The 288,358-nt window shown below is 38.7% G+C and overlaps 2 protein-coding genes and 1 long non-coding RNA gene across 4 annotated transcripts; 2 read left to right on the plus strand and 1 right to left on the minus strand.

Annotated features, from left to right (window-relative positions):
- Nucleotides 1–9,320: 9,320 nt before the first annotated feature.
- LOC139999088 (uncharacterized) lies at nt 9,321–33,989 on the plus strand. Its single transcript, XR_011804134.1, has 5 exons — nt 9,321–15,638; nt 27,601–27,708; nt 29,112–29,205; nt 31,084–31,256; nt 31,951–33,989. It is a non-coding gene; the product is annotated as an uncharacterized lncRNA (long non-coding RNA).
- On the minus strand, nt 15,632–16,992 carry LOC119716318 (inositol 1,4,5-trisphosphate receptor-interacting protein-like 1). The gene has a single exon (XM_038176028.2). The coding sequence runs from the start codon at nt 16,990–16,992 to the stop codon at nt 15,970–15,972; it is 1,023 nt and encodes a 340-aa protein (XP_038031956.2). The 3' UTR covers nt 15,632–15,969.
- Nucleotides 33,990–57,134: 23,145 nt separating the features above from the next.
- Nucleotides 57,135–228,522, plus strand: LOC106019573 (inositol 1,4,5-trisphosphate receptor-interacting protein-like 1). 2 transcript variants are annotated; one of them, XR_011804135.1, is made up of 10 exons: nt 57,135–57,494; nt 122,677–122,744; nt 125,840–126,050; nt 141,202–141,305; nt 149,429–149,508; nt 166,542–166,604; nt 173,635–173,711; nt 187,164–187,248; nt 187,824–187,925; nt 192,253–192,299. XR_011804135.1 is itself a non-coding variant. In XM_072025752.1 (6 exons), the coding sequence occupies exon 1, from the start codon at nt 209,192–209,194 to the stop codon at nt 209,792–209,794; it is 603 nt and encodes a 200-aa protein (XP_071881853.1). In that variant the 5' UTR covers nt 208,421–209,191; the 3' UTR covers nt 209,795–210,228; nt 211,227–211,465; nt 212,961–213,083; nt 215,698–215,810; nt 217,673–217,862; nt 224,466–228,522. The 2 variants fall into 2 exon arrangements, 1 of the variants encoding a protein (XP_071881853.1); XM_072025752.1 differs by lacking the exons at nt 57,135–57,494; nt 122,677–122,744; nt 125,840–126,050; ... (5 more) ...; nt 187,824–187,925; nt 192,253–192,299 and adding exons at nt 208,421–210,228; nt 211,227–211,465; nt 212,961–213,083; ... (1 more) ...; nt 217,673–217,862; nt 224,466–228,522.
- The last annotated feature ends 59,836 nt before the right edge of the window (nt 228,523–288,358 follow it).

Below are 288,358 nucleotides of genomic sequence, written 5' to 3' on the forward strand. Positions count from 1 at the left end.
TATACTTCAAATACTGTTTGCAATATTCTGGGACTACAAAATGCATATTTGCAAAGAAAGTTAATAATAATTCTCCTATGTACTTTTCCTCTGTGAAAGAGTCTACATATGCTAACATTGGATTTTGCTTGCTGGACCATTACTGATGTCTTGTATGGTTGTAAGATGACCAAGTTCTAGATAATTCGTTAAAAAAGAATGTATGTGCCCCAACAAAAGGCAATGTAATGCACATTGAATTCTAGATAGTATTAAATAGCTCTTTATACAAGCAATATTATATCTACAATATTAAAATCTAGTCTATGTATCGTGGAAAAGTAGATCATACTAAATAATTGTACAGTGACATTTTAAATGGCAACCTGTATTTGAGTTCCAAACAAGTTTTAGTTTAAAATTAATGTGTAAGTCACAGTGAACAGCAGTTGTCTTCTGTCTATACATTCATTTCTAAATATGAAGCTTAGCAAGTTGGCTTTTATGGACAAGAAGGCAGAATATCTCACTTCTACCCATGTGATTTGAAAATCAGCTTTGCAGATTTTATATGAATTTAGCTATGTCTGTGTATACAAATACAGTACTGAAGAAAATGCAGAATGGGAGAAAAGGTATTCCTAGTTTGCCCCCTCTGATTAGCTCATACCTTTTCTGGAATACAGGCTGGAAAAAACCTTTTGTGGCATCTTAAAAAATTAATGACCAGAAGTCTAATAAAGGAAGAAGGAGTTTAAAAAACAAAACCTAAAATATTCAAATTTTTGTTACATCTCTCATAAAAGTATACCATAGTTCTTGAATTAGAATCATAGAATTATAAAATGGTTTGGATTGGAAGGGGCCTTAAAGATACTCTAGTTCCAAACCCCCTGCCATGGGCAGGGACACCTTCCACTAGAACAGCTTGCCCAAAGGCCCATCCAACATGGACTTAATGCTTCCTTGGCTGGGGCATCACTGGAATTCAGCTTCTCTGCGCAACGTGTTCCAGTGCCTCACTACCCTCAGAGTAAAGAATTTCTTCCTTATATCTAATCTAAATCTATGCTTTTTAGTTTAAAGCCATTACTCCTTGTCCTATCACTGCACACCCTGATAAAGAGTCCCTCTCCTGCTTTTTTGTAGACTGTCTTTAGGTACTGGAAGGTTGCAGTGAGGTCTCCCCAGAGCCTTCTCTTCTCCAGGCTGAACAACCCCAACTCCTTTAGCCTGTCTTCATGGGGAAAGTGCTCCAGCCCTTTGATCGTCTTTGTGGCCCTCACTTGGATTAGTTCTAATACTTCTTGTGCTGGGCGCTCCAGAGCTGAACACAGCACTCCAGCTGGGGTCTCACAAGAGCAGAGTGTAGAGGGAGAATCACCTCCCTCAGGCTGCTGGCCACACTTCTTTTGATACAGCCCAGGATATGGCTGGCTTTCTGGGCTGCAAGCACATGTTGCTGGCTCGTGTCAAGCTTCTTGTCAACCAACATCCCCAAGTCCTTCTAATCAGGGCTGCTCTGCCTGCCTGTATTTGTTCTTGGGATTGTCCCAGCCCAGGTGCAGGACCTTGCACTTGTCTTGTTGCATTTCATGAGGTTTGCACAGGCCCACTTCTCAAGCCTGTCCAGGTCCCTCTGCATGGCAACCCTTCCCTACGGAGCGTTGGCCGCACCATACAGCTTGGTGTCATCAACAAATTTACTGAGGGTGTACTCACTTTCACTGTCCATGTCACTGACAAAGATGTTAAACAGTGCCAGTCCCAGTACTGACCCCCCTGAGGAACACCACTTGTCACTGGTCTCCACCCGGACATTGAACCATTGACCACAACTCTTTGAGGATGACCAGTCAGCCAATTCCTTTACATACCGAGTGGTCTATCCATCAAATTAATGTCTCTCCAATTTAGAGACAAGGCTATCATGCAGGACAGTGTCAAACTTTTTGCACAAGTCCAGGTAGATGATGTCAGTTGCTCTTTCCCTATCCACCAATGCTGTAACCCCATCGTAGAAGGGCCACCAGACATGTCAGGCACAGTCTGCCCTCAGTGAAGGTGTGTTGACCGTCTCCAATCACCTCCTTATTTTCCGTGTGCTTCAGTGTAGTTTCCAAGACAATCTGCTATATAATCCTGCTGGGCATAGAGGTGAGAATGACTGGCCTGTAATATCTGATCTCAATTGTATAAAATGGCTATGCAACACTAAATAGTTATTTTATTTTCTCCTAGTGCCATTTGCAAAGATTAACACAGTTAATCAGAATCAGATAAGTATCAGAAACAGAAATCAGAATCAGATAAGCAGTTTGATCTTGTAAAGAATGATTTCCAAATCTCAAGCTTACGTAAGAACTTCTGTGGACTTCCTTGATAAATCTCCATCTGTTGTTAGTATAAAAGGGAAGGATTATTTATATAGAAACTAGTCTTGCTCCAGTACCAATGCATGCTATTACTGGTGCTTGGGAAGTAGTTTTGTCTGATATCTCTCTGGGTATCCACTTGCTTTTGAAGTTTCTGGGGTAGAATCTGTTGTGGGTCTCATATTGTGAATATAATTTCAAGTGATTTTGGAATAGTGGTGCAAAACTTGATTTATTTTTATGGCAGGAATAAGCAATAGGATGCAGAGTCTGGGGAACCTCCATTGTGGGACCTGGATGATGTAATCTTACGTTTCTGTGGAACATAGGAAGTGGTTATCTGGCAGGGAAATTAATGGATTTCAGATCTAAAACTGCTCTTGAATAAGATCTACTTTTTCTTTCTCTTCGAAATCATTTCCTCTCTTTACCCATCTGTTAATTCATTAGAATGGAAAGGCCAATTAACATGAGAATACAAAAGAAAATAAAGCTCCTGGAAATTTAAGTAATGATTCATATTACTAAATGACCTGAGCTGAATGACTTTCAGATATTTGTAGATACTTCAGTTTTTAAGAGAGAGAAGGATTATTGTCAAAGACATCACTTGGGATCAGAAAAGAAATCAATACATTGAAATGAAGGGATGGAATGTTAGGAGGAAAATACTCTTTTATGTTGAAATGTTCAAAATAGTCTTAGCAGAAGGTATGATCAAATCCTCTGTAGGACTTTTTATTATGTGAGAAAACAGTGGAAAGTACACAGTAAAGAACAATTCTTCAGTGTCAGGACCCAGGGCAAAGGTCTTATAACCTTGGCATGATTCTACACAATATTCTACAAAAAAGCAACTTTCCCCTGTCTATTTTGTCTAATCCAAAAGAGACGACTCTAACAAAGCAGCATGATCTTCCCTAAACTTCATGTTCTCACTGCCTACCTAGGTAGGCATATTTTATTTTCAGTTCCCTTCATTTCACGTCTTAGTGTTTCACTCAGGAGACACTGTTAATGTTGATGAAGAGCCAGGTGTCACTGAGCTCATGCTGATAAAGACAGAAGAGAGCCAAGCTGTACTGAAGCTTATTTGAAGATTAAATACATCTCACATCTAGATTGGAAGTTTTTGACTTTGAAACCATGAGACACTGTAGTGACTCAATGTGAATCAGAGATGAGGCAGCTCATAGATGCCTTCCAGCATTAAGGAGAATTAATCTAGGATGTGGTCGCACAAACTTACCTATTTCTAATGGAAGTTAAGTTCTTCAGGCAATCGTAGTTACAGAAATAAAACTTCCAGAAGGAAGGTCTTAGTGTTATAGAGAATATATGGCCATCTTGTCATCTTTTAACTGTTAAAATCCAGCTGTTATTCAAAGTGAAGAACTGATTTAATTTGTTTGAGAAGTTAGAAATGTAAGAGGTAGAGATTGCAGTAATACATCCAGTGAAAGTCAGCACTGACATAGTGCTGCTCTGTTTTCATTATCTGCATTATTAAATTCACAATATCTTCTGTCCTTGTCTGTGAATCAAAACCTGAAGATAAAAGCTCCCCAACTTCCATTGGTATGAGCCAGAAAAAATAATCTCTCTTGTATTGCTTGCTACCAGTGATTCACTGTTGCATCTGAAATGAAAACCAAGCTTCAAGGGCAGAGTATCAGACCAAACGCAAGCAATGAAAATATAATTCTCCTTTACTGACAACCAAAATAATACTTACGTGCATACTACTATGTGATATGAGAGCGATCAATTCTGCATACCTGATGCTGAAGTAGGGTGCCGGTCCAACCAGTGTTTTTTATTGTGCATACATACAATCTAAAGACAAACCTGTATGCTGTTAGATAGGTACAGGTTTCATAGGTTGAAATGCAATTCTATGCAATTTCACAGAGTTCCTTCTGTTCCTAATTATTCCTCAAGATTCAAGTTTTTCTTTATTAGGAGATTTCAGTACTCTTCAGAATATATGTTTTTCTGTGAAGATAACTAATGGTCTCAATAGCACAATTAAGCCATGCATGAAGCCTTGTTTTGTTAGTGTTTTTTGTTATGCCCTAAATCTGGTTTGTGTCCAGGTGGATCAGTAAGTAGCCACCTGTATTTATAGCCATAGGCCTTTGTCCGTACCCCATACTTTCAAGACCTCCGTGTGACAGTCCTTCATTTTGCATGCATTCTAGGGCTGTTGCTTGTTTACTTTACACCAAAATAGTTCCTTAAAAGAATATTATGTTTATATATGTAACGTTATCTGCTTGTATCTAACTACCTGTGACAACATTGGAAGTAGTTTTCAAATTTGTTTACATTTATTGTCCTCAGACTACATATAATTGCACCTCCTCCCTTCCTGCCATGACAGAAGTTCATTGTTATATTCTTTTCAGATTTAGGGTGTCAGCCAGACAACCTAAGCTTCCTCTGCAAGTTAGGGAACTTCTTCATTGGTCAGTCCGAGTATTTGTGGAACAGACTTACAGACTTCTGAACAGCTCCCAAGCTCTGTATCTGTGCACATACATATGCAGTCTGTATTTTTGAAATGATACAGAAAGGCAGTTAATAATTCAGGTTTTGTCCTCTTTTTGTTTAACACAGTTAGTGCATTGTTGTTTTGTTTTATTTTCTCCAAGGAAAAATATCTGTTCTTGTACCCCTTCAGGGAGGGTGCATCAATTGGTAGAGGGACAAAACTAAACTTAATGTGAAAATGATAAATGATTGCTTCCAAAAGTAGGAAGCATTCTTACCATGTTATTCTAATACTGTGCGGAGTGATTTCAAATGTTGTTTTTTTTTCCTTTCACACCTGAAATTTGAATTGCATTATTTTACAATTTTGTCAACCTAAATCATTAATAATGCTCTAAATGAAGGGATGACAAGCTCTATTTATCCTCTTGTCTGCTTACTGCATATTATTGTAGTACTGTATTCTTTTAAAGAACTTTTAATCTTGTCTTACGTTTACGGTTTCTATCCCATACCTTTATCTGAACCTTTAATTATTTTCACACATTATTTTCAATGTTTGTTTTTTTTTTTTTTAGTTTAAAAAAAAAATAAATTAGAAGGTCCATGTCAAAATACCATTTTTAATGATCTTTTGCTTGTCAACACTTCGCTTTTCTAAGGGGTTCCTGCAAGGTTTTTCAGTATTCTCTTCTGCAAAGAACAACATACATAATTTTGCTTCCTTGATTTCCCTGTAGATCTTCTCAAACTATGTAAATCCCTTTTTGCAGATACAATCAGTTTTCAGTGGTCTCTACTGTGCTTATGAATGCAGTTCTCTTAATGAAGATACTGACTCTATTGAACAAGGAGATGGCCATATAAACATAATATGAACTGGGACCATTTAGTAGAAGATCACAGTTTATCAACATAGAAGGCAGACCAGCCTTCTATGGAAAAACACTGCAGTGAGCAAAGAAGTAATTGAGAAAATTGTAAGAAGGCTTAGAAGATACAGCATGCTCTCAGGAACCACCCTGCCCCTTTGGAAAGGAAAAGGCGCAGTCCTGTTATGCACTTGCTGGTGGAGGTCTCCTGTACAACATACTTACTGCCAGGAATTGTGTAACTGTGAAGTAGTTTCATTTTCTCTCTCTCTTAGTCAATAGTGAACATTCATAGTGCTAGAAACAACTATGCTATTTGAAAGCCGGTCTGTTTGGAGGTTGAAAAAAGAAAACAAAAAACTAAAAACCAAAGAAAACATGAATGGAATCCATAATCTCTGACTATTAAAACTCTGAAATTGTCAAAGATTATAGGAGGAACTATGTGTGTTGTTGTCAAGCACTAGTGAAGGGCCTGAGTTCTGCCTGTGTAAACTGTCCTTTCAGTTGCTTGAGAGATTTTTGCTTTTTGTCTGAAACTACTATATAGATTTTGCTGTTTATCTTGCATACATTGATGTCGTTATAACAACGTTAGTAAATGACAGTGATTGTGATTAATCCATGAGGTTCTGGAAGGGCTTTAAAGTACGAGATTTTGACACTAGACAGAGTAATGTGATACAGCAGAAAGCAGATAAAATTAATTATTTTCCCGTGACTGATACCACTGTCATGGCCGTAGCTAAACTGTTGTCTAGCAGACAACAAAGATCTAGAGTTTGAACAATATCAGATAATAAAAAGAAATGTGGAAAAGCTGTCAAACTTAGGTGTACATAGTAACATATTTTACATTAATCATGGGTTATATATGAAATAACACACACTTGATAGAGAGTTTTGGGTGGTAAAACTTTGAAGAAGAATTAGTGTTCACATACAGAAATAGAGGATCTTAATCTCCAGTAAAAAATATTTGAAATACCATTCCAAACACACACACACAGAGCAACAATGCTGATCATAAATTTGCAAAGCCTTATGTGAAAGCCCTTTCCCTCAGATCTGAGGGAGGGCTTCATATACAATTTATATTATTTGTAATAAGAATGTCAAAATGAGAAGCCTGATTTGGAGAACATTTATCTTTATTTTACCTGTCTAGAAATCCAACCAAGTGAAAATGGAACAGTTTATGGTTTTCATAATCTCATTTATTCTATTCTCTGTTGCAGCAGAGAAATAAATCCTATGATTAAGATTTTCAGAAACCTGTAGTTAGGCACTGGCCCAAGTTTGCAAAATGCTGAGCTCCTGCTAGCTTTTTTTTTTTTTTTTTTTTAAATAATTTCTACTTTGTTGCAAATTCACTTAGTTGCAGTAGAAACCAATGCAATTTGGAAACTCGAATGTCAAATGGATGGGACAAACAGGTATATCTGAAATCTATCTGGTAATTCAGAATTTAACTCCAAACTCATCTGTTCTTTGCTTACTTTCAATGAATAGAACTACACTGAATTTTTAATACTGTTGTTACATGAAAGTTACTGAACCAGGTGAACTGGAGTGCAACAGATGTCAGATAGAAATGACAAGACTGGGCCCTATGACTGGGTAGAATCAGATTTTGGGAATTTCTTTAAGGGGATAGAAATTTCACAAGAACAACTTCCCTTTCTTTTTAAAAGACTTCCTTTTACCAAGGAAAGAGGGGTATTTGTTTATTTGTTTTGACTAAGTGAATGGGGTTCACGTCCTGATTCAAGTTTCTTCAGTATAAATCCTAGTAAGCTATGTTGACTTATATTGTAACATTGTAGACTTTGCTATTGTTACTCTGTCTATCTCATTAAAATCAATTGAGTCATTCCAGATGGGAGCAATTGAAATCAATGTTTGGTCCCTGATAATTTAGTTTAACCAGAGAACAAAACTTCTGTTTGTAGAAGGAGCTCTTTGAAGTGGAACAAATACTGATAGTTAGCAGTGAAGAGAGGTTTTATTTGACCCTACTTTCTGAATTCTATTCCTTTCTCATCAGATATGGAGTTATACTTTCTGACATGAAGTTCTAAGGGAAAGAAATCTGGTTTTGTTTTTGTCTATCTCTTATCTAATTTAAATGTAACAAATCTAGTTAACAAAAATCTTTTTCTTATACTTCTGTTGTTTGATTTTGGCTTAATTTGTAGAAAATTTTGAACTTTGGATTTTTTATTTTTTTTTGAAAATCATACATTTGATAACACTGGCTGCAAAGTTTTTGTAATATTGTAGATGAGCATACATTAACTTCACTCTTGCCTTAGGAATAATCTTTTAATGTATGAGAAAGTGCTTCTTATATTGTTAAAGTAACAAACAACCTAGAGTGAAACTGTCTCAAATTGCTGAACAAACTAGAATAGAAAAATTTGTGAGACATGAAAAATTCTTTTCTGTTTTTCATGTTTTCTTATGGTTCTTTATCCTAGGTCTAAGACGGGAACTGGAGAAATGCCTTCATTGGTCAAAGCTGGATTTAAGTACTTTAAGAAAGTAATCTTAATATAGATATATACTCTCTATATAATATAGATAATATATTATATTATATATCTATATTAATATATATTAATATCTATATCTATATTATCTATATATCTATATATTAATATAGATATATACTATATATATAGATATATAGATATAAACTTGATAGAGAAGATTGTGGCTGCTTCTTGAAATTAATTCAGCTTTCAGCGCTCATTGAGGCAAGAGTTTAATAAGGTAAGAAATATGTAGCTCAGTACCATTAGGGATTAGATATATCTGAAGGCAATATAACAAATCTTGAAGACAGAAGTTAATTTTATCATAACAAAGAGCAGTTAGTGGTCAATGTTGTTGACTGGTGTAGGAGCTTAAACTTGTTCTTGTCAGGAACAAGGCTTTGCAAGGAGTCACCATGTATTTACCATTTAATTTGGTTCATATGGTCTAAGCATGGGCCTTGCTGAGTTTCTTGATAGCTCTGAGAACATAAAGAGGAGCAGTGTGTCTTCTGTGTCTGTACAGATGCATATGGTAGTGCTAGGAGGACACTCCAGAAGCACACCATTACTCAGGTGCTTGCAATAAGACCCTTTCTGGGGATATGGAGTCTCCAGAGACCTAACTGAAATACGCTGTTTGTCTTCTAACTGCTTATTACAAAGCTGATAAGGTTTTGCTATTTTTTGTGCTTTTTGTTTGTTTGTTTGTTTTTGTTTTTCTGCTTCCAAATCATGAATGTCTGAAGTCAGGTTGATTATGTTTCCTGGTAACACTTGAGCTTTCTGATAAAATACTGATGCAAGTATGTTTATCAGGTGATTGATGATTTTCTCAAAAATTTAGTCTTAAATGAGTTTTGAAGACTCCATGTTACACTAGCAGGCAGCCAAAAGACTAAAGACCAGAGTACCACTTTAAGAAACACAAAATTATCACAGAAACAACAGAGAGCCTCAAGAGAGGTCATTCTCCCAGAATCAATTACATGTCTTGGGGGGAGGGGGGGGGGGGGGGGGGAAAGCGCCCTTGAGATTTCAATGAACAAACCTGTTAAAAGACCTTATGTCAACATAATTTTCTGAAACAAGAGTAAAATAGATTAACGTGTTAAGGCAGGGGACAAAAATTGGTACATTCCAGGGATTCCAAAGTCTCATCTAGCATGGCACAATTCATCTGCAATTCCTAGCATGGCACAATTCATCTGCAATTCCAACCCAGAAAAAAAAAAAAAGTCTATTCATTAAAAAAAAGTATTTTTTATCTTATTCTGACTTAAAGAAAAACAAAAGAAGAGACCTTTTGAAGCGTTTTGTCAAAAATAACAGAAGTAAGTACTTGATTCCATTAAACAATTAAGCAACTACTTTCTAAAATGGGACACAGAGTTTTAGGATTTGCCTATTTCAGACCAATAATTCAAACCTTTCACATCACATACAGTGGCACTTTTAGTAGGAGTTTAATTTGGAATTTGTCTTTTTCAAGCTGACCTCAAAACAACTCTTAAGTTGTTTGGGTAATCTGTGAGTCTTCAAAATTCCAATATTCTGCTTGCATATTCTCAGCTGTTCATTAATCTTTAATTTTCAGTAGGGAATCTGAATAAAGAACATAAATAATTTCCATTTTAATAATATATATTTTCTGTTAATTCATCATTTGATGCTATGAAATACTGTAGGTATAATAGCATCCACTATCCATTTCCTAGTGCATTTGATTAGACGGCCCCCCGTATCATTTAGAAGGAAATCTAAACATGTTTTTTATAATTTGTAGCTAAGCATAGGTAGTCCAAAGTATAATTTCCACTGTGCTTCAAAAATACTTAGTGTTGACATTATTATCGTTCTCTGTTCGTCTACCTTGACTTGGAAACTTCTCTCACAGTAATAGAGATTTCAGATAGTTTTATTATGTGCCATCTCCATTTACTGTTTACACAATCTATACAACATAGTACACATTCTTCATGCAAGAAGTAGAAACTACTTTTTTATCAGTCAAAATTATGAGTGCAGCTATAGGCCAGAGTCATCAAAGGCAGTACAGGGGAAGAAAAGATCGTCTTTTTATGGTAGCCAGTTCCCCATTATTCACCGAAGATTTACTACTGTAAAGGAGAAGGCTCTTCTGGCTAATCTTTAAAGTGCTTTTTTCACAAAGGATGACTTCAGTTCTTACCAGGCCTAAGTGCTCCAGCAGTGGAAGAGTAAGAAGGGAGGTTTTGAATCATGGTCCTTTATGCCCACACCACATTTCCTTCCAGATAGCACCATTCACACTACAATCTGTCAAATGTTACTCTGGAGAATATGGGCTAATGCAGTCATCTACTACTAAGGACATAATGTCAAAGATTTTATCCTGTCATAGTAAAGAGAAATATGGTTAAAGATAACCTCTGGACACCCATCATGTAGCCGGATTATGAAAGGCAAACACTGAAACACCATGTGGGACTTGTATTGAATACATTCCTTCCTGCTAAAATAGCTTAAGGGTGGATGGATTTATTGCCGAAATGGAGTTGTAACAGCGTAAAGACAGGTTGCCTTGTTTAAACTACAGGAATGCCGGTACATATGATAAGGGTGTGAGGTCTACAGTTAAGTCTTTGAGGTAATTTTCAAGATTACCCTCAGAAATCACTTGTCCCTATCATACCAAGTGTCTTTTTGCAACTGAAGTGAATTTCAAGGGTGGCTGTCAGAGATGTCTTAGACGCTGCCCTTGTTGGATTAACTTCTGTTGCATTTCACAATCTACTCTAGAAAGAAAAAAACAGCTAAAACAATTGAGCAATAGAAAACAGAGACAGTAGGTCAGATTTCCAAATCTGATCAAGATTTTTCTTGGAGTTAAACAAGCTATATTAAAAACAAAAGGCTCAAATCTGATAACAGGATTTTTTTTTTCTTTTAATTAAATTTAGGGAAGCCATTCATAGTAGCACCAAAACATCATCTTTAAATATTGATACTTGCAACAGTTAAGAATACAGATTGTACAACTGGATGGATCAGGAGAAGAGTAATCATGGGATATAGCAGCTCTTAGACTTAGAAGAAAATTCGACCTATGTAATTGGGGTTTATGAGTTTCCATGTGCTGTTACAACTCTTTTCTCCTCATTCCTCTCAGTAACATTATAACTTGTTGTTCAATTCCAGCTAGGTTTGACAGAGGTCACAGGGAAAGTACAGTTGAATTCAAGGCTTATGAAAATAAGATATTGGACAGAAAAACAGACATTATTAATACTGCAAATGTGAAGAATAACAGCAGATTGCTATGCAGTATGAGGCATGAGGAGGCTATGTAGGAGAAAGCACTTCTTAAAGGTCTCAAGCTTTGTAAGCTCTTTGTGTAGGTTTACCCACCATGGCTGGCACTCATGAGACATAAAGCCAATGGAAACAGACTTTGTTAACTAAAGTATTTGACTACTACTACTTTGCCTGTAGAGTTTCAGTGGGAATCAGGTCAATTGCACATGGATGAGCTAATTACTCATTGATGTTTGGCTGTTTCATCTGCATGATTTCAGTTCGGTTCCCCATGTTTATATCATGAGAAATCTAGCACTGTAGCAGAGCCCATCGTAAACCAGAGGCTTCACCATGAAGAACTTCCATTTTGAAACAGAGATTAGAAATGTCAGCATAAATGTTGTACTGCAAAGGTATGTAATTTCTCTGACCAACTGCAAGTAAGCGTTTGCTATGATTGCTTACAGTTCATAGAACGCCAGTTTCCGTTCATTCCAAAAGGGAGTGACTACTTCAATAATAGTTTCTGGAAGGATGACACAGCAATATAGAAAAAACAGCCTGTACTGTTTGCCCTGTAGGTTGGAGAACTTTTGTATATCTTGCTTCCATCAATGGAATTTTTTGGAAGAGGTTCATTGAGTTTGTATTAGATTGTCATTTCATTTTATTAACAAAGAAGGAAGGAAGGAAAGAAAAAGAAAGAAAGAAAATATTCCCTGTTAAGGGTTTTTGTTTTGTTGTTATTTGGCTTTGTTGTTTTCATTTTGTTTAAGAATTAGGTAGGTTTCAGATAATTCACTTCAAGTGCAGAATTTTAGGGTGAATTTTGAGACCCCTTGACTAGAGAGATTTGTTTGTGAATCACTGACAAACAGCTAACTATAGTCAACAGCCATATACTTAACTCTATCAGAACAAGCAGAGAAGAAAGCAGAGTTGATTTTTAGCTGGATAACAAATCATACATTTCTGATTTAACAGTCTGATACTGTAAGAGGTAAAAAAATGTATTCTGTTTCCTCAGAGTTATTTCTTTCAATGTATCTTTAAAGGGTATATTATTAGTCTGTCCTAATGCAAAATGATCAGCTGAAACTAATCTTACTAATGAGGTTCATTTGTTCTTTGACAAAGCAATAAATAGTTTCCTCAAGAAAAAACTTAACTAATAGTTTAGCCACAGTGTTATAATTAATTTTCTTCTCCGGCGCTAGCAAGCATGGAAACAAACAGTAAATTTTTCATTTGTTCATCTGTTCAGAACAACTGTTTAGCACAGATATGCTTGATTAATGGATTTAATTTGTTCCCTTCTCCTGTAGTCAGTTTTCATATTACACTGGTTATCAGAGGATAGGACAATAATGTGGGTACTCTCATTGTACTGTATTCCATCAGTGTCAGGGCTGCCTTCTAGCTCTGGGTCTGCATCTTTAACCTTTGTAGTCCTGCCGAATCTTTCATCAATCTGTGTTACAGTCACCTTGGGAAGGAAAAGCAGAAGCACTCAGTCAGCACTTACAGGTAGTAAAGTGTGTCATTATTTCTTACAAAATGCTGGCAGCAGTGCACCTTTCATTTCAAACAGAAATATGATTTGTGAGGTGAGCTACCCTACTGTTAAGAGTAGAAAATGTAAGTTAATAGTCTGGTTACTATCTGGATTTTATATTTATATTTGTATGTGTATGTTTGTAAGAATGCGCATACATATATATAAAATTATATTTGTTTTTCTTACAGTTTTTATATACAATATTTCTGTGGTTCTAAAAATTATTACTGTTACATACTTATAATTTATATGCCTGCTTCAAGTAACATCATAAATAATAAATAGACATTTCACAATCTTAGTTTCCTTTCAGTGGAACACATAGAATCATAGAGACTTGCCAAGGTTATTTAAGGGTTCAGGATAGTGAAGTGATGAACAATTAGAAGGTGCCACGTTCCTTCAGTTTCTATTATGGTAAAAAGGAGTTGAGCCAAATTTAGTGGCATACATGTACATATTACTTCTTTAAGTGGCACATTACATGCTTACGTAATAAATCAAGTGTAAAAGATCCTTAAGAACTGCTGAAGTAATAAGGTGTTTCACGGTGTCACCATAGGTATGCATCATACAAATTCTTTGAGGATGCTGGCATACAACTGGGAAAAATAATTTTAGTGAACTTAGATTTTTTTAAATTCAGCAACTATATAATTAAGAGTTGTACGTCCTCTGAATTATCATATGTATTTCAGTATTACACAGTGGTGTTGATATTTACTTGTGTTCTCCTTATTTCAGTTACGTAAAAATGAGAGACAGTTTAGGCCAAAGAACCTTCACAATGTAACTAGAAAATTACACAAGTGAAAAAAAAATGAAAAAGAAAAAAAAAGTGAAAAAGAAAAAAAGAAAAAAAAAAAAGAGAGATGAGCATGACCTGCCCAAAATCACTGAGCAGGCTGCTGTCATAGCCAAGAGTAGACATGAGATCTGAGATACTGCTCAGTGTGTAGTCCACTGAACATATTGACTCCTTGTGACACTTGCATTTAAATACCTTCCATCCTTTTTATTTCTGCTACAATCACTTAATCAGGATGGAATAACACCATAAACACACTAGAAATTTCAATAGGCTGTTGTATAATGAGGAAAAATATTTGTTACACAGAGCTTGCTTTAGAAGAACCTTATACTAAATCCTCTGTGGCACATAGTGGCCCAACAAGTTGTCAGTTTTTTCTCTTCTTCTTCTGCAAAATTTTCTCATTTCTCAGACTCAGAAATGACCATTAATTTTTCCTATTTCAATTGTAGTTCCGGGTTGGAGAGAAAAATTGTGAGCATAATGAATAAAAGAAAAAGAATACCCATGACTGATGTTAGGTAATATCTTAATTGATGTAATTATGACATCTAAAGCCAAGAGTAAATCAATAAGGAAATAACAAAAATAGGGCTGTATAAAGATAGGATATTTCAGAAACATTTTGTAATTAATACTGACCGGAGTGACAACTTTCTAAAATGTCACTCTAGTTCTGATTTGTTAGTGTGGTTACCTGTTTCACCATCTTGAAAGATTTTTTTTCCTTTTTTTTTTTTTTTTCTTCATTCAATTAAGGACAGCTTGATTTGCAAGACAAGTTGAGAATGGCCAAATATAAATATTTGGTTCATCTTTTGATTTTGAGAGTGTCCACACTAAATTTTCGTTGTCTTGGTGAGAGTACTGGAAACTCCAAACCAAAGCAGAAGTTGGATTTTACCTGTGAATCATTTTTTCTCATTACAACGTACACATAAAATCTGTTCAAAATTTCCATGCAATTATTTTCATTTAGAAATGATATCAACGAAAACAAAAATAACCAAGCACAGCATTTTTTTCTAGGTTGTAAATTGCTAATTGTGCAAGTTTAAAAAAAAATAAAACCTGGGAAAAAAAAGTAATGGTTATATTTTTAAGTTATAGAAATCATAAAATGATAGAGTAAACTGAGTGGGAAGGGACCCATGAGGATCATCAAGTCCAGCTTCTGGGGCTGCACAGAAAAATACAAAAATCAAACTGTAAGTCTGAGAGTCTCTTCTTGAACTCAGTCTCAGTGCCATGAGCACTACCCTGGGGAGCCTGTTCCAGTGCCCAACCACCCTGATGGTGAAGAGCCTTTTCCTGACATCCATCTTGAGCCTCCCTTGTCCCAGCTCCATGCCATTCCCTCAGGTCCTGTCACTGTCCCCACAGAGCAGAGCGCAGCGCCTGCCCATCTGCTCCCCTTGTGAGGGAGCTGCAGGCCACCATGGACCAAGTGACCTCCAGAGGTCCCTTCCAACCTCAGCCAGTCACTTCAGGAAAACAATTTGCAATTCTGTGACAGCGGTGCACTCAGCACCCTGTGCCCACGTTCCCCCACATAGTGCTGCGCAGACACGGTCAGAGCATTTGTTCACATAGGCTGTTTATTGGTGTCAATATATAGGATGAAGCTCCCTGACGGAACGGACTCTCTCCAAGAGTTTGGGTGCTCACTGCCTGGAAGAAGTTGAGCAGTCCAGCTGCTTGGGAGGCCGGGGACACCACCATCCATCTCCTCAGGTACCCTCTCGTTGCCTTCCCTCTCGAGGAAGCGGTTGAGGTGTTTCTTCTCCAGGCAGCAGCAGAGGCACTGCAGGAGGTCATCCAGGCGCAGGGGGCAGTCTTTCCTTTGCCAGGCTTGCCAGGGCTGTGGCTGTCAGGTGGTGAATCACAGCCGTCCTCAGGGCGTGGGGGGAAAAGCCTTTGCTCACCAGCATACGGGCGCGGGGCTGCAGATGGTTGAGGTGGAAGCTGTGGGGTCGGGCATGCCTGGCCGTGTGCCCGACAGACTGCATCTCTGCCACAGCGCAGCTCTTTGGCGGCGCCGTGCTGCTGGTGAAGCTGGCCGCGGCTACTCCAGGCTCAGGAAGGAGTCCGAGTCGTCTAGCCGCACCCCAAGCGTGATCTCAATGGAGAGGGTGCTCTGGGAGGCGTTGGCCAGCCTGATCTTGCAGGAGCGGCGGGAGGGCAGCACCGTCAGGCGGCAGTGGCGCGACTGCGGCAGAAGCTCCCAGGCTGCTTTCACCAAGGCCTGGAACCAGCGAGTGGTTTCCTCCACATCCAGGTAGGAGCCGGTGCAGAGGGTGCGCAGCAGGCTGGGCTCCTGTCTGCTCCTCAGCTCGTCCTCGGGGTGGTGGAGGAAGCACAGCATGTCCCCCACCAGCCGCTCCCTCGCGCAGGCGCACTCCAGCTCCACGCGCAGGCCGGGCTTCCTCGCTGGCGTCTCCCCCTCGGCGCCCAGCTCCGGGTGGAAGGCGTGCCCGGGGGGAGGCCTCAGGGGCACGAGCAGGCGGTAGAGGACGTTGTCCTGCCGGGTACTCCCGTCTTCGGAGAAGCAGCCCACACCGATGGCTGGCTGCAGCCGTGGCTTGAAGAGAGCTTCCCCAGAGAGTCTTTGGCAGGCACCAAGAAGCTTGTCCACCAGCTCCTCCACCACCTTGCACTTGTCGGCCATGTGCGGCGCCGGCCACTGGGTGCGATTGGCCCAAACCCTGCCCAGATCCTGGGTGTCATCGGTGTTGGTGTTGTCTTTGTCCTTCTTCTTCCTTGGGTAGCTGCCCTGCTTGCTCCTGCGGAGCCCAAGTCTCCATTTCCTGAGCCACCGGCAGAGCCCGAAGAGCAGGACAAGGAGGTCAGTAAAGGTCCAGAGCTGCCACTGCTGCAAGGCAGTGAAGAGCAGGGCTCCCAAGGCCACCCCGCTCTGCTCCTGGCTCCTCTCCTCCATCTCATGCAGCAGCCGAGCCATGCCTTCAATCAGCTGCTCTGCATGCTGCTGCATTCGCTCATTTGCATCCGCATCCACTTGATCATCCACGAACCACGGCTTCTGGGCAATGCCCAGCACAGCCAGGGCGAGGAAGATCAGCCGAGCCATGGCTTGCAGGAGGTGCAAACTGCACACACCGACGGCCAAGGCCAAAGTGTGGAGGCGCTGCTGCTGCTGGCCCTGATGACAGCTCCCCCGCTGTGACTCATCCTCTGTGCTGTCACAGGCACCACAGCCGCATCACACCAATCCCCCTCCTCTCTCCTGCTCTGCTCTGCTTATCAAAGGTGAAGAGGGCCTCTGCTGGGTGACTGTTGCAGAACTAAAGAGGGAGAGTCAAAAGACATCTGGACATGGAATCACAGACTATCCTGAGTTGGAAGGGACCCATGAGGGTCATCACGTCCAGCTCCTGAATCCACACAGGACTATCCAAAAATCAAACCACATGTCTGAGAGCATTGTCCAAATGATTCTGGAATTCCAGCAGACTTGGTGGCGTGACCAGTTCTCTGGGAAGCCTTTTCCCCTGCCGACTGCCATTTCAGTGATGAACCTTTCCCTAACCCCCAGCCTGACCCTCCCCTGTCCCAGCTCCACGCCGTTCCCTCGGGTCCTGTCGCTGTCCCCGCAGAGCAGAGCTCAGCAGCTGCCCCTCTGCTCCCATCGTGAGGGAGCTGCAGGCCACCATGAGGCCTCCCCTCAGCCTGCTCTGGGCTCAACAAGCCCAGGAACCTCAGCTGCTCCTCACACGTCTTGCCCTCTAGACCCTCCACCACTTCCATGGCCCTCCTTTGTACACTCTCTCCAGTAGGTCTGTATCCTCCTTCCATTGTGGCGCCCAAAACTGCGCACAGCACTTGAGGTGAGGCCGCAGCAGTGCAAAATGCAGCGGGACAATCGCTTCCCCAGACCGGCTGCGCTGGGCTTTGTGCAGCCCAGGGTGCGCTTGGCTCTTCTGGCTGCCAGGGCGTGCTGCTGGCTTTTATTCAACTTGCCATGAACTAGAAATCTCTGGATCCCTCTCCACGGGGCTGCTCTCCAGCCTCTCATCCCCCAGTCTGTACGTATATTCAGGATTGCATCTTCGCTCCCAGGTCCAGAATCTGGCACTTGCTTTTGTTAAACGTCACACAGCTGATGATTGCCCAACCCTCTAGTCTGTCAAGGTCTCTCTGCAAGGCCTCTCTGTCCTCGAGGCAGTCAGCAGCTCCTACTAATTTAGAATCATCTACAAACTTACTTAGTGTGAATTCAAGTTCTGTGCCCAGATCATTTATGAAAACATTGAAGAGAACTGGCCCTAAAATGGAGCTCTGGAGAACCCCACTGGTGACTGGCCACCAATCTGATGTAGCCCTACTTACCATAACCCTTTGAGCCTGGCCCTTCAGGCAGCTGTTTGCCCATCGTACTATGTACTTGTCTAGCTGTATGCTGGACATTTTGTCTGGATGTATACTGTGAGAAGCAGTATCAAAAGCTATGCTAAACTCCAGAAAGATTACATCAACTGGCTTCCCTTTGTCACCTAGATGGGTAACCTTGTCGTAAAATGAAATTGAGTGAGTTAAACAGGACTTTCCCCTACTGAACCTATGTTGGCTATGACCAACGAGCGTGTTGTCTCTGAAGTGTTTTTCAATAGCTCTCAGACTAGTCTTCTTCATGGTTTCACCTGGCACCAAAGTTAGACTGACAGGCCTGCAAATACCACGGCCTTGGGCATGGTCCTAAGCAGCCTGCTCTAGGTGGCCCTGCTTAAAAGGTGGGGTTGGACCAAGTGACCTCCAGACGTCCCTTCCAACCTCAGCCAGACACTGGCTCCTGTGTTTTTGGAAAACAACACAGGCACCACAGCTGCATCACAGCAATCCCCCTCCTTTCCCCTGCTCTGCTCTGCTTTCCAAAGTGAAGAGAATCTCTCTAAGTTCATCAAATGTATCGAAATGATACATCAAGGTAGGTTCGTATTAAGAAAACATTCATCACTTATAGGGCAGTTGGACATGGGAAAAAGCTTCCCAGAAAACTGGTGAAGAGAACCTCTCCAGGGTGAGTGTTGCAGAACTAAACAGAGAGAGTCAAAAGCTATTTGCATATAGAATCATAAAGTATCCCAAGTTAGAAATAACTCACAAGGATTATCGAGCCCAGCCACAAGACAGTCCAAAAATCGAACCATAAATCTGAGAGCACTGTACAAATAATACAAATAAACTTTTTTTTTTTTTGTATAAAAAAACTTGATGGGTCCCTTCCAAATCGTGTTTTTCTGTGATTTCATTATTCTAAATCTTTGAAGTTTCTCTCAATTTCTTATAGGAAATTTTAAGAATACAATCTTCATTAACACTAGCGACAGGACCCGCGGGAACGGGGTTAAGCTGAAGCAGGGGAAGTTTAGGCTTGACATCAGGAGGAAGTTCTTCACAGAGAGAGTGGTTGCACACTGGAACAGGCTCCCCAGGGAAGTGGTCACTGCACCGAGCCTGTCTGAATTTAAGAAGAGATTGGACTGTGCACTTAGTCACATGGTCTGAACTTTTGGGTAGACCTGTGCGGTGTCAAGAGTTGGACTTGATGATCCTTAAGGGTCCCTTCCAACTCAGGATATTCTATGATTCTATGATTTTGTGGAGATGTGCTAATAACACAGACCCTCCTTGTGTAGCACTAAAAAATACAAACATTCTTCAAGGTAATTAATAGCTCTGTTTTCAAATTAAAGTATGAAAAGTGTGTCATGTTGAATATCACACAGTAATCATTGACTGCAATAAAATTCTTACTGTCATGAATAAGTGACTTCAGTTCTGTAGGGAAAAATGAAGAGTAATACAGCAATTAAATTGTAATGTACCTCTTTTGTGTTTGCACATTAAAATAAAGTTGCCTTGAAACCATAGTTCTAGGACTTACCATCTAAGGAACATTTTATTTCATAAGCTCAGTGGTGATATTTTTATTTAAATGTAGCACTGTGTGTGCACGTGTCCCTGAACACATAATATCTATTCAAACTCCATCATTAGCATGATAGCTAACAAGCTTGGAGATGACTTAGTTAAAGGTCAGGTGCTTCATTAAAACCACTTGTCAGCCATTGGAGGATTTCCAGGAATGGTGAGCTGTGACAAAAACAACTGAGTTTATATTATACTTTGCACAATTAATTCTAAAGAAATTAGAGGCAATTTAGAGGAATAGCTGAGAGACCAGTCAAGATGAATTACACTCATCTGTACTAAACCAAAGTGCTTCATTGCCCTGGCAATTAAAATACTGTTATCTGTATAGAAATGACCATTATGTCAAGCAGCCTGAGCCTGTAATCCTTAGTCAAAAAACGCATCATAAGTTTTCCTCAGGAGACATAACTGAATTCAGAAGCCCTCCTAGCACATTCAGTAGCATATTCAGGGCTTTGTATTTACTGGGGAAAGTATCCTTGTATTTTTGATACAGGGCTGCAAAGTCTGTCTGTTCAAACAGAGGAATTGGAAGTCACTTAAGGCTCTTGCTTAGGGAGATTGTGAACAATGTATTTTAATATATTCCGTACTTCCTGTGTCCGTCATACCACCACTTAACCTAGAGTCGAAACAAATGCTGCATTCTTCTATATGCCAAAGCAGGAGGCTGTTCCATTGAGGGGTTACTGTTCTACACCATTTTTGGTCTGCTGTCTGAAGGACATACTCCTGTCTTACTGTGGCTTTAACTTGGCATGCCCAAGTAATTAAAGACCGTTACAATGGTTGAAGTAATTCGATGTATGAAAATGAACTGTTGAAACAAGACATTTATACTATTAGAGTAAGATTACTTAAGTACTCTAATCTGACACATTGACAGAGAAGTTAACAATTTGGAAGGGAATAATTTCCTTTTAATGTCTTGTTACAAAATCTGAGAACAAAAAGAATGAACTTGAAGTAGGTATTGTTAATTCGGAGAAAACAGCGTAGAATTCACTAGTGACAGAGAGCAAGATGTTGCAGCTTGGATTTAAAACAGGCATGGCAATGTACTGAATGTTTACTTCAGATGATTAATTTTTCACTGTTTAAAAAAATAAAATAAGTTATCCAAGCCTCAAGAAGTACTGTGAGCTGTAGTTGAATGAAAGGACTGCACATCTTCAACTTAGGTGAAACTTTTTGTTATAGTGTGCTTGTAGTACAACAAATACACAGTAATTAAAGCCAGAATGAAAAGCAGGAAGCAAATTGAAATAAATATATATTTTAAAAAATCCATATCAATTTGGTTTTCAGGAATTTTAATTTATTAGAACATCCACAAGTAGCAGCCATATGAGAAGATACATAAAGAACTTTTTATTAAATTTATGACTGTTGAGTTAGCTAATCTTCTTGCCCTACTTCAGAAGCTCTCTTGTTCTTTCTCTCTAATGGCACGAGAATACATTTTCCATTTTTGTTCCAAAGCCTGAAAATTCAAATTAATTAATATGGTATTTCCATAGCCTCGGTATTATTCAGAAGAATTTTTATTATGTACTTCCCAATATCAGCTGTGTTCTTCCAGCTTTCAGGGTTTCTGTTTCTCCTCTCCCAAAGCTAATGTTGAATTGAGGGAAGGTGGAAGAAACAATCAACTGGCCTGTTTTTACCAAAGAAGCTGAAGTGCCAAAGAAGTTTTCCTCCCTTCCTCCTGTTGCCTTCTTCCTGTAAATACATATTATCATTTGAGAACAGAGGAGGACAGCTGAGACTTTAATTAGCTGCTTTTTTAAAAGAGGTGTGAATATGCATAGATCAGATAATCAGTGTTTGCGCTCAGTGGTGGATAAAACAATAAGAATGTCTCTGAACATTAAAATCATGCCAGCCCTGACCAAAATCTTATGAGTAAGAAAAAAATCAGAAGTTAACAAAACTGGCTCCATTAAAATCTCAAGATATATTTCAATACACAAATTAGACTACACTGTTGACAGAGATCTAGTTTAGGACCTCTTTCTGGGATTTCTTGTCATGTAACAGCTGGGTACAATAGAAATGTTTAAATATTTCCTGTGACAATTTGTTAAGAGAAGCTACTCTATGATCCTGGTGTGTATCACAGCTTTTATCCTTTAATTTCACTAAAAAGTTACTTCTAATATGTATAAATACATAAGAGGAAATTATTGAGAGTAGCTACTCTATACCTACTTCAGACTACTGCAAAATGTCATAATGACAATCATCGTGGATGTCTGTTGGGAGGAATAGGTTGAGAACAGAAGATTGGAAAGTAGGATGGGATCAGAACAGAAGACTGGCAAGAACTGTAAATACACTCAGGTGACCTTGCATCTGGGAATGCATAATATCTGGGGAGTAGTAATGTAGGAAAGCACACAGATTGCATTTCATGCTGTTTGTGCTCTGTGTGTTTGGCAAGTAGCACGTGTGTATAGATAACATAGGTGTTTGGTAGACTTGGAGGCACCCTGTCAGATGTGCTTGAGAAGATGCTGCAGAGGTCAAAGAAGCACAGTGAGAATCACAGCATGGTGGTAAAAACTGTGCCTGTGCAAACTCTGGATAAAATCATGTGTAAACAGTAGGCTGGTGATCTGTCATGGACTGAGCTTAGCAGTGCCTGCATCCTCACTTGTGTGCCTCTGCTGGGGTGTTGCTTTGGGGATACCTCAGCTGGCGAGGTAATGAAAATAAATCTCTTTGCATTTTACCCATAGGTCTGCTGCTTGTGTGTGCTGACTCACACGGTGTCATCAGAAATCTTAAAATGTAGAGGGAATAAAAAAAATGAAAATTGAATCCTTTCAGGCTACTGTTTACAGAAGCAATATACCTAGAATGCAGTATTGACTTCATGGCAACTTTCCATAAAAAAAGAGAAGTTGTGAAAAACTGTTGCCTACTTTTCATGATATGCTAAGTTTGATACAGAAGAGTTTGGATATTTGTGTATATGTACACCATAACAATGTATTTTCTAACAATTTTATTTTCTAAAACCAGCTGCAAACTACATAGGCAAACCAACCTCAAGCATTCCTGAGGTTTTTCAATACCCTAGAATAGCAAGTCCATGCCAAGCAAGCAAGATTAGTCTAATGAGGGCTGGTTTGGGTCTAAAAAGATTCGAGTTCAGTTCTCTTCTGTACCAGTTTTCCTTCCAAAATGGTCAGTCTTTCTTCCCCAGATACCAAGAACAACATTTTCGGACTTCAGAATTACATAATGGTGAAGGAGATTTGTAGGCCTGCTGCTATGATATTGGTGGTGGAATATCCCTTATCAAAGATTGTTAGATACAGGGTTTGTTTGCTTTTTCATATTTATTCTCTGAGTAGCTAATCATCTGAGATACAACATAAATACTTCTTTTGGTTTAGTTCAGCTGTTCCTCGTTTATTACATAAAAGTATATCATGGAAGTTCAAAAAGTTGATTTGATCTTTATCATTTGCTTAATTTCTGTCATTTTGTTGCTGTGAAATAATAATGCATCTGAAATCTACTTGAAATAGAAATCAAACATGCCAGCTGGTTTGCTGAGAATGCATTGAAGTTTGTCTATTCGTTGTCTTCTGACTGGACTTTTTGATTGTGGTGATCTTTTTGCAGAGTCCTAAACAATGTTTCCCGGGCTGTGTTATAATGCTCCTTTGCCCTGATTCAACAGAATACTTGTTAGAGGTGGAATCCCCTTAAATTTGAATTTTTTGAAAGAGCTCATTTGAACACCATTTTGCTCACTTTTATTCCAGAAGGACTCCTTTCTGATGACATTAAAAAAAAAAAAAAAAAAAAAAAAAAAGCGAAAAAGCCTAATCATTGCCTTTGTACCATAGATGATAACTGCAGTCAGATTGCACTGGCTTGGGATTTCAGTTGTTCTGCTGAACAGTGCAAATTTTCCAGGAAATGCAGATTACTTTAGACCCTCAGACATGCTAAAGCTCAGGTCTCTGACATTCTTTTTTATCTCCTATTTAGTGTGCAAACACAGGCATGCTATAAGTCTGTGTTCTCATTTTCAGTTTTCTGTGAAAATGCATCTGGAAAACTTCCTTTATGATGTTTTTCATAGTGTTTGTATTTAACAAGGAATAAATCTGGTACTATTTGCTTAATGATTTCATTATGTATTTTTGTGCATAACAAAGGATTTGAGGACCTGCAGGGGCCTTTTCTGGGGTATGTGTTTGCATGCCAGTTCCTTTCTGATAAAAGCTGCATAGAAAAGTATTTTCCAGACAGCTCTTATTTTATTTTATTTTACTTCTAATGCAGAAGACAATAGATAGCATAAATAAATGTGCAGCTGTATGCTGAAGTGAGGAAAATTTTGTCAGGGATCTCAGTGAAAGTATGACTGTGCTCACAACATATCTTTAAACAAGGGTAGTTTCCCTTCTCAATGGGAACAGTGACATGAAATGTGATACGAGGCAGATTAGCTGTGTCGTGGTGTCTTCTGGCAGCACATTATGTTCACGTCATGTTTTTGAATCTCATTTACAGATAAGCTCTCTGAGTAATTGTAGCATGTGTCTTAAAATTGTAATCTTCTTTTGATGTATGGAAACAGAGAAAATTAGATTGAGAGAATCTTTCAAATGACTTTGTATGTTATTTAGCTTTGGAGTACACGGTTTTCCATAAACAAAGCAAATCTTTCCCTCTACTGTTTCTCTTTAACCTTTCCAGTCTCCTAACAGACTGTAGTTTAAGATAAGAGGAATAAATTGGTTGCCACTGTGCTCTTGAATGAGTAGGTTTTCGTGTTTTTTCCTTAATGTGGTAAGTCCTAATGGTCTTGCGAGCTTGGATAGTATTAATGTTCATGATACTATATTAATGTTTTTACATTATTCTAATGGTCTGAGTGCCATTATTATTCCACCTTAAGCATCAGTAATTACTCTTCAAATGATATTTAACCTAAAAGAAACATCTTTAGGGAGCACATCCCACCTTTCTCCCACACAGGTCTGTGACATGTAAGATGTGATTAGAAAATAGCAAATGGATTATATGAATTCCTAATTGTTCTGTAAAAAACAACAAAAAGCTTTTGAAATATGGCGATCAGAGTGTTCAGTCTGAACGTGGTACAGTTCATCTTTCCATCTCTCTGCTTAAGGAATCCTTTCCAGATTTAACAAAAGAAACACAATTGGCACAGGGACTTCATAAACAAGGGTGATGCCATTCTGTTCTCCTTAGCAGGTGACAGAAAATTTCCTGTGTTAGAAGAAATCCCCTGAAAGTACCAATCAGATGTATTAATAAAAGGCTGCCCATCAGCTTGGCTGGTCTGGAAAACTAAAAGTCATATGAATCTGTGGAAAAAGGAATCTGTTGAAAAATTCTGAATTTCAATTTTTTTTGGAGGAAATCTTTCAAGTGCTAACATTTTTCATTTAGATTTTGTTTGGCTTCCAAGTGTGATGACAAGAGGTTTCCTCCTTCACTTCACATTAAAAGTAGACAGCCTACCTAGCTGACACCTTTTCCTGCTGTATCATAAATAACTCTTCTACAGATTCATCTATATTAAGAACTATGAAAGATAATTATCTTACCTGACACCTAAAAATTGTCTCTTTTTCAGTCATAGCAACATACAGGCCAGGCTTGGAAATTGCCCACTTCACAGTGTTAAGAGATGAAATTTCACATCATTATAAGAACTGTTAGGGAAGAGTTGTTTTGCAAGCAGTACTCTCCCTTCTGATCTATTTTCTTTTCTTTGGGAATTAAAAGTTATCTTTGCATATATCTTGTGGTAAGATGAAACACCACATATATCCCCTCTTGTAGATAGCAAATGAATATTGCGGAGGTATTTTATTGCATTATTGCTACTCTGTGCCATCGCTGCCTTTTCACAAATATCATTAAAGTGGAAGAAGCTTGGTCATAATGTGTTTAAGATTTAGCGTAAAGAGGAGTTATGTGTACAGATTTGCCATGCTTGAGCAGCAGGCTAGCCCCTCTGGAATGAGTGAGTGTTTACTAACAAATCCACTTTGCTGGTAATTATCATTGCAACCAATTAGCCCTGTATTCACTTCTTGGCCACTCTTCAAAGTAAAACTCTGTTTCTCAGAAAAATATTTTGACTTAATGTTATTTTTGGAGTTGGACTTCCGGGAGACAGCATTTTTCCAGTGACCTTAAATGATGCCTGATTTTATTTCTCATAGTGAAAGGCTTTGATATATCCATAATGCATATAGGCTTTATCAGAAGACAGAGACAGTGAGAGAGAGCACAGCACAATGCTTTATTTAAACTTGACAGTGGTGTTTGAGCAGTGCCATGATACATAACACTCAAGTCATCAGAGGAAACTGAAACATGGACTTTTGTTCTAAAGGCCACTTAGAGTTTCCTCCAAAGGCCTTTTCTGTGAAGCCAATGCTACCACGTTGGCCTAGTCTCATAATTCACTGTCCAGACTTCACATTTATAAATTCTAAGAAGTGACAATAATGACTTTTTCTCTGAGACCACTTCATCTGTGATTGTGTTTGAGATGCTCAGGAATCATCCTATCTATAGGTACTTTAGAGAAAGCATTTCCTGCAGGACTACTTTCAAGGGACTGTATTTAACAGAAGTTCATTTATTTGGACACAGCATTAAGCATATGAATATCTGCTGGAACTAGTTGTCATAGCTGAAAATGCCATTGATTCAACCAAAGACATTCACAGTTAATGTCTCAAGATGTCTTCAGTTTGTTAAGTACACTCGGGGCTTTCTGTTGCAAAACAACAACAAACAAAGCAACCCACCACCAAACCAAAAAACCTTTCCCATCATCCCTCCTTTCCCAAGTCCTGCCCCTCCTCCCTCTTCATGTGCTTGGCCCCTGGAGGGCCTCAGGCCAGTCTGCATACCTGGAGCTAGTCAGAAAAAGGGAAAAAGTGCAGGGCAGCCCTTCGGAAAAAGAGTAGTGCGTGGTATTTATATCTGACATTTTTTGTTTGCATCCCTCCTGCAGTGTACAACTAGAATTTCTCCAGTACAGGATTCCACTAAGCATGACATGCCATCACTTGATCCTTTGGTTAAAAAACCCATACATTCTTACCTATGTGTTTTTTTAAACACATGAATGCAAGTTAGTCCTATTTTTCCTTAGATATTAATTTGAAGACAATGAAAGTTGCTTGAGAAATTATCCAAAAAGACACGTAAGTGTTTAGACCCAATGTCTGATTAAAGACGTCCAGAACATGGGAGAAATCTTTGACACAAAGGCACTTTTGATTACTTTTTTTTTTATCAACTAAGATGATGTTCTTCTCTAAATAAGCCGGTCGTGAGTTGCTATGTTCAGTAGTAACTGTAAAGAACTAAAGCTGATAAATTCCTTGCAGTCCTACATGTAGCTTCTATTATTTCACAGATATTTGCTCCATCCTGAATGAATTATGAAAAAAATGAGCATCTTTCTGGTCAAAAGACATGCTAATTAAAAAAAAATATTACTTTGTTTCCAAAAAATCAGATAATGATTTTTAAACTTCACTGGTCAAAATAAGAAAGAAAAAATGCTAAAAAAAAAGCATTTTATAGCATAAAATGCTAGGAAAAAAAAGCTTGAATCAGTATCTGCCATATCCAAATCAGATTCCTAACTTTTATATATAAAGTATCTGTTGGTGTCTGTGATGTAATACACACGTTAATTATCACTTTTCTTTCTTTGCCATAGGGTCCTAAGCTGTTGCTGACCAATGTTCTTTGTATCTGCCTGTGCTGAACAAAGATGGCATCAATCCCCAGCCCCGTCACCATGGTTTGTTATTTCTCCATGCTAGAGGTTAGTACCCATATCAGCTAGCAACCTCATGAAAAACCCTTTCAAGCACAGTGCTTTAGGGTTGCAAAACAAAACAAAACAAAACAAAAAAATATTTAAATATACCTTTAATCATTTTAAAATGAAGTTATTTGGAAGTATTGGTACAACTAGCTGAAATGGAACTTGGGAGGGAAAATAGTAATACTTGATCATCAGTGCCTTCAACTGTGAATTTTTGACCCTGCTCTTGAAAGGAGTTAATTTCTTTCTATGCTGCTGTACCACCCTATGTACCATGACATGTATCTTACCTGTATGTTGTCCTTTGTATTTACCTTCAACTATAGTTTTTAGAGTGCCTTTCTTTTCTTGAAAACTATATTGATTGTTCCCCAAACCCCAAATTTGAGGAGAATTGGTGGGGGGAGGGAGAGAGGAGAGACAAGCAAAGAGAAGAAAAAGCCATGTAAAATTGCCAGTCTCCTAACCACTAAACTTGAGAGCACAAGAAATGCAGTAACATTTGTTTATTTTCCCAACTGGAACACAAATACTGTTAAATCACTGCCACTTGCGTATTTACACTCTGTAGTATCAGGGGAATCTTTCTATAATGTGATTTATCAAGCTAAGTACCTGTTCCACAGTGGAAAACTTCCTTTGCTTTAATAAAATATTTCTCCAATAAATATTGTCAGGAATTTTAATTAAAATAAACAACATGGATCATTGTTTAACAGATCTGGAATTTGTAGTAAATGACTTAACTTTATCATTGGTTTTAGGGACTTAAGAGACAATGTAAACAACCCATGAAATTGGGAAGCCTCCCAGGAAGACAGAGTTTGGGTTAAATGTGTGGTGTAAATAGCTATAAAACTACAAGGAACTTGTACTTTTAGACATATATTTTAAAGCTTAAACAAACAAACACTAAGGCATTATGTCTCTTATTAAGCACTTAATTGAAAAGACCAAAGGAAATTATAGATTGATTCCCTTAGGTACTGATAGCGTCAGGTACTGTTGAAATCTCAATCAAAATAATACTAGTATTTGTGCAGGAAAAAAAGTAATTATGGAGAGGGAAAAACACTTAATATCCTTACAAACATTTCTGATCAAGAAGTATTTCCCTCAGACCTTTCTATGTCCATCTGCAAGTGTCATTTTGAAGTGTAAATTCTATGTGTGGCCTAAAGCCATAATTCTTAACTTTTTTTTTTCTGATCCTGATAATACATTGACACTCTAAAACCAAGTTGTGTGGAAGTTACTTTTTTCTGCTTGTGTACTTTTTATTTGAAGAGAATGGATTAAAGGAATATTCCTTTTTACAAGTATATGCAGTTGACGTAATCACACATAACCTCAAGATTATTTTGGTAGTCATAGATTCTTCTCTTTTCACTCATATAAAGGCTGCCGCAATACCCATGGAAGTCGATGGAAGATTATCAAGACTTAGAGGAATAATTTAACACAGCTAAACATCTAATTTGTCTTCAAAGAAGTGTAAGTAATCAATCACATTTGAGTTTTGTCATATACTTTATACTAGTAAGTGTATTTTAATAAGAAATACATAAATATAGATGAGGATTTTTTTGTTTTTAAAATAATATAAAAATATTTTCTTTAAATTGATATAATACTTGAAATACCTGAAATTTATAGGATGGTATGAAGAGAGAGTCATATGTGTTATTTTCAAATTATTGCATAAAAATAATTATGGAAGCTATTATGATGAGGAATATAAGATGCAATCTTAAAAAGCTTATATTAAAAATACCATAATTTTTAGTATACAGAGAGTTTTAATGAAATTTTACAATATTTTCTGCTAAAAAATATTTCCTTCACATGTGTTAAAGACATGTCTTAAAGAATGAAGAGTTTGTCCATAGAGGGGAAAGAAAAAAAAGGCTTTGAGAAAGCAAATTGCAAAAAATGCAATAAATTCTTACTGTGAATTGAGTCAACCAGTGATTTCTTTAATCCACAACAACTGAAGACCTTCACTATGGCATTTTCAGTTTCATATTTGCAGTGTAAGTTTTTGAGAATAAAACCAGGCAAGACCATTTATTAGCAAATCTAACCATATTGTCCTGGTTACAGCTAGGATAGAGCTATTTTTCCTTCTAGTAACTGGTATGGTGCTGTGCTTTGGATTTAGGGTGGATAATAATGCTGATAACCCACTGATGTTTCAGTTGGGGCAGAGCAGTGCTCATGAAGAGCCAAGGACGTCCCAGCTCCTGGTGCTGCCCTGCCAGCGAGGAGGCTGGGGGTGCACAAGCTGGGAGGGGACACAGCCAGGACACAGCCAGGACAGCTGGCCCGGGCTGCCCAAAGGGATGTCTTATGGCACATGGTGTTGTGCTGAACAATAATATTTGGACAGGGTGGGACAGCCACTGCTTGTGGCCTGGCTGGCTGGGCATTGGTCAGCGGGTGGTGAGGTGAGCAATTGCATTGTGCATCACTTGTTTTGTGTATATATATATACACGCACACAATTATTATTATTATTATTATTATTATTATTATTATTATTATTATTATTATTATTATTATTATTATTATCTTCCTTTTCTGTCCTATTAAGCTGTCTTTATGTCAACCCATAAATTTTACCTTTTTTCTTATTCTTTCTCCCCCTTCCCATTTTGGAGGGGAGCAAGTGAAGAGCTGTGTGGAACTTAGCCGCATCCCAGGTTAAACCACAACATACATTTAACGAGTGAATCTTTCTGATTCAACTTGTTAAAGGAAAAGATGACACCATACCTATCAAGAGACTTCAGCCTGCAATTCTAAGCTTTTATCAGAAATTTAATTTATCTGGGCTTCAGGAAATGTTAATTCTGTGACAGAACAGCCCAGATTTGCTTCTCCAATATTCCACTCCATCTGGTAGAGATGTTAATGTCTATTACACTGAGTAAGATTTTCAGAATAAGTTATCAAATCATAGAAGTCACCAGATAGGAGTTCAGGCCAATATGTGTGATAAATAGATTGGCTTTTTTTTCTTTTTTTTTCACAAAAATAGTTAAACAAGGCTAGCAATTGACTGAGTATATCATAGATTTAATTTCTAGATTTCATTTAGACTTTCAGTGGATTTTAGATCAGGTTCTCTGCAATCAAGAAAGCAAAATCTAAGTAGCGTTGGCTAGAGCCTAACCTGATTTTATGCAGGTAATAAATATAACTCTGCAAATGTACCACAAGTCATACTTACTGTAGCATTCCCAATATATGTCAAATCATGTCATGCTCATTTTATGAGTATTAAAAAAATAATTATTTTAAATCGGCATTGTTTAAAATGATTAGATGAATTCTTCTTTACCTTTACTCATGAATTCCACTGATTTTCAGTAATTCTCATGGAGTGTGGGAAGTGAAAATTTGGGAGAAAATACACATCAAGAATTGCCCCAGTAACACTGCAAAATACACAAAGGAAAGAAAAATGCAAACATTTTGGAAGACAAATACCAATATCACCCTGCAACACTAGAAGATCCTTCAAAGACTGCCAGACCAAAGTGGTAGAACCTGATTACTTAAATATTTTTACTTTATTTAACTTTGCTTGGCACAGTGAACCACATAAGTTTAAAAATATGTGTAATCTATGCACTTGAGAAAAGATATGCTATCAAAACCTGGGACTAAGAACAAACAAGCTCAGTAACCACAACTGAGTGGGACTCTCAAAATGCTAATGAAAGTGCTACGTGGTGGGGACAGGACGGGGTCTTGGGGCAAGCCTTTCATAACTCTATTTTTAACTGGTGTTTTCATCTATCAAAATACTACCAGAGACATAATGCTGAAAGTGAGCAATTTCTCAATATTAGATTGCTGAAACAAACCATATATTTGGTATTTGTGTGATGGTTATGGACAAAAATCACATTTTTTTCCCTTTTAATAAATAAATTTGGAACTGTATACAAATGTGCCCAATTACATTTATAAGACCATATACAGCTGATTCTCTAAAGAAGAAACAATTGTATATCATAGTGTTTTCTATTATCTCTGTAGAGAAGCACTAAATGGTTTCCCATCACTAAGTCAAAATGGGAGAAGAGAACCTAAATGAACAATCTAGAAGGCAATACAGGATATATTTTTTTTTACAGGATATATTTTTAGTTGGATATACATAAATTGCAACTAGAAAATAGATAATCATACAAAAATAGCCTCTTAACTAAAATTCTTGTGTCTTTTTAGGGGGAGAAAAAGGCAACAATTGGTGTGAGGAATCATAGTCCCTCAAATTATTTTACAGAAGGTAAGTTCGTGGATGAGAGAATTGCCTGGATTAATATTGCATGAAAATAATAGGATCCAAATGTCTCATAAATTAAGTATATTTACAACACTGTTTCTTCCCTTTATAACCTGATTTACAGGCAAAAAATCAGTGGAATGATAGACTTCTGTTCTATAGGTCTTGATTAATCTATAGTTAAATAGATATTTTACTGTTATAAACAGAACTTAATGACAACAAAAAATCTGTTTTAACCTGTTTGGATTTATTTTTTTCCTATTCTGTCATATATTACTGCAAACAGTTTTTACAAAGATGTAAAATTCTTCCTTGCTATTTTTCAGTAGGTGTTAATATTGGCAAAGAGTTCATGAATATTGTTTGTTCTTCTGTGTCACATTTGAACTGAGAAATTCAAACCACTTTTAAACTTTAAATTGCAGTAAAATTTTGCAAAGCAGAGGAAAGAAATCTGTAACTTCACTTTGAAACAATGGCATTCAGTAGTTATTTAATTAAGGATAGGAACAGGTATTGGAGCAGAATACCATATTGAGTTTGAAACTTGGCTGTGAATTTAGGTGGATAGACTACAAGTATGAAGTTTAGAGATGTAAGGAGTCTATAGGCTGAGAACCTCAGAAGGAACAAGGTTTATGTGCCTCAGTTTGGGAATCTTTGAGGTACATGTATATTAAAAGAAACTGACTTTTAGAAGACAGACAACAAGAACCTTCTGAAGAAATTACGTCCTATTAAGGCTTTTCATACATATGTATATGTAGTAGACAAAGTCTATCAATATAGTTTGCTCAAAGATTGTGTGGAGTGTCATCATTTTGCTAGCATTCGAATCCCATGCTTTTGGTTTGTACATATTTGAAACTGAGTTTTAGTTCTGGAGCAGCTTTCACCGTGGCGTTGTGAACTGCTGATGCAACCTCCCTCCCTTCTTCCATGCAAAGTTGTTGCAGTAGACAGAGTTACCTTTCATGGTTAATTTATATAGTTAGTGTGTTTTTTATTATTAAATATTTCCTTACAAGGAGATTTTCTGTGAATATTTTTATCATCATCCAAGGCAACAAGAACATGAAATTAAGCCAGAGGAGCAGCATGATTTGGTTTTAACCAGGCAGACATGAATTCAGTAAATGCTGATAATCTGCTTTAATGTACCATATTGCTACCTACTTTTACATTTTTGTGACACTCATATAGCAGCTCTGTGCATATGTATCATTTGTGTATATAAAATAAATAAAAGTTAGAGGTGGATTGTGAATACATGTGAATACACGTGCTTGTTTATTAATAACTATGTTATGATGTATTATAGATATCTATCTTTTGTTTTTACAGAAAGTGCACTTCCAGCTTCTAAATCTTAAATTAAACTCCTGTGGACTAATGAAAGAAAAAAGTATACTGAATTAACTGCCTCTGAAATAGATTTAAACTTTGTAAGAATTATCAGTTTCTTACATCTAGTAGGGAAGAAAAAATATGAAGGAACTATTAAATTAATATCTCAGTGATTACAAAATAGTATTTCACATGAGATTACAGTGCTCTGAGGTGTCTGTAAAACCAAGGAATCCGTAATGATAACTAAGGGAATTAGCAAACATATTAAGGACCAGATTGCTTTACGGTGGGACTAAAAGGTTTCTCCTGAATCCTCCTGTTAGTGAATGTTCACCACTGTGACTAAGGCAGAAGCTTATCTTCAATAAATATAACAGGCAAACTTAGCATAAACAAGTGTGATTATGTTTGCAGGTCCATAGAAAGGTAGGAAAGGAAGTGGAGAAAATTGTGATTTAATAGCCTAGGTAGGTTGCTGTAAGTGAAATTGAACTGGCTAAGCCTTAAATTGGCAACAGATGCAAAGAACTGCATTAATAATAATGCAGTTATTACTGCCTCATTAGTGCTAATGACAAAAAGAAAAACATGTTTTGCTTAATTCTTAATGAGTACTGGGTTTACCTAGAAAAAAAGATGTTCTACATATATATAAAAATTATATAATAATTTACAATATATTATAGGATATATTGTAATACATTAGTATATAATTTAATAATTATATAAAATAATTTATATGTGGAAAATCTCCTAAAAAGGTATGGCCCTTTAAAACAGAATTACTAAATCAATTAATTAATAGAAAGCAAACCCTTGGGATTATAATAAGGCTTATTTGGAAATTTCAGCACCCTAAAGAGTAAAGAAAGAGACTCTCAGAAGAAGATTAATTTATAACAAATTCACACTGAATGCCATATCCTGAGCAGAATCTAGACAACTATGCTTTTATTTAGGCCCTCCACCTTGTAGTCACCTCTGCTTACTTTGCTGATCCTCTGAGCTCAGCCAGTAGTCTCTTAGTCCAGCTATTGGTTAAGCAGGAAGAGAAGAGGCTAGCTAACATTATATAACCTGTACTGATACATTAATGACGTTTAATAGACATGTGAAAATGATTTAAGTATCATGCCTTTTTATATGCCTGTAAATTCTCAGAGTAACTGCAATCTCAGCTCTAAATGCAATTTTGAATACAATATGGTGGTGTCACCTGGCTTGATGGATCAGGGTCCTGAGCTCTAATTCCAGGTTATATAGAGCCCTTCAGTGACAGTACATTTTGGTCCTACACAGAAAAGATAACCTACAAATCCATCTCTCTCCTGTGTCGTCTCAAACAATTAACTGAGATGGCAAACAGTAGACAATGGAAGCAATCATCATGTCCTGTGAATCCTTACAAATTTTTCCACTTTGATTGAGGGATTGGTAATCTTTGTGGTTGTTGATTTTTTTTTTTTCCCAGAAATGTGCAACATGTTACCTTTTGCCTGAGACATGCTACTATGAAATAAACTAGCAAAAATTATGAGTAACAAAGTCCTGATGCCATAATCCAAATTTTTAACAGGTAAACCTGTCATCTGCTTCACAGTAGAAAGAGACTGCTATTGCTGAGAAAAAAACAGCTCCCATTCTGATCATAATCCATATTATCTTTTACATGTCCATTTAAAATAAAGATAATAAAAAGAAAAATGCAAACCTATTTTGAAATCCACACAGTGGAAAGGTAGTAGCATGCCTATTTTCAGGCACACAAGGAGAATATAAAATCTGTGTAAACTGTGCATTAGCAATAGCATTTGTGACCACAAATTTGCTATCCTTTCATCATTATCTTTGCTGTAAGTGTGGGTGTTGTGAGTACAGAATTACTGTAATTAATTCAATAGTGTTGAATAATATAAATGTTTAAAACATAACCATTTTATCTACTTTAAACAATATAATGTATGTGCATTTATAAATATTAATGTAATTTACTATTATATGTGTTATAACCATATTTCTAAATGTTAGAAGTATTTATAAATACTATATGAGTAGTTTATAATAATATAAACCTATAGAATGAGTATTTTGATATTTTGAATTGTGAACTTCTGTTAACTTTCTTTCCTGCCTCCTTCTGTCACATTTTAATTCATCACTATTTTTATGAACAAAGAATTTGCTTGGCAAAGACACCTGTAAAGACACCAGGCAAAAAGACCAGTGATTTGTAAACACTGCCACCTGAGAACTGGGGCTGGGAAATGTGTGAATTTATTCAACCTTGTGTGTTGGGAATACTCAGATTGAACACCATGATGCTACTCTGAGTCCGGACAGTCTAATAGTGAACCTGTTTGCAGATTGGATGTAATGCTCATTGAACTCTATATACAATTTCTTGTCAAGTTCAGTAGGCATTCAGATGGTGTCTACACTAAAAATCTTAGCAACTGTGTTCCCACAGTGTATAGTTCAGATACATCACCACCACAGTGGAAGAAGTTGCTCTTACAAAAGCAAAGGCCTAAAACCTAAAGATTTGGTATCATGGGACTTTGAATTTCCAGTTAGATTCAGAAGAGATGAAATTCGTTATGGCTTTGGTTATTCTTTTTAAAAAAAAATATATAAGAAAAAAAAAGGCTAAAAACCTTCATTTACTGGGACAACAGAAAGTAGAAAGAAAAATTACTTCTCTCACTTGTTGATTTTTCCAGGCTGAGCAGGGAAAGTGGATAATTCAGGGTGGTTAAAAATTGATTTACATATAATTACCATGAACAACTCTGTTCTCAGTGGCACAAGGTTGTTATCTGGCATATATGAAATGAAATTCAATTCCCTGATCTGTCTAACTTATTTTATACCGAAAGATCGTGCTCTATATTTAAACACTTTCAAAAGAATCATTGAATAATTTAAATTGGAAGGGGCCTCTTGTAGGTCATTTGGTCAAGCCTGTTCTTCAGACCATGACCAACTTCAAATGTAGATCTTTCAATGAAGTGAGAGAGTGGCCAAAGCCTTGTCCAGTTGAGTTGTGAAAATTCCTCAGGGTGGAGACCCAACAGCTTATATATATATATATATATATATATATATATATATATATATACACACACACATGTATATACATATATACATATATATATATATATATATATATATATATATATATATATATACATGTATATACATGTATATACATGTATACACACACACACACACATATATATATATACATGTATATACATATATATATACATGTATATATATGCACACACACACACATGTATAATTATATTTATATAATGTATATAATATATATAGAGATATATATATAGATATAGAGATATATATAGATATATATGATAACATATATTAAAAATGTGAGGTGTTACCACTACAACATTCAGCAAACTGCTCCCAGGAGTGTGGCTAATTGACAATGGAAAAGTCTCTCTTCAATGGCACAGTCTGGTGTCATCCAGACGCCCACAGGAAGGGTTTGGTCTGTCCAGGAGATCTCTTGCATAGAAGTTCTAATAGGGAAGCTCATCTTGGATAGACAAGTAGTTAATTTTAATACCTTTTTTTGTATAGGTAGTGGGTGTAGTTCACCAGTTCCTGCAAGGGAGTTTGCTGACTCCTGTTTTCCTGTAAGGTCCATTCATTATCATGGTTTCTTTGTTCTGTAGTTTCTTAGTCCTACTTTACAAAATTACAATTTACAAAATTACAATTTACTTTGTTTATCTCCTCATCATCAAGGAGGTTTTGGCGGAGCTCACCAGGGATTCCTCGGTGACCCAGGATATACCCATTTTTGTCAGCAGGGTTACCATGTCACTTTTGCGGTGGCTCCCTTGCCATCACTGTAGTTTTTGGCTGGACTTTTCCCGGTTTATTACTCTACTTTTAGTGAAGTTGCTGAGGCACAATGTGTCCCACAGAGCTGGTTACTGATGAAGAACCAACATTACAGTCTTGCCAGGAACAGGTATGTTCATAAGAAGAATTTTTTTTTAAGTGAGAGAGCACTTTATATTTGTTGTTTTTTTTTTTTGGTTTGTTTGTTTGTTTTTATTCAGTTTCTTATTTTAATGATCTGGGAAAAAGGAAAAAAGAAAAAAGAAAAAAAAAAACGAAAAGATCCAAGATTGTTTAGTTTATGGAATTTGCAGGTAAGCCACGTCTTGTCTTTTCCTGCAGAACATTGCTACTGAGCTCCAGAGTAGTTGGAATTCAAAAAGAGTTTTGCAAATGATATCATTTTCCTAGGCTTTTTCAAACACCAGAAATCAATTGAACAGAATCGTTAGTGTATTCTGAGCACATTAGTTCAGAAAGCTTAGTGACTACAAGTGGGTTATGAATACATCTGAAGCAAATAGTCTTGTTTATTTTTTTTTAGTCATGAGATTATTCATGAGAAATCCTGTATTTGCTCATCACTTTTACTCATAGAAAAGGAACATAGACAAAGAAAATGCTATTTATTTGTAGTAGAAAAAAATGTAGCCTAAGAGAATGTCCTTTAATTGCAAGTTTGAGAGTAAATTGAGAGTAAAGACTATGCTGAAGTATTGAGTATTGACCCATCCCTGAAAATATGGAAGATATTTCTAAGTGAATATAAGATAAGTAATAATGGCGGTCATGTTGTCAAATTAAAGTTTTAAAGCACTTACTTTCCCATATCGGCTTTATATTACCAGTTTTATATCTTAGGGCTGAAGAGGATATAAAAATGGTAAAGAATCTATGCATCTTTGTTTTCCCTTCCTTGAGTCTCCATGGGTTATGCTAGGACCTGTCAGATAATCTATCTGTATTGTATTGCCTGTTGGAAAGTGGGCAAACTCAAACTATGGCACATGACATGTAACACACATATGCTTGATGAATTTAAGTCTTCATATTGTATTTTTGGCTGGCAGTTTATATACACATTTTGTTGCTTATGTATGACAGCAATAAACCCTGTGAATTGAAATAAATTCAAATTAATGTTTTCCAATTGTTTTTGCCACAATTGGAGTGTCACACTGATTCAAAACCATCCAGTTCTAACATGGATAAATATCTATGTAATATTGAATGTGCATGGGTGTATCAGCACCGTAGGTGGACAAAAAATGACAACAAAAGCCATTGATCAACACCTAAATTAATTTCTTAAAAATCTGCTCTATTTTCATTTATCCTTTTTTTTTTTTTTTCCTGTCAAAATCCTTAATGTTGTTTTTCAGGGATACTCACACAGAATAAGCCCTGAATACGTAGACCAAAGAAATGACTTCCTAAGAGGTTTTCCTAAGAAAAATATCTTGGATTTTCTCTTTCCTTTACATATTTCTGAATACACCTTTGGGATTCTTCCAGACCAAGATGTCTGTGAAGTTGCTCTAAAGTGACTGGCAGCAAGGTCTTCCAAGGGTTTTCTGAGAACAGCTTGTTTCTTGCAGCATTTGTAGACATTAGTGTTATAGATGTTGATATATTATCAAGATGTTATCCTAGACCAAGAATAAGGGTCTTAAATTAAGCTGAAATGACCTATATGAAACTGCAGAGAAACAATAATTTCTGCCATCCTGTAAATAGGTATTCTGAAGCACACTGAAAACGTATATCATCAAAAGGATTTTTTAGCAAATACATGTATTCAAAGGAATACCCTTTTTGTCACTTTCTGATTTAAATAGATTATTGAAATTCTAATACAGTAAAGAGCTAAGATTTTATTATGTCTAATACTATAGTCACTTGATGAATTCATAAAATAATCTTTTGATAGAAATTCAAACATACAAATTGAGTTAGTACTAAGATACATCAAAATTCTGTAAAAGGTCTACGTGAGCTTTACACGATGTACACAAAATGACAAGGGTCAATTTAAGAAGAAATTCTGTTGCTAGGAGATGAGAATTGCAAGAGCTCCCAGTAATGTCTACTCATTTTAAATAGTAAATGGATTAAGAAATAGTAACCATAGATTAATAAGAAATAAAGCCGGGTAGGTCAATGAGTGATTTTTTTTTTTTTTTTGTATTTATGGAAAATTCAATGTAAATGCAAAATGTTTCAATCAAACTCTTTTATGCCTGCTGCAACTGCATGTCTAAATGAACACAGGGTGAACAGCAAATCCATCTTCATGAATTGAATTTGTGTTTGTTTTATATAATACCTGGCATTAACATCTGCAAAAAATATTCTGAAGATGCAAATACATCTGGTACACTAAATTTGTACAGATCACTTTATTACAGTCTCATATAGAATATAACAAAAATTAACAAAAAGAGGAAGATACCATTGCTAGCCAATTATACATTCAGAAAGAGCTGAAGTTTAACTACAGAAGTTAGAGATTAATTAACAAGGTTATTTGTCTACCCAGTATTCGACATTACACAACACCTCAAAAAGACAACTATAAGGGGAAAGGAATGAGCAATGATAAATCTCTTCACAACAGTGTTACTTTCTCATACCTTCATAGTAGCTTGTTTCCATCTCACTTCCTTTAAACCCATTCAAAATGCTTTAGATACTTTAGTATCTAATGTGTCTTATTCCCATGTTCACATCTACCTTCTCAGTACTCGATCTTCTCTCTTGTTCTTCCGTTTTTAACTTTAATGCTAATTTTTACTGCTCTGGTCTCCAGCTGGCAAATAGGAAGAGTTCTCCTAAATAAGCCGTTCGCAAACTCTGAGTCTGCTATTTAGAACCTTTGATTCTGTCTATGGAAAAATTTTTGACAGAAAAATAATGTTGAATTAAATATCACTTTGTACCAAATCCAGGTGTTTACATTATTGATGTTGCATGAAAGGCAATTACTTTTTTTTATTATTATTATTTCTTAATATATTTGGGAACAGTTAAAGAACATTTAAAAGTACTTAGGAATAAAAATCAGAATAATTTATGATTCCAGTATTCAGACCTGATTTACTGCATACTACAATCGTGATAGTTATGTTTTTTCAGGCTTCTGAAATTATCTGTATGAGTGATGCTTAATTTTTTTGTTTGCTCTTTCATCCTTTTTTGTTACCTGTTTAGTGCTATAACTCATCTGTATGTTAAGCCATGGTGCAATGACAAACTAAACAAAATACAGGGGAGAGTTTATTGTAGTGTTGTCCATATAATAGGGTTTTCTCGTGGCATGTTATCCCATTTTCTAAGTAGACCCCAGAATATGTACAGCGAAAATTAAAGTATTTTGTCTATGCGAAGACAAAATTTGAGTAAATCATGATTTCAATATCAATTTACTCCTATATACAAGTATAACTATATAATTTTATATTGCCAGGCCTTTTGAGATGTTCTTGACTGTTAGTCATTAATCTCACCATATTGCAAAAGGTTATTGAGTTCATGAAGTAAATGACATGCTAGTTTTATCAAACTGCTAATTCTTGCTGTAGTGTTTTTTTAGGTTCTGAAGGTCTCCCATATGCTGCTCTATATTTTATTTCCTTTTAAAACACCATGTAATTTAGTATTCCCCACCCATGTCAAGCACATTTATGCGAGAGCAATCCTTTTCCCTTTTTCTCCTCTGAATTCCTGGTAACAAAATATTATTCCATATGATAAAACGTCATTTAGAAGAAGCAGAAAAAAATATAATATTTTGAAACAAAATTTAAGACAGAAGGGTTACACCATGGAGAGCGATCATCAGCAACAAAACTGCAAGCATTATATGTTTTCCAATATCTTCACAGAGCTGACACAGTGTCATTACTGGGACGTAACACTGAGGCACTCTGTCTGATATCAGATGTTTCTTACAATTATACAGCTGAATGAGCAGCACACCAGAGCTTAAAGCCAACTTAGTAACAGACATGAAATTAATTCAAACTACCAAAAGAGTCTGAGATTACAAGGAAGATGAGATGTAGGTGCCCTTGAAATACAGACCCACTTCTATCAGAGCATACTGGCTTTTATGATTCTGTCAGACTGTTACTGGCAGAGAAATAATGGTCTCACTTGCACACTACCTATCTTGATATCGTAATGCTAACTATGGCCTATCTTCCAGCTGTCCTAAATTTTACTCAGGCTCACACATACTTTTCAGTTTTGCTTATTACGATCCAAATGTACTTGGTCTTTACTAATGTTATCCTATTTTGTGGTATTTTCGTAAGAATACATTTCTGATGCTTGGGGATGCTGCTAACTCTGTTGCCTTCTCTGTTGGAATCCCTTCTCCCTGTAGAGCTACCCAGCACATATAATAGTATGTATTACCTTTTTAATTTCACTTTCCAAACCAGTATAGCATCCAGTGTATAAAGATCAGAGTTGTCACCTGTATATAGAGAAAATTATGCTTTTTTCTCTACCTAGTAATGGCATAAAGACAAAATATGCCATTTACTTCTCTAGAAGTGTCGAAAAATGAGCCTTGAAAAGATGTGTTTTTACAATTAATTGTGGGCCTAAGGCCAAGGGAGATAATCAACGGCATGTACACATGGCATGATCCTAACTGTGATTAGAGGTGGAATTTTTTAAGGCTTCTTGTAAATCTTCTGACAACTAATATATCAGTTTTTCCAAAATTACTCAGATCTGTATCAATTAGTTATGATGGAATATCAAATGTATCACACAGTTCCAGGTGTAGGGAAGGAAAGATTCAGTCCCAGAAAGGATTCAAGGTGCAAAGTTTGTGTTATAATACCAGGATCAGGTAAGGCAGAGAAGATTTAAACTTGGGTCTTCCATTTCCCAGAAGATGGTTCTGTCAGTCATTTTTTTTAGGTATTCAGAAACAGCTCCTACTGGAGTGTTCTATTTTTTTGTGGGGAGACCTATAAGAGTCTCTGGCCTTGTCATATATTAGTGAGCATTTTGAGGAGTATAAGGGGGGAGGGATTTTTGGCACAGTTGTGAGGTGAGGGAATTTGTAGCTTATATTTTAGCTTAAGAAGTCTCCAAATTGTTCTCAGCATCCAGAGGCTAGAGGAGAGTTGAAAAATGTGGTGGAAGAAGAGTAAGGGCAATGAACAGGCACTTGCTGGTGCTCCCTCTGCTGCAATTGGCACAAGGTACATGTGCCTTGCTGTGCTAAAACTAGCTGTATAACGTGCATAATTAGAGGTGCTAGCTAAACATACTCCAGCCTTTCAAATGTCCTCATTCCCATCTAAACAGCTGAACAGCTGGATCGTTGATTTTTCTGCTTGTTTAAAACTCCGTTTTACTTCTAAAATGGTAAGGTGAATTGCTCCCCCACACGTACACACTACACCAGACAATATCAGTAACCTTTGTAAATTCCTCCCTTTCTGAATACTGAGATTTACTCTCTACCTTCATCATAGATACAGAGATTCACCATGGCCAAGGTAGTGTCGTTTCCCCTTAGGCAAGCTTTACTACAGAGGTTGAGGATACTTCTTACTTTTCTGATCTTGCCACTGATTCCTGCAATGATGGCTTTTATTAATATTTATGTCCTGTCCAGTGAGACAACTTGTTTTTTAGGAAAGATGGTTGTGGTGAATAATGATTATTCATCTGTGCAGTAATTCACATCCCTTGTCTATGAAGTTCAAGTGAAGAATTGAAGGTTGAGCAGCAGAGGCGGTGTTAGCCTGAGGGAGTTTATTGACTTAAAAGATACAGACAGTTCCCATTTAAAAGCAAACTTATCCCCATGATATCTAATTTTACTAATATGTCTGAGGTCAGATCAGATGTATTACGTCAGTTTGCATTTACAGACTTCTTCTGACAGCTTCAAGTGAATTCCCAGGTGAGAGAACCATAGGTTATATATGCAAAAATGGAAAACCTCTGAAGCAAATGATTAATAATTTACACAACAGTTAATTTTGGTTTGGTTTTGCCTTTTCAAATAAGCATTTTGTTTCCCATATTATTTGTTGTTCTTGACATATTTCCTGCATTGTTAAATTTGAGAATTGCTCTTATTAGTGTGTAAAACCATGTAGTTATGTAGTAGATTTAAAAAGAAACAGGTGCTTTTGTTTATTAGAATAGTAGATGAAGAGAACTGTATTTACCATTTAGTAATGTGTTATGGTCATAGGAATATAAATAACAATACTATTTACTCTGAAAGCAAACAATCAGAACAATTTGACTGCAGACTAGCATTTTGAGAAACTACCTGTTTGTAAAAGTTGATGAAATGTTGAAATGTCTTCCTCCTATACATTGTGCTGGTGCCTCAGGAGCTAAAACCTCCAAGAATGGCTCATGATGAGGAAGTAAGACAAAATGTGGTTTGCAAGTAAGAATTTCTATATCTGTTGTGTATTTTGAAAAGGTTTAACCTATATGATTGTGAAAATGCAGTTCCTCCTATTAATGTAGCTGATGGGTAAGTCAGGCTTTGCATGAACAGAAACTTAAAGGAGGATGAGGTAAAGAACATAAATCAAATACTGCTTTATATACTGTCAGAATAGTCGATGAAACTGAAGGACAATGCATTTCAAAACATTTTTTTAGTCTTTCAGATTTGCTGCTGTGAGAGAAAGTTAATTACAGCTTAGTGAGATTCACAAGAAGCAAGCATTTGCATGGATATAGAAAATGTCTATGCTAGAGATGATTGAAATTTATCTAAGAAGATAGTGACTACCTGGAAGCCCTTTGTAAGTGGTTTTACCATTCTAGTCTAGTTGTTGTCCACCACCACATTATTTGCACCTTTTTTTTCCCCCTTAAAAGTAAACTACAAACTATTTTTACCACCTGAAAAAAAAAATAACTACCTTTTTTTTGAAATCCAACTTTAGGATTTAGGATTTTTTGAAACCCTATTTTATGAAGCAACATGAGTTGCTTCATAGAAAATTCAGTACATAGCAAGATCTAAATTTGCATGTAAGTTATCAATTTGCATGTATTGGTGTATATATAAAGTATTTGTATATGCCTAGATAAAAATCATGTCATTTGCCTGTATCAGGGCACATTATGTAATTTCCTTTTGAATTTCTCATGCTGAATTCTATGGAACTGTGACTCAAAATACTGAAAGTCTGTGGATTTTTAAGTGCTTACTTTTTAACTATCCAAGTTTGGTGACAATGTTGGTGTTGTCTTTAATGCATGCAGAGTTGTAGCTGAGCGTGGCAGCTTTAAGTAGTACCTTTTATCTGAAAGAAACTTTTTCCTTTTAGCAAGCTTAAGCTGACACATGGTAAGGCTTTGTAAAGCTAACTCTTGGAGAAATTGAATAGCTGGAATAGGGCATTATTTTTCATTCAACCAGCCTTTGTCTCAGTAAGTATATATGTAAATAAGACAAAAAGTGCAATCAAAAAGTTGTTTATTTTTAACTTATTGAGTCTGTCAGCAAGCCGTAAAATACCCCCAAAACACAGACCCACAAAAGAAAAGAAAAGAAAACAAACAACAACAACAACAAAAACAGCCTTTGCACGTCCTCCCTTCAACCCACTCTAGTGGCAGGAGAGTTGCTCTTTTGTTTTTCTCCAGAGAATAAGTTCATCTGTCACTTGCAAAACAGTCTGTAGAAATGTTGATACCCAGAGGTTCTGAGGCTATTTTATACCTCATCTGAAAGATACTGCTTGAACAAAAAAAATACTACTGTGTCTTCCTGAGAAGCCTGCTGCCTAATAAAGAGCTAATCCCACTGCTGTAGGGCATTCTTTGGTTCTCAGAAGACAACTCAAATTCCATATAGTTATTGAAATCTCATGAGAGGATAGAGCAAAGCAAAATTACAAGGTCAATCCTGTTATTGTGCTAAAATTCAAAACATTCAGTTTATGGTAGAGAATGAAAAGACCAGACATGCAAAAAAGCTGTAGCCTACCACTGTATTTGTAGTTTTTCTCTACCTGAGGTAATTTTTCTCTCTGAGGACTCAGCCATCAACAAGCCATAAAGAGGTACTATCCATGAACTGTAAATAATATCAGTTAATTTTGGAGACATTCTCAGGTAAAACAGGTGAAATTATGCCTTCCAGATGCATGACTTACTATTGTACTAATTTCCTTGCTTTCTAAGCAGAAAGACAATTTGCTTTAAATGAGAAAAGCAATAAAGGAACAAAGACAATGGTGACTAAGAAAAAATATCTTTCATTTTTATGTGTTTATGGAGTTAGAACAAAAACTTAAATTTCTTCCAAAGGTTTCTTCCTCTCTAAAACTACGATTAAATCATTGCAGCCTTAATGCAGCAATAATGCATTGATTAAATCATTAAATCATTGCAGCCTTTTCTAAGATCACAATCTTTGCACTAACAAACATTTGAAAACAGTTTCGGGAAACAGCTTTGCATTTAGCAGCCCCTGTGAGTCATGGTTGAAATGGTCCAGATTTCAATGGGAATCCACTGAAATTAATAAACTTCTCAAACTTAGATCATGAGTGTGCTGAACACATGCAGTCCTCTTTGAGATAGTGAAATCTCCTTTCACACTGACAAAGACACTGACAGGTATTTTATTTAGAACAGAGTAACCAAGACTGGGCAGGAAGCCTAAAAGGCTCATTTAATGTTTTTGCTCTCTTCATAACAAATTACAGTAGTAATAACTTTATGAGGCTCTGCCGTCAAGTCAAAAGTGAACATCTACTTCTGCAATCCCAAGGACATACATGGCTAAAATCATATTTTAGAACATGAAGTTTGATTTTTAGTTGCTCTCTAGTTTGTTATGGTGGCGTAAGGTCTAAGATTAGAACATGCAGGCTTTAGTGTTTGCAAAAGTCAAAGCTACAGGCGTGTAGAGTGTTGGCACTGCAGCTGTTGAATAATGCTCTGTTTTGGCCCTTCATACAGAATGATAAAGAGAAGGTCTGTATAGTTATGATGAATAAATAGAGGTCACTGGTCTTCAAACAGCACAGGTCAGCTGACACGAAGAATAGACGTAGAAGATAGGCAGCATCACTTTTGTGTACATGGCAGTATCTGCCTGTATTCAAATTTTCACAATTTTGTGGAATTTCAATGAATTTTATTATTTAGATTTTGTACAGAGTTTGATTTTGGACTTTCAACCCAAGGACAAAAGAATTTTATGGCGATATTAACAGAAAAAAAGCAGTCTTGTTCTGTCTAATTTCATTTTTTAAGGGTTTTAAGCCTAAAAGGGTGCAGTGTATGCTGAGCATGGGATCTGAAAGAAGGAAAATAAAACAGAAGGTAAGTAGAAAAATAAAACAGAAGGCCTGACAAAAGTGATTGAATAATCCTTTCTGGTTTGGGGCCATTTTTTGAAATGTTCAGGTTTCTGATCCTTTTGAACTACTGTTAAGTTACTGAAAAAAGGGACAAATTCAAAGATTGGATTTGATGGATAGATTGTTGTCTACAATGGGATACCTCAGATTGGATTCTAATTCTGGTATTGTGCAAGCAAGCTAGTCACAAAATAAAACCTATTATACATAGTGGAAATGAGGTTTTCTGTGCTGAAATTCCTCTCTGACTTTGTTCAAGGACATCCTTTCACATCTGCAAGGTTTGCAAAAAAATAAAAAAATAAAAAATAAAATCCCCCAAACTAGTTTTTAAAAAATCTATGCATACACAATATCAGCTCTTCTGATCTAGTAATGGAATATGTAGCCATACAGCTCCAATTCTAATGAAATCTATTTTTTTCTGGACTCCCAGAATATGTTAGTAAAACACATTCACCACTCAGCTTTCAAAGGCTGTTCCATAAGCAGAGAATTGTGTACTTTGTTAGAGTCCTTGACTATAATCCTAAACACAAGTGGGTTAAACAATATATTTTTTTTCAATTTTTTTTTCTGGCTTCTGAAGCCAATTGCATATTCTGTAATTGAAAAGCTAGTTCAATTTTTATAGGCTTAAAGAAAAGTTTTTTTTTCAGTGTGTATTAAAGAATAATGTGCTTTTTTCCTTAAATCTGCTTAGATTAGTTGTAGGAAGCACATTCCTTAGTAAGGCAATATCCTGTCAACTTAGCCATAAAAGTTGACTTTGGATTAAAGAATATAGACTAGGCTAGACTGGAACAGAAGAGTTCAGCTGGAAAGGACCTAGAAAGATCCTGTCCAACTGCCTGACCACTTTGGGGCTAAAAGAGAGTTAAAGCACATTAATGAGGGCAGTGTCCTCTTGAACACTTACCACCCACCTCGCTAGAAAGCCTGTTCCAGTGATTGACCACACTTCTGATAAATAAATGGTTCCCAATAACCAGTCCGAACCTCCCCAGGCCCAGCTTTGTGCTGTTCCCTTGCATCCTGTCATCGGTTCCTGGGGAGCAGAGACCAGCACCTCCCTCTCCCTCTCCCTTTCTCAGGAGGTTGTAGCTCTGGAACTTTTCTGTCCTTATACTTGAGTGCCAGGCACAAAAGTGGGGAAACCACACTGCCAAAGGCTTTCTTAATTGGGGGTTTGTTCTGGTACATAGAGCTGGGGAGGATAAAGGAGAATGTTTATAGAACTGCTACAAGTAAAACCATTCTCAGCTCTCTGAAGTTCAGATAACTCATAGTCAGATGAGGCAAAAAAGGCAGGTCTACATAGCTGGGCGCGTACAGATATGAAATGGACAAATGAAATGGACTGAATTTATTGTGACCAAGTTCTACATGTAGTCCAGAGTCATTGGCTTTTCCTTCTGCGTTTGATCATGAACAAAGTTCTACACTTCATCAATGTTTATAATAAAATATTTTCTACAAATACTTTTGCAAATTTATAACTGGAACAGTAAAGTGTTTAATGCTTCCTTCTCAGTAATTTTTACTCTGACTAATGACTGTCTATCAGATCCAAGAAGAACAGTTGTAACTTGTGTTACACGCTTCAGACTTTACTGCTTTATTGTGATAACTTTGAAAACTTAACTAAAAAAGGCCATTTCTGTGGAGCAGAGATACTACAAGGTGAAATCAATCTTTCCGCTGATGAAAGGAGTTGTATGCCACACAGTTTGCACTTTAAATTATTTACAGTGCTAAGGCTTCCTTGCCAGCAGACGTAATTGATTTGAGAGTTGGTTCACTAAAGACTAGCAACATGCTATGTAAAATTTGTGATGTATTCTCTGCTAGCAGTTCACCATGCTTCTGGGCTAAAGAAATTGCTTAGAATTGCTTTAATTCATAAAGGTGTTCTAGGCAAAGTCATTGTGACAAGAAGCACTGCAGATATAAAATGGTCACTAGTTTTCCGTGCAATACTGGAAATGGGAATTCAGTCTTCTTAGCAGATTTCATGCTCCCAACCTTCCTTCAAACCATAGGCAAAATGTATCATCAGTGTAGCTCCTGGAGCTAGAAAGAAAATGTCAGGCAATCATCAAATGAAACAGAACGAAGCAGCAAATTTCTTTCTGGCTTGTCCCCTCAGTCTAGACAACTCAGCATGCAATAAGTCTTAACTCATTTAAATGATTTCCTGTCTGCAAAATCATTTGCCACTTTTTTTTTTTCTTTTTTTTTTTTCCCCCCCGATATCTCAGTAGGCTAGATGAAAAAAGACATGCTAGTGCTTGGAAATCTAAAACGCAGAATGAGTTAGTACTTTGGTCAAAAGAACGTACTAAAGCCCAGCTGAACACCCCAGCCTTTTGCTACTAGATGGTTGCTTGTAAGGTATCTGAACCAAATGTAGCAGAAGCAGAGCCCAGGCTGCTGCTGTCATTGCATCTACAATATCAATCTCTACCCCTCTTGCCATCAAAGAAGGCCAATCACATGTATATTCTGTGACTTTCAAGGAACCCACATATAAGCCATTGTTTATATTTTATGTTTCCTTGCCTCTGCTCTTGGAGCTTCTGAAATGCAGCTGAATGTATTTTTTAGCCAAGAGTAAATAATTTAGGTGAAAATAGTTGAAATTTAGCTTCATATCTTCTGACTGTGTGCTCATCAGCTGAAGCATGCCTTTTGAAGACCTCTGATCTCTGTGCAGGAAAAAAATCCTTTTATCATTCTTTATAGTGAGGCTTTTCACCAGGTATTCATTTGTTGAGCACAGGCTGAGTCTATCAGTATTGGCCAACACGAAGAAGACAATAAATTGTCGCTAAAAGAACTATTCATGATTAGTCTGCAATAAATGTCATACAGTTAGGGAACAGAAGAGTGAGGACACCCAGTGCAGCAGGTCAGGCCTATGCATGGGTGTGAGGCTTAATGAGAGATAGTGAAGCACGTTATGTCTGAATGGAGCCTTCAAATAAATAATTTACTTACTTGTCCATTCTGCCTCATTAAATCTTCCTTCTTGTCTTTCCCTTGTGACAGTTTTATTACTTTCTACATTTTATTGTTTTTACCTGTCAGGCTTTATAATTCTCTTTCATTATTTTGACTGTTCAGCTGAAGCAAAACACTTTTTTTTTCTTTAGCAATCTGCAAATAACAGGGTTACTAATGTGACCATCAGACTTTTAGGTTCCTTCTTGTTCTAAGCAGGATAAATTAGCAGTGATCTTAAGAAGCCAAAATTGTAGCCATTTTTAATAAATTGAAAGTAGAAAGTAGCAAATGAAAATGAATGGGAGGCTGATAAGACCTCTGCTTAGGTCTTACAGTGTCATCTTGGCATATTGAGCTCTGGAAGGTCTCCTATAGGCGCAAATCACTAAGCTTCAGCAGCAAATATAAGTTCACAGATCATAGGATAATATAAAGTGTCTGTATCTGAGTTTCTCTTTCTTGTACACACTAATATCCACATCCGCGTGCATATGTACTTGAGTTACAAGCAAAAATTGGGAAAAACCACTGTCAGAATTACTACAGTGTTATTTCCATGTTTACTTTTCTAATTTTTTAATGATGCACTGATGTCATGAAAGATACTTTAGTCATCAATTCCTGATTATCAGAAGCAAACCAAGGATTTTGATTAAGAACAACAACAAAAAAACAGAAACATGAAATATGAATGTTTTATTAGTTTTAAGGAAACTGACCTGGGTGTATTTCTTATCTCCATCTCTGCACCTTCAGGAGACAACTAACCTTAAGGTGCCTTTTACTACTGTACATTACACTAGGATTTAAAAAGAAAGGAAAAAAAAAAAAAAGAAAAAAAAAAAAACCAAAACTTTTAAGCTCTAATCTTGTTCTCTTTGCTAAATGACAAAATTGAGCTCTAGCTGAATTCTACCACACTTGGCTCTGAAACTACTGGAGTTGGTCCAGGGAGTGCGAAGCCAAAGTGTAATCAGTATTAGGACTACAATGATGCAGGTCTATTCCAGGCACCTTCATCTTGATTTTATTACATATCTTTTATCAGTGACACTTCTCTCACTTACCAAATGTCCTGGTTTCAGCAAGGATAGAGTTAATTTTCCTCCTAGGGTGCTATGTTGTGGATTAGGATGAAAAGAATGTTGATACCATGCTGATGTTTGAATTGTTGCAGAGCAGTGCTTACACTAAGCCAAGGACTTTTCAGCTTCTTGCTCTGACCTGCCAGTGGGCAGGCTAGGGGTGCAGCAGGAGCTGGGAGGGGACAGATCCAGGACAGCTGACCCAAATTGGCTAACAGGTTATTCCATACCCTCTGATGTCATGCTGAACAATAGATAGGGGTGGCTTGCCAGGATGGGGGGGGGCCATCTGCTCAGGGATAGGCTGGGCATTGGTCAGCAGGTGGTGAGCAATTGCATTGTACATCATTTGTTTTGTACACATTATTATTCTTAGTACTATTATCATCATCATTATTATTGTTATTATTATTTTTCTGTCTTAATAAACTGTCTTTATGTGAACTCACAGGCTTCGTTTTCCTATTTCTCTCCCCCATTCCAGACAGGGCGGGGGGAAGGTGAGCGAACGGCTGTGTGGTATTTAGTTGCCAGACGGCTTAAACCACAACATCAGAGAACAAAATCTGGATTAAAAGCACCAATTTTAAATCCAGGTTCATTTCTCATTTAGTGGTTGAACAAGCAGTTTTAACAGAGGTGGTGATGGCAAGGGGACAGGCAAGAGCAATAGGGAATGGGATCTGCTTCAACTGCTAATGTTAAGATTCAGCGATCTTTAAAGATCACCAAAATGATTTTCATGAAAAGTGCCACTTAAAAAGTGGAGAATTAAAACAGAAGCAGGAATTGTTAAATCAGTGTTGTTCAGGATAGGATTCAGTGATATGCAGGGTGACAGTTTTTCATCTTCTTGCTGCTAAAAGAGAGGGTCCTGGTTAGGCCACCATTTATCCCAACTATTCACACGTGGTGCTTACTTTGTACTGGTTTTTGTCCTCACAGGGCTTATTTATGAGCTAGTTTAGTTAGTACATTGAATAATTTACTTAGAGACATAACTGGATAGATAGATTTCTGTCTGATTAGGGAGTTAAACAAGCTCCTCGGAAAGACCTGTGGGTGCCAGCGATGGAGCAAGGCAGAGGTGTGTGTTGCAGCTCTTCAGTAATTCAGCTGCTGTAGCAAACAGACAGCATGCAGCACAGCTGGAAAAGAGAGACTGCATAAATGAAATGCATTAACTTGCACCAAATTTCCTGTTGCCTTGGAAATGGATTCTGTCTCCTTCCATGTAGAGATGGCAACACTAGCATTTCAAGGAAAAGGTGTGGTTGTACTCTAAACAGCTGTGGACTAGTGGGGAGAAGGGAAAGGTCTCAGATTTTAACAGACATTTTCTCTTCTGTTTTGTCTCTATCTGGAGGCAGAACAGTTTTCTGTAGATCAAGCATAATGTAATATTCCTGCTCTGAGGACCCTGCTTTGTCAGGGGGGTTGGACCCAATGATCTTTTGAGGTCCCTTCCAACCCCTACAGTTCTGTGATTGCTCGCTATAAGGTACTGTTCATATGAGTTCTGCATATGTACATGTAATAGTGGTGAGGAGTTCTGGTAACGACTTCTGTTGTGCTTACGGAAGAACACAGGCACAAAACACCACTAAGAATTGAAGGAAGGGTGCTGTTTGTTTGTTTGTTTGTTTATCTTTTTCAAAAAGGAGTAGAAAAATAGTTAAGAGAAACAAGGAAATGGATGTACAGTGAGGAAAAGTGTGATAGAAATTTAGTGCTAGTTGCGAAACACATCACCAATGATAACTCAGGGAAAGGAGGTATATGGATGCAAAAGCCTAAATTCTAGATTACCTCTGAAAAAAAGTATTAAGGGAAAAAAGAGAGAGAGAAAGAAGAAAAAGCACCACATATAACTATATTTAGCTTTCATTTGCATGATTTCTGTTTGCCTTTGTCCTGGACTTTAGATGTTATCACATCTCCTTTCATGAATTGTTCATATCTAGAGGACTGGAACTCAGTAATTTTTTGCAGTGAACATGTTAGCCATATTGCTGCTGGTTGTTACTGCTGGAAAAATAATAGAATCATTAGGAAATGTCTTTTTTAATAAACATTGCAGCAGGTATCAATTTATTTATTTATTTATTTTCATTTGTTGGGCAGTCATTCCTCATCAGATTACAGTGGGAAGGCCACCCTGCAAAGTCCTTGGCAGTTCTCCATTCTGTGCCAAGCTGAACTTCCCTTATCACAAGGAGCCTACCCATTCTACCTGTACAAAAAAACATTGAACTGCAGCATGAGCAATATCACTGAAATGATCTGAATGAAAAGTACCACTTAAGTGCAGAAAAAAAAAAAAAAAAAAAAGTAGGAATTATTTTTGCATCAGTCAGATTCCTAGTTTGGTGTAGCAAGCCACTGGGGCAGGTCTCCATTGTGGGCAACAACAGTCTGCCTCTCAGCTTGCAATACAAGATAAGGTTTTGAGCTTCTTTGGGGAGAACCATGAGGAATACAGAGAAAAGAGAAGGCTTTATGGTAAAGAATAATTCCAAGGGAATTAACCTTGTCCGTAAACCTGAAGTTGGTGTCTGCAGACTGTTTGCACTTCATTTCTAATGTATATGAAATGAGAAAAGAAAAAAAGGAAATTTAAAGATGACAAATGTAATATTTTATTCTTGGAGACATTTTTCCTTATAGATTGCATGAGTGCCATTGGGAGGCAGTTGGGAGAGAAGAAGCACAAAGCTTAGGGAACTTCCTTCCCTGTGGTGAGTAAGAGGCAGTGTGGAGCCTGCACAGCCCAACCTGCTGTTGCCCAGGGGAGTTCTGATGAAGAAATTGCCCTGGTGTGGAGAGTGGGTCACTGTCCTCACTGCTGAAGAGTTTTGCACTTTTGGGGTGAGGATTTCAGGTAACACATGCCTAGAAATACTGGGCCAGTCAGCTGCTGGTTAAAGAGAATCCAACGTCCCCTACTGAGGGGAAGAGATCCTTCTCTTGCCTAGAAGAGAGGGATCTGGGGGTCGTGGTAGACAGCAAGTTGAATATGAGCCAGCAGTGTGCCCTGGCAGCCAGGAGGGCCAACCGTGTCCTGGGGTGCATCAAGCACGACATCGCTAGTAGGTCGAGGGAGGTGATTGTCCCGCTCTACTCTGCGCTGGTGCGGCCTCACCTCGAGTACTGTGTGCAGTTCTGGGCACCACAGTATAAAAAGGACATGAAACTGTTGGAGAGTGTCCAGAGGAGGGCTACGAAGATGGTGAAAGGCCTGGAGGGGAAGACGTACGAGGAACGGCTGGGGGCACTGGGCCTGTTCAGCCTGGAGAAGAGGAGGCTGAGGGGAGACCTCATCGCAGTCTACAACTTCCTCGTAAGGGGGTGTCGAGAGGCAGGAGACCTTTTCTCCATTAACACTAGCGACAGGACCCGCGGGAACGGGGTTAAGCTGAAGCAGGGGAAGTTTAGGCTTGACATCAGGAGGAAGTTCTTCACAGAGAGAGTGGTTGCACACTGGAACAGGCTCCCCAGGGAAGTGGTCACTGCACCGAGCCTGACTGAATTTAAGAAGAGATTGGACTGTGCGCTTAGTCACATGGTCTGAACTTTTGGGTAGACCTGTGCGGTGTCAAGAGTTGGACTTGATGATCCTTAAGGGTCCCTTCCAACTCAGGATATTCTATGATTCTATGATTCTATATTTTTTACTGATTTTTTACACCTTTTCCCCAGAAGATAGGTGTTAGACCTGTCATTATGAGCCTCATGTCATCCCCCTAGAATATAGTGCATATTTTTCCCTCACTTTTTTCTCTGTTAAGGCAAGCATTTTCTAAGAAATTTTATTTTAGCTGCTAAAATTTTCTGAATGTGTAAGGGCGTTTAGCTTCATAGAGGTTAAGGATAGAAAAGAGCAGGATATGATCTGGGCTCCTTTACTCTTACTCCTGTATGTTACAAAACACTGAATGTCAGCTTTGTGTGAAATCCAATAGTGGATGTTTTATTAAAATGTACAGTTCAGTAAAATCTCTCTGATTTTGAACCTACTGAAAGATGAAGAATCCAGACATCTTCCTGGTTAGTTACTGTCACTGTTACGTATTTTAGCTCATTCGTATCCATTAATTGTGTCTCTGTTCGTGCCTATGTGAAGATAATTACAATAATGTTATAATTATTTTTTGTTACGAATTACACAGGCTGAGTTCCTCCGGTCACTGACTAAATAGGCTTTTTTTCTCTGGCTCTGAGTTGTTCTAAAGTTTGTTGCTCAATAGTAGCTATTCACAGGGCTCAAAGAGTGGCATGTAGTATTACAGCACTGATGCCACAGACTGAGCTAAAATCATTCCCCTATCCCTCTCATTAGTTGTTTTTGTATATCCATCCATCTCAGAATTCCACTGGGAATTCTTGTTGGTTACTGCCTAACCCTCACAGCCCTTAAATCCTTTCCAGGGTAGTTGTTTTGCAGGATAGCATCTTTCTCTGTATGAAGCTACATCCTTTAGACCTGCAAGATCCTCTTAATTATTTCCAATATATCTTTGTTTTAGAGAGCTTTTATTGTTTATTAATCATGTACCTCCAGATCATCAAAGGGTGAAAAATATATAAGATCTAGAAATATCTATTAAAATTGTGGGGAGGTGAAGGAGGCATTTCTCAATTTGATTTCCCCATTTAAAGGTTTCTTACATGGTCAGACAATGCTTAATTCTTTAACATTGACCTTAATGGTATTTTAGTGCTGCTAAACGGAGCATCAAGTGACATTGAGGTAATGTTTTTCATGACATGTAGGCTTCCAGAAAATCAGAGGCATTTCTAAACTTCCTGTGGAGGCCTCACAAAAACAGTGAAAGGAGGGGTGGTTAAACAAATGGAAAAGAGTAAGCGGGAACAAGAATTTGAACATTGCTGGACATTGCTCCATTCTACAGAAATTTCTCTAGTATTTATGAGAGAGAAACAATGTACCTATCTAGAGACTTTAGATGGCACTTTGGGAATTCTGAGAGAGAATTACTTATATGTGTACAAAAACGTATTTTTTTTTTCTTAAACACATTATTTAACATAATCTTCAGTTACTAAGGAGATGGAAAGCATTAACATCCTCAGTGATTAAGAGTACAGAAAATAAATATTTATTAAAAATCGTAACATTCCTAGGATATAAATGGCTTTATTTCAATCTAAATATAGGGATGTTTTTTTTTGTTTTGTTTTGTTTCCTGATCAGCTTTAAATTCTTAAATATAATGCTAAAAAAGGGGGGATAAGCACCTCAAATTCAGTCTGCCATATATTTAAAACATGAACAAAAAAAGCAGTCACAAAATTTAGCATTTCTTTGTCATTTTTTAGTGACCAGGTATAAAGTCTTTGATAGTTAAAGGGACATTTAATTTGAGATTTATACATTGTTATGATTTAGCAACAGTTTCATCTGAAACAAAATCCTCTCTACAGCCTATTAATATTTCTAATCATTAACCTCCAGGACTTTAAAAACCTCAGAATCCTCAAGTACCTGGAGGACTGCGGCCAATAAGAGATATAAAATGGATGTTGATTGGTAGTCCCCCAGAGGCAATTGTTCTATCCTTGTTAAGACTAAAGGCTATTCTAGCTTTCATTCATTTTATGTGTTCTGTAGCCAGGAAGCAAAACAAAACAAAACAAAACAAACTCTAATTTAGAAGAACTTTTTTTTTTTTTTTCCCCCTAAGATAAAACTCTCCCTGAATTCCTACAAATTGTCTTCTTCAGATCAAATGAAACGCTCTGTTCTACAGGAGTTTGAGGTGCTGAGAATTCTTTGATTTGTCAGAAAAACAAAACAAAACAAAACAACTGTTTTGATATGTCTGAAATAGGGTAAGGAAATTTGGAGACATTCTGCAATTAGGAGAGATTTTGAAATATCTCACTGGATAGCTATCAGAAAACCTGTGGTATTCTGAGTCACCAGAAGGATCAATCAAATGAATGTGTGAATGCAGAGATAGGGAAAAAAAAAAAAAAAGAAGGAATTGTGTACTCCTTCTGAAAGACAGTCAAGTTTGTATGAATTAAGGTTTTTATGTACTTGTGTCAAGTACTGATGTTATCATTATTTTATTCTGAACTGATTTCGAGGGTCACCACCTCTCTCTCTCTCTTTTTTTTTTTTTTTTTTAAATTGATAAATTAAAATGTGAATTGAGTTAGGTAAAGGACTAACAGTTGACAAAGATATATACAAAGAATCCTAAGACAACAAAGGTTGAAGGGGTTTCTGGAGGTCACCTGTCTCAAACTCCCGCTCAAACCAGAGATAGCTTTTTATTTTGATGCAATTATCAAGTTATATCAGGCTGCTCAGAGTCAGTTAAGCACTCTCTTTCCCAGGATGAAGGTTTCCCAAATCATTCTGGACAACCTGTTGCATTGTTTGATCTCCCTCATTATGAATTAATTTTCCTGATATCTATATATATTTCCTGTTATTGCACCTGTAGGTTGATAATGCCTTTTAGGAGCTCATATGAATTGAAAGCTAACCAGAAATTTAGAAGGAAAAACCAAATAAAACAAAACAAACTCATGAAGGAGTAAATCAGTCTCAAAACTGAGAGTCAGAACCTGCAAAACAGCTGCTATAAATTGTAATCCCAGTAAGTGGCATGTAATCCCAGCACCTGGCTCTTGTAAGGTCAACATTACAGAGACTCAAAGTTTTTATAAGGGTCATACTTTCATAGCTATACTTGCTTCTTAAGAATGAATTCAGAATCAGAGAGAACAGGAAGGTTTATTCCTGAGAGGACATGCTAGGTAGGTATTTCTCTTTTAGTATTCTGGGGATGAATGATTTATCTATATTCTCTATGGGCAGAATATCCTAGGAACTTTTATTTGTGTAGTGGTTTTGGGATCCTGTTAACATGTTGGGGCTGGGTAGATTCTTTTCTGCCTGAAGTATGTAAGAATGTGTATGGACCTCATAAATTTTCGAAACACATCTCTTTCTGTTCTGAACCATGTCTCAGAATGCCTATGTGAGGTAGGGAAATCTAGCTATCCTTAGTTACAAGTTTTTTTTTGTGAGTGTGAAGTTCTTGTCTTTAACTAAAAGTGCTCAAAGATACTGGTTTCTTTAACTTTCTTTTCTGTGAGGTCATTGGATTAAAAAATCCAATGAGGGAGCTATTTCACTTACTACTGTACTCTCGCTAAAATGGGAGACTTGAAAATTAAACTAAACTAAGTGTGTAACTTTGTGAGATGGCTCATCTAATAGATCAAGGGTCAGAGGAATGACGGTATAAAACTTTCAGCTCCTTCTTTTACACAACTACCTCACATTGATTTCACTGACAGCTATCTGCCTGAGTAATTTCTGAGGTTTGGATCTAATTGCAGTATAAAGATTGGAGATTAAGTTTGTGGCAAGCCTTCTTGAAATAAATCTTTCAAGAAGTATTGCATGCTTTCTTGGATAATATTAATAATATTCTTCCTGCTTGCTTCATTCCTATGATATAATTCAGTTGTGAATTTGTGTAATGCTTGGACGTGATGAAAATTCATAAACAAATGCTTAATATATAAATGTTAAACTGAAAAACTTTTGTGAATTGTCGTACTGTCCATTGCGTTATTGGTGGAAAATGCCTATTATATCTTCATACTAATAGAAATCTAACAAGTTAGTGAAAAGCGTTAAGTAGATGTCAGGACCACAAGCTAATATGCGTTACAGTATTTAACAACTCCCGAAAGTACATAAACATGATTGCCATTAACTTGCAACAACTTTAATCAAATTTGATCATGTTCTTACTAAATCTGTTTTTACTAAATCTGTTTTATCAAACTAAGACTGTAATTATATAGTTGTTAATGTGCATAACAAAATACTGCATGCGCTTTGTACAAGACCATTTAAGCTTTCTGCCCACTTCTTGAAACTATTTATTGTGAGTATTTACAATCTTGTAAATACTCAAATTATTAAGCTGTTGTGATCTTCAAAAACAAGCCTGTGTATGGTGGAAAAACTTTAGCAATTACTATCCCCAACTGTTTCTTCCTGATAAATTTTATAGAAGTTGTGGAGAATGCAAAAAAAATAAGAAAAAATAATTTCATTACTATAAAAGCTGTTTTTTTTTTTTTTTTTTTTTAGACTGGATAGTATTTTAATCTTTTTTTTTTTTTTTTAATTATGTCTTAAATATATTTAGTAGCAAATGTTGTAAGTAGATAGTGTGAAATATGTTCATCTGATTCGTGTCAATATGGAACAATGCTAGGGCCTCATAATGAAATGTGACCTTCTGTCTTACGTCCCCTTGTATAAATAACCACAAGTCCAAGAGAAAGAGTGGTTAGTGTATATAGTTCTTGTAACTTGCAAAAGAACGGTCTAGCAGTTCATGTCGACAGAAGGTTTGAAGGGTAAACCTTGAGACTTGGGTCTGGGAGATAAGAGAATAGGGGGGAGTTTTTTGAGATAACTGCTGACTATTGCACGAGACACAACTTTCTGACATCTGGCCCAGAGACTACTAAATAAGGAGGTGAGGGGAAAGCTGAAGAACGACCGAAGGACAAAGCCTGGGAGGAAGACTATGAGCCTTCAGTAAGAGCGACCCCCAGAGGGACCACCAGAGACTGATACATATGCATCCATGGGATGGTTCGGGTGTCAGGAAACTAATTATAATAACCCTGCCTTTTCCAAAAGTGGTGATGAATATGTGTTAGCGTAGGAGCATAAAAAACAGCTGCCTGATGTAACTGGTGTGTGTCTTGGTAGAGCAGAGACTCCCAGTGCACCCAGCGCTGTTTGCTTACCTCTATTCCTTTAATAAATTGTAAACTTTGATTGTAACCCTATTTGGGACTCAGTCATTTATAACAATAGTATTTTTTTTAAACATCAGTAGATACACTGTTGATATACTTTGCCTCTTTCAGCCAGTACGATAGACAAAGTTAACTCACAGTGTATATTATTTAATAGTGATAAATTTGATCTGTTTCTTCAACATCAGGCAAAAGAAAGTCTTGGGGAAAGGTGTAAGGGTATTTAAACCATAAAGTCTTATCTTTTTAGTGTTCCTTTTCATGTAGGATGTGCTCTACTTTACTTTGTTTTTACGTTATGCAAGTAAGACTAACTTAACATAGTTTTCCATTGTGAATCAAACCACATGCTTAGGTTACTTTACATGCATCATTCACCCCACTCAGCCTTGGAGAGAGTGAATAGTGAGAAACAGGCTTTTTATCCTTTTTTTTTTGCTAGCTCTTTCATGTGGGGTTTCCTGTACTATTTCTAAATACGTTGAATGTATCCACTTCTGATGTAAATACTCCTCTCCTTGTTTTACGTAGCTAAAATAAGAAGGTGGATGTGTATCCATGCAACAAATCTAAGGCATTATGTGGACAATAGAAATATTGTATGTGATGGATAGAATGAACACAAGGAAGGAGAAGTAGTAATCTTCAAATTCTGTTACCCTCAAAGAAAGGGCTTCTTTTTGAGAAGAAAAAAAAGGCTGTGGACAGTCCCAGGTTGCATTACATTGAGATTGTCCTATTTAACCATCGACTTTCAAAATGTGAGGTGAAGCTTTGGATAAGGTGTTCTAGGGAGGGAGTGGGTGCCTACTCCAGCCTTTAGAGCCTATTACAATAAGTTGTTTTGAGCAGAGAGAAACTAAAAAGCTATGAGTATGATGAACAGGTTCCTCATTTCACATCTTTTTGAAGACAAGGCTGCTTTTTTTTTTTTTTTTTTGTTGCAGTACTTGGTTTACTTTTCGTGGTGTGGTATGTTCAACAGGCTGGGAGATGAGTATTTAGAAAGCTGCCTGGCAGAGAAGGACCTGGGAGTATTGGTTGATAGTTGGCTGGATATGAGCCAGCAGTGTACTCAGTTGGCAAAGAAGGCCAACAGCATCCTGGCTTGTATCAGAAACAGTGTGACCAGCAGGGCTAGGGAAGTGATTGTCCCCCTGTACTCAGCTCTGGTGAGGCCACACCTCAAGTAGTATGTTCAGTTTTGGGCCCCTCGCTACAAGAAGGACATCAAGGTGCTCGAGCGAGTCCAGAAAAGGGCAATGAAGCTGGTGAGGGGTCTGGGGAACAAGTCTTACGAGGAGCAGCTGAAGGAGCTGGGCTTGTTCAGCCTGGAGAAAAGGAGGTTCAGGGGTGACTTTATTGCTCTCTATAGGCACCTTAAAGGAGGTTGTAGTGAGGGGGGGGTTGGTGTATTCTTCCACGTGCCTGGTGACAGGACGAGGGGGAATGGGCTGAAGTTGTGCCGGGGAGGTTTAGGTTGGATATTAGGAAGAACTTCTTTGCGGAAAGGGTTGTTAGGCATTGGGATGGGCTGCCCAGGACAGTGGCTGAGTCACCATCCCTGGGTGTCTTTAAAAGACATTTAGATGTAGAGCTTAGTGATACGGTTTAGTGGAGGACTCGTTAGTGTTAGGTCAGAGGTTGGACTCAATGATCTTGAGGTCTCTTCCAACCAAGATGATTCTGTGAATAATGCCATAAGAAACCTAGAACAACAGACAACGCAAATACTTCTTGCATTAGAACCCCAAAAGTTTATTGCTTAATAAGATAGATGATATGGTCTCTTAGAAATAGGAGAAAAAAAAATAATAATTTATGAAATTACCACATCACTTTTATACAGAGTTGTGGAGTAGTATTGGAAAGAACTTAAGTAAAAATCTGTCTTAAAAGTCTAAAGCTCTGTATAAAGTAATTATCCAACTTTGGGGAAATTTCTGTCCTAGAGGGATTCCTGGAGCATTTTGCATTTGGAAGCTATCTCGTGCAAAAGCATTGGAAAATAAAATTAGTGGTTCATAACAGAAATACATGTGTTGAATTCTTTGCAGTGGTAGGTGAAGTGAATATTCTCCTTTCCTCACTGATGCTGCTACTTGTGAGGAGGATAGATGGGGTAGCCTAGAGATGGCTCTTCTCTTTTTCTAGCCTCTTACCATCTTCTGACATAGCTCTCCCCAAATGTGATTGCATAAGACATATCCATTCCTTTTGAAATTGACTTCCAAGGCCAATTGGCTTTCAAATAGAAAGTAACCTCCTGCCATGACAAAAATTGGAGGAGGTCCCTGTAGAGGGATGAATAACCTCTTGAAACAGTGAAAAATGTCATAAATGCTAAATACAAGCAGAAATATCCAAGAACTGTCAGTGATAACATTTCTGGGGCTTGGAAGATGACACTGAGTCACCGAACTTTGAAATGGATTAGACTTTGTTGTTAATTTTTGCAGAATTCATGAAGAGAAATATATAGATAGATAAATAGATGAGCAGAGAAATAAAATAGATTGTATCTGAACATAAATTTCTTGCATTCTCTGTGGAATTTAAGTTTTGCTTTCACTACACTAACAAAGTTACTCTATTCACAAGTTTTAGTACTCATAAAAGCTCTTAATTTATATGGCTATATTTACTTTCTGTATTAATTGTATGGTGAATTTTTAAAATGTATGTGTATGATAATACCATCTTTATTGCTTTAACCTAGTGTAGCAAAGCCAAGAAACCTCCAGCAGTGCTTGAAGTCAGTTGTTCTTAGTGTATGAATGCACGCAGGGAGGAGGGAAAGCAGGGGTCTGTGCATTGAGGCAATACTTGTTCTTTGATGTCCTCAGTCCTGAATGATTAATGGCAAATTGAGATTCTGGACTTGCACAAGAAGAAGCATAGAAATCAACACAAGTGTATTTCTGATTTGGAGGAATGTTATGTAGTTAGTAAATAGCAGAATATACAAATGGTATTAAGCTGTTGTCCCTTAAATGTCCTCACTAGGCTCCTCATAGGAGGTAAGTCCCATTGTCTAGTAACAGCCATTTCTGTAGAAGGTAACTTCAAATTGTTTTTATTTTATTTTACTTTTTATTTTTAAGGGGCTGGAAGTATTTTCATGTCAGATGGTTTTAAATGAGAAGCATTTAATCTTAGTTTATAACATGATTTCTATAGCAACGTAATTATAGGGATATGCTTTCAGAAAAACTCTGGAATGGCTAATAGTGTCAGAAATCAGAACAAATTAATACACAGTGATTCTCTGCTGTGCATGTGAGTACAACGGGGAAGTTAGAAAAATGCAATATCTATTCTCAAGTCAAATAACTGAAAACTGGATTGTCTGAATATAACTGAAGGAGCAACTTACTGCTCATCTAACAACCAAGCTTTAATAAAAATGGCTATTAGACCTGTAAGGGACGTCCATCTCTAATGGAAGGCAAATGTTGTAAGATTATATCCACTGGTTGGTGGAGTCCCATGGGAGGCGGTTCTGAAGGGCAGAGGGGTCCAGAAAGGCTGGGCGCTCTTTAAGAGGCAAATCCTAATGGCGCAGGAGCGGTCTATTCCCATGCGCCCAAAGATGAGCCAGCGGGGAAGAAGACCAGCCTGGCTCAACAGAGAATTGTGGCTTGAGCTAAGGAGAAAAAAGAGGGTTTATAATCTTTGGAAAATTGGGCAGGCCACTAAGGAGGACTATAAGGATGTAGCGAGGCTGTGCAGGGACAAGATTAGGAAGGCCAAAGCTCATCTGGAGCTCAATCTGGCTACTGCTGTTAAAGATAACAAAAAACGCTTTTATAAATACATCAACACCAAAAGGAGGAGTAGGGAGAATCTCCATCCTTTACTGGATGCGGGGGGAAACTTAGCTACAAGAGATGAGGAAAAGGCGGAGGTGCTTAATGCCTTCTTTGCCTCAGTCTTTAGCGGCAAAACCGGTTGCTCTCTGGATACCCAGTACCCAGAACTGGTGGAAGGGGACGGGGAGCAGGATGTGGCCCTCACCATCCACGAAGAACTGGTTGGTGACCTGCTACGGCACTTGGATGTGCACAAATCGATGGGGCCGGATGGGATCCACCCGAGGGTACTGAGAGAACTGGCAGAGGAGCTGGCCAAGCCCCTATCCATCATTTATCAGCAGTCCTGGCTATCGGGGGAGGTCCCAGCTGACTGGCGACTAGCAAATGTGACGCCCATCTACAAGAAGGGCCGGAGGGCAGACCCGGGGAACTACAGGCCGGTCAGTTTGACCTCAGTACCAGGGAAGCTCATGGAGCAGATCCTCTTGGGAGTCATCATGCGGCACTTGAAGGGCAAGCAGGCGATCAGGCCCAGCCAGCATGGGTTTATGGAAGGCAGGTCCTGCTTGACGAACCTGATCTCCTTCTACGACAAAGTGACGCGCTGGGTGGACGAGGGAAAGGCTGTGGATGTGGTCTACCTTGACTTCAGCAAGGCTTTTGACACCGTCTCCCACAGCATTCTCCTCAAGAAACTGGCTGCTCTTGGCTTGGACTGGCGCACACTTCGTTGGGTTAGAAACTGGCTGGATAGCCGGGCCCAAAGAGTTGTGGTAAATGGAGCCAAGTCCAGTTGGAGGCCAGTCACTAGTGGCGTCCCCCAGGGCTCGGAGCTGGGGCCGGTCCTCTTTAACATCTTCATCAATGATCTGGATGACGGCATTGAGTGCACCCTCAGTAAGTTTGCAGATGACACCAAGCTAGGTGCGTGTGTCGATCTGCTCGAGGGTAGGAAGGCTCTGCAGGAGGATCTGGATAGGCTGCACCGATGGGCTGAGGTCAACTGTATGAAGTTCAACAAGGCCAAGTGCCGGGTCCTGCACCTGGGGCGCAATAACCCCAAGCAGAACTACAGGCTGGGAGAGGAATGGTTGGAGAGCTGCCAGGCAGAGAAGGACCTGGGAGTGATGGTGGACAGTCGGCTGAATATGAGCCAGCAGTGTGCTCAGGTGGCCAAGAAGGCCAACGGCATCCTGGCTTGTATCAGAAACACTGTGACCAGCAGGGCTAGGGAGGTGATCGTCCCCCTGTACTCGGCTCTGGTGAGGCCGCACCTCGAGTACTGTGTTCAGTTTTGGGCCCCTCGCTACAAGAAGGACATCGAGGTGCTTGAGCGGGTCCAAAGAAGGGCGACGAAGCTGGTGAGGGGCCTGGAGAGCAAGTCCTATGAGGAGCGGCTGAAGGAGCTGGGCTTGTTCAGCCTAGAGAAGAGGAGGCTCAGGGGTGACCTTATTGCTCTGTATAAGTACATTAAAGGAGGCTGTAGAGAGGTGGGGGTTGGCCTGTTCTCCCATGTGCCTGGTGACAGGACGAGGGGGAATGGGCTAAAGTTACGCCAGGGGAGTTTTAGGTTAGATGTTAGGAAGAATTTCTTTACTGAAAGGGTTGTGAGGCACTGGAACGGGCTGCCCAGGGAGGTGGTGGAGTCACCATCCCTGGAAGTCTTCAAAAGACGTTTAGATGTAGAGCTTAGGGATATGGTTTAGTGGGGACTGTTAGTGTTAGGTTAGAGGTTGGACTCGATGATCTTGAGGTCTCTTCCAACCTAGAAATTCTGTGATTCTGTGATTCTGTGACAGTACTTATTCTTCAGCTGGCTTAATTAATGTAGGAAGGCAGAAGTTTTGGGAATCCTATCAAGTTAATGTTGATAAGTTTTGGTAATTTAGCACTTAGTACTTTTTTTATTCATGGAAAAATGAGAACACTCCTTTTAAAAGAAAAAAACAACACACCAACCTGTTACTGAAAACTTATGTACAAGAAGAGCTAAAACATATCTCTTAATATCATCAAACTTGGCATAGCATTTGGAGTGAAGCAATTCTTACCTCCTAGAAAGACTTCAGATTGGATTAACTAATATTAAAATCAATTAAATACAGTTAATTGAATAAAAATTAATTCAATATAGTTCCCTTTGAACTCTATTTTGAATTAGCTTTTGGGCAACCTACAAAATTAATCTAATCTAGATTACATTAACTCACTGCATGAAATCCTGGCTCCACTGAATTCAGCGGTAGAACTCCTGTGGACTTCATTCAGGTCAGAATATTATTGAAATTACAAAATCTTCATTATAGAATAGCTTGAAAGGGAATTTATTACCATCTAGTTCTAACCCCCTGCTATGGGCAGGGACACCTCCCACTAGATCAGGTTGCTTAAAGCCCCATCCAGCCTGGCCTTGAACACCTCCAGGGATGGGGCATCCGCAGCTTCTCTGGGAGAGCTGTTACCTACAGTGCCTTACCACCATCTGAGAAAAGACCCTCCTCCTGATATCTAATCTAAATCTCCCCTCTTCTAGCTTAAAACCATTCTTCCTTGTTCTATTACTATCTACCCATGTAAAAAGTTATTCTCTATTCTTGTTATAAACCCCCTTTAAGTACTGAAAAGCTGCAATTATTTTTTTTTTTTTTGGGGGGGGGGGGGGAGGAGGGAGGGAGGGGATGGGGGGGAAGTATTGTTGGTTTGATTCCAGGTTCTCTAAATTTTTGATTTCTCTAAATGCTTCCTCTGCAGCCTAGAGCTTTACAAAACCATTGGGTTCTTTGTCAAATGTCAGGATCAGAAAGTCGGGGGCATCATCATTTTTGCCTTGTTTTCCTTATTGTTGTGGTAGTTGGTTTGAAGTGTTACCATGGGTCTTAAAGTAACTTTAACCTTTACCAGGAGATAGGTGGATACAAATACATAAATAACTGTCTCTGTGGTTAAGTGCAAGCCAACTTTTCCAAAGCTGTTGCTGTTTTGGATTTGTAGCTAAAATTTTGTTAACACCTGAGTGTAGAGAGGGAAAGTGAGTGAGCAGCTGTGTGCCTTACTGCTGTCAATCAGCTGCACTTCTTTAGCTTTCTGGTTATATTAGAAAAGAACATGGGGTATATTTGCTGTTTTTCCAAGCCTCTCCCTATTGGAGAAAATGTTATGGTTCAGACTGAGACAAAATACTCTATCCAGTTCTGTTGCTACGTATGCTTCTGTGTACTTGAAGTATGTCAAGCACCCTCTTCTTTCTGAAATAAGTCTGGCTCTGTCTTAAGATATTAATAGATTACATCCTGACTGTGTGATATTACTTAAATACTGTTTTTTTCCCCTTTCATATTGTTAAAGGAAAAATAATCTTAGAATGCAATATAGATGTGTTCCATGATTGCCTTCCACTTTGGGGGTATTTCTGTTTCTTTTAGTTAAAGAACTGACAGATCTATGGCTTATAGCAGAATTCTGATACTGAGCAGAACATTCTTGATCAGGAAGATTGTGCACTCTGTAATGTTCTGAATATCTGTTTAGATTTGGCTGAGTAGCTGAAAAGTTCCACTTTTATGTTTTGTGTTCTAAAGATTGTTTCTTTTTTCCCCAAAAATGCAATACAGAAATTATTTTAAGTAACCTAACTAAATGAATTGAAATCTTTTTCTGAGGACTCTTAATGTGAACTAAAAAGCATTGGTATCTGGTATAAGAATAAATATTTGCACAGGAAGCTTATTTGACAGCATTTGCTATATATATTATTAATTGGATTTTTGGCTTTCATTAAAATGTTTAGAAACTTATTTTTGCAGTTCAACATGCTCTTGTACCCATCTTTTTTTCATGAGGCAATTTTATGAGGGGACTAGAGGCATAAGAATGTGTAAGAGAAAAGGGGGGTGGAGAACTGAGAATTGAAGAGAGTACCCTCATAAAATTGCAATCTTCGGTCTGGTCTTAGACTATGATCCTCTTGTGTGTACTGACTGTTCTGCTTGGAGGCAAGAGTGCAAGTCCATCTCTTGCAGTAGCCATAGACTTTGTCACTTTCTCAGCTGGTTCCAAGGGGACATTGAAGGTTCAGGTCATTGTGGTGAAGGAGGAGAGAATGCCTAAAGGAGAGAAGGCTGCAAATGAAGATGCTGTGGGGTAGAAATTGCCCATCTTAAGAGAAGACAGGCTGGTGTACTTGAATGGAGTTCTACAAAGATGTGTAGTATTCTGATTACTGGACCCACCCAGATTTGTTACTGATGTAATACTGATGTAATGGTGCTGTTGCTCATCATACTCCTTGCTGAGGGAGAAGTATCCACTGGTCTAAAAGCTGCTTTGGGATTAAAAGGTATACAAAAAACATCTACAGTAGTTAGCCAGAAAAATCTACAAATAAAGATCAAGTGTAATTAGTCAGTGTAGGAAAAAACCCATTTTGTAGTCAAAGTTAATTTATGCTATTTGTTATGGTATGTTTCTCTTCAACTGTTTTCTTGTTTTACTTGGCATCAAATTGGTGTAAATATTTCATACACTTAAAATATATTTTAATAATATCTAAACAAAATGCTTTATTTTTTTCCTTTTCTTTCTCGTATTTACTTAATTCAATATGAATTTATAAATGAACATAAACCACATTTTTTGACAAACGTGCTATCCAACTCCCAGACTGTTTAGTCCTAAGTAGAAATTCAATTTCAAAAGGGGTGATGGAAGCTTGGCTGGGTCGATAGGTGAACCCAGGTTCCACCATTTTCACCACCTCCTAGTCCTCAGCCAGTGATGGTGGAGTAGTGTAGGAACTTGCAATCTCAGGTGTGCCAAGAATGCAATAGGGGCTTCCTGTAGATGCTTTCCCAAGCCCGCATCTTAAGCCTCTTGAATCAGGAGACCATAAGCTGCGTTTATGTAAAATGCAGGCCTTGTATGTAAAAGTCTCATGGGTTATAATAAGTACGGACTATAAGATGATTCTGATCAATCTGAGGAGTTTTCAGACAGAAACACAAAACTTTCTTCCCTCTTCTTTACTTGTCTCCACTCAACACTAACTTAAGGAAAAATCTCAGTGTAAGTGGTAAATTAGGCTTTTCTCATGTAGGTGTGAACTGTGATCTTTGTGCAGCAGGTTCTGAAACTGTAATTCACTAAAATTAAACGAAACTTCATTCAGTTGCTGCTACACGCAAGTTAGTAAGTTTCAGCAGTGTTTATCCTTTTTAGTGTGATCCCAAAATCAAGACTCTTAAACTTAAAATCAATAGCTTCAGTGCTTCCCATATACAAACATGTAAAATACTTTCTGACAAGTATTTGAATTTTGGTTTACTTAACTGGGTTTTAGAAATGTAAACTTGCTTTAAGAAGAAAAAATCCAGTATTTGTATCTTCCTACAGAGTAAGTATCAAGTTTTTGTTGCACTTTATCCTCTGAAGGGAAAAAAAAAAAATTGAACAGATGGTTGTTATATGTTACTAGCATGTCAGAATTGCACACCAGATTATGGAAATAATCAGGAAAATATGTCCTCTGAAATAAGTATGTAAACAACTCAAAGAGGTGGTAGTGTTGTGGATTTGTTTTGAAATTAGTTTTGAATTAGAGGCATTTTACGGAACATATTGCGTTTCTATTTCCTTGTATCCTCTTTGTCAATGTTTAAAAGAACCTAGTATAGTTTGTTCATTAGAAACAAGGAAAGTTCTGCTGGATGTTGGCTAGCTACACAGACCATTGTAGGTGCTGGTGTAGGTTTTGACACTAGGTGAGCAGGTGATCTTTAAGCGGTAATACTCTCCTAATGACAGCAAGGGTAACATTTAAAGGCCACTCTATATATGTCTTCAAAAATTAATTGGTGAGTTAACCACATCTGTTCCAGTGAATTCAAGTAAAACCAGCACCCTAGGTATAAAAGTCTACTTTAAATGTAGAGAGTAGTAGATATAATTCTCATTTGCTGGACAACTTCACTCAGCATTATTTAACTCTCTGCTTAATTTCAAAATGCTGCTTAAACCAATGCTATTGGTATAGTACCTCACAGAACATACATTACTGGTGGGCTTTCCTAACCTGTGTTGATATAACATAAATAGTAGTGATGATACTAAGTAAGAAACAATTAGTGAACTATGTGATATCTTTCTGTTGGCAAGTGTAATATGGCACTGCAGAATGAGTACAAGGGCTGTGTGCATATTTGTGTTTACCTTCACACATAAATACATCTTATCAAGCTACTTCAGGGTCCAAACAGAGCAAATCAAGAAATTGTATAATCTTGTGCACAGAGTTCTTAAAAATAATAACTTTAAGCCACAAGCATCCCACAATATAAACTCAAGCTTAACTTTCACTGGTTATTTTTCCTACTACTGTACGTATACATATATTTGTCATAGTGATCGCGTGGCATGTTATTACTATTACTGAATTCATGATGTGACACTACTAGCATTAATGTCCCTAGACTATCTCAAGTTAAACTTTTAAACATCACGCAAGATCTGCTAGGGTTGCATGTTATTAGCTAACATGATTTTCAACATATCTGGGTAGAGCTGTTCTTTATGACTTCTGTTTTCCCTCTGAATAAGGTGATGTACAAGCAAGACTTTTACAAAACCCTCATTTGTCGAAGTAGCCCATGCTTGTCCCTACCCCATAACAACCCAGGGTAGCTCTGGCCTTCTCTGAGGTACTAGCACCAGCTGTAACTAAGGACTAAAAAACATAGTTTGGGCAAAAGTTCATTCAGCCCAGTACTCTCTTCTAAGCAGCAATGCAAAACAGATGTTTAAATATGAGTGAGGTAACCATATAATGAAATTTCTACTTGGATGCTCTACTTGAGTCCAACAAACTGTGATTCATGGATGTCCTGAACCAAGCACTGTATGTCTGTAGCTGGCAAGTTGGGGTGGACTTTTTTCCATGAGTTTGTACATATGCAAAGGTGTGTGTGTATACAAACATAATGTAAGGAATGTTGTTTTTCTTAAACCTAATCTAATAGATTTTGGAAAAAATTCTAAAAATCAGAATTTTACTTTGAACAAGTAGCTTCCCTGTTATCAGCTGCTAGAGATGCAACTACTGTCCAGCCACCTAAAGCAGCATATGTCAGCTGCATAAGAACAATCCTCTGAACCAGGAATAGTTTCTACTGGACACGTAATAGCAAACTATACCCCCTTTCTAATTCTTCTGTGTCTGGAACGTAACTGCTTTATATAGCAAAAATGATGTTAAATGAACTTGCTGGATTCAGAAACACTCAAAGTTCTAAAATAGGAGACTGCATGTGCAACTTTTTCATGTGCCTGGGATTTTAGTTCTGTGTCTCTTTTTCTAGCAGCTATGCATTATTTAGCTTCATTAAAAACATGCGTAATATTCTTTTGATCAAATATGGCTTCTACTTTGATCAAAAGAAATAAAATAAAAATCAAGCATGTTCTGTCATAACAATCCAGAGTCTGTCCTGTGTGCAGGATATCCACTGGAGACTCACCTTTGCAACTACATATAGCAAGGGACAGAAATTTATATTTATTTATTTCAATTTATAGCTATCAGGATGGATTATTGTAATCTGATACGTTTTTGCTGAATGGTAATTAATTCTGTATGATTTTTAGTTCTAGGAAGATTAAAGTTGCTGTATTTCTTTACCTTCATTTTCTGGTAATAAATATATCAATGGTTGGTAGGAAACATTCTGGCAGATGGATAGATTTACAAAACAAAACAAAAACAAAACGAGCCTTTCCATCAGTTTCAGTATTTTCAGACAATTGGCATGCTCTGTGATGGGACAAATAGATGAGATATAACTTAAAACAGCATACTATAAGTTGTACATAAGTGTTAGAGCTTAAGCAAAATTATAGTTTGAACTAGAGTTGATCTTGATCTATAGAAAGGACTGTAATGGGGCTGGGGAGGAAGCTAACACATTTTCCTAAGTGGGAATTTAGATATTTGATTTCTAAGAACCTTTAATATGAAAAATTCATTGTGTAAACATAAGCTATTTTCCATGTTAATCAGAGCATTTGTCTTGCTAATTACTTAAATGATATACTAATTAGTTGCATAATCTCCTGAGGTATGAGTAGACTTAAATGTATGTTTTTTTTTTCCTAATCAAAAATCTTTTTATTTTGATAAGACTTGCTTTTATTCATGTTATCCTGCCAGTAAGAAGACGCAAAGAAAAGTTTTTTAAAAAAAACTTCCTGATTTTTTTTTTTTGGTTTAATCAAATGTGGTAGGGGATAGCCAAAGAAACATCTCAAGTTGACCTCTGAAGTGCTTACGGAGTAAGCTAGTTTTCTGATTTTCTGAAATGCACTTCCAATGGTCATGTTTTAAATTATTATTAAATCTCCATTTATAATGGGAAGTGGCTCTGCTACAAACTTACGGAACGATATGGGGAAAAGCTGGCTACTGGAAGACAGAACCTTGGCTCTCTAAATCTTTCTAGAATGCTGAAGGGGCTCCAAATTGGCTCTCCTTCTGCCTCTCTATCCTTTGTCACTTCATTTGAGTGTGCTCAGTAAAACTCTTTGTTGTAACCTGTGTTTCTCATATTAAAGCAGCTGCTGAGTTAGGGCAGGAAATGGTGATAAATACCATGCAAAGCAAATCTTAGTAATGCTGAGGAACATGTCAAACAGCCGTCAGTGTTGCTTAGTCTTATAAGCCTGGCTTTTGAAGCTGCTTCCCTTCCCATTTATCCAAAAAGAGTGGGAAACTGCAATAGCACCTGTACTGTGTGATCTTTCCTCTTCAGCAACCTGAACCTTCCCAACCTTCAAGAGCAGTTGTTCAGAACCTAGCCCTGAACTTGGCACACAGGTTGGCATCAGTTCTTTGGAACCTTTGGAAATGCTAACACAAGCTCATCTTGCTCTTAGTTCCTGCAATAGCTGGCTTATGTAGCAATTCATGGGTACCACTTCATGAAAAGTATGAGGTTGTGGTACATTAATGTAAGACGTGTTGCCGCAGAACCATGGTGGACTTGAGACAAAAATCATAAATTACAGATGTATACATATTAATAATAGGGTACACAGAAAATTCATAGAGGAAAAACCTGATAGAAGTTCTGTGAGTAGTTTGCCCTAAAAAAAAGCAACACTAAATATTCTGAAAGCATGGAAGGAAAAATATTCTGAACATTAATTTCTAGACATATTTTTAGCCAGAATTTTTTGCCTTGCAAAGGGAAAGAAACAGGCTTATTGACAATGTTGTAGGGGGTTTTATACCACTGAAGGAATTATGTGTAGCTTACTGTTGGAAACAAATAGAATCTTACTAAAACTATTTAAAAACAGAAAAATTCTGCCTTCTTTCAATGGGTGGGTTATACCACCACCCCTTCAAATAAATTACAACCAGGTCTTCAAACTAGGATTGGCTACTAGAATCTACTGTGGCTCTGATAAGACTTACATTGTGTAGTTTGTGAAGCTGTAGTAAAGTCAAGAGCTTCTTAACCAGGCTGTAATGTGAGTTTGGGCTTGAATTCCATTTCCAGTTTTTCCTTCACGGAGACTAAACAGCTTGCATTAGAAACTAGCCTTGCACTGAATAGAGTTTTATTATCTAGCGTGATTTACTCTTCATCTAAAGGAATAATTGTCATTCCATTCAAAACTTGAAGTCCATATAATAGATTACTTTTCTGATGCATACAGGAGCATTTAAAAAACAAAAAATAAAACTTATCTATTGTGCTCAGCTTATTTGGCAGCACTGTGATTCCAGTGCAGTCAATTTTTCCTTTCTGCTTAAGCACCTTCAAGCAATGCTGATTCTGCAGGCCTGATTCTGCTATTAGTGGTAAGGTTCATAAAACTGGAGTCGTCAAAACAGGAAAAAGCAATTGTCCTACCATAGTCATGCTCTTCAGCTGAGGAGCCAATCCACTAAATTGGCCTACTCTCATACTGCAAATTACCACAGGCTTTTGAAGAACTATGATAACATTGTCGTATCCATAATACAGAAATCATTTCATCTAATACTGTAATCTTTAAGGTGGAAAACTGCAGCTATTTAATAGCACACAGAAATATTATAAAACAATTTTTGTCCAGCAAATGAAAAGCAAAATCTTATCCAGATAAAACTGCAGGGAAAATATAGATAGGGAGAAGAAAATTATCAGTTGTGATTGAATTTGGCAAGGACAGGGAAGATAACTCTAGCCTTATGAAAAGTGCTATGGGATCTTTAACGATCAATCACAAAGGGACCTCAGCTGGCTGTATTGTGAAGTTACTATACAGATAGACTCATTAGTGGAAGATTACAATGATCAAATACACTTCTTTTTAATTTTAGTGATGTCTTTAGTCTTCTACCATGGGTTCCTGTGGTCACAAATTGAAAGCTTTATTGGGGGGAGTATTTTTTTGTTCTCTCTCTTAAATTAGGTTTTGTTCATGTTAATTCTATGCTTCTGTCAGTTGAGCAAGAAGAAACACACTTTTTTTTTTTTGTAGTTTATCACTCAATAGTGACTGTTTTCCCATAGAGTCAAAAATCAATTGCTGCTCAAAATGCCCATGCAGACAGAGGAATGCATCGTCTTACTAGTCAGTATGGCCATCTGAGGAAAAAAATCAATATATTTTTCTTAAGGAGGGTACCTGAAAGAGGAGAAAGCAGTTTATTTCTGCCTGATGAAATTGCTTCAAAGTTGAGTTATCTGCCATTAAGCTCTGTATTTATCCTGGTCACTGTTCAGGCTGCTGGAGTGAAGTGCTCTGGCAGTGCTCCTATTATATTGTAAGCCAAAGTTGCGAGCACTTGGAAAAATTGTAGAACTAGAAAGTTTGCTTGAAAGGGAAGTGCAGGAGACTTTTTTTGGTGGGTAGGGTTTTTGCCTTTCTGAAGGTAAAGTTTTGTTTCTTTTTTTTTTTTTTTTTGGCTTGTTTTTAAACACAAGCTGGTTTCTTGCTGAAAGAAACCATCCAGTGTGAAACAAGGTCCTGTAACAGATGGTCATTCCCTCTTCATGAGTCTTATGAAGAGGTTACTTCCTACAACTTAACCTGAATTCCAAGTAAGGTAAGAGAGTTACTATCCATCCTTATTCAGCACTAGCAATAATCCATCATTGTTAGACTTCTCAGGTTGAGTCCCTCTAAAGATAACCTTCTTAGTGCTTCCTGTCTTTCAGAACTCCTCTAACTACTAATTCAGCTGAAAAAAAAAAAAGCTTCTCTGGCTATCCCTATTCTCTCTGAATAAGATAATCAAAGGTCTAAAGCCAGATTATTTTTTAAGGAAGTGTGTGCCTATTCTTTGTGTTACTGCTACTTCCCTTTCTTTTATTTAGACATACAGATTTCTCCCAGCTGATGACTTCTTAAAATAAATTCTGCTTTTAGACAGGTGGTTTTCTAGACAAATGCTATTTGCTCTTACGTTACTTAATCTAGACCTATTATTTTAAAAGGTACACAAAAAGAAAAAGGTTGAACTAGGTCCAGATTAAACTTTCAAGTCTTCATATTCTCCCTGACTAGCCAATCTGGGAAGTAAAAATGAGAAAGGAATAAGTATGCGAGTATTATTTTTATATGGTATCAGTACTTTTTTTCTTGATATTTCAAAACTATTCGATATTCGATATGAAAGCAAAAATAATCTTAAATATCAGAACCAGGGACTCCTGAGAAATTTAGTGAATTAAGTTCCTGCTTTTTTTTCTTTGAGAACAAGCTTAGCAATTCTTCAAATTCATAAGTGAACATCAGTTTGGACCTGTATTCAGTGGATTTCATGCAATGTTACAATATAACCTTCACAGATTCACACAATGGAGTTTCTATCCAACAAGGGTGTTAGCAAAGCTGTTATGTGTGTCACTGAAGAGATTGACTGACAGAGCTGTGTAGATGAGTGTCCCCCCCACATCTCTCCTCTTCTGGTGTAATGGATTTAGTAGTTGATTGTCAACAGCAAATACCTTACTGCAAAATAAAAAGAGAAAGCTAAGCAGAGAGACTGAGTTTGGTGAATATACCACTTTCATGTCAGATGGGAAGTATCACTGAGTTGTTAAAAAGTTGATTGAAACCAATTAAAATCAATAGAAACTCCCTCATTAACTTTCAAATGTTTTGCATTGGTCCTTTAAAAGATATTTGTTCCATTGGCTGAACTGACATGCGGCCAAACCTAGACAAAATCCATTTGCCTTCAAACTCTATTGGGGAAAAAAAGGAAAACTTTCTGGAACTGCCAGCTTTATTTGATGTTTATTTGAGAGTTCAGTTACACTCCCTATTTCCCATATTTCATCCTAATCCTATTGCTTTCCTACTCCTGACGTAGTCTCCCAAGAAAATCTGAAGCCTATGTAGACTAATTTTATTTAAGAAAACACTACATATTGATTAGGTCTGCAAATCTCCAGTTCAATCTCCCTTGATAACAGAGACCTGCAGATCAACCTTTGAATAAGCAAAACTAAATGCTTTTTGGTGCAGGAGGTAGTGCTAATTACACAAATTTAGAGGGAACAAGTTTTCAGCTTAAGCAGTTTGTCATAATTTACCTGATGTAAACTAGATATTACACTTTTTAAGGACCTACTCCCACATTTGCTATTTATTTTTTATGATATGCTATGTAGCAATGCATCTGAAAGTTGGTCTTTTCTCTATAATCTGTCTTTATCTTTTTCTTGGCCTCCATCCTAATGCTTCTACTTCTTCACTCAGCCACAGAAAATACCTTAATTCACTGTTTTCCTTCATTCATGCTGCATAGGTTTTGCTATTGTTGAGTGAAATTGCTGTGTAATGTGGAATACAGTATTATATAAGAAAGTGCTGTTTAGAAATAAGTCCTTGTACTGTACAAAGTAATACTACATGGGAAATACCTCATGGTAGTGATGATGATAGGAATCATAAAACACAAAGGAAATACAAGCAAGGAAAGCAAAAAATTAGCTCACAGGTTTGAAAGCTTCCCTAGTCCAGTATGAGCCACCCAAATGTAAAATTACATCAGAAATGATCATTGCAAACATTGTTTTTAATTAGCAACAGACACATTAATTGCAATGATATATCTGTTTATCTCTCAACAAAATAGGTAAATCAGAAATTCCATTCATCTTTCTCATCTTAACTGATCATTTTCTTGACTGCATGAATAAGCTACCTCCTAATTTATTTTAGTTATGTTAATAAATAGCTATTAGACTACAGTGAAGCTATTTGTTAGTCATAGCTGATATATTATTTAGAGATTGTAATAAGCCTAACCATTCTCATTATTATCAATCTCAATAGACAGATCTGAAGAGAGCAGGGTAAGTCTGCAAAACCTTAGTCTGTAAATGTTAGCTCAGGCTGTAGTTGGCAGTTCTCTTAGAGATCCACAGCCCTCTAGTCAGGCCAACGCTATTACTACAAGATATAATTTACGTGCAACAGATTCACACTGTATAGGCATAGCCATGCTTGTGTTGATACTTGGCCATGCATCCTTGGTCTAAAGCTAATGGACAATTATGATTATCCCTGTCATGGGAGTGGCTCAAATCTGTGTGTATACCTCTTCAGAGATTAAGTAACTTTGGTCTTCAGCAGTGGTTCAAATTTGCCAGGTTCAAGCCATGTTCACTACTGATAACTTGAGGCATCTGATTGTACCAAGTAGCTAAGTGACTACTTCTGGATGTGCTCCCAAACTATCCATATGCTTTCAGTGCCAGCAGCACAAAGAATCCTCTACTGTATTTCTTTCTAGTCAAAACCAGTATGTGCTTTTAGATACAACCTCGCGTAGTTTTAATTAAACAAGAAATAATACTTGTTTTAAATCAGTTACCGTGCATCCTGGCATGCTGGTCTCCCATCTCTCAGTTGAGAAACCCTGTTTGTCAGGGTAAGTCTGAGATGGGACTCCTTCACTTCTGTTGAAGTTCTATTCTGAAATGAGAGAAGCAGAACAATGCAGCAGATTCTTTACTAAATGGCCATGAGACCTATAAGGCAGTGGATTTCAACCCTTGCTCCAGTTTGCTTTACTGAAGTATGAGGCAACTTTACCTGGTTCAGTTTTTCTACTTCCATGCCCCTTTCCCCCAAAATATGTTTTAAAAAGTTCACACTTCACATTGTAATTAAATACCAGTTTATATTTTCACTGAAAGTCAGGAAGAGATGATTTGGGAGATGATGATTCATGCTCAGGGAATCCATCTGACAAAGCTTTCACCAGCAATAGTCAATGATTCCAGAACCTCCTCCACAATGCATTCAGAAAATTAATGGGTATAGGAGACTAATGCTCTCCAGTTTAAGGCTTGGGATGGGTATGAAACAAAATACATTTTAGATAAAGTGGGATGAATGGAGATGTGCAATAGGAGGGAGGAAAGGTCAGGAAATGTGAGATGGAAAACTTGATTGAAGGATGCAGTGTGTAGGAGGTAGATGATGAATGAGTTTGGGTAGGGGAGAGGAAGTAAGAAGTAATCTTCCAGCACTAAAATACAAGCACACACAAAAATCATAGGTCATCGTATATTCAGGGTCATGATATTTTTAGGAAGTTCAGAATTTAATAGAAAATGCAATTGGAGGTACGAATTCTCACTCATCCTTTTGAAATCTTCATTCTCCATAGGTATTGAATTCCTCTCGCAATAACTGTCAGGCTGCTATTCCTGCACAGGGAATGTGTATGAGGATTTCATCCGTTAACTGATGTATTTGAGGATATGATAAGATCAGAGTAGGAAAGGAAAGGGCATATTCCATATACTGTATAGGAAATGCAAATAAAGACTCAGGCTACCAGAGGTTATTCAAGGCACATTGTGCAATGAATATACAGAGTAAATACTGCATTATATTACAGTGAGATGGTTCAGTGTGGCTCTTGCTATGGCAAGTAGTTCCAGGCACGATCAAAGGGACAAGAAAATTTAATATACATTTCTTAAAGGCTTGTTGAATTTCTCAAAGCTATAGTCTTGCTGGTAAAGTTCTTTTAGCCTAACCACCAGAGCCTTAGAGTAAGAAATTGGGTTATAATTCCTGCACAGCTATTAAGAGCTATTACTGTGTTGCTGTGCTTCTTATACGTCTCTTTTGTAGATTACCATGTTTGCTTTTTCTCTTTCCTTCCTCCCCATATTTATTTCAACTGTACACTGTGATTAGGATGAGTATTATGATATGTATTTATATAACTTCTAGCATATTAGCATTATTGCCTAAATAAATCACCTAATATTCATACTACATAATTCCATGTAATGAAGGGGGGGGTGGGTGGGGGAGAAGATGTTATGTTGTGCAGGTTGCAACAGAGGTGGGTTGGGGGGGGAGTTGAAATCAGAGCACTGTAACTCTTTACCCGAGTTACTTTTCCACTAGGATCAATTACATGTCTTCATAGCCTCATGTGGCTCTTTGACAACTGATGAATGTACACTGGGCTTGCTCCAAAACACCTTATTGATCTGGAGCAAATGTGCAGAAAGATATCCAACAATTTAACGTTAACACACTGAAGTAATTCTGGTTAGTCCAAGTATTGCCATTGCTAGCCTTTTATCATGGCTGATTTTAATCTTATGAGTCTATCACAGTTATTTGTCTACCATTTATCTATATGAGCAGAATATCACATGAAATCTATATAAATCAGGCTTTGAAAGCCTAATTTAGTATATTTACTTGTTTTGAGGGGAGGGGAATTGTGAACAGATTTCTGTCAATAACACAGGTTCTTAGCCAGTGGACAGGTTATGAGCAAGACCTGCTTGGTATGGTACGTGCTCAATGTTACAATATCAGGGTGCTGTACTGCACCAAGTGTGCTTCTATGTAGTGCCATTAAAATTTCCATAGGCTGTTAAAGTTAACACATAGCTTGCATTTGCTTGCCTCTTCCCTTCGTGAACGCGACTTTCCTAAAAATCAACATTTTTCAGAAACTGTGAAACTGTTCTTTTTTGGGAAACTCCTCAGAAAAAGGACATAATTTTCTGCAGTAAGTTTACTCTTTGAAACAGCTTCTATATATTACAGGTACTGGACTTCTAATACTGCAGGCAGTTATATGCTAACTGTAACTGGAAAAATCTAGACAGAACAGAGGAAATGTGTTCAAGGGATACAAGGGAATTCAGATGAAATTCAGTAGCATAAAGCTGTAAATTAGGTCAGAATTCAACTTCCCTGTTTGTTTTGTTTTCTGAATTCAGATGATTCTGTTGCGTTGTGCTCTGCTATTTTCTTATCCTGAGTTTGTGCAGACCACAGGTGATGCATTAGTCCTGAGGTTTGAAATGATTTTTCCCCCCTTTCTACTATAAACAGATTAAATATTTATACATAGATAGTGAGGAATCAGTCCATTTCATCTTAGATCTTCCATTTTTAGATGAATTTTGCACATTATGAAGCTATTTCATTTTTGCAAAGAAAGTGTAATGGGGTATCACAAAAGCAGTTAGCATTTTATTCCTGTTTTACAAAGCATGACAGTAAAGAATCAGTAGCCCTTTGCTTTGTATCAGGTAGAATCATGCACTGTTTATTTTGCAGTTGACTAAAATGCCCACATTTCTGTTATTCAAGGCTGACTAATTCCACATAATTCCTTTATTTTTGGAAGAGAAATTTGGAATACAAGTCAGTTTTAAAAAAGCCTAATACTATGTATTAGATTCAATTTTTTTTTTTTTTTTTGGTTCATTCTTTCTGCAGCCCATTGACTTCCTCATGTGGTCATGGCCTCTCCAAACGTTGACTGTAAATTGACACCTTGTAGGAGAATTTCTAGATGGTGTATGGATACTACAGGATATTGGCATCACCCACAAGGGTTAGAACAAAGGTCTCTTTGAGTGGTTTTGTCAGAGGACTCTGGCAGTTCCAGCTCTATGCCTCAGGCTTGTCAAAGAAACAAATTAAATTAGGATCTCCATGTCTCAAAAGAAGCAAATTAAAGCAATGTTGAGGAACTCACAGCTTGTGTGAGCTGCTCATGTCTGTCTTTATAGACAGGCAGCCTGATATGCACACAGAAAAGAGCATGTGGATATGCTTTGTCATGTATCCTGCACCAGGTATGTCCTTGTCATGCACAGAATTAGGGAAAGCTTAATCCTTCAACAGAAATTAGTAGGCTAACAGGACTTGAGTCCTATTTTGAGTCCTGTGTTTGTTTTGAAAGAGTCATTATATGTTTCACTACCTCCTCACCTGCAGTGTTTTCATCCCATTGTTCTCTAGGGCACCTTTGTACGAAAGTATAAATTCAGGTACATTGGACAAGAACACCTTTCTTTTCTGGGTGAATGAGTTGAGTTCTCAGGAATGCTTTGTCTTGATAGCTTATAATGTGAACATATCTTTCTATGTTAGGAACGTACTGGCTTTTCCATCAATTGTTTGAAAAAGTAAAGCTGCTTTAAAAAAGCAGCTTAAAGTTGATCTGGGTTGATTTTCAAGGCTCTAAGAAAGCTTGAAATATGACTCGTGCCCAGGTGGTAGTAGGGGGCTGCAGGGCTTCTGTATGAGGCAAGGTTAGGGCTGCCCTGTGCTGGACACAGTTCCAACTGCACAGTTCCCTGTATTGGCCCCACTGCAGGGCATGGCCAAGTCTCACAGCCAAGATGGTAGCACGTAGGAGTCAGCCTAGGGAAGAAAGAAAGGTCAGACCTCACATGGCAGGGAATAGTGTGCAGAACGGCCCTCTCAAGGCTAGGATCAGAAGGAGGAGAAGGGGAAGGAGGTGTGCTCTTGGTGGTGGAGCAGAAGTTCTCCAGCAGCCTGTGGTGAATACCATGGTGGAGCAGATAATCGCCTGCTATGGTGTAGGGTCCTCCGTGGGCTGCAGTGTGGGTAGTTCCAGAAGGACTTGTTGCCTGGGGAGGACCCCACACTGGAGCAAGCAGGTTTCTCCTGAAGGACTACACCCTGTGGAGGACTCGTGCTTGTGCAAGGGAGAAGTGTGAGAAGGAAGGAGCAGCAGAGAGAAGCAGGCAACCCCTGGTCCTCATCTTCCTGTGCTGCTCAGGGAAAAGAGGTAGAGAAATGAAGAAAGTAGTAAAATTGAGCCTGGGAAGAAGGAGTGAGGAATATGTGGTTTTATTTTTTCTTTCTTAGTACCCAAATCTTTTTTGATGGGCAATACATTAAACTTTTCCTTCAAGGTGAGATTGTTCTGCCTGAGTGTAATTGTAAGTGATCTAGCTCCCTGTTCTATCTCAATCCACGAGTTTCTCCACCTTATTTTCTACCACTGCCCTTTTGAGGAAGCACATTAGTCGGGGTGGGTGTCTGGCCCATCCAGCCAAGGTGAACCTGCTACAAGAGAGATGTCTTGGAATATACCTTTGATAATATAGCTCTATTTAGTTATTCTATTACGGTGCTTCAATGCAGTAGATGCTATAAAAATAGCCAAATTACCTAGTGACTCACACATTAAACAATTGTTTTAGTGATTTTTAATTACTTTTTGTGTGAAAGTGCTTTTAAAGCTATAAGAACTTCAAGCCAAGGCAAGGTTACAGTGTTAGGAAAATGCAATCTACTACCAAAGCACTCTAGATTTTTTTCTGAAAAATGCATGGTGCAATGTATATAGTTAGTGTAACTACTTGTTATATTCAATCTGTCCACATGATAATTCTGTTAGCTTCAGTTCAGTTACAAGAAGATTGAACTGGCACAAAGTATAGTGCAGATAAATTTAAAATGGTGCATGTGGAGAAAGACAAATCCTAGCTCAGAGCTCATAATTTTATAAGCGAAGCTAGCTGTTGCCTCTCGAGCAAAATTTTTGGGGCTGTGATGGAAAATTCCACAGTAACATCAGCTCCAATCTCATCATCCCAACACCCAACTTTAACGAAAGAAATTATTAGAAAAGAACTAGAAGCAAAGTAGAGAACACAATTAGTTTTGTGAGAGTTAATGGCTTGCTAGAATATTGAATACTATGTGAGGGTCTGGTCTCACAATCTCAAAAAAAAAAAAAAAAAAGGCAGCAGAATCAGAGTAAAATTTGGATTGGAAAAGACATCTGGAGGTTACTAGTCTGGTCTCCTGCTCAAAGCAGTTCTAATTAGACTTGGTTGCTCTGCATCTTGCCCAGTTGAGTCTTGACTGCTTCCAAGGATAGAAATCCAACAATTTCTATGAGAAGTCTGATCTAATTGGACCTGCTTTGAGAAGGCAGGGTTGAGTAACGAAGCCCATTCTAACCCAAATCATTCTGACGCTAGAAGGTCCAGTGAAGGATTGGAAGGATAAGCAATTTCATATGAGAAATGATTGGATGGGCTTTGTCTCTTCAGCCCAGCAAAGGTCTGTAATGGTGGTCTGCAAAGTTAACTGGAATAGAGAAGGTGAGTGGGGATTGATGTTCCCATTTGCTCCCATTAAGAAATCAGTGTCAATCAGATGAAAAGGGAAGAGGAGATGGTTCTCCATACAGTTAGCAATGGATTTGTGGATGACCTTGGCTAAAGGAAGTCATTTATGAGGGTGTGAGGGGAGAATGGACGAATACCTGGAAGAAAAATGCTGTAGACAAACTGCAGTAAGTTCAGTGGAGGAAAAGTAGATATAAGGGGCTGCGAAAATATTAGCTAGCAAGAACCATCGTTCATACCTGCCAATTTTTTCTGTTCCCTAGACGTCTCCTTGTGATCCACTTGTTTATTTTTGTTTTTTAGTAAGTATTCTATTGATGGGAATAGAACAGTAAATCAACTGATCTCTAAGCTTGCATGTTCCTCAGAAAACATTATGCATACGGTAGATGTATATGAATTAAGAGTTTTGAGAAGTGTTGGGGTAGGGTGGTGCAGCATTTTTATTAGCTACAATATAGCTTCAGTTGTGCCCATGTATCTATTGACTGTCTTGTGTTTTGAATATGAGACAAACAACTTTTCCTACTTGAGGGTGATGGGGAAGTTAGCTTCTTCCTTGTACTGAAAGATTTAATTTAAATACAAGAACAACAAAAAAGGCTTTCCATTAAGTGTTCGTTGTCAGCAAAAGGAAGTGGCAGCAAAAGTTCGTCTTGCTGAGATTTGGAGTAGTAAAGAATGGTGGGAGGCAGAAGGCAGGAGCTCTATTAGCCAGTACTTCTGCTGAAGACAGTCTGTCAAAAATGTGTCTGAGACTTCACACGACTGGCCTATGCATGGACTATTTTGCTTCTCTGCAGTGTGAAAGTGTGTTAGAGCAATTGTTCACCTAGCACCATGGTATGTAACATGGAGCTTCTAAGATAAAAGATTAAACGTTTGGTGATAAAGTAATTATGAATGGTTACTGGCACATTGTAGAATAAAGCAGTACTCACACATATTAAACAATATTTATTGTTTAACTGTATTCTGCAGTGTATCTCACATGTTCCAGATCTGGCTTTATCAAAATGCTCAATTTTTCAAAAAGCGATAAAAAGTAAAGAGGGCATAAGAGGTATGGGCTAATTGCACCAATTGTATAATATATATTATTTTTTAGGAGCACTTTTTGAATGTGTAGTATAGGTAGAATCACTGTATTGTACCTGTAGATATGTAGGGAAGTGTTTTTTTATTTATTTCAAAGAGGGCAGAGTCAGACCCTGTATTTGGCAGCAAGACTTTGTATGGTGAAGAGTACTACTTAGATTTTTTTTCTCTGCCTTGATTTATTCCTGGCTGTGGCTTATTGTAATTCTCAACCTGTAGTGAGATTCTACTTGATGTGTTAAATCAGCTATGTTTTTTTAATCTACATGTCTTCGTATAACCTGAAATTTTGTAATAATGTTTAAAGCTCTTGTTAATACACCACCCTTAAGCTACATCAAAATGCAAATGATTAACCCCGTGTGATTTAATAATTATGTGAACATTAAAGAATACCTTAGTTATCTCAGGAAGAAAAAGGATTTATGATTACAGTACCTATTGTTAGTATACTGGTTATTGCTGTTGAAATCCAGAAAACATTTGTTTTGTAAGTTTTAAATACACCTTTTAAGTAACTCTATAGCAAAATTCTTAGTGTAAGATAAATGAAGGGTTAAAGATATCTTACAGAATTTAGGTTGTCATATCTAGACAGTTTAGTCTGATTGTGTATGTTTGGATATGTTTTGAAAGGTATCTTTTGGATTTTTGAGAACACACTAATTCTATTCTTCATATGTCAGGCACAAGCTACTTTTTGGGCTGTGTCTCCCTCCAGAGGCTCTTCTAAAATTGTGCCCACTTCTTGATCTTGAAGCAGAATGAAAACAGGAGAACTATGCCTATTTTACAGTACGACATAATAATGTATGATGTAATCATTTATCTAGCGTAATATTGACTTAAAATGCTGATGACTACTGAAATATTTACTTTCTCCTGGAAGGAAAAAAAATTGAGGTTTGTGAAAAGACAGACTGCAACTAAAGGAACAGAAGAATGTATTCTTTGTGATAAAGGTATAGTAAAATAAAAATATCCTACTTTCTATTCCCTGTGGAGCAGTATGCTTTTACAAACCAAATAGTATATAGTACCCTTTATGCAGAATACCTCCTTTTATTTCCTTGATGACACTGGTCCCAGTCACAGCAAAGACAGCAAGGGTCATGGATCCCTGAGCTGCAAGTGAGCCACTGGTGGGGAGCCCAGGGTCCATGAGGCGCAGCTGGCCTGAGCGCTGGAAGTTGCTCAGTAGCTTGCTCTCAGGCCGAGGACCGTGGTTCCACTCATCAGAGTTACTGTCATGTTGCCTTGCTGGGACAGCAGAGTTGTTCTTGGATGTCAAGAAAATTGCGGAACTTGGAGGTTGCAAAATAGAAGTTCAGCCTTGTTATTAAAATGAAGGGCATAGCAGGGACAAAGGTTTTCTTTCATGCAAGTCCCTTCCAATTAAGTGCTTCAGTAGTTCTTTTTGACCTTCCAGACAAATATCTCTATCTCTACCAAATGCAAACATAATGTACTTTATTTTTGGAGTTCCTTATTCTACCAAAGAAGAGTATAAATCCAAGGTCCTTATTAATCTGAGGGAGTGGGGAAAGGAAAGGAGAATGAGAATGGGGAATATACACCAATATACAGCCAGAAGATATATAACTAATCCTGATATCATCCCTAGGGATTTTAAAGCACCTGTAAAGAATGCTTTCTATAAGACCTCTTATTTCTTCCTTTTGGATATATGATTAAATGGCCATACTCTGAGCACTCCTACTCTTCACAGAGAATCGGTGTTTTGCTCTTTCATTAGCTCTCAAAAATCTGTGAGGCTTGTCTATATTTTCCTTGTGTCTTAAAGAGCCAGCTCTGCCTCTGTATGGTTTCTTTTTGCTGTTTTTGTGATAACTGATTACCTAAAATTGGTAAGTCAATACTGTAGCTTCAATCACTCCAGATCTTGGGATAGGGGCAGAGGACACAACGAAACGCACTATTTTGACTTCAGAAACAATCTTTCTTTCACCTAGTGTGATCAACTGGCCTACAAATTCCCTACAACCAATTTTTTTTTTCTTTCCGTGTTTAGTTTAGAGTTTAGCTGAGAAAGATCCTGGAAATTCTTTTAATTTGGGGCAATCTTAGACTCAAGTGTGGGATGAGCTTTATTTAAGAGCCGCAAACTGTGTGTGAACATATACCTCCTGAGGGTGAGATATGCACCCTGAATGAGAGACCTGAGTGCTGTATGTGGCACAGACTCTCCATGCGGCACCTTGCATAATTTGCATAATCTGAGTCTCTACTTAATTTTTAAGTAGTCAGACTAGCAAGAGAGTGTTAAAGGACGTTCAATGATTCTGAAAGACTTATTTCTTCTGTGAAATGAGTGTATAAAAGGCTACAATGACCTATGTGGAAGGGAAAAGGCAATCTGCTCAGCAAAAGGCAAATCTTCATCCCCAGTGCCCACCTCTGTGCCAGAGCAAAGGCGCTGCACAGCAAGAGATTGCAAAGAAAGGACTGGAATTATTAGTCATGTTAAATAGCCTAGTGAGTTCTTGAAGATAAGTAGCATGGTTTCAGTGAGGGAAGGAAGAAGACAATTGATGGGAGAAGGTGTCAGTGTTTTAGGCACAAACAACAACAACAAATTTGGGATCAAATACACTTCCACTTACAGGCCACATGATGGTTATCTGCTACTGAGGATCTATCCTGTCTGTTACTGTATTTCAATTACAAGTTGCAAATAGGTGTCAGTTTTATATTTACTTATATGTTCACTTTCTAAAATGGCCACCTCATTATGAAATGAGATTTTTGAACATGTACATTTGTTTCCTGTAGCAAGTGGTCAGACAAATCAGTTTTCAACTGAAATTATATCTAACAGCTTGGAGCAGCATGCTCTTATGCATACACCGCCTGAGCACAGAAGAACTCAACAGTTGCATCGTGGGTATGTCTTGTTAAGTATTTGCTGTCACAGTTGGTGTCAGTAAACAGACACTTAAAAGCAAGTCTGTCTTATTCTAAATATTCTTTTAGCTCTTGGCTTGATGACCTCCCTTTTCTCTTGTTTTCCCAGTTTCTTGCTCACCTCTCTACAGCAATGTGCCACTGCAGCAAACAGCTCATCACAGCTGTCACTCTAAGAACTTTTTGGAATCATGAAGTTTTGATGTCTCAGCAAATCAGACAGTACTTTCAATTTAGTCCACGGCAGATTGCTTTTTAGAAAGGACTGGAAGACTTTGTAATGGAATATGGGGCCTTTCAGCTGTTTAAATCTATTTCAGGTTTATAGTGACAGAAAACTTTATAATCAGCTCTATTGTGAATAAGTACAGATACTTGGAGAAAGTTTTCCTTGTCTTTTCTTCCTCCAGTACTCAGAAGTTCATACACATGTCACTAAGTCCAGTTCTTACAGCATTAGCTGACATCTAATTTTAAATTTTACTAATGAAGATATTCTCTCTACGTTTTCAGATCAGGTCTCAATTCCTTAATGTTGTCTGCAAATTGAGTCATAATTTGAGTTAATAATCTGAGTTAGTTTTGGTTTAGAGCACAGATGATATCCCCCTTCATAACAGAAGGGGTTGAAGTCACAGTAAGGCATCAGGATGCAGTTGAAAAATTGGATACTTGTGCTAGTGTAGGTGCTTGCAAGGGCTTAAGCAGAACTGCCACTGCCTATCGTTACTCCGAGTACTGTCAGAGTCACAGCATTAATGCTGAGTACTCTGCTCCATCCAATTTCTTGTATGATTTTATAAATGTTTGACGTGATACAAGATACTATTAAAATAAATGCTGAACTGGATGTTTTGAGGAAGTGTTTCAATTCTGGCACTTTGATCTTCGACATTTCATCAAATTTTGAGGAACTTTTGATCTGCTCTATTCAGTAATAAACCAGATTTATTTCCTCAATTTTAACCAAGAAGGTTACGAATGTCTTTCAGATTGATCTTCAACAAGTTTAGTGCTCTGTGTCTTTAGGCTACACATGATGTGCTTAAACTTAGCTTATGGAGAAGCACAAATAATAGAAACAAGGAATGATGTTGTTTCCCCGTACTTGCTGAACATGCTAACATGCCTATCTACTCTTTTTCCCAACAGGGCATAGTCAGGTCTAGGAGAGAATTGAGTTCTGGGTTGAGCTACCAGGTTCACTTTTTCGTAAGAGCTTTGCTGACCATGAGGTTGTCTTGAGTTACTTCTCAGCCTTAAATAAAAAAAAAAAGGTCATTTAAAAAAGGTCATTTTTGGAGACCTTTATGAAGCTGATTACACTTCTGCTTTATGTACTACAGGCTTTGTATTTATTTATGCAAGCAAGAATGAGGAATCATAGTATGAGCTTTGTTGTTAGTGTCAAGAATACAGAACGTATTCAGGAATGTATTCAGTTTTGTTGGATCTTTCTTCCGTTCTCACAGATAGTGAGGGTTGTTTGTTTATTTTTTTCAATAAATGTATTTATTTACTTAATAGATCTGCACATCTCTGCAGAAGTCATTGGGGTTGTATAAAGTCAAGAATCTGTCCTTATGTGCAGTGAATCATCAAATGTCATACACATTTTAGGACAGCATAAAACCATTTGCATAATACAATCGTAATAGAACTACTGCACTGTGATCCATCACATCAGCTCTCAAACACTCTCAGCAGGGTTTATGCTCTTCTTGCTACAAAAAAAAATTAATCTGCTGTAGTGATCTTATCTCCATAGTTGGTGCTAAAGTATACAATGTTCATTTTTTTTTCCAGATCTGTGAAATGAAAAGCATGTTTATACTTAAATGTATACTTAAATTTTCTTCTTACAAAGTGCTCTGTTTTGTACATCTGCTAAGACCATCACCTCTTCATATCTCTTTGTGTGGCATATGGGAAGCTTTGTAGGTTTCATTAATTTCCTTCATTCACAGGAAGAATGGGAGCTCATAGAAAACTAAATCAATAGATTTCCACTTTTCCAATTGGAAAGTCACTGCTTCATGTTGCCATCTAAGGATGATGTTTGACTGCAACAGTTTACATTAACAAAAGTAATATCAACACACGGAGACATCAGTATTTGTCCAGAGTCCATACTGTTTTCTTCTACATACTTGTTAAAAAAGTGAGTCACATTCACTGTTATTCTTGAATCCAATGGGATTTTCTCTGAAATTCCCTGAAAAAGTCCTTTATGTACAGAAGGACCAAAGCAAATGGTGTCATAGGTAAACTGTACCATGCATCTGTGATGTCACTAAATGATAATCTGAATGATATTGGCTGTTTGTCACAGTGCAAATTCTTTTCTTCTTCTTGTGTGTGTATTAAAATGTAGAGCTCATTTTTTCACTGGTGGCTGACAATCAGGATGTGCTGGTATGAATGACATCCTTTTTCAAATTAAATTATATAAAATTTCAAGTGTCTGTATTTGCAGATTCTGGTTGAAGCTTCATAAGCAAAGCTTCTTGCATTTCACTGCAAGATAAGAACAAAAACCTTGATTGTGGCTTCTTTCCTACAACCTCTGAAAAATATGAGAATGCTTCTCATGTCTCCCAGCCCTTGGCTCGGGAAGGATGGATGTGACTGTGGCCCTGTTTCTGAGTCTGAGTAAGATAACCTTTAGCTATTACTGTGTGCTTTAAGTAGATATATGCTGAAAAGCAGCAGTGAGAAAAGCAGTTTAACCCTACCTTATCACATATTGACAAAATATCATCACCAAACTCTCCTGGGAGATTGTAGAAATTGCCATATCCCTTGGAGGTAAAAGCTTAACAAATGAATCCTTAAATGTTATCTCTAACATGAACTACATGTACATGACATAGAGAGCCATGAAGTTTGGTCTAAGGACCAGTTGTTATACCAACTGAGTTCTGAAGGGAAAGCTATTAACCAAGACCTAGAAAAATGGTTTCAATCAGTTGCAACTCATTATTGATGTGACAGCCTTCTGCTATAGTACATTTAATATCCAAATTGCAGAATTATTGTATGAATAGAATCAATTAATAATTTAATGCATCAGTTTTTAAAGCATGGTTTATATGTGAGTGTAATTTAAAGACGTAGTGAAGTATATCACTTGGGTTCTTAATATCACTAGAAGTTGCAAGCCTGTCAGTCACAAAATCAAAATGTTTGAAGATGCATTTACTTATTTTTTTTCCACTTACATTTATTATAATACGTAAACTGTATGTTAGATTTAACGGAACTTAAGGGATAAGGGATCTTTGAATCACTTGATCTGGCCTCATGGATACTGTAGCCCTTTAAATTATACTTGTATAAGCCCAGTGACTATTCAGTTTAATGCATTTCAGTCTTAGAGGCTGAGGTGGCACTAGATGTCATGTCTAGCAACAGCAAGGGGTTATTAGTATGGCTGACCCAGCAGTCAGCCCATTTCCCATGCCTCTGATAATGGAAAAATCTTCTTCTTATCCTCTTACTTCCACTCTGTCTCATTTTCCTTTCAAATTTGTACTGTTATCTCATGAGGTAAGACTCTTGCTGGGTCCAAAATACCATGATCATCAAAGACTGACTACGTTGACCTGCCATCTGGGTATTTCATATCTAGGTAGTATCCAAAGTTTCTTGTTTTAGCGGTAAATGGATTCGTACTGCATTATCAGTTTTAACTGAAACCACTTCTGACCAACTGCAAGAAAAACATTATAATCAACTGACAGAGTATCTGACACATGAGATTTTAAATGTTTTCTTACAGCACAGCAACAAATGCTGTGAAATACTGAAAATAATATAGACAGTGTGAAATACAAATAGACTAGAGGATTATCGAATCCTAACTGTGACCTTTCAGTTCCATCTCTTAGGAATACCTTAAATCTCTTCTTGAAGACCCTATCATCTTATCCAGTATGCATCTACCATCTCATTCCAAGGCTGACTTGTACATAAGCTCTGAAATATCTCTCAAGTTTCCTTTAAGCTTCATGAACAGACTAGACTCTTGCATAATAAGGTTTCAATTGCTGTTTTAATTTCATTTGCAGGATTCAGTATATGTCCTTTAAAAAAAAAAAAATGCTTGGACTGGAGAAGCTGACTTAAAATACATTATACGCACAATTTGAGCAGGGAGGTGTTTGCTTATGTCATGTAGGAAGATGAATTGTGTGTGTATATGCAGTTATGCATCATGTGTAGTCATTAAATACTTTAAACTCATGTGATATTGCATTTATGTAACCTTTTATATAACCTACACAAACAGGAAGTTCTCATGTTAAAAACACTAGATTGAGATGCAGTCAGTTTTATCTGTTCCTTGCACAGATATCACAATGAATAAGTCACTCTCCTTATATCTAGGCTGTCTGTCTGTAGAGAGGTCATTTATATATTTATATATATTTAATATCTGTCAGTTTCAACTATGTGAATTGCCAAGAGAAAAACTTCTGTATGAATGAGGTTGAAAAGCATTGTCAGAAAAGGGTGATTTTGACTGAGACCCCTAGGTGTGTTGTCTAAAAATACTGGTCCTGCATATAAAGCACAAACCAAAGGGGGCAGTGAAGCAGATAGGAGGGTGCATGGCATGTGAGCACGTGTGTATATATATGTATGTGAATATATATATTGTACATGTGTGTGTACACAGCCTACAGAGAAGTTAAAACCCAGGCCAGTCTTTTGTCCTGTTGTGTTTTTTTTTTTTTTCTTTTGAGTGACAAGTTGAATAAGTACAGGTTACTGACTGATCTACATCTATCCCATCACGGAGAATTATATCTTTCCTGTAATAGAGCACAGAGTCCTTAAGTTATGGTAGACTTTCAAAATACACCCAAGTTCTGAAAATTATTGGTACTTCCATTCAAAGGGTCCTTCAATTTTTTATTTTTTTTAAGGCACTGGGAAGTAAGTTTTAAGTAAATTAGGAATAAAAGGAATCCTGGTAAGAATGCAAATTAGGACAAGTGAAAAGGGGATGTTCTGCATGTTACTTTTATTGTTGTTTTTTTTTTTTTTTAACTTTATTTTAAAGAGAACCTATATCTTCTACTTCACAGGAAGAATGAAATAACTTTCCAGTTGGTTAGCAACAGAAGGTGATAGGGAACAGCTTTGCTTTTCTAAGTCTTTCCCTATAAGAACAGCTGAATTTATCCTTATACTTAACAATCATGCTGGCATTACCATGTTCAAATAATCACCTGACTACTAGGTGATTGAGTGCTGGCCGATTTTTTTTTTAAGCTGAATGAAGACCCCGTGTGCCTGGCGGGGTTAAGGACACTCTAAATATTTTGCATGTTATCTTTCACTGATGTAGCTCAACTACTTTTTCCTACTGGGTAATTCCTTGCTATCATCACCGGCTGTTATGAGGAAATTATGCAGAGGGTTTGCAAGGTAGTTGGCAGGGTGGCAAGAACCTTAGCCAGGGTGGGAGGTGAGAGAAATGTCTCTGGGGCTGTGTAGGAGGATGGTGGCCGTTCCTCCTGGGTGCCCCCAGTAGCTATCACAGAGCCCAGTTCTCATGCAGACATCTGGCTCTGGGATGCTTCCGCTGAGACCTCCATCTCCCTGTGTGAGTAAAACATAGTTCTTCCCCTTCTCATGAACAGATGCACTGTATTGTAGTATATCTGTTTTCCAAAACTGATTTCTAACAAACTGTATATAATGGCCTGCTTCTAATACAAATTAATTTCTCTATATGTCCTAAGCTGAACTGCACAATGTAATATTTTGTTTTCTATTTGAAAATTAAATGCCTTGCTTTGGCTTTAAAAGAAAAGAATGCTGAGAAAGATGTTCCCTGAGATGATTATCTACTGATGCAAATGGAGAAATTGCTACTAAGGTGAGCAACATCAGCAGCCACTTGCCAGGAGGAGAAAAAATGTTATTTCCTCTCCCTTTGCATTTTAAAATGCTGATGCGGCAGCAGGTGTCTAACAGCTTCAAAAGCATGAAAATCAAGCATTAAAATGTTGTCTGAATGCAGTACTGGTTTGTCTCACTCATCTGACTATATCCAGACACCTGCTGCAATCTTTCTTTCTTAAAGTTGATTTGCAAATAGGATTTGGAGAACTCCATTAGCTCTAGAATAATATACAGAATAGTGCACGGAGCACTGTGTCACGGGTGAGAATGGGTATTACACAGCCTTGAAGCTTCATTTTTCTTATTTTGTTTTCTTTCTGCTACAACAAAGACATGGATCACTGCTTTCCTCTCTGTGTGGTGGCCCCAGCATGCTCTCTGCCATGTAGTTAACATCATATCCACCTTGGAAAATCACTGGAGCATGCAGCTGGCCCATGGGAGTCAGGCAGGTGGTGCCTTATTAGTGTATTGCATGGATTTGCAGTTTCTCTAAAGCTTGCTTACTGAAGCGTCATTCTTGCAAATGCTGCTCTCACACTTATTGCTTTAATCTTTAGGCTAGTTCTACTACAAATTAATAGAAGCAAATGATGTGACTAAAGTACGCATATTCATATACATCAACTTTCATTAGGTTATACAACAGTCCATACAAGAAGAACTTTCAGAATGTTTTTTTTTGAGGAACTTTGGAGATACTTTTCATATTATTTTAGCTGACAGCTCTAATGTGATTAAGTAAACAAGTCTCCACCATTTGTAAACAAGCCCCAAAGAGGTCACAGCTTTTACAGAGATGTTTGTATTTGCTTGTTTGGTGAATTGTTTGCACAAGTACTTGTAGCTCTTTACACAGACTAATTTTTAGCTATGGCTTTCAAAAGCCCCCGTATGCCATGCTGAGTAGATTTTTTTTTCCTTGTGTAGGATGTTTAAACCTTTACAAACCAAGATAGCCTTAGAGATTAAAAATAGCGAGCTAAAAAATGACTTTTTCAGCCAGTACTTTCTTATGCCACCACTCTTTCTAAACATAATGTCCTTGCTAGAACAATACCTACAGAAATTCAAAGTCCCAGGTTAACCTGAAAACTGCCATACAGAATGAGAATGACACTTTTATTTTATCACTGAAACTATACTGAAATCTCATAACTTGATCCCTTGACTCTTTTTTTTTTTTCCTCTCTCTGAAGTGTAAAAGCCAAATAAAACTGAAATAAGCTCTCATAAGGCTTCCAAAAGCGATTTTTATTGTATGGAATAATAAACTTTGTTTGGACTTCACACAGTTGCACTACTTCCATGCTGGCGGTTGCTGCACATAATTGAGGGATGGAGGTCATAATTTCTTTTTAATACCACCAGAACCACATAAAGATCTATCTAACAATGTGACCCTAGCTAACAATGTATTCTGATGATACATCTAACTATATTTTCTATAGTATGGACTTCATTTAGGCTTGGCTATCCCTTTTTCCTTTCTTCCCTTCTAAGCTGATGTTTGTTCAGCACTGTTTGTAGGATTTTTGTGTGTGTGTGTGTGTGGGGGAGATAGAAGGGGGTAGGGAGCCCTCCCTCCCTCCTTCCCCAGTTCTTAGTACCCTCTATTGCTCTCTTTCAGCCAGTAAAGAAATCGGATTTTTATCTTCCAAAGTGTGTCTCTCCACGTAAGGAGGAACTGCAGCAATCATTTTTGTAAACAAATATCAGACTACTTCTGCCCATGCAAACAGATCCAGTGAGAGAGCAGAAAACGTGTTTCCTGGAGTGTGGATTTTGTAGTACATCTTGCCCACCTGCAGTGCTTAAGAGTAGTGGCACACACATATGAATGATATATATTTTACTGCATGGCATTTATTGCAGATCAGAAGTGGAGAGAAGTAGTTGTTTGAAAGAAAGTGAAGAGGGTGTTTGAGATTTTTTCTTTTCAGCTGTGTTAAATATTCTTTTTATTTTGTCTCAATTTCAATGGAAGAAGACAGGCTTTAAATAACAATCAAATTGTTACTTTATCCAGCATTAGCCAGTAAGTAGCTAAATCAGAGATGAGATAAATCTGGCACCTCTTTTTATACTTTACACAACATTTCAGTGCATCTCAACAGGTCAACTGATGTAGCCTGAGACAACCAGCCAGACCTGCTAAATTTGGCCTGAAGCTTGGAGCAACTAGTCTTGCTATTTCACATTTTGAGTTTGTTGCTGGTATTTTCTTCAGTTCCTTTTCTGGATATTTGAGTTCAAAATTTCTGTTCTAAAGCTCCAGTTGCCTTGATCACAGAATGTAAGCTACTAGTATAATTCATGTACACAAACTGAATGGTATTAGATGTTCTGTTGGCTTCAAAACACATTCATCTGGTCCCTGTCACCCCCTGCTGCGCTCTCTCCTTTTTTTAATTCCCAAGGAGCTTTGCCATCAGCCAACTAACCTAAACAAGCGAGAATAAACCCTGTATAACTTCTGTTGCAGCCACAACGAATAACCTATTTCAATTACTTTTTCTCTTTTAGGAAAACTTCATCATGAAGGATGAAAAATCATCTCAATAATAAAATTATATATTAATGCACTTTTATTATTGTATTGTATTTTCTGAGCTTGTAACAGATGCCAAAACGAAGTCCAGTCAATGACATATAAAGTTCTTAGGCTGTATGAATGATACCATCAAGCAATGATTTCAAAGTATCCTACCACATGTTTTCCAAAACAGTGAAGAAAAACACCATTGTTCTCCTCTCGCAACAATTTAAAGGGTATTTAAGTTGTTTAGTTGTTGCCACACATGCTAAGAAGATGCCAGAAAATAAATATTTACCAGTTTTAGATAGTTCATTGTTTTGGGGAATATATTGTAAACTAATAAAACAGCAGCTCAGACGAGTGATTATAGAACTCACATTTACCACAGGATAGGAGTGTATACAAGGCAGTGAGTGTGGCATATGTGAGGTGCAGCAGCTTGTTATGCTATGATGAGATACACTTTCATACTTCCTTTTTCACCTTCTCAATAGGTAAATCAAAGACTGTTTGGATTTTAAACCATAGTTATGGGGAAAAAAAGCTATCTTGCAGTAAAATAAAGTTTTTATTTATCTCAATGCATTTCCTGTGCATGTTGATTCTCTTTGTTCTTTTCAAGCTGGGGAATATTCACATTGCCCAAGAACACTTTTTTCCTAGGATTCAACAAACCAGCATGCATTTCAAAAACCACGAGGCATCGCAGAAACAAACACAGAATTTCTTTTCAAAAGAGACATCAGAGCAAAATACCTAATGCCTTTTGCGTAGTGTGATCATTTGGTTCTATGAACTATATAATTGTGCTTCCAGATATGAGATTCTACCTTCAAAACCAAAACTTACTCTTTTATTATTTTTGCAAGGCTTCTTTCTGACTATTAAATGTATGTAAATAGATGTTAGGTATGTGAATCTAAAGCTTCATCTAGAGAGAATACTTGGATAGGAAGAACTTGCCCTTATCAACCTGCTACTTTGATATTATTACTGTAAATTTCAACATTGTTGACTATTTGTCTATTGATCAGCTCAGGAAAAATATCAATAGTGGTTATTGATATTGGCTAGATGTGCTTCAGGGTTCATTGTTCTTATGAATGAAGAATTAAATATCCTTTGTTCCAGTTTTTCATTTAAAATACGATAGCCAAAGTATTGTACATTTGGGAGAAACAAAAATAAAATTGACTTTAATACTGACCAGCACTCTTCTCACACTCAAAAGCGAGGGGTTTTAAATGTGTCTATGACGAAGAAATAAACAGACTCTTTACCTTCCCTTCTCCATCTTGTTATATATGGAGTGGTAATTGTGTTGAGAAAATGGTTGATATTAATAAAGAAGGGGGAGATTTGGGAGTGTGGCCATGGGGGTTGGAAAGCCCCGTGGTTGAGATAACATTAGACTCTTAACGATGAGGCCATCAGGAATATAAAAGAGTTTAGAGGGAACAAAGCAGGGTGATTCAGGAGACTCCATGCAGTCTCGGGTTGCTTGTTCTCCAGCCATTAAGGCATGGAAGGTGCTGGGTGTTTGCTGTTGTTGTTATTTTCAAAGTTGTTTGACCAATGAAAAGTTGTTTTGGAAAGAACTGTTGTGGAGAGAGGGTATAAGAGGGGAGCCTGCCCTCAAGATAAAAGAAGGCAACGCGATGTGATGAAGTTATGTCATCAATAAAGAAGCAGGAAAAAGGAGTGAAAAGGAACAGGCTAGAGGAATGGAGACCAGGACGGGAACAGGCACACTGATCGCCTCATGAAGATAGGTTTGGCCAAACTCAGCAAACCGCTCAGAGAAGCTCGTACAGAAGAAACTCGCTGGAAATGGGCGCACCGGAGCTGGAGAGAAGCTCGAGCTGAGAGAAGCGGAGCCACGCACACAGCTGCCTCTCGCTGGTAAGCAGTTGTGCATTATGGGGAATCATACGGCCTTAGGAGCAAAGACCGTCCTGGTAACCTTACAGCTTATTCTCCTTATTACTGATCGGACAGTTTATGAGCCTGAAACATGGGACCAAATTGAGGTCAAGGTGTGGGGTCAAGGAGTGGGACTCTGCAACTAAAAATGGCAAGGTTGCGGTGGGATTGCTCGGCACCTGGCGAGCAATCTCTGAGGCCTTAAGGAGCCCTGTGGGGCCACAATCACAAACGTGAGGCTTGCCAGATAGCGAGGGAGCTGCGGGCTCCTTTACTGATCCGACTGCTACGCCATGGGCCCCTCTGCTGCTACAGCCATCGAAGGCTTTTGCTGTTAAGCCCCCTGTTGACCTGGACGTGCCTTTTGACCCAGGCCTATTGGCCTTGAAAAGGAGATGGATATGCTTTTCTTCGATCCGGGAAAAACGGGATACATAAGGCCTGAAGACCGAGTTGCTTGACAACTTAAAGCCAGACATATTGTTCAAAAGGAATGGAAAATGGAGACTTTTTTGTAGTCAAGAAAAGGAATGGAAAATGGAGACTGTTCAGTCATGGAACTTAGAGGATTGTTTGTTACCTTTCCTGATTGTATGGGCATACTCGGGTTTAGTATGTAAAAGCAATGTGCTGCATATTTAGAACGTTAGATGTTCGTGTGTGCGTGTTGGTGGAGCGTAGACTCCCCTCACACCTAGTACTGTTTACTTGCCTTTTATACCTTTTATAGCTTTTATGCCTTTTATTCCTCTTACAAATATTTGTTTTATAAATATTACGAAATTCAGATTGAGTTGAGACTTCATTTATAACAATCTCTTTATACCCGTTTCCTCAGAAAATCCTGTGTTATTGTTATTGAGAAAGATAGATTACTTAGGGTCAGGCAGAGGGAAGAATGTTGTAATGTTTGAGCAAGCTCTAATTAAGTATATTAACTCCTTATAACCCCATTTATTCCTTAGCTAGACAGCTATATAGAAATGAGAGAAGCTTAGTTAAAGGAATAATATCTTTCTTCAGTTGCAGTTCAATGAGATGTATTGATGGAGGGTATCTTTTTCAGATATTTTTCCTTTCCTGAAGTCTGTTTGAAAATTCAAAGCACATTTCCTGTATGGTGAAATCAAGATAACTGTTGTCCCAGACTGTAGTAATAATAATAGTGGGGTTGGGGGGGGGGGGATAAACAGAAACAAAAACAATAAACAAATGACTTTTGATCTTAAACTGAGTATTCACCCCTCTACCTGAGGCTTCCTGAGCTGAGAGCTGTGAAAAGCAATAGAACCAGCAAGTACTAACATTTATGCACCTCCTGTGATGCTTATAGCACTTGCTTTGTAACTGGGGTTTTTACTGATAAACACCTGATAGTGGTTTGCAAATTAGTTGGAAAGATGTGTTGTGGTTTTTCAGTAGCATCTAACTTGAGTTTTCTTACGCAGACTTTCAAAGTGATGTAACACAGGCGTGGAGTTACATAGCACTGTAGCATTCAGAAGCAAATTGCTTTTACTTCTTTTCCTGATAAGTAAAAGTGCAAGAACATCTTGGGCCAGTTTTACCCAAGAGTAGCAATAAGTAGGAAATAGTTGTGTTAATGTGGGCATTAGGTGTTAGTATGCCAAGGGCATTATATTCAAGTGGCATATTCTCCAAACTAGCTCTCTAGATTGTCATTTTCATGCTCTCAGAAGTTGGATTTGCTCTTGTCTTGGGGATAAGATTTTGCAAATGTAGAGCCAATGCATCATCCAGGGGTAATACAAAAAATAGAAAAGAAACACAACAGACTTGAAAGAATTAATTTGGAGATTGATGTTACGTACATACACTGTACCTGACAAGCATACTTTCTGTGACCTATGCTAGTTCTGTCTCATGATAGTGTCACGTCCCAGTCTACTTTCCTTTCCACATGTTCCTTGGCTAGAAGCTTTTTGGAGCAAGAGTGCTGGCATAGGCCTTCTTCAGGGCACATCCTGTGCTTCTGAAACAGCATCTGTAAACTTAAAAGTAGGTCCAGAACTAAACCTAGGTTAAGTGAATTAATGTTAATTTAAAAGTAAGTATTTTTCATTATTAATTCATCAATGACATTGTTTCTATTTCCTCTTTTAACTACAGAGATTTTTCCTTTGAGAGTTCATCCTGTCTTGTTAAAAAAAAAAAAAAAAAAAGTCTTGCAGATTTCCCCGCCAGGCACTAGAAATAAATAAATATTTGGAAAGTGGTGGGAAGTATCTTTCAAACTCCCATGGCTTTCTGTTTGTTATTTTATTTTGTTCTGTTTTGTTATCAATGGGAGAAACTTCTAAGGTAAAACTGCTGTATAAATGCATTAAGAAAGCTACCCTTAAAAAAGAAGCAATGGCAATTGAATTCTACTTTAATTAGGTGTATTCAAGTTAGCTCAGGATGATGAGGTAGGTATCTATAGCTCTGGGAGGAAGAATACTCCCAGTGAGGAAGCTTGTAGCTTGATTCAGTTTTGAGGCAGCATCAATTCATGGGGGGCACAGCAGAAGGAAATATATATATATAAAATACATATATGTATAATGTATATATTTTCTTCAAAATTAGGTCATTATAGCAAGATTGCAATTTCATTAAACAGAAGAACGCTACATAAATATCTGAGTGTTTCAGTTTGTGATTTTTTTGTTAATTTTCAAAATATACAAAGTGGTAAATATTTCTGGATGTGTGCAATAACTAGCCATTAAATGATGGCAATCACAGATGTTGCTCATTAAATAGTAATACTTTTATTTTTTTCCTTGATGGTTTAGCTTTTTTCTTCTTTTCTGTGTTTTCCACCATTCTAGCTTTTCTGATGGCTGATTTACAAGTTCAGTCTCTTGAGGAGCAAATGATTTGAAGCTGCTGTTGTTTCTCTCTGTGGTTTTTGATGTATTTAAAGTTACTTTTGTTCTATTCTCTGAAATACAGTGGGGAAGGGACTTAGCATTCATTATTATGTACATTAGTTCCTTTGTTAACCTTGGAGTGGCACAAGCTCCTGGCACTGGGCTTTGTTTATTTATTAATTTTCCAGCTGCATGGTGTGTTTGCATAGGTGTTGTGTGATAAGAGTGTTGGCTTTGTTTTCTCCTGCTTGGGGACAAGCAGGTGTTTTTTTTTTTTTTTTTTTTTTTTCCTTGTCCTGTTTTTGTGTATTAACTGAGGACTAGTGTGATTTTGCAGGTCTCTTTTTGGGTGTTCCTCTCAATTGCTGTAGTTGGTAGATAATTGCAGGCCAGGAGACAGAGTCAGTGGCAAAATAATGGGCAAACATGAAACTCAGTAAATAATGTAATTGTTTGTCAGACAGCTATGCAGTCTGGAGAGAGAGAAAATGAACTACCATGAAAGCAGCTGTTATAACCAAGGAAAGAAATGAAAACAGGCTATAGTAGTATTGAGGGACAGACTTTTTTTTTTTTTTTTTTTTTTTTTTTTTTATCTGTTTAAGGCGAATCTTTGCATAGGAGCTGTGTCTTTGCATACTATTTTTGCAATCTGTAGTCTTTTTCTCTCCAAGTTCTCACAAGTTCAGTGGATGGTGTTTCAAAAAACACGGCTTCTCAGACAGGGATGAAAAAGATATATTCTCTTTCCTACTATGTCTTGCCACTATCTTTGTCTCTGAAATGATCTCCATGGACTTTAGGTGGAGTGGAACTCAACTCTGTCTTAGGCTTTTCATCGTTCATTGGTCTACAAGGCAAGTAAGGGGCACACTGATATTTGAATTTGAATCATGGAATTAATCTGAATAAACAAAATGACTTGATCAGGAGTTATATAGTAGGATAGATAAATGTAATACTTCTTAAATCCAATGCACAAAATTCTATATGAGATTTCATGCCCATAAGAGAACTTTCCTTCATATACTCAGGAAGGAACCTGTTACATTGCAGAACCATTGATTTTTTTTTTTTTTTTTTCCTACTGTGTGGTTTCTTCCGTCTTCCATTAAAATATTGGATGCTGGCCGTGTTCGGAAATATATATTAGTAGATGTAGTGCTTTGACTCTCAAGTTCCTGTGTTTGCTCTTAAAGTAGGCTCAAATGTGCCAAGTTTTTGTAGAGTACCTTTGTATCAGTAACCACTATGTTAGCATTTAATATGCTCTACAGTGTTAAACCTCTGCTCCCGTGGCCATGAACATCCATTGAGCACCATCAGTGGGAAAACCCAATCATTTATGAAGCTTACAAGGAACTAAAATACATGTCTCTGTAGCTGTTTTGTTTTATAGGCATGCCAAGGCAATACAGGGATGTGAAATAAATTGCTGTAAAAGCTATTGTAGTGAGTTCTTCCTCCAGTCTTGAAATGGAGCCATATTCTGTTAAGATGCTAGCATGCATACCAATATCACACTGTGGTTTGGGAAGGAGAATAAAAAAGGAAGTACTGGGAGCAGAGCATATAGCTTGCAGTTTCTGTAGCCTCCAGGGACAGAAAGCTTTACTTCTGCCCTTCTAAAGAACTTGCAATGCTTTTGTATTCCTGGGTTGAATAGCATCATCTTCTGAGATTTCAACTGCTGTATCCATTAAAAACTGCAAACAGCTGTATCTGTTCAAACATGGTACACTTCAAGCTAGGCATGTTCAAAGCACCCTTAAAAACAAAATATTTGTTCAAAAGCCTTATTCAAATCTCACATGTTGTATACTGTTCTTTGAGGATATAAGAAGGCTCCGTAATATCCAAGACTTGTCTGCAAGAAAGCATTAAAATAGCAACTATTTGCTGCATTAAGGTTAATTTAGTACATTAATATGTTACTATCCTTTGATTCCTATAAATGTAATCAGAAAGTGTAATCATGCACGTTGGATTGCACGGTAACCTTTTAGGACAGAACTATTTTTTGATTAATATTAGTTTAGCAAGAAAATTATTTTCCTAGTGACTAGAAATGGCTCTCTGCTTCCTAAAAAGCTCCTTAATAAGTAGCCTTTAAGAAGCATATTGTTTGTTATAGAAAATTAGTATGTCAACTGATACATTGTGAGAGACACATACAGGTTGTACTAGATATGGTCCTTTGCAAGCCCAGGGGAAAAGTATATTTTGGGGGGCCCATTTGAGGTTGTAGGTAATATGCCTTTCCTCTCTGAGTTCTATAACTGAGACTAATTTTCTAATCTTCCAAAATATTATTAGAGAAATTGCTGGCCTTCAGTTGGAAATTTTATCCAGAGACATTGTCCAAATGGACCAGGCAGGATAGATAAATAACTATATTGCAATCTTTTGCATAATTCTTTCCTATCTTTTTATGTCTTATCAACTTAGCTGCAAAGTAACCTTAATATAGGTAGCTATAAGGCTTCCAGGTTAAACCAAGCTCATATCTGTCCAGCAAAGAGCATAATGAGGCTTGCCTATATCTGATTTACCCCACAATGTAGACATATTCATAGGGGATATTTTAAAAGAAATTGAGCTCTGACAAATGCAAACTGTTCTGGCATGTCTGTAAAAGAGGTGGGTTTATATATATACATATATATGTAGAAAGTTGTATTTGTATTGCTCAAATTGGAAGATGGTGTTTTCACAGATACTTTTAGGGGAAGTAATAGGTTAGTCCAAGAAACGCCAAAGGCAAAAGCATGTGACAAAAAGCCGTTACATAGCTCTCATCAAGAGTTCAGCATCATCTGCTTACTCCTGCTTTTGGAAATACATCTCTTGTAATGAAATATAGTACTGAAGAAAGAATAAGAAAAAGAAATAAAGAATATGGGGGTCTATATTACTTCTAAAAAGTCCAAAAATAAAAATGTATTTCCAAAGTGGGCCTTCATAGGTTTTTCCTGTCTCCTTTTGGTGGTAGGACATATGTAGTTGGGGGAAGGGGTCACACGTGTTTAGTGCACCCCTGAAGACTGCTCGTGCTGGAGCTGGGATGTAGCAGAACTGGGCAGTCAGCAGTGGAGGAGGAAGCTGATTGTCTCAGCTCCTGATGGTGTCCCTCCCACGTAGTTCTGGCTCCTCCAGAGAATTAGAGAAATAAAGACATTCTTTGCAGTGCAAGAAAACTAGACAGCCTCTGTGTTTCATACAAAAGCTGATGTCACAATTTCCCTACTAATTTCTGGACACTTTATTTCCCACTGGCAGGCTAAACAATGGATAGGAAATAATTCAAAATCAGTTTAAGCAGGATCAGTATAGTCTGTAGGCACGTGGAAGGACTGAGTGTAGTACGCTGTTGTTGAATTGAACTATTGCTATGGAAATAAATCCTAGGAAAGAACGTTACTCCTCTATTCAATGATCTCTTAAAATCCACTTCTATTTTGATGGTGGTTTTCAGATTTGATACAATTCTGAAGTTGTAAACAAATGTTCTTAGCAAGGAAATAATATTGTAGAACACTTTTCACCTGCAGATAAAGAAATACATCAGAAACACTTGAGAAGGTAGAATGGCTGAATAGTTTTATCTTTGCATAATAAAGTAAAATAAATGGGTTGCAGTTTTTGATTGCTGATGAAACACAACCGTTTAAGGAATGTTAGCAGTCTTCAATCTTAGTTTTTTTTTTTGTTTTTTTTTTTTTATTTAAAAGAAAATACAAGCAGAAAGAAAATCGAGCACAAAATCAAGCCTCACACTGGAAATTTCTACAATGTAATTTACCTACATCAAAGATAGATCAATATCACAGATGGAGATAAATTTTTTTCTCACACTTTTTTTTTTTTTTTAAAAAAAAGGTTTATGTTTGGGTAGCACTTTTGAATACTGAAGTTTTTTGTGTTGTCACAGTATAACATTTAAATATGATTTGGAACACGTGGAGACCATTCATAAGGAGGAACCAAATTTTATATCTCATGGTGCAAGAAGGCACACCTGTAGAGAAGTAGCACAGCTCTGCAGAAGGACTTCTGGTTTTGTATCAAAGAGTCAAACCCCTCCTTGGTCACCATAAAGAGTTTTTTCTTAAAATGGTTCTTGGCTTTCATGTATGGTCAAATGGAGTAATGAATGAAAGGTGATGGTGTACAGTTATATGTTTCTTGATCTTTCGAGCTGCAAACAGAGGAGAGTTCTGATTTTAAACTTGTAAGCCCAAAAAGAAAGCCATGCAAATGTGTAATAGTGGTTTTCAGCCCAGTCACGGTGCAACCATTGAGCAGGAAGGATGGAAGTATTATAATGAACATAGCTGAAACATAATTATAAAGCTAGTAATGTCCACGGATGTGTGAACACTTGATATTTCTGACTGATAAACAACAACCAACAAATCCTCATCAGAGATATGGGTGTCTGTTTATGAACTATCGTTTACATTTTTAATAGAATATACATTTCATTATATTTTTTTCTTACTTCTCTGTCTTTCCTCATTTCTTTGTTCCTCACCCTTTCACCTTTTCAGGTGGCTTATACCATGCATACAAAATAAGCAACCCCTTGATTAAGAAATGGATTTGTACCTCCTTCCAGTGTCTCCCAGTTGTGTGTTTTTTCTATATGCAAAAGCTTTTTTTGTGAAAATGGGCTTCTAACTAGTTATTATTCTAACTGCCAAAACTGCTCCATCACTTTCAGTCTGCTGAATCTGATTTTTAATTCTTGCCATCGGTATGGCAAGATTTATTAAGATAACTCAAAAGTAAGAAAAAAAGATGCAATTTAAGCAGACGATAGGAGGGACATGTCAAACTGTTGACATACACAACTGAATTCACTTCATTTCCCGATATGTTCTTAGAACTGCCAGAAATTTTCCTTATTTTTATACTTCACATGCAAACTTTTGTGCCTTCTGAATTGTTCCGTATGCTAACGTGAGTTGCTATTTTAATGAAACACATATGGTGCATGTCAGGCACAGAAGAGAGCTGACGAGGTAAACAGACTTGACACAGGCTTTTAAATAGAATGGATTGTTTTTATTTATTTATTTATTTCTATTTATTTTTTTTTACCATGCAGTTCTCACTTAGGGAAAACTACATATAACTTGGTGGGACTAAAACTTCAGTAAAGTCAAAAATAAAGCCAGAAAAATAATAGAGTAATATATATGTCATTCAGTGACCAAAAGCTTTATGGAACAATCTTAAGGAAGACATTGCTTGAGAAAACATTCCTATAATGTGTTTGTAGAAAGTAGATCTTTTTCTGTGCACGTTATACTATTCTTAACCACCATGCTCCTTTGTTTGTTGTTGCAACAAAATCTTTGACTTAATGAATTCGATTTCAAGCATCTTTCATGCAGAAATGTTGGTAATAGCTGCTGCTTTGTGTCTTGGTTTAAAACTGATTTTTTATTTATTTTTTAACCTATAAGTGTCATTTAGAGTATGGTTTCACATTACAACTGTCAACACTTTATGCCACCCTTGGTGCTTTTCTGACTCTCTGATGAACTGATCCAAGGAGTTAAACAAGCCAAAGATCAATCTTACAAGAAAGGGATTAAAAGTGCACGCTGCACTGATTGTCTGAGTCATGCCTTTCTAGACACAGCTCCGGTGAGATGGGAATGGCAGAAATACCAGGCCAAAAACCGACCTTTTCAATGGCAATTAGGCACTAGATCATTTTAGCTTTAACTGCAAAATGTCAAGGTGGGAGGTTATAGTCATTGTTAGTTGTCTTCAGAAAACTCACAGTGAAAAAAGATATCTCAACATTTGAATGAATGTAAAGTAATAGGATGTGGCCTGAGGTGTGAAGAACAAATACCACACACTTTAACAAACCTCAAATTACAAAGAGGTATATTTGAAAATAATCTCAAGGAGCATAGTCAGCACCATGAATATTAATAGCAGAGCAAATATTATGTTAATACACCTATATGTTGGTTAGTAAGAACACACATAGAACTTCCCCTAAAAGTTGTTTGAAGAAATACCGTTCTTTAAACTGAAATATTGAGCATTGGCACATTTCTGATGAAATTTCCATCAGTTACATTGCACTGGTCTGAAAGCATCATAATGTGCCAAGAACTTGTGTTGAAAACCACTGTATAACAGATAAACATTTACAGGTTCATTTCAGTTGGTATTTACCAGCTTTAAAATTGTCTACATTTCATCTTTCTATTTTTAACATAATCTTTTTATAGTAATGAAATAAGAATACAAATTACTTCCTGAATAATTGGTCAATCAATTACTTATTCTCCTGTTTTTTCCAGTAGTAGCTAGTCAAAACATATCTAACCATAAATTGCTACAGAAAACAGCATATAAAATAGTGTTACACAGAAAGCTACAGGAAAAAAATAAAATATATATATATATTTTGTAATAAACTGTTAGATGATATTCTTGATGCAAATGTGTTTTCCATAGTAAACTAGGTTTGTCTGTTATCACTTTGTTGTTACAGGTATATTTAATCTATATTTGAGTGTATTTTCCTTTTTAATTTGCAGTTTATCTTGATCCTACTGTCTTCCCTCCTTCCTCAAAATAAATACGGAATAAAGCATGTATTATAACCTTGCAATATGGGAGCCAAATAAGAGTACACTATTCTATACTTTTTTCATTTTATGCTTTCCTCCCATTCTAATGAATTAAACTTAGTTCACCTTTATGTTCAGACTATAACGTGGCCTAACTCTCAGACTGAGTTTGATGACTTCGCATCTGTCAGTTCTGGGTAGATGAACATCATCTTTCATTTGTCTGAACATGAAGAAGTGATTCATTATTTCTAACACGTCCTGACTAAAAAGGGTGGTTCTACAAAAAATTTGCATTGTGTATGGGTTTAAGATCCTACCAAAAGAGCTCTTCAGAGTGCATAGATGTGTTTCGTTTTGTTCCCTCAGATATCGCCAACCATAACAGAATTCTGTGCTATCCACAGTTAAAGCCAATTCTTGAAATAGTAGCAATGGTTTTACCAAGAGCACTCATTAACCTAAACAGAAACCGGCTCTTCTTATCCCTCCAACTCCTCAGTCCACCTAGCTCTCCCACACAGGGCTCATGATGTGACTTTATTATTTGTTTAGAATCAATGGCTTAGCACCTCAGAAGTCCTTTAAAGGACTTGCTGCCTGATGAGGTGGTAGAGAAAATAACTCCTTTGAGGGTCTTAACTATGGGAGGTGCTCATTAGTTTCCCAAAGTATCAGAACCACTATAAATCCAAACGTAATTTAAGAGAGCCAATTTTTCAAGATTTTTCAATTCTCTCCTTTCCTAATTGTGTTAGACCTGACCTCTTTTCCAGCCATCTGTGGCATAGGATCTACATGACACTCTTTTACCTTCAGTAGTAGTCTATTTGCCTGTAGATTTTCTAACACAGCAGTTAGTCTTATGCTATTTTAGTTTAAATGTATTTTTTTTTCATTAAGTAACATGACATTCTTATCTATTGAGAATTAAGATCTCTGAACTGGAAATTTTCCTTTCCTTGGTCATACTAATAAATTAAGTTTATTTTTATCAAGCATAATTGAATGATCTCGGTATTCTTAAGTGATAACTAATATCATGTTATGGTTTCCACCAATTATAAGCAGTACTTGATAATGAAAAATTCAAAAAGGATAATATGATATATACAATGATTTTTAATTATTATCATGAAGCATACACATGTGCATAGTGTATGAATGTTCGTGCCCCCATGAGAAAAGAGTTACCCAGCTGGGAATTACTTTTACATAATGTATTTACATAATGTATCACCCTTACTTTCAGAGCTGTTTTCTTTGTTCTGCACCCAAAGTAAAGTGTGTCTAAAGCTCTTTCTGTGAGTTCACAGGAACAGACGGGCACATCCTAAGAACTGTAATTCCCAAGTGTCAGTAGTAACTCCTCAATGATAAATAAAAGGCAGGTTAAAAAAAATTGTATTTCGATGTCTTTTCTCTACTGAAATCTTAGAGAAATCTAAGATCCTCCCAAAACTGGTTAAACAATTTCCTGGTGACTGTCCTAGGGCATAATTTTGTTAGCACTGGAAAAAAAGAAAAAAAGTTAAAATTCCTGGCAGCACCTTTTACAAATATACAGGCCGTTAGGAACGTTAAAAATCAATATGTCCAGAACTGGGAAATACATTTGCTAGGAAATGTCACACTTTCTATTTTAGGACTTTCTGATTGTTCCTCAAAAGGTACCAAGGATCCTTCGTTGTGAATATTTTTCATTATCTTTTATATGTATAAGTATATATATAAATAAAATGTTTTAAGTATTTTATTACTGTATTATTTAAAAATCACTGAGGAACATGTTCTGTATGCTGAGAGACGGGGTGGAATTCCCTCAAGTGGCTGTCAGCTTGCTACTAATACACAAACAAAATGGAAAACTGAATCCTCCGTAGGGAAGCAGTTACAAACGTGTGAGGTGGTTCCTAAGATACATTCCTTGTTTATTACATAAAATGGAGCATAAGGAAAAGGGATTTTTTTTTTTTTTTAACATGACTGCCTACAGTTTTGCTTTATAGCCAGTAAGTGTTGTGTAATAGTAATATAGTGCCATTTAATTTCCGGTGTAACTCATTCATTTTGTTTGTGGGAGGTAAAAGGATGGTAGCAGTGCTGAATCATCATGACTTTGACAATTTTACCTTTTAGAAACTGAGCTAAGATTGATGCTAGTGTCAGCATCTAGAACTACGTTTCAGCATATTTGTAAGTGTGATACTTTGTAGAAATCATAGCTTTCTTCATCATGACCTTAAGTTGTATTTTGTATTACTGACAATGTCAACTGTCATTGTTCCTTTCTCCTTCCTGTACTTATAGTTTATTCTAAGGAATATGCAAGCAAAAACACATTGTAAAAATGTGATAGAAAGGATGATTGTGTTTCTATAACTTCTATAAGTCACTCTCAAATTACTTCAGTTCCTAGTTTATAGTAGGTAAAAACCTACCCTGACGTGAAATGACAATCGTTTTCTTCATTTACGAATCTTTAAGATGGAGAGTGGCTAAAACATTCCTGATACAATTTGGCTCTGTACTGATCATGCTGTAGGACAACTGAAGGGCCTCAAATTAACTTGGCTGATTTTCTGTATTCAGAAGAGAAAAAGTCCTGGCAGGGAATCCTGGCTCTACAGTACCACCCATGTTTCTGATTCTGACCTGAACTGTAGTAACCCAATTTTCCAATGTGTTGAACTCCCACCTGTCCCATTTACACCTGACTTACATGTCTGAAAGCTCTGAAAACCTGGCTGCAACCAAGGTTAGGAAGAAGTCACAATAACTTGTTTGACTTTGATGTCAGATTTCAAGACATCCTTGTTCAATGATCCAAACATGCTTGCAACTCAAGCAGGCATACTTGACAAGCTAATAGAGATGTTAAGAGCAATTAAGGATAAGCTATTTAATTAGCTGGTATGCTAACATCTTATTTCAGTATCCTTCACTTGCAAAAGCATTTAATGTGTGAGAGCAACACTGGAAGTTCAGGGAAGTTCCGTGCTTCAGTAAGGTGCTGAATAAGAATATCTGGCACTCCCGAACTGTGATCTTTCTTGACTCTTGAACTCTTCATGAAGCATCCACCTGATAGTTATTAGAAAGCATGTGCTTGACTGTGTCAGTGTTGGGTCTAACATGAGCCACGTTCTTGTGACAGCAGGGTGACCCAAGCCAAGGCTCAGCTACCTGGCCCTGGGGTACGGTTGGGGATCTTTCCCCAGCCAGTCACCGAGAGAACTAATAAAGTTCATAGTGGGAGACCAACAATGCAAAATTGAACTATCACACCTGGCACACAGAAAGGAGAACTACAGTGCTGAGCGTGGCTCAGGTGCAGCTGGTGGCTGAATATAGCTAGACTGCAGTTGCATGCAAACTGGCTTAAGTTCAGTCAAAAAAGTCCAAAAATTGAATTAGGCACTCAAGAACATAGTTTTAAGAATCTGAACTCTTCAGTAACGTTGCCCTTTCATTTTTTCACTATTTTTTTTTTCTCTTTGGTCTTTAGCTGCTGCTTAATTATCACAACCTTTTTCTCCCCAAAATGCCTCTCTGTGCATGTTGCCAAAAAACTAATTGTTCTGCATAAAGTTTAAGTGATCTTTCTAATGCTCAAATTTTAATAATTATATCCAACAATCATGCATTTATTTCTGATGTATCTCTTAATGTTTTCTTATTTCTGCATGGAGGAGGTTTTTGCTTAAACTAAGGAATGAATAACCAAATCTCTTAATTCTTCTCATTTCTATTTAAAAACCTTTAGGGAAAACAAATAGTAACTGAACACATTCTGTATGCAATACAAAGATGAGTCATATGAGAGTCCCATTTAGCTGCCTGATAGATTAAAATAAATTCACATAGAGGATTGAAATAAATTTGTTTTCTTCTGTATAGTGAGCTCTTAACAGCAAAATTACACTTGGAGTTCCTCCTGAAGGAACTAGTTGGAACCTATGTCCTTATGAGAAGGAATTTCAGTTGAGAAAGATAAAAATCTGTTCTGGCTTCCTTTAGTTTGATTTTTTTTTTTTTTTTTTTGACAGCTGTCATTAAGCCTCCCCTTCCTTTTCTCCCCCCCTTTTTTTTTCCCTCAAAGGAGGTAGGTACACAGTTGTCTCAACAGCTGTTGCCCTTGTTACTCTCCAGTAAAAGCCTACATCCCCTCCTACAAACATGCATTTCTGTAGGTTGGGAGAGGAATTATGAGTGGTTTACTGAACAACTGCATCCTTATTAAACAAAATATCTCACATATGAAGTCTGGGAACAGAGTTATTTTAAGTTGAGATATTTTCAAATGAAAAGTAAGTAGTTAAATTTTTTTCCTTCAAGGAGTTGGATGGAAATGAAAAAAATATATCATGATAAAGCTGCATGAGTACAAGTCATTATATATGTTTTGTCAGGCAAGTATGATACCTGTCTCTGGAAATACCTATAAACTGTTCTTGTGACTTTTTTATGAATGCACTTGTTATTTGTCCAGCGAGAGTTTTGAATACATTTAATTTAAGTGTTGCCAAGCTGCTGCTTGCTATTCTGGCAGTCATTGCTGGAGCTGGTGTGTGTAGACCCTGGCCCTAGGGAGAAGAGGGTAGTGCAGCTCCTACCCCTGGAATTAAACATTCAAGTTAATTTTCTACCTTTCAGTTATGATGATTTGTTACCTCAATCACCTGGCATGCCTCTCTCCATTCATTGAATCATCTAAACTTTATAAACAGAAGTATTTTGGGAGAATTGTAGGGAATTTCATTATTTGTGCACAGATAAAAGATAAATCAGCATTTTATGTGGGACTAATCTACACCTACCAAGAGGCCTAGATAACTGCCAGAAGTTGAAAACTGGTGTCTGAATACTTTTGACATACTTCATAGGTATGTCTCTGGATCAAGACAAAAACACACATCAAACGTATGTATGATACGATAATAGGATTTGATTTCTATCCTGGTCCATTCTGTACAGAGGAGGGAAGGATTAAATAATTTTCTGCAGATGGTCTGTAATGTCTGAGTCGGCAATTTTTCCTGATTTGGTTAATTTCTGTTGATTCTGTTTTCCGTGTGTTTCTTCTTCTGCAAGTTTCTTCTGCACTTAGCATTACCGCTCATGTGTTTCTAACTTGGCTCCCTGGAAAGGACTAAAGCGAAATGAGTATAAAATGTCATGATTAACAAACAACCCCTCCGATTTTTTATTTTTATTTTATTACTTATTTATTTATTTTTCCTCCTCAGGAACAGTCTTTCAGTCTGTAGACATTTTAGGATAGGGATGTTCATTATTTTGAACTTTTGATACCTCCTCAGTACATTTAATGAGTAATAATAATTGCTGAAAACAAAACGTCCTTGGTATAGCTGTTCTCAGAAAAATCAATTGGAACAGTCGTAATTATCAGCAAAATCAATTTGTGGAATTTATTTGTAATGACACCTATTGCTGAATTATTTCTAGTTGTGCATTTGTCCGGTTGCTAATATTGTGTCTAGTAGATGCTGCAGAGATGGGAAAGTTATTGTCTGTTAAAGACTGAAATTGAAAATTTTTGACTGGGGGCTTCCAAAGATAGAAGTTCATGTTTCATGTAGTTCAAAGCAATAGCTTTTTTTTTTTTTTTTTTTTTTGATAATTGTGTAACCAATGCATCCCTTGCCTTATTATTCTCAGACAGTGTTTTCATTCTTTTCTTGTCTCTTGCTCCCTCTTCCCTCCACCTACACTATCCCTACATTATTTCTGTACCTAATATGATATTGTTCTTTCCCTAGAATTAGAAGACAAAATAAAAATGGAAAAAGGAACATATGAAAGGTGAAATACATTATTCTTTTTATTTATTTATTTATTTATTTATTATTGGCTTATGGATTACTGTGAATATCATTGTTCAATTATGTGATTTGTGTTTCTGTAAAGAACAAAGAGGAAATCGCCTTTGGAATTTCACAGCATATCACAATTTTTTAATGTTAGGTCATGAGGAAGAAAGTCCTTCTATGGCTGCTAATGCTTTTGAAAATGCTTTCCACGTGCAAATTGTCACCTGAAGATGTATTTCCTGGTGACATACATTTAGAATTGCAAAATATTGCTGTACCTTGTTTTTCTTACATACTCTATAACCAGATGTAGCTGTAGACGAATAGGTATGCAGATATTTAAAAATGGATCTTGATACTAGTAAATACATTTCCTATCATCTTTGGCATTTGGAGTTATTAAAACTCTTCAAAAAATTCATTTTCAGAAAGATCTTTTTAAGCAGCCCTATTTAACGATCATTCTGCTTAAATAACCACAAAATCTGCAAGCTTATTATTTACATTATATGATAGTGGTTTTTAACAGTATCTTTTAGTACATATCAAATGTACAATGCCATGGACAATTGGTTGCAGAAATCATTATCTAAAAAGCCCTTAATGGCAGAAATATATGTGAGAGGGTATGTCCATAGAAGGCTTTTACAAAGCTGGCCTTTATAGCAAGCCATTAGTGACACTCACTTTCTGCTCAGCCTCTAGAAGTCAGAAAAATACATTAGGTGTTTCTGATTCAGAGGTGCAATTTCAGCTGCAACTGCTGAGCTCACCACAATTCAAAAGGTGTGGTTTTTCTCATTTCATCCCTGTCCCCCAAGTCACCCCACCTCCTCATTGTGACAGTTCTCTCATCCACCTGCTTTTCATTGTGAGCTGATCTGATTCGATTCATTTGCCTGCTAGCAAAAAATTAGTTCTTCCAGCTTGGCTGCTTTATTGTGGTGTTAGACACCAAAGCTGATGCAGGGGAAGTGGTGAGTAGCATTTAGTTAGGGGAGAGGAAAAAGAGAAGGGTGGAGGAGAGATGAAGAAGGTGAAATAGGCCCTGCTGTTTTGGCTGTCTGACTGAAAAGGCAATAGAGCAGCTTGGCTGCAGTGCCTGGCAGCTCCCTGAGAGAGCAAAATTAATGTAGCACTGAAATAACAGCATTATGTCTTCTAAGGCAGAGATACTGTAAAATAGACTTTTATTTTTCATCTCCTTTAGTTGCATTCTCAAACAGGCCGAGTCTATTGTTGTATGCCTGCAAAACACAGTCATTTGTTTCACATAGCATGCTGTTAAGACCAGGTTTGTTTCTTACTCAAGGAAACTCCAGAAATAAACCACAACTTCAGAAATGAATCCATCACCGTTTTAGTATTGCTACAGCTAGTTGACAGTACTTTTCCAAATTTGAGACAAATCTTAGCCACCAGTAGTAACAATGTGCTGTTAGGAAAAGTGGCTATGTAGATCTAGTTGCTGTGTTCTGCTTCCATCCTACAAGCGGATGCTGCTTTATTTTAGCAAGAAGCACCAGATTTGGGGATCTCCTAGCTTCCTCTGATGGTAGGGATGATGATTTTCCACACGTGCACATCCTCTCTAGGATGCCGCTTTAGTTCTTTCACTCTGCCTCTTCCTACTGCAGACATATTCTCCCACATTTTCACTTTGTAACAATGTACAGGGGCATTTCTGGAAGGCAGATCTATGTATCTAAGATACATTTTTTGCTAGTATGGTAATGGCCTTCATCCTGCAAACATTGTTGTAAAAGAAACGATGAAAACATGTTCACCAATTACATAAATTATCCTGCCTTACGAGGCCAAGTCCCAACATTACTATGGCAAAACTTCCATTGTGTGCACTAAGTGTTGTGTATTTTTATTTTGTTCTGGTTTTTAACTTCAGCAATTGATTTTGTGTTTTTAAAATCTCTCTATGTGCTGTTAGGGACTCATTCTCCTCTCACTGCTAAAAGACAGGAATTTTAGAAGGGTTACTTCTGACTTACAGTGGAGGCAGCTGGGGAGAGAATCAAAGTAAAATCATTCAGCAGGAGTTAACTATTTAGGGCAAAACAGTCTCTCTTAGTAAGAGGTATTATTCTGAAGTACCTATTATATCCATGTCTTCAACGGAAAGCTTGAGCTGGAAAAAAAGTCTGATTGTTTAAGATAGTTGCATAGTTTCTGAAGTGCCAAACTCAAGAGCATCTTCTCTTCTTTAAAACTTTCAGGAGAAAGAGAAGTTTTGACAAGTGATTAAAGTGATGCAGACTTCAGAACACTGGAAGCCTGGGAAGTAAAATAACTAAAACTGAAGGTTTGAAAAGAATAAGTTTCAATGGTTTTTCACTTCCTACCTTACAGTAGACGTGTCATAAAATACTTGGATCCAAGCAGCCTTTCTCATTGATGTGTGGAATGGTTTGGTTAAAAATGACTACTTACAACTCTCTATCTTGAACATCAAAATAAAATCCAAAGTTTTCCTTTCTGAAGGTGTGCTGGTTTAATTTTTTTCATGGGATTCTGCATGCCTTGAATTTCTGCTATCCTGATTACTAACACATCAGGATCAGTGCACATCTTTACATAGATTTCTGAGACTGCATCGTACTGCAGATGCAGAAATAGTGGCAAACCAAATGAGATACTTTCAGTATTTCATTCCTAAGTGAACCAGAAAATAACTACCAAGAGGTGTTCTGTTCTGATTTCCCATTCCAGTCCTAGACCAAAGTTCAGATTCATTTCAGAAGTTTTGAATGTTTCTTTAAAACAGCAGGGTTTGCTCTCCTTCAGCCATTGTACAGGCTCTGGCAAGGGCAGTGTCCTCTCTCCTCTCTGTTCCAGTGATTTTGTTCTTTCTTCCCACCACTTCCCATGTTCTAGACAAAGTGGTGAGGTGTGGACCGGCAGAGTGGATGATAAGTTGGGCAGAAATCCAGCTGGATCATCAGGCTCAAAGACACAAAGTTCAACTAGTGACTGGTTAGCAGGCAGGCACCACTCATTGCTGATGACCTGGATGATGGGACAGAGTTTGTTCTTTGTAAGCGTGTGGTTTGGTACAATATCAAATTGGGAGAAACAGTAAGTATGCTGAAAGACAGAGATGTAGGCTGGAGAAATGGGCTGGCAGGAATCTCCTGAAGTTCAACAGAGGTGGAAGTCCTGCATCTGGGATAGACTAATCCTTGGCAACAGTACAGATGGAGGGTCAATGGCTATAACGCAGGTTTTCAGAAAAAGATCTGTGGGACAATAAGTCAGCAGTGTGTCTGTCCCTATGGTAAAGAAGATCAAACATATTCTGGGCAGTATCAGCAAAAATTCAGCCAATAGGTATAGGGAATTTATTCTGTTTCTTTATTTGGCAATTGTAGGATCCCATCTGGAGTGCTGTGTTCAGTTTTAGCATCTCCAGTGCAATACGGACAGAGACATACTGGAGCAAGTCCTATGGCAAGCCGCGACGATGGCTGGGTAGGATGGAGCACGGGAGGTAGGAGGAGAGGCTGAGGGAGTTGGGTTTGGTCAGCCTGAGGAAGACAAAACTCGAGAGAGTTCATGTTTCTCTCCCTACCTAACTAATGCAGGGAGTGTTCAAGTGTGTTGGAGCTAGACAGGTGCACAGGGATAGAATGAACCCAAGTGACAATATGTGAAATTACGATTTGATGTAAGAATATATATATATATATTTTTTTTTCCTCAACCTGGGCACAGTCAGCACTGGAACAGGTTGCATAGAGAGATCATGGGTTCTTCATCCTTGGAGATACTCAAAATGTTACTAGACCCTGCCTAAGTAACCAGCTTTAACTTGTCCTGTATTAAGATATGGATTGGAGTAGAGGACACCAGAGGTCCCTTCCAGACTGCAGATTCTGGTGATTCTTAGAGGCATTACGCATACTTGTAGGACACTGCTTTTTCATCTGCATCTCTCAGCTGTGGGTGGTTCCAGGGTAATTTTAAAGCTACTTCTAGTAATGATGATACCACAGCAGAGACCTGGTAATCATGTAGTATCAGTTTCTGTCTAGGAATGCAGAATCTTTTCTCAGGGTTGCAGACTACACTGCAGGGCCCAGTCTTTTATTACCTCTGAGCTAGAATAATGCAAAATGGAATTGTTTCTTTAAAGGTGAAAGTTGGTAGAGGATTCACAGCTCATTTGGTGCATCTCGTGGCTGGTCAGTGTTCAACAATTTGCAGTACTTGTTGGTCATGAGTTTCTGAGTGGAGACTATTTGTCAAGAACTATGAGGTTTTAAATGGCATTGGTATTGCACCTCATGAGTGAACTGCTCCTCCCATGTCCCATACTCTAATAGTGATTGGATTTGAACATCTGAACTAGATCTTAGTAGAAAGAAGATATGGATACTCCACAAAGCCTAGAATAGGCAACCTTCTAGGATTATCTTTTTTAAATCTGCATAAATATAAAGGAACAGCTCTGTAAGACAAAGAAGTATTATCACCGTTTCTCTAGAGGAGAGACAAGGGCATGCTGGCAGAGTTGTTGTTAGTCATTCAGGAGGACTAAGATGGAGCAAGCAGCTAAGTGCTTTAATTTGTTTTGAAAATTAGAATGTTTATCTAGCTACAGTAAGTGATAACCAGGAAGAAGAAGTCATAAACTACTCAAAACTTTAATAATATTAAAGAAAATTAATTGTCATTCATTTTGTTTTTCTTTGACTTTCATGTGAAAGATTTAATAGTGGTACATTTCACAGCAGGAGAGCTGGAAATAGCTTTACTGTCAAGAGAACACTTGTGAGCAATGAAGCCAAAAGATTTTACCACCACACTCTCTAGCAGTTTATTAGGATTAAATGTTCAGTCGCTTGCTTGAAGGTGATTATGAGATGAATGGGGGTAAGCTATGATGCATGCAGGCAATTTTCTTTTGTCTAATGTCAGCAGTAGTTGCAACAAAAGTTAGAAACAATCATACTAGAAAGTATATTTGGTTTTCTGTGCACTAAGTAATGTGCCTATAATTTCATTTTCATAAGTATTGCATTTTTGAGGCAGAGTAGGAACATTAGCTGGAGGTTTTGCTTTCTTGATTTTAGAAAATTTGAGAAGAGCTGATTTCTTTCAAAATAAACAATCTTAGAAAGGTATACCATACAGAGTACAATTATTTATGTGCTATTTCAGGGGGAAAACAAAAAATGATGTTTTTCCTTTCTTACCAAGATACAGATGCTTTCCAATCACCATTGTTAAATAAAAGATTTGATGAGGAAAAACAGAGTCTGGTGAACTACCTGTAAGCCAGAGGTTCCTCTGAAGTTCAGTTTGAAGCTTATATGCATTAGTGTAATGGCAAGTATCACACTCATTGAAATCTCAATAGACCTGGTCCTAAAGGTTTCATTACATTTGAGCACGGCTGAGTGCTTCAAAAAAAGACAAATTGTGTTTGTAATGCAATACAGTGCATGTTCATCACTTACACCATCATCCCTGCTGTAGGGCGTCAAATCAAATTCCTCCAAACTGATTTGTATCCAAAGATTTCACGCTGGGCTTACAAACCATGATTTGTAAATAAAGTCAGGTTTCTGAACTTGGTGTCTGGCAGGTTTTATATTCTCTCCACTTCAAAATTGTCATTCTTGTGGCTACTATGATCATCGTTTTTGTCATTTATGTGCTCCAAGCTTTTTCAGTAAGTTGTAGGAATATCCTCACAGCTTTTCTATTCCCCTCCAATGTTTGCGCTACTATGTAAAGTTTTTGATTTGTTGCTCACTTTAGCTTAGGTTTAGGTTACTATTTAGTTTCCAATTGCTACAAAAATTAGATTTCTGTTTCTATTACTCTCATACCAGAAGAATAATAGGTGAAAATTTTAAAAAGTTTCTCTTAAAAACAATCTTAAAATTCTGAAGTTGATTTAAACTTCTAAAAGTTAACCAGATTAAATATTAAAATTTCATTTAGCTTCTACTTCCGTTTTATTTTCCTAGAGTAGAAAATTTCAAGTTTGCCATAAATTTGACCCTGCTAACACTTGATATGATTTAAGAAAAAGGACTTTTTATCAGCATGGGACATTGTACCTGAAGGAAAAAAAAAAAAAGACAGAGTAAAACATGGATTTGGTTGTACCAAATATTGCTTGAAGTAGATCAGTTTCTCAAAAAGTGAGGTGCACCTTTATATCAGAGAGTGCCATGGAGACCTCAGCTGCTCAACACGTACAAAGCTAAATGTGCAATGTTAGAAACTTTCAGCCGTGAGCTGGCAAAGGATTCCACCTGTGCAATCTTTATGTAATTTCCACAAGGTTTTACTTTTTGAGATGTTCACTATTTTACAATTTAAAAAAAATATAAATAAAAACTAAGGGTGCTGAAGAAGCTATTGAAAGCTCCTTCAGAATGTAAGAGCTGTGTTTTCAAAGCTCTGTTCCTCTCACACAAGCAGCTATTTGAGAAGTAACAGACATCCAGCATTCACCACGTTAACCTTCCTCTATTCATAAGAAGAACGGTTCAGGTGAACTTTGTGTGGCTTGAGAGATCTTTAACGTTGTGAACAGCAGTTTAAAAAGTTCAAATGCACTCAACAAAATGCTCGTGCCAACTACTTAGGATGAATTAGTATCACAGTGACTCTGACTGTGGAAACTTCTTTAAATTAAGTTTCTGAAGTGATTCTTCAGTTCTTGTCCTCTCTGTAGATTGACTGTAAATATGTGCATAATTGGAACCTCCCCAAGATAGCTGTTCTTGGCTAGATAAAGTATCTGTTCATGTTACTCGACATTGATTGGGAAAAACTCTACAAGATTTTGGTGACCATTTCCTAAAAATCTAGCACTAAAAGTGGTTTCTAAAGTCTCATTAATGAAGGAAAATTTTGAACAAAGTGAAGGATGGGATAGATTTCTTGCTGATGAGACTTGGACATTTTATTTTATATGAGAACAGCAAAATATACCAAAGGGCTTTTAATCTCTAAAGGAAGTTTTATTTTAGGTTAGGTTTGGTTTTGGGTTTGGGTTTGGTTTTGTTTTGTTATGATTTGGTTTTATTTGAGTAGATCTGAAACTGCTGTGTGTGGCAGGTTAAAATGAATATTTTGAAATATAGTTTTTTCTTTTCCATTGTTTCCTTGCAGAATAGCCCTCCACCTCCCACCCTGAGGTTTCACAATTCAGCTGAATCTGTCTAAGTGACACTAACAGAGACCATTTCTCCCTCCAATCTTACAGTGATTCTACTTATTATTTGATCCCTGTGTGAGCTGGTACAGCAAATAAAAGAATAATCATTTTTCTTCTTCATTCTTTCCTTTTTCCGTCTTCCTTCTTCATTTCCTTTTTGAAGAGAAGTCCATAATGCTTTCTTTTGTAACGATTCAAAATTTACTGTCTTTCCTCTTTCCTTGAAATAAAAACCACAAACAAAAACAACCAATCAACCAAACAAAAAAACTTTAAAATATTTTTGGAGCACTTCATTTATATTCAGAAATGTATCTTGACTTTTGTGTTCCAAAAGAAACAATAAACTGTCTGATGCATCTCTGAGCTTTAAGACACCTAATGAGATTTCTAATTTTGTTCCTTCACATTCCCCTTTATCTGGCATCACAGATTGCCTGATATATTCCAGCAGTTTGGGCAGGGAACATTACGTGGGAGTATTATGGAAAATGTAGCTATGGATTTTATCCCATGCTATTAAAAGAGTCAATAATCCATCTAAAGAAACTCCCATGTCCAATGACAATAGCTTGGAGAGCAGGAATAATGCAAAGCAACATATTTCAGTCTGAGAAAGCAAAATGTTTCAGTCCATGTGACCCAACACTCAACAACAGTTAGCAGCATTCTGAATAGTAAATGTGAACTATGATACAGACATGGAAGGTGTATGGAAAGGATTGTTTTATGGAAAATGGAGAAAAAATGATTCAGACAAAGGTGGACAGTGATTTAGTAAGTGAATGGCCTTACTTTTCTTCTACAATTTCATAACATACTGGGTAGGAAATATATATGTGTGTGCGTGCGTATGATAGAGAATAACTGTATACCAATAAGGGAGTAATAAATGTGTCATGCAGGTTATATGGCCATATTGTTCACAAATTCACTAAACAGGGCATGAAAAGGTCCTTTCAAGTTTGCAGAGAAAGTCTATTCTATTAAACTGTGTTGCCCTTGAGCCCTTTTTTTAATGGAGATAGTGGACCTTACCTTTCATATTGACCTGGTGATAAAAAATAGTCACTCTCTCATGCTGTGAGTAAAAACCTGTTTTTTTTTTTTTTTTTGTTTTGTTTTTTTGTTTTTTTTTTTTAGAGGAGAATTGCATTCTTTGAAGTATGTTGATTGGGACTCTCTCCACAGGGGAGAATAGAGGTCTGCCTAAATAGGCACTGGGGAACCTACCAGGAAAGATTCTCCCCAACACTCCTCCATCATAAGAAATTTTAAGCTCTGAATATTACCGGTATTGGCCCATCTGAAATACCTGAACAGAGCAGGGTACCATGTCTGTGAAAACATTTTTGGTTAGCCCAGTAGGTGTCACAGCCATTTAAAGCTGCTGCCTGTTCTGATACTGGGTGGAAATTACACTGAATTTTCAGGAACGGTAAATCCTGAAGGAAGTAGTAACTTCTGGGGTATGTAAGACCACACAAACAGGTGAATACTAAGAAAATTAAGTGGAATATTATTGGGTAGAATATGTACAATTTCATCACTCTTGTTAGTTTGAATACCTAGACAGTCTTGGCTTTTTTGAGAATGATCTCAATAAAAATTTTTGAGGCACCAAAGGTAGCAGTGTGTTGCAAAACAAACAAACAAACAAAACAAAAACAAACAAACAAAAAAACACAAACAAAAAAAAAAAACAAAACAAAACACTTTTGCCTCCTGAGGATTCAAACAGGGGCATCTGTTTGTCAATGTGTTAAGTGTGCCACAGTGTACTCCAGAGGCAGTAGATTCACATCTGTTTTGTTATGTTAGGAAATTTAAATGAGCTTTTCAGAGATACAAGGATGGTGTTGTTTAGTTTTCCTCTCATATCACATGTAATTTGAATTCAGGATCCTTGCCTGTTCTTATGGAGAGACACGTTGCACATGTTTGTACTCTGCAGAAGTGTGGGGATCTTGGTGAGGTAAATGTGGTAAAAGGTAGAAAGATGTTCTATCTTGAATAGACTTAATGGTTTTTAGTAGTAAATGTATGAAAATAAAAAGGGAATAGAAGGAAGGATTCTAAGACACAGAATTTAGTCCAAGAGAAGGCTTCTTATGCATGCATCTCAGAATAAGCCTGAATCAAAAAATATCTTTAAGTGCTACTTCTGAAAGAAAATGTTCAAGGCAATGAAAGAAAATTTTAATATCATTATTCCTTTCATTTATCTTTAGCTAAGTAAAAGATAAAGATTGTTGTCATTCCCTTTTACCTTTTTGTACCTCTAAGCTGGTAATCTCTTCTGACAGCCAAAACCCTCAGTGCCCCTGACATCCTGCTCTTGAGATCTGTGACCTGGCTTTATTTCCAGTCAAACAAAGGACAGGTCCACTCCAGCTACCGAACAGTAACTAATAAATCATCTTCTTTTAATAATAACAATATTGAATTTCAGAAGGGAATAATCTCCTTTGCTGGTCTCCACTGTTTTTGAAAAATCTTTGTACTTTATGTGCCTTGGTTAGAATTCAAACCTGCAGTCCTGGACCCAGGACATCCCGTTGATTCTTACATTTTTACATAATTTCCTTCAAGAACGAAATTAGTTGCACTTTCAGGTGTTTAAAAAACTCAGGTATTGCCAGGACAAGTAGTTACTAGATGTAACACACTTTCGATATCGAATGCAACATCTATATGACTGCTTCTTAATTCTTCGTACTTTACTAGGAATAGGACATATACATATGCAGTCTTTGCCACATTTATTATCACTTTGTCTGACCACCATGTATAAACATGTATATAAACTCATTAATAATCTCTTGTTATCTGAGGAAAGCTGTTGAAGAAGCAGCAGCTGCAGCCTATACTCTGCCTCTGCATTTTGACACAGGTGTGGTAGTTTACTTAAATTTCCTCTTAATTTCAAAACGGCTGGATGAAATGTTTTATTAATCCGAGCCACATCTTTCCTTTTGCTTTACAGCAGTCCTCCCATGGAGTTAACCAGCAGCTGCCCTGAAATTTGGAGGAGGATGTTTTACCCATAACTAGGTGAGCAGATTGGCAGACAGACTTACTGTAGGATGCAGCAATTGTTTTTGAGGCAGGTCCAGAGTATGTTAACATCATTTGAAGTGCTTTCATTGGCTTCTATCCAGGTTTTGGCTAGGGTAGAGTTAATTTTCCTCCTAGCAGCTGGTATGATGCTATGTTTTGTATTTAGGGTAATGATAATGCTGATAACCCACCAATGTTTCAGCTGGGGCACAGCAGTGCTCACACAGAGCCAAGGATGTTCCAGCTCCTCTTGCTGTCCTGCCAGCGAGGAGGCTGGGGGTGCACCAGGAGCTAGGAGGGGGCACAGCCAGAAGAGCTGGCCTGGGCTGCACAAAGGGTTGTCCCATGCCACGTGGTGTCTTGCTGAACAATAAATATGGGGTGGCTGGATGGGATTGGGGGGACTGCTGTGTGGGGAAAATCTGAGCATCAGTCACAGGTGGTTAGCAATTGCATTGTGCATTGCCTGCTTTGTACTTTCTGGTATTACTATTAATAATAGTTATAATTATTATTCCTTCCTTTTCTGTCCTATTAGACATTCTTTATCTCAAACCAAGAGCTTTTGCATTTTTTTTTCCTGATTCTCTCTCTCTCATCCTAGTGAGGGGTAGAGGTGGGGGTGTGAGTGAATGGCTGTGTGATGCTTAGCTGCCTGCTGGGTTAAACCACAATTACTTCTTTATGTACTGAGAATGTTTTGAACATTACCTATCCTTACTATGGTTTCAAACCCACGTACCACCCCCTACTTTCTTAAGGCTACAAACAAATCTCAGGACGCACAGAAGAATTCCAGAGCGCACGTTTAAGTGTTTGATTTGCTGTGCATTATGTTTGCATGCTATAATTGAAAACTGTTTATAGAGGGCAGAAAAATTAGAAAGATCTTTGTATGGAACATTTATCTCTTGATGGAGTCTATAAGAGCTGGAAAGGAAAAGCAAACCACTTATTTTCACATTTGCACTGCGATTTCTAAGCATAATTGTGACACGGTAATAACAATTTAAAAGCAATTTCATTGGTACTGGAAAGAAAAAAAAAAGCCGATGATACTCAGCAAACTGACAGCAGAGGGCACCAGTGTCCTGCATTGGAGGAAAAATGTTTTTTCCCTTATGTAAATTGTACAATAAATCCTTGTTTGCTCTTACCAACTTAATGCAAGAAAACCAAAGCAATATGTCAGTTTTAACAGATTTTTAAGGTTGGCTGTTTTGAGTGTTTCAGATAAGTGCTTGTTATGGAAATGCAGTTTCCAACATCAGATGCCAGAAAGAAAAAAGAAAAATGTCTAAACTGTTGTTTATCAAAATACATTGCTCACACATTTGCTAAAGATAATCCAGTTGTAAGGGCTTGTTGCTTGTGAATTTTTAGCCCTTTCTTTCCTAAGAAAAGTATTTATTCTATATGTAAAATATTTCATGCTCTATTTATTAGAAATCTAAAAGTTGTAATGAATCTGTAGGAAAAAATCTAATAGTGGCTTATGTGACAGTTATTTTCATAAAAACTAACAGAAACACCAGAGAAAACATTTTGTTGCTGAAATCTATGCATTTTACTGGCAACTCCAAAAGCTGAAGCAGACAAGGTTGAAAAAGCTAAGAGCATCCACATAAAATATTCATTGCATTTCCTTGGTATTAACATGCATGTGTAAGTAGATAGTGCCTACCACCAGTATTTCAGCTTGCTGTAGAGATGTGAACCCTTGTGCCCCTAAGACGTTTACCTGTTGTCAGGTACAAGGGTCAACAGGAAGGGCGGTGAGTGCATGTGAATATTTTTATATATGCCACAGAAAGATTATACCATACGCTTTTATGACATTATATACTGTTTATTGGTGTGCATATATTTATTGGTGTACATATTTACTGAACAACACTGTTGCATTGTGTTATGTTTATTTAGACAATGGCTGTAACAGGATGACAGCGGGAACAAGTTCTTTGCAAATAGCATTGATGCAGGGTACCTTTTACACGTTCAGAGAACACTGAGATAACTGCTTATTGTGAGACCAGTGATAGAAAAAAGAATTAGTAAACCCACTGGTTATTCCCTTGGCCTAACACTGTTTTTATTATTATTATATATTCATATTTGTTTATTGAAAATAACCATGTGAAGATAATGAGCTGAAGACCATTCTTTGTTTCTTGGCATTCTCAGGCACTTAGTCTCCAAGGATTTCAAAGTTGGCATGCTCTAAATTTGTAATAAAATACCCTTCTAATTGGTAAGCATAGAAAATATTACTTTAATAAATATTTGATGAACAAAGATGTTTTATCTGTTCATTAGACTCCAGAGTAATATATGTTCATTAGAAGAAGATGAATGACAGCATTTAATATTCTTTGTTTACAACAGAAGGTCACATGGAAGAATATATTAATATGTAAGTTGTGACCTTCACACTTTGTCAGTTTTAATGACAATGGGTTTGTTTCCCTTATATGGTCAGATCTGTGTTTGATTTCCAGCTTAATTAAGGCAATTAAATTCACCCTCTGTGACAGGTAAAATGCATTGTGATTGGCAAGACTGGTTTGGTTACTTCTAGTTTGTCCCAAAATAAATAAATAGATAAATAATAATTAAAAAATCCTTTTTAAGAAGGGAAATGTTCACATGCCATGGAATGAAATTGTAAATTACTAATGGATATATGAGCAATTAATATCAGAAACAAGTATCAGAAATAACATCAGATGATTTTTCTTTTTGGATAAATATGTACCTTAGCAAGAAATAACAGTTACAGAAAGAGAAAGGTGCGGTAGGTCTCTTGCACTGCTTATCTCATAAGTCATGAACATACTCTAAGTTCTCAAAGCTGTTAGATAGTACAACTCTGTTTAAAATTGCATGACTGGTAAGTGTATTACACTTATAGCTTTCAGGCATGGTTTCACAGAAAATACAGTAGGAACAAAGAAACAGTGGGACAGAGAGAAATAATGCTTAGAGCTTGTCAAAAGCTGTTTTTGTTGGATTGTTTATTGAATGTAACAATGCTTTCCATTATCACTTTCCATCAATAAAATCATTTTATTTGAAAATCTGTTCTACAGTTAATCTTGGGAACCAGGATCCAGTCATCTTGCAGCCCAGAAGAGGAATCAGGCCTACAAGAAACCATGGAATCCCAGCTTTCATTGATTTCTTACTGATTTTCAAATGAAAAGAAAGTAAAAATATCAGAATTTTGTGGAGGACACACACTTAAATCAGCAACAGTGCTGGAGAAAAGCCGTTCCAATAAGACGTTTGACTTTGTGGGAGGTAAGCAAGGATCTTTACCTGTTTAGCTGATGTATATAACATGTTTTATTAATAATATAGATATCTCAACAATGTGTTCTTTTGCTTTTTAGCATATGCTCTTCTTATTTCTTGTTTCCATAAAGCATGGTCTATGAATAATTCTTGTGGCATATATGGGTCAGGCTACTAAAGAATTCAAAGGAACAATACTAGAAAACAAGAAAGTTTTTGTCATACATAATCTGCATATAAACTCTTTTCTTTCATTTTTTTTTCCTTCTGTTTTCCTTTTTCGAGTCGCATAGTTATCATTCCTCTTATAGAAGAACAGAGCTGAAAAAAAACACTTGTATCTTTATCGTGATCATTTGATTTCGTGATCATACTTGATTTTTTTCCTCATTTTAATTTTGTACTATAAATGCAAACATTGAATGCTGACTTCTGAGCAGTAGCCTATCGCATACTCACTTTACAACAGTAAGGCATTAGTCAAAAAAAAAAAAAAAGAAAAAAAAACACAGCAATAAAACCAGCCATCACTGTGCTTCTGCCCTCCATACTTCTGTAGAAAGGTCTGAAGAGAATGCAAACTGCTTTATTTTTGTGGTTTTGATTTACATTTCAGTGAGTCCACTTTCTCCAGTGCAAAAGTACTTTCTCCTCATTCGCATAAGCCTATATGTTGCATAAATAGCATATGACTATGGAGGAGTCAGAGTAAAGGATGCAAGCAAGAATTACACATATTCAAAGGAAGAAATTAATAATTTGGATGTATGTCTCTTGAAGGGAAAGCACTATTTATAATGTTTGGTGAAAAAAATGAATTGTTTGTAGATTGGTTCCATTCATGATGATAACTATGAAAAATTGTACCCAAGATGCTGAGAGAGCAATGTCATTACCATGAGCAAAGCATCCCCATTTATTGAAGCAGTGCTGATACACTAACTATTCTCTTTTTCCCTGTTCTGATAGAATTGTGTAGCCACAGCTGAGCAGAGGGGCTGTCCCTCTGCTCCACCACTCTGCTTTCAGCACAGGTCTGGTGTCTGTCCCAGAAACACTGGGACTTGCTAGCAGCTCTGCCCCCAACCCAAGAAACCATGAAAGTGAGGGAAGCCAACTGCTCCCCCTCTCCTTTTGTTCCTCTATTGTGCTACTCTTTTGTGGTGTCAGTTGCAAATATGTTTTCATCCTGTTTAAGAAAAGTCATTCTGTGGAATTAGGAGCCAGGTAAACTTTGCCCTCTGGTGACACAGTTAATACAAGAAGTTGTTAATAGCTACTATATAGTGCTGGGTTATCTGAGATGAGGACAGCAGCTGACGTTGAATCCTGTTTTTCTTTCAGAAGAAGACTCAGTTTTGACTCTGTTTTAATTCTTACCATACATTCATTAGCATTTCTGTGAAAACCCATAATTTCTATGGAATTTATGATAAATTAGTGATTAAGTTCTTTGCACAGGAAGAACATTAGTAGAACAAGGCCATATATTTCACATGGGTAGCTGTTCAGAATGCCCTGTGACATGTCCAACAACAACTTTGAACTTTCCAACAGTGCTTGTAGGACAGAAGTGGCAACAAGATCCAAATAGGTGGGATGCTTGAACTTTCCCTCCAGATACAGGTAGTGTTCACCCTCAATACACAGGCCAGTGTGCCCATGATTACCTGTTCTCTGAATAAAGAGCTGTTCAGCTTCAGTGATATTAATCTGACAGTGTTTTATAACTTGTTCCCACTTTAGATTTATAACAACCCAGCCCCCCCCCAAAAAAGTTTAATTTGGACCTGGTTCCCAACCAAAGTTGTACCAATCCTGTGTACAATTACTACTTTTTGTCACGTGTTGTCTGTTAATTTCTAAACAAGTTACATTTAAAAACACTGGAAATTCCTGTGTCAGATTTTAGAACCGCTTTTGACACTCAGAAATTGAAAAGGTTTCTCGCGTCATTGAAACACCAACATTTGGCAGAAGTTGTGAGGGGTACACTGCCCTCACAGTGACACACTGTGACACACTGCTAGAGCAGTAAATCTTGAATTATAATTGCTATGACAATGCAGCTGAAGAAAACACAATGATTACTCATGAGGTAAAATAAATGTCTGTACCTGTCATGAAAAAATCTACCTGTGATGAAAGCTACTTTTTGCATTAAAAAAAAATGTGCTTGAAATTTGCATCCAATTCTATTCAAAATTAATATGGCTTGATATAATTTCTAGACTTTCCTAAATTGTTTCCCAGGATAGTTATGTATGTACATATGCATTCTATTTTTCCACAGTCACCTGAATTAATTCGACATAACAAAAAATCAGTACTCCTTCTATAAGCCAGATGTCAACATCCATTTTTTAAAAAAAAATCGTATTCTTGTCACTCCTTTTCTATGCAGAACTGGTTTGTTTGCCAAAATTAAATGTGTGATATTAGACTATGTGCACGATTATAAATAGATTTATTTGGCCAGTCCAGTGTATTACCAATGCCTTGTCCATGCTGTTCCTTGCAATGCACCTTTCTCATGTTCTGCAACTTTCTGGTTTAGGTAAATGCTGTATTTATATGTTTGATGATATTACTCAGTTCCAGTATGGCAGATTTCCACTAGAATTAAAGGAGAAGAATGACATCAGCCAAATTACTAAACAGTTAGACTTTACCAGGTTCAGTAAGTCTCCTAACATTTGTAAGTAAATGCAGACAAGAAAAGAATACTCAGGAATATGTCATATGCACTAACACCAATTTGCATTTTCCGAAAGCATCTATTTATTGCCATCATTAAAGTAAACAAATAAAGAGTACTGGAAAGGATGTTTTAAATCAGATTGGCAAGTCCTATAGTCTGCTGACAGAGAGGAGAAAGGCTATCATATTGACTGTTTTTGTTAGGGTACATAGGCCTTCTGGAAAAAGGCAGGGGGGAAGGAAGGGGACGCTTTCCAAATTTTCTGTTGGAAAAGTTAGTATGTTTGATGAACAATGCAGAATAACTCATTGCCCTTCATGGAAGAGCTTACAAGAAGAATGAAAAAATAACTTCGTCGGAAAAATAGAAAAAATAAACCAGCAAAGTTGACAAATCACCATCTAGTTACCTATTTTTTTTTTTATTTTTAAAAACAGTGCACAGAATATTGAGAACAACATCCCTTATGTCTTATGAACCTTCAAGTGCAATGCCCTCTATAGATTACACCTATTATTGAAAAACTGTGTACTAAAATTACTGTTTATTACTGGGGGGAAAAAAAGCGGGTTGCAAGAGAAACTCTGACCTAAGCACTTGTTTGTGTGACAATACAAGTTTTCACACTAAATTATTGGATGCATTTGTCAGATTGGGCTAGATAATGTCAATGAAAGAGTCTAAATAAAAGTAATTTTCAAAGATCAAGCCTCTGAAGTCATCTTTTACAACATTAATCTATATGTGACCTGCAATAGAAAATGATAGCACCATAAAATTTCTATGAGTTTCAGTTCCCTACAACAAAAGAATCTAAATGTCATGATTTTAGTTTTGACATCACAAATTTTGTACTTTTGACACTGTTTAATAGAGGTGTCAAAAATGCAAATCAGTTACCATACTGACAACAACCTTTTAATGTTCAGTGAAGAGAGGGTGGAGAAGGAGATGTTAGAGATTTCTTAGATATCTTGAAGGAGGGATGTAGAAATCCCACAAGCAGCAGTTTTGACTGTGTAGCCAAAATCTGAAAAGAATCAAATGTTAAGTATCAAGTTAACAATTTAATAATAATAATAATAACACAACAAAACCCTCTGAAGATGAGTTTGCATTCAGACAAAAAAAAATACACAACACATTTTGTTCAAAATTGTATTTGTTGTTTAAAAAGACCCCTGAAAATGTTCCTCCCATGTGTCTATCAATTTCTATTCCTGTCTAGATTTTTATCATTGTATTTAGACCCTTTCAATCCATTTGTGCTCTGTGGGTGTAAGATGGGATTTGTAGTCATGCAGGAAAAGCTGAAAGTGAAAAAATTCATTTCCTGACATCCTTAGGCCACAGAAAATAATGTCAGTGGAGTGTGAGGGATTTAAGAGAGACGAAGGAAATGAAGAAAAGAAAGGCAGAAATCTACAATATACAAGGACTTTGTCCTAAAGACTTTTGGTCAGAAACAAAGCCTATATGTGCAAAACGTCAGTCAATATGTGAGAACATTTAGGAGACAAATTGTAATACTGCATTTTTTTTTATTTTCTTCCCTGTTTGACACCTGTAGGATGGTAAAGTGTCTTTAAGGATGACACAAGTCAGTTGCTTCAATTCTTAACTGAATAAATATTTAATTCTTTACAGTGGAGATTGGTACCAGATTTGGGTTGACAAAGTTTTGAGATAACTGACCTTCTTTCTATTGGGAAGATTGGGAAGAATACCAAAATAAGACACATCCAGGTTTGTCAACTATTGCACAATTGTCACAGCTCTCCTGTATTTCCATCAGAGAGGACAGGTGAAAGAGCAATTGCTTTCTGTGGAGGAAGTTTTGGCTTAACTCCATGAGAGGGTGTGTAGGATGCCTTATTGAAGAACAGAAGCAGTTTTTCCAAGAGTGTTGTTTGTAAGACCTATGCATTTTTTGTGCTTTCCTGCCCATAAAGGCAAGTAATACGACATCAGAACAATCTCTTGTTTTTGTGTATCAGAGTGAGCTATATTCTGTTCTGCTGCTACCTGCTTTCCAAATGGGATTGGGACTGGAAAATCCAATAATGAAGAAGTTGTGTAGCAGCTTTAGTAACATACTGCTTACCCTGATTAGAGGTCAGGAAAACAGACTAAACAGACTAAATGCTAGGAATTTCTAGGATAGAGAGGAATAGAGAGCAAATGACATAAGTGCTATATAAATCTCTGGTGCCCCTATATCTTGGCCACTTCATGTGGTTCTGCTTTCCATATTCAGAACTGCTATGATAGAAATTGCAAAAGGAAGTATCAAAGATACTTCTATATCAAAGCAGCATCTGTGGGAGGAATGGCTTCTCTGACTAGGATTTTGTTAGATGGAAAAAATAACAGAAAAATGTGATAAAAAGAAAGTCCATAGTAGTCATGTGAAAGCAGGTATATGACATTTTTATTTATAAAATCATGAGAGGGACAGCAAAGGTGAATGGGAGGAAATCCTTCACTGTTAATTCCAAGGTGAGAGTTTGGGATCATCAAGGGAAATGGAACAAAAAATGTTCAGAGCTGAGGATTCTAAAGCAAGGAGATGCAGTCAGGAGGAGTCTGTCTGCTGGAAATCTTCTGTCTTGATTATGTGGAGACAGGCTATGGAGCTAAATATATCTTTCATTTCACCATATTGCTGTGTTTTTTCTCACCTAGCAGACGATGTCAAGAAGATAGACCAAGATTTTGGTTTGAGTGCTCAGAAACAGCAAAGAGAATATGGAATAAAGTTTATGCAATGATAGCAGAAATGCTGTCATAACAGCACTGTACATGGCTATTCCCAAGGACAGCATACATAGAACATAAACTTCCAGTCAGGTTATGTACAAGGAGGAAAAAAAAAAAAAGAAAAAAGAAACAAAAACAATAAACCCCACAAATCGAGTATTCAGTAGTCAAATCCAGTATATTCAATTTTTTTTTTTTTTGAACTGGTATCAGTCAATAGTGAAAAAAGGCTTATTAAATTCTAATTTCAAAACCTTTTTAATTTAAAAGTAAATGACAATATTTATAAAAACTCTAACTGAGAAAATAAAAATGCTTTAATAAATTTAAAGGGTATAAAAATTATCCCTGTGTGGAAATTCAGATTTATGTTAAAAGTTAGCTGAGTTCTTTTAAGGTGTGTAAAAATATTCAATAGTTATGTGTAAGGCAATCTATCAAAGTCATTTGTTTTGCTGTAATACAAGTTTTAATATGCAAATGGAAAGCAAAATCACTGCTACAGCTGCATATAAATACTGTTTCTTGCTTCTCCCAAGTTAATTTCAACACTGACAACAGAGAAATAAGGATGTATTTTGTTTAATATATTTGCCACAGTTCATTTCATTATGGATAAAATTTAGCTATAAGTTACAGAGCGACAGTTTGATTTGGTTTCACTTGAGCATTTGGAAGCTTTTTAACTGAAAAGATACAGTATACACCAGAACAATGCTTTACTTTGTGTTAATATTCCGTATTCAGTTCAAAAATTGAATTAGCTTGAGAGCTTAAACTCCAATAGTGAAGCTTCTACAGCTTAGTGCAGATTTTAATCTATCAAGCAGCTTTACTGGAGCTTTGTTTACAACTTCTTCTATTTATAATATATACTTTGAGATGTCATGTCAATGGCAATTCTTGCAGCAGCAGCATTACTAGAAGAAACTGCTTTATTTCCTGGAAAAGTATGAAAGATCTTGTTATTGGAAAAATGTATTAAGAGAGCCCGAAATTCAGTGTTGAACAGGAGTTCTTGCATCTGAGCTAAATCCCAGTGAATAAATTGGAAATGCTCAATTTGGCTCAAATGTACTTGGATTCAGATTTACAAATAGTGAATAATAATAATTAAAAATGCTACTTTTAAATAAGACTTGAGAATAGGGGCTGGAATTATATAAATCCTAAAGAGTAGCCTGTTCCTGAGGGGATTCTGATGCAGATTTAACTCAATGCAGGATGTGCTTTCAGAAGCACTTCAGCAGTGATAAGATCTTGCAGCAACACATGAGCACATATAATTGCAGGAAAGTGGCAAAAACCAGAACAAGCAAACTACTTTGGGGTGATTTTTTAGTGAGAATACAAAACAGAAAGACTGTGTAAGGCACAGTTATGAAATGGAAGGAAGATGTAATAATGATAAAATTTTAAAGATACATTTTTTTAGATTTTTTTCCATTGCTTCAGTTTTTTTGGGGGAGGAAAAAAAAAAAAAGAGGTAGACAAGAGAAAGACATCATTGAAATGGTTCCAGAGAAAAGACTAGAAATACAGATAGTGGGAAGAAATGATGTAACTAGATTTTGCAAACCACCTGGTTGTTTAATCTTTTGAAATCTATATTTTCATGATCAGTACCATGACTTCATGTTTCTCTGTTTATTTCAAGAAGGAGAGACAACAGATTAGGTGAAGAGAAGAACAGAGAATCTCCATCAGTATAATATTCTGTCAGGAAATGAGGTTTGAACATCAATGCACCACAAATGTATGAAGCATGTTTTCCTTATTGGAAACAGATGTTGCTTTTCACACCTTAAGGTTATACTAATCTTTTCTATTCATTTTTCTACTTTCTTCCATTTAGTTTGTTTCATGGTCTGTTTTCTGTCTTTCATATATGCATATTTTTCCATTCATTTTCAAAAATATTTTTCTATGGTCATTGGGTCATTCAACATGCATATTCAATATTTATGCACTACATATTAGATCCTAAGTAGTGTTAAACAGTTGGATTGCCTTAGATGTCCATGGTATTATTCTTATTTGAGCAAAATGTTTGTCTATGAGACTCTGCCATGGGTCAGTTTCCCATTGTGATAAATTTGATAGAATGATAACAAAAGTTCAGGAATACTTTTAACTGTATTGTTCAGTTTTGAAGCGTAAATGAAATGAATTCTAAGAGAGAACACTAACAAGTATATAAAGCAGTCTCATCTGTGTGATTACATATGTATATGTCATTGTATAAAACTTTGCTTTTGAGGCCAAAATGCCACTCCTAGATTTCCAGATTGCTCTACCTATAAAGCTAGCCGTAATCTATATTGGCAAGCAAAGTACAAGAAGGCACAGTTCTTTTCCCAGTTTGTTGTTGGCAAGGAACTCTTCATCTTAGACATGCACACATACATAAACCCTAAACCTATTGCCATTGATAACAAAATCCAGCAAATATTACTTCATTTATTGCAGCTTTGAAACATGCCTTTGAAATATGACACAGATGCTGGCTAGCACACATTTTAAATGTATCTCTCAAATCTTTGCATCTCACCTTTTTATAGTATCAACATATATTCCTCAGTACTTCACTTGCCAGCACCTAAAAATAATCCCTAAATGCAATGAAATGAGTTTGATGAATCATTGTGACACTTACTTTGAGCTCTTGAAAAATAAGAGGATGATGATTGTAGAAAGTGTTGAATTTATGATAGATTTGTTTAGAAACAATTTTTTTAAAACAATGTAAGTCTACTTCCTTAAGTCTATATTGCTTAAACAGCTAAGAAACCATATTTCAGAGTATTATCAGTGAGGGCTGACTTCTGTTGCAGCTACTGCATTTCTGATAGCAAACGAGGTCAAGGGGACAGCAAGTACTCTTGCTTTCTCAGCAGTGTTCTGGATGAAGGTGCCCAGGTGGGTCAGAAGCTCCTAGTAGCTAGCCCAGTCCTTCCTGATAGCAGCTTCCTGAGGTTTCCAGCCACTCCAAAAAGTCTCAAGCCCTCTCAAGCTCTGCAGAATTATTTAATTCCCTGTCATCATTTTCACCTTTACAGCTTCCAGTCAGAGACCTTCACAGCCCTCCTCTGTCCCACTCCAAGGCTTGACAAACCAAAGTCTACAGAGTAACCAAAACATACTTCCTCTGAGTAATTTGCTCTCACCAACAAATCTGCTACAGACCTCTTTATACCTCAGAACCATCAGCTGCCATGTCACATGCCATACACTTGTAGCTCAGCTCAATGTTGTCTGCTCAAATGTTTGGTGTACTGTAATGGCTGCCAACATCCATGCAACCCTCCCGCTTGCCACAGGCAGGGGAGCTCAGTGTCCTTCCCCAGAACCATCCCTGTCTCTAAAACTCAGGTGTAATTTGTGGTGAAAAAGGAGGAAAGATCTGTGCAGGATCAAAAAAAAAAATAATGAAGGAAAAGCAGGACCATGTTAGCCCTGTTTTGAAGCATCTCGTTTCTACTATGTTTATCAATCTCATTTCCTTCTATTTCACTATACAGCCAAGTCCAGTCCTCTGTATCCTACTTGCAGTGACAACAATGGAACAATGGTCAATGGTAACCTTTCACCTGCCCCCCCCCCAGCAGAGAGATCCTGTGGAAGAGTTCTAGCATGGCTACAAAATCGAGTCATTCAAGGTAACAGGGGTTGCAGGGTCTGATTTTGAACTGCTAGTCTGGGGCTGTAAATCTTCTCAGCACCTTGATTTATGTAGCCTCTCACACACAGTGGGTTATTCAGAAACCCTGCACACAGAGGATTGTAGTTTCAAACTTCCCTGCTTCTTGGGCTGCAATTTCTGTAGTTTCAAACTTCCCTGCTTCTTGGGCTGCAATTTCTGAGCCTCTATGTCCTGACTAGAGGAATGCTTCTCAAATCTGTTTATTCTCGCTTGTCTACAAAAAGATATCTCTCCCTCTATAAATATAAAAATATTAAAAAAAATAAAATAAAAATCAAACTTCCCTCACAATACTATAGTAAAATGAAATTTTTGTAGTAATTCAGTCACACAGGAGAAGGGCTGCATGTGAACTGCAGTTTCTCCAGTGTAACCTACCTTACAGCAACCTTTAGTTGCAAGGGCTAAAAAAGTAATAAATAAATGCAATATTGCTTGTGATTAAAAACAAACAAACAAAATAACAACAAACACTGGCCATTCCACAGAGCTGACAGCCTGTCTGTTTCATCATCTAGCATTTAACTTGAAAGACCATGTCTGTCCTTCTCAAGGAAGTTTATAGCCTTTAAATACTGAAACCAAATGTTTTATTCTGTATGCATTTTTCTTTCTACTAATGTAGGTGAGGACTGAAAATCTCTAATCTTGGGTTTGTTCAGACACCTCATCTTCAAATATACTTTCTTCCTTACCCTTTCGTGTCTTTGGCACAGATGAAAATGGAATAATATATACAGAAAACATTTTAGAGTTAAAATAAAACATTCTCTGGAAATTCCTCTTCTGCAATTACAATGTAGCAACAAACAATTGTCATGAAAATATTGAAATATGTAAATTTAAAAGAATGTTGACTTTGTCAGAATAGCCAATGCCCCCCCTCTCCCTCCTTCAAATGCTTCCATCACATTTAATATAAATTGTGCCTGGTATTTAACTTATGTGTATATATGTGTATATGTGTATATAATGTTTATTATTTTATATATGTATATTATTTTATATTTTTATGTTTATTATTTTGATAATCCTAAAATATTTTAGCTTAATCATAATTTAAAACTTTTCTTCTGCTTTTTTTTATTTAGGGTCAGGGAAAAAAAAAAAGACTTTCTCACTTCTGTCTGACTCAGTCAGAATTTCATGGGCTTTTTTGGTAAACTTTTATGTCGAGTAATTTTCTGGTATAACTTTACTGAAGGCTGGAGTTGTACCTCAGTAAATGTGCTGGCACAGATCCTCTTCTCTAGAAGCTGGGATAACCCATACACCTCAGCATAGTGTAACCACTCCATTAAATTACCACAGCAAGAAATAAATCTGGTTTTGATTTGAAATTCAAAACCTAACTGTCACATCATAAAATCCTAGTGAAAATTGTCAGGAAGAGATTATGTTTGGAGTTTCTCAGTAGAAGATCCTTTTTTTTCTTCCTATCCACTATCCCAAACAAATAGTTGTTTCAGCTGATCTCTTAGCTGGAGTTACAAGACCTTATTTCTGCTCTACAGTTTCCTTCTTTATTCTCCAACATTAATGAAATTCAGCATTGACTGACCCTGATTTGCTCACCATGAAATGCTGTAGTTATGAATTTAATTAAACACAAACAAAAAATTGAATACGAATGACTTTGTTCTGGAACATAACTCGTGTTAACACAGTATACATGTATAATATAACTGTGACTTAAAATCCTGGGAGTTATATTATAACATCTTACCAAAGATACACTTCGGAGTTTTGCTTAATCACAGAAGTTAATTTAAATATGAATTAGAAATATTTATTTAGGGTACAAAAAAAAAAAGCCAACAAAAAAAAAATAGTTTGAAGATAACCAGATGCTAATTGAATTTGCAGTAGCTAGTGATAACATACTGTTATCATATTGTAACTTTCTTAGAAAATTTTAAATAATTCAGAATGCATTAAAATACATACTATTCATTGTTTTGCTTTGAAGCATTACATGATATATATTTATTTAATATTCCTCGTGGTCAAAAAGAAAAGGAGTGATCTAGAGAAAAAAGAATCTATTTTGTCAAGGTAATATGGCTTTGTGAAATCTCCACATTCCTTCCTGGGAACCTGCAGTTTTAGCAAGAGCGTATGGGAAAGCTAAAGTATGCTGTCTTCTTTACAAAGTGAGTAAGAGGTATGTAAGCCAAGCTGCCAAATAGTTGGAGCTTTAATTGCTGTACAGATTTAAAACAAACAAACAAACAAAAAAACCCACCTATATTAATGCCATTATATTCAGGTGTGCCCCTTTATTATAATATGTGCCACTGGCTTTCAAAAAAATCACATAATTTACATCTCTAATGTTAGCATATTCTGAATTTTTCTGCATCTTTGCTTGTTGATAAACTTTCAACTGGTTGTGTAGTTGCTAAAAGGAATTAAATTGTTCTCATTTACACCCTTTTCACACTGCCATATCTTCAAAGAATTCAAGTTTAGGTGATCTATACTAGATAGAAGGATCACTTAAATTATTAAGAAATAAAATATTATTTCCAAGGAAACAAAGAATTATCCCAGTAAATACTTGAACTAGTTTAAAAAAATCATTGAAGATCTCATCCTTGTGTCATAGTTTTTGTACAGTTTCACCTAGGATTTTTTTTCTTCCCTTCAAGTTATTTATAATTTGCATGGGCTTTACTTCACTACACGGTCACCCAGCCACTTCTGGGGAAATAAGGAGGTGCATAGAAAGGTGATAGGAGAAAGTGACAGTAGAGGAGAGGTGTCAGGAGATGCTTCTGTTGGTTTAAAACCTCATTATAATGTACAGGAAACTAGCCTTAATAGAGTGCCAATAATAAGGAAAAAGTACTCAGAATCATGCTTTTTATACCAAATCTACATAGTTTGGTTTAACCCGTTCCAGTTTTAACATTTAAATTAACCAAATGTTTTTGAAATATTTTTATTCCATTAAAGTTTTCAAATCAATAACATAGCTGCTGCTCTCTTCAGCTCTTATTTTTGGTATAAGCAATTTAAATAGTCTTTAATCTGAAAACTAACATATTTTTATAAATGCTTTCCAGTAATTTTCTTTCCCCTTATGTGTGAAATATGAAGGACTTATGGATTGTTTTTGGAGAGAGTAGATGATTCAGGTCCTCAGTAATTGTTACAATTATTTATTGATTGAAAAGTCTTATTAAATACTTATTGAAGTATTTGCTTATAAAATAGAATTCCATTTTATTCAGTTTTGTGTCAGTAATGCTTCAGTCCTATTTTTCTTTTCTTTGTTTCAATTCAGATCTGAACTGTAATAGCTGAAATATAATCAGGTAAACATCTATATTGTCACTACAGTTATATATATCCATACAAATTAACAAACAGAAGTCAATCCTCTAGTTGTGTTGGGAATTAATGGACATAGCTTTTTAGACAAATACATCTCTACTGGCAAGTGGGATCTCAAGAGCAAAGGTAGTCTTTAAATGGAATTGTGGTATTGAGTACTAGTGAAGTTTCTACTTCTCATGGATATGTGTAGCATAAAGAACTTATACTATTAGTTCTTAACTGGGAGAACCAATAATGTCTTGAATTGTGCAGTGTTGCTGTTTAAAATACATTAAAAAATAAATAAAATCAGATTACTCAGAAGCTAATTTCCCTTCACTGAGGAAAGCTCAAACAAGCAAAAGAAAAGCGATGCATCTGTATGTCTATATACTCATACATAAGTGCATATGTCTATGTACATAAGTTCAAAGTGTGATGCTTTTTTTCCAAACAATAGACATTGAAGCTAAGTTCTGTGGTCAACTATTTTATAAAAAGCTTTCAATTGGATTTACAGTGAAGATTTTGATTCCCACTGCTCTTTTAGTACATAATTGAACATGTAATTGCCTACAGTTGAGAATTCACCAGCATTATTTATTCCATCATATAATCTAAATATTTAATTTCATCTGTAATAAATTAAAACTATATTAGATTGTGGATTTCAACCATGTGTTACTCTTGCAACAAGAGAATCATTTCTTCATTAATTTTTTAATATAACAGATGAAACTATTTTGTCACCACAGTTTCTTAGTAATAAGATTTCATCTTAAATTGTGATTTGCCATTCTAGGTTTTATTTATTGGCATATTCTTGACTGTTTAAATTGTCTAAAACTGACAAGAAAAGTTGTAAAGTGGATTAAAATCTGTCTTAATTTTCATGATTTTTAAAAATGCAATTTTTTCCCTCATTTTTATAGTATAATAACTTTTTAGAAGTACAATGAAGCAGAACTTCCATTTCAATGTCTTTAATTCATGTTTTTATAGTGTTGAAATTTGAATGCATAATTGTATTACAAAAAAAAAAAAAAAGAGAGAAGTAAACCATGATTGTAGCTTCCTGTAGTGTATACTAGAAGAACAAACACTGGAATATAGAATTTGTAAACAGGGTACACATAAATAGAAATACAGAAGTGTACTATGAGACAGAAGCCAGAAAATCTGACTTTTTTTTTCTTTTTTTTTTTTTTTTTACATTGACTAGACATAGAAAGAATTTCAGTCGAACTCATACAATCTTCACCTGAGTTTCCCTCCTTTAATGTATGTACGTTCAATCATTGCTGGTGCTGTCTAGGTATACACTGTATTTATCCCTTGTAAGTGCTGCTTTGAGAAGAGAAGTTAAAGGAGATCCTCCAATTTCTGAGCTGAAGCTTGGTGGAAAAAAAAAAAAAGACATGGCAACAGCTCATTCCACTGTGAAAACACATGACGACATCATTCAGTAGCTTCTAAACAGCTTTTAAACTTATATGATTCATGGAATGGGGTAGAAAAGGATAGAAGGAAACACAGAAGGGTGAACTGTGCAGTTTAGCAGTTGGAAGTCACAGTGCTGTAAAGATCCCTACATCATGCTAGAGCTTTGATGTAGCATCACACTACAATATCAAGTTATCATTGGGACTTAAATGACTCAAGGGTAGCCTTGAAGAGGAAAGAAAGAAAATCATTCCTGGTATCCCTGAATAATAATTTGGAAAGGGTTGTGGAAAGTCAGTGAAGAAAAATTTGGTATTTAAAGCTGCTGATGTTTTAACAACCCCCTCCCCCATTCCCAGGCAGACAATGACTCAGGAGCAAACAAGACACTGGTTTCCATTGAGAGTTACTCTTAAAGAAAGTAGGTGCAGCTGACCATTAACGCCAAAATAACATGTTACTGACAGAACTATACATGTAGCGTTAAAGAAAATCATTTCTACTACTACTATTTTAAAATGTGACTCCTGCAGAAAATCACGCAAACAGTCAAGAGCAGAACAACTCTGTCCTTTCATCGGTATACTTTGTTCATAGTTGGTATATAAAATGTTCCTGTATGGAAAAATCTTAAAGGTCTTCTGTGTGTTTTGTGGTTTTGTATTTGTTTTTGTACCCATTACGGTTTGTCCATCACTCTGTTACAGTTGTTCTCTAATATCCATTCCTTGCATTTTGTTCAAAACTTTAAAAAGGGCACAATGCAGTTGGAAACAAACAAACAACAACAACAACAACAACAAAACCAGCAGAAAATACATGTATGCCATAATCCTAGGTTAAAGTTAATTAAACATTTTTACATGAGGTTAGAGTGACCTTCAGCATCTACAACATCCATTATAAGCATTTGAGGATGAGTGGAGGTTCATAGAATGGTATGATTTTTGATACTGTTCATTTTTTGCTTTCTTAGATTGTCACTGTTCTTTTTTTTTTTTTTTTTTTTTTGACAATAAGATCAACAGCAGCTTAAATGGTTTTGGCATTTGGGAAATCATCTATTTCTTTTCCTTGATAATTATTGCTGCTGCAAATGAAATTTGGCCTTTCTTTGCTTATGTCAATACTTAATTCAAACTTTATGATCATCTGTGTTTTTTATGTTGCTAGAATTGAAAGCAAAATATAATGAAACTTTTTTTTTTTTTTTTTTTTTTTTTTCAAAGCAATTGTAAAGTGCTGAGTGAATAGGCCTGGTGAATGAAGAGAAGCAAGAGGTGAAAGTACTCCAAACTGCTCTTCTACATCCAAACAATATTCTTCAGTTCAGGTACACAACAATGTGAACTATGTATACATATTATTTATTTGTATATCCTTGATAGAATACTATAAAAAACTTCTTTAAAAAAAAAAAAAAAAAGAGAAACCTTGTGGCATAGATGTTTTTCCATTATGAACTTCTCTACTCTTCTCTTTCTGATTATCAATTTAGCTTGAGCAGTTTATGATTATTTCTGGCATTTGCTATGAAAATTCTTGCATAGATTATCATTGTGGTTGCAAGATGCCTGCAATTCAGTACTATAGTTCATAGCATGGAGTTCCCAATCATAATTTTGTTGGTTAGACTTTTCTAATTAAGATGAACTGTCTTTTTTCATTGGTAACTAGTACAGGAGTTATTAAAGCTAGCAGAAGCAACACCAGTCTTCTGGGGAATTCTGGTGTTATTTTATATTTGCACCAACTTGGGGTGAAAGTAGTGGAGAAGGACTGGTAGACTAGATTCCCTGGTCCTATTTGCTGATAATACAGCAATGCAGATGAGATAAAATCTCCAAACCTATACTTTGGATTATGCAAATGATTCAAGTTAGCTGTACAAAACGGGAAATCAGGAAGAAATGTTTGATTTCACTAGTGCAATCTTGGAATTTAAGAGAAAAACTTAAAATATGCCATGTTTTTCATGTTTTTGTCATCGTTGTTCTTATTCTGAAAATATTTTATTTTAAGTGGGGGGGGGGGGAAGGGGGAGGAGGGAAAGAAAAATGTAAAAATAAAAACTTCGGTCAATAATAGGGTTATAAGGGATTATATGAGTTTACCTAACCCAGAAGCCTGTCTCATACTGTAGCCAGAAGTAGATACCTAAAACAGAGTGAATATCTATGATCTTTCCCCTAACATTGATTTGCAGCTTAGGAAATTTCTTCGTAAGGCATAATTTTTATGTAGTTAATAGCCCTCTTTCTTGAATTTGTCCTGCTGCTTCTTGAACCTATGTAAGTTTTGGCATTGTCTGTTACCTAGAGAAAGGAGTTCCTCTCCTTAGCTGTAGGTTGTATGAAACTAGAGGATTTTCTGTATTTTTTGTATTCGGATTTGAATTCTTTGTCCATTATTCTGAAAGTTTTGTTATGAACAGATTGCTGCTTAGAAAAAGGGTTCAGAAATTGATGCCAAGCAGGGCTTTACTCTGCAGGAAGTGTTCAGATACTATTTTATTCTACTGAGAAAGCCATGTGAAAATACAGAGTTTATACCAAATGTGAATAGACTCTAACTATTTTGGATCAACTTGGGAATGCCATGTCAGCCATTTTGCCTTCTGTATGGGCGCATCTTGAACTCTACTGCTTCCACCTGCAAGCACAGCCATGGCTTTGTATGACAGGAAAGATTCAGATTCACACCATTTCCCAGTGTGGAATAGTAGGGGTTTTTTTTTGTTTTTCTTATTTTCTTATTCAGGCCAAAGTTGCCACTCTAGCTTCATACTTGAATCTGAGTTTGTTTGCCAAATGGGTCTTATTGTTTGTTTATACTTTTCATGTGTTTGTTTTTTGCTGTTATTCTTGATCACATTAACATCTGGAAGTAGGCAGTGTTCAGCTGCGTGAATGCAAATTCCGAAGCGGGAAGTGCCCTGTGCTATACTGGCACAAGGGGGAAATTGTTCCTGCCCCAGACTGCTTCCAGAGGTGGATTGAAGTATATGGTAGCAAGGAGAGTATTAGAGGGTAGTTTGACGTGAAGAAGACAAAGTGGAGACCAAGTGATAAGGTTTAGAAGGTGAAGCAGAACTCTCTCTTTTCAATGTTTTTAGACTTAACTTTCTAAGTAATTGGTATGACTATGTCTGCCCTTCAAGACCTTTGTTTGAAAATTCATTGCAAGAAAGTGCTTTTTTTTTTTTTTAATATATATGCGGGTACCTTAGCTTTCCAATAAAAACACGTCTCAAACATAGCCTGTGAAAATTGTCTGGTATTTGCTGAATATAATAATCTTTCCTTGGAATTCCTTTGCATAAACTGATTTGCTTGAGTATTCATGTAAGACCATTAAATAAGGAAACATCTACAGAATGACTATCTTATTGATATGGAAATGTGTGAAAATTCTCAATAGAACATCTTTTTTTTTTTTCTCATATTCTCTATTCAGTTTATTTTTTAAAAGGATTTCTAGAATTTTTAGTATAAAAATGTTAGGTTTGAAAAGGAATAGAGTCATAACTCTTTAATTATAAAAAACATCATTTGTCACAGAAGCCAGCAGTGCTGTTCTTCTTTGCATCAGCTGAGAAGCTGCCCCCTGGTATACACATGAACCCTTGTTTATCCTGAATGATGAGAGCAGACCTCTGAATATTGCAGGCAAGAAGGTCCATGCTGTGCAGTTAAGCTACACAAATCTCAGTTTTCATTGCCGGATCCACATCCCATGTAATGTTTCCAGTAGGCTTGAGCATTCTGACACAATTTATATAAAAATCCTGTATGAAAGAAAAATTTAATTTCCTGCTGTGTTGAAGTAGTTTGCAAGGCCTTAAATTGGATTTTATTTCTATGGAACTTCTTATGCTTGTCATTCATGTAGATTTAATTTAGCATGTTTCTGTAGCTTATTTCTGTAGCCTGTATGCATGGCACAATCCCCTCCTTTCCCCCCTCCCCCCCCCCCCCTTTTTTTTTTTTTTGGATAATAACAGCATTTTAGTGGCCTTTACAGCTTAAGCTTTAAATCAGCTTAATTAAATATAAAGGTGGAAAAACAGTTCAATTTTCTTGTTGCATGGTAGCTGTATCTTCCTGCCTGGTAGATTGTTACCTTGTTTTCCCTAAAACAAAAAATGTCTCCACTGTCTGCAGTACATACATCACTGAAAACATAAGCAGAACATATGCCCTTTGTGCCTCCATAAGGGAGATGCTCCAAGGATTGTTTCTTCATGTTTTGTACTGAGCTCTACGAAAATACTGCTAATTATTGCTGACCTAGTCTGTGACACTGTGATTTCAATTGTGCACTTTCAAGCAAAAAGCTGAGCAACAAGCCAGTTCCTTGCTATATCATTATACCCTATCTCACCCTCCTACTTTGGACGCTGGGGGAGAGGATTAATCCATAATGCATTTGGAAAGCATTGTGTGTGACCTATGAACTTTGTAGTTAATCTCTACTGTCTGGAGGAGGAATGAAAAACCTCTCATAATCTGTATTTCTTTAGCTGATACCATTTGTACAAACACATTATATACAGTATTTTCTGTTCATTGATACCAGAGAAAAAGGTCTATGAGAAGAAAAAGATGAAGAAAGCTTTATTGGTCATATAATTGCACATTGCACTGCCCACTGCAGTGGGTATCATCATTAGTAAGTGCTGCTCATCATTAATTAATTATTTTTTTTTTTTTCCACAAGTCTATATAATGGATTTTTAACTGGTCTTTCCTTAGCTATTGTATAAACAATACAAGCATTTTTTTTTCTGCTGGTTTTAAAAGAGATTCACTAATTAGACAATTTGTGGCATTGGGGCAAGTCTGGGGATTTCTTTCTTTGAAAAAGAAGACAGCTCTTTTGCAGTCTCTGTGTCCTTGGAGACTGTTAAGAAGGTTATTCCCTATCAGTTTAGCTGCTTTTCAAATGCTTAGAACAGTGCATTAAAGGAAAAAATAAAAACAACAAAAAATATAATGACAATCTTCTGTCTTTTCTATAATAGAATTGCATTATATCCTTTTTGTTCACATTTTTCAGTGTTTGAGGTTATCATTTTGCTATTGCAAAACCACATGTAATATTGATTATAAACTCTTGCATGAAAATATAAAGCTTACTTTGTTTTTCTTTTAATGGTATTTTGAGATAAAGTATGAGCCCTGACTCATGTTAGGTAGCATTCTTTCTTTCTGAGACTGGTTAATTTCAGTAGGGACACCTGATGACAGAAATCAGCTGAATGCTCAAAACCTGCATTTTATAACTGAAGCTGGTATTTTACTCCAAGCAAAAATAGCTTCATATGGCTAGTCTTCACCCAGACACATTGTATTTTGACATAAATAATCATTCCTTAACTTACTGATAAAACTGAGGAGTTCAAACTTTAAACACCTCATGAATTCTTTCCACCTCATTTTAAAAATTAGGGAATGGTTAAGGAACGACTGGTTGCCCATTTGTACTTTGAATTCATTTGGGAATTTCCAGTTGAATATTTCAGAACATATGCAGAAGTACGCACAAAAGGCAAACGTATATGTGAAATACGCATTTGCAGTACATATATGTATGTATATATAATAAGAAAACAAAACATATGTATGTATTTATAACATCAAGTATCATAATGTGTTTGATCCCAGTGGTATACATCTTTCACAGATGAATATAGTAAAGCTTTATTATTATTATATATTTTTTTCTCCCAGAAGTTATAGCAGATTTCACTTTCCTTCAGTTTAGGTGTCTCATAGCAGGTGTACCGGATTTGATTTTCAGAATAATTAAGGATCTATAACACTTCCTGACTTCACATATAAAAATGGTGCTCTTGAAACCTGTAAAAGTCAGCATAGAAGAACAGTTTCAAGAATGCAGCGGTATGCTCCAACACCGTGACAGATTTGTCAGTATTGGTGACTTCAAGCTGTAGCACATTAACAGTAAAATTGAGCCTTGACATCAAATTTCTGAGTTTTTATTTTGAGTGTTCCATCTACTAGAAATTTACAAAGACTATTCAAAAAATGTGAACTGTTGCTGATTATTTAATGCTTCAATTTTTTTTTTTAGGCTTTATTTGATCAATAACACACAAAGGCAATTTATATTTTTTTCCCTGTGACTGCCTTTGACAGTGAGGTCTTACTAAAATAAACATTAAAAAAAAATAAAAAACCAAAAAACAACCTTACATTTTGTTTGACTTACTACATTTTAAAGACGACAAAATGACACAAATCTCATGCAGTTTACTTTTCTCATTTCTAGTATTTCCCTGCATTTCAGTCACCAGGGTCCTACCAAACTCCTCCTAGTTCTTCTCTCCTCTTTCTCCATTTCAGCAATTGCATGCACCTTCAACAGCTCTCTGTCCATGTATGTAAAAATCTTGACTTTAGTAGGATCAGAAATTTATAATCAAGTGTTAAATGACTACTGTGCTTATGTGCACAGTCCCTAGGAAGTTGCCATGAATATTCCTGTTCTTGCATGAAATTGTAATAGAGCATGACAAGGATTTCATGGAAACATCCAATGTTAATAATAGTAAGAACAACTACAATAACAGCAGTAAGATCCTTTATTTAAAAAGTAAATTAAGATGTATTACATGTAGATAGATAGCAATTGTATTTAAAGCAGACCTCAGATTTTTCTCCCCTGCTTTCTTGTTCCTCTGGAGCTATTTGTGTATTCTTTAGTGTTAGCCTTGGTCCAAGACTAGGACTTGCCGATTTTATGGTAACATGAATTAAGATGACTTGCCTTCTGTTTTATACAACTACAAAAAGAAAATCAATTCTTCATAATACACTTTCACATTCTTTAAGAGCTTTTGGAGTGGACACGGTACTTTAACTTATTAAAATATATTATTGGGCACTTAGGTTTGTATTTGCCTAACAATATCTATGTAGTTTTCCTACTGATAAGCCCAGCTACCATTATGTTTTTTCTCTTAAGCAAATATATTGAGAGTTTTAACACTGTCTGTGTGATCTCAAGGCTTTTATTTAACAAAGACTACTAATAGTCAAACTTCTCCAATTACAACAAAAGTAGATAAAATGAATGGTCAGCTTTTCCATTTAAAAAATTAATTTATAATTATAATAATAAAAAAGCATCCATAAGTACAACAAAGTACAACACACGTTTTTTGTTTGTTTGGTTGGTTGTTTTTTTCTTATAGCTAGGTCACTCATTTATATCATCTTTTGATTGATTTCTCATTTACTTGCAGCTGAAGTATGTTTTCGAATCTTTTGTATAGGTTTAATCTTGTGATGAGAATCACACGTTTGACAGTAATAATTTTATAAGCATTGCTCACAAAATCATCTATTCATCTTTAAGACCTTTTTAGCTTTAATTTTTTTTTTTAATTCTTTTCATTTAAAATGAATTTAAGTGCTTTAGACTTTGATAGACTATCAAACTTAATGTATAAAAATTTATTATCTTGGAGCGCAACAATAAGATCGTTTGTGTTCAATATATGGAAGAAAAATACATTTAAGATAATCTCTTTTACAAATAAACACATCAATACAAACATAAGGAATATGAATATACACAGTACAAAATAGTTTTTTGATTAGCATGCAATATGTTCTAATGTATAAAATGTTATGAAATGCATCCACAATTTAGGAAAAGAAAATCTGATAGTGAAGGCTGTTTTTTTTCTTTCCCCAAAAAAACAGATGGAGTTGCAGTTTCTTGCTCTTACAAACTACTAATAAATGTACAATTACTTCTGAAATTTTCTGCATCAGCTACACAATCTGAAAATAATTACATAATATAATCTTTTTTGTTTTGTCTTGTCAGAGAAACTCCTAGTTATGACTCTGCTATAGTTTGGATGCATCTTATAATAATCCATTTTCTTTGTTTTTATTGTCTTTTCCATTGTATGGTGTTCTGTAGCATTGCTGCGTGGTTTCTGTTCAAAGGGTAAAGGTTTACTCTTACTGACAAATAGCCTTGTTTTTAAGACAACTACTTGTCAGTGACATAACCAGATCTGGCTGGCATGATTAAGTATAAAGTTACTAGTCTATTGACAAAATTCTGACCTCAGTCAGAAAATCATTTTTTTTTTTTTTTCCTCAGAAAGGAAAAAAAAAAAAAAAAGGCCAGTTTCATAACTGTACTTAAGTTTAGAAGAACTCAAAAAGTGTAGGGCTAAAATCACCTAACACTTTTAGTACGACGTTAACAGTGAGCATCACTACCAGGTATTTCATGTATTCTGAAGGTCTGAACAGCATCTGTCATAGACTGTGATGATCTGACAGGTTACAAAGAACTTAAAAATTCTACTTTTTCTTTGCACCACCCATTTTCTCTATAAAGAATGCTTCCATTGTGCTCAGCTCTTGCAGTGACTCATGTTGCTTGTTAGCCTGCTCGAGGATTGCTTCCATCCAGTGCTGAAACTGGACTTAAAATCTCCATATAGCTGAGCATGGGGTTTACTAGCCCAAACTTTTAACAGCATAGAATCACTTTGTTATTTAATATTAAACTAAATAAGAAGTTTAGAATTTGAAAACAAGTTATTAAAACTTGGAAAAAAAACAACCATACCTTTGTGCTTAGGAGGGCATTTGGTTTCTAAGCTATCACTTAGGGACTTTTCATCTAGAAGCTGCATGAGGCTGTCAGCAGTCAGAGGGAGAGGTGTTCAGAAGAACTCTTTCCCACCATCTTTTTGTGTATATTTTAAGAGTTCTTTGAATGTGATAGACAGATCTATCTTTTCCCAGGCTTTTTCCAGGGCATTCAGATAATTTCCAAATGCCTTCTGAAGGCATTGGAGGGAAGGGACTATGTGTAGGAATGGCATGCTATTTTTACAAGCTGGTAAGACAAGTTCTCTTACAGAAGAACATCACCTTCCTACATGAAAGGCATTACTGAGCAGTACACCTTTTGTTCAGGGAAAGTATCTCTCTCAGTCATGTAATTTTGTTGTCCCTATTTAAGAGAAATTTCACATCAGAAATTTGTAACTTTATTAGTGTCATTTTTCAATTAGTAAGTGAATACATCTCAAAGGTCAGGGTACGTTTGGGGGGGCTGTAATAAACAAATAAAAAAATGGTTTATTTCCAGAAGATGATAATGGACAGAGTTCCATTGATATTTTTAATAGTCCCAGGTAGTAAAGATAATTTATAGTGTTGGGATGCTTTAATTCATTCATTAGGATAATATGGTTGATGTGCAAACTATGGAAAACAGAGTAAGATTTTATTCTTTCTTTTTCTTTCCCTTATTCTCGTTTTGCCTAAATCAATTGTCTTTAACTATATCTCTAAATTAAATGAAAGATCAATAAACGATAATGTTCCTGCTGTTAGACAGCATAACATTTCCTGTGAAGTAGTAATGAAAACAATTATTTTCTTCTTTCTTTAGGGAAAAATAACACCACACCAAACAAACAGAAAGTCCAAATAGACCTCTAGAATGATTTCAGATGGTGATTAATTGTGAAGGTAAGAAGATTAATTTCTTTCTTCTGATTTGTTTCTTCTGTTAAGTATATCACGTAGTTCCCCCAACTTCTTTGTGCCCATGTAGTGATGTGTGTCTTAGACATTTTACTAACAAGATGCTGTATTGCCTTCAAGATATAGTTACGTACTGTTTGTTTAAGATTAAATTCTCTTAAGAAATAATTTTAAAAAAGTCTATAAACATTCAATTCTGGGGAAAAATGTAAATTTTATTGATGTAGAGTTTATTGAATATTCTGTGATACTTTGCTTTAATAACTCCCTTGCTGTTAATACATCAAGGAATATATAATGCACTTCACAGCTCAGCATGGATTTTCAGCTTAATGACTTTCCTCTGGTTATGAGATTGTCTTTTTCAGAAATGATTTATTTAGAAACATAGTAATTTCTTGGCTTTTAATTCACTTTTGAGTTACTATAGAGGAATGAAGCATCATGAGAAGCTTTAGTTAGACATGTAAGATGAGGCTGAATGCTCCTTATGCTTTTTCTGTGTTATTCAAATGCATTTACTATGTAAGGCTTTTTATCCAGCTTATTTGCACCACATAAATATAACTGTCACATGTTACAACTATGTTTCCTTGAATAACAACATACTTAGATAATCTGCTGAAACTCGCATGAAATGAGAGAAGGGAGAATCTGCAGAACATGTCTAATTCCTGACCACATACAAAGTAGTGGATACAGGGGGCTTGGTTCAGCACCAAAAATGTAAAAAATCTAAATTGCATCCACTTCAAAAGCTTATTGCATTGCTTATTCAGTTGATTTCTAAGACATAAATGGATCTGGAGACTGAAATGCATCTTGTCACCTCTCTAAAATGACTAGAGAGATGAAAGGGATATTTGGTATACCACCTCTGAGAGCTCCTCGCCAGCATCCAAATGTCATTTGGGTGATATTCAGAAGACTTCTGTCAGCTTGGAAGACTGGGGCTCATGACATACTGTGCTGGGGCAGTTTCTAGATGATCTCATAAGAGTTAAATGTAATTTCAAAGATTGTCTCAGAAGTAACATGACTGAACTTTCTGTATATCTTTTTAAAAAGCTTGCAGTCAATGCTGTGCTTCCTGGCAGAGAAAGCAGAACTACTATGTTTGCTACAGAAAAGAGTATATGAGATGTTTCATTAAGCCCAGTTTTAGTGGTAATTCTGAGTTTAAACACGTGATTAACTCTGACTTGATAGTTTAAACACCTACCAGTAAAAGGAAGCCCTGGATCATGTGGGATGTATTTGCAAACCCCAACCTACTCTCTGGTTAGGAGTCACACCAGCTGCTGCATGCAGAGCTCCCTGTAGTGGTGGCCCAAACAGCGTGGTGTGCTTTATAGGGTCATCCTTGAGACCATCTGCAGGAATGCATGATGTTAATCACTTGGGGCTTTTTTGCTTCAGGTATTAAGTATCTGCAGTAACCTTGATTTATCAACTTCTCGCATGGGTATGTGCAAGTCAGGATAGTTCTATGTATATCAAAAATTGGGTATTAACTGAGATAGTCTTCGCACAAAGCTCTGATTTTAGAAGTACACACCTAAGAACAGAAACAAAAATTCTTTTGAGTTATCTTCACTTATAGGAGAATCATGGTTAAGGTTTTGTTCATTTTGTCTTTTGAGTCTAGCCTCCTTGTCATTCTTTAAATTGTCATCGGTTCTCATTTTCTCATAGTTGCAGCTGTCAAATCTTTGTTGCTACCTTTCTTACTATATATTCAAAAAATGAGGTGACAGTTTAAAATAGAGGTTGCTTTCCTGTGGATGGCAGCAGGGGCAACCCTGTATCAGCAGTGCATATGGATTCTCTTTGAATGCACTTAAAGGTTTCTCTACACAATTGTTGTGAACTTCAGAGACTGATCTAGCCTTCTGTGTTTGCTAAAAATGAGGCAATTAAAATGTTCTTATGAACAACTGGGGTAAGCTTTCAGAGACTGGAGCATTTGTGGCCTAGAAACCAGGGATACGAGTTATTAATGAAATGAATCATTAGATAGTAGTCTTCCATGAATTTTAAATTAAGTTCTCATGGGTAATAGGGTTTGAAGTGACTCATATTGACTTATCAAGAAAAATGCAAGGTGCTTTAGCAGGGAATTAGCTTAATAAAAAAAAATAAAGTTCTAAATACACCTCTCCAGAGTTAGTGTTAGAAGTCTTGTTTCATTTATGTTCTCACAGTTTATATTGCTATACAAAGCTGACACTCTTACCATCAAGTTCCAAACTGGATAGTGGTACTACATTTCACTGAAGTAAATTTTCCCTCACTTTTCACATGTGGACTAAACATTGCTTATTGTATTTCAGTAATGGTTGTAATTGAATGAAGTGGGTTGACGGCTGAGGCTTCGATTTCATCTTTGTGTAGACAAAGTCCTAAAGAAGTCTCAAACACAAAGTAAAAGAGAGGATGTGACCCAGAGGATCTGTCAGGAGAAAAAAGAGTAGGATCTAACTCTTCTTATAAAATTCATCTTCACTTCTCTTTTCTGACAGGTTACCTTGTTGTTATTGATAACACTCATATTTGTGTGATGCAACTTCATTTTTGCATCAGGTGTCATAATCTATCTATAAACTTTATTATAATTGATAATAAATCGATACAAAATTTAGTTCAAAGTGTTAAAGAATTGTAGCACAGAGATGTTTTGAAGAGAACAAGAACAAATGTGTCCTCACTGCATTCTGAAATCTTAATTGTTATTGTCATTATATACTCCTTTCGTTTCCATTTTACCATCATACTGCACAGAATTCCTTAGGAATATTTTGACTACTCCTTTTATATGACTGTACACATATAAATAGTATAGCAGTGTATTAAAAAGAAAATCCTGAAAGAAAATGTTCGCACTCATTTTCTTTTTTTTTTCAGTTTCTTCTAACAAGAAACTTGTTAAATCTTGTGAAGCAAAAATGCAGTGCAAATTAAATGAATAGGTATATAAACTCTTCACCTGGACAACTGCATTGTTGTAACCTGTGTGTACTGCTTCGTGTTTCAGCTTCCTAATTTGTCTTCAGTTCCTACAGCGTCTTTCATACTAGAAGTGACTGATGGACTTAAGAAAACCAAGCAAATGACTTGTTGATGTAAAAAGTTATTTTGAGGATTTATGGGATATCATTGGATTTTACATCTTAGCTAAATCTTATGAGAATAAATGTAGTTTGTGATCATAAGTAATTACAGAAACCAGCAGAACACCAGAAACTGGCATTTGCCCTTTCAGCTCTGAGAATCGAGGTTTCCAACACAAGGCACTATACAAAAAATGGCTTTGCTGATGAATTTGAACAGAACTACAGTGGAGTTCTGCAGCCAGTTAGGTTAATCAGAAAAAATGTTATTACCTTTCTCCCCAAGGATGCCATTAATTTAACACTGGCAAGCTATCATTAGTGCTATGTGAAATGACTAATTTTCCCTCAGGAGGTGCTCACATATGAGGCTTGGGGTTTTCCGTAAGGATTCACAAGCCTATGTGAATCATAGGTAAGATTTTTTTTTGTAACTGTTAGGAAAAAACTGCATGTGGATTGTTGCTTTTGCATGTGATGTTGTGACCTTTGAAACACTTCATGCAGCATCAGAATTAAATTTCCAAAACTAACTCTAGGGAGAGAAGGAATCTAACACCTTTATGTTTCCAAAAATGCTACCTTTTCAAAAGACCGTATGTCTTTTTAATGATCTTGGTCAAGTCTCAATCTCCAAATTATTTTACACTATTCTTGTGAAACAGATTGTCTTACACACTTGAGTAATTCCGTTCTTTGTCAGGAAACTCAGTTTTGTGACATTTGGGAAGTTATTTCAACTTCTTTACTCATCTTGATCTCTTTGCTCTCTTCATATTTGTTTCTTTCTAAAATATCTAAAACAGGAGCTATTGTCATACATGTGTTCAACATTATAGCCAATTATTCCTGGATAACAGCTATGTCCTTGCAGAATGTAGGTATAATCAATTAAAAATACTTAAATTCGTATATTTTCATGCCTCCCTTAGCTCTTGTGTATTTAACTTACATCAACAAACTCGTATCTGCATGTCCTCTTACACATATTTCTGCATTCCAACTTGTCCATCTCAACAGAGACTTCTTTTAAGTGTGAGTTATGCCTGCTTCCTTTTGCTTTAGAAATTATTATAAAATGTTGCCTTTGCTAGAGATGACTATTGGACTACCTCCCCTCTTCACACATGTCAGAGCGTTATTTCCATAGCTAAAGGAAGGATGTGGCTGTGGTGTTATATTCCCTCTGCATACAGATTTTCTTCAAGGTGTTACCACGATGGCAGTCTGCTATATGGAGCTGATGAACTAGTGGTTATCCTAAAGTACAGCACCTTACTAATAGTCTGGGTTTTCAAATCTAGTATAAATGTATCTGTACCTACATGGTTTCTTATATGATGTGAGGGCTTGGGGTGTGGTGAGGTGGTGGAGACAGGTTTGTTTTGGTTGTTTGTTTTTTTTTTTCTTTGACTTTTTTTTTCCTGCTTTTAATCTTATACCTTTTGTCTTCTCATGTTGTAAAGCTTACCCAACTTGCATGTAACAGTCACTCAAGCAAAAATAATTGCAGAACAATTAGAAGGGCCACAACATAAATTGCTAAAGTACCTGGCAAATAGTACATCACAGTATTTGAGGACCTTTAGTTGCGTTGATGTTGTGTTCACAACCCATAATTCTACATAGCAAAGAAATCCCAGCAAATGCTTTCTAGAATCTGAGTGTGGGTAAGTGATATTGTGAACCAATGACTGGAAATTCACACCATGCTGATGGAGTTATACAAGTAATAATAAAATATTAAGGACAATTGGAATACATCCAACTCTGCTTGAAAGGGCAAGAGTAGCATTTACAGTAAGAGACTTCCAACACCAGAACAATTAGGGATTAAAGAACTGTATGGCAAGAACAGAACAAATCAGTGGGAATCGTGCTAGTTATTTCTGTGGTGCCAGGGTGTATACTGACTATAATACATGCTTAGATGGTCTTAAAACCAGCTCAGAACATCTTTAATTCCTACTGACACACACTGAACTCAGTAATGCTTTCTGAAAAGACTAGTAATACAAATTAATATTAATTTAACCAAGACTAGGTGTTTTTTCAATGCAGTCCTCCAAAAATTATCACTAATTACAGTATTAATCAACTTTTAAAACAAACCATAGTAAAGAACCTCTAAAAGTGTTCCCTGGGGATTCAGTTTAACACTGAAAAGTTATTTTAAACATTCTCTAAAATTTCCTACTTTTAGCACTATTTGACATTTATGGACAGAAGAGCTGAAAAGCACTGTAAAGTTTTGTCACTTTAAAAAAGCTGCAACATCAAAATATTTGAAATTTTCAAGTTATTTTTCCTGAACAAAAATAACAAGGGTAACTACAGAAATAGAACAGATAGTAATTACAGTATTAATCTAAAGATATTTTTTTCTCATTCTCACTAAGCTTATAAAATTATAAAATAGCCTCCTACTGTTAACAACTGTGTGAAAGAGATCATGTGTATGTAACTGAATAATTGAAAGTATGCTCTTAATCCACTGTGTTATCTTTTCAAAGGTTGTTATTAATCCACTGTTTTTATTTTAATAAATATTTTTCCAGAGTATATACATGTATATCTAAAGCAATGTAATTGAAGTAAGTTCAATTCTTCACTAGTTGAAGTGAAGAATATTGATAATAAATACAATTTTTACACGTGAATGCACACAATGTGGAATATGTAGTTGTAAATGTTGCAATCAGCTTGAGGTAATATTAAAAAATGTATAATTTCCGCGGGGCTACATAAATATATTTTGCATACTTCGATAGGGACAGAATTAGACTTTCTTGCTTAAGGTTCACAAAATACCTGCGAAAGTCAAACAAGAGTTTATATGAAAATTTTGAATGATTAAGATTATACAGACTTTGAGTTTCTGTTTTTCAGCACCAAAGGAACGATTGCTGCCATTCCTCTTGGTAAACTTATTCCACATTCAGCAGCAGTACTGGACCATTTCATGTGGATCTGAAATTCTCCTGGGAAAGTGGCAAAATGGAATTTAATGAAGTTTCTCAAACTTAAATGGGATTATGAATCCTGTATAATCTTGCCCAAGTGCTTCTTGCAAACACGGGCTACTTCCTAACACTTGCAGACTCTTCTCTGCTTTTGTCTGGAAAAAAAGATTAAAAAAACAAACAACAATGACAGGTACAAATTAATTGAAGAAAGGAAAGATGATCTTTAAAATAATTTATGGTAAAAGGCAAACCCCACAAATTTCTCAACTGATATGAGTTCTATCTGAAAGTTCACTTTGAATAATTTCACGTTATTCAAGTCTTTTGGATATTGTTATTCGTGTCACTCCCTACCTTACTTGCCTACCTTTCTCCAGTGACAGCTGTTTCTTGCAATTACATGTGATTTCCCACCACCCCCATTCTTTCCTTCCTCCCCCTAGAAAGAATCCAGGATGGAGTAGAGAACCTTTTGATTAAAGCCCTGCTTAGCATAGTGGAAGAGAAAGGGCACTTGTGGGAGCTGATCCAGTGGGACTAAGGACTTATAAAATGATAGAAAAGGAGCCTGGAGAGAGAGTGGAGGTCACTTGGTCTCCCCTCTGCTACATGCAGGAAGACAAGAGGAATGGGAGACCCCTGTGTGGCAAAACCCTGTGCCAGAGCACCTCAGGAGCCCACCCATCATCTGAGCCTTGGCCTTCCTGCCCTGGTCTCTTTCAGCGCCCTGCGGTCAAATGCATGTCTCCAAGGAAGGCAGATTCTGAAGCTCTGGCTCCTATCTCCTGGCTGCCCCACAGTGAGTAGGGGCAGAGTGAGGAGAAACCTGCCTCCTGCCTCTCCCCAGTATGATTCCCAGGGTGGGGCCCACAAGTGACCCTGTGTCATCACCCAGGTGGTCATTCCTGGCAGCTCCAAAAGACCACACTGAGAATTAGTGCCCATAGGGACTGCAGTAGGTTGTGAGGTCAGGATGATGCCCATTTACTTCCACCTAGCTGGAAATCAAAATAACCTTGCTTTCCGGGAAGTGGCTGATACCTGCCTGCCAGAGGGAAGCAGAGAAGGAGTTCCTTCTTCTGCCTTGCTTGTGCATGTGGCTTTTGCTTTACCTTGTGAACAGTTTTTATCTTAACACATGAATTCTCCTACTTTTGCCTTTCTGATTCTCTCCCCCGTTCTACCTGGGGAGAGCGAGTGAGCAGCTGTGTGGTACTGAGCCGCCTGCTGGGGTTAAACCACAACACTTTCCGTTCTGTAGAGATAGTCCCTAAGTTATCTAAAAAATAGCAGACCAAAACCAATGTAGAGAATTCCTATCTGTCTGGAGTTAATAAATAAGCCTAGAGGCTGAATCAGCATGTATTTAAATAATTAAAATAACTCTCTAACTAGATTTAATTAGACAAATCTCTAAATATATTTGTTATAGTATAGAATTTTGGTCCTTTATCTTTAAAATATAAATTAACTTATAGAATCATGTTTTGAAAGGTAAGCACATCTGGGGATAAAACTGAAAGTCTTAGGCTTCTTTGTTTAAAATGATTTTTCAAAAAATACCAATGTGTTGCTAAATCAAGTCACAGATTAATAATGATGCATCTCTTTCTGTATTTTTGATCATTGCAGATGGCACTGATAACCATGCAAAATAAAAAATTGCATGGTGTTTCCATTGTGTATAACGGGTAATCTGTTCCATTATCTAACTACGTTGTGAACCCTACAAATTTTGCGTTCTAAGAAAATACTGGAATTCTAGGTGTTTTTTTTTTTCCTCAAGAAGGATTAAGCTATGGGTAACTATGCATTAAACAGTTAATCATAAACGGACCATCTGTGATATATTACCGAGAACATTCTAAACAAATTGGGTATTGTATAGGTACTTCCTTGTGAAAACCTTGGCGTTAATATCATCTGATAAATGCCCCTATAGCTTGCTGATTTCCAGTCACAGGCAATGAAAGCATACTGCTTGGTTCAGAGACAAACACTGCAGACCCAATAATATTTTATCTTAATTTAAACCTTAATCCATTTAAATAGAATCTGCACTGTAATAGTAGTGTTAAATCACAGAAACGGGAATAGTGTTAACAGCAGGACATTATCTTTTATTGAGGGCAAGCAGCAGGGTTGCTGCTAATGAGGACATCATCAATTTATCAGTTAAAGGTCAATCTAAAAGGATTTCTGCCCTCTGCCTGCCCCCCGCCCCCATGTTTTTTGCTCTGTACTATTGCTGTCTGGACCCTAAATCATTTTTATCAATCATTCCATGCTATGACAGGAGACATCTTAATGCAATGTCTGCATAATGTTTACAAGAAGTACAGGTTTGTCTGGCTGGGAAATACTGCTTTCGTGCTCTTCTCATCATTTACCATGTTCCTAAAATATTTCCTGGTACCTTTTTTTTTTTTTTTTTTTTTATTTAAATGTTGCAGTTTAATATTTCTTTCCTGCCACGTTTCTTTAAGTTGCTGGCTGCTTTTAAATGTTGCAAGAAAGAAATACTTGATGGCATGTATTTATTGGTGACTGATATATTTTATTGGAATAAGTCATGCAAAAGGATTCACTATCCTCCACTTATTATGTGGCTACCAAAGACAAGAGTTTCCTAATTCAATATTGAAAATTACTGATGCATATCTTAAAAAGGCTTCTTGCTTTGAAAAACATGAAGTAAATAAGATATAACATTTATAACACTTTTTTTTTTTTTTTTTTTTTTTTAACAGTGGTAGTGTAAAGATTAGAGCAATTGAACTATAAGTTATTCCATAGCAAAATCAAATTTAGATTTTATCATAAGAATTTAATTATTTTCCCCTTCCCAAGCTTGTGCCACTTATTAGCTACAAGATAGCAACCAGAAAGCAATTTTATGATGTTTCTTTAGTGGAGCTGTCAAACTCATATGATCCCTTTTCACAGTTCTTGCTATCTGGTGGGTTTTTGCACTTACAAGGAATGAGACCTTGAGAATCAACTACAAGAAACAGTATGCTTTCTTGCACCTAATTGGGAAAATGTTATTCTGCTTGAAGTTACAAATCATCTAGTTACTTGTAATTTCATTCTCTCTGAACATAAGGTAATGGTGATTTTTTTATATATTTTGTTTTAATCCATTAGAAGCTTAAGCCTTCATGCGGATTCTTGTCATTTTTCTTTCATCTTTAATTCACCATATATGGATTTATAGTTTAGAGACAGCAATTTAAAAACACTGACAAGAAGACTGCAAGTTATTTAATCTTCCCACCAATTCAGATTTTTTTTTTTGTCTAAACAGGCCACCATTGCATGCAGTGTTATGCAGTTTTAATGCTGTGATTGTCATGATTATCCCTTGAGTCCCTCTCATTGACAGCACCTCTGCAATGCCAGATCTTGTACAAGGTCCAAGTTACAGGTTTCAAAGGAGACAGGATTTTGTGCAAGAAATATGGCAGATGGACATAGGCTGAGAAGCAGGCAGCTACCAGGAAATAGGAAGAGAATGGTGATCATCATGATAAACACTAGTCTCACACGTGCTGTTAAATTATTAGGTTTTAAAACTAATTTACTTAGTGGATTAAACAGGTTAAAGATAGCTGACATATTGATTTTATTTAATCTTAAAAGGAATCAATTTAACCTAGGCTGATGTTTCAGTTTTAAAACAATTGAAGCGTATCTACACAGGTGTTTTGCACCACTGTAACTAAATTAATATTGAACCAATTTAATTTGGACTGGTATAATGTTTTGGACAGGAAAGACTGCATAAAATACTTAAAAGTAAGAATAAATTGGCTTTAATCCCAAATTAATAATCAGATTCTGCATCTAGTTACTGGTATGTCATGCCACATTAAAATTAGTGAGAACTTCAACCAAAACTTTGCCTTATTGAATACAACAGTGTTTTGTTTTAGTATAAACTCATCCAGATAACAGATTATCAGTTATTGAATGAAAATTTCAGGGTTTTGTTTGTTTTTCTTTTTTAACCTGTAGATAGATCATCAATTAAATGTTCCCAGATTGATATGTGGGTAGCAGAAAATTCCATAGAATGGAGAAGAGAAAAAGATGACTTAAAAAAAAAGAAAAAAAAAGACTGTGTTTTAGTTGCCATTTGGTCTTTTCCTTGGTTCATTTTAGTCCTTAGGTAGAGAATCTTTCAATTTCTGAAAATCAGTGGAATGATTCTGAATCTGCTGTGCTTCTGTCATCTCTTCTGAAGAATGCATACGTGTGTTGCAGTGTTCAGAGAATACACCCCTCCTGGGACTTGTTCGTGGAAGCTTGGTCATGATTTCTGTCAGAAAAGAGACCTGTAGTGTAAGTGCATCCTAGGTGTAAGAACAGAGTCCTTCAAATTCTATGTTAGCTTTTTCAAACCACAAAAGAGTGAAGGGCATCCTTACTTTCTTGTTACTGCTGAAGGGTAGGCCATTTCCTAGTGGTCTGAGGTCTAATCTTAAAAGATGTATACCTGTAGTAGCAGATAGCATCTTTCAGGTGCTTTGGAACGAACAAATAACATGATACATTTACACTGAATTTGTTCCCAGACATCCTCATGTTCACCCAAGGCTCAATACGTTCCTTGAAAAAATTCAAGATTACGACTTCTTAAATGTATTGTGATTATTGTAGAAACTTCTTGTTAAGAATTCATGATTTTTTTTTTTCTTTTGTGCAAGGCCAAGAACATAAGAGCTGCTTAATCTTAGCAGTAATAAAGATCAGTACTCATAAGTATATTTATTGCTGTTTGTACACAAAAAATATAAAATGCTATCTCAATTGCTGTAAAAAGTGTTGATGAGGCCCATGTAATTCATGGATATTGCTGATATTTTAATTCTGTGGTGGTGCTGGGATGATAGAAACATCCATCTCTTCGAATTTACATTTGCAGTAAAATGAGAACCACTAGAAATATGCTTTAAGAGCAAGTTTGCTGTTAGTTTACAATAGCAGAATCCTGCTTTCACTTGCTTCATAATGAGAAAGTCCTCCGTTTAAAAATTCAGACCTATGGTTTATAGTTTGTCACAAATGCTGGAAAAATAATGTTGCAGATAAAATTGTGTGCCAGTGCCCCTCTAGAACACAACATTACAGAATATATATGAGTGTAGCAGGCTTGGTTTTAACTTAATTTTAGAAAATTTACTGTAGCAGGACCAGCTGGGGATATTTGTTATCTGAATCACCCCAAAAGTGAAAAAGGCAAAAAAAAACATTGATGCTGGGACCAGAAGGATAATTTTCCTTTTAGGTTTTCTCAGCTCCTGTAAAGGAGATTTTCTTTGTTAAGAAACTATTGAAATTACTTGAACTCACATAGGTACCACAGTCATATTTTTCAGTGATGTTTCCATATCTGGAAACCAAGTGTAATGCATCTTCTCCAGTTGAAGAAATTGAGAACTTTTGAAAGCTTACCTCTCAAAAATAAAGGTAAGGAAGAGATAACATTGCAGAAGTATTAGCAAATAGTTTAAACTTTCGAAGCTGCTTTGGAGGCAACCAAATGTTAAACCATATGGGCAGAATTCTACTGTCAATATCACACATGCTACTTTCTGAAAATTAATTTAAAATATGTTATGGGTCAGAATGTCTAATTGATGCTCTGTGGGCTTTTTTCCATATTCTAAAAAGTGCTCTACTCCAGATATCCCCACTTGCTGCAGATGGTCAAGCTTCAAAAGGGGCTTGATTTGGCGAATGAGTGGCTTGCCAAGCACATTTCTTAGACATCAGTTTCAAGGATTGATTTTCTCCTTGTAATTGACTTTCTCCCTATCTCAAGTGATGTGAAATTCACTCACTTCTGATGTAATCTCTCTCTGACCACCACATAAACATATGGATATTTAATGCATCGTAGTAAACTGACGTGTGTTCAGTTTGTCATGGGGGAAGCATGTATCAATGATGATGCAAACTGTGAGTAAAATTAACTAAACAAGATAAACTGGTATAAAGAATGAGAGAAAGTTTTCACCAGAGAACCAGATGCCTGGGCTGAGACCCTGGGCTGCATTGCCATTGTCCGGTCTCCACCGTTCCAGCTATGGCTTCTTTCGGTAATAAAGTACATCATGTGAGTTCTCTTTTCCTACAGCCAGACCAGTCAGAGGAAGTGATTTCCAATACTTATAGTCTCTCACTTGAGATTTTATGAATGTATGTAACTTCCTCAGGAACCTTAGGCATGCCTCATTCAGTACCAGTAAGAATAGCTTTCTGGTTTATTGGACTTAGTATCCCACTTCTTCATAACCCTGTTGTACTTACAGTTTGTTAGATTTTACACCCTTCTTATTGAGTAAGTTGTATGATCTTCTCCTGTCAAATACTGGTTGTGAAATAGTTGGGGCCAAGCCTTAAAAGAAGTCAAATGCAATATTCCATGCTGCAGAAATAAGCATTATTTATTTATTTTCACTATTTTCATTTATTTTCATTATTTTATGTCTCTTCAGCCCTAAGTCAAGGAATCACAGGCCTAGGCAAATAAGCCATTAGTGGCAGCTGAACTAAGACACTGGAAAGATTACTCTAGCTTAGTTTAATATGAATAGAAGTTACTTTTCTTTCCCCTGCTTCCCTTCCCTGAAATGGAAGTCTGATTATTTTTTAATTATTATTTTTTCTTCTGCATGGAAAAGAATCATATTAAGGCTTTTGTGAAGAAAACAATTATCTTGCTCTCCTTCCCCCAAAATCTAAAGCCTCAGAAAGAAATGGAGAGCTTTGAATTGCCCTCTGGCATCAAATGTTGGAAGTGAAACGTGGTTCCATCCTCTGTCCGAAGGGCTTTATACTTACCTAGTCTCCCGCCCCCATATGAAGATGCTGCCCTGGCCACTAGCATCCCAGTTACACTCCACCACCCACCATAAATCTCAACAGCTGACACTGTTTTTTTTTTTTTCTGTACCATGAGTAGTTACAGGGAATGGAAATTAGAAACCCTAGTAACTTGCTTCTCAAGTGGATATCCTACTCACGGAAGTAAGTAGTATTTGAGTGTATCAGACAGCAGACCACGTTTCAGCCCTTTGTTTAAAGACAAATGCCTTTGTCTCAGGTGTATATTTTATTCCCTTAGAATAATGGTATCATTCCACTGTATTATGGGGAAGAATACTCATTTTAAGCAAGCTGCATCTCTCTGCTGCTCTATATCCTGCACATCAGAAAAGGACAGTTAAAAAAGCTAGTCTACTAGATGACAGGATTGCTCTCTCCCCTCCATCCCAATAACAAGAATGCAGGGCAAAGGTATTTTCCTGGAAACTGAATATGAGTGTAATCTGAGGTAAAAGAAGGAATGGAATTGATATTTTCCATATGTGGATTTTCATGTGCAAGCCGTCTGTGTGATACATGTGCAATTTGTTCATAGCTTCCCAGATATATCAGACTACACAAGAGCAGGAGCCTAGGGACCAGATCTCTACTTGCATATCCATATAATCTTTACATGCCTGTTGAGTATTTGACTGAGAATTCTGGAGCTAATTCAACCAGGATTACAGCCTGTATAGAAATCTCAAGGGAAAAGACAAAGGCTGGAAGTCAAATTAAACTTCCCAAAGATAAAATTCCCAGGAAAAAAAAAAAAAAGCCTGCGTGATACTGCTGACCTTGTTCCTTGAGCAAAATTTTACCTAGTAGTTTGGTGTCTCAAAACCTCGTTGGTGCCTCCTGACCCTCTGCATTTCTTAAATGAGTTTCATTTGAGGTACTTTGTCATGGAGATTACAGAAAGGTAAAGAAACAGGTAAACCAGTAAATAATGTAGATAGGAGATTGTATTGTATGTCAGAAAAAAAAAAATAAAATATTATTTTGGGTAGAGATTTAGCAATGAAGGAAAAAAACACCTATTTGGTAAAGTGTAAGTTTATTGTATTGTAAGAATTCCCATTCATGTCTAGAAAACCTATAGACTAAGAATCAAAAGAACTGTAGACTTAGAACTATAGGAATATTTTAAAAAATAATTCAATTTGAATTTAATTTATTTATGGCATGTTCAGTCTCATGTTTCAAACATTTCACACATTTTAGGGTATATCCCTCTTCCAATAGAGGGTAACTGAATTGATCAGTTCTGTTCTGCATGTTTCTGAAATTGCTGCTGTTTGGAACTAATATACTGCAACTGTATGACAGTTTCTAAATGAGACCAAAAATAATCAAAGGTTTAAAGGGTTGTCTTGGGCACCTACAGAGACTGGATGATTAAGTGAAACCGAGTGAATAATACATGGTGAATAATATACTCAGAAAAATTTTATCCTTATTTCCCTAGAATTAGAGAAATTGCAATCAAATCATGATTTATATAATTAGTTATTCATCTCAGTTGGCTTATTCTTTGAATTAAGATGTTTTGTTATTTTTATTTTATAAACAGATTTTAGCTGCTACTGAATTGCACAGAAATTTGCTGTAGTGATAGCTGTTAGTGACTGATGACTCTGTCCTATAGTTGTAATTCTCTTTGACTAGGTGTGAATTAGGTTAGATAGCAATAAAATAAATATATATATATATATATATATATATATATATATATATATATATATATATTTATTAATGGCTTTGTAGAATACACAGGTTTATACAGGGTCACATATTTATGAAATTGAGTTGTACCAATGCCAGTATCTTCTGGAAACACTAGCCTAATTGTGTGATCAGAAGCTTTAAGTTCTACAGCTTTAGCATTTTTGTCTACATTTAAAGCATGTAAATTTGCTTGTCATGAACATGGCCTGAATTGTTTGCCCTGCCACTGTAGAAGGCCACTGAGATGTTCTTTGGTTCATATCTTCTGGAAGTAAACTGTCTACAAACACTAGCAGTATGCCCTTTCTTCAATATAGATGAGTAAGGCTTGACAGCTCAGTTGGATAAAGGTAGCAGACTCTGAAATGGTGGCTAAACTACTAAAAGATCGGATCTGATTAAAAATCTGATTGGATTATTTTTTCTGCTTGTTTGTTTGATCCTATTCATTTACTGTTAAATTATTTATGTGGTGCCACAGGCATGCTAGATATATAGGTAGACAGTAAGACAGGGTCCTGGCCCCAGAAAGCTTGCAACCTGATTTAATATTTCCTCAAAGTCTGGATAAATGTCAATGTATGGCATAACTTTATGCATTCCTGGGGAGGCAGTCAACATAAGCTGCAACTACATTATATGTGTATTAGTTAAAGTTCAGTGTTCTCTTAGTTTTTTGATCCAGGCTGAGAATAGTAAGTCAATACTTTGTTATCATTGGGAGTACAGCCTCAGAAGCCATGCAGTCCTGATTTTAATATCGATTTCTCCATTGTATAAGAATTAACATGCGTCTTGCGCCTTGAATCACAGATCTTATTTCCTGCATATACTTCACAGAAGAGCTTTGGAATAGCAATGAGCAATTTATCATTTTACCTATTTATAATGGGGCTGGGCATAAAAAAAAAAAAAAGCCCATGTAGAGATAAATGTTTTCCCAAAACTTTATCATAAATGTGTATTGTATTTTATCTACAGAAATAAGTAATCTTTCTGGTTTGACACAGAAATTGACACAATTCAGATGAATTTGTGTGAGTTACCTCAAAGCCTGACTTAAAAGCTGTTGAGGGATTTTTTGAAACAGCAAAAATCCCATGGCTTGCTGCAGCTGAGCAAACCAAGCTAGCAGGGCAACTATGAGAAGTTCCCATGACAGTGTTCCCACATTGCCCAATTGAGAAATTTAGAAAAACATTGTTACCAGCATCTGTCTTCAAGGACAAGGTCTGCGTGACTGCTAATCACAAGGGGGTTGTTTTCTTGCAGGTAGGGTTGTTTTCTTGTAGTTGTTTGTCTGAGTGCTTTTGACCAATAATCTTGTGTGAGACACTATCCACCCCTGATAAGTTCACTATAAAAGTTAGGCTATTCGGGCAATAAAATGGAGCATGATCTGACCATAGTGGTGTCTGTCGTGCTTTTGGCCGTGCTTCCTGCAACAATAAGCAAAAGTGCATTGAATTTTTAATCCATTTATTCATTTATGAAAAGAGTACTATGATGCAACTCTCATGTGCATTGTTGATGTGACACTGTTTGGTAATATGGCTTGTTTCTCAGACGCTATCAAAATGCAGTATACTGGAGAGGAACAGATTAAGAAAATTCTATTTCCATTTGAGATTGAGTTATTCCTGAAAAGGATTTCATGGTAGGTTGGCGTTTAAATCATCGTTATATAATGATACGTATTCTAGGATCCTTTCATGAAGTATAATACTACTTACAATGAGACAGTAGTTGTAATACAAATTATCTGGTAAGATTGTGTAATTTCTTGGTGCACTCTGTATTAAAAAAACATATCTCCCTCTTTTAGTTCTTCTGTAATTTATCAGTGGTCTAAGAGCTTGAAAAACTAGACAAAATAGGATTGCTGCCTCCAGAAAATAGTCTGGTTTATTGCAATTCCTTCTCCCATTCCTACTTGAATATCTAACCTCAGAGTGATAAAGAGATCAGATGGTAAAAATAAAAAGAGTTGTGCTAAAATTAACTGTTTTTACCCAAATCACATTCTCCCCAGGAGATACCAGCTGAATATTGCATCTGGAGGTAAGTACATTTGGGAACCTAAGAGGTTCCCAAAGAGAATCCATTTAATGTTTTAGAGACCACAATGAGCTTTACTTAAATTACTTGTCAGAGATGTACATCTGCAGATTTGACTGTTGAATTCCCCTTTATAACATAGCATTTTATGAGACACCAAATGGATGCTGATTGTTTATACCGTTCAACATTTCCCTCCAAGAAAGTGTTGCTACTGTAATTAGTGCTATTCTTTTGATGCATCCAAGCATAATTTTCTGAATATCTCATTTGTTTTCATTAGGTTGTCATGGAAATCTGGGAAATCATTGACTTGCGATGGATTTCCTTGAAGTTCAGCAGCTATGTAAGTAAATGTGAAGCATTCTAGTTAGAATTGTTTCTACTAGACTATACAATGCTACCCTCTAGTTATTTTACAGTACAATAGCACCTTCCTTTAATGCTTCGTGCAGGTGTAACAGGCAAAAATATTGTTAGTAAATCTGGAAAAATTAGTGTGTTTTTTTTTTGCTGTGTAGTTTGGCTGTCAGAAAAATATTCGTCCTATTTCAGTGCATGTACTGCTGGAAGGAAAAGGGCTTTCCAAAATGGTTTGTCATTGAATTAGAGCTCAAGTTGTTGAAATTATTTGCTGCTGTGAGTGGACAACATTAACTTGCTGCTTGTCTTTCACTGCTGCAAGCTGTCAGAGGAAAAATGCTGAACAAATGCAGTCCTGCTGTTTTGGGAGCTGAACTGAGCTGGCTGTGTTGCATCCTTTACTCATTTGACTGACATGCATTCAGTTTTCAGATCTGAATCTTTTCAACAACAGCAACAGAAACCAAGATAACTGAGTCAAATCTACCTTATTATCTAGCTATGAAGTTGCTTAGCTTGAAAACACAGTAAGATGTTGACCTGATGAACTACCAGTATGGGTGAGGATCGTGCAAACATAGATGTTTTCAGGTGTTTGACATAATTGATATCCAGGCATTTTGGTGTATTACTTCCTCTTGTGATTCATGTACTGCGACTTGTGATTGAAATCACCTTATACACTTGGCAAAGTTTCCCCTAAAAATAAGGCTAACACTGACTTCTTTTCCTGTTTGTCTCACCTCTCTGGTTATACCAACATGGTTTGGCTCCTGTTTGACAAACAACCTAGGGCATGACCCCCATAGTCAGAAAGTGCTCAGTTCTTTACAACCTTTCCACAAAATTAAGTAAATTGTTTTTTCTGCCATTATAAAAGCACAAAAGAATTTAACTGTACATAACGCAATGCATTAATAATGTCAGTGGAACCATCAATAATAGCTTATAGATAATCCTCTAAAGATTTAAAATTTGGTTCAAAAGTTTACCTGAAGCTTATCAATCTATGTAAATCTTCTGGGAAGCATAGTATTTTATAGGAATTTGCCCAGGTGCATCCTACATCCAACTGGCCTGAAAGTTGGAGAGGAAAAATCTTTACTGGATGTTATTTCAGTGCTCAGGCCCCAGAGCTATTGGAAAATATGGATCACTGCAAAACTACCATGAATGAAATTACAAATAATGGGTGAATATTTTCAAAAAATAAAAATTAAGTTTGAATTTCAGATGAGAGGTTGGTGTGCATTGGTTCTCTCAGTTCCAACTGAGAATTAATGTAGTACTTAGTAATGGATTCTTAGAATGGATGGACAGCCTCAGACTTGAGGTTTGATAATTTTTCAAAAATGACAGTATCTTTCTTTCTCCTCATTTTTAATTCCTAATGTAGAGAAATCTGGCCTTGTTACACTTAAAGCGCGTGAAAAATAGGAATGCTTTGGATTCATCCATCCTTGATTGTCATTTTGGCATAGGAGGATTGCATGGAAAAGCAGCAATCAGCTCTAATCTAATCTCAAATTATAACAAATGGTCAAAGAAAGGAAGAAGAAAGAGATTTGGAATTTGGCTTGGACATCTGTTAAGCTGAAAATCTTGTTTCTTTGCTGTCTTTATATGCACATTGTCTCCTGACATGTAGTAGAATAATATTCACAATATTCACGTAGGTGTGCTAATGGTAGGTCCACGAGCAAGAAATGCAACACATCTGCACAGGCAAAGTTTCCAAATCACCAGTGTTCACAAATGGATGATAATTCAGTGAGGTAAATTTGGTCTGTGATTTCAGATCTCTCTGAAAAGTCAGGTTTTCTGAACGAATGCTACCTAGTCTACTGCAAAATCAATGTAAAGAGAGTGCTTTTTGAAGTGTGAAGAATAGAAACTTTGTTCCTAAAGTAGATCCAAGCAAAACTTTAGCTTTCAGCTCATAATAACTCAGTGAATGAAGAAAGATCCAAACGTCACTTAATATAGATATACACAGGAAACGGATTTTTGTTTAATATACCGAATGATGCAATGGTATGTTTGCAAAAGTGGTGATGCATTAAGTGTTTTTAAAACCCAGCTGCCACCTCAAAGGAGTGGTGGAGTGAGAATGATGAGGGAGCATAGTCTCAGGACAGCATGGGTTACTCTAATGACTCCTTGTGTCTGGAAGAGGTGAATTTCTCACTTCTTGTTATGTCTCTCTCCCAGTGCCTGGTAACAGTCCTGTCCTCACTTTTTTTCCATATCTGAGGTTCCCCTTGACCATTATATGATCTGATCTGTTTCTGCAGTATTAGTGAATTAAAAGAGTCTAATTTGCAGGTATTCCTCATAAACTTTAGGAAGTCAAATTAGCTCACAGAAAGCTCTTTTGGGTGATGGGGATATGCAGTAGCCAGAGCAGGGAGAGCAAAAGTAAAGAAGGTGGAGGAACTGGTAGCAATGACCTGTCAAATTGTTTCCCATCCTCTTGTGGGAAGGCAAGAAGAGTTTTAGTAAATGTGGATGTGAATTGTAAAGGATGCTGGCATTCACAGCAAAATCACCTCGAGAGGTCCCAGCCACCTCCAAAGGACAGCAGTTCATTTCTTCTTTCTGTTCCCACCTCCTGCCTTGTGCACATTACAGTCTCCTGTTACTTGGTTTTGCTGCCCTAACTTGTTCTTGTGGCTGTACTGACAATCAAATCACAGAAACTGTAAAGCCTGTAGCTCCCTGTCCTCTCTCAACTGAGGGAGGAAAATGGTTAAAACATTTTATCATTCCAGTGATCTAGGCTGCTGGGCTTAGCCCACCAGAGGCACAATAGCGCAGTGTCTGGAGAACAGGACACACCTGTATTTGGAAATGTCTAAAGCTGGTCCCTTACAAAAATTGATCCTACCAATGCAGTTCATTGGGCTGAAAAGCCTGCTAGAGAAGTGGTTTTGCAAAATTTTGAATTATCGTATCTGAAGTGACCGAGACCACATTCAGTTGAGAAATAACATCAAAATCTTAAAAACTAATGTATTGCATGCAGGTGCCCAAACAGTGGCAGAGGCATGCAGGGCTGCTGCATGAGGTGATGCCGGGGCTGCCCCGTGCCGGCCCCAGCCAGCCCCAACAGCCCCACTGCAGGGCACAGCCGGGCCCCACAGCCAAGATGGTGGTGCCTTGCCTCGGGGGCAGCCTGGGGATGGGAGGGCAAACGCCACATGGCAGGGGGCGGTGAGGGGAGCGGTGCAAGGAGCGGCCCTGAGGACACCCAGGGGAGAGGAGGAGGAGGAGGGTGAGGAAGTAGGTGCTCCAGGTGCCAGAGCAAAGATTGTCCTGCAGCCCATGAAGATTCCATGGTAGAGTAGGGGAGAAGTGTGAAGAAGAAGGAGTGGGCATATTGGATGCAATTTGTAAGTCTAGTTTTAGAGAACAGAGCCAAATTATAGGAAAGTATTTGCAGATATAAGAATACCATGTGCCACCATCACATAGGCTGGCTGTAAAGCCAAACTGCAAAGTCCAGGGAAAACAGTGAGATGAAGTAGTGGGTATAGCCCACTTCTGCTTGTACAAATCTGAATTTTGATTGTAAATAAGTCTTTCTTATTCATACACTGAGCTTTTCTCCAGAGCCCTAAAAGGTACAAAAGAAGGTCCAAATTGGCCAATGCAGAATGTGAGAATATTCTTTCTTGTACCAGATGCTTTGGTTTCTAAAACATACTCTACTCTTAATAATGATCCTAATGTTTGATGGATAATTCTGTCTTTCTGTCTTTCATTGCAGCTGCTTTTTGTAGCTCCCTTGTCTTCTACACCTAATGGACTCTTACACTGCCTATTGACCCTAGTAACCCCAATGACTTCTGAAAATCATTAGATCTGAAAGTAAAATAGATAAGATAGAAAATGAGACCTTTTGTTACTGGTTTGCTTGTGTTTCTAAAAGATGCTGAATGTCTTTTAAAACTAAGCTTTCTTGACTATAGTAGCACACAAAGACACAAAATTACATGCTAATATAACATTACTACTACTAAAATATTATGCAGTTCTTTCAGTTGTGTGTTCTAGATTTTTCTTTTTTTTTTTTTGAAAAAGCTAATGGTTCTACATTAAAGCTTAATGGAAATCAAAGTAATGTTTCTTACTGTGTGTTCTTAAAGAGATAGAAAATCATGGATTACCCAGTTTAACTCACAATAGTGTTTTAAGCATATGTGTTTACAAGTTGGCAGTCCACCTTTTGAAAAAGATTTTAATCTCAGATGAAACGAAACCAGAAAAATAAGAGTAATGAAGTACTGACTGATGGTTAAGTGCCTCAAGACAAAAAACCTAACTAGCAGGCAGTCTAGTAGATAGACACATATAAACAAAAGACAAAAACAAACATATCTGTGAAAGGAGCTGTATTACTTTACCAGTGGTTTAATATTCTACAAAGTGTGGACAGAAGAAAGCCCTGGCTGTGCAAAGTGATCAATAAGAGCTGATTCTTGCATCCACAGAGCTCAAGTGAAATCAGCAGGAAAGAAGCTAGTATCAGTGGATTAAATTGCAAAATCAAATCCTGAAGACTGACTGAGAAACTGTCTGAGGCTACTTTATGATACTAAAGTATTTTGATGCTGTGTTATTTGGCAGGAGAGAAAACAATTAAGGAGTTATAAAGCCCTATGAACTTCATCTCTCCCAGTCCCACAATAGAATTTTAATTCTCGTGCCAGTGGCAAAAAATGATTTCCTTTACACAGATGGAGCTGGGAGTCACTGAAACCCTCTAAGACCTCTACCTCCAAAGAAAGTGCAACCCAGCTTTTCTCTGGTCTTTCCTTGTTCTCTTTGCTTTCTGTTGTTTACTCTGCTAGTTTGCCTGAAGCTATTTGTTCTAGTTGGTTTGTATTTGTGTTAGAGGATGTTGTTTAACACAGATTGCATCTTGTGTTTGCTTTTCAAATTCAAACACCTCACTATTCCTAGTTAAAAATTGTCTGCAGTACCAAAAATGAGACAGTTTATCCTGAAAAATATCCGTTTGATTATGATGGAAATGATATGCGTAGTTTGTGGAGTTTAAACCTGTCAGGAGAGTTCTAAGTATGTTGAATATTTGTCTGTGCTGTCCTTTAAACAATATTAACATATAGGTAAGGCAGTATCCGTAGCAAATGGAACACACTATTTCCATTAATATTATCCACATATAGCAGTTTTGTCTACTTTAAAGTTTATATATATATATATTTATGCTTTAGAATATACATATGTGTGTGTGTGTGTGTGTGTGTGTTGTGTGTATATATATATATAAACATGTAGAAACAAGCTTTAAAGGGGTGTTTTACCTGTTCCTTTACACTAGGGATTTGCAGCCTGTGGCTATTGAGTGAAATGCAGCTGGAGAGCGGTTCAGCTGCAGTTCCCTGCACTTGCCTGGCCCTGTGGAGATTTCTGGCAGGACTGTGTTCTGGGGGCTGCTACTGTGTTTAATCCCAAGTGCAGTAAGAGAGCTAACGGGAATTGAAGGGGCAAACCATGCTAGTTTGTTCTGTGATTGTACTGCATGGCAAACCCTTTTCCAGACCACATGCAGGCAGTAAGACCATTAGGAAGTACCCATCTATTTCCTCTGAGCTACTACAAGCCTCCTGTACAAATGAATGGGAGTACGGTGTTGCTGAAACACACCCCTCAACTTGCTTCTACGACCACTGGTGCACTACTTCAGTGCTCTTTTCAGTGTTTGAATCTGAAAGTTAGTATTTTAACAAAAAGGATTGTCCTGGGAAAAACATTTTCCTAAGGAAATGAACACAGGAAGGAGTGAAAGCCTTCTGCTCTCCCGAAACAGTCACAGGGTCTCTGTGGAGGCCGCCTCCTGGCATGGGCACTGCTCACCTGGGATGCGGTGGCCCAGCAGGGAGGAGGCCAGGCATGGCCTCCACCATGCCAAGGCCACTTCCATGCTAAGACCTCTGGGTGCGGTGTGCAAGCCAAGCAGCAGCTGCTCGAATAGGAATGTTATGTACAGGTTCCCATGTTAGTTTCATTTCTGCATGTTGCCTTACTGTCTGCCCTATTTTTAAGTTCTGTTGTGTGGCATTGAAGACCCTTTAAGTCTCATCTTAGGACAACTTTTAGCTGTCATATCAAGTTCTTGCTTTCTCTTGCAAAGCTGCTTAAGTGTATATACATCCTTCCACTCTTCTCCATCTGCTAGTGCACCTGTAAAAATCAGAGTATTATTGCTACTGTAATTGTAAAAGAAAGATCAATTGTGTTAACAAATAGTGGTATTTACAAGAAAGTAAATGGTAAATGAGACATGAAATAGGTGCTGGTTCTCGAGGAATAAGGGAAAATTTCATCATTGATAAATTTCATCTCACAGGAAAAAGGATGTTGGAGTAAACCTGACTTAATAACATGGACCAATGACCCACAATGACTCTCATGGCATGGCCAGCTATGGTGGGCCCTGGAGGAAGGCTCACACTAGCAGGACCAGTCACTATAATGCTATTGAAAAAAAGCGGCTAGTTCCACCTTTTTGTTCTCTCCAGATACACATCTCCTGATAGAATTGTGTATCTGAGAAGTACAAGCAATATATTTGTTAAATCAGGAAAAATATTATTTCAGGGAGGGTGCTGGAATCAATAAGACTAATAATTTAGCACTTTTTTTTTTTTTCTATTTAAGGATTAGGAAATACTTATTTCTCACAACATGAAAGCACTGATTCTCTGATTTGGTTCTTTTTTTTTTTTTTTAATTATTTTGAGAGAGAGAGAGTTACAGACAGCTTGTCTTTTTGAAAGTTTGACATTCAAACATTCTAATCCAAGAGCTGCACCGTAGGAAAAATTTGGTAAAAATTCTAGTCAATTCAGACAGTTTGTTTTTGCAGCTTCAAATCGTATCACTGTCAAAATGTATTCAACCTTGTCATGTTCTAACATTGAAAAATGCTTTGAAAAAATGACATTGCAAGTATGAAATGTGAATTTTGCATTACTGAATATTAGGTCATTGGACTTCAGGTTACGATTTGATCAGCATAAAGCTACGAAAGGCAATGGTTGCAGAATATCAGAGAAATCTGGTAAGTACAGTATTTGTGGATGTTCTTCCATACTTTGTTAATAAAATCGGGTAGCATTCCGTATGTATTTTTATATATGTGTCACGTAGAAGGTATTTAAACATCTGTCTTTTAACTATGACTTTTTTTTTTTTTTTTTGCCATGGAATAGTTTTGGAAAAATCAGTTTTGCATACAGCAAAATCTAATTGTGTGATGAAGAGACTGTCCAGAATTCAAACTTTTGTGTTGTTTCAAAAAGTGCTGCTAAGTTTCAGGTTTCAGTCCCTCTCAAATTATCATTTTCAGTTTTCTCAGCAACCTTTTCTCAGCCTGCACTTTGAAAGGGGAGCTTTGAAATACAAGGTGTGTAGAATAGAAAGTCTATTAAAAAGTAGGAATTGCTGCACATATTAAGAGAGTTATGTTATGATGCTTGTAGATGCAGGAAAGCATTCAGACAGTGCATGAACTCCAATTTTGGGGTACTACATCTGTTTAAGATTTTTCTACCAGCATTCCTAAGAAAATAAAGCAAAGCATTTCTATTCAAGTACTTTGTTAATCTACAGAAGTATAACATTTTTAGTAAGTGCAGGACGAGAACCTATTCTAAGACCAACTCTTTCCATTTCAGACTAGTATTATCTCTGTAATTTTATCAGCTATAATGCCATAGTTGCCATATGATACCTGGACTATGACCACTCAGCTGGAGATTTGCATAAGAGTTAAAATCAATAAAGACAGTGAAACTTACCTGACAAGTCACTGCTTTCATCTCTTTTTCAAAAGGAAAAAATAAAATATGAATTTTAGCAGACAGTAAGTGGACTTTGGGTTTGAGCTGCTTCTTTGATTTACTTTAGTTTCCCATGACATTATATAAACAACAGCATGACATAAAGACAATTTTGTTTTAGCATGCTACACTACTTTAAATACCAGTCAAATTCAAACCTTTATTTTGTATGAAATATAGTTGAGGCCATATTATCTCTGCAAGCAAATTTGGCAACACCTTATAATCAGGACACTTGTACTGATAGTTTACTAAAAAATGTGGATAGTCTTATGTCATGAAAGAATTCAGCTTATTGTGGAAAATTCTCCTCAGTGAAACAACTAAAAGGATCTTAGTATTCTTGTTTCCATCATTAGAAATTTAATGAATAAAATTCAGTTTTCATACCTTCTTATGGTTATGAAAGTGTCCTCTTGCATAGCCTGGCATGTTTCACTTCTTAGAGGTAATATTTTTTTCTAACAAGGACAGAAAACTGTTTTAGAAGAATGGTATTCAAAGACTGCTTAGAGTGTATTTTTGTGTTAATTTTGGATGTCATGCTACATTAAATATTTTGTTTAGCTTTTCACCATCTTTATTCCTTCAAGGAAGAAGAAGCTAGGAAAATTGCCTGCTTTTGTTAAGCAGAAAGAAAGGATGTCCCAGAATTTTGTGCATTTATCATCTGATCATGTGCAAACCTTGTTCAGTGCAGGGATAAACAGAGTCACGTTAAATTTGCTGTGAGCTTGAGCCTCTGACAGTGTTCATTTTATCAACAAAGACAAATGAAGGAGCAGAAATTGTAGCATGGCCTCTACTATTTCGTCATTGTCAACCTTAAATACAATCATTCACTGCTGATAGTTCATTTTTTCCTTCCTTCTCCCTCTAATACTAAGCTGTCAGAATCCCTCTTGATATGGTCCAGAGCCCCAGTAGCAGAGATTACAAAAGAAGGAATTAAATTAGCTTTTTAATCTCTCAATTGATAAATATCCTATTTTCAAAGAAAAATCTCTGAAATTTTCTCTTGGTGTAGATGTCATTTTCTTTAAAAAAAAAAAAAAAGGTAGGATGATTTGGTATTAAGTACGTATAGATACTGGTGATTAAAGGCATCACACGTTCTTTTGAAAGACTGAGTACTGAAGAACTGTGGAAACTGTTCTTAGATTATGTGTTTATTTTATGTAGAGAATTTTACATGCAAGACATGTAAAGCTAACACATATTTAGAAAATGCCAATATTCTGATTTGTTTGACTGATAAAGCATTGCATTAATAGGTTAATCTAATTATTCCAAAGAGTTATGTCGGATGAGTAACAGCTCCTCAGCATAAAAGGTCATAATCTGATTCCAAGTTCAAGTGATTGAATTCTTTTTTAAATTTTCAAAGATTTCATATATATGTATATATGTATATATATATATATAAATCTGTCATGTACTACTAGGAAATGTTTATTGCAATTTTCAAGGATAAAAAATACAAAGCTTGCCAGATTAGCCTATATTTGCATGATCCAAACAGGTATTAAATTTTGCTATTAGTTGCATTTAGAAGATTTGGTTAGGTTATGTTTGAAATCAGACAAATTAAATTAGGCAAGGCAGATTCAAAAATGGCTGTCTCTCTCTTACTCTTTCAATGACTGGCCATCAATTGTTCTTGTCTTATACTAGACAACTAGTACAGAATCCAAGGAGAAAGATGTATTTAAAAAACAGAAACACGCAAAACCAAATGGCAACAACAAAACAATTTATAACAGTGTAAAATATGAAAAGTAGAATAAGATGGGTTTGAAAGCTCCCATTCTCTGCAAACATGAAGCAAAGAGCAAAGGTGAAACGATGATCCACAGGAAAGACTACAGAAGCTACTGTATCCCGAAAATTCTAACTAAGAAATGCAAAATTGTAATACAATATTATTGTGGAAAATTAGTTATAACAACAAAAATGTTTGGAAGACTTTTTATTCACAAACTGAAAGATGTACTCACAAATGGTTTACTTATTTCTTTTAATGTTCTGTTTCACTCTTTAAAAATACCAGTGGTTCTTTTAGGTGCTAATTTTTAGCAAATTTTAAAAAGTTTGTCATATTGTTTCATATCATACCCCAGCAATAAGATCAAGCACAGTTCTTCAGATAGCAGGAGAGTCCTATCGACCTTTGCTCAACCTGTTTCAGGAAAAACAGCAACTGAAGTTACTGTAACTTTGCTTTAAGGATTTGCAGAGGTGAGCAAATTAGCAGTGACATTCACCTTTTGTGAAAAGGTGTATTTTAAGCCTTTGTAAAAGGCTTACAAGGCTGCACACTTCATAAATCCCTTTAAAGTCCCATTCAGAGAATTTAAGCAGGATTTAAGTGATGCATGGGTCTTGTGCAGGCCATGAGCACTAGGATGAATGACCTGACTTTAATGACCTTAATGTCAATAGAGTTAGACAAGTATGAAGAGCCCTGTGTGTTATTTAAATGTGTTATTTTGCTGTGCATCTGTACAGAGATAAACAGATTCCCCCTCCACAGGATATAACAGCTATACAAAAAGATTTAAAGGGTAATTATAACATCAGAAGGCTCTTCAGATTTGGGATTTCATTATTAACTCAGAGAACAACTGACTTTGAGTGTGAATATAATTTACATTTTTTAGTAGTCTTTATGATTTTTCCTCTTTTATAAATTAATGATCTGGCATACTTTTTGTGAGTTAGCATAACCTCTTATTAAGACTTCGGACTAGCAACAGCCTCACATCAAAAAGCCAGATCCTCAGCTTTTGAAAGTACTTAATTTAACTGAGAATTTTATTGAAAACAACCTCACATTTCCAGTGGACCAATATTAGAGGAATTAAAAAAAAATGTGTATACACACATAAAAAGCAATATTGTTAAAGAAGCAAAGTAGGAACAACAAATACCATAGGTCTTACAAACAGTAACATAAAACAGATTAATTTACTAGACCCCTAAATCCAACCTAATATTCCTTTAATAGTGGCAGAGAATTATGTCCAATACTGTGCTAGCCATTGCTAGAATGGGAAGATATTCTCTTAATCTTTCTGTGGAGGTTTAGCAGGCAAGCCTAGGGGAATAACGGATGAAAGGACGGGTGTCAAACTGAATATGGAATCAAAGATACGGCTTCTTCTGAAAGGAATGATGAAGTGCTTCAAGATGCAAGTCAGGTTTAGTTGAAACGTAAGAGAACAGATCTGTATTTTCTCATCTGGGATTGGCTGAAGAAAGTTAAGGGTTTTTTTTGTCTGTTTGTTTTTGTTTTTCCATTTTATTAGTCCAGGGACTTCTCTATAACATGCTTATTTCTTTGGAATCCTGATAGAACTACCAGTAGAATACATGAAACAGTTTGGCTAATTGAAATGTTCTGAAAATAGGGGTAGTTTGTTTTATGTGCTAACTTCAACTTGTCTGTCTAGACTCATTTAAATTATGAGCATAAAGGTTATGAAGATACATTCAAATTTTTGATCCGGTTTACATGTTTCTTTATGATAAAGGCTAAAGGGAATATATTCTTGAGGGGTGAAATCTTTTCTGAATGAGCAAATCTCAAAAGAATTGTTTGGTGATATTGTATCACACCACAATAACAGACACATATTGTGTCTGTTATTAAAATTGACTAAGTAGAGAACAGTGATATTCTTTGCCTCAAATTTATATAACAGCAGAAAGAGAGCATATGTATATTTGTATATGGAGAGATTGATTCACTCAGAGTGCTATACACAATTAGGAAGGAAGTTAGGATCCAAATTCATAGCAGGTATCTGGAGGAAGAAGATGGTTGTCAGAATTATAAGACACCCCTTTTTGGCAATGAGGGAACAAATAAGGTGCAAAAAGGTAAAAGGAAAATGTGGTGAAAGAACACAAGACAGTATTTAAAGAGATATTTCAGCATCTGAGGTTGTAACCAGGCTGTTCTCCTTTCAAGTGAAAGAGATGTACTATCACATCTCTGTGTTAGTATACATTGTATATCATATATAGCATCACAATAAATACGTCCAACATAGCCTGATTTGACACTTCAAAATATTACACTTCAGCTGAAAAAATTGCAAAACAAATTGGTTTTCTTAAATGACTGTTGTGTTTAACACAGTTTTCTTCCCCACAAATGCAATTTATAAGATTTTTTTTCTCTATATATATTAGTCTTGTTACCTGTAAAATTGATGTGTGTCCTATGGTGCTATAAATAGGCAAAGAAGCAGAGTTTTGTAGTGCAGATATCGTGAGGAGACAACATGGCAAAAAAATGAAGTGTCAGAAAAATGCAATTTTGATTTAGAGACATCCATCTAACTTTATGTTGCATCTGGGGAGCTAGAAAGAGTACCGTGAATCGAAGATGTTTCTAAACTACAAATTTACATCCATGTTTTATATCTCATAAATTTGTAGAGATTTTGGCATGTCACTGTTTGATAAGGAAGATAAATTTTCTTTGGATTGTCTGGAAAAAAAATCAAAACCACAGTATTGCACGGTATAAATGGGAATGATGTTATATCGTGTGAGGAATAAACAAAATCCAGTTGGCTATGTACTTTCATAAATATAACTGTTCTTCTCCCTGTCCCTGGTCGCATAAAATGCCATCCATATTACATTGCCATTGATTCTGCTTATGTGATTTTCATTTTTTTTTTCCCCAAGGCAAAGAGCTTGCAATGTTGGTGTCTATTGATCTCCTTGCTGGAGGCCCACAATCACAGCATTCCAGAGAAGTTGTTTTTTTCTATGTAGCTCTACTGGATGCTGAGCATCACCACCCCTAAGCCCCTACAGAAGGTTCTGGGAGACTGAGAACTTCTATCACATTTTAAATAAAAGTGCATGACTTTACACTGAAACACCTAGAGAGCGTCCATGCAGTGTAACTGAGTTTGTGACAAAGAGAATATTGCACAACGAAGAGGTGAAAGCATCCAATCAAATACTTTTTTTTTTCTTTTTTCTTTCTTAGAGCATATTCAGAAGATGCAAACCCCAATTTTTCCCAAGTTATTTTGAGTAGGTGGTCTCTTTGATTCATCTACCCATATAACAACAACAGAAGCCAAAAAAAAAAAAAAAGAAATTTCCATCCAAATTACATTGTTGTTTAGCCATCTCAGTCAGGCCCCCTGGGTTTGAACTGTGCTGTAACACAGGATCCAGATGTACAGAAAGAAACCTGGTTTAAGTCCTTTTTCCAATTTTCTGAAACCCACCTCCTCTTGAGCATACACAATCACCGTAAATTATCCCACAGAAACATTCTTGTGCAAGTAATCAGTCATATTTCCTCATATCCAACAATTTCTTTATACAGGATGAGATGATGAAAACATTTTCCTCACCATTAAGTGGAAGAAAACTGAGAGTATGCTGTCATTTTAATGTGTCTGGTTTTTGGTGAGTAGGGTGCAATAGACAACACATAAAGAAGCAAAGATTTATACTCACAGATGCACACAGTGATAGTCAAGTTAATTGTAGACTCAGATATTGCACGCTTCCTTGCTCTCTGCACAAGTCCTGCAAAGGTAGTTAATTTTAAATGCTGTAATGTTACAGCTTATGTGTCACTTGTGTCTTAGAGCTTTCAAGGAGTTTACCAGTGTGGGATGAATAGCAAATAGCTTTTGCTTTTAAAATAAAATAAATATATGCAAGGTAGTATTTTCACTTCATATTTTTTCTTCTGTAAGTAAATTCTCAAATACAAATTAAAAACAACTGTTAAATGAGAACTATGTAAGAGACCCAGATTTAGTTGTTCTCTGAGAAGAAAAACTATATAAAACATTAATTTCTTGCAGCTAAAATATCTGTATTCCTGGCTCTGCATGAAAGAATGCTGTTGAACGTAAGCCCTTTATTTGACTTTGGCTTAAAACAGGACTTGTGTGGGCTAAAAAAAATTATTTCATTGCAAATGCAGGAGTAGGAGTAGCTGGCATAAATTGTCATAGGTCCCCAGTTATCAATAGAGCTACAACTACTTAAACCAGCTGACCTATACAGTATATTGTAAAAGCCAGGGATTTTTTTGCCTCATCAAGCACTCTCAGTTACTGATCCCTGATTAATCTAGTTCTTACAGTTTTTCAGCATGATTTTTTTTTTGTTTGTTTGTTTTAATGTAGATGTCTAGAAGAAACATTGAAAGAATTTTAGGGAAAAATTTCTAAGTCTAACGGAAAATGGAACTTTTCTCCTCATTGAGATACTACTTGAGTTGCTGTAATATGACTGTCTTCCTGGAGAGGATCTTCAGGGATTATCTTCCTTAGGTCAGAGTAGAGGTTATCTTCACCTCTCCAGCAAGGAGAAAAGGGAAGAGGTAGAAGAGAGGGGAAAAATACTCACAAGAAGAGACATAAGAGGAAGGATGTGAAACTGATCTTGAGGGATTAATCAGGAAAGGGAATTGGAGGCAGAAACAAAATTGTTTTGTAATGTACGTGATGCTAAGTTGTGAAACGGAAATGGAAGTAAGAACAAGGGACTGGAAGGCATCAATGAAGTAAATTCAGAAGGCTTCCTGAAGATAGATAGTAATAGTAGTAGTAACAGCAGTAAACATTTTAGGGTGTATGAAATTCAGATTACATGTACTTGGTGAGGAGAGAAAAGAGGTAAGACAGAAACATACAGGACAGAGGTAAGGAAAACTAAGGAATATAATAATAAGAAAACCACTGAAGAACCACTGAGACATGCCGGAACAAAGCATTCTAAAGTGAAAAACAAAAGAAGCTACAGACCAAAGAGGAGGTGATGGACAGAGATGGACCATTTCTTCTATTTCTTGAGATGTTGCCTTTTTTCTACATGGATTTAAATAATTGCAGCATAATACAGAGTTATAGCCTGGTATATAGGTGTAGCAAACCCTGAGAAGAGCATGTTGTGGAATTGTTTTTACACAACTTTAACGCAATTTAGGATTTATTTTATACTTTTATGATAAATAACAAGGAACAAGGTTAGATTGTATGGTTTTTGCAGGGTCCTTGGGTGGGGGGGGGTTGTTCTAAATCCAGGTACATGCTTCCGAAATTCTCCTTAGGGTGAATTACTCACTCTACTCTTTTGTCAGCTTTTGTTCACAGAAAACCTTGTTCTTCAAGGAGTCAGCCCTGAGATGCACTTCCCCTCAGGGGTACCCTGAGAGGCATCCTGGTTCAAGGGGAGATCGAGGGTGCAGTCCAGTGTGGTCCCTGGAAAGCTCAAGGTGCTTAGGACTACTTAGTTGCTACTAATCAACTAGTTGCTTAGGACTATCATTCATAGGACTGCGAGACAACAGACTGTTAGTACTTTACCATCCTGGCTATTGTTCAGATAAAGCAGTTTTGGTATTTTTCACCAATTCTGCTATTCCCATACCTTCCAGAATGTATAGTTGTGGTACTCCCCAGATGAGGCTACTGTCCAGGCTGCAGGTTTGGAGGTGCAATCAGGGAGTGCCTGCTCGTACTCACTTGTTATGGCCATTGTCCATTGACAATGGAGGACTGATGTAACATTAGGCAATCTTGAACCATAGCTGACTTGGGGGAAAAGCTACTCCACCGCAGAGATCAAGGGTTACAGCTTGCTGTGATCCCTGGAGAGCTCAGATAGGCTTTTCTTCAGTTGCTATAAGTTCAGGTCGTTGGCTCTTAGACAAACTCAGACTCCCTACCATGTTCTGGAACTCTGATGTGCAAGGAGCAGTCCCATCAAGGCCTACTGTGGCTCATAACTCTGAGCAAGGCTTATGTCAAGTGTGGGAGTATAGAGAACCCATCACAGAGCCAATGTTTGGTTTTAATGAGAAAGTTATGATTTCTAGGTATATCCAAATTTCTGTGAAACATCCTTGTACAGCCCTACCATATGCCATAGCAGTGTCACTCATGAACTTCAAATCACTTGAGTTGTATGATTTAAAAAGCATAGCTAGGCTGTCAAAGTGGTTGTTTCTTACAAATTTAGAGGAATGGAAATCTGGCTGATTTGAAGGTGTGATTAAGTGAAGTGTTTGCAGTCACAGAAAATTGCTCTAGACCAAAACCTAGTTTAGATCAAAACAGCATAAAATGTGGTTCCACCAGTGTAAATTTCGTTGTGAAAGACAGGTTCACAGACTTGTTTTTACCAACAGAGGTGAAAACAAAAAAAGTCTCTGTGTGTGTGAATGTTAGGTACAAACAAGTTCACTAAGTGTCTGTAGTCAGCACATCTTTATGTTGTCTCATGTTATGACTAAATCAACAAAGTTACTCATCTGTTCATCTTTTCAGCTTTTTTTTTTTTTTTCTTAATTCAAGCCATTAGGGTAGTTACATGGTATGACACAATTGTTTTCACTCCCATTTATAGGTAAAAAATACTACTCACTTAAAGAGCAGGGAGAAAAAAAAAAAGAAAAAAAAAATTGCAATTATTTGTACATTTATGAAATGGAAAGTATTTGCAAGAACATTTTCAGATGATACTTTATTTTCCACCTGCATTCTTCCATTTACATTGAGAAAGATTTGAATTTCATGTCCTTGGAAGTCTGGTTTCTGGGTTTGCAAGCATAGAAAAGTAACATTGTTTGGATAGTAAAATTTTTTGAGCATAATAAAAAAGAAGAGTTAACTTTAAAATAAACCTGAAAGCAAGAAAGTTTAGCAGATTGCTTCCTAACTTATTCCTATTCTTAAGAATTCCTATTATGCAGAATTATTTGTATCTGCTTTATTTATTTCACCAGGAAATATTTCAGCTTTAAAGAGGGCAGCACTCTCTTCAAATGACTCCAGCTTTTACCTAATGATCCAATAAGTTAGTGATTGTTTGATGTGTGCATATTGTGTTTCAGTGGGAAGTTGCCAAGACTTTTATTGAGTAGTAATATTTTCCCCTTGCTGGTTTTGGATTTCTCTGAGGATCAGCAGTTAACATACCATTTTCTGTTACAATTTAATTGAAGTGCCAGATATTTGTTTTTCCTTCATTCAATTTCTTAAATTGGGTAATCCCTTAAAAGGCTATCTTAATATAGTAAATGCACTACCTCTGTGAATGAAGTATGCTAAATGATACATGGACTTTTGCCATTAGGTCTTTGTACGAAATACTTTTTACATCACGTTTACATCCTAGCAGAAGTAATCTTAAATAGTAAGTTACAGAACAAACTAGTCTGCTGTTCACAAGTGCAAGGCTTGCTTACATACATAGAAATATCCATACACCAAATATAACAGAAATATTTAGAAAATCCTTAAACTTAGATGACTGATCTTAAGTAACTATGAACTGGTCTGTGTCCAGTTTGGTAAGCAGAATTATGTAGGTTTATACTGAAGATCTCAGTAAAAAAAAAAAAAGGGCTGTGAAAATGATCAGTTTTAGTTTTCATTAATTTTGCTTCCACCTCTGAACCACCATAATGGCAAGAGAATTTGATTGCTGAATTTTTATACCCCAGTGACTTGCTGGGGTCTGTTAGTAAAAAGTTGTTGAAACATTGCAAACCTATATGGCTTAGGCATTTTGTTATTAGCTTGTTTGTTTGCAGGTTGACTGCTACCCTCAGCCTTCATGGATTATGTCCTAGTTATATTGTGCAGTCTTTTTTTTTTTTTTTTTTCCTTTTAATCAAGCCTAAAACCCACCATAACTCTCCAGGTAGTTCAGAGCACTTGATTCCAAAAAAATATAAAATTTCTGCAGAATAAAATATGTCTCTGAGGACCTTTTCTATGTGAAACATGAAATTATAATTGAAAAAAAATCTAAAGAAATATTTTTGATGTGGTTTCACCTGCCTGTATGTGGTAGTCCATAGAAAGGAAAATATGTAACAGATTAAATACAAAACACAGACAAAATATTTAAAACTTCTTCCTTTGATATGCCTTTAAAAGCACCACTGAGTGGGCTAGCAATTTACACACTAACACCTGGAGTCTGTCTTAGCACAGTCATCCAGTAGAGCTTATCAACAGATTCACAGAGAGCTAAAACCTAGAGAATAAAAAGCTCAGATGCAGTAAAATACTACTGGATCAAAGTAGAAAATAATCTGTAATCCTTGATAGTAAGCCCTCTAATGCATGCTAAATGCTTTCCTAATTTGACTATAAAGGAACTTATTTTGGGACCATTATCAAATTCTGACAGACTATGATCTTTGATTTACTGTAATATTTTTAAAATAATATAGATAATATTTTATTATTAGGTTTAAATAGTTTATTTATGCACTGTTTCTTTTGGACCCCTGTGGAGCTTGTAGAGCAATTCTGTCAGATGCAATAGAGATGACCAGTAACAGACAGTTTTAAGCCAATATTATGTAACCTAAGTAGACAAGAAGTAGTGGAACCAGAGAGAAGAGATAGTGAAATCTTATCTCAAGGCAGCAAGGATCACAGCCAAAGAATCACTCAGGTTTCTTCCACATCTGTCGCTGGATTGCTGGATTGGTAGGCCATATCACTCTTGAGGGATGATTCTTTATATAAAGATATATAAAGTATATCCTGTTGTGCTTTGATACGTGTAGGCACATCTATAAAAACCTAGGTGCTGGGTGGAAATTTCAGTCTGCTGTTGAGTGGAAATTTAAGAAATATTGGAAGTAATTAACATTTCTTACTTTAAAACATGGTCACTTGTCTTGGATTTTCTTTTTTTTTTTTTTTTTTGTGGGACTTGATTTTGTCTTTCTTAGAAAGTGATGTAATATTTGTAAATAATGCCTTGAATAAATTGTTTCCAGGTACATGGAATCAATGTGGTTGTTTACCAAGCAAAAATTTCATTGCTGAGAAAAAGAGTACTGCATTTAAGACTGAAAATACGAAAAGGATGTAATTTTCATTTGTCTGCTAGTACAAGAATATTTCCTGCTGAATGCTTAATTATGGGTTGACCAGATTAGTCTAAAATGCTTTTATTGCCTAACCACTCCCAGTTTTGAAGATGAGAAAATCTGTTGGCAGTCTTGACAGAAAGGGGAAACATACAGAGCAGAAGCATTGCTTGCTCCTCGTCCATCCAAGATGACCAATTAAAGCATCCTATTTAGCATACTGAAACTAAAGAGTCAAGCTATTTAATTTGTTAATGTTGCTATTAATTATGTATCAAGCATTGACAGTATATTAAATTGTGTATAGGATGCAAAGGACAGACACGATTCCTTCTGTAAGAGCCTGCAGTTTTAACTGCAACAATCATGCAGATCCCACCAGTACATGTGAGCAGCCCCAGAGGAAGGTCCACCTTAAGAGCAGCCTGGGAACTTCATTTGATTTATTTATGTAGAGGCTATTCTGGTGACACAGAATTTGCAAGAGTACACAGGATGATTGATAGTGTTGAAACCTAGGTATGTAACCTTACAAGGTTCTATGAGCTATGCGTTAGAGCTGATATGCAAAGGTGTCTGAAGGGAGGAGAGAAGCGAAAGAGTATTTTCCCTCAATTAGACAGAATCCATTATAAATTCACAGCTTCTAGACTAAACTATGACCCATATTGCTTTTTTTTTTTTTTTTTTTTAATGTGACAATATTTACATAAAGGAGCCAGGAGGCTCTCCTTTCTGTAGGAGACTACAGCAATATTTGAGGCTTCTAGCTGATCTTTCTTCAGTGTATTCTTGCACAGCAACTGCAGTTACTTCCTGTGATTGCCATGGGTACTTCCAATAATGGGTACCAAAAATAAAAGTTTGACATAGTGATATTTCCCTAACTGGTACCTGTAAACACTGATATGTATATATATATATTTGCAGAGAAGATTTCTAAGCCATGTGCATACATGAATTAAATGTATTTCTGGAAGCAAGAAAAATAGTGTATTCTGAATTTCAATAAAGAAACATCTAAATTCTTAAGCATAGACTATTAGTTCTGATGAATCATATGCTTGTGGTGTGAGACTTAATATTCACATTGGCAGAAGATCTGGCCTTTTTGATACATAAGTGTTATATTCAAGTAAAACATCTGAACTACTATAACATTGTATATTAAAATCTGTGTTAAAGTTACCATTCTGCACTTTACACCACCAAATTTAGTAAAAATTTACTCGGGTGTATATATTTTATATGTTTCCGTTTTAGTTGAAGTGTTGCAAATGACAGTAGATCATTTTATTTTTAATTATATTCATCCTGCTAAAGTCTTTTCAGCATTATGTATCAACAAGTGAGCAAAGTATACTGAATAATAGCATACATGTATGAAATTGGTGTTACTCTAGATTACAGTATGGAAAAAAATGGGAAATGACTTCTGAATAAATGAGAGCTGAAGGAATGTTGGATTCAAAATAAACAATCCACACTTCAGTACAAAGCCATATTGTTTGTAATATAGTACGTTACTATTTTTTTTTTTTTACTTGCTGAAGATTTCTCCTCACAGAAACTCAGCAGATAAGTAATTGAAAGAAGCTGCATAAGTACTGTATATACTGGTTATAGGGGGAAATATACATAAATTATGATGAAGAATCTGAAAAGCCTGAAGACTGCTTGGTTTTAATTGGTCTGTTTAAATCATATTAATCAGATTGGACCCAAGTAAAGGAAACAGTGCTGTTAATTTAGGTCAAAGCCTAATGATTTTTTGTCTTTACAGCACCAAGCAGTCTCAGACCAGCAGGCAGTCACAATAATGTTTGATGCATGATGGAGAGTACTACAGGATTTACAACTGTTACCAGGTAAAAATAGTAACGTATCATTTATTTATGGAAATTATTTCTGGGTTTCTTACTTCTAGGTATAAATCACAAAATCATGGAAACATAGAATGATTTGGGTTGGAAGGTACCCCAAAGATCGTGTAATCATAGAACCATAGAATGGTTTGGGTTGAAAAGGACCCTTAACAATCGATCATCTTGTTCCAACACCCCTACCATGGGCAGGGACACCTCTCACTAGACTGGGTTGCTGGGATGGGGCATCCACAGCTTCTCTGGACAACCTGTTCCAATGCCTCACCACCCTCATCACAAATAATTTCTTCCTAATATCTAATCTAAGCCTACCTTGTTTTAGTTTAAAACCATTACCCCTTGTCCTGTTGCTACACTCCCTGATAAAAAGTCTCTCCCCATTTTTCCTGTAGGCCCCCTTTAAGTGCTGAAAAGTCAGTATAAGGTCTTTCGCTCTCTAGACTGATCAACTTTCTCAGCCTCAGCCTGTCTTCAGAGAAGTGCTCCAGCTCCCTGATCATTTTTGTGGCCATCCTCCTGACCCATTTTAAAAGATTTGTGTCTTTCTCATGCCCCAGAGCTGAACTCAGTACTCCAGGTGGGGTCTCACAAGAGCAGAGTAGAGGGGAGAATGAAGGTGAAGTCTGGAACAAAGAGCTCTCAATAGAGAAAAAGAGAAGGTAAGTACACTGTGGAGCATATTGAGGGATCTATAAATGATTCTTTAACAATCCTTTTAGTCACTTCAGACTTTCCAGTTCCTAAAGGAAAAGTAGTGAGATACTGTGACAGGGGAATAAAGTGGAGAGGCAGGTTAGCTCTTTTTACTAACATTTTCATTTCTCAGTAGAGAACTCTAGATAGGAAATCTTTCTTTTGGGTTGAAAAGTCAAGATCCTTCTTCTCAAAAATGCTAAATTTACCTTTTCTTAGAGTGTACTATAAATGTTACCAGCCTTATTTTAAAAGCTCAGTAACCTAGATGTGGGATAACCAATTTCTGCACCCGGAGAGAAGAGCCATAGGGATTAGGGTCAGTGACTTTTTTTTCCACCAGTAAGATGTTAAGTGTCCAATTGTAATTATAAAGTTTTGATGGTGGATCATCTCTCCTATTACTGGGCTAAGAAGGGGCAGAGATCCACCAAATAAAGAAAAAAAAAAAAAAAAAGTAAGGTGAGATGATCCGATACCATGAATGAATTAGGAAGCTTATTTGTTTCTTAAGTCATGCTCCATCAAATGCTTATAAGGTGGTTATAACCCTTCCCCAGAAGCTGAAAAATGAGTGGTGGATTCAGTGGAAAATACAAAATGAAGATATGAAATTAAAGCCTAATAATGCACACGCACAAGGAGGGTGAATTAAAGTTACGCTGGTATCTCATAATTTTTGACTCCTTAACTCTAATATCCATTTTTTCAGGTCCCGTTCATATTAGCTCAACTGTACAAGTATTCCACACCTTCATTTATATATGAATTTAATGAATTTTTAGATACTTTTTTTTTCTTTTCCTGGCAAATGTTTAGAAAAAGGAAGTAAATCCCAAGAATCTCATTTCGGTATCGCACATTTTCTTCTGCCATATATCAACAGTTATGTCACAAGAGAATACTATGAAAATAAACATTTAAAAGGGTTACATATAAAGCACAAAATGTCTTTTGAAAAATTCTGTAACCTGATTTTGTTTCTGATTTAAGACATGTGAATGCTGCCTTTTCCCAACAGCAAAAACTCTCTGTGGAGAAAAGAAATGAAGACCAAATCAAACATTCAAATCTTTTTAGTTTGCACAGCATGTTATACTTCATGCAGAAGGAGCCACTTGAAATTCAAAACAGCACTTCATACTTAATCACCTTCCACACTGCACAGGGTGTGCTAACATTTGTGCATATTTAAGGAGCAGTTACATACATGGGAATGAAGAATTATTTGACACTAATAAAAACTAATACCCATGTGGGTTACACAAGACTACAGCCAAATAAAAAGCTTCAAACTTTAAGGATATTCTTCTGCTTATAGGGACACCAAATTTTTACTGATGCATGAGTGCATCTGAAGACAGAACTGAGTCCCCCATTTCAGAGAACTTCAGCTGACAGGCAATGTACAAAAAGTGGACATGATAGTTTTGTGTTGAACTGTGTATAGCTAAGCTGATGTATTTTAGGTGGTCTTAATAGATACAAGTGAGATGACAATCTGTAAACACAATGAAGAGTTAGAACCATTGCTTAATTTCACTGATTTAGTCATAATATTGGATCAAGTAACTCAGAGGGTCACAGTCTCTCTTCAGAGAGAAGCCCTAATGGATTCTATGGTTTCCCTGGGCAAAAATTAATTTGGATTGAGTTTGTAAAGCAAATATTGCCTGAGTATATGAAGAGACATATTCTGACACTTTCATATAGTATGCATTTGAAGAAAATCAGTTAATTCATAACAATTATGATATATTTTTTTGTACATAATATTAGATCCTATAAATAGGAGTATGTTAATAGATTTCTTTGGCAGTGGAGGATTTTCTTATGTGCAGTACTTAATAGCATTTAATCCAATCAAGGTTAAAAGTCCAAATGATGGAATAATAGGTAATTCTGTCTCTTCAAATATCTGTGCATTGTCCAGATTTATTATTTTTTATTTTTTAAAAGTTCCTTTCAATATCTAGTTTTCAGTAATTCAGCAAATGAATTGCATTTTTATATACGCTTATTAAAACCTTGGAGGAAAATATCCCTTTCATACTGCACCTTATTGAAAGGCAAATATGGTCTTGGTCTTCTTACAGAAATCATATCTATACTCTTTGGGATTATCTTTAACTCATTACAGATAAGAGGTTTTTGATACAATATACTCTATTCTATACTTTTTAATAGAAAATGTAAATGTTCATTCCTTATCAAAAGTGTCATTCATAACATTTTTATTTAATTTTCCTGCCAATTAAATCTATTCTTCTGAAAGATTTAATATATGTGGTAATTATTTTGAATCTTGATTAAATCATTCTGCGCATAAAGAAGTAAGAACTTCAGCTAAGTTTTTCACACATCTGTATATCTTTCTCTCTCTTGCTCTCTCTGTGCATGTCTCAGGTCCTGGGTGGATTCAAGGTGATAAGCCCTTGAGAAAAACATAATATGATTATCTTGCAGAGAGGTGGTAGAATAAATAAGATTATCCATAACAAGCTTAGTCACTGATGAGTTCAAGCTGTGCTGATACAGAAAGTCTTGACACAATTGTAAGGTAGTAACAGAAAAAGTATGTGCTTGCAAAGGAAAGAATAGTGCTTGAACTATGAAACCTTCCATGATTAATTCAAATGCACCTATGGCAGCATGGAAGCTTCACTACATTTTCCAAACCTCTTTGATAGAATATTCAATTGCAGACTTTAAGTCTCTTAATGCACATCAATATTATTTAATGTGTGAGCATTTTAAGCTAAATTAATTGATTAATTTTTTGCCTGGTTTTAAGGATGTTTTAACATTTGTCTGAGTTTGGAGTTATCCCTATCTGTGTTTGTGAATTAATAGTTTTGATGAATTATGTTGATAAGTAGGTTGTGACAATAAGCCTAAGTATGCAGGCTGTCTTCCTAAGCTGTGAAGACAGCTACTTAATGTCACCTACACTAATCTTACTATAGGGACATATATTTCTTTGTATTTTTTTAGGTAACATCTATTTTTGAGTTTCTTGTTTTAATCCATGTTTAACTTTAGTGTACAAAACTATATACAACTAAAACAGTATACAGTAACTCCATATACAAAAATCAAAAGGTTTCTTCAGTATCAAAAACAAGTATACAGTTTCAGTCAATATAAAACAAAACATAACAACAAAAAAGTGTTGTTTATTTATTTATTTATTTTTATTTATTTTTTAAATACTGGTAACAGAACCAGCTTGCTACAACTTGATTTCCAGAAGCTTAGTGTATAGGTTTTTTTAAACACCACTGGCTATTTGGTCATGTCATAGTATAGACGCTCTGAGGCTGGAGGCATTTTTGACTAAAGAATCCAGTTTTAGATAACCGGTTTAGAGCCTAAGAAAATCCTCTAGGTCAAGATAAAATCAATTTATTTTTTTTTAATAAATGATATCTGTTGTGGGAACTATGTGATTTTAGAGACATTGTTACTTTGGGCTATCCACTGTGCCAAGGAAGAAAGTATTTTCATTAAAAGAAGCAGTGTCTATACAGCTCAGCTGTAAGCTGATAACGAACAGAAAATATTTGTTTATTATTAATATAATACAGGTAAAATGCATAATTGTTATGACTCTGCAATTAAGGTATGTGAAATAAACATCTGTGAAGAAAGTAAAAGATCTAGCTAAGGAACAAAAAAAGACACATTGAATAAATTGATCAATATTCTGTTGAATTTATTAAAAAAAAAAAAGAGTATAAAGAAGTCAACAACTGAAAGAAGAGAACCTAATGATACTGTATTGCAGATTTTATATTCTAGAGTTTCATTCTGTTACAAAATATTGGAAGAGATGTCAGAACTTTACCTGTAGTTCATCACAAGTCGTTATATACTGTAAGGTTGTACTTAGCATACATCTTTTTTTTTTTTTTTTTTCAGTGATACCATCTAATTTAAATAAAGATCATCTTGATTTCAAGCATCCTGAATCTAGAACTCTTAGCAGTCTTAGAACAACAGTTACATGCTTAGCAGGGTGTAACAAAGATTCTATTCCAGTAGTAAAAAGAAGGGTTTTTGACTGATTAGATTTTTTTTTCTGCAGTGTTTGTTTTTATTATCAAGTCTCTAATCTTCATGTGTTAAAAACTATTGATCCCTGCAGAGCCATACCTTTTTGCATAGCGATGGAATTAACTTCAGCGTCATATTTCCTTGTTAATCCAAAGCTAGTTGTTACTGTTTTTCTTTTTCCCTCTCTGTTTTCCTTTTTGCTTTCACTTTTTCTTTCTTTTTCTTGATTGTGCTCAGGAAAGAACCATATGCGAACTCCTCTACCATTCAGTAGATGCATAAGGTAAAACTTTATTATTGCTTTTAACTGTCCTTTCAAAATTATATCTCTCAATCACATAAAAAATAAACTCTTTTGAGTTTGTTTTAGGACAAAAGTCTATCAGAAGAGAAGCAAGTGTAGGGGACCCATTTCTATTTTGTTATCTTCCTGTGTGAATCAGAAACTGACACAATTCTTACTGTTTCTAAAGTGATACATAAATGTAAAAGCCTTTAAACAGTTTATAGTAGAAAATGAAGCATAATATATTCACATCTTTATGTGTTCATATATTTTTGTTTAAAAAGGTATGCTGAAAGTGTATATCTCATATCCATTTTTCATATGCAGTGATATATTTGCAGTTACGTAGTGTGAGTAAAGCCCGAATCAGACTCCTCTTGTTCAAAGGAACTAACAAGTTGCTGTTAGTAGAACACTACTGAGGCTTTGGACAGCCTGTTCATTAGTCTCTGCAGAGAAATACTTGGCCATATAGACAATCAACATCCATGGTGAGGTTACATAGCGGCCACCTGGTACTCTAATGAGATTGAAAGCAATTAAAAATAATTACCACCACAAACTCATTAAAATTCTGTAGGTTTACTTAACTCTGGCCCTTCATAATTACTGCAGAACATTTTAGTGTACCTCAAAAATCACAGTGAAACTCAACTATCATATTTTAAATCAGGAACTGAGAGAGAAAAGGAATCATGAAGGTTGATTTCAAGGAAGAAAAGGTACTTATTAAATACAAAACATTTTGATAAGGTATTGAGGAGGTTAGCATTTACATCTTATTGCATATTAGGGGTTTCATCATCTAAGCACATTTGAAAGTCTTTCTGGACATTGTTTCCAGGTTAAAATTTTTTGATATGCATGTACACATACACATTTTTTGGTCTTAATGCTTTCAAAAGTAAAACTATCATGAAGTTTTTAAGTTTTAAAGGGAAGATAACTTAACAGGCAAGATAATGAAAACTTAATAAAGGTATAACTTTCAATGCAATGATTTCCATATTATTGTTTACTAGCAGTGTCATGGGAGAACTCACAACTTTTTGTGGCATCTTGTGGAAGGCCCTTGATTTCAGTGACTGTAAGAAAATAATTGTTTTTCCAGGTAGGATTCTGCTCTAAATGGCTAACCAGTAAGTGATGCCACTTACATGGCAGGGACTTTTAGAGACTGATACATCTCTTTTTGGGGATCAGCCTAATGCCCTTTTGCAAATGATGCATTGGTGAGTTCATGAGGCTGTTATAGATAGCACTATGTAAGATGGCACTAGATAAGAACCTTTTATCTTAGCCCATAAAAACATTACTGGATCCCACTTCTATCTGCCAAAGTCAATTGCATACTCTGTGTTAAGTTCACTGACTAAACAAAATGGTTCTTTCTGATCTGAAAAAGATCTCCAAACATTGAGTAATGAGTGTCTTTAACTAGATCTCAGAAATATGGCGATGAAGTGAGTTATTTATTTTGATATTTCTGCATTCTTTTTCTAAACATTTTAGCCAAACAGGAAATAAAGAGAGCACAGCATGCATATACCATACCCTGCATATAATGTGAGCCAGAAGTCAGAATCTTATAAAGAGTACAAACCTTGGAATACTTGCACAGTCACAATTGGCAAACAAGTGACTTATGAAAACTTTGAAAAAGAAACAAATTACCTAAACATTTTGGTGCTGTACATTAATCTGAAGTTCTGTGGTATCTTCTCGGAGGCACCTGACTCCTGAGATCCCGAGTGTCTGATACGATAAGGAATATTTGTGCAAAGGAGGCAAATTACAAACAATATAGACAGATTGAAAGGGCAGGAGTGGGAGTTTTGCCAACTTTAAAGAGTACGGAGGCTGGCCTCCAGGTGGAACTTTACTGCAGTCTAGGTGCAGACTTCCTGCATCCCCCTACACGGGACATTGATTTTCTGGCCTTCAGTTTTCTAAAGATATAATGTAGTAATGACCAACTGAAATGTGAGATAAACCGATAAAGCTGCAGGTATAGTTCACACAATTCATCCTCTGTTATAGTAGAGTTATACTACCATAAAGCTGCTGGAGGAATAACTGTAACCGAGGCAGTTATGACTGGGCTGTTTGCAGGGTTCTATACAAGAATTATTTTATTTTTTTCTAGTCATATATTACTATTCAATGTTATTTGACAAATACTGTACCATATTATGAAGAAATGCTGTTATCTTAAACCAGAAGTTTAATAAGACAATATTCAATGCCAGATATTTTCAGATTTTAATTCCTCACAGTCTTAGCTATAATCTTCTTTTACATCTTCATTCTCTTTCAAAATAAATGGATCAATGCATGTGCCAGAGGACTGATAATTTTTCCTAAAGGCTATAATCTATTTTTTTCCATTTCACAGTACAGTTATTAACGATGGCAATATATTTTTTATTTTCCTTTTCTTAGAAATGTGTTAGTCTCCATATTAGCAGAGACAAGTCGTCATACTGCAAAATCATGCTGTCATTTGTCATTACAGAGGACAATAGTAGCATGTTATAACAACTGTGTGTTTTGCTGTTGGCTTATAGGTATCAGGTATATAATCACACGCTATGTTGTGGCAGCCAGGAAGACAATACAATGCATTTCATTGTTGCATGAGAATTTACAGCAATATGTATAAATTCAGAGAGTGAAATACTACCTTCTGTGGCCTTTTGTATTTATATTCAAAATGGTGCAGTTGCTGTGAGAGAGGACAATAACAAGAGCTGAACACAATTTCTGAGGTCTAATGAATTAGATTTTTTCTTGTCTCTCTTGAAAATACTACATTCAGCAGTTTCAGCAATGGCAAGCTCATCTAATTAAATTAAGTGCCTTAGCCATCAGTGCCAACAACACTTCATAAGGCTTATGTACTAAAGTTTTCTGCTATTGCTAATCTGGCACGTGTCCCACACAATTTAGAGAATGACTATAAGATGCTATAAATACTTGAGTCACCAAAGGTAGACAGCAGGTTTCTGCATTGTGGTGAGGAAAGATGAAAAATGTGAAGAGTTTTCTAGATTCGTACCTAGAATATTTTTCATCCAAGAGCATTTTTCAGTTAATATACGGTCACATTTCATTGCTTTTGTTCATTTTAAGATATAGTCACATTGACTTAAGTGGTGTTTATCTTGGTATAAAGTGCTCCTTCCTGTCACTGCAAAGTGAGGAATCCATCCATCAGTGCATTGAAATGGTCCATGTTATTTTTCTACCCCTCCCCCCAAAAAGGGCAGCCTTACACAAACTGCTTGTTGACAGTGATCCTTAGTCTGTGGTGTCTCTTAAAATATTCCCCAAATTGTTTGCACATGGATGACTGATTATTGGCATGACAAAAGAGTGTTTAAGTCTGGGCTATTTCTGGAAGCAATGCAACATAAGGGTCCATAGAGAAGAATAGTTGGTAGCAAGGAGCTGACTTTCACATCATATAGGTTTCAAGGTCAGAGAAGTCATCTGGACCAGACTAGTATCTGAACTGAAAGTCACTTGGCATGCAAAGCCCACCTTTAATATCATTCCAAAAAAAAATCCTTTCACCCTTTCCTGTTATTTCCCACTGTGAGAATCAAAGAGTGGCTGGTGAGGATGACTGGAAGTTTTGTTTGAAAAGTGGACTTTCGATAATAACTAGCATGCTAATGTGGAGATACCCACTGTGGACCACATTTCAGTGCCTGGGAATGCCCCCTGGAATTTTTTGAGGCAAATATTGTTTTTGTGTCACTGCAGTTGTGCAGGAGCCTATCTAGGATGCTGTGTAATTAATTAGATCCAGTGCTGCATTTCTTTTGTTTGTGCCTTAGCTTGGCTACTTGTTACTATTCTAACAGACTGCTTGGAGTCAAAACACCAGCTGTAAGGGAGCAAAAGAAAGAAAAGAAGTGAGTATCTTGCAGAGAGATCTGTAGAGGGAATGCTAATGTTTTTACAGAAACAAGGGTGAACTAGTCATTGCAAAACACTGACATGGTGTTCCTAACAAGGTTATTTCCTCAAGACTAGTGTTAACATCAGATAGATGAATGTTAGACTGTTGGGAAAAAAAAAATATGGGGGGGGGGGGCAGGGGGAAGGCTATTTAGAACAACAGAAAGTTTGTGAGTAAGCAAAAACTCTTTGGAAAGAGAAACTTTGGAAGGAGTCTCTCAACACCAGCACTACAGAATTAAGTCTGTGCAAATTGTGGCTGAGAAAAGTGGACTTGAACAGAGTTTGAGAAGTAGTGACTGGCAGATCGAACTTTCCCTTGGCCTTGGAAAGCAGAAATTGTCACATTGTCACTTCAGGAAGGAGCTGTTTTAGTTTAAGTAGCAGCTAGCAAAGATACCTAGAGGGTGATAGAGGGTGATAGCTTGCAAATATCAACTGAAAATTAGCTTGTCATATTAACACAGTTGGAAAGGATGATGCCACCCAGGATCCGATTAAAGCATCACTTATGTACCAAGAGAGAACTTGTCATACCTTGGTATATCCATTGGGGAATACATGTAGATATAAAATACTGTTTGCTTTATGGATGTGTTCAAGGGTAAGAAAAAAATAGAAACAAGTGATAAAAATTAACAAACAATTTTTATTTTTTTTTTTTAAATCTGAAAGGAATAGTTATTGCATAACCAACATTTAGAATTTATGAAACAGTGAATGGCTTAATTAGCTTAGAATTAAAAAGATTACAGTGGTTATCCCACTCATAACAACTATTGTAAGCAAAGAAATGAGAACTTATATTTGACAAATTCATACTGTAGCTGGCACATCACAGTAGTTTCAGGAAAGGAAACAGCAATTTCTCTAGCAGAGACACAAGGCCAGCTGATGTCTATAAAGTTGTGCCAATCTATGCCACACGGAAGTGATGAATTCTAGTTCTGCTTTAAGCAAAATCCCATATCAGTTCTGAATATTGCAAGATAAAAACGCAAAAAAATCCCCATACAAAGCAGTTATAGATGTTTCATGGATGGCTGGGACCATCTCACATACAAGGTGAAAATAATTAAGATTTTAATTTGTGTAACTTTAGATTATCCCTTAAAACTGAGTTGGACTTTGCTTCTACAGATCATGAAATTTTCTAGAATCATATCAAGTACCTCTCCATTAAGAATGATACCTGCTTTGTGGGCTTTTGAGCCATTTTATGCCACTTAATAGGAAATACGGAGAGCTATAACCTCAAGCCTAATAATGTCACTTTGCACTGCTGGAGAAGGATAACTTCAGTTTAGTATTTAATCAGAAAACAAATTCACCTCTAATAAGAAGCCCGATGGGGGAAATGAGCAGATTGACCCCTCACTGAGTTTTGTGAGATTTTACGGCTGTGGTCCTTCTCCTGAACCCAACATTCAAAACTCTACTAGAAAAAAAAAGACAAAAACAAACAAACAAACCAAAACAAAACCACCAAAAACGGTATGTAACACAGTAAAAATAGGTGGGAATAAAGGAATAAAGTCTGTCTTCTGTGCTGTGAATAAGCTGTGCTAAATACCAAATCCAGGCATCAAGAAACAAGATGGAGAAGGTCTTCTTTGTATTACCCTGTTTTATTATTAATTGAAAAAAAAAAAGGAAATCAAAATTAAGTAGGTCTAAGGCAACACCGCGTGTTCAGTATTAAAAGGAGAAATATCAGAGACATGCCAGTTTGGCTTTAAGTTTCATTTTACTTTAAAAAAACATACACAGATAAGTTATTTGTTTCATAAACAGACAGATGCTACTTGTTAAATCTAGGAATAGCCCAGCGAGCCCCATATAAAAGCATCCATTTGTCTGTTTAGTGAACCGAAGTATTTGTTCTCCCATAACTCAGAATACACAAGTGTGAGCACTCACAGCAAAGAACTGTTAATTGGCTTCAATTTCACCATACAAGGTTACTAGGCGTTTGGGGGAAATTGCATGATTTGTTTACTTGGTTAGTCTCACCTACTTAATTTAATAGAGCTAAGCCAGAGGGTAACATTTTACAATAGCAATATTGAGAAAGGTCAATTGTCTTACTTTAGAACTGTTCAAATTTCCATAAAGATATTTTTTAAACAGTGATTATCTAAGAAAGGATTTAAGTATAGATTTCTAGATATTGGATCATGCTTAAAGTTAATAAAACTTGATGCTCAAAAATAAAAAGAGAGTAATGTTATTAAAATGAAAAGGAGGGAAAATCTGCTTTTTCACAGTCATATTTCCAATATTTATTGAGAATGTTAAAATGTAATAATCACTTTTTTCTCTCTCCAAAAATGCAAATTTTTCTCCAAAAAGGGAAAAATATAGTCATGCTATAATTACACAGGAAAAAAATACAAGCATGCAATTTCAAATAAAGATACTTATTTTAAATATTTTTGTTTCTTTTTGTGGTTAGTTCTAGTATTTATTTATTCTTAGGCTGGATGCCCTAGAATGTAAATCTTTGCTGTGGAAAAGCTACACAAAAGCTGCAATGCTGTTAGAGCAGAAGTTGTGTTCCTTGTGTGTTCTTTATCTGCTGGTTTACCTTGTTGAATAACTCAGTTATTCTTTTGGGCTTCAGGCTTTCTAACCTGGTCATGGAAAATTATGAATTCACAGCATGTAGCCAACTTCAATAAAGAAGCCCACAGATATTGAGACTCCAGTGGAATATAAAGGTTAGAAAAGAAAATAAGTCTATCATCCTTTCATTTGTTTTCATGAGCGGAGGGAGCTAAGCTCTTTCACCATTCTCCTTGTTCTTCTGTTTACCAAGAAAGCATGCCCATGTGCCAAGTAACTGGCAGGGAGCAGAGCTCAAAGTTGCTCAAGAAGCAATACAAAAGTATGGTAGATTTTGACAAGTCTACATAAAGCCTCCTGATGGTAAATCTCTCCTAAAAAAATATATATTTTTTTTTTTTAGTAAAAAAATTGCTGTTATAGCTTTGAAATATGCTATTGAAGGCTATTGTGCTCTCAAATGCATGGATCTAGAGGTCAAACGCTAAGAGTTTTAGAGAAATCTGGGAGAGTGTGAAGTATGAGAGGTGTGTGTGAAGTATGAGAGGATGAAGTATAGGAGTATGAAGGTATGCTGTAAAGTGTCAGACTACTTTTGCAGAAAATGGTCACTGAATTTTTACTTTCTGAAAGTAGATTACAACCACACTTTGAGAAAGCATATCGGTAACGGTTTTGGATAATCATCCAAAATTTACTTCAAATAGTCAAATAAGGAAACTTTAAAAAAATTTCTAAATTGATACATATTTTTTCCCTTACTTTCCCTTTATTTATGAATGGAATGGACTTGTGTTTGGTATCAGCTTAGCTTCTGCATCCCCTTAATTCCAAAGGACTTCAAAATTTCATATTTAAATTTACCCAGGCTCTTCTTCCTGCCTCACTTGATAGGATCTGGCACTAAATTGTAAAGGGTTTATTAATTTTATTGCATAATATGAAAACATGCAACATTAGAACTTCTCTGCCTGAGACATCAAACAAACACATTACTGCAGGGTAAGAAGTTACTGTGTGCTGGCAAGTCCACAATAAATATCTATTTGAGTGCTCTTAGCCTGTGGCAAATGCAACTTAATTTAAGTTAGCATGAAAGAAGGCTAAGCAAACTCAATTTATTTTGCATTTGCCATGGGCTAAAAGAATTCACAGCGGACGGTTACTGTAGATCAGTTGCTGAGTTTGTGAAAGTGATTCTTTTGTCTGTTAGGTTGGTGTGAAATCAGAGAACTATCAGAATAAAAATCTGTAATACTGGTATTGCATAATATCAGGATTCCAGTAATATATTAAGTCATCCATCCTCAGTAAACCTAGGGTGAAATACTAGACCAAATGAATTTGATACGAAGGAAAAGAGATTTGGAGAGGCATTGTTTGGGGTGGACATTGTTCATTTTTTAAACTGCAGTCAATATTTTCCTGACTAACTCGTATATTGCCAAGCAAACATAAGAAAAAAACAAAACAAAACAAAACAAAAACAACCACAAAGACTGTACTTTTGTCTTTTCAAGTAAAATTTTAGACTTGTAAGTATAATGAATGGTACTGCATAAAACACCAACTCTTTTTGCCTGGGTGTCAGTGCAATTGTACCAGTGACGTCAATGTGAGCAGAGGTATGTTCCTTCTCGCTGTCTGTTCCTTGTCTCCTCTCAGTTTTACTCAGCTGTGCACAGCCATTCAAATCTGTGCTTGAAATTGTAGGATTCTGGAGTGTGATAATAGGGTAGTTTTTGCTTTTCTTGCTCACATGTGAACATAAAGTACATTTCCTAACAGAGAACTTACTTTAGAGAATATTCTATGGAAAATTTCTACAATGTGAGGCTTTGCCACTTCATATGGGGCAAAAGTAAAATAAGGAAAAAAAAATAGAGATAAAGGCGGATTTCTGGCTTTATCAAAGCAAATGGCTAATTATTAAGGCTTTCAAGAGGGAAAGAATGTCTCCCTCAATTTTCAGATATAGATTTTTTTTTTCCCCAAAGGAGAAAAAAGGCATTTTCCAGTGCAAACATAGTGCAGAAGTCACTGCAGAAAGTTTGACAACTGGTGCCATTAGAAGATGTCAGACTGCGAGTTCATAATGGTGCTTTTCAGTCTTAACAACTACTAATCAATACATTTGTTACAGACTTTCTGAGCGGCACATTATATAAGTGAGGGGTAGCATGACTTGGGCCACATAACATGTCATGTTTGAAAATCAGAGCTGTGACATGTTTCTTTGCTGACTGCCACATGATTCTGCAGCCCATTCTGCTTTCCTTTGGCATGGGCTACAAGAACTACCAATTTCTATTGGCCCTGACGAGGGTATATCATGACACTGAAAGATCTGCATTTATATGGTGGAAAGAGTTTTACTCTGTTCAGTTTTCAAGCCAATCAAACCTGAGCCTTTTCTGGTCTGGGAGGCAACAGCATCATTAATCCAAAGTTATGAGACATAGTAGAGTGCACAGGATATTACCTGAGACTCAGTTTTGTACAGCAGAGCTGACCAGAAAATAGAAAGAAATACATGCAGTTCTTGAGTATAGGCAGATGAAAGCCATTGGGGCAGCTGCCTTCAAGACTATTATGGGTACACTGTGATGATGTGAGAGGTGTCTGAAATTATGGCCAGCATAGGCAATGTCTCCTTGTTAGCCTGAAATGAGACTTGTTTTGCCTTCTCCTACAGCCTCTTATCTGCAGACTTGTGAGCACTGAGTGCTGGAGCCTGGCTGAAGACTCTTCAGTCACCTGAGACTCCTGGGTCGAGGCTGGAAGCCTCTGTAGAAGAGGAGAATATGGAGGTGGATCAGTTCGATATTTTCATTTAAACGGGTCTATTATTCCTAGAGAAATAATGTACTGTGTATATGTCAGCTTTACTCTAGGCTTAACAGAGAAAATACAAACATGATTTGAATGAAGGAGAAGAATAAGTGGTTACAATTATATATATATTTTTTTTTAATTTAAAAAAAAAGGTAGAAAAATTGATGAGATGCAGTCCCCAGGGGGGTCTGATTTCCTTATCTATTTCTGAGAATTAACTTGGGTGCAGTCTTGGTTGAATACTTGGAAGAAAGACTGAATTATCAGTACCTTGGACATTGGAGGTTACTAATGAGGCAAGAATGCACCCTCTGGGAACTTGTCTCTTACATTTTATCCAGAAGGTGAAAGCAAGAAAATGTGTGGGAAGGACTCATTACCTTCCTTTTAACTTACAAGTCCCCATACTTAAATTTTAATCCTTTTTTGTTTGTTTGTTTTTGGTGTGTGTGAAATTGCTAATAGGCCCTTTCCAAACCTGTCAGATCACTCTGCTTTGCTACTGAAGGTTCTTTGGGATGTTGCTTTTCTACTTAGTTTCTTACCAAGGCTGGATTTCAACTATAACTGCCTTCATAGATGTCAAAAGCTACACTACCTAAATCTGGCTTTGCAACCTGTAACAAATCCCATACCAGAAATGGGGTCTATTATGCTACACTTCCAATAATCTTTCAATTTGTTGTATATTCATAGAGTCTATATGTAACTCAATAGAGATTTCAGGGAACAGGACACTGGCTAAACTCTCATTGTGCAAATGTATCTGATACTTCCACGCAGAGAAAATTTTCAAATTAACTGATAACAGAACAGATACTCGAAAGCTTTAGATGTCAGCCTGTGCTGTGTACATATTGCACGTAGAGCGTTAGAAACCAAAGATTTTAAATTCTAAGAACAAAAAGCTAACAAGAATTATGAGAGAGGTTAAGAAAATGAATGATGACTCTCATCTTCTGAAAAGCTGATAGGCAACTTAACTGCTGGGGTGCTTTAAGCTAATGTGTGTAAATTATGTTTGAATCAAAATAGTTCAGCTTCTGCCAGCTCAGAGAGTGGACAAAGCTGCTTCAGCCATCTGGATCTAAGCCTTGGAACTAGAGCAAGCTGTTAATCACTTTGCCTTTCTGTTTCCTTATTTGTAGAAGGATAGCAATACTTGCATTAAAAAAAAAAATAATAAAAAAATGAATATTTACTATGAAAGAGCAAAATATTCATTGCAAAAGATTTTCCTATCCAAGAAAGAGAAGCTAACTGCTAGACTGTTGAGTAGTATTAATTTGTTCTTTTTTTGCAGCTATTAAGTTCATCGTTCACTGTGTGACAGCTTCAGTGGGTTGTAGAGGGTTGCATTGGAACACTCATAAATGAGTGTTTAGGGTACTTTCCTGTAAAAAAAGATTTTCCTGAAGCAATAACAACTAAGATGCTTTACGTATCAAAGTGAGCAGATAAGCTATTTGTCATTTGAAATGAAGAACTGGTTGGGAACATAATACTGTGGCTGGGTTGAGGGGTTAGACATGGAGGGAAGTGCCTTGCTTCAATTAAATCAGAAGTTAAGGAAAAAAGGGGAAAAAAAGTTAAGTAACCTTCCCTGTTTAAAATTTTCTGTAAGAAACCAGAAGGCTGGTTTCACTTTTTGTAGGTTGCTTTTTGCAAATTCCTCCTTATATGCCTAAGTAATTTCAAGTAGCGTTTAAGAGGCTCTGAATTGAAGTTTAGGCATACAGTTTGAAGTAAACTTTTAAGACAGTCAAACTACTGGTTAGTCACGATGATCAAGTTCTGTTGTGTCTCCAAAATGGGAGAATGTCTAATAATTCTATGTATTCACCTATATTTCTTCTGATAGCTTGGTAAAAGCTACTGACAAAGTCTGGATACCAAAAGAGATGATAATCAAACATGATCTTGTATGATTATTGCGGTGTGCCTGATTAGGCCAAATAGATAAAATGCAGCTTCTGGCCTCTAACAACAACCCTGGCTGGCTGGAGGAGCAAAAAACCTGATGCTGCCCTAGAAAGGAAAAACGGAAATTTCGGAGTAAATGAGAAAGAACACAATAATCCATGCTGCAGAGAAATCTGGATTCTATGAAAAAAAAAAAAAAAAGGCAAAAGTGATGATAAACTTCATGATTCAGGAAGATTTTATATAAGTATGACTGATAAAAGTTAGTGACCTCTAGTAGTAGGCAGTAGAAGTCACTTGTATGCTTGTATGCTAAATAAGCTACCCCTTTATGCTAAATAAGCTGCTAAAGAGCAAAATCTCTGCTTTGCATAAATGAGAGGGAAAAGGCAGTTGGACCTGAAATGATCAACTGGAACACAAAAAGAAAAGATGGTTTTCATAACCCTTTCTCATCACAGGTTAGAGGGTTTTTAGTTCATAACAGGATATAGATTGTACTTAACTCACCTTTCTGTGAGTGACAGTATAGCAATTACTTAAAACTTTTTTTTTTTTTTTTTTTTTTTTTTTTTTTTTGGGTTGGCGCAGGGGGAGGAAGTGGTAGACAGATACAATTTCAGCCTTTTCCCCATTCCTTTACATTTTTCATGTTCATCTTGTTGGATTCACACGTTATCACTTCCTGGAACAACCATGGAACTAAAAGCAAAGTTCATTCATGTATGCATGTTTTCATATATGTGTTATTTCAGCAGTAAACAGGCAATTTTTCACTCATTTTCTGAAGATGCTCTACCCATGGCAAATTGATGCATCTCTTCTGATTAGCATAATTTTATCCAGTGACCCATATCAAAGTCAAAGTGGAGTTCTAAAATTCTGTGTTAATATAATTTTTATCCAGCTAGTGCCTAGAGAGAAAATGGGGAGGGGAGGAGAGAGGGAAAGGGCAGGCTGTTTCTTGGTGCAGGATCCATGCAGAAGTTTCATGCGTTACTGTCACTACTCAGTCAGAAGAGCTCAGTACGTTTTTACTTCTGGATCTTGTTCTAAACTTTTCCCTGAAGTGCTTCCTGAACTTTGTCCCTAACAAATAAGACAGGCAACTCTGTTTTATATTTCAATTCAAGGAAGCACCTCATTATGTTGTTACTGTTAATAACAATTATTATTATTATCTTTCCTCATAGAACAAGGACAATATTTGATTGTATTACACAGGTACTGTAAAAGTACAGATTTCAAAATCTACCAATTGAATAGCTAGATACACCAACAACAAAAATAGGAAATGCAGCCAAAGAAGTTGAAAATAAAATGTATTTATCTATTTATTTTCTAAATGAATAAAATGTTCCTTTCTTCTGAATGAGCATTGTTAGCCTGTTTTCTAATACTGTTTAGGCCATGCCCAACCTGGCTGATCTGTTAACACCCCATTTGTTACAAAAGGAAAACAGCCAAAGTTCCCCATATATCACCAGTCTGAACAGCAGGGATTCAGCTTTGAGGACAAGGATTGGACTATATTTTCTGATATCAAATGCAGCCTCTGAGAATACAGTTTTAAACCTCATAGTAAATAAGAATATGAATTTTGACAATCCTTCCTTCAGAGTGAGTGAATTAAAATTTAATTTTACTTGTCTTTCACATGTAAATTTTCACATTAATTCAGCTTATTTTTTAACCATACAATAAGCAGAGTTGTATAAAAATATATTTGAGTAGCTAATATAATTGCAAATTAATTAAAGATCATGCCAATAACTAAGAGATATAGTTGAAATAAACTGCCTAGAGTATTAAGTACTTACTGGATAGGTATTTACATGAAACTGCATTAAAATGGTATATTACACAGTATTGCTGAGAAAACCTCTTCCTCAAAAAGGTTTTAAGTCATACTCACATATCTTTATATTACTATAAGTTACTGGAATCAGAAATTAGACATAACTGTTATCCTGATGCTAATCTAATGTAGTTATAGCATATAAATGTTGTTTACATATTTTTAAATATATGGAAAACAATGCTTCTCCAGTCTGAGAATGCTATGATCAAGGAGTCAGAACCCTTGCTTTCTTTAAAAGAGGAGGCAACGTTTGCATTCAATTCACGACATTTTTAGCACAGAAGAAAAAACTGCATTACTATGAGTAAATACATGATAGCCAGAAGAACAACCAGGTTACAAAATGAGTAGATGTATATCTTAGATTCATAGAATGGTTTGCGTTGGAAGGGACCTTAAAGATCATCTAGTTCCAACCCCCTGCCATGGGCAGGGACATACATCTCCCACTAGGTCAGGTGGCATCTCTGCCCAAGTGGAAATATATGTGAAAGTTACATAGCAATAGTGTTAATTTGAGAGGCATTTTTCAAATGTATATGTAATATGAATTCTATATGTCTGCATTTAGACTTTTCACACATTCAAATGCTGTTTTGTGAAGAGAGTCTGTACTTGCATATATGAGCTGTAAAGACAGTTCTGTGAGTGTTATCAAACTTATTTGCTGGTGAACTTTGTGTTCCTTTACCTGATTAATCTACTGGGATGCATCAGTTTCTTTTGATAATCAAAGATAATTGAAATCTCTCATTCAATCACCTTCAGTCTTCCCAATGATTTAGGATTTTGCCCAGGACCTCAAGGGACACAGCTGGTAAATGGGAAAGAGATCTGCATGGATGTGGACAGGTTAAGGTGCTGGTATTGATGAGATAGGGAAGTGTGGAGATACAAGGTCTGGCAGGCAGCAGAGACAGGGTTGTCCTCATCATTGTTTCCCTGGACAGAGAGAGAACAGCTCCTGCCACATCAGGATCCACAATCATTGTTGAAGAAGCCCATTAAATCATTCCAGATGATGCCAGTGATTACAGATGTATCTTCAGCAATTTAAGAGTCCCACAACATTTAAGCTTGTCTTTGCAGATACAAAGCTTGTAGATACAATACCATATTAACACCAACAGACTTTCTCAGGGTTTCTCCACTTCAAAACTAGTGATTGCTGAGTGTTTAGACTTTCTTGGTTTTCAAAGCAGAATTCTTCCAGAGGCTTCCCCACTCGTCTCCGATGGACAGGTCTCCTGCAGATAGGAAGTGCTGGTGCATTTCTATGGTGGAAGGAAATTAACTTATTATGAAGGGTTTAGTGGCACAGATACAGATAGAAACATATTTTGGGTATCATTATGGACTATACACTAGTGGTCAAAGTGTAGAAAGCCATTGTTTTAGAAATAATACAGGAACAGGAATAAAAAGTATGTATTTCTTTTATTCATATTTTATTTTATTTTATTTTATTTTTTAGTCAGTGAAATATTAATGACTTAATGGTTCAGTTGTCTATCCCACTTAAAATGCTTCATGTCTTAACGTATTTGTGAGGCTTTTTTCCATTTACAACTAAACCAATTTTGAATGAAACACCTTTAGTACTACTATATATATATATATAGATGCACATTAATCAGTTTCTTACACTTCAGAAGTAGAAGCTAATTTTTAATGGATACACTTTTGAATTGGGACCTGACTGTTTAATTGAAGGTAGCTTTCAGTAACAATTTTTAATGTTGTGATTCTTTGTACTTAATAATGATAGAGTCAGATATGGCACCAAAATTTACAGGTGGCCGAGTAATTCATGAAACGTAAATGCAACGTTGAGATATGACATATATAAATGTGTATAGTGTTACTTTTGGACTCCAGTATCGAGAATAAAGACTCCATCTGCAAATGATTTTTATACCCCTGGGTTAGGCATGATTAAGAGATGATATGTATACTATACATCTTGCTACAGTCCTGCAGATATTATGCTCTTTAGTTGTAGTCTGCTAGAGTACTACCTCTGAAGAAGCAAAATTAATATTTAAATACTATAAATTAATAAGTATATGGACACTGTGAAGATAAGCATTCATAGATTTAAAGTATTTTCCTGGCCTCATCGATTCAATGTAGTTGAATAGCACAAATTCTTTTGATTCTGCTCAAACTGTATGGTGTCACACAGTCAGCAGGAAACAGATTTCATTTCACTCTTGGTGTATTTTCAAATATATTTTTCTAGAATCACTATGATTTTCTTAGCAATCTACTCAGCAGAAATTATTCTTGCTGATGCTGCATACCATTTTAATGGTTTATGAATTCATAATTCATTGAACTTAATCTGAAATGTATTTCCACAATTATTTATATTTATATTCATTATATTCATATTCTTTTTTTTTTTTTTTTTTTTTTTTTCCCCAGAACACAAACTGCTAGTCTTACCAACCTGATCTATACTTTCTCTCCTTTTCCTACTGCAATTGAATGGAAATCACTCACAGATACTTTGACTTTATATGTCACATTACTCGACATAAAAAAACTCATTTAAATCTATTTGAAACTGAAAAGTCAGCATGTGCTAGAGCCAAAAGATATCTATCTAAGATATCTATGTGTATAGAAACTCATAGAAACTTAGAGTGACTATCAGAGTGTAATCACTCAAATATTTACGTTGTTGTCTAGCTTTACTTCAGTGAATAGCTTTTTTACAGCAAGTAAGACTACGTGTATTAGGGAAACTGTTCCCTAGTATAGTGCTTGCAGAGTTTGGACATACTAATTCTTCTTATTATGCTAAGCTTCATTTCCCTTCAGCAGTAAATATGTGAACTGAAAATCCTTCTTTCTCAGGAAAATTAACAAATAAATAAATAATTCCCAATGAGTACTGCAGAATCCAATATATTTATTTAGGTAATAATATAAATTTTGTTTCTTCACAATTAGTTGTATATGGAAAAGCTGAGTGCAAGGACATAGTTACACCTTAGAGAAAAGCGCTGCTGATGTAGCTGTTTTGCAGGTCATTATTCCTGTATAAAGAAACATATTATGTGCTAGTATGAGAAAGGACTCTCAGGACCAAAATGGCACTTAAAATTTGGACCCTGATAGCTAACCTGCTTTAGCAAAGGTGGGGAGAGTTCTCCCACCTGTGAATTTAGCCCATACTTAATTGCCACTAGGAAAATAAAACCACTGTGTCTGAATCTGTTCTTCAGATTTGAGTTAGGGCAGTAACAGTGTTGGTAACACACAAATGTTTTTTTATTTCTGAGCAGTGCATGTAGCATGAAGAGTTTCTTTTTTTATCCGCTCTGACCCTCAGCGAGTAAGATGGGGGTTCACGAGAAACTGGGAGAGGAAATAGCTGGGACAGCTGACTTGAACTTACCGAATGGTCTTCCATGGTGTGTACCATTGTGATCAATCATAAAAGCTCAGGGAAAGAAGGAGCAAGGAGGGTGACCCTGGGAGCCCTGCTCTTCACTGCCTTGTAGCAGTGGCAGCTCTGGACCTTTATTGACCTCCTTGTCCTGCTCTTCGGGCTCTGCCGGTGGCTCAGGAAATGGAGACTTGGGCTAGGCAGCAGAAGCAAGCAGGGCAGCTACCCAAGGAAGAAGGAGAAGGAGAAGAAGAAGAATGGTGTAAAAGACGACAGGCACACCGATGACACCTGGGATCTGGGCAGGGTTTGGGCTGAAAGCACCCAGTGGCCAGTGCCATACATGGCCGACAAGTGCAAGGTGGTGGAGGAGCTGGTGGACAAGCTTCTTGGTGCCTGCCAAAGACTCTCCGGGGAAGCTCTCTTCAAGCCACGGCTGCAGCCGGCCATCGGTGTGGGCTGCTTCTCCGAAGACGGGAGTACCCGGCAGGACAACGTCCTCTACCGCCTGCTCGTGCCCCTGAGGCCTCCCCCCGGGCACGCCTTCCACCCGGAGCTGGGCGCCGAGGGGGAGACGCCAGCGAGGAAGCCCGGCCTGCGCGTGGAGCTGGAGTGCGCCTGCGCGAGGGAGCGGCTGGTGGGGGACATGCTGTGCTTCCTCCACCACCCCGAGGACGAGCTGAGGAGCAGACAGGAGCCCAGCCTGCTGCGCACCCTCTGCACCGGCTCCTACCTGGATGTGGAGGAAACCACTCGCTGGTTCCAGGCCTTGGTGAAAGCAGCCTGGGAGCTTCTGCCGCAGTCGCGCCACTGCCGCCTGACGGTGCTGCCCTCCCGCCGCTCCTGCAAGATCAGGCTGGCCAACGCCTCCCAGAGCACCCTCTCCATTGAGATCACGCTTGGGGTGCGGCTAGACGACTCGGACTCCTTCCTGAGCCTGGAGTAGCCGCGGCCAGCTTCACCAGCAGCACGGCGCCGCCAAAGAGCTGCGCTGTGGCAGAGATGCAGTCTGTCGGGCACACGGCCAGGCATGCCCGACCCCACAGCTTCCACCTCAACCATCTGCAGCCCCGCGCCCGTATGCTGGTGAGCAAAGGCTTTTCCCCCCACGCCCTGAGGACGGCTGTGATTCACCACCTGACAGCCACAGCCCTGGCAAGCCTGGCAAAGGAAAGATTGCCCCCTGCGCCTGGATGACCTCCTGCAGTGCCTCTGCTGCTGCAACGAGAGGGTACCTGAGGAGAGGGATGGTGTTGTGCCCTGCCTCGCAAACAGCTGGACTGCTCAACTTCTTCCAGGCAGTGAGCACCCAAACTGTTGGAGAGAGTCCATTCCCTCCAGAAGCTTCAACCTATGCACTGATGACAATAAATTACTTGGGTAAACAAATGCTCTGACTTTGTATGCGCAGCACTTTGTGGGGGAACATGGGCAGTGGGTGCTGAGTGCAGTTGCTGCCATAGAATTGGAAAGTGATTTCCAAAACACGGAACTGGCTGAGGTTGGAAGGCACCTCTGGAATTCACATGGTCCAACCCTCCCGCCCCCCCCTTCCCCCAGCTCAAGCAAGGCCACCTAGAGTAGGCTGCCAAAGACAATGCCCAAGACCTGTTAATTACAGACCTGTCAGTCTCACCTCAGTGCCAGGTCAAATTAGGGAGAAGAATATTCTGAGAGTTACTGAAAAATTCTTCAGAGACAACACACTTTTTGGTCATAGCCAACATAGGTTCACAAGGGGAAAGTGTTGTTGAACTCACTCAATTTCATTTTATGACAAGGTTACCCATCTAGCTGACAAAGGGAAGCCAGTTGATGTAATCTGTTTGGATTTCAGCATCGCTTTTGATACTGCTTCTCACAGCATCCATCCAGACAAAACATCCAGCATACAGCTAGACAAGTACATAGTATGATGGGCGAACAGCTGGCTGAAGCCCTGGCAAGCCTGGCGATGTTAAGATTGTCCTCTGCACTTGTATCGCCTTGTGTGGCACCTCTGCTGCTGTCTGGAGATGAAATGCCTTAACTGCTTCCTCTTGGGCAATGAGGAAGTTCTTGAGGAGGTAGGTGGTGTTGTCCCTATCCTCCCGAACAGGTGGCCTATTCAACCTCTTTCAGCGCCAAGTGCAGGAGCTGGCTTCCCACTCCAAGGAACTGTGAATTCCAGAGTGCTTCTTGTGCTGTCACTGGGCCCTACTGAAAAGAGCTTGGTTCTGTCTTCTTTTACATGTTTTTGTATACATTGACAAGCTCTCCTCTTGCCTCCTCCAGTCTGGACACTTTTAGCTCTCATTCTTGTCGTCTCATTGGAGAGAAGCTTCTGTCCCTAAATCCTTTTTTTTTTTTTTTTTTTTTTCTTCTTTGGCCTTTTACAGGACTCTCCAGAACGTCCATTTCTTTCTTGTGCTGGAGGGCCCAGGACTGAACACATCACTCCAAGTGTAGCCTCACCTGAGGCTGAGGAGAGGGGAAGGATCATCTCCCTTGGCCTGCTGGCAACACTTCTAATGCATCCCGACAATTCCCATTAGCCTTTTTTTGCAGAGCTACGTATAGAGCCCACACTTTTAACTTTATTAGTATAGTTAAGCCATCAAAACTATTATAATTTGGAGTAAGTATATACCAACCCGGTAAGTATTTTTAAAGATTGGAAGATGATATTATTATTATTATTATTATTATTTTACTTCTTTCAATCAAGTACAAGAGGTGTAAGGAGTTTATTTAGTTTTCATGTCTGTTTTTTCAGAAAATATTTTGTTTCTCAAGGATGAGAAAAGGCAAGCATAAAAACCTTCCTTTTCCCCTTTTCCTTTTTTTTTTTATGCCAGTTTAAAGGTACAGAACGAGGAATATTATTTTAAGGAAAAAAATAGAATTGTATTCCACATTAAACTTCTAGTAACTGATGAACAAAATTAACAGAAAATATAAGTTGTTTATGTCTTTTAGAATTTCAGAGATTTTTGATAAATTCTGTTGACCTTTGAGTGTCTGATTCTGTAAAGCTAATAATGGCTTAATTCTAGATTAATTCTGGTGAGTACAGGCTTAGGATAAATTTGTTTATTTTTTTTTTTTTACTGGAGAGTATAACTCTAATCGTTACTTTTTGCAATTTCAATTGCTCATTATTTTTTTTCTCAAACTAAAAGACAGAGCTCAAAATAAAATAAAGTTATGTTTTTCTGTGCCAGATGAATATGATAGATTATGATAAATGATTCTTCAGGAACTAAATTGTGGAAACTTGTTGAACCAATGAACTCTGCTAGGTATATACGTACTTTAATCAAGATGTAAAATCCAAGTCTTACTCAATTTCTTTTGATAAGAAACAAGAGGTTACTTACTTTGTGTATATGGCGGAAAGAGGAGAAATGAGTCTCCTGTATGGTGGGGAGAAGGAAACATCCCATGTTGCTGACCAGATTGACAGATGAATGAATGAACGTGGGACACACACATCACCATAACAATGAACTATTTCACAGTATTCTTTGTAGTCTCACTTAATTTATGCAAGGCACTGACAACTGAGTGACAAGCTTGCCCCTCAAATACTGGCAGGCATTTCAAAGAGCTAAACTGATGTCACAAAAGTGAACTGTGCAGTATAGTAATTTAGTCTACTTATTGTCTACCAGGTGAAGTGCTACCAAGGTCAATAGCCTATAGAGATATGGACTACTTAGCTGAACCTTTCTTTTATTTTATTTTTTTTTTCTGTGTGTGTGTGTGTGATTTTACCTTTTCATGTTTGACCTCTTATATTTCAGTGAAAAAAATATGAATTATATCTCTTGCAGAGTGAAACCCTTGCCTGACTAGTGAGTTATTGAGGCTTTTAAGTTCTAAATAAAATGTTCTGAAAATATTTATCTACAATGCAATTAGGCACCTGAATAATCCTAAATTTGGCCAAGCTGAGACAGTATTATTGAAGAATGTAAGGTTTAAAGTTTTGTAGATTGAGTTGTGGATTTAGGCCTGTAGTTAAAACAAACAAACAAACAAACAGGTCATATATTTGTTATACCGTATCTGACAAATGAATTACTTTGAAGATGTAATTGTTGAAGTAATAAAAATGATTACCATTTCAGGTTCCTAAAAAACACCAGACAGCCTTACTGTCCAGACTCTCCTGGGGTCTCCTCAGCCCTGCCTGTGCACACAGGACCCCGTTTCAGCTCATCCCAGAACTGTTGTCCCGTAGGAGACAACAAGTAAGTGCCCATAGGAGTGGCAGTCTGCTGCTGTGGCCCCATTTGCTCCTGTCTGGGGTCACCTCAACTCCTATTTGTCCCCCTTGTAAGGCAGGCTGCTTTGGCTGCTTCCTAAAAATAATTAGGCATCTTGAACAAGTGCTGTTATCTTCACTTACTAAACATTGGTAACAAATTGTTTAAAATGGTGAGAAAATTTTTAATATTAGTATAAAGAAAGGGAGGAAGAAATTTTTGTTTTGGAAAAGTTTAATCATTCTTTTTTGTTTTCTTTGATTACTAGGTTGTTATTTAGATTAGCAACTAATTCTGGCATACCTCATATTATGGTGTGACTGACCAGTAGACCCCTACAGTGGAAGAAGGCTCAGTGAAAATGGCCAATGTGCCCAAAAAAACTCAGGCAATAATGCAAGGTGTGAGTGACCAAAGCTGTTTCAAGGAAAGCTGACTTTGTATCAACATCTAGGGAACTAGATGGTGGCCTTTGCTTTAGATAAACAGTTATGTCATTTGAGTGGAGCAGCTAGTGGTGTAAAAGTTTCTTCCTGACTTCATTAAAAGGCTGTGAATATCTCCCTCAGTTAACCATGCAGTATGAAGGTAGTATACTTTGCTCAACCCAACATAGAGTATAAAAACTGGACAACTAGCAGAAGAATTATGAAGAGAGCAATGGGTTTGAGCTGTTTTCAACCCACGTATTCCTTCCTGGTGACTGGGAATAGCCGGTGTCATGATGGTGAGTATATTGTGGAGACCAATGATGAGGATGACATAGGTATTGTGATTTAACTGCATATCACAATCACTATATTTTGCTAAGTGTTACTCACACTTATTTTGTCATTTCAGTATATTTTCTATCACTCTGCTAATCAAAAATCCCACATAACATGACTTATATTTTCAAATAAATACCTTCCACATGTGGAATATCTGACAGAAGCTGGTCAAAGATTATTGGACTCTAGCAAACTGTTTACATGCAAATTTTCAACAATACAAGGAATCTATTCCTGGTTCACTGAAAGAAGAGACATGTAAATTGATTTGTTTATTAAATAAAAGGATTTACCGTGCAAAGTCCCATATTTAATCCTCTCATTTTCTGAAATCCACTGAGAATAACATTATTAGAATGGCATAGAAGATGTGTAACAGATCATTTTTGCAGGGATCATTTTTTATAAATAATATACAAAATATATATATATATACAGCTGAAAATTTTGGCAGTGACTTTGAGGCCTGCTAATTCAGTACATTTTTGCAGTTTAAAATTTTAAATTATCTTTGATAGAATGCTGTATTTAGATGTTAGGAAGAATTTCTTTACTGAAAGGGTTGTTAGGCACTGGAACGGGCTGCCCAGGGAAGTGGTGGAGTCACCATCCCTGGAAGTCTTCAAAAGACGTTTAGATGTAGAGATTAGGGATATGGTTTAGTGGGGACTGTTAGTGTTAGGTCAGAGGTTGGACTCGATGATCTTGAGGTCTCTTCCAACCTAGAGATTCTGTGATTCTGTGATTCTGTGATAAGTGAGTCATCCATACTCTATATAAACAGAGAGTGTATTCAATGGAGAAAAAGATGAAATAATTTGATTAAGATGTACCACTTTAGTTAGCAAAATGTCCCCAAGAACAGGGAAATAGGACGGTTTTCAAATCCCCTTCTGATTTACAGTCTGAGGGGGTCATTAATATATTAAAGAATGCCTTAAAAAGTGTCTCTAATACTGCTTGGTGTTTTTGTATTGTCAATGTCAGTGAATGTTGGCTATTTTTGTGTCTGTATTCTCTTACAGAATTAGTGAACAGAGGTTAACAGCTAGATGTACAACATACATCTATTTAAATATAGCTCATGCTCCTGACAGATCTGAATTCTTTTCTTTGCCAGTATGCTGTTTTGCAGCAACCAGCATGGAGTAATGTATGAATATTTCATCTTTGGACATTAAGATCCAAACACAATTAGTTAATAAACATAAATGAATACAATTAATATTTTATTCCATAAGCTATTGGCCATCTGGATGAGTGAGTGCTGAGGATCTGGATTTGCAATGCTGTCACATTTCAGGATTACAATGTTTTCAGTATTAGAGGCAATGCTTCGGCTGCAACAATCCCTATTATTGTTCCTAGTTCAGTTGCAAAATCATTTTTAACAATAGAGTGGAGGTGTTAGCTTGCTTATCCCTTGTGCAGAATTCTCTATGGACTTCTAGCTATAGGAAGGGAAATTAACCTTGCTAAACTAAATTAGTCTTTTTGAACGCTGTTGTTATTTCCTCTGTCCTTCATCCTATCACAGCCATAGCTTAGATGTAGCCCAAATGGAATACTCATGTGAATGCAAAAAATTATTTTTCTTTCCAAAAGTGATGGATGCTTACCAAGTTACTGCTCTCTGTTCTCAGCAGGGTATAACAGTAACTAGCCCCTACAGAGGCATGAGCTGAAATGTAATAGTCCCTTTAAGACTTTGATTATAGTTAAGAGTACCTGAGAGTTCTGGTCAAAGTATATTAGCAACTTGATTAAATTCCTCTCCGTTTCTCTCAGACAATGCCCTTAACTGCTTCTGTTGTTTTACTGTATTAAAGGCTCATCAGAGTTATGGCTCCTGACTTAGAGAGTATTAATCACCACTGGGAGAGCACCACCAGGGTAAAGTGACAACACTGACACACTTCTGCTGCTGTGTTTTATGAAGAAGGTCAGTATTACCTTTATTGCATTGGCATTTGTAAGACAGCAATTCTACACTTAGATTTTTTTGAAGTGTCAAGGACATGACTCTAACTGGGTATGTGAAGACTGCCTCAAATTTCCTTGCAGGACTTTTTATTAAGATATTTACGTGTCTTTATTGTACCTACATGTGATCTAGGAACAATAGTAGTTTCACAGATCTATTAGGTTGATAAAAGTGACTTTTTTTGTTGTTGTTTCATTAATGTTTGAAATGTTAGAGTCATACCCACTGATACACTGATAAGTAAAAAGGTAGGTACATCTAGCAACTTGATACTCACATCAGGGAAAAAGATATTGCCTAGATTAAATGTGTATACTGTTTACTAATATTTAGCTTGACTGAACATGTAGCTGCAGCAATATAAAATTAACATGAAAATAAAGTCCTGGATTATCTTTATGAATGAAATAGGTGTGCAGAGCATAAACACATTTGTCTGTGTACCCTGATTGGATAGTAGATATGGTTCTATTTTTATAAAAGATACATTCCTTTTTGAAACAGATATTTATTATTTGCTATCCCTGTTTTGCAGCACAAAATGTATCTATATGTATTCAAATTATTTTGTAGGTATAAGCCTTCAGAAAAGAGGTGTGGTAAACAAGATTATAGTCACTACATTACTTGGAAAATGGTTTAGTCTTGCATTTTCAGATACTTAAGTATTCATTTACAGTGAACAACAAAGCTTCAAAGCTTTTTTCCCCCATCTTTTCTAAGCTTTCCTTTGCTGTTTTATCTACATGCAGTTAAATAATTATATTTAATGATTAATCATTTGATATGAGCCAAAGTGATCTTTTTAATTAGCAGTAGCAATACTACACCTTGTTTTTTGCATTAGGATGGTAGGTAATTTTTTATTTATTGTTTGCTTTCATACTAAAGGGTTCAGGAGAGATGTTTATCAGGACAATTAGTGACCCTAGGGTTATTTTAGCTAGGAAAACAAGCCAAATCGAAATTATAACATCCCAGCATGCCTTTGATCAGATGTAGCATTGCTCTCTGTGGACTCAGAGAACATGCTTCTTTGCCAAGAACATCTGGCTTTTGAAAAGCTGATAATAAATTTGGGATTCCTTTAAGAAAATCAGAAAAGAATTGCAAACCCAGGAGTAACTTATGTAGTGTTTTGTTGTTGTTTGGTTTTGGGTTTGGTTTTGTTTATTTTGAAGTGGAAGCAGTTTAATTTCCCTTAGGGATGAAGAGCAGAATGAGAAGGACTCGTCAGTCAGTAAAGCTAGCCTAAACAAATTATTCAGTAGATGCATTGAGTTCTGCAAACACCAGAAATTACGATTTTAACTGAAGTTTGCAAAGTACGTTGGCACATACATCATGAATGTGAAGCAGTGAGAAAGATTTTTAAAAACTATCATTCTAAACAAGTTATATTCTGTTCTGTATATTGAATTAGAGAAATTTCCTTATAAAAAGATTTATTTATCGATTTGAATAAGAAAATATTCCTATAAAAAATCTTTTTTTTAAAAAATATATTTATTTTTTGATTCTCTTGGGATTGACTCAATCAGAAGTTTAAGCACATGTCTAATTTAAAAGCTATGATTAGCTTCATGGAGACTAACTTAATATATATGATTTAAATTCAGCATGTCACTAAAGTAATTTGCTGAACCAGAGTCTATGTTCTATGCATGCAAGAATATCTATGCTGCTTCCATCTGTGGTGCATTGTTACCTTCACATTATAGCTAAGAAGTGTTTTAATTTAATCCACGCTGCACTATGTCACCACCAGAATCTAAAACATTTTTGTTTTGTTTTATTTTCCAAATAATTTAAATTTTTAGACCATTATCAAGTATGTCTTTTCTTCCTTGAAGCCGAACACATTGACTTCAGATGATTACGCTTAACTTTCCCAGAAGTCCAGACAAGCAGATGATAACTTCCACCAGGACAATAGAGTGAAGCTCAAGGACACACAGAATCTCATTTTCCAAACCTGGAAAATAAGCACCAGAATGACTCATCAGCCAGGTATGTTTACTGTGCTGAAGTAGCTTATCAGTAAAAGAAACAGACTTAAAAATCATTTGTGCATACAGATGAGTGGTTCTGTAGTTTTGCGTTTCATAGTTTTGTGCAGATGTATGTTAGCAGCACTAAAAACATTATCAAGGCCTCAGTGGAAGGGCAAATGGATCTTTTCTCAGTGGGTATAGAAATTTGTTCTTGCTAGAAGCTGTATCCTTCTGCCATGTACCGCATAGTTATTTAGATAGCAGAATGAAGACTATCTGAAAGCAGGTCTTCTGTGCAGCAGGAAAGCTAAAATTTTGCTCTTCTGTCCCAACATGCTATTATCTAGGAAGCATGCATGTTCAGGAAAGACAAGAGTAAGAAACATTTGATTAAATGCACTGTCATTTATATGACAGTTGTTGCTTGTTTTGGGGGCAAAACCTCAAAAACCTTAGTGAAATCAGTAGTCAAATAGCTGTTGTAAACTAGGAGTAGTTTGTGAATATGGATCAGAATTTTGTTTGTTGCATATGTTCATCCATAGTATATTATTATTATATATAGTATATATATCCATATATATATATAAGTATATATATATATATATATATAAGTATATAATACCTGTTTGCAGGAATTGGGTGCACATTGCATTTGGGAGAATGTCTATTAATGTTTTTACCAACTGATAAATGTAACCTGTGCTAAGAAGTTAAGAGGATTTATATAGTACCTAGAGATAGTTTCATGTTGTTTATTTTCTTGTTTTTTGCTTACCTTCTTTTCTCAGCTACATGACAGAATTCTGTTTTCCTTCCCTCCCCCTCTGTGCCCCCCCCCAAATCACAGAATGAAAGAGGCAATGAGCTATCTCTCTTTTAGAGATCTGTGTATTCTTCATTTACATAAGTGAGTGATCTATGATTTGTGGCATTTCAATAGGAAAAGACCTTATAAAATATTTACATTTTGAGAGATTTGAAGAATTACAATCAACGCCTAATTAACTCACACAAGAAATATTACATTCTGTGATGATCATGACACCAAGTTCCTTAATGTTACATTCCTACTGTAATTGTTGTCATTCTCTGCTTTCATCCCATCACCTTTTTTGTGTCTTTCATTCCAACTTTGATCATTCACCTTGACAAATCTCAGTTCAGCATGGGACTGGCGTATATGTTTAAGTTTTAAACATTGATTACCTCATTAGCCAGTTGCACTTCTACTCTTGCTAACGGCCCTTAGTTCAGAAATATACATAAATAGTTTTCTGAATCATGATGGAATAGCTGGCTGGCTCAATGTCTTTAACATAAAACTTTCATTAGACCCTGCTAAGGAACCTAACCAGGTTTGATGTTTTGCTGGCCTGGGCCAGCAAAAACCCATGGAAAATAGAAATTAAGACATACTTTGAGAATAATAATCAGTAAAGCAGATTAAAAAAAAAGGGGGAAAAAAAAAAGGAGGACAGTATCAAACGTGGGGTGATTCTGTAAGAGAAATTCTATCAAAACCTTCTAAATTTTTCTTGAGAGAACAGATCAGTATGTAGAATGCTCTTTCTTAGGTGGCATTCTGCTGGTTCCAGCAGCAATACTGACTCACCAAATGACAGCCTCAGGTTGTTTTCATCTACCACATAGAGGTTAACATAGTTTACAAAATCACAGGTCATTGTACTGATTTCAATCTCAACGTTTTATTCTGATCAGATTTATTAGCTTGGCCAGTATTTTTGTAAAGCTAAAGGTCTGGACATGAATGAGAAGGATGAAGCAAAGGAAAGGAATTCATTATGGTAGTATTACCACAGAAGACAACCTTAATCACAATGAAGGGGGACAAATTTCCTTTTTTGCTTTAATCTTTACATGTCTAGCTATGATGCTTTCTCTTTGGTTCTTTCAACAAAACTATTAAAACCAATGCAGAAGTGGGAGGAAATCCACTGTCTGTTGACAGTCTTAGGGCACAAAATAGCTGTTCACTCTCTGCTTGCTTCTTGGACCCTATGGCCTCTCAGCCACGATTTGTAGAAAATTTTTTTTCATTTTAGCAGTACTTACCTTTGTCTGTAAATGCATATCGGAATCTAAAGTATATAATAACAATAAACATAGTATATAATAACCATATGGGATTAATATATAGTAGAAAATAATAAAAATAACTAATGATACATAATAGTAACATAAAATGGAATAATCAAATGTCAGTCTTTCTCCTGGTCCTTGTATATCACCAGTTATACTTCAGGTTTTGAATCTCCAGGGAGGAAAAAATTATTCTTTTCAACCTGTACTGGTGTGATAGAAGTCAGCTTTTGTGCTTCTGTGAGCCAGTGACTTACAGCATTGTCTGAAGCCAAGTATAATTTGAGTGGCTGAAATACAAGCTGCCACGTGCAGTTTACTAGTCTGCAGTAGTGAACTATGATGTTCTATTACAGCCATTTAATGGCACTTGAGTGATTAGAATTTATGTTTGCTGCACATACAGTGACACAGTGGCTTTTTCTAATTAAGGCAATATTAGAGAACTGTTCTCTTGGTTAGTGCCAAATGATGATCTTCAGTGTGGGATATTCCTAGCCCCAAAATATGCAATGGAAAAATGGTTCTACCTCTAGGCATACAAGCTTTGTCTTTCACTAGGTTCATTTCAGTTTGACATATTTAAATTAAACTATCAGAAGCTTTCTGTGGGAACACCGGGAAGGATCCTAGAATCAGTGTAAGGAGAACAGCCTTTGGTGGCATCCCGGAGCTCAGGAATATGGGAATGTACAACTAGAGACACCATGCTGAGCCCACACAAGAGGTTCTGAGAACTCTCCTTGCACCCTTAGTTTAGCAGGTACTCCAGAGTGCTTCAGCAGCCCTTTTAGAAATGGAGTCTCTGTGTTACTCAGATTTACCAATATTTCTTTTAAAAATAGCACTTCCTCTGTAGACACAGTATTGAAAATGACTGACATCACAATGAAATAATCAGGTTACAGTATAAATCATTTACAGTAATTTGCTGAATTCCACAACACTTCTAATTTCCTTTGTGAATCATTTTCTTACATGCTTGTTCAATTCTGTGTTGTATACCAAAGTTGGATTTAGTAGATTAAGAAGCAGAAGCTTTGTACACAATTCAGAATGTGGCTGTCAAGTTTTGCTGGCTATCAGGTCCTCAGTCACCTGAGAAATATTAAATCTTTAAAGACCTTTCCTATGCCACATTTTTTCTACATGTTACAAGTTTTGTATAATAGAGACTATTATTGTAGAAGATACTTGAATGGCAATATTAATATATTTTTCTTCCTCTCTAACATTTCATTTTCTTATTAAAATCAAGCACTCCAGTTAAAGAAAAAAAAATAAAAAATAAATTAAATAAACAAACAAACAAACAAAAAGAAAAACACTGCAGAAACTGATCATGCTAATGATTCTTCCAATCATACTGTGTGTCATTTTGTTATATCTTCGGAATGCATCTTAATATTTAAAACATGCTAACTTCTGACTTAATCTCCTTCCTCCAAATCCTATATTACAATCACAAGGTGTCCCAAGCATACTACACACTCTCACAACTTTGTGTTATGTTGTATTTTGTTTCAGGGTTTGGGAGGTGGGTTGTTGTTTTTTTTGCCACACAGTATTTTTCATTTGTTTGCCTGATACTACAGTATTACAAGACTCCAGGTCTATGAGGTCAATGGCCTCCAGTTCCAGGAAGTTTCCAAGGGAATATTTTCTATTTGTGTTTACATATCCTGAATCTGTGCTTTCAAAGTCATTTTTTCATCTGAGTGTTTCCTTCTGCTGGCTTGCATTTATTTCTTCCATTGTAATAACATACTTCATTGACAAAAGAACCCAAGGGGACGTATGCAGCTAAACAGAAATTTTCAGATGGAGAATAGAAAGCAAACAGGTACATGCTAAAGCAAATTTTGACTTAGATATTGCTTTTGCCATTTCTAAAATCAAAGGGGAAAAGTCATGTATTAAGTCTTTCCTCTCCCTGTTAAATTACTTGAAAGTCTATCTGTAGGCTCAGCACAGAATTTCACTAGGAGTTGAGCAAGCTGTGTTCTATCAAGACTCTTTCTGAAGATATTACTGGTAATTGAATTTTAATTTCTTATGGTGAAAAGAAACATTTAGAAACAGAATAATATAAAATACACACACACACACACACAAAACCAAAAAAAAAAAACAAAAAAAAAACCACTTTGATATGGTTATTAAGGGTTTAGTAAAACAGTAAGCCAGTATTTATTTATTTATTTATTTAATCTAGTGAGTGCAGAAAAGCAGGTATGACTTACATGCAGAACTACAGCAGTAAGAAGAAAACAGTGGTGTGATTGTACCAATCAATTCCATCTAGTTTTTCGGAGTTGTAAACATTCGCTGTTCTATAGGGCTTTGTTATGCATGAGTGCAATATTACTTCCTAACTTTTTTCCTACCACATATACATATTTTCTGCTGAATTATTTTACAGAGATATAAATGTATAATTTTTAGAAATTTAGAGATATAAATATAACTGTATAATTATTTTCTGCTCTATTTTACAGAAATCCACACAGCCTGGAAGTGGTATTTTTTTCTAGTGTTTCTTGAGCTTGCACAGAACAGAGAAATATGTTAAACAAGATAACTGACTGTAAGATAAGAATTGCTACAGCTATATTAATTGAAAAGCTGTAGTAGCATTTGCTGCAATATTCTGAATAGTCCATTGAACTCTAGCTTGAAATTAATCTGAAAAAGAAACACAATTTCATATAGGGTTTATTTCTCATGGAAAGGGCTTTAAAATGAACATCAAAATACTACTAGTGTATCTACTCTGAGAAGTTGTCTATGGAAACTTAGCAGTTTTCCAATTAAAAGTGAAAATTCAAGTTTTTCTGTTTATGTAATAAGTATGCACATGGTACTGCATGCTTTGGCATGCTTTGGACTTTTTTTTTTTTTTTTTTTTTCCCAGCATTCTCTTAGAGGTCCTGGTGAAGAGTCCCTGAAAAATAATTTCTCAGTTAGAAAGAAGTTACACAAAGATTGTTTCTGTAGACTTGGAGACCACAGTTCAAAGAGCAGCTCTACCTTAGACTATCTAATCTCATGTTGAACTGGCAGTCTTTTTCTTAGATTTTCTTTGTGTTCCAGAGTTGGTATTGTAGACATCTTTTTAAGTATCGTACATGTATGTGTCTATACCCCACAGTCCCTTGCTACCTGTGTGTTCCACACCTGGAAAATTTAGCTATCACCATGCCTATCTGCTCCAAAGTAACCACAGAAATTATCATTTTTAATCAGCTGAAATCTGTATAAACATAAATATTTTCAAGGTAGAGAAACTGAACTGGTAATTCTGAGCACTGCGCTATATATATTAATTTATTCAAGATACTAACACTAGTGTATCACTTGAAAGCAATTTAGCAGGAAATGAAGAAATACAATGGAGCAAAGCCAGTAATTTTTCTAGTTATCAACAGGCTCTTTACCCAGTATCACTGGCTCTGGCTTTAACACTGCTCAAGGTAGTCCTCAGATTTCAGCTTTCACTGCAGCATGAGCTCTTTAAACTGACTGAGCTCTTTTTGTTACCAGCATTTTCACTGGATGAAAGTTTGGCTTTGTACTCAGATGTCTCCTAAGAACTGTTCATTCTTAACTGTCCATAGAAGTTAAATAAAGTCCATGACCCTCACATCCTTATTAATTTTACTTTATCAGGTTGCTTTTGTTTTTTTCTTTCAAATTTTCTAAGCTCGGTATGTTCCAGTAAGAAATAGTGACAATAAGAGAATCCAATTATCTCTAGATGGATGAAGTCCTCAAAGCTGTATTTTCAGAGATAGAAAGAATGATGAAAGTGAAAATGCCAAGGCACACATAGTTATCAAACAGTGAAACAAAATGCTAGTGCAACATGATGTGATGGGAAGTTATGTGCTGAGAGCTTCCATCCTTTCTGGAAAATCCTACACATAATGACATACAGAGATATACCAGAACTATTGCACGCGTGGCATGTGCACTGTGAACCCAGTGCATCCTGATCATAGACTGACTCTGCAAATAACCTTCTATGAAACAGAGGAATCAAGGGGCTCAAGTGTATTACACATGGAGCTAGCACAAGGCATGCATGGCAGGACTGGAGTACTCTTGCATGTTTCTGTGCAAACACCACACATTTAAACTCTGCTATCTGTTCAGGACATAAGGGCTTTGAGAAGGATTTCTGAATATCTGGAAATTTAGGAGTGAAGGGTTGAAGTGGGTGATTAATAGTATAGAACTATAGGACCCTTAGCCTTTACCTCAATCTATCAAATTCTGTGCCTCCACACAGGCTCAAAATATTATATTCATAAATTATTCCTGAAGCATGATGTAATAAAAATACATGTTTTTCATTGAAAATGAATAGAATGTTTGTTTGTCTGTTTTTTTTTTGTTTGTTTTGTTTTGTGTTTTTTCTTTCTTTCCTGACATCTTACATGAATTTCAAAAGCCATGTCACTTAAAAAACAAGGCTTGCTTTATAATTTATTTATTACATCTCATTATTCCCTAGCAAGATGCATGAAGAGACCAAATCCTCTGAATGAATTCTGCAGTGGAAGCTAAAAGGATTCAATAGGAAATAGGAAACCCCAGTCACCCAGGAATCTTGGAAGTGATTGTGGACTGGTCAGAAGACAAAGACTTTGGAATATTGCCAGAGGAGGAGGTGACACATGCTGAAGAGGCCCCGCTGTGTAATAAACTACAAGAAAATGAGTTGTGCTATGCACAGTTCACTGATGGGTCCTGTTGTATTGTGCAAAAGCATCAAAGATGGAAGGCTGCTGTATGGAGTCCTACATGACAAGTCATAGAAACTGCTGAAGGAGATGGTGAATCAAGCCAATTTGTAGAAGTGAAGGTCATCCAGCTGGCTTTAGATATTGCTGAATGAGAAAAGTGGTCAGCGCTCTGGCTGTATACTGACTCACGTCAAATGCCCTATGTGGGTAGTTACAGCAATGGAAGTAGAGCAACTGGCAGCGCAGAGGCAAACCCATCTGGGCTGCTGCATTGTGGCAAGATATTCTCACCCGAGAAGAGAACCTGGTTATAAAAGTATGTCATGTAGATACTCATGTATCCAAGTCAGGCTACTGAAGAACATCAAAACAAACAGCAGGTGGAATGGCTCAGGTGGATCTGGACTGGCCAAAAAAGGTTGAATTATTTATAGCTCAGTGGGCCCATGACACCTCAGGCCATCAAGGCAGAGATGCAACATACAGATGGGCTCATAATCAAGTGGTGGATCTGGCCATGGACACTATTGCATGGGTTATCGATGAATGTGAAATACACACAACAATCAAGCAAGCCAATTGGTTAAAAACTCTCTGGTATGGAGGATGATGTCTGAAATATAAATACAGGGAACCTGCCAAGGCAAGCACCATGTACTTACAGTGGTGGAAGTAACCACTGGATGGTTAGAAACATATGCCATCTCCCATGCTACCACCCAGAACACTCTTCTGGGCCTTGAAAAAAAAGGTTTTACAGTGACATAGCACCCCAGAAAGAATTGAATCAGATGAAAGGACTCATTTTTGAAACAACCACATAGACAGCTGGGCCAAAGAGCATGGCATTGAGTGGGTATATCACATCCCCTATCATGCACCAGCTTCTGGGAAAATTGAACAATATAATGGACGATTAAAGACTACACTGAAAATGATGGGACATGCAAATATTGGAGTACCTATTTAGCAAATGCCACCTGGTTAATCACCACTAGAGGATCTGCCAACCAAGCTGGTCTTGCCCAATCAAAACTTCTATGTACTGTAGAAGGGGATAAAGTCCCTGTATTGCATATAAAAAACATACTGGAGGAGACTGGGTTATTCCTGCCTCAGGCAAGGGCAAACATCCATGGGATTGCTTTTGTTCAGGGGCCCAAGTACACTTGGTGGGTAATGCAGAAAATGGGGAAGTCCAGTGTGTTCCTCAGGGGATTTGATTTGGGGTGAGAATAGCCTGTGATTTGAATTGTAATATTCCAGTTTCTGTATCTATATAATGCTGAATACCATCACTATTCTGTTAATGTTATTACAGTAAGAGTCACCCAGACTGATGAAGAATGAATTTTGATGGAACCAAGCACAGAGCAGTGGTGATAGAACACAATAAGCTCTGTGGTGATGGAACCAGAGCTGCCTTCAGCGTGCAACAGGCCAACATCAGACAGCATCCCTTCTGACCTGAAGTACCATTTTGACACAAAGAAGTCCAAGGTCATGGACTAAAAGACATGACAACAGACATTTAGAGAGATGGCCCACAAACTAAGGGGATAGTGTCTGCGTGTCATAAAGCGGGAAGGGTGGCAGTGGTTAATTAGAATCTATCGGAAAGCGTGGGACCTGAGCAAGGCTTAAATATTATTGGAGAGGTGGATATTGTCCTGATTTGGCTGGGACAGAGTTAGTTTGCTTTATAGTGGCTGATACAGTGTCATGTTTTGGATATAGGAAGAAAATAACGTTGATAACACACCAATGTTTTTGATGTTTCAGAGTAGTGATTACACAGAGCCAAGGACTTTTCAACTTCTCATGGTGACATGTCAGTGAGGAGGCTGGGGATGCACAAGAAGCTGGGAGGAGACACAGACTGGATATCTGACCCAAACTAGCCAAAAGGATATTCCATCTTCTATGAAGTTATGCTCAATAATTGTTATAATGATGAGAACTGCTTTGTATCAAAATTGCCTAACTTTGGATTATTTACTAGCACAAGAAGGAGAAGTCTGTGGAAAATTTAGCTTTAGTAATTGCTGTTTAAAGATTGATAAAAAGGGTGTTTTCTTCCTAGTAGCTGATAGAATGTTATGTTCTGGTTTAGGATGAGAAGAATGTTAATAATATGCTGATGTTTTAATTGTTTTGAATTGTTACAGAGCAGTGCTTACACCAAGCCAAGGACCAAGCCAAATTCAGCTTCTCACTGTCCTGCCAGCAGGCAGGCTGGGAGGAGAGCCGGACTGCTCGGGGTTAGGTTGGGCATCAGACAGCAGGTGGTGAGCAATTGCATTGTGCATCACTTGTTTCGTATACATTATTACTAGTAGTAATATTATCATCATTATTATTGTTATTATTATTTTCTTGTTTTTATCTCAACTCACAGGCTTCACTTTCCCATTTCTCTCTCCCATCCCAGAGAAGGAGGGGGGGGAGGTGAGCGAGCAAACACAAACCTGGAAGGATATGGAATGGGATTTATTTTCATGGCTGCCTGGTGGACCATGGGTTAAAAGAGTGTTATTTTTATTGTTATGTGGTGTAAAGATGTTATTGTTTATACCTTGTATGATACCTTGTCTTACATTATTAATACACCGGGTGATAAATAGTACATTGGTAATAACTTCGTTAAAAAAGGAAGGGAATATGTCAATTATGATGCTTAAGAATTGGACCCTCCAAGAACGGACTGATGAAATCCAGTTAACAACAGAAGAGACATGAATTGTTGATATTAAAAAGAAGATAAGGGATTGTGAGGAATGTGTTAACAATTCGTGTCCATAAAGAATAATTCTGTTTGAATCCTGCCTGCCTCTGGGCCCTGCACTGGCAATTTAATTCTTGAACCACAGATGCAGTGTGTCCCAGTCTCCCCCTCATTCTAGTCAATTTATCAACGTCTTCAGAAAACACTCCCTAAATTTATGAACCTGTTTGCTTTTGATATTCCAGACTTCTATTTCTAACAGTTACAGCCTTTTTTCCTGTCTTCTTCAAGATTAACTTAACACTGCTATAGATGTGACTGTCCCTGTGAATGGCTGGGGAAGAATGTTTTAATTACTAATGAAGCATCAAATAAGAAAGCTGTTTGTGTTTGATGTCTGGGAGTTTCAGAACAACTGATAACAACTAGTGACTGTTATGGGATACTATGAGGATCCTTGGTATCTGGCCAGGGGGGCCAAGAGATTAAGAGGAAGAAAAAAGAAGCTGAAAGACGGTTGGGAGACAAGACCTGCAGAGAGTGTACAGAGAGTGTTCCATAAACTTGGAATAGTGCCGAGTGAGTACAAAGGTGAGAGGAAGACTACGAGCCTTCAGCATGAAAGACCCCTAGAGACCCCCAGAGGAGACTGATGCGCATGCTCCAGTAGGAGGGACTGGACCCCGGAAACTAATTATAATAACCTGTTTTTTTTAGAAGTAGTAATGAATATGTATTAGTTTAGGAGCATAAAAATTAGCTGCTTGATGTAACTGGTGTGCATCCTGGTGGAGCGGAGACTCCCGGTGCACCCAGCGCTGTTTGCTTACCTCTATTCCTTTATATTCTTTTAATGAATCCTATTTTTTAATTTAATCCTAATTTGAATCCTGAGCCATTCATAACAGGTTCCTAGGCTTTGATTTGATATTTTAGCAGTGTGGAAAGCAACTCAACAAAACCAGTGACGTTCTCCAAGCCTTTTAAATCACACCCCTCTCTACAGGGTCAAATGGGTCCCTTCTTGTAAAGGAAAGGTTCGATGTAGAGGTAGTGTCTGGATGCACTATGGATGGAATAAATCCTAAGTTTGCAAATCATACTATCTATGAGGAGATGTGAGCTCCCTTGTGTATAGACAGGCCTTGTGGCGAGATCTTGACAAGTCCGAGTGCCAGGCAATCACTGACGTATGAAGTTTAACAGGGACAAGCGACAGATTCTTCACCTACATGTAGGTTGGGGCAACATTGCCTATGCATACAGAGTGGGGGATGAGCAGCCCTGCAGCAAGGGATCTGGGCACTGTGGTCAGTGGCAAGTTGAATAGGTATCAACAGCGTACCCTGCGGCCAGGAGGGCCACCCATACCCTGGGCTGCATCAGGCACGGCATTCCTAGCCAGCTGAGGGAAAGGATTGTCCTGCTCTGCTCTGCTCTGCTCTGCACTGATGTGGCTTCACCTCAAGCACTGTGTGCAGTTTTGGGTGCCACAAAATAAGAAGTACATAGAGCTGTTAGAGAGTGTCCAAAGGAAGCTAGGGAAATGGTAAATAGAAGGTCTAGAGGGCAAAACGTGTGAGGAGCGGCTGAGCTCCCCTGGTTTGCTCAGCCCCGACAGGAGCAGGCTGAGGGGAGGCCTCATGGCAGCCTGCAGCTCCCTCAGGAGGGGAGCGGAGGGGCAGGCGCTGAGCTCTGCTCTCTGGGGACAGCTACAGGACCCGAGGGGACGGCATGGAGCTGGGGCAGGGCAGGGTCAGGCTGGGGGTTAGGGAAAGCTTCTGCACCCAGAGGGTGCTCGGGCACTGGGACAGGCTCCCCAGGGCAGTGGTCACAGCACTGAGCCTACAGAGTACAAGAAGCGTTTGGACAATGCTCTCAGACACATGGTCTAAATTTTGGGTGGTCCTGTGTGGAGCCAAGAATTGGACTTGATGATTCTGGTGGGTCGCTTCCAACTCAGGCTATTGGGTGATTATTTTATGATTATATACAGGAAGTGTAGCTCGTGTCATGTTGGAACTACAGCAAAAAGCAAAGTCAGCTCATGCAGGCCCACAGTTGCACCATTGCATGGTGCTTCTTATTAGATCAGCTCTTGAATTAAGTAAGCAACCCGGAGGTGAAAACCTCTTTTCTTACTTACCACTTCAGCAGTCCAGTTAACTTCAGTTTAGGCATTTTCCTAAGTGCTGCTTTTGTTTGGAGAAGAACATTTATTCAGTGTTTCTTTCCATTCCTAATATTTCAGGTTCCTAAAGGAAGTCACTGCTGGTCAATGATTGCACACTCCAGGCCCATGATTTTGAAGGACAGTGGCCAAAAAGGCAGCCAGAGCAGATGTGGCTGCCCAGCACTTGTTGCTGGTGCTGTACCACGGGTGTTTCCACTCCAAAGAAGCACATAAAGCTGTGTTTCAAGGGGATCGCTTCTTCCCTAGACCTTGCTTCCCCTGCTACTACCTGAAAGCAGCAGCTCCGGCTCCTACCTGAAAGTGGAGGAAAGCACCCGCTGGTTCCAGATCTCACTGAAAGCAGCCTGGGAGCTTCTGCCACAGTCCTGCCACTGCTGCCTGACGGTGCTGCGCTCCTGCTGCTCCCGCAGGCTCAGGCTGACCGGTGCCTCCAAGAGCACTACATCAAAAGGATGCTTGGTGTGCAGCTAGATGACTCAGACACCTCCCTGAGCATCAAGTAGGCTGCAGCCAGCTTCAGCAGCAGCACGGCACCACCAAAGAGTTGTGCTGCAGCAGAGATGCAGTTTGTCAGGCACATGGCCAGGCATGCCTGCCACCACTGCTTCCACCTCAGATGTCTGCAGATCTGCACCCGCATGCTGGTGGCAAAGGCTTTTCTCCCCTCATGCCTTGAAGAAGGTTGGGTTCCAGCACCTGACGCCAAGAGCTCTGTCTAGCCTGGTGCAGGAGAGATTGCCCCCTGTCGCCGGTTGATCCTCCTGTGGCACCTCTGCTCTTGCCTTGACCACTTGCTGTTAGGCAAAGAGACAACAATGTTTGTCCATTGTTCTCCCTGAACGGGGTTTTGTTCGAGTGCATGAAATCCAGTTTCAGTTCTGCTAACCAAGGCATCCTTCCCCTGTCATGCCCTGCCCCTATTCTGGAGAGGGTTGGAGATAAAATCGTCCTAGTGTTATGGACTTCAAATAAAGCGCAATGCCTTCAGTGGCTTGCTTTACCTTGAATCGCTGATACCCATTCCAAAGCAATTTCTGGAAGTCTTTACACATCTTCAAATTGTCATATCCCGTTTTGTCACGGAACAATTTCCTAGTTGTGAAAACCTTCTTTGCACTAGAGTGCAAACCTGCAAGAGCTAATCTCAAAATAATGCCATTTTCTAGGCCAACAAAGTGTTAATGAATCCGATTTTTCTAAATGTGCATCTCTTAAAACTACAGGAATCATCAAGTTCTATTCTGATCTTCCCTAATGCAATGGAGATGAACTTCTTCAGGTCAGTTTCAGATTGGAGAGAAGAAAAAACAACTGCATAGCACTTACCTTTTAAGGTTTAGTGACAAAATCAATCTTTTAACTGTTATGAAAATAGTCAAAACCTTAAAATGGCAACTAGAGGATGGTGACCAATTTGGTAACACTTAAAAAGGATGCTCAGAAAACTGTAAGCACAGAACTGTGGAAAATCAAGCCCTTTAAGATTGGCCACCTTAGATATCCATAAGTGACTAAGCTCTACGTGTTAATCTTCAAAAGCTTGTAGTTAGGTTGTATTTTATTCTCTACTCATTTAAATTAAAGCATTACCAAGATTCAGTAGATAAACTTCAATTCTTTTCCCATTCCTGCTACAAATAAATGTTATTACTTCCGAATGAGCCACAACAATATCAGTCCTTTTATAACGATGAACAAACCCCACCCTGCCATGGGCAGGGACACCTCCCAGCAGACCAGGCTGCCCAAAGCCCCATCCAGCCTGGCCTTGAGCACCTCCAGGGATGGGGCACCCACAGCTTCTCTGGGCAGCCTGTGCCAGTGCCTCACTGCCCTCACGGTAAAGAATTTCCTCCTCATATCTAATCTAATTGTACCCTCTTTTATTTTAAAACCATTACCCAAAAAAGTTCTGTCACTGCACTCCCTGACAGAGTCCCTCCCCAGCTTTCCTGCAGGCCCCCTTTAGGCACTGTAAGGTCACTGTAAGGTCTCCCCAGAGCCTTCTGTTCTTCAGGCTGAACAACCTCAGCTGCCTCAGCGTGTTTTCACAGGAGAGGTGCTCCAGCCCCTTCGTCCATCCATCCTTGGGGCCCTCCTCTGGACTCATTGTCATACTTGTGTGTCCTTCTTGTGCTGGGGGCCCCAGAGCTGAGCACAGGGCTCCAGGTGGAATCTCACAAGAGCAGAGAAGAGGGAGACAATCATCTCCCTCACCCTGCTGCCCACTCTGCTTTTGATGCAGCCCAGGATACAGCTGCCTTTCTGTGCCTCAAACCCACACTGCTGGCTCATGCTGAGCTTCTCATCAAACCAGCAGCCCCAGGGCCTTCTCCTCAGGGCTGCTCTCAATCCATTCTTCACCCAGGGCCCAGGCGCAGGGCCTTGCACTTGGTCTTGTTGAACTCCGTCAGGTTCTCACAGGTGCACCTCTTGAGCCGGGTCCCTCTAAATGGCATCCCTTCCCTCCAGCATGTCGACCGCACCACTCAGCTTGGGCTCACTGGCAAACTTGCTGCGGGTGCACTTGATCCCACTGCCCATGACACTAACAAAGACATGAAAAAGCAGTGGTCCCAAGACTGGTCCCTGAGGAACACCGCTCATGACTGTTCTGCACTTGGACATTGACTGCAATTCTTCAAGTGCAACCATCCAGCCAGTTCCTTATCCACCGAGTGGTCCAACATTTCTAGAAATATCAATATTTTAAATACATATCTTTTCATCCGTTCTGGACTCTGCTCTCTTGCTTTTCAGGGATGCCTCTCCAAAGCACTTGATTTCTCAGCACCTTCATGAATGTTAGCTCAGAAATTTAAGCACAGGTTGTTACTGCCTGGCAATGTAGGGCCTTTCCCTTGTAAGCATTCATCCTACTATGAAGGTGACGTTCCCTTTCTGAGTCTTCTCTAATGAAAATGCTGTTATTTAATTAGACTTTCTCAACTTGCCCTCAGAAGCCATCGTTAGGAAGAGCATCCTCGGTGCATGCAGCATGCCAACATTACCCAGTCTTTTACTCTCTACAGCTAAGTACCTAGAGCTTGGCTGTTACAGAAAACCATCACATTGATGTCAGAACAGTTGCTTGTCCTTCCTTCTGAGGAAAGAAAAGCAAACTCAATCTGAGGTTACACCATAAAAATGTATATAATAATAATAAATGGACACAGGAGAACTGTAAAAGGTTTATTATGCAAACAACTCTTTTCAGAACAATCAGCCTATGAACTGTGAACAACTCTGAACAACTCTGAACCTGGAAGTGGGTGCCGCTCTCCCTGCTATCCCTAGTGGGTCCTGCGCTAGGGTGCCGGCCCATCGCCTGCAGCTGTCCTGTCTGAGCCGCAGGTGCAAGTTGGGCAGTGTGGGGGTGCTGAGGGCTGCCAGTCGGGTGGATTTGGCATGGCCGTGGCAGAGGCTGCTGCCAGCCCGGGACTTGCAAGTGGACGCAAGGGAGGTCTGGCAGCCCCGGGAAAGCGCGCAGCTGCCGCGTTTCGGTGCATAGGTGGCAAGGCGGGTCCCATGAGAGGCAGAAAGTGGTACCGTGTGGGAGTAGGAGAGGCAGGTGGGCTCTGGCTGCTGCGTGCTGGCAGCTGGGGGGAGGCCGGAGGCTGTTGATTGTCCCTGCCTGCTGCCTCTGCAGCGGGGCCTGGCAGGGAGGGAGCATCCGTGCATGAGGCTGGATGGGCACCGCTAGCCTGGGGGGGGGCTTTTGCCTGGCGCTTTGGGAGAGGGGACCCTGGGGGGGCTGCTGTCTGCGTGTCTTCTTCTGCAGCTTTTTCCATCCCGTCCTTCTCCTGCCCAGCATCTGCTCCCCGCCCATGCTGGATGCCTGAGCTGCTGCTGCTGGGGCACTTTGCATCCAGATCCGCCTGTGTTGCAGGGGCAGCCGTGGCTTTCCTCTTCAGGGCGGCACGGCGATTGCAGTTGATGAGCAGGTGGGGAGAATACCTCTTGAAGTTGGGGTTGTGGTAGAGGAGTAACTAAAAAAATGCAAAGGAGGAGAGTTAGTTGCTACCATTTCCCAAAAATAATAAAAAATCGTTGATTGAGAAACCCAGCTACCATGACTCGACAGATGCTTCTGCGTAGCATTAACATAGAGGTAAAGGTAAGACTACCCTGCTAATGTGCATCCTACAGTTGAAACAAGAATTCAGATATTGCACAGCAAGAGATCTTGCAACTATATTAAACTGAGTAGACTCCTCATAGCCCAATTTATTTATATTTCCATTCCATTAATTTAAACTCATTGAGTATAACCCAAATATAGTGTATCCACATTTCTACCACTCATCAATGCCACCTGACAAATACCTTGACACCAGCCTGAGAAAGACATTAAGTTTAGAACACTTACTGTCGTCCTCACCTCCTCTATTGCCAAGGCCTACTTTATTTAACCCCCCCTATCTCCCACTAGAATATCGTGAGTGTTGGTTCATGTGTGGAGCAAGTGATGTACCTTCCTATGAGCAGAAAATGCATCTTCTGCCATGAATCTGGGAAGCGAGGCAGATCTTGGGAAGGTCCATTTCATTTTGGTGAATCCGTACAGGTTAAGTTCACGAATGAAACTCTTCACACTGTCAGCCTCAAAAATTTTCTGCGGCCCGGTCCTCCCCAGCACTTCTACGTTAAACATTTCCTCATCGATCACAATGCAGCTTTCACAGCGAGCCCAGCAAATGCTCTTAAACTCGTCGCTTTCAACTAGGTACCACAGTTTCGTTGGGAAACTGAGGAAGGAGAAGACATTGGTTTTGACAGCACGCTCCTCAGAAGAACTACCGCGTCTGCTCTCACGGTTATCAGTGGAAGCTGGGCAATCCTTTCCTCCCTCCGTTGATGCTGCAGCACCATCAGAAGCTGCTCCTCCATCCTGTCCCGGAGGCTCAGCAGAAGGGGACTCTGAGGATTCAACCGGCTTGTCTGGAGCAGCATCGGGTGAAGTTTCTGCTGGAAGCGGCTCCCTTTTAATTTCTTTTGTCTCATCTTCACTGAAACTTCCGCCTGAAGCCATTTCAGTGGGCAGCTCAGTCTTCGTCCTGCCAGTCAGCAAGTGAGACCCAGCTGGTCTGTCTGGGCGTTCTGGTGGGAGATGCTTGAACATCACCGTGACACCCGCAGTCACCACGGTGACATCACAGTGGAACGGCCAGAGCAGATGTTGCTGCCCAGCACTTGTTGCTGGTGCTGTACCACGGGTGTTTCCACTCCAAAGAAGCACATAAAGCTGTGTTGAAAGGGGATCGCTTCTTCCCTAGACCTTGCTTCCCCTTCCCCGTGTGATAGCTCCCTTCTGGCCTCCTTGATGTCCCTCTACGTTTTCCAGCTGGGGAGGGAAATCAGTTGCCCGAGCAATGAGAACTAAAGAATGTAGCAATCTCTTCCTAGTTTCCAGCCACTCCTTGAAGATGCTCTGTGATTTCCACAGCACCGCTTCTGCAAGGGAATAGCTGTGTACCCAGGCGATGCTCCTCAAGGTCAGCAGTCTCCCAGAGGCTGCTCTGCAGGTCCAACCAGAATAAAACCTATACAGATTTTGCTGATGACATAACAGAGTAGATGTACAAGCCCTTGTTTCTTTGATCGGCTTCCTATGCTTTGATTTGATATTTTAGCAGTGTGGAAAGCAACTCAACAAAACCAGTGACGTTCTCCAAGCCTTTTAAATCACACCCCTCTCTACAGGGTCAAATGGGTCCCTTCTTGTAAAGGAAAGGTTCGATGTAGAGGTAGTGTCTGGATGCACTATGGATGGAATAAATCCTAAGTTTGCAAATCATACTAACTATGAGGAGATGTGAGCTCCCTTGTGTATAGACAGGCCTTGTGGCGAGATCTTGACAAGTCCGAGTGCCAGGCAATCACTGACGTATGAAGTTTAACAGGGACAAGCGACAGATTCTTCACCTACATGTAGGTTGGGGCAACATTGCCTATGCATACAGAGTGGGGGATGAGCAGCCCTGCAGCAAGGGATCTGGGCACTGTGGTCAGTGGCAAGTTGAATAGGTATCAACAGCGTACCCTGCGGCCAGGAGGGCCACCCATACCCTGGGCTGCATCAGGCACGGCATTCCTAGCCAGCTGAGGGAAAGGATTGTCCTGCTCTGCTCTGCTCTGCTCTGCACTGATGTGGCTTCACCTCAAGCACTGTGTGCAGTTTTGGGTGCCACAAAATAAGAAGTACATAGAGCTGTTAGAGAGTGTCCAAAGGAAGCTAGGGAAATGGTAAATAGAAGGTCTAGAGGGCAAAACGTGTGAGGAGCGGCTGAGCTCCCCTGGTTTGCTCAGCCCCGACAGGAGCAGGCTGAGGGGAGGCCTCATGGCAGCCTGCAGCTCCCTCAGGAGGGGAGCGGAGGGGCAGGCGCTGAGCTCTGCTCTCTGGGGACAGCTACAGGACCCGAGGGGACGGCATGGAGCTGGGGCAGGGCAGGGTCAGGCTGGGGGTTAGGGAAAGCTTCTGCACCCAGAGGGTGCTCGGGCACTGGGACAGGCTCCCCAGGGCAGTGGTCACAGCACTGAGCCTACAGAGTACAAGAAGCGTCTGGACAATGCTCTCAGACACATGGTCTAAATTTTGGGTGGTCCTGTGTGGAGCCAAGAATTGGACTTGATGATTCTGGTGGGTCGCTTCCAACTCAGGCTATTGGGTGATTATTTTATGATTATATACAGGAAGTGTAGCTCGTGTCATGTTGGAACTACAGCAAAAAGCAAAGTCAGCTCATGCAGGCCCACAGTTGCACCATTGCATGGTGCTTCTTATTAGATCAGCCCTTGAATTAAGTAAGCAACCCGGAGGTGAAAACCTCTTTTCTTACTTACCACTTCAGCAGTCCAGTTAACTTCAGTTTAGGCATTTTCCTAAGTGCTGCTTTTGTTTGGAGAAGAACATTTATTCAGTGTTTCTTTCCATTCCTAATATTTCAGGTTCCTAAAGGAAGTCACTGCTGGTCAATGATTGCACACTCCAGGCCCATGATTTTGAAGGACAGTGGCCAAAAAGGCAGCCAGAGCAGATGTGGCTGCCCAGCACTTGTTGCTGGTGCTGTACCACGGGTGTTTCCACTCCAAAGAAGCACATAAAGCTGTGTTTCAAGGGGATCGCTTCTTCCCTAGACCTTGCTTCCCCTGCTACTACCTGAAAGCAGCAGCTCCGGCTCCTACCTGAAAGTGGAGGAAAGCACCCGCTGGTTCCAGATCTCACTGAAAGCAGCCTGGGAGCTTCTGCCACAGTCCTGCCACTGCTGCCTGACGGTGCTGCCCTCCTGCTGCTCCCGCAGGCTCAGGCTGACCGGTGCCTCCAAGAGCACTACATCAAAAGGATGCTTGGTGTGCAGCTAGATGACTCAGACACCTCCCTGAGCATCAAGTAGGCTGCAGCCAGCTTCAGCAGCAGCACGGCACCACCAAAGAGTTGTGCTGCAGCAGAGATGCAGTTTGTCAGGCACATGGCCAGGCATGCCTGCCACCACTGCTTCCACCTCAGATGTCTGCAGATCTGCACCCGCATGCTGGTGGCAAAGGCTTTTCTCCCCCCATGCCTTGAAGAAGGTTGGGTTCCAGCACCTGACGCCAAGAGCTCTGTCTAGCCTGGTGCAGGAGAGATTGCCCCCTGTCGCCGGTTGATCCTCCTGTGGCACCTCTGCTCTTGCCTTGACCACTTGCTGTTAGGCAAAGAGACAACAATGTTTGTCCATTGTTCTCCCTGAACAGGGTTTTGTTCGAGTGCATGAAATCCAGTTTCAGTTCTGCTAACCAAGGCATCCTTCCCCTGTCATGCCCTGCCCCTATTCTGGAGAGGGTTGGAGATAAAATCGTCCTAGTGTTATGGACTTCAAATAAAGCGCAATGCCTTCAGTGGCTTGCTTTACCTTGAATCGCTGATACCCATTCCAAAGCAATTTCTGGAAGTCTTTACACATCTTCAAATTGTCATATCCCGTTTTGTCACGGAACAATTTCCTAGTTGTGAAAACCTTCTTTGCACTAGAGTGCAAACCTGCAAGAGCTAATCTCAAAATAATGCCATTTTCTAGGCCAACAAAGTGTTAATGAATCCGATTTTTCTAAATGTGCATCTCTTAAAACTACAGGAATCATCAAGTTCTATTCTGATCTTCCCTAATGCAATGGAGATGAACTTCTTCAGGTCAGTTTCAGATTGGAGAGAAGAAAAAACAACTGCATAGCACTTACCTTTTAAGGTTTAGTGACAAAATCAATCTTTTAACTGTTATGAAAATAGTCAAAACCTTAAAATGGCAACTAGAGGATGGTGACCAATTTGGTAACACTTAAAAAGGATGCTCAGAAAACTGTAAGCACAGAACTGTGGAAAATCAAGCCCTTTAAGATTGGCCACCTTAGATATCCATAAGTGACTAAGCTCTACGTGTTAATCTTCAAAAGCTTGTAGTTAGGTTGTATTTTATTCTCTACTCATTTAAATTAAAGCATTACCAAGATTCAGTAGATAAACTTCAATTCTTTTCCCATTCCTGCTACAAATAAATGTTATTACTTCCGAATGAGCCACAACAATATCAGTCCTTTTATAACGATGAACAAACCCCACCCTGCCATGGGCAGGGACACCTCCCAGCAGACCAGGCTGCCCAAAGCCCCATCCAGCCTGGCCTTGAGCACCTCCAGGGATGGGGCACCCACAGCTTCTCTGGGCAGCCTGTGCCAGTGCCTCACTGCCCTCACGGTAAAGAATTTCCTCCTCATATCTAATCTAATTGTACCCTCTTTTATTTTAAAACCATTACCCAAAAAAGTTCTGTCACTGCACTCCCTGACAGAGTCCCTCCCCAGCTTTCCTGCAGGCCCCCTTTAGGCACTGTAAGGTCACTGTAAGGTCTCCCCAGAGCCTTCTGTTCTTCAGGCTGAACAACCTCAGCTGCCTCAGCGTGTTTTCACAGGAGAGGTGCTCCAGCCCCTTCGTCCATCCATCCTTGGGGCCCTCCTCTGGACTCATTGTCATACTTGTGTGTCCTTCTTGTGCTGGGGGCCCCAGAGCTGAGCACAGGGCTCCAGGTGGAATCTCACAAGAGCAGAGAAGAGGGAGACAATCATCTCCCTCACCCTGCTGCCCACTCTGCTTTTGATGCAGCCCAGGATACAGCTGCCTTTCTGTGCCTCAAACCCACACTGCTGGCTCATGCTGAGCTTCTCATCAAACCAACAGCCCCAGGGCCTTCTCCTCAGGGCTGCTCTCAATCCATTCTTCACCCAGGGCCCAGGCGCAGGGCCTTGCACTTGGTCTTGTTGAACTCCGTCAGGTTCTCACAGGTGCACCTCTTGAGCCGGGTCCCTCTAAATGGCATCCCTTCCCTCCAGCATGTCGACCGCACCACTCAGCTTGGGCTCACTGGCAAACTTGCTGCGGGTGCACTTGATCCCACTGCCCATGACACTAACAAAGACATGAAAAAGCAGTGGTCCCAAGACTGGTCCCTGAGGAACACCGCTCATGACTGTTCTGCACTTGGACATTGACTGCAATTCTTCAAGTGCAACCATCCAGCCAGTTCCTTATCCACCGAGTGGTCCAACATTTCTAGAAATATCAATATTTTAAATACATATCTTTTCATCCGTTCTGGACTCTGCTCTCTTGCTTTTCAGGGATGCCTCTCCAAAGCACTTGATTTCTCAGCACCTTCATGAATGTTAGCTCAGAAATTTAAGCACAGGTTGTTACTGCCTGGCAATGTAGGGCCTTTCCCTTGTAAGCATTCATCCTACTATGAAGGTGACGTTCCCTTTCTGAGTCTTCTCTAATGAAAATGCTGTTATTTAATTAGACTTTCTCAACTTGCCCTCAGAAGCCATCGTTAGGAAGAGCATCCTCGGTGCATGCAGCATGCCAACATTACCCAGTCTTTTACTCTCTGCAGCTAAGTACCTAGAGCTTGGCTGTTACAGAAAACCATCACATTGATGTCAGAACAGTTGCTTGTCCTTCCTTCTGAGGAAAGAAAAGCAAACTCAATCTGAGGTTACACCATAAAAATGTATATAATAATAATAAATGGACACAGGAGAACTGTAAAAGGTTTATTATGCAAACAACTCTTTTCAGAACAATCAGCCTATGAACTGTGAACAACTCTGAACAACTCTGAACCTGGAAGTGGGTGCCGCTCTCCCTGCTATCCCTAGTGGGTCCTGCGCTAGGGTGCCGGCCCATCGCCTGCAGCTGTCCTGTCTGAGCCGCAGGTGCAAGTTGGGCAGTGTGGGGGTGCTGAGGGCTGCCAGTCGGGTGGATTTGGCATGGCCGTGGCAGAGGCTGCTGCCAGCCCGGGACTTGCAAGTGGACGCAAGGGAGGTCTGGCAGCCCCGGGAAAGCGCGCAGCTGCCGCGTTTCGGTGCATAGGTGGCAAGGCGGGTCCCATGAGAGGCAGAAAGTGGTACCGTGTGGGAGTAGGAGAGGCAGGTGGGCTCTGGCTGCTGCGTGCTGGCAGCTGGGGGGAGGCCGGAGGCTGTTGATTGTCCCTGCCTGCTGCCTCTGCAGCGGGGCCTGGCAGGGAGGGAGCATCCGTGCATGAGGCTGGATGGGCACCGCTAGCCTGGGGGGGGGCTTTTGCCTGGCGCTTTGGGAGAGGGGACCCTGGGGGGGCTGCTGTCTGCGTGTCTTCTTCTGCAGCTTTTTCCATCCCGTCCTTCTCCTGCCCAGCATCTGCTCCCCGCCCATGCTGGATGCCTGAGCTGCTGCTGCTGGGGCACTTTGCATCCAGATCCGCCTGTGTTGCAGGGGCAGCCGTGGCTTTCCTCTTCAGGGCGGCACGGCGATTGCAGTTGATGAGCAGGTGGGGAGAATACCTCTTGAAGTTGGGGTTGTGGTAGAGGAGTAACTAAAAAAATGCAAAGGAGGAGAGTTAGTTGCTACCATTTCCCAAAAATAATAAAAAATCGTTGATTGAGAAACCCAGCTACCATGACTCGACAGATGCTTCTGCGTAGCATTAACATAGAGGTAAAGGTAAGACTACCCTGCTAATGTGCATCCTACAGTTGAAACAAGAATTCAGATATTGCACAGCAAGAGATCTTGCAACTATATTAAACTGAGTAGACTCCTCATAGCCCAATTTATTTATATTTCCATTCCATTAATTTAAACTCATTGAGTATAACCCAAATATAGTGTATCCACATTTCTACCACTCATCAATGCCACCTGACAAATACCTTGACACCAGCCTGAGAAAGACATTAAGTTTAGAACACTTACTGTCGTCCTCACCTCCTCTATTGCCAAGGCCTACTTTATTTAACCCCCCCTATCTCCCACTAGAATATCGTGAGTGTTGGTTCATGTGTGGAGCAAGTGATGTACCTTCCTATGAGCAGAAAATGCATCTTCTGCCATGAATCTGGGAAGCGAGGCAGATCTTGGGAAGGTCCATTTCATTTTGGTGAATCCGTACAGGTTAAGTTCACGAATGAAACTCTTCACACTGTCAGCCTCAAAAATTTTCTGCGGCCCGGTCCTCCCCAGCACTTCTACGTTAAACATTTCCTCATCGATCACAATGCAGCTTTCACAGCGAGCCCAGCAAATGCTCTTAAACTCGTCGCTTTCAACTAGGTACCACAGTTTCGTTGGGAAACTGAGGAAGGAGAAGACATTGGTTTTGACAGCACGCTCCTCAGAAGAACTACCGCGTCTGCTCTCACGGTTATCAGTGGAAGCTGGGCAATCCTTTCCTCCCTCCGTTGATGCTGCAGCACCATCAGAAGCTGCTCCTCCATCCTGTCCCGGAGGCTCAGCAGAAGGGGACTCTGAGGATTCAACCGGCTTGTCTGGAGCAGCATCGGGTGAAGTTTCTGCTGGAAGCGGCTCCCTTTTAATTTCTTTTGTCTCATCTTCACTGAAACTTCCGCCTGAAGCCATTTCAGTGGGCAGCTCAGTCTTCGTCCTGCCAGTCAGCAAGTGAGACCCAGCTGGTCTGTCTGGGCGTTCTGGTGGGAGATGCTTGAACATCACCGTGACACCCGCAGTCACCACGGTGACATCACAGTGGAACGGCCAGAGCAGATGTTGCTGCCCAGCACTTGTTGCTGGTGCTGTACCACGGGTGTTTCCACTCCAAAGAAGCACATAAAGCTGTGTTTCAAGGGGATCGCTTCTTCCCTAGACCTTGCTTCCCCTGCTACTACCTGAAAGCAGCAGCTCCGGCTCCTACCTGAAAGTGGAGGAAAGCACCCGCTGGTTCCAGATCTCACTGAAAGCAGCCTGGGAGCTTCTGCCACAGTCCTGCCACTGCTGCCTGACGGTGCTGCCCTCCTGCTGCTCCCGCAGGCTCAGGCTGACCGGTGCCTCCAAGAGCACTACATCAAAAGGATGCTTGGTGTGCAGCTAGATGACTCAGACACCTCCCTGAGCATCAAGTAGGCTGCAGCCAGCTTCAGCAGCAGCACGGCACCACCAAAGAGTTGTGCTGCAGCAGAGATGCAGTTTGTCAGGCACATGGCCAGGCATGCCTGCCACCACTGCTTCCACCTCAGATGTCTGCAGATCTGCACCCGCATGCTGGTGGCAAAGGCTTTTCTCCCCCCATGCCTTGAAGAAGGTTGGGTTCCAGCACCTGACGCCAAGAGCTCTGTCTAGCCTGGTGCAGGAGAGATTGCCCCCTGTCGCCGGTTGATCCTCCTGTGGCACCTCTGCTCTTGCCTTGACCACTTGCTGTTAGGCAAAGAGACAACAATGTTTGTCCATTGTTCTCCCTGAACAGGGTTTTGTTCGAGTGCATGAAATCCAGTTTCAGTTCTGCTAACCAAGGCATCCTTCCCCTGTCATGCCCTGCCCCTATTCTGGAGAGGGTTGGAGATAAAATCGTCCTAGTGTTATGGACTTCAAATAAAGCGCAATGCCTTCAGTGGCTTGCTTTACCTTGAATCGCTGATACCCATTCCAAAGCAATTTCTGGAAGTCTTTACACATCTTCAAATTGTCATATCCCGTTTTGTCACGGAACAATTTCCTAGTTGTGAAAACCTTCTTTGCACTAGAGTGCAAACCTGCAAGAGCTAATCTCAAAATAATGCCATTTTCTAGGCCAACAAAGTGTTAATGAATCCGATTTTTCTAAATGTGCATCTCTTAAAACTACAGGAATCATCAAGTTCTATTCTGATCTTCCCTAATGCAATGGAGATGAACTTCTTCAGGTCAGTTTCAGATTGGAGAGAAGAAAAAACAACTGCATAGCACTTACCTTTTAAGGTTTAGTGACAAAATCAATCTTTTAACTGTTATGAAAATAGTCAAAACCTTAAAATGGCAACTAGAGGATGGTGACCAATTTGGTAACACTTAAAAAGGATGCTCAGAAAACTGTAAGCACAGAACTGTGGAAAATCAAGCCCTTTAAGATTGGCCACCTTAGATATCCATAAGTGACTAAGCTCTACGTGTTAATCTTCAAAAGCTTGTAGTTAGGTTGTATTTTATTCTCTACTCATTTAAATTAAAGCATTACCAAGATTCAGTAGATAAACTTCAATTCTTTTCCCATTCCTGCTACAAATAAATGTTATTACTTCCGAATGAGCCACAACAATATCAGTCCTTTTATAACGATGAACAAACCCCACCCTGCCATGGGCAGGGACACCTCCCAGCAGACCAGGCTGCCCAAAGCCCCATCCAGCCTGGCCTTGAGCACCTCCAGGGATGGGGCACCCACAGCTTCTCTGGGCAGCCTGTGCCAGTGCCTCACTGCCCTCACGGTAAAGAATTTCCTCCTCATATCTAATCTAATTGTACCCTCTTTTATTTTAAAACCATTACCCAAAAAAGTTCTGTCACTGCACTCCCTGACAGAGTCCCTCCCCAGCTTTCCTGCAGGCCCCCTTTAGGCACTGTAAGGTCACTGTAAGGTCTCCCCAGAGCCTTCTGTTCTTCAGGCTGAACAACCTCAGCTGCCTCAGCGTGTTTTCACAGGAGAGGTGCTCCAGCCCCTTCGTCCATCCATCCTTGGGGCCCTCCTCTGGACTCATTGTCATACTTGTGTGTCCTTCTTGTGCTGGGGGCCCCAGAGCTGAGCACAGGGCTCCAGGTGGAATCTCACAAGAGCAGAGAAGAGGGAGACAATCATCTCCCTCACCCTGCTGCCCACTCTGCTTTTGATGCAGCCCAGGATACAGCTGCCTTTCTGTGCCTCAAACCCACACTGCTGGCTCATGCTGAGCTTCTCATCAAACCAACAGCCCCAGGGCCTTCTCCTCAGGGCTGCTCTCAATCCATTCTTCACCCAGGGCCCAGGCGCAGGGCCTTGCACTTGGTCTTGTTGAACTCCGTCAGGTTCTCACAGGTGCACCTCTTGAGCCGGGTCCCTCTAAATGGCATCCCTTCCCTCCAGCATGTCGACCGCACCACTCAGCTTGGGCTCACTGGCAAACTTGCTGCGGGTGCACTTGATCCCACTGCCCATGACACTAACAAAGACATGAAAAAGCAGTGGTCCCAAGACTGGTCCCTGAGGAACACCGCTCATGACTGTTCTGCACTTGGACATTGACTGCAATTCTTCAAGTGCAACCATCCAGCCAGTTCCTTATCCACCGAGTGGTCCAACATTTCTAGAAATATCAATATTTTAAATACATATCTTTTCATCCGTTCTGGACTCTGCTCTCTTGCTTTTCAGGGATGCCTCTCCAAAGCACTTGATTTCTCAGCACCTTCATGAATGTTAGCTCAGAAATTTAAGCACAGGTTGTTACTGCCTGGCAATGTAGGGCCTTTCCCTTGTAAGCATTCATCCTACTATGAAGGTGACGTTCCCTTTCTGAGTCTTCTCTAATGAAAATGCTGTTATTTAATTAGACTTTCTCAACTTGCCCTCAGAAGCCATCGTTAGGAAGAGCATCCTCGGTGCATGCAGCATGCCAACATTACCCAGTCTTTTACTCTCTGCAGCTAAGTACCTAGAGCTTGGCTGTTACAGAAAACCATCACATTGATGTCAGAACAGTTGCTTGTCCTTCCTTCTGAGGAAAGAAAAGCAAACTCAATCTGAGGTTACACCATAAAAATGTATATAATAATAATAAATGGACACAGGAGAACTGTAAAAGGTTTATTATGCAAACAACTCTTTTCAGAACAATCAGCCTATGAACTGTGAACAACTCTGAACAACTCTGAACCTGGAAGTGGGTGCCGCTCTCCCTGCTATCCCTAGTGGGTCCTGCGCTAGGGTGCCGGCCCATCGCCTGCAGCTGTCCTGTCTGAGCCGCAGGTGCAAGTTGGGCAGTGTGGGGGTGCTGAGGGCTGCCAGTCGGGTGGATTTGGCATGGCCGTGGCAGAGGCTGCTGCCAGCCCGGGACTTGCAAGTGGACGCAAGGGAGGTCTGGCAGCCCCGGGAAAGCGCGCAGCTGCCGCGTTTCGGTGCATAGGTGGCAAGGCGGGTCCCATGAGAGGCAGAAAGTGGTACCGTGTGGGAGTAGGAGAGGCAGGTGGGCTCTGGCTGCTGCGTGCTGGCAGCTGGGGGGAGGCCGGAGGCTGTTGATTGTCCCTGCCTGCTGCCTCTGCAGCGGGGCCTGGCAGGGAGGGAGCATCCGTGCATGAGGCTGGATGGGCACCGCTAGCCTGGGGGGGGGCTTTTGCCTGGCGCTTTGGGAGAGGGGACCCTGGGGGGGCTGCTGTCTGCGTGTCTTCTTCTGCAGCTTTTTCCATCCCGTCCTTCTCCTGCCCAGCATCTGCTCCCCGCCCATGCTGGATGCCTGAGCTGCTGCTGCTGGGGCACTTTGCATCCAGATCCGCCTGTGTTGCAGGGGCAGCCGTGGCTTTCCTCTTCAGGGCGGCACGGCGATTGCAGTTGATGAGCAGGTGGGGAGAATACCTCTTGAAGTTGGGGTTGTGGTAGAGGAGTAACTAAAAAAATGCAAAGGAGGAGAGTTAGTTGCTACCATTTCCCAAAAATAATAAAAAATCGTTGATTGAGAAACCCAGCTACCATGACTCGACAGATGCTTCTGCGTAGCATTAACATAGAGGTAAAGGTAAGACTACCCTGCTAATGTGCATCCTACAGTTGAAACAAGAATTCAGATATTGCACAGCAAGAGATCTTGCAACTATATTAAACTGAGTAGACTCCTCATAGCCCAATTTATTTATATTTCCATTCCATTAATTTAAACTCATTGAGTATAACCCAAATATAGTGTATCCACATTTCTACCACTCATCAATGCCACCTGACAAATACCTCGACACCAGCCTGAGAAAGACATTAAGTTTAGAACACTTACTGTCGTCCTCACCTCCTCTATTGCCAAGGCCTACTTTATTTAACCCCCCCTATCTCCCACTAGAATATCGTGAGTGTTGGTTCATGTGTGGAGCAAGTGATGTACCTTCCTATGAGCAGAAAATGCATCTTCTGCCATGAATCTGGGAAGCGAGGCAGATCTTGGGAAGGTCCATTTCATTTTGGTGAATCCGTACAGGTTAAGTTCACGAATGAAACTCTTCACACTGTCAGCCTCAAAAATTTTCTGCGGCCCGGTCCTCCCCAGCACTTCTACGTTAAACATTTCCTCATCGATCACAATGCAGCTTTCACAGCGAGCCCAGCAAATGCTCTTAAACTCGTCGCTTTCAACTAGGTACCACAGTTTCGTTGGGAAACTGAGGAAGGAGAAGACATTGGTTTTGACAGCACGCTCCTCAGAAGAACTACCGCGTCTGCTCTCACGGTTATCAGTGGAAGCTGGGCAATCCTTTCCTCCCTCCGTTGATGCTGCAGCACCATCAGAAGCTGCTCCTCCATCCTGTCCCGGAGGCTCAGCAGAAGGGGACTCTGAGGATTCAACCGGCTTGTCTGGAGCAGCATCGGGTGAAGTTTCTGCTGGAAGCGGCTCCCTTTTAATTTCTTTTGTCTCATCTTCACTGAAACTTCCGCCTGAAGCCATTTCAGTGGGCAGCTCAGTCTTCGTCCTGCCAGTCAGCAAGTGAGACCCAGCTGGTCTGTCTGGGCGTTCTGGTGGGAGATGCTTGAACATCACCGTGACACCCGCAGTCACCACAGTGACATCACAGTGGAACGGCCAGAGCAGATGTTGCTGCCCAGCACTTGTTGCTGGTGCTGTACCACGGGTGTTTCCACTCCAAAGAAGCACATAAAGCTGTGTTGAAAGGGGATCGCTTCTTCCCTAGACCTTGCTTCCCCTTCCCCGTGTGATAGCTCCCTTCTGGCCTCCTTGATGTCCCTCTACGTTTTCCAGCTGGGGAGGGAAATCAGTTGCCCGAGCAATGAGAACTAAAGAATGTAGCAATCTCTTCCTAGTTTCCAGCCACTCCTTGAAGATGCTCTGTGATTTCCACAGCACCGCTTCTGCAAGGGAATAGCTGTGTACCCAGGCGATGCTCCTCAAGGTCAGCAGTCTCCCAGAGGCTGCTCTGCAGGTCCAACCAGAATAAAACCTATACAGATTTTGCTGATGACATAACAGAGTAGATGTACAAGCCCTTGTTTCTTTGATCGGCTTCCTATGCTTTGATTTGATATTTTAGCAGTGTGGAAAGCAACTCAACAAAACCAGTGACGTTCTCCAAGCCTTTTAAATCACACCCCTCTCTACAGGGTCAAATGGGTCCCTTCTTGTAAAGGAAAGGTTCGATGTAGAGGTAGTGTCTGGATGCACTATGGATGGAATAAATCCTAAGTTTGCAAATCATACTAACTATGAGGAGATGTGAGCTCCCTTGTGTATAGACAGGCCTTGTGGCGAGATCTTGACAAGTCCGAGTGCCAGGCAATCACTGACGTATGAAGTTTAACAGGGACAAGCGACAGATTCTTCACCTACATGTAGGTTGGGGCAACATTGCCTATGCATACAGAGTGGGGGATGAGCAGCCCTGCAGCAAGGGATCTGGGCACTGTGGTCAGTGGCAAGTTGAATAGGTATCAACAGCGTACCCTGCGGCCAGGAGGGCCACCCATACCCTGGGCTGCATCAGGCACGGCATTCCTAGCCAGCTGAGGGAAAGGATTGTCCTGCTCTGCTCTGCTCTGCTCTGCTCTGCACTGATGTGGCTTCACCTCAAGCACTGTGTGCAGTTTTGGGTGCCACAAAATAAGAAGTACATAGAGCTGTTAGAGAGTGTCCAAAGGAAGCTAGGGAAATGGTAAATAGAAGGTCTAGAGGGCAAAACGTGTGAGGAGCGGCTGAGCTCCCCTGGTTTGCTCAGCCCCGACAGGAGCAGGCTGAGGGGAGGCCTCATGGCAGCCTGCAGCTCCCTCAGGAGGGGAGCGGAGGGGCAGGCGCTGAGCTCTGCTCTCTGGGGACAGCGACAGGACCCGAGGGCACGGCATGGAGCTGGGGCAGGGCAGGGTCAGGCTGGGGGTTAGGGAAAGCTTCTGCACCCAGAGGGTGCTCGGGCACTGGGACAGGCTCCCCAGGGCAGTGGTCACAGCACTGAGCCTACAGAGTACAAGAAGCGTCTGGACAATGCTCTCAGACACATGGTCTAAATTTTGGGTGGTCCTGTGTGGAGCCAAGAATTGGACTTGATGATTCTGGTGGGTCGCTTCCAACTCAGGCTATTGGGTGATTATTTTATGATTATATACAGGAAGTGTAGCTCGTGTCATGTTGGAACTACAGCAAAAAGCAAAGTCAGCTCATGCAGGCCCACAGTTGCACCATTGCATGGTGCTTCTTATTAGATCAGCTCTTGAATTAAGTAAGCAACCTGGAGGTGAAAACCTCTTTTCTTACTTACCACTTCAGCAGTCCAGTTAACTTCAGTTTAGGCATTTTCCTAAGTGCTGCTTTTGTTTGGAGAAGAACATTTATTCAGTGTTTCTTTCCATTCCTAATATTTCAGGTTCCTAAAGGAAGTCACTGCTGGTCAATGATTGCACACTCCAGGCCCATGATTTTGAAGGACAGTGGCCAAAAAGGCAGCCAGAGCAGATGTGGCTGCCCAGCACTTGTTGCTGGTGCTGTACCACGGGTGTTTCCATTCCAAAGAAGCACATAAAGCTGTGTTTCAAGGGGATCGCTTCTTCCCTAGACCTTGCTTCCCCTGCTACTACCTGAAAGCAGCAGCTCCGGCTCCTACCTGAAAGTGGAGGAAAGCACCCGCTGGTTCCAGATCTCACTGAAAGCAGCCTGGGAGCTTCTGCCACAGTCCTGCCACTGCTGCCTGACGGTGCTGCGCTCCTGCTGCTCCCGCAGGCTCAGGCTGACCGGTGCCTCCAAGAGCACTACATCAAAAGGATGCTTGGTGTGCAGCTAGATGACTCAGACACCTCCCTGAGCATCAAGTAGGCTGCAGCCAGCTTCAGCAGCAGCACGGCACCACCAAAGAGTTGTGCTGCAGCAGAGATGCAGTTTGTCAGGCACATGGCCAGGCATGCCTGCCACCACTGCTTCCACCTCAGATGTCTGCAGATCTGCACCCGCATGCTGGTGGGCAAAGGCTTTTCTCCCCCCGTGCCTTGAAGAAGGTTGGGTTCCAGCACCTGACGCCAAGAGCTCTGTCTAGCCTGGTGCAGGAGAGATTGCCCCCTGTCGCCGGTTGATCCTCCTGTGGCACCTCTGCTCTTGCCTTGACCACTTGCTGTTAGGCAAAGAGACAACAATGTTTGTCCATTGTTCTCCCTGAACAGGGTTTTGTTCGAGTGCATGAAATCCAGTTTCAGTTCTGCTAACCAAGGCATCCTTCCCCTGTCATGCCCTGCCCCTATTCTGGAGAGGGTTGGAGATAAAATCGTCCTAGTGTTATGGACTTCAAATAAAGCGCAATGCCTTCAGTGGCTTGCTTTACCTTGAATCGCTGATACCCATTCCAAAGCAATTTCTGGAAGTCTTTACACATCTTCAAATTGTCATATCCCGTTTTGTCACGGAACAATTTCCTAGTTGTGAAAACCTTCTTTGCACTAGAGTGCAAACCTGCAAGAGCTAATCTCAAAATAATGCCATTTTCTAGGCCAACAAAGTGTTAATGAATCCGATTTTTCTAAATGTGCATCTCTTAAAACTACAGGAATCATCAAGTTCTATTCTGATCTTCCCTAATGCAATGGAGATGAACTTCTTCAGGTCAGTTTCAGATTGGAGAGAAGAAAAAACAACTGCATAGCACTTACCTTTTAAGGTTTAGTGACAAAATCAATCTTTTAACTGTTACGAAAATAGTCAAAACCTTAAAATGGCAACTAGAGGATGGTGACCAATTTGGTAACCCTTAAAAAGGATGCTCAGAAAACTGTAAGCACAGAACTGTGGAAAATCAAGCCCTTTAAGATTGGCCACCTTAGATATCCATAAGTGACTAAGCTCTACGTGTTAATCTTCAAAAGCTTGTAGTTAGGTTGTATTTTATTCTCTACTCATTTAAATTAAAGCATTACCAAGATTCAGTAGATAAACTTCAATTCTTTTCCCATTCCTGCTACAAATAAATGTTATTACTTCCGAATGAGCCACAACAACATCAGTCCTTTTATAACGATGAACAAACCCCACCCTGCCATGGGCAGGGACACCTCCCAGCAGACCAGGCTGCCCAAAGCCCCATCCAGCCTGGCCTTGAGCACCTCCAGGGATGGGGCACCCACAGCTTCTCTGGGCAGCCTGTGCCAGTGCCTCACTGCCCTCACGGTAAAGAATTTCCTCCTCATATCTAATCTAATTGTACCCTCTTTTATTTTAAAACCATTACCCAAAAAAGTTCTGTCACTGCACTCCCTGACAGAGTCCCTCCCCAGCTTTCCTGCAGGCCCCCTTTAGGCACTGTAAGGTCACTGTAAGGTCTCCCCAGAGCCTTCTGTTCTTCAGGCTGAACAACCTCAGCTGCCTCAGCGTGTTTTCACAGGAGAGGTGCTCCAGCCCCTTCGTCCATCCATCCTTGGGGCCCTCCTCTGGACTCATTGTCATACTTGTGTGTCCTTCTTGTGCTGGGGGCCCCAGAGCTGAGCACAGGGCTCCAGGTGGAATCTCACAAGAGCAGAGAAGAGGGAGACAATCATCTCCCTCACCCTGCTGCCCACTCTGCTTTTGATGCAGCCCAGGATACAGCTGCCTTTCTGTGCCTCAAACCCACACTGCTGGCTCATGCTGAGCTTCTCATCAAACCAGCAGCCCCAGGGCCTTCTCCTCAGGGCTGCTCTCAATCCATTCTTCACCCAGGGCCCAGGCGCAGGGCCTTGCACTTGGTCTTGTTGAACTCCGTCAGGTTCTCACAGGTGCACCTCTTGAGCCGGGTCCCTCTAAATGGCATCCCTTCCCTCCAGCATGTCGACCGCACCACTCAGCTTGGGCTCACTGGCAAACTTGCTGCGGGTGCACTTGATCCCACTGCCCATGACACTAACAAAGACATGAAAAAGCAGTGGTCCCAAGACTGGTCCCTGAGGAACACCGCTCATGACTGTTCTGCACTTGGACATTGACTGCAATTCTTCAAGTGCAACCATCCAGCCAGTTCCTTATCCACCGAGTGGTCCAACATTTCTAGAAATATCAATATTTTAAATACATATCTTTTCATCAGTTCTGGACTCTGCTCTCTTGCTTTTCAGGGATGCCTCTCCAAAGCACTTGATTTCTCAGCACCTTCATGAATGTTAGCTCAGAAATTTAAGCACAGGTTGTTACTGCCTGGCAATGTAGGGCCTTTCCCTTGTAAGCATTCATCCTACTATGAAGGTGACGTTCCCTTTCTGAGTCTTCTCTAATGAAAATGCTGTTATTTAATTAGACTTTCTCAACTTGCCCTCAGAAGCCATCGTTAGGAAGAGCATCCTCGGTGCATGCAGCATGCCAACATTACCCAGTCTTTTACTCTCTACAGCTAAGTACCTAGAGCTTGACTGTTACAGAAAACCACCACATTGATGTCAGAACAGTTGCTTGTCCTTCCTTCTGAGGAAAGAAAAGCAAACTCAATCTGAGGTTACACCATAAAAATGTATATAATAATAATAAATGGACACAGGAGAACTGTAAAAGGTTTATTATGCAAACAACTATTTTCAGAACAATCAGCCTATGAACTGTGAACAACTCTGAACAACTCTGAACCTGGAAGTGGGTGCCGCTCTCCCTGCTATCCCTAGTGGGTCCTGCGCTAGGGTGCCGGCCCATCGCCTGCAGCTGTCCTGTCTGAGCCGCAGGTGCAAGTTGGGCAGTGTGGGGGTGCTGAGGGCTGCCAGTCGGGTGGATTTGGCATGGCCGTGGCAGAGGCTGCTGCCAGCCCGGGACTTGCAAGTGGACGCAAGGGAGGTCTGGCAGCCCCGGGAAAGCGCGCAGCTGCCGCGTTTCGGTGCATAGGTGGCAAGGCGGGTCCCATGAGAGGCAGAAAGTGGTACCGTGTGGGAGTAGGAGAGGCAGGTGGGCTCTGGCTGCTGCGTGCTGGCAGCTGGGGGGAGGCCGGAGGCTGTTGATTGTCCCTGCCTGCTGCCTCTGCAGCGGGGCCTGGCAGGGAGGGAGCATCCGTGCATGAGGCTGGATGGGCACCGCTAGCCTGGGGGGGGGCTTTTGCCTGGCGCTTTGGGAGAGGGGACCCTGGGGGGGCTGCTGTCTGCGTGTCTTCTTCTGCAGCTTTTTCCATCCCGTCCTTCTCCTGCCCAGCATCTGCTCCCCGCCCATGCTGGATGCCTGAGCTGCTGCTGCTGGGGCACTTTGCATCCAGATCCGCCTGTGTTGCAGGGGCAGCCGTGGCTTTCCTCTTCAGGGCGGCACGGCGATTGCAGTTGATGAGCAGGTGGGGAGAATACCTCTTGAAGTTGGGGTTGTGGTAGAGGAGTAACTAAAAAAATGCAAAGGAGGAGAGTTAGTTGCTACCATTTCCCAAAAATAATAAAAAATCGTTGATTGAGAAACCCAGCTACCATGACTCGACAGATGCTTCTGCGTAGCATTAACATAGAGGTAAAGGTAAGACTACCCTGCTAATGTGCATCCTACAGTTGAAACAAGAATTCAGATATTGCACAGCAAGAGATCTTGCAACTATATTAAACTGAGTAGACTCCTCATAGCCCAATTTATTTATATTTCCATTCCATTAATTTAAACTCATTGAGTATAACCCAAATATAGTGTATCCACATTTCTACCACTCATCAATGCCACCTGACAAATACCTCGACACCAGCCTGAGAAAGACATTAAGTTTAGAACACTTACTGTCGTCCTCACCTCCTCTATTGCCAAGGCCTACTTTATTTAACCCCCCCTATCTCCCACTAGAATATCGTGAGTGTTGGTTCATGTGTGGAGCAAGTGATGTACCTTCCTATGAGCAGAAAATGCATCTTCTGCCATGAATCTGGGAAGCGAGGCAGATCTTGGGAAGGTCCATTTCATTTTGGTGAATCCGTACAGGTTAAGTTCACGAATGAAACTCTTCACACTGTCAGCCTCAAAAATTTTCTGCGGCCCGGTCCTCCCCAGCACTTCTACGTTAAACATTTCCTCATCGATCACAATGCAGCTTTCACAGCGAGCCCAGCAAATGCTCTTAAACTCGTCGCTTTCAACTAGGTACCACAGTTTCGTTGGGAAACTGAGGAAGGAGAAGACATTGGTTTTGACAGCACGCTCCTCAGAAGAACTACCGCGTCTGCTCTCACGGTTATCAGTGGAAGCTGGGCAATCCTTTCCTCCCTCCGTTGATGCTGCAGCACCATCAGAAGCTGCTCCTCCATCCTGTCCCGGAGGCTCAGCAGAAGGGGACTCTGAGGATTCAAGCGGCTTGTCTGGAGCAGCATCGGGTGAAGTTTCTGCTGGAAGCGGCTCCCTTTTAATTTCTTTTGTCTCATCTTCACTGAAACTTCCGCCTGAAGCCATTTCAGTGGGCAGCTCAGTCTTCGTCCTGCCAGTCAGCAAGTGAGACCCAGCTGGTCTGTCTGGGCGTTCTGGTGGGAGATGCTTGAACATCACCGTGACACCCGCAGTCACCACAGTGACATCACAGTGGAACGGCCAGAGCAGATGTTGCTGCCCAGCACTTGTTGCTGGTGCTGTACCACGGGTGTTTCCACTCCAAAGAAGCACATAAAGCTGTGTTGAAAGGGGATCGCTTCTTCCCTAGACCTTGCTTCCCCTTCCCCGTGTGATAGCTCCCTTCTGGCCTCCTTGATGTCCCTCTACGTTTTCCAGCTGGGGAGGGAAATCAGTTGCCCGAGCAATGAGAACTAAAGAATGTAGCAATCTCTTCCTAGTTTCCAGCCACTCCTTGAAGATGCTCTGTGATTTCCACAGCACCGCTTCTGCAAGGGAATAGCTGTGTACCCAGGCGATGCTCCTCAAGGTCAGCAGTCTCCCAGAGGCTGCTCTGCAGGTCCAACCAGAATAAAACCTATACAGATTTTGCTGATGACATAACAGAGTAGATGTACAAGCCCTTGTTTCTTTGATCGGCTTCCTATGCTTTGATTTGATATTTTAGCAGTGTGGAAAGCAACTCAACAAAACCAGTGACGTTCTCCAAGCCTTTTAAATCACACCCCTCTCTACAGGGTCAAATGGGTCCCTTCTTGTAAAGGAAAGGTTCGATGTAGAGGTAGTGTCTGGATGCACTATGGATGGAATAAATCCTAAGTTTGCAAATCATACTAACTATGAGGAGATGTGAGCTCCCTTGTGTATAGACAGGCCTTGTGGCGAGATCTTGACAAGTCCGAGTGCCAGGCAATCACTGACGTATGAAGTTTAACAGGGACAAGCGACAGATTCTTCACCTACATGTAGGTTGGGGCAACATTGCCTATGCATACAGAGTGGGGGATGAGCAGCCCTGCAGCAAGGGATCTGGGCACTGTGGTCAGTGGCAAGTTGAATAGGTATCAACAGCGTACCCTGCGGCCAGGAGGGCCACCCATACCCTGGGCTGCATCAGGCACGGCATTCCTAGCCAGCTGAGGGAAAGGATTGTCCTGCTCTGCTCTGCTCTGCTCTGCTCTGCACTGATGTGGCTTCACCTCAAGCACTGTGTGCAGTTTTGGGTGCCACAAAATAAGAAGTACATAGAGCTGTTAGAGAGTGTCCAAAGGAAGCTAGGGAAATGGTAAATAGAAGGTCTAGAGGGCAAAACGTGTGAGGAGCGGCTGAGCTCCCCTGGTTTGCTCAGCCCCGACAGGAGCAGGCTGAGGGGAGGCCTCATGGCAGCCTGCAGCTCCCTCAGGAGGGGAGCGGAGGGGCAGGCGCTGAGCTCTGCTCTCTGGGGACAGCGACAGGACCCGAGGGCACGGCATGGAGCTGGGGCAGGGCAGGGTCAGGCTGGGGGTTAGGGAAAGCTTCTGCACCCAGAGGGTGCTCGGGCACTGGGACAGGCTCCCCAGGGCAGTGGTCACAGCACTGAGCCTACAGAGTACAAGAAGCGTCTGGACAATGCTCTCAGACACATGGTCTAAATTTTGGGTGGTCCTGTGTGGAGCCAAGAATTGGACTTGATGATTCTGGTGGGTCGCTTCCAACTCAGGCTATTGGGTGATTATTTTATGATTATATACAGGAAGTGTAGCTCGTGTCATGTTGGAACTACAGCAAAAAGCAAAGTCAGCTCATGCAGGCCCACAGTTGCACCATTGCATGGTGCTTCTTATTAGATCAGCTCTTGAATTAAGTAAGCAACCTGGAGGTGAAAACCTCTTTTCTTACTTACCACTTCAGCAGTCCAGTTAACTTCAGTTTAGGCATTTTCCTAAGTGCTGCTTTTGTTTGGAGAAGAACATTTATTCAGTGTTTCTTTCCATTCCTAATATTTCAGGTTCCTAAAGGAAGTCACTGCTGGTCAATGATTGCACACTCCAGGCCCATGATTTTGAAGGACAGTGGCCAAAAAGGCAGCCAGAGCAGATGTGGCTGCCCAGCACTTGTTGCTGGTGCTGTACCACGGGTGTTTCCACTCCAAAGAAGCACATAAAGCTGTGTTTCAAGGGGATCGCTTCTTCCCTAGACCTTGCTTCCCCTGCTACTACCTGAAAGCAGCAGCTCCGGCTCCTACCTGAAAGTGGAGGAAAGCACCCGCTGGTTCCAGATCTCACTGAAAGCAGCCTGGGAGCTTCTGCCACAGTCCTGCCACTGCTGCCTGACGGTGCTGCGCTCCTGCTGCTCCCGCAGGCTCAGGCTGACCGGTGCCTCCAAGAGCACTACATCAAAAGGATGCTTGGTGTGCAGCTAGATGACTCAGACACCTCCCTGAGCATCAAGTAGGCTGCAGCCAGCTTCAGCAGCAGCACGGCACCACCAAAGAGTTGTGCTGCAGCAGAGATGCAGTTTGTCAGGCACATGGCCAGGCATGCCTGCCACCACTGCTTCCACCTCAGATGTCTGCAGATCTGCACCCGCATGCTGGTGGGCAAAGGCTTTTCTCCCCCCGTGCCTTGAAGAAGGTTGGGTTCCAGCACCTGACGCCAAGAGCTCTGTCTAGCCTGGTGCAGGAGAGATTGCCCCCTGTCGCCGGTTGATCCTCCTGTGGCACCTCTGCTCTTGCCTTGACCACTTGCTGTTAGGCAAAGAGACAACAATGTTTGTCCATTGTTCTCCCTGAACAGGGTTTTGTTCGAGTGCATGAAATCCAGTTTCAGTTCTGCTAACCAAGGCATCCTTCCCCTGTCATGCCCTGCCCCTATTCTGGAGAGGGTTGGAGATAAAATCGTCCTAGTGTTATGGACTTCAAATAAAGCGCAATGCCTTCAGTGGCTTGCTTTACCTTGAATCGCTGATACCCATTCCAAAGCAATTTCTGGAAGTCTTTACACATCTTCAAATTGTCATATCCCGTTTTGTCACGGAACAATTTCCTAGTTGTGAAAACCTTCTTTGCACTAGAGTGCAAACCTGCAAGAGCTAATCTCAAAATAATGCCATTTTCTAGGCCAACAAAGTGTTAATGAATCCGATTTTTCTAAATGTGCATCTCTTAAAACTACAGGAATCATCAAGTTCTATTCTGATCTTCCCTAATGCAATGGAGATGAACTTCTTCAGGTCAGTTTCAGATTGGAGAGAAGAAAAAACAACTGCATAGCACTTACCTTTTAAGGTTTAGTGACAAAATCAATCTTTTAACTGTTACGAAAATAGTCAAAACCTTAAAATGGCAACTAGAGGATGGTGACCAATTTGGTAACCCTTAAAAAGGATGCTCAGAAAACTGTAAGCACAGAACTGTGGAAAATCAAGCCCTTTAAGATTGGCCACCTTAGATATCCATAAGTGACTAAGCTCTACGTGTTAATCTTCAAAAGCTTGTAGTTAGGTTGTATTTTATTCTCTACTCATTTAAATTAAAGCATTACCAAGATTCAGTAGATAAACTTCAATTCTTTTCCCATTCCTGCTACAAATAAATGTTATTACTTCCGAATGAGCCACAACAACATCAGTCCTTTTATAACGATGAACAAACCCCACCCTGCCATGGGCAGGGACACCTCCCAGCAGACCAGGCTGCCCAAAGCCCCATCCAGCCTGGCCTTGAGCACCTCCAGGGATGGGGCACCCACAGCTTCTCTGGGCAGCCTGTGCCAGTGCCTCACTGCCCTCACGGTAAAGAATTTCCTCCTCATATCTAATCTAATTGTACCCTCTTTTATTTTAAAACCATTACCCAAAAAAGTTCTGTCACTGCACTCCCTGACAGAGTCCCTCCCCAGCTTTCCTGCAGGCCCCCTTTAGGCACTGTAAGGTCACTGTAAGGTCTCCCCAGAGCCTTCTGTTCTTCAGGCTGAACAACCTCAGCTGCCTCAGCGTGTTTTCACAGGAGAGGTGCTCCAGCCCCTTCGTCCATCCATCCTTGGGGCCCTCCTCTGGACTCATTGTCATACTTGTGTGTCCTTCTTGTGCTGGGGGCCCCAGAGCTGAGCACAGGGCTCCAGGTGGAATCTCACAAGAGCAGAGAAGAGGGAGACAATCATCTCCCTCACCCTGCTGCCCACTCTGCTTTTGATGCAGCCCAGGATACAGCTGCCTTTCTGTGCCTCAAACCCACACTGCTGGCTCATGCTGAGCTTCTCATCAAACCAGCAGCCCCAGGGCCTTCTCCTCAGGGCTGCTCTCAATCCATTCTTCACCCAGGGCCCAGGCGCAGGGCCTTGCACTTGGTCTTGTTGAACTCCATCAGGTTCTCACAGGTGCACCTCTTGAGCCGGGTCCCTCTAAATGGCATCCCTTCCCTCCAGCATGTCGACCGCACCACTCAGCTTGGGCTCACTGGCAAACTTGCTGCGGGTGCACTTGATCCCACTGCCCATGACACTAACAAAGACATGAAAAAGCAGTGGTCCCAAGACTGGTCCCTGAGGAACACCGCTCATGACTGTTCTGCACTTGGACATTGACTGCAATTCTTCAAGTGCAACCATCCAGCCAGTTCCTTATCCACCGAGTGGTCCAACATTTCTAGAAATATCAATATTTTAAATACATATCTTTTCATCAGTTCTGGACTCTGCTCTCTTGCTTTTCAGGGATGCCTCTCCAAAGCACTTGATTTCTCAGCACCTTCATGAATGTTAGCTCAGAAATTTAAGCACAGGTTGTTACTGCCTGGCAATGTAGGGCCTTTCCCTTGTAAGCATTCATCCTACTATGAAGGTGACGTTCCCTTTCTGAGTCTTCTCTAATTAAAATGCTGTTATTTAATTAGACTTTCTCAACTTGCCCTCAGAAGCCATCGTTAGGAAGAGCATCCTCGGTGCATGCAGCATGCCAACATTACCCAGTCTTTTACTCTCTACAGCTAAGTACCTAGAGCTTGACTGTTACAGAAAACCACCACATTGATGTCAGAACAGTTGCTTGTCCTTCCTTCTGAGGAAAGAAAAGCAAACTCAATCTGAGGTTACACCATAAAAATGTATATAATAATAATAAATGGACACAGGAGAACTGTAAAAGGTTTATTATGCAAACAACTATTTTCAGAACAATCAGCCTATGAACTGTGAACAACTCTGAACAACTCTGAACCTGGAAGTGGGTGCTGCTCTCCCTGCTATCCCTAGTGGGTCCTGCGCTAGGGTGCCGGCCCATCGCCTGCAGCTGTCCTGTCTGAGCCGCAGGTGCAAGTTGGGCAGTGTGGGGGTGCTGAGGGCTGCCAGTCGGGTGGATTTGGCATGGCCGTGGCAGAGGCTGCTGCCAGCCCGGGACTTGCAAGTGGACGCAAGGGAGGTCTGGCAGCCCCGGGAAAGCGCGCAGCTGCCGCGTTTCGGTGCATAGGTGGCAAGGCGGGTCCCATGAGAGGCAGAAAGTGGTACCGTGTGGGAGTAGGAGAGGCAGGTGGGCTCTGGCTGCTGCGTGCTGGCAGCTGGGGGGAGGCCGGAGGCTGTTGATTGTCCCTGCCTGCTGCCTCTGCAGCGGGGCCCGGCAGGGAGGGAGCATCCGTGCATGAGGCTGGATGGGCACCGCTAGCCTGGGGGGGGGCTTTTGCCTGGCGCTTTGGGAGAGGGGACCCTGGGGGGGCTGCTGTCTGCGTGTCTTCTTCTGCAGCTTTTTCCATCCCGTCCTTCTCCTGCCCAGCATCTGCTCCCCGCCCATGCTGGATGCCTGAGCTGCTGCTGCTGGGGCACTTTGCATCCAGATCCGCCTGTGTTGCAGGGGCAGCCGTGGCTTTCCTCTTCAGGGCGGCACGGCGATTGCAGTTGATGAGCAGGTGGGGAGAATACCTCTTGAAGTTGGGGTTGTGGTAGAGGAGTAACTAAAAAAATGCAAAGGAGGAGAGTTAGTTGCTACCATTTCCCAAAAATAATAAAAAATCGTTGATTGAGAAACCCAGCTACCATGACTCGACAGATGCTTCTGCGTAGCATTAACATAGAGGTAAAGGTAAGACTACCCTGCTAATGTGCATCCTACAGTTGAAACAAGAATTCAGATATTGCACAGCAAGAGATCTTGCAACTATATTAAACTGAGTAGACTCCTCATAGCCCAATTTATTTATATTTCCATTCCATTAATTTAAACTCATTGAGTATAACCCAAATATAGTGTATCCACATTTCTACCACTCATCAATGCCACCTGACAAATACCTCGACACCAGCCTGAGAAAGACATTAAGTTTAGAACACTTACTGTCGTCCTCACCTCCTCTATTGCCAAGGCCTACTTTATTTAACCCCCCCTATCTCCCACTAGAATATCGTGAGTGTTGGTTCATGTGTGGAGCAAGTGATGTACCTTCCTATGAGCAGAAAATGCATCTTCTGCCATGAATCTGGGAAGCGAGGCAGATCTTGGGAAGGTCCATTTCATTTTGGTGAATCCGTACAGGTTAAGTTCACGAATGAAACTCTTCACACTGTCAGCCTCAAAAATTTTCTGCGGCCCGGTCCTCCCCAGCACTTCTACGTTAAACATTTCCTCATCGATCACAATGCAGCTTTCACAGCGAGCCCAGCAAATGCTCTTAAACTCGTCGCTTTCAACTAGGTACCACAGTTTCGTTGGGAAACTGAGGAAGGAGAAGACATTGGTTTTGACAGCACGCTCCTCAGAAGAACTACCGCGTCTGCTCTCACGGTTATCAGTGGAAGCTGGGCAATCCTTTCCTCCCTCCGTTGATGCTGCAGCACCATCAGAAGCTGCTCCTCCATCCTGTCCCGGAGGCTCAGCAGAAGGGGACTCTGAGGATTCAAGCGGCTTGTCTGGAGCAGCATCGGGTGAAGTTTCTGCTGGAAGCGGCTCCCTTTTAATTTCTTTTGTCTCATCTTCACTGAAACTTCCGCCTGAAGCCATTTCAGTGGGCAGCTCAGTCTTCGTCCTGCCAGTCAGCAAGTGAGACCCAGCTGGTCTGTCTGGGCGTTCTGGTGGGAGATGCTTGAACATCACCGTGACACCCGCAGTCACCACAGTGACATCACAGTGGAACGGCCAGAGCAGATGTTGCTGCCCAGCACTTGTTGCTGGTGCTGTACCACGGGTGTTTCCACTCCAAAGAAGCACATAAAGCTGTGTTGAAAGGGGATCGCTTCTTCCCTAGACCTTGCTTCCCCTTCCCCGTGTGATAGCTCCCTTCTGGCCTCCTTGATGTCCCTCTACGTTTTCCAGCTGGGGAGGGAAATCAGTTGCCCGAGCAATGAGAACTAAAGAATGTAGCAATCTCTTCCTAGTTTCCAGCCACTCCTTGAAGATGCTCTGTGATTTCCACAGCACCGCTTCTGCAAGGGAATAGCTGTGTACCCAGGCGATGCTCCTCAAGGTCAGCAGTCTCCCAGAGGCTGCTCTGCAGGTCCAACCAGAATAAAACCTATACAGATTTTGCTGATGACATAACAGAGTAGATGTACAAGCCCTTGTTTCTTTGATCGGCTTCCTATGCTTTGATTTGATATTTTAGCAGTGTGGAAAGCAACTCAACAAAACCAGTGACGTTCTCCAAGCCTTTTAAATCACACCCCTCTCTACAGGGTCAAATGGGTCCCTTCTTGTAAAGGAAAGGTTCGATGTAGAGGTAGTGTCTGGATGCACTATGGATGGAATAAATCCTAAGTTTGCAAATCATACTAACTATGAGGAGATGTGAGCTCCCTTGTGTATAGACAGGCCTTGTGGCGAGATCTTGACAAGTCCGAGTGCCAGGCAATCACTGACGTATGAAGTTTAACAGGGACAAGCGACAGATTCTTCACCTACATGTAGGTTGGGGCAACATTGCCTATGCATACAGAGTGGGGGATGAGCAGCCCTGCAGCAAGGGATCTGGGCACTGTGGTCAGTGGCAAGTTGAATAGGTATCAACAGCGTACCCTGCGGCCAGGAGGGCCACCCATACCCTGGGCTGCATCAGGCACGGCATTCCTAGCCAGCTGAGGGAAAGGATTGTCCTGCTCTGCTCTGCTCTGCTCTGCTCTGCACTGATGTGGCTTCACCTCAAGCACTGTGTGCAGTTTTGGGTGCCACAAAATAAGAAGTACATAGAGCTGTTAGAGAGTGTCCAAAGGAAGCTAGGGAAATGGTAAATAGAAGGTCTAGAGGGCAAAACGTGTGAGGAGCGGCTGAGCTCCCCTGGTTTGCTCAGCCCCGACAGGAGCAGGCTGAGGGGAGGCCTCATGGCAGCCTGCAGCTCCCTCAGGAGGGGAGCGGAGGGGCAGGCGCTGAGCTCTGCTCTCTGGGGACAGCGACAGGACCCGAGGGCACGGCATGGAGCTGGGGCAGGGCAGGGTCAGGCTGGGGGTTAGGGAAAGCTTCTGCACCCAGAGGGTGCTCGGGCACTGGGACAGGCTCCCCAGGGCAGTGGTCACAGCACTGAGCCTACAGAGTACAAGAAGCGTCTGGACAATGCTCTCAGACACATGGTCTAAATTTTGGGTGGTCCTGTGTGGAGCCAAGAATTGGACTTGATGATTCTGGTGGGTCGCTTCCAACTCAGGCTATTGGGTGATTATTTTATGATTATATACAGGAAGTGTAGCTCGTGTCATGTTGGAACTACAGCAAAAAGCAAAGTCAGCTCATGCAGGCCCACAGTTGCACCATTGCATGGTGCTTCTTATTAGATCAGCTCTTGAATTAAGTAAGCAACCTGGAGGTGAAAACCTCTTTTCTTACTTACCACTTCAGCAGTCCAGTTAACTTCAGTTTAGGCATTTTCCTAAGTGCTGCTTTTGTTTGGAGAAGAACATTTATTCAGTGTTTCTTTCCATTCCTAATATTTCAGGTTCCTAAAGGAAGTCACTGCTGGTCAATGATTGCACACTCCAGGCCCATGATTTTGAAGGACAGTGGCCAAAAAGGCAGCCAGAGCAGATGTGGCTGCCCAGCACTTGTTGCTGGTGCTGTACCACGGGTGTTTCCATTCCAAAGAAGCACATAAAGCTGTGTTTCAAGGGGATCGCTTCTTCCCTAGACCTTGCTTCCCCTGCTACTACCTGAAAGCAGCAGCTCCGGCTCCTACCTGAAAGTGGAGGAAAGCACCCGCTGGTTCCAGATCTCACTGAAAGCAGCCTGGGAGCTTCTGCCACAGTCCTGCCACTGCTGCCTGACGGTGCTGCGCTCCTGCTGCTCCCGCAGGCTCAGGCTGACCGGTGCCTCCAAGAGCACTACATCAAAAGGATGCTTGGTGTGCAGCTAGATGACTCAGACACCTCCCTGAGCATCAAGTAGGCTGCAGCCAGCTTCAGCAGCAGCACGGCACCACCAAAGAGTTGTGCTGCAGCAGAGATGCAGTTTGTCAGGCACATGGCCAGGCATGCCTGCCACCACTGCTTCCACCTCAGATGTCTGCAGATCTGCACCCGCATGCTGGTGGGCAAAGGCTTTTCTCCCCCCGTGCCTTGAAGAAGGTTGGGTTCCAGCACCTGACGCCAAGAGCTCTGTCTAGCCTGGTGCAGGAGAGATTGCCCCCTGTCGCCGGTTGATCCTCCTGTGGCACCTCTGCTCTTGCCTTGACCACTTGCTGTTAGGCAAAGAGACAACAATGTTTGTCCATTGTTCTCCCTGAACAGGGTTTTGTTCGAGTGCATGAAATCCAGTTTCAGTTCTGCTAACCAAGGCATCCTTCCCCTGTCATGCCCTGCCCCTATTCTGGAGAGGGTTGGAGATAAAATCGTCCTAGTGTTATGGACTTCAAATAAAGCGCAATGCCTTCAGTGGCTTGCTTTACCTTGAATCGCTGATACCCATTCCAAAGCAATTTCTGGAAGTCTTTACACATCTTCAAATTGTCATATCCCGTTTTGTCACGGAACAATTTCCTAGTTGTGAAAACCTTCTTTGCACTAGAGTGCAAACCTGCAAGAGCTAATCTCAAAATAATGCCATTTTCTAGGCCAACAAAGTGTTAATGAATCCGATTTTTCTAAATGTGCATCTCTTAAAACTACAGGAATCATCAAGTTCTATTCTGATCTTCCCTAATGCAATGGAGATGAACTTCTTCAGGTCAGTTTCAGATTGGAGAGAAGAAAAAACAACTGCATAGCACTTACCTTTTAAGGTTTAGTGACAAAATCAATCTTTTAACTGTTACGAAAATAGTCAAAACCTTAAAATGGCAACTAGAGGATGGTGACCAATTTGGTAACCCTTAAAAAGGATGCTCAGAAAACTGTAAGCACAGAACTGTGGAAAATCAAGCCCTTTAAGATTGGCCACCTTAGATATCCATAAGTGACTAAGCTCTACGTGTTAATCTTCAAAAGCTTGTAGTTAGGTTGTATTTTATTCTCTACTCATTTAAATTAAAGCATTACCAAGATTCAGTAGATAAACTTCAATTCTTTTCCCATTCCTGCTACAAATAAATGTTATTACTTCCGAATGAGCCACAACAACATCAGTCCTTTTATAACGATGAACAAACCCCACCCTGCCATGGGCAGGGACACCTCCCAGCAGACCAGGCTGCCCAAAGCCCCATCCAGCCTGGCCTTGAGCACCTCCAGGGATGGGGCACCCACAGCTTCTCTGGGCAGCCTGTGCCAGTGCCTCACTGCCCTCACGGTAAAGAATTTCCTCCTCATATCTAATCTAATTGTACCCTCTTTTATTTTAAAACCATTACCCAAAAAAGTTCTGTCACTGCACTCCCTGACAGAGTCCCTCCCCAGCTTTCCTGCAGGCCCCCTTTAGGCACTGTAAGGTCACTGTAAGGTCTCCCCAGAGCCTTCTGTTCTTCAGGCTGAACAACCTCAGCTGCCTCAGCGTGTTTTCACAGGAGAGGTGCTCCAGCCCCTTCGTCCATCCATCCTTGGGGCCCTCCTCTGGACTCATTGTCATACTTGTGTGTCCTTCTTGTGCTGGGGGCCCCAGAGCTGAGCACAGGGCTCCAGGTGGAATCTCACAAGAGCAGAGAAGAGGGAGACAATCATCTCCCTCACCCTGCTGCCCACTCTGCTTTTGATGCAGCCCAGGATACAGCTGCCTTTCTGTGCCTCAAACCCACACTGCTGGCTCATGCTGAGCTTCTCATCAAACCAGCAGCCCCAGGGCCTTCTCCTCAGGGCTGCTCTCAATCCATTCTTCACCCAGGGCCCAGGCGCAGGGCCTTGCACTTGGTCTTGTTGAACTCCATCAGGTTCTCACAGGTGCACCTCTTGAGCCGGGTCCCTCTAAATGGCATCCCTTCCCTCCAGCATGTCGACCGCACCACTCAGCTTGGGCTCACTGGCAAACTTGCTGCGGGTGCACTTGATCCCACTGCCCATGACACTAACAAAGACATGAAAAAGCAGTGGTCCCAAGACTGGTCCCTGAGGAACACCGCTCATGACTGTTCTGCACTTGGACATTGACTGCAATTCTTCAAGTGCAACCATCCAGCCAGTTCCTTATCCACCGAGTGGTCCAACATTTCTAGAAATATCAATATTTTAAATACATATCTTTTCATCAGTTCTGGACTCTGCTCTCTTGCTTTTCAGGGATGCCTCTCCAAAGCACTTGATTTCTCAGCACCTTCATGAATGTTAGCTCAGAAATTTAAGCACAGGTTGTTACTGCCTGGCAATGTAGGGCCTTTCCCTTGTAAGCATTCATCCTACTATGAAGGTGACGTTCCCTTTCTGAGTCTTCTCTAATTAAAATGCTGTTATTTAATTAGACTTTCTCAACTTGCCCTCAGAAGCCATCGTTAGGAAGAGCATCCTCGGTGCATGCAGCATGCCAACATTACCCAGTCTTTTACTCTCTACAGCTAAGTACCTAGAGCTTGACTGTTACAGAAAACCACCACATTGATGTCAGAACAGTTGCTTGTCCTTCCTTCTGAGGAAAGAAAAGCAAACTCAATCTGAGGTTACACCATAAAAATGTATATAATAATAATAAATGGACACAGGAGAACTGTAAAAGGTTTATTATGCAAACAACTATTTTCAGAACAATCAGCCTATGAACTGTGAACAACTCTGAACAACTCTGAACCTGGAAGTGGGTGCCGCTCTCCCTGCTATCCCTAGTGGGTCCTGCGCTAGGGTGCCGGCCCATCGCCTGCAGCTGTCCTGTCTGAGCCGCAGGTGCAAGTTGGGCAGTGTGGGGGTGCTGAGGGCTGCCAGTCGGGTGGATTTGGCATGGCCGTGGCAGAGGCTGCTGCCAGCCCGGGACTTGCAAGTGGACGCAAGGGAGGTCTGGCAGCCCCGGGAAAGCGCGCAGCTGCCGCGTTTCGGTGCATAGGTGGCAAGGCGGGTCCCATGAGAGGCAGAAAGTGGTACCGTGTGGGAGTAGGAGAGGCAGGTGGGCTCTGGCTGCTGCGTGCTGGCAGCTGGGGGGAGGCCGGAGGCTGTTGATTGTCCCTGCCTGCTGCCTCTGCAGCGGGGCCTGGCAGGGAGGGAGCATCCGTGCATGAGGCTGGATGGGCACCGCTAGCCTGGGGGGGGGCTTTTGCCTGGCGCTTTGGGAGAGGGGACCCTGGGGGGGCTGCTGTCTGCGTGTCTTCTTCTGCAGCTTTTTCCATCCCGTCCTTCTCCTGCCCAGCATCTGCTCCCCGCCCATGCTGGATGCCTGAGCTGCTGCTGCTGGGGCACTTTGCATCCAGATCCGCCTGTGTTGCAGGGGCAGCCGTGGCTTTCCTCTTCAGGGCGGCACGGCGATTGCAGTTGATGAGCAGGTGGGGAGAATACCTCTTGAAGTTGGGGTTGTGGTAGAGGAGTAACTAAATGCAAAGGAGGAGAGTTAGTTGCTACCATTTCCCAAAAATAATAAAAAATCGTTGATTGAGAAACCCAGCTACCATGACTCGACAGATGCTTCTGCGTAGCATTAACATAGAGGTAAAGGTAAGACTACCCTGCTAATGTGCATCCTACAGTTGAAACAAGAATTCAGATATTGCACAGCAAGAGATCTTGCAACTATATTAAACTGAGTAGACTCCTCATAGCCCAATTTATTTATATTTCCATTCCATTAATTTAAACTCATTGAGTATAACCCAAATATAGTGTATCCACATTTCTACCACTCATCAATGCCACCTGACAAATACCTCGACACCAGCCTGAGAAAGACATTAAGTTTAGAACACTTACTGTCGTCCTCACCTCCTCTATTGCCAAGGCCTACTTTATTTAACCCCCCCTATCTCCCACTAGAATATCGTGAGTGTTGGTTCATGTGTGGAGCAAGTGATGTACCTTCCTATGAGCAGAAAATGCATCTTCTGCCATGAATCTGGGAAGCGAGGCAGATCTTGGGAAGGTCCATTTCATTTTGGTGAATCCGTACAGGTTAAGTTCACGAATGAAACTCTTCACACTGTCAGCCTCAAAAATTTTCTGCGGCCCGGTCCTCCCCAGCACTTCTACGTTAAACATTTCCTCATCGATCACAATGCAGCTTTCACAGCGAGCCCAGCAAATGCTCTTAAACTCGTCGCTTTCAACTAGGTACCACAGTTTCGTTGGGAAACTGAGGAAGGAGAAGACATTGGTTTTGACAGCACGCTCCTCAGAAGAACTACCGCGTCTGCTCTCACGGTTATCAGTGGAAGCTGGGCAATCCTTTCCTCCCTCCGTTGATGCTGCAGCACCATCAGAAGCTGCTCCTCCATCCTGTCCCGGAGGCTCAGCAGAAGGGGACTCTGAGGATTCAAGCGGCTTGTCTGGAGCAGCATCGGGTGAAGTTTCTGCTGGAAGCGGCTCCCTTTTAATTTCTTTTGTCTCATCTTCACTGAAACTTCCGCCTGAAGCCATTTCAGTGGGCAGCTCAGTCTTCGTCCTGCCAGTCAGCAAGTGAGACCCAGCTGGTCTGTCTGGGCGTTCTGGTGGGAGATGCTTGAACATCACCGTGACACCCGCAGTCACCACAGTGACATCACAGTGGAACGGCCAGAGCAGATGTTGCTGCCCAGCACTTGTTGCTGGTGCTGTACCACGGGTGTTTCCACTCCAAAGAAGCACATAAAGCTGTGTTGAAAGGGGATCGCTTCTTCCCTAGACCTTGCTTCCCCTTCCCCGTGTGATAGCTCCCTTCTGGCCTCCTTGATGTCCCTCTACGTTTTCCAGCTGGGGAGGGAAATCAGTTGCCCGAGCAATGAGAACTAAAGAATGTAGCAATCTCTTCCTAGTTTCCAGCCACTCCTTGAAGATGCTCTGTGATTTCCACAGCACCGCTTCTGCAAGGGAATAGCTGTGTACCCAGGCGATGCTCCTCAAGGTCAGCAGTCTCCCAGAGGCTGCTCTGCAGGTCCAACCAGAATAAAACCTATACAGATTTTGCTGATGACATAACAGAGTAGATGTACAAGCCCTTGTTTCTTTGATCGGCTTCCTATGCTTTGATTTGATATTTTAGCAGTGTGGAAAGCAACTCAACAAAACCAGTGACGTTCTCCAAGCCTTTTAAATCACACCCCTCTCTACAGGGTCAAATGGGTCCCTTCTTGTAAAGGAAAGGTTCGATGTAGAGGTAGTGTCTGGATGCACTATGGATGGAATAAATCCTAAGTTTGCAAATCATACTAACTATGAGGAGATGTGAGCTCCCTTGTGTATAGACAGGCCTTGTGGCGAGATCTTGACAAGTCCGAGTGCCAGGCAATCACTGACGTATGAAGTTTAACAGGGACAAGCGACAGATTCTTCACCTACATGTAGGTTGGGGCAACATTGCCTATGCATACAGAGTGGGGGATGAGCAGCCCTGCAGCAAGGGATCTGGGCACTGTGGTCAGTGGCAAGTTGAATAGGTATCAACAGCGTACCCTGCGGCCAGGAGGGCCACCCATACCCTGGGCTGCATCAGGCACGGCATTCCTAGCCAGCTGAGGGAAAGGATTGTCCTGCTCTGCTCTGCTCTGCTCTGCTCTGCACTGATGTGGCTTCACCTCAAGCACTGTGTGCAGTTTTGGGTGCCACAAAATAAGAAGTACATAGAGCTGTTAGAGAGTGTCCAAAGGAAGCTAGGGAAATGGTAAATAGAAGGTCTAGAGGGCAAAACGTGTGAGGAGCGGCTGAGCTCCCCTGGTTTGCTCAGCCCCGACAGGAGCAGGCTGAGGGGAGGCCTCATGGCAGCCTGCAGCTCCCTCAGGAGGGGAGCGGAGGGGCAGGCGCTGAGCTCTGCTCTCTGGGGACAGCGACAGGACCCGAGGGCACGGCATGGAGCTGGGGCAGGGCAGGGTCAGGCTGGGGGTTAGGGAAAGCTTCTGCACCCAGAGGGTGCTCGGGCACTGGGACAGGCTCCCCAGGGCAGTGGTCACAGCACTGAGCCTACAGAGTACAAGAAGCGTCTGGACAATGCTCTCAGACACATGGTCTAAATTTTGGGTGGTCCTGTGTGGAGCCAAGAATTGGACTTGATGATTCTGGTGGGTCGCTTCCAACTCAGGCTATTGGGTGATTATTTTATGATTATATACAGGAAGTGTAGCTCGTGTCATGTTGGAACTACAGCAAAAAGCAAAGTCAGCTCATGCAGGCCCACAGTTGCACCATTGCATGGTGCTTCTTATTAGATCAGCTCTTGAATTAAGTAAGCAACCTGGAGGTGAAAACCTCTTTTCTTACTTACCACTTCAGCAGTCCAGTTAACTTCAGTTTAGGCATTTTCCTAAGTGCTGCTTTTGTTTGGAGAAGAACATTTATTCAGTGTTTCTTTCCATTCCTAATATTTCAGGTTCCTAAAGGAAGTCACTGCTGGTCAATGATTGCACACTCCAGGCCCATGATTTTGAAGGACAGTGGCCAAAAAGGCAGCCAGAGCAGATGTGGCTGCCCAGCACTTGTTGCTGGTGCTGTACCACGGGTGTTTCCACTCCAAAGAAGCACATAAAGCTGTGTTTCAAGGGGATCGCTTCTTCCCTAGACCTTGCTTCCCCTGCTACTACCTGAAAGCAGCAGCTCCGGCTCCTACCTGAAAGTGGAGGAAAGCACCCGCTGGTTCCAGATCTCACTGAAAGCAGCCTGGGAGCTTCTGCCACAGTCCTGCCACTGCTGCCTGACGGTGCTGCGCTCCTGCTGCTCCCGCAGGCTCAGGCTGACCGGTGCCTCCAAGAGCACTACATCAAAAGGATGCTTGGTGTGCAGCTAGATGACTCAGACACCTCCCTGAGCATCAAGTAGGCTGCAGCCAGCTTCAGCAGCAGCACGGCACCACCAAAGAGTTGTGCTGCAGCAGAGATGCAGTTTGTCAGGCACATGGCCAGGCATGCCTGCCACCACTGCTTCCACCTCAGATGTCTGCAGATCTGCACCCGCATGCTGTTGGCAAAGGCTTTTCTCCCCCCATGCCTTGAAGAAGGTTGGGTTCCAGCACCTGACGCCAAGAGCTCTGTCTAGCCTGGTGCAGGAGAGATTGCCCCCTGTCGCCGGTTGATCCTCCTGTGGCACCTCTGCTCTTGCCTTGACCACTTGCTGTTAGGCAAAGAGACAACAATGTTTGTCCATTGTTCTCCCTGAACAGGGTTTTGTTCGAGTGCATGAAATCCAGTTTCAGTTCTGCTAACCAAGGCATCCTTCCCCTGTCATGCCCTGCCCCTATTCTGGAGAGGGTTGGAGATAAAATCGTCCTAGTGTTATGGACTTCAAATAAAGCGCAATGCCTTCAGTGGCTTGCTTTACCTTGAATCGCTGATACCCATTCCAAAGCAATTTCTGGAAGTCTTTACACATCTTCAAATTGTCATATCCCGTTTTGTCACGGAACAATTTCCTAGTTGTGAAAACCTTCTTTGCACTAGAGTGCAAACCTGCAAGAGCTAATCTCAAAATAATGCCATTTTCTAGGCCAACAAAGTGTTAATGAATCCGATTTTTCTAAATGTGCATCTCTTAAAACTACAGGAATCATCAAGTTCTATTCTGATCTTCCCTAATGCAATGGAGATGAACTTCTTCAGGTCAGTTTCAGATTGGAGAGAAGAAAAAACAACTGCATAGCACTTACCTTTTAAGGTTTAGTGACAAAATCAATCTTTTAACTGTTACGAAAATAGTCAAAACCTTAAAATGGCAACTAGAGGATGGTGACCAATTTGGTAACCCTTAAAAAGGATGCTCAGAAAACTGTAAGCACAGAACTGTGGAAAATCAAGCCCTTTAAGATTGGCCACCTTAGATATCCATAAGTGACTAAGCTCTACGTGTTAATCTTCAAAAGCTTGTAGTTAGGTTGTATTTTATTCTCTACTCATTTAAATTAAAGCATTACCAAGATTCAGTAGATAAACTTCAATTCTTTTCCCATTCCTGCTACAAATAAATGTTATTACTTCCGAATGAGCCACAACAACATCAGTCCTTTTATAACGATGAACAAACCCCACCCTGCCATGGGCAGGGACACCTCCCAGCAGACCAGGCTGCCCAAAGCCCCATCCAGCCTGGCCTTGAGCACCTCCAGGGATGGGGCACCCACAGCTTCTCTGGGCAGCCTGTGCCAGTGCCTCACTGCCCTCACGGTAAAGAATTTCCTCCTCATATCTAATCTAATTGTACCCTCTTTTATTTTAAAACCATTACCCAAAAAAGTTCTGTCACTGCACTCCCTGACAGAGTCCCTCCCCAGCTTTCCTGCAGGCCCCCTTTAGGCACTGTAAGGTCACTGTAAGGTCTCCCCAGAGCCTTCTGTTCTTCAGGCTGAACAACCTCAGCTGCCTCAGCGTGTTTTCACAGGAGAGGTGCTCCAGCCCCTTCGTCCATCCATCCTTGGGGCCCTCCTCTGGACTCATTGTCATACTTGTGTGTCCTTCTTGTGCTGGGGGCCCCAGAGCTGAGCACAGGGCTCCAGGTGGAATCTCACAAGAGCAGAGAAGAGGGAGACAATCATCTCCCTCACCCTGCTGCCCACTCTGCTTTTGATGCAGCCCAGGATACAGCTGCCTTTCTGTGCCTCAAACCCACACTGCTGGCTCATGCTGAGCTTCTCATCAAACCAGCAGCCCCAGGGCCTTCTCCTCAGGGCTGCTCTCAATCCATTCTTCACCCAGGGCCCAGGCGCAGGGCCTTGCACTTGGTCTTGTTGAACTCCATCAGGTTCTCACAGGTGCACCTCTTGAGCCGGGTCCCTCTAAATGGCATCCCTTCCCTCCAGCATGTCGACCGCACCACTCAGCTTGGGCTCACTGGCAAACTTGCTGCGGGTGCACTTGATCCCACTGCCCATGACACTAACAAAGACATGAAAAAGCAGTGGTCCCAAGACTGGTCCCTGAGGAACACCGCTCATGACTGTTCTGCACTTGGACATTGACTGCAATTCTTCAAGTGCAACCATCCAGCCAGTTCCTTATCCACCGAGTGGTCCAACATTTCTAGAAATATCAATATTTTAAATACATATCTTTTCATCAGTTCTGGACTCTGCTCTCTTGCTTTTCAGGGATGCCTCTCCAAAGCACTTGATTTCTCAGCACCTTCATGAATGTTAGCTCAGAAATTTAAGCACAGGTTGTTACTGCCTGGCAATGTAGGGCCTTTCCCTTGTAAGCATTCATCCTACTATGAAGGTGACGTTCCCTTTCTGAGTCTTCTCTAATTAAAATGCTGTTATTTAATTAGACTTTCTCAACTTGCCCTCAGAAGCCATCGTTAGGAAGAGCATCCTCGGTGCATGCAGCATGCCAACATTACCCAGTCTTTTACTCTCTACAGCTAAGTACCTAGAGCTTGACTGTTACAGAAAACCACCACATTGATGTCAGAACAGTTGCTTGTCCTTCCTTCTGAGGAAAGAAAAGCAAACTCAATCTGAGGTTACACCATAAAAATGTATATAATAATAATAAATGGACACAGGAGAACTGTAAAAGGTTTATTATGCAAACAACTATTTTCAGAACAATCAGCCTATGAACTGTGAACAACTCTGAACAACTCTGAACCTGGAAGTGGGTGCCGCTCTCCCTGCTATCCCTAGTGGGTCCTGCGCTAGGGTGCCGGCCCATCGCCTGCAGCTGTCCTGTCTGAGCCGCAGGTGCAAGTTGGGCAGTGTGGGGGTGCTGAGGGCTGCCAGTCGGGTGGATTTGGCATGGCCGTGGCAGAGGCTGCTGCCAGCCCGGGACTTGCAAGTGGACGCAAGGGAGGTCTGGCAGCCCCGGGAAAGCGCGCAGCTGCCGCGTTTCGGTGCATAGGTGGCAAGGCGGGTCCCATGAGAGGCAGAAAGTGGTACCGTGTGGGAGTAGGAGAGGCAGGTGGGCTCTGGCTGCTGCGTGCTGGCAGCTGGGGGGAGGCCGGAGGCTGTTGATTGTCCCTGCCTGCTGCCTCTGCAGCGGGGCCTGGCAGGGAGGGAGCATCCGTGCATGAGGCTGGATGGGCACCGCTAGCCTGGGGGGGGGCTTTTGCCTGGCGCTTTGGGAGAGGGGACCCTGGGGGGGCTGCTGTCTGCGTGTCTTCTTCTGCAGCTTTTTCCATCCCGTCCTTCTCCTGCCCAGCATCTGCTCCCCGCCCATGCTGGATGCCTGAGCTGCTGCTGCTGGGGCACTTTGCATCCAGATCCGCCTGTGTTGCAGGGGCAGCCGTGGCTTTCCTCTTCAGGGCGGTACGGCGATTGCAGTTGATGAGCAGGTGGGGAGAATACCTCTTGAAGTTGGGGTTGTGGTAGAGGAGTAACTAAAAAAATGCAAAGGAGGAGAGTTAGTTGCTACCATTTCCCAAAAATAATAAAAAATCGTTGATTGAGAAACCCAGCTACCATGACTCGACAGATGCTTCTGCGTAGCATTAACATAGAGGTAAAGGTAAGACTACCCTGCTAATGTGCATCCTACAGTTGAAACAAGAATTCAGATATTGCACAGCAAGAGATCTTGCAACTATATTAAACTGAGTAGACTCCTCATAGCCCAATTTATTTATATTTCCATTCCATTAATTTAAACTCATTGAGTATAACCCAAATATAGTGTATCCACATTTCTACCACTCATCAATGCCACCTGACAAATACCTCGACACCAGCCTGAGAAAGACATTAAGTTTAGAACACTTACTGTCGTCCTCACCTCCTCTATTGCCAAGGCCTACTTTATTTAACCCCCCCTATCTCCCACTAGAATATCGTGAGTGTTGGTTCATGTGTGGAGCAAGTGATGTACCTTCCTATGAGCAGAAAATGCATCTTCTGCCATGAATCTGGGAAGCGAGGCAGATCTTGGGAAGGTCCATTTCATTTTGGTGAATCCGTACAGGTTAAGTTCACGAATGAAACTCTTCACACTGTCAGCCTCAAAAATTTTCTGCGGCCCGGTCCTCCCCAGCACTTCTACGTTAAACATTTCCTCATCGATCACAATGCAGCTTTCACAGCGAGCCCAGCAAATGCTCTTAAACTCGTCGCTTTCAACTAGGTACCACAGTTTCGTTGGGAAACTGAGGAAGGAGAAGACATTGGTTTTGACAGCACGCTCCTCAGAAGAACTACCGCGTCTGCTCTCACGGTTATCAGTGGAAGCTGGGCAATCCTTTCCTCCCTCCGTTGATGCTGCAGCACCATCAGAAGCTGCTCCTCCATCCTGTCCCGGAGGCTCAGCAGAAGGGGACTCTGAGGATTCAAGCGGCTTGTCTGGAGCAGCATCGGGTGAAGTTTCTGCTGGAAGCGGCTCCCTTTTAATTTCTTTTGTCTCATCTTCACTGAAACTTCCGCCTGAAGCCATTTCAGTGGGCAGCTCAGTCTTCGTCCTGCCAGTCAGCAAGTGAGACCCAGCTGGTCTGTCTGGGCGTTCTGGTGGGAGATGCTTGAACATCACCGTGACACCCGCAGTCACCACAGTGACATCACAGTGGAACGGCCAGAGCAGATGTTGCTGCCCAGCACTTGTTGCTGGTGCTGTACCACGGGTGTTTCCACTCCAAAGAAGCACATAAAGCTGTGTTGAAAGGGGATCGCTTCTTCCCTAGACCTTGCTTCCCCTTCCCCGTGTGATAGCTCCCTTCTGGCCTCCTTGATGTCCCTCTACGTTTTCCAGCTGGGGAGGGAAATCAGTTGCCCGAGCAATGAGAACTAAAGAATGTAGCAATCTCTTCCTAGTTTCCAGCCACTCCTTGAAGATGCTCTGTGATTTCCACAGCACCGCTTCTGCAAGGGAATAGCTGTGTACCCAGGCGATGCTCCTCAAGGTCAGCAGTCTCCCAGAGGCTGCTCTGCAGGTCCAACCAGAATAAAACCTATACAGATTTTGCTGATGACATAACAGAGTAGATGTACAACCCCTTGTTTTTTGATTGGGTTTTTGTGGAATGTTTTTACAATTCCAATTCGTGTCCATAAATTTGTGTCCATAAAGAACAATTCTGTTTGAATCCTTTCTGCCTCTTGGCCCTGCACTGGCAATTTAATTCTTGAACCACAGATGCATTGTGTCCCAGTCTCCCCCTCATTCTAGTCAATTTATCAAGTCTTCAGAAAATACTCCTTAAATTTATGAACCTGTTTGCTTTTGTTATTCCGGACTTCTATTTCTAACAGTTACAGCCTTTTTTCCTGTCTTCTTCGAGATTAACTTAACACTGCTATAGGTGTGACTGTCCCTGTGAATCGCTTGGGAAGAATGTTTTAATTACTCGTGAAGCGTCAAATAAGAAAGCTGTTTGTGTTTGATGTCTGGGAGTTTCAGAACAACTGATAACAACTAGTGACTGTTATGGGATACTATGTGGATCTTAGGTATCTGGCCAGGGGGCTAAGAGATTAAGAGGAAGGAAAAAGAAACTGAAGGACGGTTGGGAGACAAGACCTGCAGAAAGGGTTCTATAAACTTGGAATTGTGCCAAGTGAGTATGGAGGTGAGAGGAAGACTACGAGCCTTCAGCATGAAAGACCCCTAGAGACCCCCAGAGGAGACTGATGCGCATGCTCTAGTAGGAGGGACTGGACCCCGGAAACTAATTATAATAACCTGTTTTTTTTAGAAGTAGTAATGAATATGTATTAGTCTAGGAGCATAAAAATTAGCTGCTTGATGTAACTGGTGTGCGTCCTGGTGGAGCGGAGACTCCCGGTGCACCCAGCGCTGTTTGCTTACCTCTATTCCTTTATATTCTTTTAATAAATCCTATTTTTTAATTTAATCCTAATTTGAATCCTGAGCCATTTATAACAATAATGAAACTGAGGAAGTTGGTTGGGGAGGCTGCCAGTGCTTGGAGATGGGCTGGGCATCAGTTGGCAAGTGGTGAGCAATTGCATTGTGGATCCCTTGTTTGTTTGTTATTGTTACTTTCTTCATTTTCTTATTAAACTGTCCTTATCTCAACCCATGAGTACTTGGACACCTCCATTCCACTGCTGGGGAGTGAGCAAATGGCTGTGTGGTGCTTAGCTGCCTGCCAGGTTATACCATAACACCAGTCTACATCTTAGAAACATGAGAAATTTCCACAATAATGACAGAAGTCAGGGTCAAGAGATAAGAAGGGAAATCTCTATAGCAATCTAGGCTTAACCAGGATGTGCCTTGGTATATCCATCTTCATCTTTCATACCATTGGTGGCCCATAACTGAAGGAAATAGCTAAAAAAAAAAGTCAAGTAGGATTGTGGTAGCATGACCTCAAGTTGTAATAAGAGCTTCAGCCCATATTTTCTAGCTTGTCTGAACAAAAATAGTATTTTTGTTTTGTATTTTATAAAAAAATAATTTATAACATGAACTATCTTGCTAAACTTGCCAAAGATAAAATTTCATTTGAAAAGTCTGTGCAAGTCTAGTTATTGAATCTATGCAGATTTTGTTAATTTTTTGTTAATTTTTTATACTAGGAATAGAAAGCTTTATTTATTTATTTATTTATTTCCAAATCACTAAGTACATTTGTTTTCTTGGATGATTCTATGATCAAGAATATAGAGAATGTGTTTGAAAGCACCTTTTGGAGCAGGATCTCCTGGAACTTAGTAGATCAAGTACAGATCTAATTATTTTTATTCCCTTATCTCCTGAATTGTCAGGAGTTTGGTATTCTTTAAAGGACTTCAAACAGAATTTAATGAAAATTGCCATTCCTTCTGTTGTCAAATTCAACCAGATAGTAGAAGTAAATCAAGTAATGCTACTTTACAGAAATTTCACAGAATCACAGAATCATCTAGGTTGGAAGAGACCTCCAAGATCCCCTAGCCTCTGACCTAACCTCACCAACCTCTGACCTAACACTAACAAGTCCTCCACTAAACCGTATCACTGAGCTCTAAAACTAAATGTCTTTTAAAGACCTGGTGAGCCAACCACCTCCTTGGGCAGCCTATTCCAATGCCTAACAACCCTTTCAGCAAAGAAGTTCTTCCTAATATTCCTAAATTGCAGTAGAGTGCTTACAACTTCAACAGGAAGTCTTTAATCAGTTTTATCAAATTACATATTGAAGCCTTTTCCCCTAATCACTCAAAGGTCAATATAAGATGCATTGTTGCAGTATACCTGAGAGTAGAGTCACATGCAGTAATAATTAAACTAAAGGTTATGTTCTTTTCCATAGGATGCAATACTGTTAGTGGGAAGGTGTGGGTAAAATCTATTAAGTGAAGTTCATAAGGAAACAAGCCTTTTTGTTTTTGTTTGTTTGAAACAAAACTTCCATTTACACAAAATTATGTATAAATAGTTCTGATAAAATTGAAACCTTAGCTATTGGTCAGTATGGAATAAATTCCCTTTGAGGTTTCTTACAGTTTCTCAATCCAAAAAAGGCCCCCAGAATTCAGTTCAAATCTGGCATAACTCATTGACTTGCTAGGTATGCTGTACAGTCAGTCTCCACTTGCTGATTTGATATCAAGGAATATCAAAAACTTGCCTGAATTTTTGAAATTGGCCTGCTTTTTTTCTTCTGAAATTTTAATTGTTGCCAAGTGGATGTAGCATTCTTTCCTCAAGCCAGCTGGCCCACTTGGCAATTATGTGCTAAGCTGGATCCAGGGACTTGCTGGAAGCACTTTTTAGAAATTTACGCTGTAAGTGAGAGGACCAGAGTCACGTCTCTCTATCTCACTCTCTCTCTTTTAACACATAAAGAATTATGTATATTTTTCACTGCATATAATGAATTATCTTGGCTAGAGAGGAATTACCCAAGGTCAGAAATACAATTTATATGTGTATTGAAAACATCTGAGTTCCAAAACATGCTAATGCTAAAGATATATATATATATATATTTTTTTATAGCAAAGCATACCTGGGAACTTCAAAGAAAAAAAGTACTGTTAACAGAAATAGCTCTAACTGAAGAGAAGAAGGATGAATGTCTAACTTTTCTCTGAACTTGATAATGACAATAAATATGTTTAATAATGAAGAAGTGGAATAAGTACTAAATTGCTCTTTGAACAATAGAATTCAATGAAGCAGATTTTTCTATGGAGAAAATAAGACAATACACAGATTGTAAAATGCATAATTATCTCCTAAATAATTGGTCTGTTAAAACAGAAGCAAGCAAACATGCAAAACTAAAATACCCATTTAAAAGAGTGCCATATATAGATAAATACATATAAGACTCAGTCAAGAGGGATTAAGAATTACTGAAGTCTTGAAATATATTTAATCAGTTTTCTATCTTTTGATGGTTGTTACAAACAGACAGTACTTTTATTCCTAAAGGTAGTTTGTGTCAAGTTTTCAGGGATTAGACAATAATCTGTTTATCCATATATTTCAATATTCTCACACGTAACTGTAACATTAAAAGCATCTAATCAATTTCCATAAGGAAATCGTAGGAAAGAAGGAAAGAAAAAAAATCTATAGTCCTGAAGTATGTATCTATATGCTAGGCACTACATTTTGTCATTATATAATTATAAGGAATTATATAATTTTATATGGAATTATATAATTTTATGGAATAGCATAATTTACTTCTTTACATCCATCTTTGTTTCTGTTCCATTCTTTTTCATTAATAAACTGTTTAGGATTGGAAATCTTTGTAAAGCAAATGGTATGATAGAATCATTCCAGAACTAGCAAAATGGCTTGTCTTCTACTAATTTGTCTTGTTTCCTTTACAGAAGTGAAGTTTCTCTAAGATATTCTTTGTTCTTCAATATTGAAAGAAACTATTTAAGGTAAAACATAATTTCTGATACTGAAATTGCCTACCACAATTCTTCAGGCAGTTCAAATACAAATTAAATTATATTTACTTCAAACTATGTCTACTGTACAATGCATATCATTAAATGTATTGTAAACAAAAAGCTACTTATATCATATATTTCGTATATAAATAGACTAGTCATCATTTAATATCCTAATCTCACCCCAGAATGCTTTTCCACCAGAAACAGCAGTTTAACATTAAAATGTTATTTCTCTAAAATGACAGGAATCTGACTAGTTAAAAATTATGAACAATATGAGGATATTAATTTTCAGTGAAGAACATAAACTCAGTTCATTAGCATAAAATGATGTTACATTTAAAAATATGTGTTATGATATTTCTCTCATATAACAGAAGACAATCAGAGAAGCTTAAATATGTATTTTTAGAGTTACTGGTGTTTATTGTTTGCATTTCTTACGCAAAAGAGAAAGGAAAGGGAAAAAGAATGCTACAGCAGTAATATCTCATATAAAAGTAGAAGATGTCTTAAGATTAATTTTATCTGTTCCAACTGGACCGGTACAGGTGTAGACTTGTCAAGGAGAATTTATTCTGATAATCATTTAACATCTATATAGATGGGAAAATGACAGTGAACATTTTGGAAATAGCAGCATATTTCATACTTGTCAACATTGTCCTTAAAATGTTTTATTTTTCTAGAAAAGCACTTCATCAACTTTGAAGGTATCCTAATGTCTTTAATGCTAAAAACATTGTAGCGTCTTGTGGACCAAAAAGCAAATTTTTGTTATTAGAGAAAGTGTAATTAAAAAAATAATGAAATGTATAAAGAGGTAAAATGGATCCCTTTTAATGTTAATTAAAAACATTAAAAAATATTTAAAAAATACATATATATATATATATTAATTTTTTTTAAGTGAGGAAGGTCTCTTCACCATAAACATTTTCCTGAAGTTTATATTCAGCCATTTTTTGGACTCCTCTGTACATAGCTGGATCAGATTAATATGATTTTTATTGCACAATCTGCTGATTCAGAGTTTTGAACTGAATTGAAGGGCACATCAACATTTTTCATACAGCACACAGGATCTACATTATGGCATGAAATTTGAGACTCTGCATAAAGATTAGTTTTCAAAGTGCATTTTAGTTTATTTATATTGTTCATATTATTTATTTTAACAACTATATGTAATGCTTCTATGTGGTTGATAAAACTACTTAATTAGTGATTTTAATCTTTGTCTTAATCTGTTTTGCAAATTTAGCTATATGGAGCTAAAATCAAGGAAACAATGAAATTCCTTGTCTGTTACACAGACATGTATATATCTGTGAATGGAAACACACATGCTGATTTTGTGTCTAAAACATGTTTAAGTAAAATATATATAGATATTCAGTACATTTCAAATCGAATAATGTCTTCACATGCTGTTTTTGTAGGTGTAGAAATGATCTACAACATTTCTACTAATACAAGTTACCTTGTTGATTTGGCATTCTAGCACTTGGATGGATCTGATGAGCATGTGAGTTTTTCTGAACAGATTTTTAAAAGCTTATAACAAGAATGCATTGATTTAGGGAAAAAAAAAAAAGAATAAATAGACAGATTATAAATAAATAACATTTTGAAATCTTAAAGCATGGATATGAAGAAAAAAATCAGAAGACAAGGATCACAATTCACAATTTTGTTTTGGAAAATCATATGTTAGACATTGTCGGTCTTAACCTTGCCAGATATAAATCCAGCAGGCAATAATGGAACTGATCCTATCTGTCACAGCTAAAGAGCTAGTTCTAAGTCTTTCCAAGCAAATTTTCCTCTTCTAAACTTGTGCTGTATTAGCACTTTTAAATATGACCATCTGAGCAAAGTCATTTCTCAAACACAATAGGTTATAATTATGGCAGCTTAATTTAATTGTCCAGGTAAATGAAAGACTTTGCTTAATTCCAAATAGTTTCCTGACTCGGAACCATTTCTACTTTGTATGAAATACTCCTTTGCCCTACTTGCATAGTACTTTGGTGACACAGTTTTTTGTTTGTCATCATTAAGTTCTCCAGAGCACCAGAAAAACTGTCCTCCCACTTGTTATACAAAGAAGCCCTGAGTATTAATCTTGCATTTATCATATAGAAATGGACTTTGACAAATTAATTCCAGTGCTTCTTGCTCTGGCAGCTTAGGGTGAATACATGGCAGTCTGCTCTGCCAGAGATTACCATGCAGATGTGGCAGATCAAGAGAGACCTTGTGCCCATGGCTCACCTGCTTCTGTGAGTAGTCTATGAACCTCCTGTAACTTATTCTGTAATAATATTCTGCAATCCAATATAAATAAATAAATGATGATGCAAGCAGCACACTTCCAGCCACTTGTCCTAATTGCAAAGTATATACAGACTTCTGAGTGAAAGAAATAGGATTAGGTTTATGGAAAAACCTTTCAATTCAGTATTTGAAGGGACTTTCAAGAAAAGAGACTATTTTGTATGTGACTTGGAAGCATAAACAGCAGAAGGAAAATTTATGAAAATACACAAAATTTAGAGTGAGAGGTTGTGGAGTTATGAAATTATTAAATTATAATTAAGAAATTATAAAAGCTTCTCCATTTGGTGCTCTAAAGTTAGAATTTACAAGATAATGGGGAAGGAAATAGAGCTAAACTGATAAAAGAAGTGCTGATTCCTCAATCCTGAGGCTAGCTGAGCTTCATTTATACATCTTAAGTCACCTACACTGATCTGAATTATGTTGTCCGGGTAAACGAAAGACTGCTTAATTCCAAATAGTTTCCTGACTTAGAACCAGCTTCCAGAAGACAAGACTTATGCTCCCTACATTGCAAGGCTTACAAAAGAAACAAAAGATTTTGAAATGAATGTTAGGTTCTCCTAATTTAATTCAAATAGATTAGCCATTTGAGAAATATTTCACTCTCTCAAGGAGACTGGAAGTACTGACTGAAATTTTGCTTTAGTGTCTGTGTCCTTAGTAGAATTTTATCAAATTTGAAATTGTATGGTACCAGAGCAAAGAAGCTGAAGCATTCTCTGGTTTTTCTCTGTGGTGAATCAGTGTTGAGTTTGCTCAAGTCTTTGCTAGATTAGAGGTTAGTTTTCATTTTCAGTTTAGGTGAAAATATTGCATAATCTATTTTTTCATTATTTCATTCTGTTCTCTCAAGAATAGCTGGAAGAAGCTTTATCAGAATCTAAGAAAGTTTGCAGAAATCCAGTCCAGAAATTAAGGGTTATCTTTACATGACTGTTATTTTCCAGAGGGCCATCCCTGCTCTCAAAAGGCAGCTTTGCAGTATATTACAGTTTAAGGTTATCTTTCCACTCAGTGAATTGAAAGTTTAGTATAGTTTAAAAAGAAATCATGATGAGTTATCATGCTTCACTGCTTCCCTAGAATACCTTGCAAAGAAAATATGATTATTGTAGAAAGAATGAGAATACAATTTACCATACTTAAATTTTCAGAAGCCACACTATAAATTACAGTAAAAAAATCAGTAAAAGATATCAAACTGCCTTTATTAGGCCAGATATTATTATTTTTATTTATTTATTTATTTATTTATCTATTTATTTAATCAAAGACAGAGAACAGTTTATTTTGAATTGACTGCTTCTGAATTATGAGTGGAATGCATGAGTTAAGTAAAAGTTAACAGTATTTTTCAAAAATGTTATTGTGAAGGTTGCAGTTCTTTCGCATAGAGGAAATGAGAGAATAAGGGAAAGCTGACTAAAAGCTAAAAGATAAAGGGAAAAATGGTTAATAAAATATTTTCTGGTGGAATTACCGAACTGATAAAAGAACAGGTTTAAATCAGTTTTTATGATTTATAATTTTCATATGCTGCTTGAATAAAAAGGACAGAAAATTCTCCAATGAATCTATCTTGGGAGACAAAGCAGATGGAGAGTATTTTAATCAGGTAAGAGGGCCAGTGATATTCTTCCTTCTGGTGGGTTAATAAAATGTGTAAAGAATGTGTTAAATACAAGTAAAGTGGAGAGTTGAATATTTTTGTCTTTTGGAACTCCAAAAGATTCTTTTTTTTTTTTTTTTTTTTTTTGACAGCCAAGTGCCCAAGGAATATATCCAAAACCTAGTTTCAAAAGTGATCCTTAATGAATTAAGTGCATAATTGAATTTTTCAAAAAATAATCATTTTTCCCTTTTCAGAAAATCTAAAATTCAGGACCACATTCTGTCATTTTAAGTGGAAAAATAGACATTAAATAGTACCATATCTCATTGTTCCTATTTATTGAATTGGTACAATTCTAGGATCAAACTTTTAATCAAGGACAAAAGTATTAGTTTTGACTAGTAAATATAAATAAAAAAATAAATTGTCAATCAAACATAAATCACACATTTCAAAGGTCAACTCTGAGCAGTTTATCAGCACAGAGAACAGAGGGGAAAAAGACAGGTGTGGAAACAGGAAAAAGGATAGGTATAATGTACTCAGATATTCTGAATGTTTTCAAATGGTACCATTTAATACAACACACTTAAATTATAAAATTATCTAAAGCAGAAATATGTAAGACCTCTCAGTAATTCTGAAAGAATGTAAAATTTCAACTATAGCCTGTTTCATCTTAGAGGAAGAAAATAAGACCCTCAGAATTATATTTCCCTTATCTTCAGTTTCTAGGGAAATACTGGGAAAAATATTAGAGAAAAATAATCACTTCCGTTCAGCTTATTATTGCGCTTTACAGATACCTTAAAGGAGGCTGTAGAGAGGTGGGGGTTGGTCTGTTCTCCCACGTGCCTGGTGACAGGACGAGAGGGAATGGGCTTAAGTTGTGCCAGGGGAGTTTTAGGTTGGATCTTAGGAAGAACTTCTTTACCAAAAGGGTTGTTAGACATTGGAACAGGCTGCCCAGGGAAGTGGTGGAGTCACCATCCCTGGAGGTCTTTAAAAGACGTTTAGATGTAGAGCTTAGGGATATGGTTTAGTGGGGACTGTTAGCGTTAGGTCAGAGGTTGGACCCGATGATCTTGAGGTCTCTTCCAACCTAGTGGTTCTGTGATTCTGTAATTAGGACAACAATAAATGGCGATACAGATTCTTTGAGAGCAAATGATGTTAAATCTATCCAATGCCTTACTATGGTAGCTTATAGGACCATGGAGAAGATGATTTCTTTTTGTTTTGAGTTCAGTAAAGTTTTTAGGCTGTATTTATTAGCAAGATAAGAAAATATGACCCAACTGAATGTGCTAAAAAAATACAGCTGGAAAGGCATACTCAAGGAGCACTTAAAATTGATCCATAATCAAACTGGAATAATATATTGATAATTCTTAAAAAGTCTGTTCTGAGCCTCATTTTTTTTGTATGAGCTGACTGATAGAAGAGAATAGTCTTGCTCATTTTATAGATACCAACCATCTTGTAAGGTGGCAGCCCTCTAGGAAGTTGGTTCAAATTTTTAAAGACCCTGTCAGAATGGAGAAATTAGTTGAAAAAAAAAATGTATGGCTTATTAAAAATAAAAAAATGTCCCTTTGCATAGGTATATAATGAATTCTTACACTGTGAATAATTACCTCTTCAGCGTTACTGGTTCTACAAAAAAGACCTGTAAGGAGAGAATGTAGTGAAACCTCAGTGTGGCAATGTCACGTTGTTTTCAGAAAGACTGACATGCTACTAGAATATAAAATGTAAGTTTGTCAGTCAGCTCTGTGACATAACCTTTCCACTCCTTTACATATCACAAGTAATTTGCCTAGCTCTGGGACTACGTTTAAAGAAAACTTTGGACCCATTAGATAATGTCAGGAAAAAAGCAGAAAGATTGATCAGTGATCAAGAAAATATGGCATAATATGAAGCAGTGAATGTTTGGAGTTCTGAGAAAAAAGGGACCTGAGGGAGGAAGTTACCTCTCCTTTACATAAATTTTAGTTAGAAAGCAGTAAAAAGCATTATCCACATGTTAATGTTAATGAATGAATTGGTGATTGTCTCAGTGCTGTTAGTCCTATTTCTGGCATTTGTGAGAAAGTGACATTTGTCACTACAAAAAATTGTAAAAGATATCTATGTTAACAATGTACTAAAATGTACACACTATACATTAGTACTTGCCAGTTCTAGAAAATCTTAAAAAATACAGACCTCAAATATTCCTCCTCTTTTCACCTTTAATGATAAATGACATATAAAAAACCATGTTAGTAAAGTAGATGCTTTCACATACTCAAAAGGAGAAAATTGAATTAGATTTATTATTTATATAGTTGTTTATTTAAAAGAATATTTTCCTTTGATTTTTGTTTGTTTGTTTCTGCTGGAATAGCAACATACTAAGTAGTATAAGCGTGCTTGTTATACTGTTTCATTATAAGAACTTCATGCTTTCAGAACTTGGACAACAATTCAGGAAAAAGTGCTTTTTAACAAAAATGGTACAAAAACGGAGGATGGTATTCCGACAATAAAAAGATGAAATCCCCCCAAAATAGAAGAAAAGACAAAGAAGAGAAGGTAGAAAGAATACTAGGAGGGAAGTATCAAGGCAGAATTGGCCTTTCATGTTCCTCTGCTAAAGAAAGATATTCCTTCTGCGAAGTAATCTTTCATCAGTAAACTTATCAGCGGTTCTGTAACTCTTGAGCACTTCAGAAACTCAGAGAACTGTGAATTTGGACCAACTTCTTCCAAACCGAGGGATTAAACTAGTCATTGAAAACCCACTTCCATTCTTCTAGCAAACTTTCTTCTTCCTGCTCAAACAAGTAGACAAGCTTTTTATTTTCAAGAGTTGGAAGAATGTGGCTCAAGAATCCTTTGGACCATAAAATTAATTTTTCAGAGATTATGTGGGACTTCAGACGCTTACTCCTGTGAAAGAGAAAAGTACACACATACATGCACGCATATAGCTAGCTAGCTAGATGTCATTTCAAAACAGACCAAACTCTGCGGATGGATTATGACACATGCAGTTCCTGTCCCCAACCAAACTCAGTGGAGAAGTGGCCAAGTGAGACTTTCCAAGATAAGTCTGCTGTACACAATTCCCCCAGAGGTAACTCAAGCACAGAAAACAGAGACAGAGAATTTGATAGTATCCTGGTTACTTGTAATGCTTGGGCCTTAAGCCACAGTTCAGAAAAGCTTATTTCCAGGCACCTTTTTGAAGCTCTTGGCTAATTCAATTTAAGGATGTTTACATCCTCTAAAAATCATAAGGTCGTATTTAATGTTCTCTTAAACTTACTGGATACTTATAGCACAACCTTAGAATGGGAAGTTATACAGTAAGAATGAGTAGAAGACAGAAAATTAAGAGAAATAAGCCAAAATCTTGTCAAAAATTTTGGAAACTTGTGCTCTGATAACTTTCTTCACAGCAGCATAGATCAGGATATGCTTCACTCAAGTCAGTGGAATTAGACTGAAATGTAATATCAGGAAAAATATATTTGATTATGCATTAAATTATTAACTATTCTGTAAAAAAAAAAAAAAAAAAAAAAAAAAAAGAAAGTAAACAAGATAGGAATGCTCTTTTGCACCTTCTAATAAAAGATTTTTCTGTTAATTCAAGGCCTAGTATAAAACCATTGAAAGTAATAATAATCTTCACAAGAACTGTAGTGCACCTGTAATTATGTTTCATGAAAAGGTTGCCTGATAGGTTAAGAATATATAGTCTGAATGCTCTTGCTGTGAAGAGACCATGGCTCTTGCAGGTCTCTCCAGATCCTTTTACTTATATTTGCATTAGAATGCATGTATTTCATCAACATGCAATTGAAAATATACCCTTCAGAAAAAAAAAAAAAAGACCTACTGGCTATAATGTGTAATTTCATTTCATTTCCTATCTGAAATTAATTACAAATCCTCTGAGACATGATAGAAAATGGCATTTTCCACTTTGCTTTTATTATTATTATTATTATTATTATTATTATTATTATTGGCGATAAATTCATGCTGATTCTTTTTGAATTATGTTTAGGTTTTACTGACACAAAACTTTAACTGATAACACTAGTGACGTGGCAATAAGCAATGTGAAATATACAGGAATGCTTTTATTCATGGTTTATGATTAACCATAAAAAACATTAGGTCTTTGAACAGCTTATCTTTTTCTAATATTCTTTACTCTGTCTCCAAGGCTTGGTATTTTATATATTAGGTAAAATATATACTACTCTTACAACGACTGGAAATTAAATCTGCAATTTATTTACCGGACATTTTTATAGCCATGTGTATGTGTACTGATGGTCATACCTTGCATGCAGTTGAATGAAAATGATTTGACTCTAAAATGTGTGACACCTGATATCATATACTGTATCGGACTACAGTAGTGCATAGAATGTATAAAAACAGTCTTATCCAGTGCCTAATGTATACTGGAAAATATTTTCCATCTATATGATTGTTTTCTTATTGCACCTTTTACAACCTTTATGTTAAGAACTTGGACCTCATAATATCAAACATATTATTTTACCAGTTATTTAAACAGCTTTTGTTGGAGCTTGGTCTAGTCTCAGAGCTTTCTTTTTCATACTGCCCTAGGCAGAATGAAAAAACTAGGATCAGGTTTTTCTCTCAGATTAGGTAGTTTGACATTGCATCCAAAATCTGATTTACTTCAACACTAGAGAAGAACTAGACTGCTAGACCATGAAGTTCTATAATACCTGAAAGAATACCCTTAAGGCAAATATCAAAGAGTTTAAATCTGTTCTAGATAGGTGGAGTTCCCATAGTTACCAAAGGAAAAACAGTTATTAACAGTATATTAGCTTCCTGTTCTGCATTGGAGTATCATCTCACAGTACCTATAGAGAAACTGAACAACAAAAATTCAAATTTAAGCCTTTATTGAAGACATAACTTCTCCTTAGAAGTCAAGTTTCTGTATTTTTGGAGTTTAAAAAAAATAGTTATCCAGTAGAAAGTTGCTTCTGAATGCCTAAAACCCCTCAGATTTTACAAAATGCCTAAAACCCCTCATTTACAAAGCATATCCTTACTCTGCTTGTTAGTAGTCCATGAAGTATATTGTAGTTTGCAATTTCTTATAGAAATTGCTGAATTTCTACTTGTCCATGACAAAACACAGAAAACAAATGAATAAATAAATAGCATATTAAATTTATCCACATGGATAATATTAGAATGGAATCAGTGATCCAAACAGAAACTTCATCTGAAATATATCCATTAGACCCTTCTGTATCTTAGTGTCCTGAATACCTCTGTTTTTGCACTCTATTAAAAAAACTATCAAAGTATGAAACACTTGCAGACAAATTTTATTTTTTTCTTCCTCTCCAACTTCTTTGCTGTCTCTAATTTTAGTCTCCTCCCTGTTCTGCCTTTGTCTTCTCAGTTCATCAGGTAGCTTCATCATCTATTTAGTTTTGCTTGTCTATGCTCTTTTCTTAAACCTTTTCTCTTTGTCACGTTACTAGAGTCTTTCAAGAAGCATATAATCAAATACATCTCATTATGTTAATGTATTTCTGGATAAAAATTTCTGGAATATGATGAACTGTTGCAAAATACATTTGTCTTATTATATGAACATAATCTAGTTGTTTTACTAAGGATATCTTCATATATAAAAATATAAATTTATAACAATGTACCTCCCTCTCCCTCTCTCTTCCCCCCCCCTTCCCTTTAAAAAAAAACAAAACAACAAACAAAACACAACAAATATGAGTCTACTCTTTCAGCTCATATCAAT

Source organism: Anas platyrhynchos, chromosome 1 (assembly GCF_047663525.1).
Source record: "Anas platyrhynchos isolate ZD024472 breed Pekin duck chromosome 1, IASCAAS_PekinDuck_T2T, whole genome shotgun sequence".
NCBI classification, from domain to species: Eukaryota; Metazoa; Chordata; class Aves; order Anseriformes; family Anatidae; genus Anas; species Anas platyrhynchos.

Coding starts and splice junctions, on each gene's coding strand:
- LOC119716318 (XM_038176028.2), bottom strand. CDS start 16,992: ATGGCTCGGCTGATCTTCCTCGCCCTGGCTGTGCTGGGCATTGCCCAG.
- LOC106019573 (XM_072025752.1), top strand. CDS start 209,192: ATGGCCGACAAGTGCAAGGTGGTGGAGGAGCTGGTGGACAAGCTTCTT.